We start from the raw sequence: 224,092 nt of genomic DNA on the forward strand, positions 1-224,092 counted from the left end.
TTTAGTATTATGTAGAGCATGTTTATGTCCTCCTACAACCAAAGTCTTTGAACGCATCACAGGTCCCATCTGAAGTTTACCAAGTGTGTGTGTGTGTGTGTGTGTGTGCGTGTGTGTGCGTGTGTGTCCATAATAAACACAGAGTCAGCAGCCTCTCAGCAGTAAACAGAGACAGAGGTGAAGCCACGGTCAGCCCTCAGCATCAATCTGAAATGTCAACCAGCTCGCTAATAAGTCTATCTTAGCACGATATTCGGGTTGTTTATAGGTTTAACGATAACAATAATAAAAATTAATGATAAACTAGTCAGGAAGCCAACAAGACCAGGCCTGTTTTATGGCCGAGCTAATGTAATGTAAGCCGGGGATGGTTAGCTCGATGCTAACGGTAGCATCTCTCCATCCTTGAACAATGTCACTTTAAAATCAGAAAATAATCGTAACCCAACTCGAATCTCAGTCATTGTTCCCCTACGGAGCTGTACTGGTCATTTCTCCAAGTAAAACTGGTGCCATTCACAAGTGCAATAAAACCAAAATAGAAACTCACCTTACTGTGTTTACCACTATGTCATGTTGAGAGTCCGTCAGGGACCGTGTCCCCCTGAAAACGAAGCTGCAGGAGAAAAGTTCCGTGTAGCATCTTTGATTTTACACTCAGCATCAATAAAACACAATATTTATGTTCAGGACCTGTCACAGTTTTGGACACACCTGATTGAAATGCATTTTATTATCTTAAAGACATTTTGATCGAAAGGCTCATGCTTAAATATTTGACGTGTTTCTTATAGGCTGGAAAATGTTTATTGCTATAATATCTACTGTTACTAAGTTTGCAAACAAAGAAAAAACCCTTCTATTAGTAGATGTACCCTAGATACAACTTACAGTAGCTATAATAATAATAATAATAATAATAATAATAATAATATACAGTACTGTATTATTGATAGAACTGTTATTGTTGTTTGTCCAAACGTTTGGCTTGTAGTGTATTTTTTTTTCTTCTGGTAATTATTGCGTTATAAATTACGTTTATGTTTCACTTATACAGATCATTCATTTGGAGTATGTTTTTTTTTTTTTATAACTAAAACTGTCAAGAAGCAGTAGTCTAAATATCAATCAAATGTTAGTCATCACATGCAATCACAAAAGGTTGAAAAACCTTTAACTGTCTTACATAGATGAACTAAGGTTGTTGGGGTATATATTAGTTGCAAATTGGTAAATAACCTTATTTTAAATTAAACCTTTATGCTTACTGAAATGCAGGAAACAGATCTTATGTTTTACCATTTATGTGATTATTGTCCTTCAGTTAATTGCCCTTTTCAGTTATTAATGACACAAATGCTGCATTGAGATACATGTTATCTGCCCTTAGGAAGATTTTACATCATCCTAATACTCAATCTTTGTCTCTCACTGAAGGGCTCCAATGGTTCCATCATACATTTAAAATGTTTGCATTTCTAGGAAACAGGTAAATAAAAGCACTAGAAGGCAGGATCAAGGCCATGGTTGTTAGCAGGAGGTGGTGCATTTACTTAGTCTTTCAAAGAAAGGTCATGACCCGTCTTCACAGGAGAAGCTGACCAAGATGCGAGGGGGTCCAGAGAGTGGAGGACAAAGAGGAGGTGGAGAATGGTTTCTCTCTAATGGGCTGCTTGAAGCTGCCTTGCACAATGTGTCATCAGCTACCCAACATAGAGAGACATATTATAGGAGGGGCTACGATTCTTCTTCAAGAACTTCATTTTACAATAAAATGTCAATCCTCAAAGGAGTAATCCAAAGTGTTGTTATTTAATGGATGTGTGATTAATCAGCTGACATGCAAGTTTGCAGGTTTAGGTGAAAACACTTGCTGAGAGAGAGTTCAGAATCGATTTCAAACCATCAGACCAGGCTGAAATAAAACATAGATTCTAGTGAAATCATGAAATATTGTGTCTTTTCTTTCAAAATTACATGAAACAAAATTTTTGATTTGATCTACTTCTATACCTCAGATATTAGTATAAAGATACTGGTACTGCTTGAAGATTTTTATACATAAATATTCTGAGGGAAATTCATAATAAATAACAGTTTTGAAAGTTGTGACTAAAAGAGTCATGAAACATATTATTATACCAGTTCAAATTGCAGACAGTCTTTCCCTCCAACTTAAATGTTACTAACTTTCACAGTCCTTTTGTTGAAGAAACTCCAGTTGCTGCTCCTCCTCCTCTTCCTCTTCCTCCCCTTCTCTCTGAATTTTCTTTGTCTGGTTTTGTTTCGAAAGTCCTCAGTGGTGAAGGGAGGAGGGTCAGGTCGCCCTAATGGGCTCCATTATGTAACTCTCTCTGCAACATTGTTGAAGGACAACATCCACATGTCTCAGGTATAAAATGTAAGATTGTAATGATCGTTTGATTTTTCTCTCTTCAGAACTTTTTAATTCTTCAAAAATATTGCAACAAAAGCCAATCATGTAAGATAAAAATGTGTAATTTCAGTGTTCTAACATTTTATTTGCTACAAAATGCCTGCACTGATTTTTTTTTGCTCCTGTGTTCCTGTGGGGGTCGGGGTGTTTCTTCTGTAAATGTTCAATGGTGAAATCGTGAAACAGACATATATTACACATAATATGGCTGACAAGCTTTTCATGGTATGAGTCTTTCTTATATTCTGTTGGCAGGTACGGCTTAGAAAATCCTCCAAAAGGCGAGAAAGGAGAAGTTACCTTCATGTCAATACTCAAAATGACCAAGATGAATGAATTCATGAAACTTTTTGCTAACACTGGGCTTCTTTTCTTGATCTTTCCATGCAGCTTATGTCATTTAATTTGTTATGATTTCAGAACAGGCATAAATGTAAGTTTGGGTATTGGAGGTTATGATATGAGCTCTCTGTCTTTGCACAGCCGAAGCTCTGTGTGAGCATCAAAAAATCCTTTTAAGCAAAGTGCCTGCGCCTGGATGTAGGGATTGATGCAACAAAAAAGCATCAACTTTAAGGGATAAGACCATCTCTGTCTATCATTTCCATCTAACTGCAATCTCACATCCCCCTTTCCTTGACTCATGCACTCAGGTCTCTCGCCATCCTGTCAGTCCTGCCTATTTCCTTCTTTATTTTGATCATACCATCTTGTAGTGATGACTAAATTATGATTAGATTTAAGGATGTGCAGTGCTTTCATCTGTCTAGTGCGTTGTTTAATATCGCCCCCCCAACCCCTCTCGAACCGCCATCTCGACCCCCCCAACACACATCACAATAGCCATCTACCTCAGCTCATTCTCTCGCTATTGAAGAGGAGAGTAGCTGTTTGGTTCCCATAGAAACATCCCACGTGTGTGTTTGTGTGTGTGTCCAGTAAATGTTTTTCCCTCGCTGAGACTTAGTTGGATACACACACACACACACACACACACACACACACACAGAGGCTAATTTTTTAATATGCAAATAACCTCCTCTCCTCTGATGCAACACGTGTACGGCTGCTTTACGCATCTTTATTGAACAAAGAGGTTTAATAGGGGCAATAATGAAACACTCTGTCCAAACAAAGTGTTATTGTTTCTGAGAATGATACTGCTCTAAGAATGGGTCCACATTAAGACATGTTATAATAGTAATACTGATGCAATGGATCTGAAATAAATGCAAAACTACATTACAGTGTTTATCTGCAGCTGGAATGAGGCTTCAGCAGTCAGGGTAGGACAAAAGTATTGTGGTATCAATAAAACAATTAATCACTATTTGTATAACTCCAACTCATAGCAAGTGTCATCTCGAGATGTTTTACAAAAGAGCATGTGGGACAAGATACAGGGAAGATTTCTATTCCTCATGTTCCTGTTGTCCACTCTTCCTTTCTGCTAAGGTGGGGTCGGAGCAGGCCGTGCATGAATCTTCTGTGTTTGCTCATTATACATTTCTTTCCAACTAAAAGTTTAATTGCAGTGCATGTGCACTGCAAAATAGTGACCTTTTTTTTTTCTCTGTCTATTATAAAAGAAAACGACATACGTTGTATTTTTTCAGAAGTGAGTTACTTCATTACCCATAATGCCACTCAGTCACAGTGACAGTGTAGGCACAGATGCAGGTGTGTTATTCTGGCAGTGGATTATTCAGGCTCACGCTGCTGGCTTCTCACTGATGAAGAGATGGATACAGATGTTGGATCAGCTCGCTTCATTTGGACACCACAACTTCTTCAATTTATTCATGTTCAAACTTCTGCCCAAGAAATATTGAAGCCCTGGAAAAATCAGGAACCGTTATGGATCATGAAGGAATAATATCCTTCTACTCTATAATGTTCACTAGTTTAGTTTAGGTTTGATTTGTCACTGCTTTTGTCATTTGCTTATTTAACCTATGAGTAAAATCAATCATTGGTCATATGGCACTGACTCAAGTGATTCATCATTGAATTCCTAAAATCTCCTTCAGGAACAAGAAAAGGTTTATACAACACCAAACAGGCCTTATGTCAGAGTTATGTAAACCTGCTTAAAAATGTGAGCTATTGCAACAACGACAAAGAAAGAAAAGTAAAATCACTTTGTCTCTTTCTTTGGAAACATCCCGCTTCACTGAGCGCCTTGTTACGGCATCTGGCCTTAAGAGGTTTAAAAGAAGAGATTGAGCTGTTGTTCTTTTAGGTTTCAAGTTTCAGTGCGGAGTTGAGCTTTTAAAAATGTAATCTGTCTCGTGTTTCATGTGAAAACAGGAAATTTTGATTTATATGGATTATGATTGACACATCCAAGTTGAATTTTGTGCCCATTCGTGTGTGTGTGTGTGTGTGTGTGTGTGTGTGTTGTGTGTTGAGCCAAGGCACCACAAGTCTCATTCACACCTAATGATCGCAGCCCCTCACTGGCAGCCATCTCTTCTCTGAGACCAAATCCAATTACCCGGGACAATAGAAACCAGCTCCAGGCTCAGGACTCCATCAGCTCCTCTGTGTCGCTGCTCCCTGCTCCGAGACTCCTGCTGGACCCCTAATCATGTCAAGGGTCCACAAGGGCCACAAAGTAGACCAGTATATACACACAAATACACACAGACAAATAGTAGCACAAAGAAAGATACAAAACAAACACACATAAAGCAGAAATGCAAGAAAATAAAACACTAACAGTAGCCTTTAACAAAGAGGTAATTTTAAAAAAAGAACAATGAAAGTAACAAGAGCAAATATTGGGAAAAAAAAAAAAAAGCACAGAGTCAAATAAAATGTCACTGGCACAACTTCAAGCATACACAAATATATGAACATAATTTATTTAGCCATAGTAAATGACAAGTATTGTTTGCCTCCAGGAAATCAAATACATTTAAATATTTATCAAAAAGCTATTTCTCTTGCAGTTATATTTTATAAACGTTTCACAGAAAGACGATTTATTTACCATTGGCTCCATCTAGTGGCTAAACATGCAATTACATTTGACATTTTCCAAGGTCCAGAAGAAATTCATACCAAAAAAGTAATAATAAGGAAACAGAAAAACTGAATTTCTAAGGACACCAGAAAGGGTCAAACGACATAAAGCCATCTCTGAAAAGATAAGAGGAAGTTTTTCACCTGGCAGTGGTGATAAAAGTCAAATGGACATCAGAGAGAATCAAAACTGTTGGCAGTGCTGTGAAAAACGTTTTAGGATATTGTGGGAGTTATCTTAGAATTTTTTTAGAGGCCCCTGAGGCCTTCAGTGTTTGTCAGAGTTAGATTGAGTAGGTCAGCATTATTAGATCACCATTGAAGAAGAAACTCACTGAAGAAGACAGATGAGAATAACAGGAGAAGGGATTGAAGAAAAAATAGAAAACTGTCACAGAATATTTAATTTAGGTTTTGTGAGAGTTTTTTTTTTTCATAAGGCCTCAAGGGTCTCCAGTGTTTGAAGTGGTATCATGGCTCAAGCTACATGCTCCAGTCCAGTAGGTGGCGGTCTGCACCTTTTCGAGTCCTGCTTGCAACTCATCATTAGACTAAAGGAAGAAGAAAGATCCGGGTGATCACGTGACTTTTGACAGTCGGGGCTCGGAGCAACATGGCGAACACCGGCGGAATGACCGTGGATGGAGGAGACATGCTGCGGTATTCTGAATACAGCTCCAAAAGCAGCGCGAGGAGCGACGCGGAGATAGACAGACGGCTGGTGAGCGCATTTAGATTGAAGACTTCTGTGACGTCAGATGAAGTAAACCAGCGCGTGTGTTTTCGCGCATCTTACGTAACCGCAGTGACCGCTAGATAACGTAACCGTACGTCACTGTTGTACCTTTACAAAACAGCTGGATACACAGCTAAAGTAAATACTTATTTTTTGCTTTTTCTTCTGCCAGTATTTTGCATTTCTATGTCCTGCAAAAAAAATAATAACAATGTGTACATTGTGAATGTTAATGGTGACATTGTGATTTCACAGGCGTTTACTGAGAGAATCCTGATCTTTTTGGATGTATGTCACGTGATCTGTCTAACCCACGACTAAGTGCATGATTTATTTTTCTGTGACGACAGGGAGGGACTCTGATCGCTGTCGGTCTTGGTGTTGCTGCTGCAGGTTTTGCAGGTAAGAATAGTTTGATTGAAGATGTTAGGGATGTGCATGGTTAGTGTTACTTGTCAGTTGTTCGCTTTTGCATACTGTGGCAATTGCTTATACCTTTGGTGTTGAACTGTTTTGTGTGTTTTGTCTATAAATCACAGGTCGCTATGCATTCCAGCTGTGGAAGCCCCTCGGTCAAGTCTTCTCCGAGACGGTCAAAAAAATGCCAACATCAGTGAGTGATCACCATAATGCCAGCTCTGCATACTCAACAGGTTGAATAAAATAAGCTGGATGTGTATATTGAAATGGATTGCTGTACAACTGACTTCAACCTGAACCACTCAAACATTAAATTAACCAAAATGAAAATAGTTCTCAAATGTTATCCTGACTTATGGACTTACATTTTCAGGTCCTATGAGGAAAAATAGCCAGGCTTATAAAAATATTTTTAAGGGACAAACAAAAAACAAGATGATAAACAGTAGTTTAAACCTGAGGTTATTTGTAGATAAAAGATTGCTACACATTCTCTGAATAGTAATATTACATGTATTTATTTAACTTATTTTTTTAATGATTGGCTCAGCAAGCTTCAGTCTGTGAATCCCAGCTTTAATTATTGTCCTTCCCCACAGGCGTTCTCTACGTACTATAAAGGAGGGTTTGAGCAGAAGATGTCCAGGCGAGAGGCCAGCCTCGTTCTAGGCATCAGGTAATACAATGTGTTAACATTGGTGTTCTCTATTATACTGATAAGTCCAGTCTGTAAGTCCCTGCTTAGTTGAAAGAGATGATTGTTTGAATTAATGTATGATCCGTTTTATGTGCAGCCCAACCAGCACGAAGGCCAAAGTACGCGAGGCCCATCGGAGGATCATGGTCCTGAACCACCCAGATAAAGGTAAGCTTCAAGTCTGACCCTCTGTGACAAAGTCAGACGTGTGTAGGACTGTAACAGATGATTAGACAATGCAATGCTATCCACACACACGGCGATTCATAAATGTTTGCAGATGGTTACGTGTTAGAAGAGATCAAAGACTCAGACGTGTGTTGGTTTGTGTGCAGGTGGGTCGCCGTACCTCGCAGCGAAGATCAATGAGGCTAAAGATCTTTTCGACAAGGAGTCCCGACGATGACCTGGGCAGTTAGACAAACACTTAAAGACTGCAGTCGTCTCGTGTTTGAAGCTCTGTCGTATTTCTTCAGCATCATCATCACATCCACTGTGGCTCCTGGAGGACAGGGGGAAAAAAGTCATGACAGGTCATTTCTCAACATGACTCATTTACTTGGACCATTTTTCAAAATGTAGGTCAACCAAGAGTGCAGAATATAACTTTGAGAAATTAAAAAAAAAAATTAGCTGGTGATATTTTTAGTCCAGCCCTCAATTAAACTGTTGAGTTAATGCACAGTATAGTTCAGGGCCAGACGACTTTGTGAATGGTCTTTCAATCAGACTGGCAGTGGAGAAATGCGTTTCCAACTTTCAGTCCAAATGACCGTCTGTAGAAAATCAAGACTGGGCAAACCGATGGTTTTAAGAAAGTAGCTCAAAAACAGACCATTCATGTTCGCCAGCTCCGCTTCTTTCAGACATCCAGTGTTGAAAAAGAATATTTGAGTTTAAAATTCTGGGTAAAGGTATTAGGGAACAATATATATTTAAGGAACAGTAGAATTGCATATTTGTACCGTTTCAGTGTTGAAGCAGTTAATGAAGTTGTTTTTTTTAAATAAAGCTTATTTAATAAACAGTTGTTTATGTGCAAGCTGTTGTACACTTGGATCAAGAATCAGTGAGTCTTTTATCAAGTGTGTTTCTGGAAACGAGCTGTCATGTATAAATTGCATGTAAAAGATCTGATAGTGGCACGGCGCAGTCTGAATGTTTAATTCAGTGAATGTTAACGAGGAATGAACGAACTTTCTCACAGAAAATCCAGCACAGAAAGCAACTTGAAAAGGCTTTTTTTTATTCAGAGGATGATGTCGTTAAACAGAGGGGAGAGAATGCAAGACACAGTATTTAGCGGTTACATGTAGAGCAGCAGGTATTGGTCAAAAAAATGGCGCCCAATCACAGAGGTCTGATCCTAAAAACTTCAAATAAATACAAAAGCAATCTGTCCTGTTCAGATGGTGCCTTGTTGGCAAATGACCAGCAGCCTGTGAACTGACCTGCATTCAAAGCAAATGTTACCTCAGATCCTGTGAGACCAGAGCACGCTGCACAGGTTTGTTGCACATCAAAGCATTTCTTTTTTTTTTTTTTTTCATGGAGCAGAGGAGCCTTGAAAACTGCAAGAACAATGGAACCATCATTTTACACACGTCCCATAAACAGCTTCATCTTCAATCGTCCAAGCAGTGGGCTTCAAGTCGATTTAAAATTAGAAAACATTTTAGCTAAAACAGTCATCTTTCTTTAGTGCAATTCTAAAATGTTTGCATTTCTTGTCTGTAATTGTCGAAGTACAGAGCAACGACGTGTCAAACGATATATTGACAATTCTAACAAAATTGTAAAAAGGGGGTTTCTTGGTTTGGGAAATAAGGCTTCTCAGTTTTTAAGTCTTGATAAACATTTTGCCTCCATTACTCTCTAAACAAACCGTTTGAAAGTGAAGCAGTGAGATAACCTGAGTTTGAAATAACACAACAATGACACTGACGAGGCACCGGAGGGTCCTGACGACAAATCGAGGCTGTATCATGAAAATGTGGTTCTGTAAATCACCTTAGAGGGGCCTTAAAAAAAAAAAAAAGAACAGCAAGGTAGACTAAATTTGCCATAAAAATGATAATTCAAGTCAATTCTTGAGCACACATTTTTCATCTCATTGCACAACCTATTCCATGGTGTGTCTGAAATAGTTTGAATAGTTTTTCCAGTGACAACATCCAGGCTGCAAAAAAAGTGTATAAATAAAATCTGATTTATATTTGTTTTTCTTCATGGTGAGCTAAACTGTATTCATGCTCTCCAGTTGGCCTGAATTTTTGGTACTCGCTGACCGCTGTAATTTGGTTTGGTCAAATAACTGAGCAGGCACTGAAACTGTTAACCGTAGAATTGTTTATAAGATCACTTCAGGTAAGGTTTGTCACAGCAGGGTGCTGGTTAGGCTGCGACTCTACTTCTCTGTATGTATTTCAAACCATACAGTAACAGACGGGATGCTGAGGCCATGCAGTTTTGAACGTGGTCATTTGCCATCAGCACGTTTAAAAAAGATTTTTTAAATTTTTTTTATATATATATAAAGCAGGACGAACTCGGCCAAGACGGTTTAAAAGCTGCCACTGACTCTTCAGCTTCAAAATGACATGAAAGAAAAGTAACAGAAAGTCGGATGAGGCACAGTTAACCATGTCAGCACCAAGAACACTCCACTCACTAAGGTAAGCACATGGCATGCTGGGAACAATGAGGTGATGTCAGGCGTACATGAGGAGTATTCTTATATAAACAGATGGTGCTCGATTGATCGCCTTCAACAGAGCATCCAGAGACGTTAATATTATTGATTCCAGTAAATAATTCCAGTATTTTACATTTGTTATGCTGTTGGATCGCTTCACTGCGGAGAAACAGTTTTTTTTTCCAGAGCAAGCCGTGTTATAGCTGTAAGAGTTTCTGCTGAACACAGTGAAAAGTGGTGGAGATATTTCATCCAGCATGTTAATCTTCTATCAGGAAGGGTAAGTAGTGAGGCTGATGGGAAATGGAGTCCATGTGGAAAGAAATACCATCACTACAGATGACTTTCTGCTGCAGTCCGATAGAAGCAAACGATCAAAGGGCATCCTTTGCTCAGCAGCCCTTCGCTAACAAGCTTCATTAAGGCTGCTCGGCTGAACGTCCTCAGCGATCCATTAGCAGTCCTGTGTAGCTCTCTCCAGGTCTTCAACCTGTCCACCCACCTCGCCCTCTTCCTCCTCGTCTTGCTCCTCTTTTTCACTCGGTTCTTCTCCGATTACATCTAGTCGCCCCTCCTGTCCGTTATGTAGCCCCTCTTCTTCCTCCTCCTCCTCCTCCTCATCGTCGTTATGAAGCCTCGCCTCCTGCAACTGAAGCCGTCGCTCCTCCACCAGCAGGAGGCGCTCTCTGACACTCTCTGCTGCTGCCGCCGTGTCGCTGGGAGTCCCAAAGTACTGCTCGCTCCTGGAACAGCAAACAGTCAAGTGTGTTTGAGTATTCTTGCAGACAATGTGGGGACTAAGACATTTTTAACACATCATGGGGACCGACTGCCAAGAGGGGACACTCTAATTATCATTTTTGTATTAATGTAACTTAAAATTGCAACTCTACTGGACGGTTGATTCTGAAGAGGCAGACAGGATTTAGGAGTGTGTGTGTGTATTTACCCATCGGGGAAGATAATAGGCATAGTCAGTCTGTCCAGCAGTGTTTTCCCTGAAGAATCAACCTCATCCAGAGACTCTGCATCCACACATTCCTGCTGCAACACCTGAATAGATGAAGAATCACACATCCTGAAGGAAACTGCACTGTCAATGTGTGTACAGCTTCAGCGGCGTGCATCAATAAGACGGGTTTAAAAGGTGCTACTCCAACAAGAGTGCCACACGTGCCATTTTTAATTTCTGCTCAGTATCAGTCGTCTCCCACATCCACAGCGCACAGCTGCAACATCTGTCACATGACATGGAGAAGTCTGTATGGGAGCGGGCCTCACCCTCTCAGCAGCAGCGTGAAAGCTCAGAGCCAGCTCCAGTCTCTGTTGTCTCTCCTCGGCGCTGACGCTGAACTGTTTCCACACTCGGTTGAGTCTCGGAAGAGTGTCTCCCGATGACCGCGTTGTACAGCGCAGAGACTGACAGAGGACCACGGTCGCCTGGAGCAGCTGACGGCCGTAGTCGTAGGTGCTCTGAACAAGAGGAGGGAAGACGCAGACACATAAAAGGGATTTATGATTATTGTTCCAGGGACGGCTGGTTGGCCGATCCATCCCTTTGTTCAGAGTTAACTTTAGACTGCATGTTATACAATTTTGACATCTTTCCTTCATAATTAATTATTATGTTTTCATTGATGCTTTCGTTATAGTGTCCTCATCAGTAAGCAAAATATGATTGATGTAAAACATGTAAAAAATGTATCTGTCACATATACATGAATGAATAGACTAAAAGATGAATGCCTTCAAAACACTCAAATTAGCTTCAGCTTTAGAGGAAGATAAGCATGTTCAAATGTCTGTTTAACACTACAGCCTTAATCAGAATTCAGTTTGGGAACATTTATATAAAGTTATTAGCATTTATAGAAAGGATTTACAGGCAGTAAATACAACTCTCTAGCATGGCAGCTGACAAGTTAAGATTGTGTTGGTTTTTAAACTAATTGATTTGTAAACTTCAGAAACGTTACGAGGGGAAAAAAATCTTTGGGAGAAAAACAAGATGTGCTAAAGGAGCACACGTGTGTTAGGTTGCTCTACGTCACGTCATTAATAAACTGCAACACTTCTTCATTAAATAAGATTAACCACTGATTGAAGGACATGGACATGTCCAAACATGTCTCACCTGAGCAACGTCCACAAACTTCCTGTGTTTGTCCAACATGTTCCTGTTCTCCTGAGAGTCGTCACCCAGCCTGACGTGAGTCTTCAGCAGGGCGTCCATCAGCTCACCGAGCCACTCGACTGACTGTGAACACACACACACGCACACACACACACACACACACACACACACCATTCAAATACCACGAGGACAGCTGCATGTTTTACTGTTGTGAGGTCGTCTCCTACCTGTAGAGCATCTTCTTCACATTTGAACAGTTGTACCATCTGCAGCATCTTCAGCCTCCTCACATCCACCATGTCTTCACACCTTTAACACACACACACACACACATACACACACAGTTAATTCAGTTTAAAGGTTTTGAAGAGGTTCAAGACTTCAGAACTGCAGTTTCAAGGTTTTGTTAAACCAAGTATAAATGGTCCAGTAATAAGTTGTTTTGAGCTAAACCCCAGAAAAACACAGACTCATAGGAAAAAAAACCTTTAGAGACCTTTAGAGAAGTCTTCAGGGGTTAAAATTGAATAATTAAGTAGTTATTGGACACTTCTTCTCTAAAACCTCACTATCATGTTTCAGCTCAAGGACGATAAATTCAACTTAAACAGGAGTGACCTTTGCTTGCGCAGCTGCATCTCCTCCATCACAGCCTGGACGTGCTGAGCGTTGTCCGGCTGTTCTCCAGCTGGACTCTCGGCTTCCTCCAGAGTCCACGTGGGCTGGCTGCACACCTGCTCCATCAGCAGCGTGCCCTTCTGACGCAGAGATGAAAGACCTGCCTCTGCACAGACGGTGGATGCTTCATGTTAAACTTCACTTCCCTCATCAGTTAACGTGTGACTGCTTTAGTGATTTGACGTATATGTACTTCCTAAATGACTGACTCAACAAGTATTCAGTGTCACTCAAGGTACAAACCAACAGACTGTAGCTTCTCCTCCAATTGTTTTAGGTTTTGTTGAATTGAAGCTCCGTCAGCTGGAGCCACGTCAGCACAGAGCATGCCCAGCAGACCATCCAGCTGCTGCGACAACTACAGAGACAGACGCACAACTCGCTTAGAATTTCACACTCTGATTTTCTTGTACCATTTAGCTTCATCCTGAAAATGTCTGGTTTTATATCTTCGTTTTCTGAAAAGATCAACAGCTGATGCATCATTTAAAAGTTGTTCAAACTCCTCTTTTGCCAGCAGTTTTCTTGTAACTAAATTCTTTGAGGTAAACTAGTCTAGATGTGTCCTGGCTCTACCTCACTGTGATGGACACAGATGATACTTAAAACTGCCTTTGAGGTTTTTCTTTTAACACAGGACCTTTTCAAGTTTGCACATCAAAACACAGCTGATCCAGAGAGAGCGTGCGTTACCTCCTGTGTGTTGCTGTGAAAACCCTGCGCCGCCTGCAGGACGTTCTGTCGGCCCTCCAGCTGAGCCGCCTGCCTGTAGCAGACGTCGCTCAGCTGCTGCTGCAGAGCTTTCAGCTCCAGCACTTCTTCCTCCTCACCAGCACTGAGCAAAACAGCGATCTGCTGGTTCAACTCCACATACACTGCAAACCACTCCTGAAAGCACGCACAGAAAGGGAGTCAGATTCATCCTCGAATGACCACAAATGGAACTAAAAAATGCTAATGCGCAATCTAGTCGGACATTTTCAGTAATACTTTATACAACAGAGTCTAAGTATCAAAGCACAAAAACTCCACTCTCTATTTTACCCCACATGTGATTCATCAGTTTACCCTTAAATAATCGTGTGTTACTGTATATGCACTTGAGGGTGTTGCCTTACGCTGTGCTGGCTCTCGATCTCCTCGTGTTTCTGCTGCAGAGCCTGAGCCGCACGCATCGAGTCCCCGATCTCCTGCTGAGTCTTCAACAGCTCGCAGCCAGGGCCCTGCAGCCAGGTGACCACCTGAGAGAGAGAGAGAGAGAGCAAAAACAGCAAAACATGGGCTTAACAATCTGAAATGGAGGAAGAAATGGGAGGCAGTGGTTCCACAGGTAGATTGTCAGATTCCTTTTCCCTCCATCTAAATTAACTTGAACCTTAAGGAGGAACAAATGTGAAGCAAATATTCAATCAGAAAAAAGGAGTAAAAACACAAAGATGAATTTAAGTAATGTTGTTATCCAAGTCTGAGAGGCTACCTCAGTCGACTCACTCGATTAAAAATCTCAAGAAAAAACTAAGTCTGTTGTCCTCTGTTTCTATTTGTATGAATTGATTGATTTACCTCCACATTTATAGCTTTTAAATCTATAATCAGTGAGGTAATTTGTCAGCTCTTATACATGCACCCTATGACCTCAGGCTATAATACACTTTAAGACATCCTCTGAGCAGGGACCCTCAGAGAAAAACTTATTTTTGACGTTTCGTTTCAGTCTCTGAGTTGCAGTTCTGCAGAGCAGCCAACAGGGGGCTCTCAGACTCCACATAACCGTTTCAAACATGACTACAACTTTAGACTGTTTTTCTTTCAAGGTCACGGTTTTCAAATCTTTGTCAACATACAACGTTTTTTTTTTTATCGTTCTCAGTTTTCATCGCTATGTAGTTCATACATTTTATTACCTTTTTTTTTTAAACTTTTTTTTTACATACTTTAGTAAAGCCCTCTGAGACAGAAAAAGTCAAATTGGAAACAGTCCGGGGTATGCACGAGTGGTGGCGATTGAAAGTGATCATGCAGAACGTATTAAAGAATAATTGAATGAATGAAATGGCATTCAGGTTTTTTCCCCAGTACTAATGTTTTTTTTATTAAGAAGGAGGAGAACAAAGAAAGATTTTAAAAGTTTGATTCAATTAAAATCAGAAGAGACAAAGACTCTTACTTAAGAAACTAAACTTGGCTGCTACATTTCAAACCAAATTAGTCTTTCTACTGAATCCTGTTTGCCTTGTTAAAGCCCACTTTAATCAAACTCCATTATCAAAGTTTGTAAAAATAAAAAAAAGGAGCATGTTCAAAGTGTCATGCTCAAATCAAATCTGGGATCAATGTAATTATTTGGCTTTATATAAAGAATCAGAGAATCTTTCCCGTTGCACGTGTCGGTGTCATGATTTAATTGTGTTTATCAGGTCAGCGACGCCTCGAAGAGCTAACACAAATAACCACACAGTTCGATCCAGAACTAGGCCAACACCCCCACCCCACCTCAAATCCTCCAGGCTATCGACCGACATGTTTAGTTACTATGGAAACCCCAGGCTCGTCTCCAAGACGGTGGCATTACCCATAAGCCCCTGCGGCTGAAGGAACTGCACTAAACACAGCAGAGCGTAATTCTAATGAAGGGTAGTGGAGCTGCTCAATGACTCACTGTTTCTGAGGGTCAAAGGTGGAAGATGAGATGTTAAAGAAATCAGGGCAGGAGACTTTTAAGATTAATTAGGTTAATACCATCGCGCAATTTATACAAGGAGTTATTAGAGCGTCTGTTCGGACATGGATACAGCCTGAAAAGGCCGTATTCATGAAGACACGTATTCACCATTCAAAGTATATTTCGACATACAACGGTGAGCATTTTGTCTTTTTAAGGGAGTCATATATGAACAGAGATAACGCTAAAAATGGCAAGGTAAAAAAAAGGAAAAAAGATTCTTTCCTACTACTACTTCCCAAACTGCACATAAACATATACTCATGTTAACATGTGTAACATATATGTAAGAGATGAAGACAAAGGTTAAACAATGTGGCTGTAACAGTTTGTGTGTGTGATGTGTTACCTGCATGACTTTGGCGTGGATTTCGTCGAGCTGTGTGCGTTTGTTCCTCTGTCTGCACAGCTCCTGGTATTTGGTGTACTGCTCCCGAAGTGAGTCAAGAAGCTTCATCACCTGAGGCTGAGCCAGCAGCTCCTCCTCCATGGGACACCAGGCTGGACCTTCAGAGCCAAAAATCAGAGGGAGGTCAGGTAGAAGAACTTTGGTGTCCAGGAAATCCCCCCCCCCCCCCCCTTTTTTTTAAAGTTAAACTTGTACCATCATGCACTAATAGATACTAGGTAATAACCTGCCTCGAAGATAGGAAAAATACTGAAGTACTAAAGAAACAGAATAAAAAATATACTGGTTTATTTCTTCCTGATGAGTGTTCCTGAAAAACGATTTTACACGTGATTGAAGAAGCTTTTCTGTAGTCATTTAATGTCCTTCCCTTGTTTATCTAATGGGAATCATATACTACATGGACAAATGTGTGGTGATGTGAAAATTGTGATTATGTACATAATTCGACATGCCCATAAGCATTAATCTGTTGCTCTAAAAGCCTCTCTTCTGCTCTTAGGCTTTTCAGCTTCAGATTTTGGAACATGGCTGCAGGGATTTTCTCTCATTCGGCCAAATCAGAATTAGTGAAGTTTAACACTGATGTTGTCTGAGACTGTAAGTCTGGCTTACAATCATCGTTCGAGTTCATCTTCAGTGTTGAGTTCATGGTCAGTCAGTTCGAGTTCTTCTAGCCCCAAAGTGGGACAGACAACAACTTGATCAGGATGTCGTTTTTACACAAAAACTTTTTCTTTTTGTTAAACACTCACATTCCTTATACATACACGGCAGCAGCTCATAGCTGACATAATGCTGTGCTTCTATATTAAAGGTTGTATGTTGTAACAGCAGATGAAAATATAACACCAGAGCATGACATCCAAATTACAAAAAAAAGGCTCAACCATTTATTTAGTGTAGCTATGTTTACCTATTCTCACAAAGCCCTAGACTTTATTAATCCATAATCAACAACGCTAGCAGATTTGAATATTCAGACTTTTAATATTTTTGGTCCCATTTGAAACAAACCTTCCCTTTATTTAAAAAGTTCAAACCAAAGCAGAATCCTAATTCCTATTTTTCAGACTCAAGCTGTCAAATGTAACCAGCAGATTTGATCAGCTGTAGCTAGCTTGCTAATTTAGTTAACACTAGCTTAAAACTAGCTTAACAGGTTTTTTTTTATCTTACTTGTTCTAAAACAAACACCTTGTTTCAGTGTTACTTCAGATGCAATTGATGACTGCATACATGAGGCTCAAACATTTACCCGAAAGCCAATGTGTTCATTTTTCAGAGTTAGCATCTCATCCAATTGATTAAAGACGTAGAAATAAAGATATATCACAGCTTAGTCCTCATATAATAATCAGTATGATTATGAAAACGTGTACGGCTTATTTCATTGTGACATAGTTTTGCATGGTTTCTTTGCTAACACACTTATTTCGCTTTCCACTGAGTCGGGGAAAAGGCTTTTAGGATGAAGACTAAATGATTAGTTTGCGAAACAGAGTGCTGTCTCATGTAACAAGTTTGGCTGAGGTTGCTTAAGTGCAAGCTTCCCAAAAATCCAATGAAGAGCTCAAAGATCAATTACATTAGCCTGAAGTGGAGAAAACCCCTAAACATTGGGTTTGCTGGTTTGTCTTTGTCCAGTAAGTTTTCAATGTTGCTGAGCTTGGCGAAGAAACACGAGAACAGAGAGGCCTTATCAGAGGTCTGAGTCACTCTGTATTGTGCCCTCTTACTCCACTTCATACTTTAGTGCCATGTGTAGTACTCTCGAATGGCTGAATAGCTGCATTCAACTGTTCATCTCTGACAATAGCTACAAAACAATACAGATAACGTTCATTTATTCCCTTTTCTATCAAACGCCCGACCATCTGCTTGAGCGTCACCTAAGCAGTAACACCTAGTTTTACTGACAGCTGCTTCCTCACCTCCCTTTCCTTCTCCTCCTCCCTCGGAGCCGTTGAAACGACGCTGCTGCAGCTCCGACAGCAGCTCATGACCTGCAGACAGAAAGAGAAAGACAAAAGGGTTGGATGAGATTTGAAACCCTGCTATAAGAATCAATAACAAAGCAGTGTTTGCGTACTCGATGTTGCATTTTGAAGGGAGACGGTGGAGGGAGGAGGGTGGTACCGCAAACAAAGACTCCTTTCACCTCCGCCCGACACCCAGACACAGGCTGCTCAGTACAGTTAACACAGCCGTCCATCATTCATCCAATCTTAGCGTTTATTTAGCTCCAGGTCTCAGTGGCAGCAGATTAAGTACCCAGGAACTTTCTTCTCCCTTTCCTCACCCTTCTCAGGGGGAGCAGAGACATACGAGTATGGCTCCTTGGATCCTTAGTTACATCTTCAAAATCACTACTCAGAGCTCAAGACCACAAATAAAACACAAGTAAAACACAGATCAGTGCTTGTGCACACGGTAAACCAGCAAGCAAGTTAAAAATAGGGTGTTGGTGGAGCTATAATTTGAACTGGTAGCTTTTTCTTTTTTTTTTTTCCATCTCTTTGGCACTGCACTAAGGGAGGTAAAGAAATCCATAAAACAAGAAGAATCACATTAACAAAGTAAATCCAGCAGGTTAGGATTTTCTTGATGATTTAGGTGTTTCCTAAAACAATGGCCAAGTGCACATCATTTTGCAAAAACATCACTGCTCTGTGAGTCCTCCTTACGTCCTCATTTTCTGTAGAAAGGTATTTAGAAATGTTTCTGAAGACAATATTGGTCTGTAGAAGGAAACTCTTGCACTTCAGCCACTCCACAAATGTGGGTTGGTTTTCCCATAGAGTGGTGGTTGGTTTTCATTCTTTCAGACTTAAAGAAAATAGTGGAGCACATGAATCAGTCAAGGCAAATTTGATGTAGGTGCAAAGGACTAACGTTTTGAGACACAGCATCTTCCTCAATAGTCTGTGTTGGAAAAATCAAGTGATTCCTGTCACAGTTACAGACTTTATGGTTTAAAATTAAATGAACTCGCCAAGTTTCCAAGTTGCGTTGAAATGCAAAAAACAGTATCAAAATGGGAGCGTGACATCAGTTCACGAAACAGCTTTGAAAGAGGCTTAAAGCTGGCGAGAAGATATTTACCGGTCTGTAGGACGGTTTCAGGGTCAAACGATGGCAACAGAGCACAGTCAGCTGATCTGCAGAGGACAGACAGAGACACGTTAGCGTTATCAAACACAAAATACAAAAGGGGGAGGGCTGGCTTTGAGGATTTATCTAAAAGTTAGATCATCCCAAAAGAGGCAGAAAGCAAAACGTGAAGATTTTTAGCCATTAGCCTTTTCTTTCAGACTGAGAAATGTTAACAAACAGATGGTGCAAACATTATTTACAGCGTTCGATTTTAAATCTAGCTAGCTGGCTAAGCTAATGGATTGCCATTTTATTATCACCATTCAATTCTATAAGATATGACATGTGTTTTAGAAAAGGAAATGTATAAATGTGAGTACACTTTAAACTGTAACTGAACGTATGTGTGTGAAGTGTGCCGCCTACTTTTCCTTTTCCACCGAGCTGCTCTTATCGCTCTCATTGATAATCGACAGCTCGTCCAGCAGAGACGTCGACTCCTTCGTGAACTTCTCAAAAACCTGCGACAAATGACACATAAACTTCCTCAAACCTGATCGGGCCAAATTACCACAGCAAACATAATTTTAACATATTTATAAAGAAACATTTAACGTATTCAAAAAAACAAAACAAAAATCTCACCAGTCTCTTGCCAAGCCAATCACTGTGGTCGTAATCAAGACTTCCACCAAAATCGTCAGTCAGCTGACAGGGTTCAATGTAACGAGTCAGCTTATTGGCCGATACAAGGATGACCTGAAAGGAAGCACAGAAACAGACATAAAAAGGAGACATGTTTAAATCTCAGAATAGTAAACATTTTCCTTTTGTAATAAGGTGGAAACATAAAAATAAAGTTGATTAACTGCAGCAGAGTTCATTTTTCATGTTGAGGTACTGATTTGAAAACATTTAAGAAGGAGAGGTTTCTTTTTTGAATTTCCTTTGGTTTGTTTGTTTCGTGATGTTGAACACCGTGATTTTAGATGCATGAAAAAAAAACTGATGCTTTTTAACTCAAGAAAATCAGGCCTCCTCCATCCTGACTTCGTTACCCATCAGATGGTAACCCGTCAAACAGAGGAGCTCAGCTAACTGATCTTAAAATAATTAACAATATTAAAAAATCACATTGAAAAATTGCAAAACAGTGAGCTCAAGGAAACTGGAATTAAAAGCCCAGATGACAGCTCTGACATTGAGAAAGAACTAGATGTCTAATCCAAATTAAGAACGTAAAAAAGGCGTTCTCATGAGCTAACTCATCCCTTTACTTGTTTTTTTGTTCAAAGTTCGTCTCAGAAGAATAAGCTCCATCTATTTGTCCTAAACAGCCTCACACTCAGCGTTCAGAGTTTTGAATAATTGGATTATTTCAGGCTCATGTTGAAAACTCATTATGACTTTATTTACAGCATGCATTGCTCCCACACATCTGTTCTGTCCTCTCAGTGATACACTCTGGCTAATTTCCTCCTGGAGTTAATACGTCAAACTAATATAACGTTGTTACTTAATTACTTCAGCACAGAATGAGCCAGTAGAGATCCTTTGTGCAATAAATAATAGGTTTCAAAAAGCTCTTGCATCCCCCCCCCGATGAGCGAAGAGGAGCCTCGACAGGCAAACAAAAAGAAGTCGATGTGAAGATGCGGCTCAGCCTCAGACCCATTATATCTGAATCCCTGCTATTTGTTGACTCAGTATTTGAGGGAGGGCATAATCATAGTCTACGCAGGCCAACAGCTCAGGGAAGCTCCTAACTTGAAGAATGACCTGGAGGCATTTAAGAGGCATCGTGATGATAGCTTTTCAACTCTACTAAATGCTGCTCGACAGTCAGAAACACTGGAGCCGCCTTTCAGGAAGGACGGAGGAAAAATGACGCTGCAGCAACACGCCGTTCAGCCATGAATGAAAACAAATGATCAACATGACAGATAGGAGACACTGCAGTGTTCATCATAACAGTTACTCAGTCTTTGTTGTCCTTGGTTATACGTCGTCCTATAGCATGCATGCATGCAACAACAGGGTTACAGCACACAGGGAGAAGACGCCAAGATAGGCTCTGTGAACATCGTTGTCTCATCCTCAGCAGGCCACGCTCCAGTAGTGATTCAAGATCAAAGAAAAGTGTTCAGGCAACAGATAGGTCTTTTTTTTAAATCACTATATTGAATATCTCAGGCTGGTTTTTAAAAAGACTCAGTGAATGTGAGCAGGGAGGAATCAGACTGTTTGAAGTGACGAAATGTCTGAACCTCCTCCGACTTTTCATGGAGAACGTTCAAGTCATAAGTCAAAGTTATGACCATCACTTAAGGCCAGCGTTGGGTTATTTTTATACACAAGTGCTGATCACAGAGATTCATAAAAAAACAGCGTTTCAGGATCACAAGACCTTCCTCCCCTTCAGCTTCCCTGAGATTCAGTGTTCACAGACAGCATGTGGTGTTTTATGAGATACATGGGAAGTTGTTTGCATATATTTCTTTTTTAAGGTTACTGCTGAAGGCTCAATCCACTCACATAGTCTGATCAGTCAATAGACCTCATGTGACTGAGAGGCTGCAGGGCTTCAGAGACAAACCTGCACAGTCAGACAGCTGCTGTGACTCTGTCCTCCGGTCGTCACCGCAGCAGATGATGACGGAGAAACTCGACTCAACTTTCAGTGTGTTTATTTAAAAGTCCATTCAGACTTTAGAGCAGCTGTAGGACACACACCCTACTGTGACCTCCACGCACACACACACACACACACACACACACACACACACTCCATAGTTAAGATGAGTCACATTTTAACACCGGCGCTGGAATCCCCCTCCCAGCAGCTGTGTGTGTGTGTGTGTGTGTGTGTGTGTGTGTGTGTGTGTGTTCAGCGTGCGTAAGTAACAAAAAAAAGATGGGCCCCTTAAGTAGGTTAAAAAGAAACACACAATCCAAGAAGTGCATTCAACATTCCTCCTAACTAAATCGATTCAATATTTAAATCTTAAATCACAGACTTTTCATCAGCAACTCTTAAATGTCGAATTGTCCTTGAACTCACCATCCAGGACAGTTCTCCTAAAAGTTTCTCTCAGCTCATCGTAAAATCCAATTTAAACAGCAAAAAAAAAAAATCATCTTATTGTTGACCGTGATTGGATTATCTATCTGCAGCAACTTTCAACAGACCCACCAACTTGCTCCCATTACCATGGCAACAATAGCAGAGCCAACATGGATGCTGAAATCTGGGTCACACGACTACTGATCTCTGCCGGTAAAACCATCTGTTATAATAGAGAATGGAGCTGGACAGAAAAGTGTACACCCATACCAAAGTCACACACCCACACACCCGCACACACGCACACATGCATGCACACACACACACACACACACACACACACCTCCATCCCTGGCTCAGCCCTTCCAGCAGGACTGCGGACAGTGGATTATGCAGAAGGTTCTTATCACCGACTCTTTTTGTCTTTGACTAATATAAAATTACAACACAGTTGGAAAGCGTGTCTGTGTTTAAATGTATTTTGGACCTAACTGTCCTTGTCAAGAGCACAAATAGAAAACAGTCTGGTCTGTTTTCCTTTGAGGTTATTTCCAAATTTTAAAACCAAAATTGGTGGTTCAAAGTGTTCCTCCTCCTCCTCCTCTGTACGATGGAGGCTTCTCCCCCTTGGCCTGAAATGCAGCAACACATTTTTTCCACTGAACGTGGCGAGCCGACAAGGGGTTTGAACTCGTCTGTATCAACAGTGCACATCTTTACGACTTTGGAAAATAAAAAATGTTAAAAGTATATATCAAACTTTTCCTCCCTCAATGATCAGCGCATTCAAGATACAAGAATAACTGCGCCGGGATGTTTAAATCATTACAGTAGTACTCTGAAAACGCTAATGCTAACTATCCAAAAATCAGCTCTGATCAAAGACTGATCAAAGACTTGGATCGTTGATGACCATGACGTCCCTGTACGAGTTCACCCACTGGGGAACACGTGCAGGTGATTCCTGTCAAAGCCAACATATCAAACCCTCTTTGCAGTGAGCAATAGTTAGGTTAGTCTGCAAACAGCTGACTACATGAAGGAGGGAAGAAAAGAACAATACACAAGAAAAGGGCAGAGCAGCTGGATATTAGATTAGGGAGAGGTTTTTCTGGACTGAATTGCATTTCAACAAATATACATAAATCTATGTCAAAGTAAAGAAAACCTTCAGGAAACCTCTGTTATTGTCTGACTGAGAGTCCGTCTTGAGTTTCACACATCATCAAAATCTGCTCAATCCTCCACTTGTTGAAACCTTTCAGTCGATGTGGGAGAAACTCACCTCGAAGCCCAGACGGTCCTTCTCCTTCCAGAAACAGAAGTGTGTGACTTTCTTATCCCAGAATTCATCCGGCTTCACCACGCAGACCAGCGACACCTCGGCTGGAATCACATTCTGAAACGGGAAGGATGGCGTCAACATCCTCCACATTTAAAATCCACTGACAAAGTACGGGGAACCATCATCGAGTGCGTTTACCTGCAACATGAGCACCACAGTCTTCACAATGTTCCACTGAGACTTCCGCCCGTCCACGATGACGGTGAAACCCCGAGCCTTGCACTTCTCACTACAAGAGGGAGAGGAAGAATTTCATAAAACATCGAGGATTTCCAACACGATTTGGCTTTCCCATTACAACCAGTTTGCTCAGTTTACAGCATTATTTCTGGTTAAGAGATAATGCAGCTTCACAAGTATCCAAATGGTGTATTTATGTTGGATTGCAATCTGTTTTCCAACAAATGACTCCAGTTCTTGAACTTCTTCCTTTCCAGGATTTTAAAAACTTTGTAGCAATGGAACAAACAAGTTTTACACCAGAAATATAGTTTCCACTGTGGGATCATGACTGGAGGCTGCTGCACATCCCACAATGGAAGTAAACAGTTGTAGCAAGATGACACAACGCCGTGGTGACTTGGTTTTGATAATTATTTAAATCCCAGAGAATGTATGAACAAACCATGACTGTAACAGGAAGCAGAAAACTCAAACAGATGTGTTCATAGCCCAAGTTTACAGAAAGATCCGAAACCTCGAGTGAAATCAGCTAAAAAGCTTTCCTACATCAGAACATCACAGGAGGATACTTCTCTCGTGCCAAAAATAAGTACGGGTGTTTGTTATTAAAACACTCAGAACGTTTTGTAAGTAAGGTTTTCATCCATGAACTGAACCTGTTCCATGTTGGAGCGAAAGGAGTTTCAGATTGTTGCCTTTCTGGCCCAAATAAGAAGTTTGCTTTCAAAAGTACAGCTGCTTCAGATTTCTTCTCAAAGACAAGCTTGGAGAGTTTGAGAAGGTCTGGCACCCGTTAATCTCCTGTTTAGAAGGTCAAACTCGGTATTTGCTGAAATTTGGAACACAACTTTGTGGATATCCTTGGGCAGCACTGGGGACAGAGATTGGATGTTGAATGGCATGTTTCAAAGATTTAATAAAAATATTGAAGCATAAAAGTACAGCTGCTCACGGGTGGGATTTTTGACTTCTCTGAACACTAAGAGACTTTGAACCTCAGCCGCTGGCAGGTCAAGGTCATGACAGCTTGGGTGTACTGTTGTTACGTTACTTACAATCATGTACAGAAAGCAAAACAAGATCGGCACGCCAAGAAGTCCCTGTTTGAAGGATTTATTCAGTGAGGAAGAGCATCTTGTTTTGCTTTCCTTACATAGTCGTATTTTTGGATCCTGCACCCACGGAGGGATGTGTGTGTCTTTTTTTTCCAGTTTTCATCATCACGTATGACAACATTTAACGTACCACATTGTTTCTGTGTTTTTGGGTCTCAGCATTTATGAAAGTACATTCAACATCATTACAGCCAACATGAAGAGGACAAAGATGAGAAGTAAAGTATGTCTAGTTTCTGGCTGGAAAATTGAACACCAGCTTCTATAGAGGAGGAGGCATTAAGAGTTGACTTTGTTTTTTCATATCACAGCACGTCTAACCTGCAGGTATCCTCAACAGATTGCGGACGGTGTTTTGGAGAAAATAAAATCCACGATGAGTGATAACGAGTTGAAAGCAGCTGCTGACATCTTAACTGCGGCAATAAAAACAGGGACTGGATTTAGTGTCAGACTGCCAACAAATACGGCTGTTAGAACACATCATGAATCATTCAGTCCACTTCCAAGAGCCTGAAGGGAGACTGAGAAAATATGTGATTGAAACGCACGCTTTAAAATGGTGGATTAACGTCTACTCTTCTGTTTAAGAACAGCCTTTAAAAATGCAGAAAAACAATAGTATCTGGGGGACATTTTCCCACAATGAGTTTGTTTGGATCTGCAAATAGCTGCAGGACTGTGAGGAATCATCTTACGGTCTGTGTTGCCTCAAATTTAGGCCAAAACGAAAAGACTCAAGCTGTACAAGACTGGAATCCTCCTTTAAGCCTTTTAGAGTAATGCTGCTGAACATGCTGGATTCACCAAAGCCAAGATACAAAGTACAGATCCAGCAGCCCCTCAGTGACACGTTAACTCTAAACACGTCAAAATGCATAAACCGCCTCCTGTTAGCAGAGCTGCTCACAGACACAAACCAGAGTGTCACCATTGTTGCTACTAATGTGTGTGTGTGTGTGTGTACGTACCTGGGAATACTGAGCAGGTAGTCCAGTGTGGCGCTGAGCTCCTCCATGCTCGTCTGATCTGAGCTGAGGGGGATGGTCAGGATCAGACCACTCCGCCGGTCTTTACCCCCTAAACAGAGACAGAGGGAATTGTGTGTCCATTCGTGTGTGTGTGTGTGTTCGTGTTCGTGTGTGTGTGTGTGTGTGTGTGTGTGTATGTGTGTGTGTGTGTGTGTGTGTTTTACCTGACAGAAAAGCCAGCTTCTTTTTCAGTATGGGGAGGATGGTGGTGGCTTCCATGTTAACGTTGGACATCTGAAAACACAAAGGTTGACTTTTGAAGATGATCCTTCGTTCAGCTCACAGACGGAGACATTTAGTGTTAGAGCAGAAAAGCAGGATAGTATTATCCACACTGAAGTTCATCATCACTGATCAGTCACTACTCCACAGGCACTGGAGCCTCAAATCAACAGGTGAAGCTTCTTCTCTACAGAGTTTAAAAACTAGCTCATCAAACTCGCTCAACTGGACTCGTGCAGCAGCCCCGAGTCTCAAACACCCGTTAAACAATGTGTCAGAAACTAGAGTCAGTCTATTGGCTCAAACACTCTCTCTAGTCTCTAGCCCACCTTAAAAGACACACACACATAGATAGTAGCCCACAGGTTCAGCATATAGCCCACATGTTCCTCAGTGAGCCCGCTAGACACTCGCTAAAATGTTCAAAGGTTAGCCCAAATGTTTAAATACTAGCCCACAGATTCAGATGCTAACCCTTAAATTCAGATATTAATCCAGACAGCAGTCCACATTTTAGAGACTAGCCTGCTGGACAAACATCCTGAGCTGCTGCTGACTCTAAAACCTTAGTCCTAAACCACTGATAATTGTCCACTACCACAAACAGTAGCCCATCTTCACACAGTCTGCCATACAATCCCACAGGAACAGATACTGGGCCTGCCAATAATCTCCAACAGCCCAGAGGTTCACCTTTTAATCCATGAAGACACGAGCTGACAGGTTTGAGCACTAGCGCTCCGCACACTCAGATCTAGTCTCTCTGCTCAGATACTTGTGGACAGACTTCAACTCTTGTCTACAATCTAACACACTAGCCAGCAGCCAATAGTTACAAAATGCTACCCCCCCCCCCCCCAAGCCTGTAAACCTCAGGTCATGTTTTAACAAGCCTACTCAGTCCAACGGGGTTCAGACTCTGCTACACAAGCTCAAAAAACTGCCCAGGGCTCAAAAGGCCAGGTCACATCCCCAGATACGAGACCGCAGGCTCCGAGTCTAGACGGCTGGCTCCCAGTGGACCGACACTGTCCAGTATTATTATGAGTATTATGAGTTTGACCTGTCACTGACAACGGGTCAGAAAGTGAAAACAAAATATCTGTTAGAATGTCACAGAATAACAGAAATATTATTCAACATACAAAGAAATTGAATGACAGTCATATAACCAGACGTGAAGTCAGCCACAACAGGGACGATATCAAACAGTCTATTCACACATGATGAGCTCCTGATTGGATTATAGGAATATACTACATGTACAAAGTGAGTTTGACCCTCAGCTAGCATGACTCCCAGCAGATTCAGGTCAGTTCATAGTTCCCCTTCAGTTGTATTAATGCGTATTTAAAGCTTTTAGTGAGTGAATTGGAGAGCTCGCGTTTCTTTTCATTTGATTGTCATTTTAGTTAACGAGTCAACAGATTAACTGGAGATGGAAAGATGTCTTAGATGCAGCCCTATTTTTGGATTGTGAGTTAAAGCAAAACGAAAATCTGGTTTCGATGTCAGTGCAGATGTTGGCGACAATATAACCCTGACACACTTTGTTCTGGTCAGCTTACATGAATTGGGATATTTTGGCTTACAGTTTTAAAATAAGTCCATGGCCTTGAATTTAATATCTTTCTTTTTTTTTTTTTTTTACCAATTCATTCTTTGAGCACCAAAAACAAATGTACCAAACCATCATTTTAAATCAGAGTGATGTGATCCCAGTTAATAAATATTGTCAGCCAAAGTCATTTCAAAAGATGTTTGTGTTTGGATTTAAAGTGAGTGATGATGGCATAGATGGGTTTTTATCTTTTTATGAATTAAAACGAAAGAAAACCAGTACACAAAGAAAAATAGAAAGAAGTTATCAAATTAAACAAATAAGTTTCTCACAAAACTTTAACTTAAGTTGTCTTGCAATTTTTCAGTTCATGAGATACTAAAAATGAAGAAAACTAGAAAAAGTTGTTTTTCAACTACTCTTTTTAGACTATTTTACAACACTGTGTTTCCAATAATAAGATTATATTTGACTTAGATACCATAACCTTTGTTTTATGATTATCGTTATTAATATTATTATTAATAATAATAGTAATAACGGTGCTGGTAGTTGGTGAGGTGCAGGCAGGCAGGCGGTGAGCAGTTTTGTAAAGGACACTGTGACTGCAGCACCAGTCGGTCGGTCCTGCCGCAGGGCTTCATCTTCATCTTCCTCCTCCTCCTCCTCCTCAGCCTGCCTGCGGCCTGGCTGCAGCTGCGGCTGCAGGACGGCCCAGCCCGGCTCGGCTCGGCTTGTCTCGGCTTGGTTCGGCTCGGCCCACAGACACAATGACCTACATTCAGCAGCTGCGGGCTGCGGCGGCTGCGGTTTCTAACCTCCCTCACCTCAGCCTCGAAACCTCTCTGCATCGACTAGTCTGGGATCAATCAGCAATAAGTATTGATGAGGCGGATGTTTCTTACCTTTCACTCAAATCTGCAGCATTATACTGTCCCGTTTTTTTATTCTCCCTGTCCTCCACCTTTATCCTCCGTCTCTCCCCTCCTCCTCTGCAGCTCCTCTTCTTCTCTCGTCTTTGAGGCTGATTTTAACTGCAGATTTTTTTTTTATCAGTGTCCCGTTAAAATCCTCCAGACACCTCAGTTTGTTCCCCGTCCCTTTTGAACAACAGTGGAAGCACACAGCAGAAGGCAGGCGTTGGACCTCGCTGCTCTGCGCAGCCGCAGTGAAGCCGAATCAATGAATTCAACATCTGGTAAAATGACTTTCAAAATAAGAGCCTGGGGGGAAACGCTTTAATATTTACAGTTATAATCAGTCTAGTTTGTAAGTGCTTTTATATTTGCCCATTTCTTGACCTTTGATTCCGCCATCTTTAAGAACATTTCAAACTGCAGAGACCATAGTATTGCTTTAAAAAGATATTAATGCTTCATATTTTGTTCAATAAAAAGCGTAAACCCCCTCCGTTTCTTCCAATCTCTGCATATTCTATCCATCAGTATATGGAGGCTGTATAGCTTTTATTTGAGCACTTTGGTAACATTTATAAACTTTATAAAAGTAGGTTTTAAACAGAGCAGAGGTTGCAGGTTCAAGATGCTTTGTAGTTCAACTTAAGAACAAAAAGGTGGGTGCTCAGTTTTAGTATAGGCAAGAAGGAGATATAGCCTAAACAATCTGTCACAAAGTCTTCTCCTTGCATTGATTTATCAATTATCAATCAAACTATCAACTAACTAAATCAAAATATCTCACTAAATTATGTTAACATAATGCTCTCTCTCTCTCTCTCTCTCTCTCTCTATATATATATATATATATATATATATATATATATATATATATATATATATATATAGATAGATAGATAGATAGATAGATAGATAGATAGATAGATAGATATTATACTATACTGCAGCAATCCCTTGGTTTAATTCTGAAGGTCTGCTTGTCTCTTTTCCGGTGAAATCATGTGAAAATTTATTAAGCATGGTGCCTTGTATCCGGGGCGTGGCTAAGAACAGACAGACCACGCCCCCATCAGTTCAGACCACTAGTTCAATTCAATTCAAAAACTTTATCTATTTATTTTTTTTACCCCTGGGGGGGCAGTTCAAAGGCACACAGAGCAGTGCAGCTGTACTAACATTTAACCAAAGATAAACTGTCAACAAAAGAATAAAGTGTTAACAAAAGTATACAATCCCATGTTAGTGTCAGTGTCACCAGGTTGTTTAAATGCCTTCAGAAACAACATAAAGTAAACAATCTGAACATTATTGATGGCATAGTTATGATTATTTAAATATGAAGTAGATGAACTGACCACTCAACAGGATATAGAGACAACACACGTATTGTTTTCTTCATTTCAGGGTAAGAAAAATAATATGTCCTTTTTATACACAAACAAATGTCATTTAAATAACGTATTTCCGCTCCAGCTGCTAAATCTGCAAAAATAAATCTAACCTGCTGTCTCAAAAAAAAAAAAAAAAAAAAAAAAAATCCACATGAATCAAATTCATATTCATCACACGTTTCCGTCAACTCTTACTTTTCGCAGACTTAATGATTATATCCTTATGTCGTGTTAAATGTGCCATCTTAAAAATTTTTTTAAAGAAAATGCTCAGTGGAAACAAAGTAAACTTGATTGGACAACAAATGAAGTAAACTGCGATGTGGTTTTAAATAACCTTTTCTTTTTTTTAAACGCTGAGGCTGTTTTTCATTTGATTGATTATTGGAACTATTATGTTGTCAATCGTTATAGTCTCACTGACTTTAGTGATGACTGCCCATGTTGGACGCAAAGAGTCTTATTTTGTTACCATACGTGAGGAGTCAATGAACGCATCACTGGTTGCTATGCAGGTCCTCTCCCATTGACGAAATGTCGCCCTCTGGTGGACACAAACACCAGAGGACACACTACTGACAAAAATACATTATGGTCTCACACACATACACGCACACTTTTTTTGTTCGAATTTTATAGTCGAGTTGTGCAGATGATCTCAGGTGCAGTGGTCTGTTCTTTAGCTAATTTCCCATCATCCTTTGAGGGCGCCGTTGAAGCCCATGGCCATCTGAAATGAATTGAAGAGAAGATGCATTACTCAGGCTGCATTCAAACTTGTTTTTTTTTGTTTTTTTAATCAAGTTTTACAACATATGACGTTTGTTGTAATGCATTTCTTTAATTAGTAATCTTTTTAAAGTGATTTCAGTTAAAGTGCTATATTTTCCTTGATTTACAAAGTTGACTTTACATACATTTTAAAGTTAACTAACTCTCTATCATGAAATTTAATAGTTGAGACAACAAAAATGTTGACCTCGAAAAAGAATGAAACTGTGTGTCATTGGCTTCACAGAGAGGTAACACTTCCAAACTGACTGACCTGCAAACTGACTGCTGTGTTGTCGGCATCTGCTGGATGGTGTCGGTCAGCGGCTGCCTGAAGGTCTCGGGCAGGAAGACGCAGAGCAGAACACTGAGCAGTGACAGAGAACCCACAATGATCCACGGCAGGAACTGATAGAACACAGCTGGAGACAAAAAAAGATCCGTGAGTTCATACACTTTAATACTGGTTTAGAGACAAACCTAAATAAGCATCAGAAGGATTACTGAGGCTCTCTGCTCTTTTATGTAAAAAGCTAACATTCTCACCCAGCTGTAGCAGGTATGGAGAAACAGCAGACCCCACTCTGGAGAACATAGCACAGGACGACATTGCTGTGTTTCTGATGACAGTGGGAAACAGCTCCCCAGTGAAGACGTACAACACCCCCGTGCCGGCCAGAATGCCAAATTTACCGATGAGCACGAGAATCAGCGTGACACTTGGATAACCTTCAAAGAGGAGGAGGGTTGTAAGCTAGTGTTCAGGGCAAACACATCATTTCATAAAGATTTATTGTAATGTGTGTGCATTATTATTGACTGTTCACTGAACTTCTTCCCCCTGTAGAGGAGAGCTAAATACTCAAAATCAAGCAGCATTTCTGAAGAAATGTCTTGGTTCCCTGTTGAGTTTTTTTTTTTAAATCTCTCGTAGTAATATCCAGTTGTTTTTTCTATAAGTGGGTCCCAGTTATGTTCCTACTCGTTACATCCAGTGCAAGGATGCACATAAATACATGCCATAATGCATGTTTCTCCCATAGTTTAACAATATTTCACTAATCTGTAACAGAATATTACATACATCAGTGCTCAAAGTGAACTGTAGGCTAGAAAAAAAAACAAAAAAAACAAAACTGGATTTAAAATTGTAAAACATCAACTTTTTACAGGTTTAAAGGGGGAAAAAAACATTTGTTAAAAGAACCACTTTGAATTTTTAAAGGTTGCTTCAAATACTAGTACTATGACCTTCATGCTGTTGTGGTAGAACAAATGGCCTTCAGAGCCATAGCAACAGTAACTAGGGGGGGCCTCAGCTGCTACAAAATGGTCCATTAGTTGAATATATTAAATAATTTTATTTCTTTATATCAACAAAGGTGTTTATAAAAGGAAAGCAGTTTTAGACTACAGCCAAGTTGTGGTCTTACTCACTGTGCAGCGTGATCTGAATGAGGAGCAGAGCCAGCGCCCCCAGCAGGATGAAGCTGATATAGGACAGACGGCGAGCTAGTCTACAAGCTGCCAGACAGCTGGCTAGGTATGCTGGAAACTCAACAACCGACAACAGGAAGTAGTTCAGGAATGGGTTGCCATAGAGACTAGACAGGTTGAATGAGAGTCCAAAGTAGCTGACACTCAAAGAAAACCTGCAAAATGACAAAAGAACACTTTTACCTTTATGATAAAAGCAGGTTTTCAAATATGATTTGTTGATCAAGACATGTTGATTGATGTCCTTTTGAATTAATAGCAACCACTTGATCCCTAACCTTTACAGGTACATGACTTGCAATTTTGAAGAAGAAGTAGGACCTGAGTTAAAACATCTGAGTTTTTCACCCTGAGCGTGATGTCACAGAAAAATGGTCTCTGTGTAAAGGTGTATTGGCAGTGGTTTAAAGACAGAGAAAGATGACTTACCAGATAAGCCACAGCTTGAGTGTTGAAGAGCGAATGTTGCTAGTTCTCAGCAGGTCCAGGAAACTTAATGACTTTATCTCTTGGCTTTCTTCCTTTTCAACCTGTGGAGAGACGGAAACTTCAGTTCTATTCCCATTGTTTTTTGTGTTTAGACATCTCTGAGGTGAGAGGTTTTTTGATTTTTTTTTCTTTACCTTGGCTGAGAGAAAGATGACCTGTGGAGCTTCGATTCGGTTCTCCAGAGCTGCCGACTTTAGCAGGAGTTCTGCCTCCTGAAAACGACCACAAGACACCAACCAGCGAGGTGACTCTGGAATTAGCCTGGATAGACAGACAAACACAAACATTGGCTGCGGTACTATCACACTCACTCGACTGACTCTCTATTGCTCAGAGTCCCGAGGGTTTACTCTGAACTTGGAAAATACGCTTTCAGCTTTTTAGCTCCAAAAATGTGGAATAATTTTACAACACTCTCTCAAGATTTGTTTCTCTTGGGCAGATTAAGACAATGACCTCCAACCACTTTACCACAGTGTGTACTTGCTTCTACTGTGAATCATCCTGACCTGTCTTTGTTGTTTTATTTCAGCTCTTTGGTTTGTTTTGATCTGTATCTCGACATCATTGTAAATGAGGGAAACCTCAATGATTTCCGAAGCTTGAATAAAAGTTTGAAATGGAATAAAGTACGCTCTGCATCCTTCAGGAGCAGGTGCAATTTTTCTCAACCCCACTCCTGATATTTCTCAGTGTTGTGAGGGGATCCTCTTACCACCAGAAAGGCATACAAGCCAGGCCTGGCACAGTCATGATCAGGGACAAATGTCTCCAGCTCGGGACCAGGAAGGCGGTGCCGGGCAGCAACATCATACCAAACACGTAGAACGAAGGCAAGCAGAGGCCTGAGAAGAGGACCCTTGTTGAACCAACCAGTAGCTCTGAACCTGCAAACAAAATAAAGAGTATTGTGCTTAAAAAGAAGTCAAGAAATTACAATAAAGAAGACATGATTGTATCTGTCCTCTAAAGAGTGTCCATTGACATCAACAACACAACAACAACATTCAATCAAAGTGCGGCAGAAACCCATACCTAGTACAAACAAAGCTATGTAGCTGGCGAGCTGGCCCACACCCATCATGAAAAAGAGCAAGGTGAAGACAGGCCAGGATGGAGCGAAGGCCACTGCACTGCTGAAGACACTAAGCATGGCAATGGCACTGAAGAGTACAGGCTTCCTGCCAATCCTGAGGTAAAAATACAACAGAGTAATGTCAGCCAAAACAGGAATACATCTGGCCTTCGACTTTAATATTGGTGTCAAAGAAAAGAGACAATGTCCTGTCTGTAACTACAACATCTTAAACAAACCAAGGAGCCTTTTGTTTTTGGATGTTAATGGTGGATACTTTTAAACACATTGTTCTGATCTGTACTTTTTTAGTTTTTGCTATGAAGACCCTCCCCTCTGTGGTCAATGCTAGCTTAGCTTAAAGTTAACTTCCAGGATTTGGCTAACTTTGTAGCAGCTGTGCAGAGCAGCAAAAGGGAAACAGTTTTAAATGACACTGTAACATACCGGTCAGAGATCTGTCCAGAGACTAAGCATCCACTTAGTCCTCCCAGGAAGTATGCAAGGGAGGTCAGAGGCTGTTTCCACTGGTCACCGCACACCAGATTAAACTGGGACAAAAGGGATAGAGAACGTGTTTAGCACGACTCCACAAGACATTAGCCGACATGCATTAATAGATTTGATTTAATCTGAGACAACGAGGTACAGAAGTCGAGAACAACCAGAACTGAGATTTAATTATAAAACCTTGTATATTATTAAAGCAGGCCTTGGCCTTTGTGGAAATTGCATTTCTTTATGTAGGCTAAACATCCATACCTAAACATCTACTCAAACTTATGAATGAAGAATTGAAATGATGCATTTGAAACTCATGCTGTCGCAGCTGTTATGTAACCGAAGTTGCTGCATTTAACCTCAAAGATGGATGCCTTAAGCTTTGTCATTTACAGTTCCTAAAGGCAGCGTCCTGCAGTCAATGATTGGTGGCCACTATGAGGTCATAACCTCTCAATGTTTCACAGCCAGGAGCTGTTCTGCCCAGATCAGTGTGTAAACAGTAACATACAGTAGACTGGGTTGGATGGACACCAATAGAAACTGTTTAAATATTTCCATAGCAACAATAGTAGTAGTGGTAGCTCAGTACCTCAGTGACCACTGTGGACTCATAGTACTCAGTGCTGTAGGTCCACCCATCTTTACAGCTCTCCTGTTTTAGGCCTGAGAGGAGGGCCCCTGGACCGGATCCCAGTGCAGACAGGTTGTGGGCTGGACCCAGGCTGGGTGTGAATCCCCAGGCAGACAGGTTCTGCACCACTTCCAGCTCATACCGGCTGCAGCTGCTCCACCCAGGCTGCCCGGCCTCCATCTGACCAGGAAACATTGTGATTAACGGTTGTTATTTTATAACTTGTGATGCAACAACAGAGAAAGGGAGGTGGACTGCACCCGACGGACAACATGAGTTTAAACTAGACCAGTTCTAACCTGCAGGAAGATTAGGTCATAAACTAAATCATTAGCTGACTTTCCAAATTCTGGGAATCATCACTACATAGCTTGGAAAGAGACTTTTTATGAATTTATTTACCAAATATTTTGCATCAAAAAAGTGATCAATATAAAATATGAACACATGTTGTGGTAAAGACAGTGGCACCACGTGCATGAAAGTGCACCAAGACAGCCATGTTAGGACAAAAGAAAATTACCAAACAATGATGTTAGAGATGAAAAAAAAATACTCTGCAGAACTCCCAGGAAATGCTACGTTGTGTTCATCACCTGCAGCCTCTTTTAAAGAGAGAACTAGTCATGTGCTGCATTATGAATGTAAGAAGATGATCACGGCCACTTTGATGCACTGATTTTCATTTAAATAAAACACCTCATAACTCTTTAACTCGGTTCCAAATGATTCAATACACAACGATTGAGCCAAACTGATAAAAACTTTTGCACATGATGGAAACTTTGGTATCATGAAAATGAGTCAACACTCCTGGGAAAACATCACAAGTAGTGCCATCAACATGCAGGTGTTGTGCTGCCAGTGAGGGTGAGAGGAAACACAGAAACCTAAAACAATACACACGTGGGCAAATTCAAAGAATTCAGTATCAGTAATGACACGAGCGTAAGATCCAACACAAACACACAGTTGTAGTTGTTGCTTATTTCCATCAGAAAAAACAAACCTGAGATATTTGAGTCTGTGACTAGTGTGGTTATAAAAACGACAGTTATAAATATGAATATTTCTTTATGAGCTAAAAAAAAAGCTAACACATGTACTACCTCTGTGTATTTATTTTATTGCCTGAAATGTTTCTATTCCCATGGTGTATGCCACTGCAAAGAAGGAGGCGTCACACAAATTGATAAACTGCACGCTGCTAAAATCTACTTTCATTTTCCACATTTATAAAATCTCAATGAAACATTATGACTGTTGCAAAAGCAAGTAAGATGACTTTATGTCATAATGATCACGAAGTAGAAGTTCCTCACAGGAGCATCAATGAGAGACATTCCTTTTGAGGGTGAGATTTGAAGGCCGCCTTTATCTGAATTTCAGTGATTTTTTCCCTTTCTTCACCAAATCTAAGCCTTCAACCAAAAAATCGATTTATTCTTCAACAGATTTTGAAGGCACAGGTAAAGCATGTGTTCTTGCATCTATAGAAAAATCACATCAGATGACACTCAGGTGGCGAGGAATGTAACTTAAAAAGTCAAATTCACCTTTACTATAGTTAATGTTATGGATGGTGTTAAACCCAGATAGGTCATGAATTGAAGACAATAATACAGATTTTCACTGATAAACTTTCAGCATGACTTAGTGTGAAGAAAGCATGTGATCCATTTCAGACCTGTACTGGGATGATGGCCTGAATCCAGTCCTGGCTCAGGTTGCTGTGGCTGGGGATGTGGCAGTGATGTGGGGGGCTCGCCAGCAGAAACATCACACACAGGATGTTGTATCCACTGGGAATGGAGGTGAGACAGAGCAGGAAGAAGACCCTCCGCTGGAACCGGCCCCATGACCCCAAAAAAGATACTGACTCCTCGTAGTTCTGCATTTTTTTTTTGACTCGTCTTCTGATCTATTAGTTTCTGTTGTGCTTTTTTTTGTTTGTTTGTTTTTCCCTGATGCCTATTGTCAAAACTGTCATTTAAGTGCTATTAGTCCACTTTTCCGACAAGCTGCAAAACACAAGAAAATATCCAAATGAACTCTTTTAGAAGTCCATTTATAGATAACGCCCTGTTATACCACTATATGGAAAAAGAACCAAACTACCTTTTGATTCTCAGAAAACAATTCAAATTGCACATAATACAACAAGTCCTAATCTTTCTTTTCCTCTTAATGAAACATGAAGATTCCTGTTGCAGCAGTATCAGCTTCTCTGTGGAGGGTCTTTCTGGGGCTTCTGATCTTCTTTATCCTCGAAAAGAATAAACAACTCCACCTCTCCTCCTGCTCTCCCTCCCCCCTCTCAACCTCCCCTTCTCGTCATTTTGCAACTTCTTGTCCCAACTTCACATGCTGGGAAACTTCAAATCAGAAATGGGAGAGAACGAGAGAAAAGTAAGAGTGGGAAGAAACATTGTGTCCCTTTAAAAGGGGAACTGTGAGGACTTTGGGGAATAAATTAAAATAAATCATATCACATGTTTTTAGCATATGTTAAAAAAAAACAAGGTTATAAATGAGATAACGGCATTGAGGGGAAATCATATGTCAAAGATAAAAATATAATGTTTCAATGGAAAGATAAACTGAATTGATAATCATTTTAATGAAAAACTTTTACTCTTCAGATCGGTGTCATATTGAATTCACAATTAATATCAAAACCCTTAAAATCATTTGTAAAAAAACCCCACAAACAATAATTAACATGCATGAGCATTTGCTTGCATCTTATTGAAAAGGACAGGTTTCCAGCTGCACACATGCTGAGTGTGCTCGCTAATTATTTCTTCTTCAGCAGAAATTTTTGTCAAGAAAGTCGTCTACGTGGACGCCACTTTGTCCCTCGCTACACATATGGATCACACTGGCAGAAAGGAACAACATCTTTCCTTTCGAAGGTCACAGAGGTCGTTTGGAGTAAACAAACTCAAAGATCCTGTTATTGTTTTAACCAACCGTAACATAAAATCTTGTCTTGTTTGGAATCACATCCCGTATGTATCGGCCCAAAAACTGCAGGTCAAACAAGTTAGTTTAGTTTGTTAAACTTTGAAATCACAGTTTGGGCTGTCGGTGGTTCCCTCCATTTTTCAGTGAAAGTAAAGCTGACTGAGTTGATTTAACTGATTGCACTCCGGCCAATATGTGTAATATCTGATGTAAGACACCATTGTTTACCTGCTGCCTCAAACTGATCTCACTAACATGTTTTCTGTCTTGCATGTAGACTCCTCACAGAGTCAGTTACTGCAGGTTGAGTCATACTTTACAGGTTCATGATAGGCCGGATGACTGGATGATACTGGACTGTACTGTAAATGTCTTGTCACCTTTTAACTGGCTGGATCATTTATTGCCCCAGAGCTGGATGGCAGTAAATGATCAAACCTGTAAAGGCTTCCAGTCCAGTCCAGATCTCTCCGTCACTCCGTCTGTTGGATAACATCCGTTAGTGGTAAAAGTTTGTTCTGGTAAAACAGACCCATGTAAAGACAGCTGCTGGTAAAAGGATTTAAATCAGATGTATGATGTCAAAATCAGCAACAAGAAAAGTCTCTCGAGACCTGATGTCACCTCTGTTTCAATAACAAACGAGCGAGCTGTTTCCCAAAAACGCTGACTGTGTTACCCTTTCAAGGTTGAAGTGCAGCATTTTCACGATAAGTCACTGCACAGAAAAAGACAGAGAAAGCAACAGTGTGGTAATGAGTAAGTCAGGAAGATTATTAGTCTGTTGAGGAGGAAAAGGTCAAAGGGGTTTACATTCTGTAGCTGATTGTGTATTCAAAAGTAGCTTTTTAAATTTCCAGTTTATTTATTTGACATTAGCACCATCTTAAAGTACGTGTTTTTATTTTGATACATTCGATGGGTCCACAGATTCCTTTATTTTGATGTAAGTACAATGGCCTAAGACTGCTGCCCCCGTGACCCGGCCCCAGATAAGAGGTGGAAAATGGATGGATGGATTAATGCATATATATATATATAAATATAGATATAAATATATATATATATAAATATAAATATATATATAAAATATATATATATGACAACTTTCAATCAGCTTTCCACTTCATTGAAACAAAAAATGCAGGACCTTTTTTAGTGACGTTCAGCTTTTTATTTTTTTTATTGAAAACAAAACAAAGTTACAGAAATAAATTGATAAGGAGAGAAATCTTACATGACCTCACCCTGACAAGTTTGCATATTTGCACCATCAGCATCATAAAAAGGCTCAAAGAATAAATACTGTACAAGACGAGTCAATCTTGAACACTTCTGAAGAAGACCTCAAGCCGTTCTTCAGAGCTGAAATATATGCCCCGTTTTTATAAACCATCGACCAACATGTTGACGATTCAATTCAAGAAAATCACATTCACATGATCTCTGAGTCTGGATTGATTCGATTGAACCTGAACATGCTTTGCCTTTCTGCTCAGAAACCTGAAACTGACATGTAACCACATTTGGATATTCAAAATCCAAAATCATCCTTTAAATACTTTTGATGTAAATAAACAAAATAAAGTCTTCTTGGTTTTTTTTTGTTTTTTTTGCTTCAGTTCAAGTTTGAGAAGTTTGTAATATATATATCTTGCAAACACCTCCTTAAACGACCCAGGCTCTGGAGCTGTGTTTTGTTGTTTTTGTTATCCTGTCTTGTGTGTTCTTGTAAGTAGCACTAAACTGTGTTTTCTCTGTTGTCCGGTTAAGAGTGAGGCTCTAGAAATGTGGTTGAACTGCTCCTTTAACCTCAGTAATTATTCACTGTTTGGAGGTCCATTGGGGTTGATGGAAGACAAGATTGTATTTGGATGCAAAGTGATTCACTTTGAGAACATACAAGAACGCACAATCTCAGTTTTGAACAGAAAACATTACAACAAAAGAAAACTGGTAAGTCCACATCATTTCAACTACAAACAACGCTTCAGTTTAAACATCTACGTGTGATTTTTTTTTTTTTCTGCTCATATTGCGACTCGGCCCCAGTAACAAGACTTAGGACTTTTACGTATTGCTGATAAGAAAGCGTAAAGTGTAAAGCAAAGCAGCAGCTGATCTGTACATTATTGCATCAAGTTGACATCAATAGACGAAGGAGGAAGTTTAGTTGAACGGCTCAGAGCTTTAAAAAGCTGCTTCACACATCATCGACATGGATTGGACACTTTGTCTTCTTTTTTTAAACAGTTGCATGTTGATGGCAAAGATACAGTGACTGCACCGTGAGACCAAATACTGCATAGATAAACACACACACACACACACACACACAAATGTCTTTAAACTGTTCATTATCGGAAGACTGAGATGCTTCAAGTTATCCAGGAGGAGGCAGGAAGACAGACGAGAATACTGACCATTTGAAACCATAGAAATCACTTTTTTTTTTTTAGCATCAGCACTTTCCCTGTTAAAGCAGAGGTTAGCATTCTGTTAGCTCTTTCAGGACACAACCTTTACATGCCTGGGTGTTTATTTAAGGTGGCTCCTCTTGTCCACGCTGGTTGTAATATTGTGATTCCATACTGTCTGTATCTAAACTGGTCTGATGGTGGAGTGTTTTTGTTGGATATGAAATGTTATAAATGCTATTCATTGAGTCTAGACTAACATTGACACATTTGTATCCCTGCTGAACTATGCATGCAGTTTGTATTTTTTACCTGTTTTATATGACAGTTTTTTATTTTTTGTGTTTGTAGGGGTTTTTTGCATAAAGGGAAGCCACAAAGCAGACCTTTTTGACCAATCAATCCCATTTTTCCCAAAGGGGAGAAAATAGGAAATGAACAAGGCTGCGTAGGATTCGTTGGGAGACGATTGAAAGTGTCAGAAACATTAAATGAGCCAAACTTAACCTCTGTATCTACCGTCTTTTTTTGGGGAGAAAATACAGAGGTTATTGGTTTTGATTTTCAAGAAAAATGTGAAGACAGCTTTCACTACTTCATAGCCCATCACTTCAAAACATCTTAGAGTACATTAATGTTATCTTGGGAGAAGTGGTCTCACCTCCATTTACAGATCGACCTTCATAATGGGGACCAAAAGGTAGTAATGTGAGTAATTATGAATCAATCAATCAGGGCCAGCATCAAACAGCCCTCTGTTTTTCTGCAGGAGTCAGTTGTTGAGCAGCAGAGACACACTGACTCCAGCTTGTGAGACTCAACACAGCTTCACATGCCCTTCAATTCACTGCTCACAGAGCAGAAGAGGTGACTCTCAGGTGAAACTCTAATCAGGAGATGACTTGCATTGCTGGTAAACAACTTGGTACAAAAACTTGGGACTCTGTGTGAACAAGAAGTCTTAAAAGTCCACTTCTCTTTGAGCTTAGTGGAAATTGTTCTGTGGATTCTTCTGGTTCCGTCCTTTCTATTTCGTTCACCTGAAATAAATACGTCATCCTGAAGGGGGCACTAGAGGAAAGCTAATTGGACCTCATCTGGAAACTCTCTGTTCTGGAACAAAGTCTCTATCAGTAGATCAGATGGTTGTCTAAGTTGTGAAAAAGCTGTGGGTAAATATTTACAACAGACGCTCCGTTGCTGTTGCAGGCTGTGAAAAGTTCCAGTGATGGGTTCAAGTTTTATAAACTTCCTATGACTCTTGTGATAAAAGTTGCAGGTACAGTAAGAGTTAAGTTCATTGAGTTTAGATCAGATTCAGCAGGAAGGTTGACAGAAACACAAACAGCAGGCTGAGAGTCCACACCAGGCAATATTCAGAACCAAAGGGGTTTTTTTTTGTTTGTTTGTTTGTTTTTTACTTTGCTGTAAAACCAGCAAGTAGCCTGCTCCATAAGTTCTGTAACTCACTGGCAGTGATGATGGCAACAACAGACATCATTAGAACTGTAGACATCAGATGAAAAGGAGACAAAGTTCATTGTACACAAGTTCAAACTCTGGGTCCAAACATACAGCAAGTTAAGATAATGTGATTTTTAGTTTTATTTTGGGTTTTGTGAAAAGATGCTGACCAGTTTAAAACTGACTTTCACTGGTTTTTTATATTGCATACATATTTAAGAAAAAATCTGGCTGCAAGAGAATAAAAAGTCAACCATAATATTATTTTTTAGCTTTGCAGGACCCTAAGACACTTAGATAATGTCCTCGTTATATTTTGCTTGGAGGTTAATTGCCTTCAATTCAACACTTTACTCAACATAAGCTTCGAAGCAGATTTAGATTTCAATGCTGTATGTTTGGAATGACATGGACATTGAGCATCAGACTGTGCAGCATCACAGTCCGGTGCTGATATGACACAGAGTAGACATCGGGCTTTTGCTGGTCAGTTCCTCCAGAAGGAGGAAGAAGAGCTTCATTTTAAAAAGCAGACTGTTTGAGACGGAGCTAAAGAGGGAGGAACCAAACTCGACCTGAGTGGAGTTCTTCTTCGGAGTCCAGACTTTCTCGTTAATTTTTGAGTCTTCACGGAGACGCTGGTGAATCTCTATCATTTCTATATTGAAGATTTAAACTAGGTAGAGGTTGAGGTCCAGAAGTTTTCTCATGTACAAGTTGATTATTGCACTTTTTTTTCTTTTTAACTTCTAAAGCATGAAATTCACAAATGGTAACAAAACATTGCACACTGATTCCCCCCCATTTATTGCTTTAGGAGAAGTTCGGTAATGTTCAAGGATTTCAGCATTACCAGATATCCATGACTGCATAAAAACAGACTTTTTCCACCAGGAAATGTAGAAACCTTTTATCCTCTGTTGTGTGTGTATCTTCAAGGTGTGGTATGTTCATGATCAACTTCCTGTTTGGTTAAAATCATCACAAGTTGCTGTCCGATCAGCTGTGAATTTTCAGACCTGGGAAAAGGATGTCTGATCCAGACAGGAGGACAGGGACATGTTTCTTTTCCTCAGTCAGGTGAGAAGGCTGCAGGTTTGAATCCTCTGCCACCCGTGTGGCTCAGTCAATCAAGATGTCAGATGTCAAGAGTTTTGACTCCCCAACTTCAACAATGCCATTAGTACGGTGCGAAGAGAATCGATCCTTGGCTTGCTCTGATTGGTCCAGGAGCTGGACGCAGGAAGGAGGCGGTGAAGAGTGACGATGAGGGAGGAGGGCGAGGATGCAGAGTGATGGCAGGGGTGAGGTGCGAGGCGGTAGTGGTGAGGAGAGGTGAGGAGGAGAGAGAGGAGGGAGTAAGGAGGGTGGATGAGGAGAGAGAGGTCGGAGGGATTGAGATGGTGGTGGAGAGGGAGGAGGGCGGCGGAGCAAAGGGAGTGGAGAGGAAAGAGGGAGAGAGGGAGGGCTTCACCAGCTCCGTCTGGGAGGAGAAAGAAGGAGAGAAGACAAGAAGAGGTAACAAAGAGAAGATGAGAGAGAGGAAGTTTGGGGAGACAAGTAAGACAGAAGATGAGAGGAAGAGGAGGGAGGAGGAGAAATAAAGTAACAAAGGAGTGAAGAGGAGATATCAAGAAACAAGGTAAAATAAGGAAGGAGTTGAGAGGAGAAGAGAAGACGACAGGGTTCAAGAAAAGGGAACAATGTAGGAAAAAGAGACAAGGATGGGAAACCAGGGTAATAAGGAGAGAAGAGGAGAGACAAGAAGAAAAGGAAACAAGGAGGGAAATAGAGGAGAGTAGATATATCAAGTCCATGGAAAAATGGAGAAAGGAGAGAAAAAGATTTGGGTGAGAAAAGGAGATCAATAAGGAGGCGAGAAAAGAAATATGAGAAAGACATGTTAAAATAAAGAGTAAATTAATGAACCCAGTTTATTCTGGCATTATTTTTCATTTCACTGTTGGTTTTATGAATGTTTTCATAAAGCAAAGTACTGTTGCGAAAAGAAAAGAGGAATGAAGACACTTACGGTGAGTGTGCCGCGCTGCTGTTTGTTATAAGGACTGTATTTGGGTTTGCTGGGTTTTCCCGCCACTCGGTCCTTGTGCCTCCTGCTGGAGATGTGCTGCAACAACAACAACAACAGACACAATGTCATACAAGTGCAAGTAATCCAGTCTATGTAGTCTAATCTGTCGTTTATGTAGCACTTTAGACAGAGCTGCTTTGTTTCGAGGAACATTCCCGTGTTAAGCAGAAGAAGCCGTTAAGCGCCCTCTGCTGTCTCATCCTGGGATTACGTCAACACGTGTTTACATCCTGAGCTGAAACTTTGCCCACGTTTAACACAGCCAGTTTTAAAATGGGTATCAACACACTAGGTGGACTTTAACTGTTCATGCTCGCTCTATTTCTACCTGTTTCAGTTGAATCTCAGAGTTGACATGAACGTCACAGATCTGGCAGTGGAAGGTTTTGTTCTGCAGGCCCGAGCCCTTCAGTAAGGATGTGCTCCCGTTTTTCAGCTTGGCTCCGGGTCGAGGGTACGCCTTGATCGGCCCAGCACCGCTCCGAGCCTCCAGCATTGTCTTATGCTTTGAACCTGTAAACGGAGACACATAGAGACTAACTTCTATGAATCAAGAGGAAAAAATGTATTTACTAATATCGAATGAAACCATGACCGAATCCAGGTGGTAAAAAGTATCAACATTTTTAAAAAATGTACATACCTCACCAAATTGTATAGAATTATGAGTCTTCATACATCCTATTGTTCATCCTTACCTGCATTATGAGCCTCCAGCTGCGACAGAGAGTTGACAGCAACTTTACACAGCGAGCAATACAGCAGCTTCTTTGCCTTCTCCTCCTCCGACTCCACAGAGAGAGGTGCATCCTGGGAGGCGGTCTGAGAAGCAGGGGCGGACGGAGTTGGGAGCGCGGAAGAGACGACAGGAGCTGAAAGAGGGGGAGGTGGGGAGGCTTTTGAAGAAGAGGGAGAAGAAGAAGAGGAAGAGGAGGAGGAAAAAGAGCATGAGAGGCCAGGGGCAGGGAGAGCAGAGGGAGGACTGGAGGGAGGAGGCTCGCTGCCCGCTCTGCTAGAGGAGGGGGAGGAGGAGGAGAGCGGGGAGGAGGAGAGGAGGAGGAAGGGTTTAATAGGAGAGGTGGACTCCATGAGTCTGGGTAAGAGCTCTGGAAGAAAGAGGAAGAGGAGAAAAAGAGAGAGGAGGCATTAGACCAAACTCACCTGTAAATAAAGAACAGATTAAAGTTAAAGTATAATGAGATGAATTTTATTAGCAGATAAAATCAACCTGTGTTCTGATTGGTGCTGCTGTTAGCAGATACAGGAAGGGTGGGGCCAGAAGGACTTGTGCTGCTCCCATTGGTCTCTCCGTTAAGTGACAGCTTGGCTTTGACTTTATTCTCCTGAGACTTGAGCTTCTTGGCGTGACGACTCCCTCTGTAATGGGCTTCTGCTTGAGACTGAAGAAAAAACAGACAGATCAGTTGTTGTTTTTTTTATCGTTGTGTCGAGACACTTGACCTTTAAAAAGGAGGTAACAGAAACCCCTTTCACCCATGCACTGCACTCGAGAAATATTCCCAACATTTTCCTGGCGCGTATCAACGGCTGAATCTGCTCACCTCGACTTAGTGCAGACTTCTTATCATGACAGCCCTCTTGTAAAATGTCTGTGTAAAGTCAGGGGGAGCCAAATTCGTAAACACAGGAGATAAAAGTCTGGGAAATTCACAGAGAGCAAATGAGCTGGGCTGTGATGTCATTCATGTTTGGAGTTTCTCGACTCTTTATTTGTTTCTGTTATGTTTGCTGCTGTTGATTTTATTTAGAAGAAAAGTCCTTGCCAGTGTAAATGTTGCATTAACCCAGAAACAGTCACCATTAATGAATACTCCTCTGTCTCCTTCTAAATGTGCTCACGTTTGGTGATACTTGGATGTTATCTGTTACCACCAAAATCTTGACAACAGCGACCTCAAACATCTCATTAACTTCATTGTATTTCAAGAAAAAAACGTTTTATTAGAAAAAACAGACATTTTCCAATTCTCCTTTTTAACCACATTTCAAAAAGATGATAAACCAAGGCTTTTTACCTCGTACCATCCAATTGCTTAGTCGAGATTATTTAGTTTGTTTAAAAGCCAGTCAGAAGTCAGAAGCTGCTGGAAAAGTGTCTGGAGTGTCTCTCTACTGTCCCAGGCCGATTCAAAACAAATATTTTAGATTTTGCCCATTTTTCATTAAATAGCCAATCAATACTTTAATATGTACTTTTCAAATATTTGTATATTATTTAAGTCTAATGTGTTAGTAGGACTTTCTTTACTTGAGATGTTTATTTTATTTTGTAGTATTTATTTTTGGGCTTGTTTGTGCCTTTATTGGAGAGATAGTGGGGAGTGGGGAATGACATGCAGGAAAAGAACCAAAGGGGGATTCAAACCTTGGCATGTGCACTAACCTCCGGGCCACTGCGCCACCAGCGCCCCTTGAGATGTTTATTTTCAAGCTTTTCTTGCCTTTAACTTGGAAAATAACACTCTAGAGAAGACAGGATCCCTTTGCCTTTTTTTTAAAAACTTTTTGTTTATGACCATTTAACGTGGTTCAATAATGATAAATAACAGTTTTTCAGAAAAAGTGCAACACATTCTTGAGTCAGGTTTTTAGCCAGGTTTAACTGACCGACTCTACACTCATGGTAGGTGTCAGCACACAGCGTATCAGCCCAGAGTGACAGTGTATAAGTGCACTGTTACAAGCCTTCAGGTCAGCATTGTCCTCATGTGACTGTCTGGTAGCTCTGTGACTCAGCATTTATTCACTTTCGAAGTGAATGCTTTACTCCTCTCATCGTCTTGCCTCGTCTCTTAAGCAGTGATTCCTGTTTTTATCTTCTCTCATGAATAATTTCAAATGCTCATACATTAGTCATGTTTGATTGGCAAGCCACTAACAAGGAACTTTGTTTCCTCTTGGCAGTCAATATATGAATGAGATGAGTTCACAATGCTGTGGAGTGGTAGGAGCTACACCTCATTACAAAAACACTGTATGAGGTTGGTCAGAAATGACTGACCTATTCAAAAAAACATAGCATAGCAAAAGTGCAACCAAAGAAAATGCACTCCACATTCTCGTCATTTTTAGGATCATACTTGCAGAAATAAAATTTATCTGATCCGAGCAAAAAAAGCAGTGAAATTACCAGGCAACCCTGCCAATAAAAGCGTGCAAAATAAAATTCTGTCGTGCCTTTTTTTACCAGACCCTGAACCATGGACCTGACTTTCCAATAAGATCAGCTGGATGCAAAGCTAGAATACAGGTATTAAAAGCAGCACACAGCACACATCTATTCTATCTATTAGCTAGCAAGTCATTTAGGAAAATATAAAAGGAGAGGGCCAACCTAGAAGACTAAAAACACTGTATTCTCTGTCTATAAAGTCATTTTAGATGGATAATCTCTTTCATCTCTGGTTGTATGTCGCCTAGCTAAGCAGGTGTAACTTCGCACATTTAGCCCCATGAAAAGTCTTGAAATCTAGAAAAGAAGTTTTATTGCTAATTACCACATAGGTCTTTAACTACAAAATATACTGTAGGTGTTTAGCCTAGCTTAGCACAAAGATTAGAATCATGGGGAATGTACAGCTGTTGTTCATCAACTTTCGTTGACAACATTTCTGAGCCCTCTGAGTTAAATGTTATTCATGAAGCAGGTGTAAACAAAAAAATGTTGAAAGGAGACATTCGCTTAGCTATTTGTATATTTTCTAGCAGCACAGCGATTAAACTGATCCTATTCTCAGCAAGGACAGAGGAGATGATGTAGAAAGACTATGCTGCAGATAGACCACATGATAGGAAGCTAATCATGGAAGAGTACAAAGTAAGTACAAAAGGATGAGAACAAAGGTTCAACACGCTAACAAACAGAAAAACCAAAACAACGGCTCTTACATCAGAGTTGAACCTCAGCTGGCAGACGTTACATGAGATGACCTGTTTTTTCTTAGGTACCAACGTGACACCAAAGGTATGGTTGATGACGGCCTTCTGCACCGGGTCCATCTGCAGGACACACACAGAGATCAGAGGTCACCAGACTGCTGAGGACTGACTGAACAGAGATGACAGAGTGATGCTGACGAAGTGACAAGCCTCTTTATCGCAGTCAGTCTGCACTGCCCGCAGCTACGACATCATGTCACTATAACTGCCCCTCACTCTGTCCCTCACACACACATACACACACATATAAAATCATACCGTGTTGAAGTTTGGGAAAAGTCCAACTGGTGATGAAGTCTCAACAGGAAAGGACAGGAACGGTTTGATCATCACTGAAGGACCAGTGGCACCTATTAGCCCCGGCAACGCTCCTCCCACTGCACCACACCCACTTCCTGGAGACAGAGGGACAGAGAGTTAGAGTGATTGATTTCCAATAACTACATACATTGTTAATGATTGAGGCGCGCTTCAGTATCTTTATCAGACAATGAAAGTGGTGTCCTTTTTAAATGGCTCAGCACAAGATTAATACCTGGACAAACAAAGGCAGCAGCTTTTTTAAACATAGTGGCATAGTTTGTTAATGTGCTTATATTGTGCTGGTCAAGCATAATGTTTTTACTATGTGAAACCTAGTAAACCTCAGTTCAGCTCGTGTATCTACACAACCACTTTCTTCTGATTGGTAAGCTCTGAAAAACCCTGGCAAAGTGGTCGTGTCCTCATTCTGCTGTACCTGGGACATATGACCATGTAAGGAGCGCCGTGACCTTGTGAGGTCACAAGATCCCCAGGATAGAAAAACCTTGTATTCAGAGCAACATGCAGACTGAGCTGAAGAGACAAGGGCGTAACTCCATGTTTAGCTCCTGATTTGAAGCGTGGCTTAGATTTAAAACCAATACCTCACATTTTAACAACATGTCTTACGAACATGGAAAAGCACAATATCCCCTTTCTGAAAAGATGTTTTCATAGAAAACATCCAGCCTTTATTCAGGAAAGCTTCAGATGCCTGATTTTCTCATTTTGTTGTTATTGAGAAATAAGCTGGAACCTTCAGTTGGTATAAAAAAAAAACACACACTTTGCTCAGGGCAAAACTTGTGTTTAAATATAACCTGTCTACAGACAGCACCACTCTGCTCTCTTATTTCTCTTTAATGGAACCCGCATCATAACTTCTCATATTATGTCAATGTTGAGTTCAAAGAAAAGGTTGGTGTTAATGTTAACAAGTCTGTAAATGTATCATAAGCTAACCTATTAGCATGACCCTCAGCCAACATGTATTGCTCAATAATGCATACACTTCTGATGAAAGCCTTTGATGAACCAATACACAAATTCTCTTGTGTGCAAATATAAATGGATGGATGTATTTGGGCTTGAGACCAGAACGGAGCGATCTGTACTTAACAGTAACAAATTGAAGAACATATGGAGTCCCAGCTGCTAGAAGCAGAAAAAAGTAATAATCAAGAGAGAAAAGAGAGAGAACGAGGTTCATAAGCAGCTCCCATAATGAGTCCATGTGTATAGTTGCCAAAGGGCCGATGAGGGTTGTTTTGTTCATCTCAGTTCTTCTTCATCTCAATTTGAAGAGGCAGATATTTGCTTATCGATTTACCTAAATGCGTGTGCGTGTAAATGAGTGTGACACAATGTAACCAAAGCAATAATGCCTGTAAAACTATGAAAAGAAAAACACACGTCTACATTGTTCAAAATTAATATTAAATCACAACCTGAACTATACCACATGTAAAAGCCACAATGAGTCAAATCAACACATTATTTTTCGTGCCATCCTTCTGTGTGCGGGCCATGTGAGGAAAAGTCGTGACGCCTTGAAAAGTCAAATCCAAATTTAAACCTCCTTGCAGCTGTGTTTGTTCCTAGTTACGCATGAGAAGGTGTTACATATAGGGTATACACAAAGACAAAAGAGCGGACCTGCTGGAGAATAAGTGTTATTGTTCTTTCGCTGCACCTCTATAGTCACAGCTTGCAGAAGCCCTGTAGTGAATTCTTTCGTAACAACAGAGTGTGGGTGAAAAACACTGAGAGCAACTGAATCAGCTCTGACAGAGGAGGAGGAAGAAGAGGGGAAGAACATTTAGTCTTCTTGGTTTAGTCCATCTGTCCAACCTTATTTAGTTAAGATCCACTTAGTTCTATTTTAAATACCAAACCAGCCTTACCAATATGAGATGCTTTATTATTCATTTCATCCAATTCTGCATGTTTGAAAAACCCAAGACCCTTCATACCCATTTGTAAATTAACTCTAACCCAGGCCACGACATCCTTCATTTAACCCATCCTAGCAGCACCATAGCCCAATCTGAATGAACTCTCCTCTATTCTTAATAAACATTAATCCATCATAACATACCCTACAGCAAGTTCAGTCTTTACCAGAGTTTCTTCAATTGCTTTATATACTGAGCTGTATAAACTGGCTTGTGTGGTTTAATATTTTCGACTTAAGACTGAACAGTCCAGGTTTTCTAATGTTAAATCTTCAGGCTCATGTTTCATTTATACCCTTTCTAAACCTAAATGATTAGTTTAACAGTCAGCTATGAACTCTTAAAGTCACTGTAAGTCTATTATTAGAGTTTAAAAAACCCCCAAAAAAACCATTATAACCTCTATTACTCATTCTAATAGATTTTGTTTCTGTTGTTATCCAGATCGTTCAAAAAATACAACCCAATGCAATCCATTATAAACTACGAGGGCAGACTTCCCACAAGGCCAATCTTTTATCACATGCAAACATAAAACATCGATCACCATATGGTAAACTTTCACAATAATGATGATTCATTTGGGTTTTTGAGTCCAATTCATGAGTTTAAGATTTGATTGGTTCTTCATTGGCTCGTGCTGCCCCTTTCCACAAAGTTAATTAAAAAACAGGCCGCTTGATTTTCTGTAATTTTGTTCACAATCTCAACAAAACCTCATCAACAAAGCTCATTATACTGGTGTTTACCAATGGAATGACAACCATATACACAATTGCCTCTTCTACTAATATTGTATTACTGATCCTCCACAATTGTAAATTCCTTGGAAACTATTCAGAGTTACCTTAGATACCCTATAACTCAGTGTTACTTAATCTAAATGCTTAAAAACTCATTCTGATCAAATTTAAAGATCATTCAAAAGGCCAGAAGTGTAATGTAATATTATAAAACCAATTTTAAAGTACCATATAAGCCTTTTAAACCCTCTCTAAATTACTTTGAACCCATCTTCGGTCACTCTAAAAGCCTTATGACCAATATCTAACACCTCCTTAATGCCATATAATCCATTGTCTAAGCCAGCTCGATCCCTTGCAGATTAGGATTTCTAAGAAAGTTTTACATGTTGATCTGTACAAACTGGATTGAGCATACTCATTTGTGTCCATGCCAGACAAGGCCAAGCCGGGCCAGGATTCGCCGGCTATCTGTACGCTTTCAAACTGATACTGAGATAGCTCTAGATTGGAGGGTTGCCATGCTGGTTCGAGCTGAGTTTATCCTCGTATAACAGAGCTGTGAGTCAGTATCTGTATTTATCACTAACAGCATGACACAACACAGTGCTGTAATCCAACACATGTAGACAGACACACAACAGCCCAAATCACTGTCTGGATCAGATGCTATTAGCCTGGCGATGTACAATAGTAAATACAGATTAGCATCTATTTTTAAAGACGGTGTAACGTGTCTGCACATTTTAGGTGCCTATACTCAAGCTTTGCCTTCAATAATTCATCACATCTTTACAGTGGAAAATGTAATATTAGTAAACTTGATCTGAACACTTTCAGGCTATTATTAGTAAGAAAATGCAAAGACAAAGTATTTATGGTTTCAAAAACAATTTAATTATACAGTCAAGTTTTCTTAACTAAACTCACTTTCATTCTGACTTAGAAGATAAAAGGTGACTATCGACTGACCTCAGTACACCACAAATCACAATTTTATTGACCACATTATTTTGTCCATATGATTAAGTATTGCATTTTGGAAACAGGAAAGGAAGCAACAACCTGAAAGACAACTAAAAGTATAAAGAATCTTGTCAGGAATCACACAGGCCACACAAGAACTGATTGGACCCGATCAGGGACTGATGAAACCAGTACACAATGTCTGAAACATCTAAGAGAACTATTGGAGCTTCATCACTAAACTCCATCAAAACTACACCTTGACCTTGGGCTTCCAATTGTCACGTTGTAAAGATGGAAGGGGAGAGAGTTTCTGACATCATTGGCTGAGCACTTTGGTTGAACAATGACGCTCTTACAGCCTCTTTCAGCAATGTACAAACCAAACTAAAGAATTAACTAAAGGTTGAATGAATTGATCAAATTTAAGGCCCATTAGAACCAACCAACCAAAACCCTATTACAGACAACCAGATTACATCAACCAGCGAATGGCTGAGATCACCTGAGGAAAACAAAATTACTTCAACAATGAAGGTCCCTTTAGATACTCTGGAACAACATCTTAGACAAACATCTTTAAGCACCCATTGTTTTACAGTCATCAACCTTTTTTAGAATCGGATGGAGGACTGCACAAAGCATTTCTTGGACCTATAGACATTCCTGAAATTCCCTGCGCTAACTTTGTTAAAGTTTTGCAAAAGCAAGTCACAAGTTTCCTCATCTCATAAGTCAACTAGTCAGTCCCTGATCACATTTTCGTGTAGGTACCTCTTTCAATTACTACATTACAGAACAAGCAAATCCTTTCTTTCTCTTCAAGGATCTTTCAAAGTAACTCAAAGACCAATGACACTTCTGTAAGGAACCCTATAATCATATCTAAGGAGGTTTTAAGCCACCTAAAAGATCCCTTAAACGTCTCCAGGATTCCTTTGGCCTTTACGAATCTCACAACTGTCTGACCTCCTTTTCAATGTCAGTGTTTCAGTGACAGCCAACACGACCCTCAAACATTCAGTGATTTCGAGTCTGCATGCTGGTATTCCTTACAGTACCTGGTTGGTTTAGGTTGTGAGTGTGCCACATATTGGAAACTGTCGTTGGACATGGTTTCCTGTATGATCGCTATGAATTGGAGAATCTTTAAGTATGTGTCTGTGTGACGAATAGTGTGGTGACAGGGTCATCTTAATCCTGTCCTTCTGTCCTCTAATATCAGGTTACAAGACACATGCACACACACGCACTATAACCCTGTCTGTCTTACAGTTAGTTGCTGTTCTAAGAAGGTGCTATAAATACTGAAACACATCTGCTACTGCATTTAAATGGAAATGGACTGTAAGCCAGAATGAAAACCTGCCAATAACTAAGTAACAAGCTAGACAGTTTTATTTCAAGCAGTTGATGATTGTTCAGAAGATCTGAGAAACCACGAGCCACCTGTAAATAAACTTACAGACTCAGCCTAAAGTTTCTATAAATAACGATGTATCTGCAAATCTTGGGACTGAATGTGCTGGGCTGATCAGTCAAACTGGTCTGATATTTAATCTGGAATTAACCAGTTAATATGTAACTGTGCAGGAAATTAAGCATATAAGCAGATGTTTTCATTTGAACAGTACGTTTAGGCCAGTCAGACACTGATTGGAGCTGAATTAGGGCTGCACTATATTAAAAAAAAACTGATATTGCAATATATTTTCTTTCCGTATAGATTGCAATAATAAAAAGACAGAGGATTTTCATGTACATATTATTTGATATTAGAAAAAAAAACTGTGATTACATTGTTCAAATGAAGTGTGGTAAATAAATATAAAAAAGTCCACCTGCTGGTCTTCATGTTTTACACAAGAACTAATATTCAAATTGGTTTTTCCCAAAATAACTAAATATTAAATACAAAACTGAACTTTTAATAAAATAATGAAACCTTATAACATCTACAGTATGAGTGCCGGACTTTGTACATTCATATCATTCTTTTTCTTATTTTTTTACTGTATATATGTCTATTAATAATTTGAGTGTTCATTGTTATTGCATGTCCTTGTGGAACAGTCTTTACATTTTACTGCACATCTGTATGAGTATGTGACAGATAAAAATATTGAATCTTGAATCAGACAATGGTCTTGTTACTCCATGGAAAATCCTTTCTTAACAAAAAAGCTTCTAAATGTGGGTAAAATGCCACCAAATATGAACGTTTCTGTTTCTTTTAAGTTTAATCATTTTAATGTGACTAAGAGCCTCTTTTCTAATATAACGTTTGATGGTATATATTGGTTGGTTAGTGACCAATGATTGTACACTACTTTTCATAATGCAGTCTGAGCTACATTAAGTCCACTTTACAGGATAAAATAGTTCTTACTCTTAATTTCAAACAGCACTACACAGCACACACACAGCCTTTCTATAAGTCAATAAAACTTGTGTTTTTTTGTGTGTCAATGATACAAATAACAGTTAGGTAAATCACACTTCAATACATCACCTTATGTGTAATAGTGTAATGTGTAATAATCTCGACCTAATTCATCACATTTTCATCAGTAATGTTGTTGGTGTTTAAATCAACAAATACTCCTGTGACCTCATCGTACTTCTTGACATCATCGACATTGTTTTGGAGGACAGACCCCTTGCAGCAAAAAAGACATCCAATGCAGATAGGTCATTAATAAAACAGAACTATTTCACACTTCCATATGATCAAAGTTTCCTTCTGCAGTGTTTGCTGACATCAGCAGCTGTGGAGATTAGACTGTCTATAAATTATCTATTCAAACCTTATACTAAACCCGAGCTAATTCTTAGCCTCCAGTTTCCTGCTGGTCAGTCAAGTTTGATCTGTAGAAGCGAGATTTACGATCCTGGCTCTGCAGTCAGGGTTATCTCAGGCATTCGCACCTCTCACACACACACATTGACACACACACATGGTCGGTTCTACTTGGAAGCTCATATGATAAAGACGTAAGAAGGAAAATCTCACACAGCGCTCTGCTGAACCGTCAGCTGCAGACTGAACCTCCTGTAACCGATCTGACCTGCAGAGCTCTGTGTCATCTGTTACAAACCACAACTGGCAATTTAAGAGCAAGGCTTATATTTAATCACTCACCCGATCTAGCATATAAATCCAAATGGAGCTGATTAATTTTTCATTTGCAGGAACTTGCATCTGACTGAGCATCTGTGTTTCGCACATGATGAGGATGTTGAGGGCGAAGATGAGTGCACTGATGAAGCAATTTTTTAAGATACCCTCCAGATATTAAAAAATTGATATCTCGGCACATGGTTTGTGTTTTTTAGAGAGAGAACTTCAATTATCAAGTCACAAATTGTAAAAACTACCTGTACGCTACTCCTCCTCACTTGTCAACAAATCTGAAACAAGCTATAAATGTGTTGTGTACATTAGCCAGCACACTGAGCCACCTATAAAGGGACACAGTTAGCTGGGGAAAAAAATAAAGGAAAACATAAAAGCATTTTATCTCTAGGATCTTATGATGAAATCTAATTAAAAAAAACATCTTAGTAAGAATAAATTCACAAATACACAGTGACAGCTAGGTGTAATTAAAATAAAACTAGCGCATAGCAACCGGCCGGCCAATTACAGCTCATGTTTCCACTGAACTACACACTGCTTATGTGTCAGTGTGTGTGTGTGTGTGTTTGTGTGTGTGTGTGTGTGTGTGTGTGTGAGAGAGAGAGGCTCAATTACTCTCTCCATAACACTCTACATATGCTGAAACATACAGTATATCAAACTATCTCAGTCATACTGGAGTATTTCTGAATGACAGAGATCCTTTGACATCCTTCAGAGTGCATGAAGTCAGTCGATCAACATGGCTCCTCTGTTGTTACACAGACAGATAGGCTGCAGCTGTAAACTTGTTTTTGCACCCAAATCAACTTTGGTTAACTTTTTTCTCAGCGAGCTGCGCTGACAGTTGACCTTTGAAGGAACAACGAGCCGTAAAGACCAAAATAGTGGAAGATATTGTAGCTTATTAGCTCCGTTGAAGCATCCAGTTTTATCTAACCCTATTTGTCAGAGAATTAACTGATGCACAAAAGAGAAGTTCACAGGCAGTTATGTAACAGGACTCATTGCCACAAAAACATCCCCGTGATGTAGTTTGTGAATTTATTGACATGTTAGCTAATGGTCTTCTTACTAATGGTGATCTGGAACTTAACAAGTCTGCTAATTCATATACTGATGCCAAAAGTATTGGCAACATTAAAAAAAAAAAAAAACTTTTATTACAAGTGTATTTCTACATTTAAAATCTTTGAAGAGTCAGCTACAGGAGGTGCTGTACTCGTTAAATCACTGAACTATTGCCACCACGGCGTCAACATCTGCTTACAGCAAGACAAACACAACAACTGATGGTGAGTCATCTGTTTAAGAAAACATGGAGCATGTCTTGTGTTCTAACCTTTATGTCACGGCCGTTCAACTTCAACAGCAAGAGGGCCACAAAGAAATGACAGGGGGTTCGCAGGCCACACACGATGTTTTGTCAATTCATAGCAAACGAATAAATAAAAGATCTTAATTCTGATAGAAAATAACTACTTATCAACAATCCTTTTCTTTCCATTTAATGATAAATAAACTACAAAGATTGATTGCTGAAGCTGCCAAAGCAATTCTGAATACAAGTGAAACGCTCCTGGAGCGCTTTTTTTTTTTTTTTTTTTTAAAAGGGAGCCCCAAAACATGCACAATGAGGCTGCAGTACACCTTTTTCCTCCAGAGCTGTGGATATGTTAGAAACACACACACACACACACACACACACACCCACACACACACACACACACACACACACACACTTTTTGATCCAGTAGATGTCACCCTCAAGCACCAGCATGAAACCAAAACAAACAGTTTGGGGACTCGAGCTTCTCACTCATTGTAGACAGTCATGACTCAATGAGACATTTACACAGGATAGACTTGATCTCAAGTATAACACTCCACGCTTTCATGGGTTTTCTGAAGCATTAATCTGTGCTTTCTGAAGACTCTTTTGAATTGAATATTGATGTTTCATTTCCCTTTGAACATTTCAAAAAACATATTTGTAGAGATTTGGTGGAAAGCTGTAATTAAGAAGGTCTAATTGAACATAATCTGTCAGCATCTCATCATGCAGACTTACTACAGCTTCACTACATCTTCACTTACAACCACAGCAGAGGGAGAAACATCTGGCGCTGTTAATCAGACTGTGAAGTGATTCAAACGCATGGAGTTAAAGTGAAACCAACAACGTTTCACACACACACAGCAGGAAGTGATGTAGGACAAGGACAAGGAGGAGGATGACGATGATGAAGAAGAAGAAGAAAAAAAGAGTCCTACCTGACTCAGATGTCTTAGTCTTTATTACAATCCAGATTGACTTTTTCCTCCTTCTCTTGTCAGTTTTTATTCTGCTGAACTCTACGCTGTCGTCTACTCGACTCAATCTGCATGTGTGACTGCTCCTTTCTTTTCCAAAAAGGAAAAGCCAAACACACCCAACATTCAATGTGCCTCTTTCTGTGTGTGTGTGTGTGTGTGTGTTTGTGGAAGAGAGAGAGTGTATCAGGTGACTGGAGCAAGAGTGGCATGTGTCATCGCTATCTGAACCCCCAAACCCTGAGCGTCAGGTGTGTGCTCCTGTGTTTGTGTGTGTGTGTGTGTGTGTGTGTGTGTGTGTTACTTCTTAATCCCCTGCTGCCATTTCCTGCAGAGAGAGGAAACCCAATCCCTTGGGACAAGAAAGAGAGAGAGAGAGAGAGAGAGAGAGAGAGAGAGAGTAAAAGAGAGAGAGACATACACACTGAAAGAGAGAAAGACGACCACACACACACTTACAGAAAATATTGGAGGATTAAAGCTTAAATTACGCTGCTGCAGTCGCTGCTTTGTGTGTGTGTGTGTGTGTGTGTGTGTGCGCGTGACTGTGTGACCAGATCAGACAGCAGTTGTTGTAGGTTCACACTGTCTCCTGTTACACAGAGCAAAGTGTGTTGCCCTTATCCACAGCCAGCATGTTTATATGCAGTTAGAAAAATTCTATATATTTTGTGAATCCGACTAAAATCGGCAGAAATCGTATGAAGTGGAATTTCACACAGTCGTAAAAACAGATCGAGTTAATGCCATTGTGGATCGATTAGAGTCCTGCATGCTCATCAGTCGCTGTGTCGGCCTTTGATCGGAAAGTCAAATGGCATAAATACATAGCAGAGGTCCCGATGTCATCTGCCTATCACCACACCATACTTGTGGTGATATCACTTTGATATCACCACAAACTGGAGGGATCATGTGCATTGTGTTTGTTACATTCACTTCTTGCCCTTCCTACCTACTCTCCTAAAGCGATGAACGCAGGAGATGCATTCACTCACAGAGCTATCGATCATGACCTTTTTTTATAGCTTCAAACAACGATTTGAAAAAAAAACAACATTTAAGCAAAAAACGGTAAACCAGTATGATAATTAAAAGCCTTCACGTTAGAAACCGGGTTAGACAAAAATGTATTTGATGAGTATTGTGATTTTAACGCTTGCCTCATGTCCCATCTTTAATATTGAGGAGGCCTACACTGCAACAGGTCAGCAGGAGGAGTTCTAATATCTCTTGACTTCAGGTCGAGGGAGCTTTTGTTCCCGTGACATCACAGCAGCAAAGACAGGTGGATTAAAAACATCAAACAGGAATGAAGGAACCTTACTGAGGCGATCCTAACATTGGTTAGATTTGATGTATTAGAGAGCTTCACCACATGTTTGTGTTGAAGTGTGATATGATGATATTCTACTAGATCCTAAGTTTAATCAATAGATAGATAGATAGATAGATACTTTATTGATCCCGAGGGAAATTCAGGTGAATTCAATGAACAACTTCATTTAATCATCGCAGAGTAGTTGCATGGACTGATAACTCGACAGTTTCTTCAGGTTATCCATCACTTCTGATTCTCAAATTTATTTCAAACATGTGCAAGTAGCAAAATAAAGTAGACAAACAAACAACAAATCAACAAGAATAGTCAAACCAAAAATGACCCAACATGCCTAAAAAGAAGTAGAATGAAGCATAAGCTTATTTAAACCTACCCTTTCTCCACTACTCATCTTGAAATTCAGATTACATAATTTACATAAGTAAAACTACATTTCTGTTGGGCAGTGGGCCCATCAGAGAATAAACCTTCATAGAGGCAAATAAGGTGGTGAACAAACACATCTGTAGGCTAAGTAGAGTAGAAAGTAGATTTTGTTTGGAGACACCATCGCAGTAATGGAGGCTTGTTTACTTCCGGTAATTCATGGAGTTCAGTGGGTAAACAAATAGTTCACTGCACATGAATGAGAAACCTTCGGGGTGTTCGATGGTTCTCTACTTTGGGAAGAGTCAGACTAGCTGTTTCCTTCTGCTTCTCGTCTTTATGCTAAGCTAAGCTAAGTTAATAACACTATTTACATTCTTGATGTCATCGTTCGTCATCTTGAACTTCTCATCTTCTGAAGTTTATTCTAATGAGTAGCCTTTGGATATCTTTACTGTACAATGACAAAATCCCTCCCTGGCTTCCCCGCTGCATAAAACGCTGCGGCTGTAATCACTGCGGCTCGAGATGAAGCCTGGAAGAAACACGGGGATATAAATACACCAGTGATCCTGCTGGGAGGAGGAACTGTCTTACCACCTTCATCTGCATCTTAAACGTTCTTTATCCACAGAGAGGGAGAACCGTAGCGCCACATGAAGTGAATGTGGTTTTGCTGACGGTAGCATTAGACATCACACTGCATTATTATTATGCAGAGGAACACACACATTTGCATAACAAGCATGTGTGTGTGTGTGTGTATCTAAGTAGGTCACGTTCAAAGTCTTCTACATCCAAAATAACGCACATGCTCACACATGCACTCATGCGCACACACACACACACACACTCTTAAACACACACATCAGACCAATCAGGAATATGAAAACAGACAGGAGAGCTCCAGTCTGGGACTCAGTCAGACAATAGTGGAAACTAACAAAGAGAAAACTGCCTAACCAACTGCAACAGTTGTCTAATTAGAACAAAATTATAATCGTTAAAACGAGTTACACGGAGCAACAACAAGCTGATAATTTGATGCTTTTTTGTTCAGCCTCGTCTGTACTGGAGACGAAAATGTTTCTATTGGGTGGTTACCATTAAGAAGTTTGTTGAAGCCTAAGAAGTTCCTCCTGTGTCAAGCGTGACCAGGATAATCATGCAAATCTTCCAACTAAACTTTTTCCGGAACTTCTTTGGACAGACGTGTTTAGCAAACTAAGTCTCAGGTAGCACTGCGTCCAGGACTTTGCCTTTTAACACGAGGCACCTGCTCTCCCGACTGAGCTAAACCAACACAGATTTCAGGTCTCATTTTTGTCTTTTAAATGAGTCCACACGAAATGAGTCCAACTACACTGAACAACCCAACGAACAAAACCCAAGAAAGCACACAACCTGGGGCCACTTTTAGTCAGACAGCTTATAAAAAGCTCTTATAGCTTCACAATGTTGCCTTGAATTCTGGGTAAACTACACATTTTTCAAACATGGACAATGATGCATCATGTAACAGCTTCAGGCTTCGATCGAGCCCTTAAGACAAAAACAAACAAACTGCAATTATCATCGATCATCAAAGGTCTCACCAAGAGAGAAAAACACGAAGATCGTGTTGTTTGGTTCTTTAAAAAATTGTCAGATATTTTGTGACTTTTGTAAAACTGTTAACAGACAAAACCAAGAGTTTAAGTTTTGTTTGTCTTTGGATCAATCTTTAGTTTAACCTGCAGAATGAAAACCAGACAAACACCGCACAGGGAAACCATTGTGTGTGTGCAGAGAACGAGGTACCAACACACACACACACACACACACACACACACACTGTGCCCTAGTGATGAGCAGCAGTGTGTGGGTAATCACAGCAGTCACGCTATCTATAATCAGAGGAATGTCAGACTCACAGTCATTCAGACAGACAGGAAGACGTCACACATAGACGGCACGAATCAGAAATTCCGTTTAATCTAGAAACATCCACAACTTCTGCGTTGAAGGACCTATAATGTTCCTTTTTCTAATGCGATTCCTGGAAATCGTCCGTCCTCGGTGTGAACAGAAGCAGTCAGATTTCCATACCAAGCGCACATAAAAAGATCATCACATTAAAGCGAGAGAGGCTGCACAGTGTGTTACTGTTTGGAGCAGAGATCTGAAGAGAGCGAAATTATCACCATCTGCAGAAAGAGCGTCTCCAGTTTCTGCCTGTTAATGAGCATTTACACATTAACAACCTGAGTGGGTCTGCCATAAAAAAAAGTATGAAGGCTGGGTAAAGGAGGGCTGGGTTAAATGATCGATGCATCAATTCATTGCAATATTATTTTTCCCAATTTAATATATAAATTATATTTATTATATATATTATATAAAATCCTGAAATCAATGAGGATGATGTTAAAAACTAAGGCATGTTGTACACTGTATTATGGTTGTAATGTTTACAAACTGCTCTGTCATACTAAGAAGAAGGATTCATGTTTAAAGCACACTTATTATTTCAATGATGTAAATGCAGATATGCACTTTACAGTATACTTTAAAGCAAAACTTTATTAGAGAATAATGTAACAGTATTTTTTTAAAGATTTATTTTATGGCTTTTTGTGTCTTTTGTGTCTTTATTAAATATTTATTATAATTATAATTATATATTAAAGAGAGAGGACAGTGGAAAAGGGAGAGAGAGAGAGATGACATGCGTGAAAGAAGCCACAGGTCGGATTTGAACCCAGTTCGCCCACTGTGCCCCTGTTAAAATATATTTTAAATAATACACTTAATTAAATACTAAATGTCAGACAATACTTTGAAGTATGTCTGGAATAACAAATGTTATAAATGATCTAAATGTAAATATACTGTTTTCCTAATTTGATTTTGTTATAGCATCCTTTTCTCCTTCAGCTTTCATCAGCCTCTAAAATAATAACAATTAAAGCTCAACTGAAACACCTCATATTGAGATATCCTAGTTTATGCAAACAGAACAACACAAATGTTCTGATTTACTGTTTTGATGACATTAACCACCAATTTTAGACTGTAAACTGTGGGGGGGCCGGGAGGACCAGAACCACAGGTCACGGTTCAAGTCTAGGTCAAGACTTTTTGTGTCATTTAACACCCCAGAACGCAACACACACACATAGCACACGAACACATTCCTGCAGACATAGTGTGTATAAATACAAACAATCAGTCACCCAGACACGGGGAAAAAAATGTTACATGCAAAGCAGCTAAACATGAAGCTCACGCATGAAAAGGAGAAGGATTTCCTACCTCGACTGAGGAAACTACTCCACATCATCGACAGGGAAACAGCTGTCTCACCTCCTCCTCCTCCCTCTCCCTTCTGTCATCTGCTCCCCCGATAACAAAAACCAACGAAGGGAAAACCCAAAACAAACAGCAGAAAATCGCCACCTGACTGACTGTCTGTGTGAGTGCAGAGGGACACGTGTGTGTGTGTGTGTGGATAGAGGAGGGCGACCGACACAGCGAGAAAAGAGACAGAGCGTACAGTGCATTTGAATCACTGAGGTGATGATAGTCACTGTGAGCGGTGATGACAGCCACTCTGTCTCAAAGGAAATCCCTCTTTCACTGTGTCTCTATCTCTGTGTGTTGCTCACTCGTTCTCAGCCAGTTCATGGCATCGCGGTTCACGGAAGAGAAAGAGGAGGGGAGGGGAGGACAGGAGAGGAGATTGGAGGACAGAGCGGAGGAGGAGAGAAAGACACAAGCGCCTAATTGCACCATTTTAAAGACCGACATGCATAATAAATGTGGCCAAGAAATGAAACTTGGAAGATGACAAATAATTTAGCAGCACGACTTTTAGGTGAAGTAAAAAAGGAAATATTTAATTAAAAGAAGAAATCCTTCAATAAGCCCAAGGAAGAAAGTGAAATTCTAAAATCATAAAAATGATCAGAAAGTCATCCTTTATCAGTCCCTCCTGTTTGTCCAGAAGTCCTCAACCAATACAACCAGCCCTTTACAATCTTCTAGGTTTAACATTTTACACCAACTATCCCTACATCCTAATAATAATAATACAATAATAATAATACTTTACATTTATATAGCACTTTTAAAGGCTCAAAGCGCTGAACAGTCCTTCTAGATATCGACTCGACTTTGACACTACCTATCAGTCCTCTACTGGTTCCACGAGTCCGACCAGTTGTCCACTCAACCTTCTGCAGACTCTCCGTCCCCAGTCCCTCGTATGTACCGACCCTTTTGCATCTTTTCCATTTTCCATTAACTGGAATTACCATTGTTTTAGATCCTGATTAGTCCTTTCCATACCTTTGCTAGACGTTGCTCATCTTATCAATTTAATATTTGACCTTGACCTGTTCTCCTAGAATTCAACAAGTCAAGGTCAAAGAACTTTACCTTGACTCGTCCTTTCCGGCCCTATAATACGATTTATTAGTCATCCCAATGACTTTACAACACGTTAACTTGTCCTCCCAGATTGTGACCACTTCTGCTAACCAACTTCCCCAATCTTTCGAGTTTCCCGCCGTTCTTCTTCTGTCATTCCAGTAACCCATGTACCAATCCTATGACTGGTTCTGCATATCCTAGAAGTTTAGGAGACACTGACTTTTCCTTTTAGTCCATTTTTAGTTTGACAAGATTCCACATGACTCAGTATCAGTCCTCTAACAACAACTTCCATTATTTTTGAGCGTCCTTCACCAGTGCGTGTCTTTCTTGTTCTCTATCCCTATCTTTTGTTTCTCATCCATTATTCAACTAATCCGTACAGGTCTCCTGATGTGTCTGCAGCCATTGTTTTACATGTTGTTGAAGCCACATGGCACCTACATAGATATGCTCTTTAGTTTAATTCTCCACTGCTCTTACCAGCCCTCTACGCTGGTATTACAATCGTGTACACGTATTCACCAGTCTGGATCATAGATGTAGCATCACAGGTTCAAATCTGGTCATATGCCCCATCCCCATGACCTCCTCTGAGCCTATTGTCTCCACTGTACGGCACTTTGAGTGTATGAATATGTCAGCAGGGTCTATTCATAAACTGCGGAATACATCAATGCAGGACCACACATCAACACCTGCTCCATCGCTCCATCACACACACACACACACACTGCTGCAATATGTACCTATTAATAACTGTCTATTTCTCAGCTCATTATTAATGGGGTATCAGCAGGACAACACACTGACCTTTATTAGCCTAGGAGGGCTAATTAGAGCTAGCTTCTACACACACTCTCTTGCAGACCACATGACAAGACATTTTTTTGACATTTCCTCAGTTCAGAAGAAAAACCCAATCCTGGAACCCAAAGTTCCCATTAGAGAGAAAACTTTACATTTTACCCAAGGGAACTTCCTGAAATACTTTTTTATTCTTATTTCAGTAAAATGTATTACACTCTCACAACATGTCTTTGCTATCTCTGCAGTAGGCCAACCCAGATTCAGCTCTTCCCACGCAGAGAATCACAAGAGAAGACAAGCTTTAATATTGTTAATGTTATTAGTCTCATGTGAGTTAATCTCTTAATTTGCACTGAGCATGTGAATCATGGGAATTCACTTCTTTCATTAGTGACTGAGTGTGTGTGTGAGAGAGACTGGGAAAGCACAAGTGTGTGTATGAGTGCATGTGCTACCTCCTAGTGGTCACTGTGGGGGAAAGCAATCCAATTACTGCTGTGTTCAGTAGGAGTAATATTAATTATGACCGTAAAAATTGTTCTCTCAATTATTCATACAGAGGAATTTTTAATTCTGATTGTTATGTAATCGTTTTCTTACTCTGAGCATGTCTCTAAATTTGTTTTAGTATTTCCGTTATCTTTGTGTTTGGCATGTTTGTCAGTGGTGGAGAATATCTAAATATGTTAACTGTAATGTTCATTTAATAAAGTATTTATTTTGTAACACCAGCTGTGGTTTATTCTGTTGCTATTGGTAACCACAGTGGCCGAATCTCAAAGCAGCTAGTATTGTGTCATCCACTGTTTATTCAAATCTGTAACCAATAAAGATTCATACTTAATCTTTCCTTCTTTGATGATTCACTAGTGAGTAGTGTTTCATCACAGTTTGTTTTTTTTTCTGCATTATTTCTTAATTATTTTTTTTTTTGCCATCACTTATCTTCTGACCAAGGTGACTATTTTACTCGCTGGACGTTAAAATGTTACCAACAAAACATTCAAAATAAATGTTGGGCTAACATACAACACTCATATCGTCAATCAATCATTATTTGCATTTGACAAGGAGTGTTATCTCTAGATGCTTTACAAAAGAGCATGTGGGATAATATGCAGGAAGGTCTTCTTCTTTGTATTCCTCAAGTTCCTGTTGTCCACACTTCCTTGCCGCTGAGGTGGAGGTCGGAGCAGGCCGTATGAACTCTACATGTTTTATGAATGAACTACAACACTACCTTACTCTAGGTTTTTCATGTGGATCTCTACCTTGGGAGTATTTTGATACAGCAGGAAAAACATTTCATCGATTTGTGTGTGTGTGTGTTTTATCCAATCGCCGACTATTTTCACTGTCTCAAAATTGCTGCCAGTATTTTAATGCCACTCCTCAGCTACCTTTTCCTGAGCTGTGTTAAGCTTGTTGCACCTACACAAAGAGTGTGGGCAGAAGAACTCTACATTCAGAGGGAAATACTGTAATATAGTATATTCTACCACTGAGGGCTGTATGTTTCAATAACAATAAACACCAAGGCTTATAAAAGATGGTGCATTGTAATAGATTTAATCATCCAAAGGCATGTTGTAGGTAAGTAAAATGATGTTAAAAAATAATACATCAGTAAATGTAACCTAGTGTTACACTAAATACAGTTACTACTTGGTGCACATAATATGTACTCTATTGTTATGATGGCTACATTAGTTCTGTTGAAAGTAAGTAATGCAGAAGACGCCTTTTCAATTACCTTGATTATCTACAATCTAACTGTTGTGTTTCGAGAAACACGTAAACAAAAAGGAAATAAATGATTCTACAAATGTTACATTACTACCTTTGATTGAGCAGCTCAAACATCATAATGGCTGTCCCCCTGCAGCACCACTGTTTATACTGGCTGTGATGTCATTTGACCTGACTGCTGATAGGCTGCTCAGACAGCCAGGTCACTGTCACACACAGAGACGCACACGCACACACACACACACACACACACACACACACACACACACACACACACACACACACACACACACACACACACACACACACACACACACACACACACACACACACACAGCCTGGCCTAGAGGAGCTGAGTTCAGGCCAAAGAGCTTTTCATGGTCGAGCAAGCATCACGTAATGGACAGAGAGAGAGAGAGAAAGAGAGAGAGTGAGAGAGAGAGAGAGAGAGAGAGCAGCACATACCCTTAGGATGAGTGTTGTGTGTCAGTGTGTGTGTGTCGAGAAAAGAGAGGGACTTAACTTTAATCAGTGTTACTGTATCTTGTACAATGATACGGACACTCAGTGTGTAATTACAGCTGCTCTACACACCTGAGAACCCTTGTGTGTGTGTGTGCAATGTGAGGTTGTCTTTTGGTTTCCTGGCACCCCTGACATCATCATCACACATTCAGCGCGCGCGTGTGTGTGTGCGTGTGCGTGGGCATTCAATTTTGTGAGTTTGATTTTTGGCGTGTGACGATGTGCTTGTTTAGGCTGATTTAGTAACCACCTAATTTCTTTATTTAATCACATTTACATACGTGATCTTGTCTTTTCAGCGCTCAGCTGGCAGAAACTTGGCAGAAACTGAAAAATTCTAATTGAAGTTCTTGTAATCACGAAAATATGACAACAAACTTCACTTTGTTATTTTGAGATGATTCACACAGGGATGATATCAGAGTAGATCTTTGTGATTGTAGACATCATTAATTAACTAACAGCAAATAAAGTATTGCGAAAAAATCGATGAAAACAAATTGATCCACATCTTTGAGAAATGTCAGAGAGGTTTTGGAGCAGTGCCATGCCCTAGTTTAATGACCTACTGCTGTCTGCTCCACTTTAACTCCTCTACATCTTATCATACTTTCTGACACTGTTGACCAGCAGTTTGACTTTAAAAAACTGGATCTGAATCGTAACAAACACTCTAAAATGGTTTCAGTCAAAGTCGTCAAGCAATATGCATGGATCCAACCATTACTGTACCAGAAGGGGGCGCTGGAAGTACTTAACTCGGTGTGACTATTGAAAAAGGAGAAATAATGGGAATACTTAAAGGCTGTTTCATTGAAGTGATAACAAGCTTTGTACATGGCTGATATGGTTACACACAAAAACAACCAATGTCCTCCATGTTGGTAGTCAAGAAAAAGGCAACTGATCACCAAGGTCAATAGTATTCATCAAATTCAGCTTATCAGTGTGGAAAACAGATGTTTGAGTGAAGCTAACAATACCTCAATTATAACTGGGCTGAATTTGGCACTCAGTAAAAAAAAGCTGCAGTGATGATCTGACTTAATGCAGGGTCAGATTATCCTTTTCAGAGGTCAATCTGACATACACACATGCATCCACACAAAATAACTCTGACCTTACCCAGGGGCCAGCAGCTGTTGATGACGGAGAAGTCAAAGTCACTCTCACTCTGTTAGACTTTACAAATTGATGTCCTGTCCGGCGTCTAATGTCCATCTGGTAACTTTTCCACCAAGTTTAAATTGTTGTTTGGTTTTAGAGCACCGATTATTCCTCTAAAGCTTTACAGAATGTAAATGACTGTAGTCTTTGCAGTTTGCATAGGTATAATATTTAACATAATAGGAAGCACAGTAGACCAGAAACCCGGACCATCAAGCAAGTTCAACATACCCGAGTTCTCTTCACTAACCCACACAAATGAGATCTCGCTAAGCGGCCACACAAAGCGTGTTTCTGTGAGCGGGTCCAGATGAATGAGGAGGTGTTTGCAGTTTATGACCATTCACAGACAAGTTTAAGTCTGCCGTCATAGGATTGTGATTTAATAAAAATATGAAAGAGTTTAACATAAAACACAGACGACCAAAATCCTGCTTTGACTGTAAAACAAGCCCCGTGTATGTAACAACCTGTATCAGTACTTCTCTTACCTGAAGTGGTGCTGGTAGGAACGCTGAGGCCTGGGCAGAGGCCTGGGGTGGGAGTGAGTCCAGCAGGCTGGGAACTGAGCCCTGTGGCCTGGGGAAGAGACCTGGACTGAGCCCCTGCTGGAACCAAAGAGAACACAGGAGAATGATAAACTATGTCTGCTATTAGAGCTATACAGCCTCCTATTATCGCCCTCTTAAATCTCCTGAAAACACTCCCTATTTCATCGTCTTAAACTTAAATCCATGCTCTGTTTATCTTCAATCTTCAATCAATCTTCATGTTTTTATCATAATTATTTTACGTTTATGTATATTCCACTTTTTTCTACCATTACGTTCCTTAATCAATAATACACTATCCTGTCCCTTTACTGGACTCAGTTTATACTCTGATGCTGAAAAGAACTTTGATAATGTGATTTTGAATAATTCTTTAAAAATACATTTTGTTATTATCATGTCATTATTACTAAAGAGGAGGGGAGGGGGAAGCTGAGGGTGAAGGAGGTGTGTCTGAATAGAGCTTTTGTTTTGATCTGAAATTTTGCGCTGAAAGGTTTATGGTACGCTTTCATTCATGTTTTTTAGCTGCCACATGAGCAGCTTTTATAAATCCACTCATGGAGAGAAAACAGTTTTTACCGCTGCTACTCCAACACCATGACATTAGCAGCTGTAAGGTACCTGACGCCTGTTGTCCCGTCTCTCCAGCCTGGAGCTGTCTCACCCTCCGCAGGTGAGACTTGCCATTATAGTGCAGCTGGGCCTGAGCTGCAGATGTCAGCTGCAGGTTGCACACCTCACACAACGAGTAAGTCCCACTCTGACCTGGAAAAGAAACACAACAGGGATGTGTAAGAGATCCGACAAAAATGAAAAGGAAATCATGTGAGGACATAAAAAAGGATGAAAAAAACTATTGGAGAAAACCACAGTTTGCGAGATGAATAAAGGATCTTATCTCTTCTAAAAATCTTCCTCACCCATGTAACCTCAGAGTGAGGGACTAACCCTAACAGACGGGAGCGGGGGGGGGGGTCTTAGGAGGTAGTACATGCTGAAAGAGAATGATGCAGAATGGGCAGACAAAGCAACAGAGCCCAACAATATCATCATTTTAGCCTTTATATCATATTTGATCAGGGCCACATGTGGTTGGACTTATTCACTGTAACAAACAAAGTGCAGAGAAGAATATATAGAGGAACAGAAAACATAATGAAGCAGGTTGATTTCGTTCAAGGAGAAAACCCCAGACAAGTGTATGGTTGTGTGCCGGTCGACTTATATAAAAATGTAAATCTTCCTGAATATTTAATCCTGCATCCACATATCGGCGAAAATTTTAAAAGGAACCAGGCAGGAAAAAAAAAGTCCAGGTAAAGTCCAATTAAAAAAACTCTTCAAAACAATTTCAGGAGTTTTGTGCAAATGTGAAAGCACCATGCGACTGTTGGAGAAAATGATTAGGTCTCGTCAGGCTGTAGAAGACATGACAACAACTGGTTGGAGTGACAGAAGGGAGAAGAAACCTCGAGCCCTGCAAATAGTCAATTACCTGTGGATGGAGTCTGCTGCATGGAGAGACTGATGGTCGTGGGTATAGGCGTGTCCATCAGCTCGTGACACATTCCTCCAAAGGCAAAGATCTGCCCTCTCTCCAGGAGCTGAGAGGGGCTGAGAGGGGTCTTCATCCCTGAGGAAGAATACAAAGAAAAACATGTGAATGATAATCAATATGACTCAGAGGAGATATAAACAGAAAATCTTTTTGTATGAACAATGAATTGCCAATATAAAAACAATCTTAGAAGCACAGTATGCAAAACTGTCAAAAAGTTGAGAAATGAGAAAAACTGAAGAACACAGATAAAGAGGTCCAACAGAGCAGAGTGCGCACTGCTGACGTAAAGGTGACACTGAACATGGAGGAGAACAGGTAATGACTTCAGAGGAGACGGACAGGTGGACGGACAGACTGCAGGGGGGACAGACAGATGGACAGGAGTGAGGCCTGAATGACACCGGATGCGGAGTGTGAAACATCAAACGCTCACAGGGAGAGTGATGAAGTAATGAGTAAGAGAGGAGAGAGAGGAAGGATGACATATGTGTGTGTAAGTGCTCAGCGTACAGTGTGTGTGTGTGTGTGTTTGGAAATGTGTAGGTCAGTCCATGACTGTGTCCATCTGTTTCCCTGTCAGCTCTGCCAACACACACGACCTCTGACTGGACACACACAGACACACAATTGTTTTTTTGTTGTTTTTTTTTTCATTTTCAGTTAGCTTTATTGCTATGACCTACATACATTAATACTTGATACACACTGTTAAAATTCACTTCTGGGTTATAGATCCAATGTGGATCCTCTCATTAAGCCTGTAAATGCATACCAATGGCTGATTGCACAGAAACACATTGTTTGCTAATGATAGTTTGTAATTTATAGAACGGTATATAACAGCTGCTGGTGCAAAAAAGAAAAAAAAGCCTGCACTAGAGATGAAATCAAGGTCTCTTCATTGTTAGTACTAACATCAACACAGCAGCTGGACCAGCCATGCAGAGTGGCTACGTTTAAAGCCTCTGAGGCAAATTTGTGATTTTGAGCAATATAAATAAAACTGACTTGAACTGACTTGACATTTAGTCAAACAGGAAGCCACTATTGTTATTCCATAGCCATGGGTCAGCCTGTGGGAGCCACTGAGACCCATAGAGCTGCTGTGGTGCTTTGTGTTGCTTCTTCTTGCAGTGACAAAGTGTTCCCAGTATGCAGCAGGAGTCATGACGGTTCTGGAAGTAAAATCCTTTTTTTTTTCTTTTTTTTTTTTTAATGTAGACATTCACAGTTGGAGCACTTTCTTTCATTACATGAAAAATGTTGGTGTTACATACTGTACTTGGTAATAAACCTGCTTTATGGCTAGTGAAATATTTAAGATTTTGATGCCAAAACATGTATCCAAACATGAATAATTTGTCTTTTTTCGTTAAGCAAATAAAGCTGTACAGTGTCCACTTTGAGGTGTTCAGAATTAATAAACTTCATAAAAACAGCAGTCCACTTTGGGCTCCACATTATCCTTTTCTTCCTGGTAATGTGCATCTCATTGAGCATTATGCCTTAGTGTGCGACAGAAAGATAACTGTGCTCTGGAAAGTATTTATTATTATATTATCCACAGTTATCCCTGCAAGGTGATAAGAGAAGGAACGGAATAGATTTTGGACACATGATGCGAAATTAGGTTTGTGCAGGGGGGGAATGTTATTAATCAGGCAGGATGCTCTCTCTCTCTCTCTCTCTCTCTCTCTCTCTCTCTCTCTCTCTCTCTTCTCTTCTCTCTTTCTTCTCTTCTCTCTCTCTCTCCCCCTCTCTCTCTCTCTCTCTTCCAGCTGGTTGTTGGAAGCCAACTTTATATTCTGCAGACAGCTGGTTAATCTTGCATAGTGATGAATTAGCTACAAAATGCACAGACACACAGACACACAGACACACACACACACACACACACACACACACACACACACACACACACACACACAGAGCCAGCTGATGCTGACATCAGCTTTAGCAAAGGAAGGATTAAATATATCTGCTCTATTGAGCTGGGAATTACACATTAAACACACACAGGTGTCCATATACAGACAGACAGACACACACACACACACACACACACACACACACACACACACACACACACACACACACACACACACACACACACACACACACACAGACACACTGCAATAGGAAAAGAGCAAGAAACAGCAAGTCAGTGAACTGAGTATCAAAATAAAATGAAATATGTGTATTTACCTTTTCTGTGATAATGTGTGCATGTGTGTGAGCCTAATCCAGGCTGACCAGGCAGTCAGTAATCAGAGAGGCCAGCTGTGGGTTATAATCCCACACAAATGCACACGCACGCACACGCACACACACATACACAACACACAAAACCAAGGCGCACAGCAGTCAAGCAGCAACACAATGTGATCCCTGACTAAAGAGGAAAAGGGGAAATATTAGGCCAGTCTTCACAACAACCCGAAGAAGAACATATTTCCAAGACTTCAAAAAGTCTCAGCAGAGTGTAAGATAAACACACTTTCACCGTCATCCGCAGGAGTTCAATGTCATCAGTCAAACTTTACTGAAGCCATAACTCTCACTCTTGTTTGCATGTTATTCCTGAAGGTTGTTTTCATGTAGATTGCTGTGATAAAACACAGATCAATAGAACCTCTCTTGGAATAAATGATGGTGTGCATGTACCTTTTCTATTCAGACTCAAACAAATAACTGTATTATCGGTGTATATGCAGATGACACTGTTTTGTATGCCTCCTCCACAAATCAGACAAAATAAAATCACAATGTACCTAAAGTGTTGTATTCAGGCATCCCTGCTCTGCAGCCTGTACTAAGAGCTGGCAAAACAATCTGCACCTGATATCTCCTCCACACCCACAGACTTACTGGTACTGAAATGGAAACTGTCCAGTCATATAAATACATGGAAATGTGGCCATTCAGCAGTCTCACTTTGTTTTAAATAACTGGCACAGGAACAAAAAGATGAAAGTTGGTTTTCTAATATTGGAATAAAGCCTGTTTCAGCATGATGATTACGGTGTCAATGTGGAGATCTATGATCGTTCATCTGTAGCTCTTTTCATCGCTCAATTCAGCAACAGCGCTGTAAAAGAGCTCTGTAGTCATCACGCCCCTGCAACACCCCTGTTGCTACCTCTAAAGGCGGCACAGGGGGGGGGGTCATTCTGATGGCTCAGCGACAGCCATGTTGAAGGCCAAACCAGCCCTTGAAATGGCTGGACAGAGCGAATGTGTGTTTTAAAGCAAGAGATAAACTACTTTTAGTTCTGTACTCAGAGGGAAGGGGGGGGGGGGGGGTTTGTCTATATTGCAGATAGAAAAAGTACTAAATTTATTCTATAAATGTCTCCTGTAAAAGCTGCCTCAGCTTGTCACAGCACTTCTCAGATTTCAAAAATCACTCCTCCTTTCTCTTGACTCAAGTTGCCAGTCGTGTGGTAAACAATGACCAGCACCGTCTTGGCACTGATATCCTTTATCACTTAAGTAAATAACCCTTGGCTTCATCAGAAGGGGGGAAGAATTGTCTGTTGCTTCTAAAGGCTTTAATTTTGCAGGACAATTGGTGATAGATTCAGAGATCGCCTTTTTCTACATCCACCTTTTTTTTGGATGCACATACGAGATGTTCCTTAGGATTAACCAAACATTAGAAATCTTTTTTTTTCCTCTCTCTCTCTCTCTCTCTCTCTCTCTCTCTCTCTCTCTCTCTCTCTCTCTCTCTCTCTCTCTCTCTCTCTCTCTCTCTCTCTCTCTCTCTCTCTCTCTCTCTCTCTCTCTCTCTCTCTCTCTCTCTCTCTCTCTCTCTCTCTCTCACTTTTTGCTCTGCTGAGATTAACCTCATCAGCAGAGCATATCAAAGACAGCAGATCTCTGCCAAGGCCCTGCTCGGGAGTTCTGGATCCAGTTCTACATTTAATAGGATCTTTCTTGGCTTATGCTAAACCCTTCCACAAAGTTTCATAAAAACTGGTCCAGTAGTTTTTCTTGTAACTTGCTGACATACAGTCTCAAACGCACAGCACCCAAAAACCTGCACAATGTAAAAATCATGGCAGCGTCACTAAACATGATGTACGACCATTAAGACTGTTGTATGGTGGAAACCTTTTATGGCCAAAATGTGTGTCAGCTTAACAACAAGGAGCAGGCAACTGCAGAGTGTGTCATTGTTCAGTGGGCTATGAAGGCTTTTATGAGCTGTTGTTCAGGTCTGAAGGATGTTTCTAACCCATGTAACCCTGCAACTGACAATATGATAACACACCAGAGATACAGGCTTTACACCTTTATAAATCCAATGTTATCTTTTCTTGCTCATACTGTTTTCATGTCAGAGAGCGGACAAACGAGGAGCTATCTGAAGGGTTCAAAGCGCCAATTTCTTCTGGTGTGGAAGATAAAGTCGACGCGATATTATGGGGGGCACTAATGTATGTCACTGTTCCCTGAGAGAAACTGCACAGCACACACACACACACACGCGCACACACACACACACACACACACAAACAGTAACCTGAGGGAACAACTGGACAAAGAAACTAATGGAGATGTGAAAAGACAGAGAGGGAGGTCTTAGAGTGGCTCTCTCTCACCCTGAGGCCAGTAGCTGGTAATGACAGTGGTCAAAGACACACACACACACGCACACACTCACACTCACACTCACATACACACACGCAGAGTAAACAGCACAGTGGCCAGCAGCAGTAGAGATCCTGAAACGAACTACTAGATCCGGTTTGATGTTTGTGTGTTTGTCCCTGCAGGAATCTGAAATCTTACAATCACAAGAAACGAGTGAAATCTCCAACCTTTGCCTTACAAACATCGTCGTTATATGATAGTAATTTAAAAGAATATATTTCCAGTGATGATTTTCGAACAAATTAATTCAGAAAGAATCAGAAATTGAAGTCAGACAATAATTCAACATCCACAAAGGCAGAGTTTCCTCCCAGGCCGTGCTCGACCTCCAACAAGCTGCACAAGTTCATATCTCACCAACCATTTCATTTTCCGACCTCACAAACATAAACTGGAGCAGCTCTGACCTGAAACCACAAACTTTACGCTGGATTTATGGAGCTTGTTGGAAGGAGGGGGAATTCAGGCCAACAACTTTCACAGAAGTTCAAATTTTCTTGGCAAACTTTTTACATTCTACTTACAAGACAAAACTTCTCTGAGGTTGTTAAACGATGACTCTGAACCTAAATATGGAAGCGAGCATGAGATAAAATACACCGATGGACCCACATTCAGTGTCGATGAAATAATGGGGCCATTTATGAATGTTTTGTAATTTATCACTGTGTCCTACTTGTCTGTGATGTTTGATGGATTGTCTCTAAGGTTGACTTTCTCGTGTAAGACAACTTTAACTGATAAGAAAATGCCTGGAAAACTACCCAATGAGCGGCTTTAAATGGTATACATGGTGCACCATGTTTCCAACATATGTGAATGTAACCCAAACTTTACAATGTATCTAGCTCTAGTTCATGATGTGTTGTCTGTATTTGCAACATGTTTTTGCTGAAAATGCAGACGAATAATCCAGAGAGATAACCCCATGCATATTGGGTCTTTTTTTTATTTAGATTGGCATGATGAGATTGGGTGAAGACTTAAAATTGTAGACTTTGAAACTAAGGGTGTGACAGGTTTGTGTTTGTCACGTAGCTTAATTTTGGATTCCATGGTTCAGTGTTTGCTGCTCAAAGTTAGCCACACCTGGCAGTACCCACACCCCAATCCAGTTGGTGGTAATGCTTTCTTTTAACAGCTATTAAACTACAAACTAAGAAGAAGCAGATGCAACGAAACACACGAAGAAGAAGCGTTATGCATTGCATCAATATGACACGGCAGAGCTAGAACAACTGCCCGCTTCTTTAAATGTTGGGGAAACTTTGGGTTTCGCAGTGCTGTATGTCATTGGACACATAATGCTGATGAATGTTAGACAGGATCACCCAGAGATGTCAACACTGGAGCCTGGAAACTGCTGTTATTAAAAAGGTTATTCACAGAAACAATAACCATTTCGCACCTTTTGCACATCACCTGGCTTAAGCCTACAATTTAGTTAAGATAGAGGTGTGTTGTCAATCTGGTTGATGTGTTTTTCAGTTTAGCCGCTGTGCCAACTGAGGGCATCACCTTCTATTGTTAATGTGTGAAAATAAGGTCATCCCCATCATCACACATGTATCTGTGTCTAAGATGATCAGAACCAAGGAGTCCCCGAGCCTTCAGACTGCAGTGAACATGAAGACCTGCAGGAGGCCGTAACATGAAGAGTCTCTCAGGACACTTAAGGTGATTCCCATTCAGCTAATTGTGCTTCCTCCCTCCTCGAGACACTGACCTGAAACCCACCGAGGGTAGCTATCATCAGGATGTTTTAAACCCTTCAAGCTCCCGAAGATTAAGACATATCCAGTGATTATTCTCTTCTAGGACAGCAGCGCCGCTTTGATCAGTAAGAAATTTAAAAGCAGCACCCGAACTGTTGCTGCTGAAATAACACTAACTCTGAAATGAAAATTATTCCATCATAACTGTGGATTTCGTCAAATATTAGTGGAATAGAAATAATATTGACTACTTTAAGACAACCATGTCAATAAATAAATGAATGGATTTGTCTTTATCCTATAAACACATACAGTACATTCAGCAGTTTTTATTATACTATCCTGTCTCAAGAGTATTTCATATCATTGAATAAAAAATACATTATCATATTTATTTAATTCATATTCAATTTATTTATTATCACCTTTAGAAATGTGTACTTGATCTTTCTGTGACATTATAATTGACCTATTTTTCAAATGTTTTGTAGTTTTGATTCATTATTTCATCAACAGGTTAGGTTTATTAACAGCAGAGGCGTGAGGACTTTTACACTTAAAACACTTCGATTCAGGTCCTCAGAGATCCTCGATATACATACAAATGTTCAAATCCCAGACCTATGACTATAGTGTTGTTGTGAACTGCACCATAGGCCAAGTGTGGTTCAAAACTGTCATCCGTATCCATTCTGAAACATCTGCATCCAGATACAGTATGTATTTACAAGAAGAGAGAGAGCAGAGTTTAAAGTCATCAGTCAAAGCATCTACAACCTGAAGTATCGTCCTCCAACACCTTCAATCTACTTTAAGAGACAGCCATGAAAATCATGGAGGTCCATCAACAACCCAGCCTGCAGGACGTCTTTCAACAAAACATAAACAGACAGGCACAAAACATATAATCTCAGCCCCCTCTCATGTTCTTCACCCCGAGTACCAGCACCTCCCCTCAGGCAGACCATCCAGGGCGCCCTTAGGTTTCAAAAATCACTCACACAGTCGGGTAACTTATATCTTAATTTTACACCAAACTAATCTCAATCACTTTCACTGAAAATGCAGCATTAAGAAATCGTAATAAATAATTGAGTTGATCTATTTCTGCCTTTTTTTTTTTTTTTTGGAGCTTCCATAAAAAATCTGTTTTGTTTTTGACAGCTATTTTAATAGTCGTAGGAGTAATGTTTATATTTCATGGCACCTCAACACTGTAGCACTGCTCATATAAATATTTAAGCTGCGGTTTTAAGGCACAAGCTGACCTTTAAAACTGTCTTACAAACATTGGGACCTTTGGGCTCGAGTCCGATGTGGGTATTTACATTTCTTCTAAAAATGCTACTGAGACAGGATGACCCATTTGGAAACTCTGTTTGCAGCATCTTTGGTATTCTAATTTTGCATCCTCGTTCAAGAGCTTAAACACGTTAAGGAGCCAGCAATGAGGGAATCGAGGAGCTGCATTAGCTAAATGGAAAGCACGCACTCAGACAGGTGGAAAGACAGGTTTGCAGACAGTCCAGCTTTCTGTCCGTCTGTTTTCTGGTTGTCATGGCAGCTCTGTTTAGTTATACCGAGAACACACGGGGAAACTATGACATACACACACACACACACACACAGGCACACAGCAGTGTGAAAGGTTACCTGCAATCTCACGCTGATTCTGCTGCTGTCACGTCAGCATGGACAGTTTTAAAGATCTCCCTCCAGAGATACATGAAATCAAAACCACCTTTATTCCTGCCTGCTGTTGGATTGTTTTCAGCAGGATTCCTTTGACTAATTTAAATTTAGTTTCTATCGCTATTTCATTGTTGTCTTTGGGGCGGGGGCCGTTTTTAAGGGCAAATTTCATAAACTTGCAGAACTTTTGTGTAACTCCTGTTTTGTGCTGTAATTCTGGTGCAATCTGTCTATTATTTCATTTGAATACTGTTGCTCTAAATTTAGCATGATTATGTATCCAGGATTGTCGTGCTGTCCAAATATGCGGCATGAAAAAGAGAGGGTTTTTTAATTAAGCCTCACAATGATGTAATTTTCCAGCGATGATTCATGCAAAATGCTATTTTTTAAAAAAAAAGAAGAAAACAATCATTTTCAGCATGTTTGATGTTGGAGCTTTTTAAACTAAATTGTAAAGAGCAATAAAAAAAGAATTGTCTGTTGTAGAGATTAGGTCACATTAGATAGTGGTTATATTCCATTACAGTACGGTTAATGTATTCAATGACTGATAAGTGATGACTTGCTCCAGTCTGTTGCTCTCAGCAGAAACAATTTCACAGAATCAGGGGTTTGTATCACTCTCAGAAAGTGATGCAGAGTGTATTTGTGCAACTCTAATCCTCTCATGTATATGGCTGACATCATGTTGTTTGGTTTACATACTGCAGCAGGGATTATACGCACACACGCAAGCATGCACACACACTTACAAGGATGCACACATACACTCAGAGCAGGAGGTACAGGAGGTTGCTCTCTTCTTTTAACCTTCAATCCAGGACACTGTGACTTCAATTCTGTCTTTTAATAGCTGCTCCATCAGGACCTGACACTTACTATTCAAGGTGAAAGTCAGATTTCACACTAAAATCCAGGTCTAACTGTTCCTGCCAGCGAATACTCGCATATATATAAAAAATCAGTTTAATGTGCACAAAAAAAAAAAAAACAAGAGAGAGGACATTCAAAAATAGAAAAAAAAGACCTAAACAATCTCTAGCCTGCTTAATGGAGGAAGACCATGGTGTTGGTTGGCCATCAAAAATTAATCCGAGGCACTCTCATTGTTACGACACAACAAAATCTTTTTGACATGATTGATTTAGAAAACTAAAATGATGCTTTAAAGAGAGTTTGGACTGTCTTTTTTGTAAACACTGTTAGTTCCCCCTAGCAACCAGCAGACTCCTAACTGACGGCAGGGGAATATTGTTGCGTTTTGATAAACTGGCTGCCTTCCTCCCCGTCGGCAGTCTCTATGCTAAGCTAAGTGTAGCTTCATATAGAATCCCAACAGATGGAAGACTGCAACCAAAATGATCAGGATAACAAACTTTGCTGTACAATTATTGAACATCGAACAGATGATTTGGAAAAAGAAAGCAGAACGAAGTAAAAGAAAAGCAAGGACTCGCTGAAATTAGAATTATTCTTCAAATTGCAAAAATGTCATTGGGAGTTGAAGTAAACACGTGTCAATGATTGTGTTTCCGGCCTGTACAGGAAGATTTAAAATCACAGAGATAAACCAGATGTTCCTCTATTACAGAGTGACTGGGATTAACACACAAAAACACACATAAACACACCGCTGCATGTAGGTTACCAGGCAGGCTGTGTGGGATTTGGAGGGAAATGATTGGTGGAGCCAGAAGGGGATTGCGGGATTGGGATTATAATCTACAGATTTGTGTTTGTGTGTGTGTGTGTGTGTGTGTGTGTGTGTGTGTTGTAGCTCAGTTAGTATAATCTGTAGTCTAATAATGGAGATTACGACTTGCACTCTTCTGAGCATCTACTGACAGTTGTCTGACTTCCCAGCCAAGAGAAAGGCTGTGTGTGTGTGTGTGTGTGTGTGTGTGTGTGTGTGTGTGTGTGTGTGTGTGTGTGCATTAATTACAAACTTTTTAAGCAGAAGTCAGTCTTAATCCTCATCCAATGGTGTTTATTCAGTGTACTAGCTCATCATTTTACCAAAGTTGCACAGTGACTGAAGAGAACAATTGTTGGTTTGCTCAGCATTCAAAAGTACTGGGAACCAAACGCAGAGAGAATTGGCTTTTCTCTGCAGACTCCACAACAGACAAATATCACTTGAGCCACCAAGGACCCAATTTTGGAGACGAGACCATCACTAATTGGCAGTGGCTGACCTAGCAGTGCTTTCATGCAGGACCCCAGCACCAAGGCACTGATGGCTTTAAGCAGACAAACACGGGCTCATCAGTAGGTAAATGAATACATCATGATAGTGGAACTTCTTCCAACACATCTGTGAACATTTGGATCAAATATTCATAAATTCCTTCCAAACCCTCAGAACCACAGTACTTCAATCTCTACTGCCAGTTCAGGTTGTACAATTTCTGATACTGCTTGTTTTAAATATAATCTCCATGTTGATGGTCAACAGCATCAAAAAGTACTGAAGCTATAAAAGAAAAGACTTCAGATCTTTATTCATATTTGTGGCCAAAAGCTGCCTCGAGCATCAGACAGTGAGCTCTGTCTCAGTTGCAGAAATAAATTGGCAAAGTGTTTGTCAGTGTGCAGGAACATCCCTGCAATTTGGTCATTAAAACCAAGAAATTACCCAATATAGGATGCCTGTGACTTCAATTTCTGTTGCTGTGGCATCATAAGAGATTTCATTTTTTCTATAATCATACAGAAGTTTAAAAATCTGGTACCATTTCAACTCCTTTCAAGCACATCATTGTAAGTATCAGCTGTATTCACAGTTGAGTTTGAAGACTTGAAGCTGCTCCTGAAAAACATCAACGGGACCAGAAAGACGATAAGGAGACAATGACATCACTTCCTTCTCTACATGCTGACTCATCAAACATTCAACAGTTTCTCCACTCAACTAATGGAAGAAGAAACATGAGACAAGCACACCGAAACAAACACCTTGGTGAGAAGGTGGATTAAAGTAAGGGCACACTGATTAGTTTCAAGGGGTTTCAAAGCTGAAAGAATTACATCACAGTCGAGAGGCGGATGTAGAGGGTAAAAGTTTTCTCTCTGTTTCTATATAGAGGTCAAGCATCGCCTCACACAAAGGGCGTGTGACTTTGTTTGGAAAGACAAACTTTCCTGTACTTATCTCGCTGACATAGAAGCTGTCGGAGAGGAACGTCTACACCAAAAAAAAGTCGGATGATTCAGGAAATCTCCTACTTTGACCGAGCTCCATTGTGGAGCAAGACTGATGTACAGAGTGACATTTTCCTTCATTACCATAAACACGTACTGAGGTTTATTTTGACTCAATCCCTGCTGCCATAAAAACTCACTGGGGCTCAGCCGTGTTTTACATAAATGTAAAATGTTCTCCTGTTTGAAAGAAAATCGCTCAGATGACTATGTACAAAATAACATTATGTATTTTGACCAGTTATTCAGTGTTTTTAATGGGTTTCCATGTAAGAGATTAAGATACAGCCTGATCAACTTTTCAAGCCCCTGTGATCTCCATTTTGTTCGGACTGAGGCAACTGCAGAAAAACCTCACACTAGGATGTGGCTAAAGTGAGGAGTGTGAGGAGAAGCTAGTGTGCAGCTTTTTCACTCCAAGCAAGTCTGCAGACTCCTTTATAAGAGGCAAGTGGAGCATCTGATGGCACAGATGTAACTAATGTAAAGTCTCTCTGTAGGAGACAACAGCTGAGCTGCTTCTTCCTTAATAAATCAACCAGCTTCTCTTAGCGTGCAGGAGGTTGAGTTGGCTAACACCACACTATCGTTTTTAATACCCATCATTGTACAGGTGAAGCCAAGGGCGAGATATGACTCGTCATATTTACTTGTCTTTTGTTTGTAGTTGTTAGATTTGGGGTAGATTCATCTGCAGCCTTATATTTACCTGGCAGTAATTTCACTGAATTAGCCATGCCCAACTGTGTGAGTTGTTCTGATTTGGACTAGCTGTATCACTCTTAAACAAAATAATAAGTGTACATGCTGAGCAACAGGAAGGAATCTCCTTGTTTCAGACGTGTCAGTGTTGACTTTTTCAGAGCAGCCTGAAATCTCTGAAAACACATCTCCAGATCCAGCTGAATTCCTGTAGATGTTGCATGACTGTCCATCTGTATCAAAGGTTAAAATGACAAACATCCTGCAGCCTCCCAGCTGATGGCAGAGTGTATATGTGTGTATATGTGTGTATAAGTGTGTCAGTGTGACCTTCACAACTACAGTGTGGGTAATACCTCAGAGACACAAGTCGCGAGGATACACTTCATCACTGCCGTCCTATTTACACACACACACACACACACACACACACACACACACACACACACACACACACACACACACACACACACACACACACACACACACACACACACACACACACACACTAACTGGACTTTTTCCACAGTGTGAGTGCACACACGTCTTACCTCTCTCAGGCCAAGCTCTAATTGTGTTTTGATAATAATCGCCCAATCACATTTCATTACGGTCATCACTTTCTCTTTGTCACATGACACGGAGTTAATTAAAAAGTCTTAAGACAACAAGGGGAGCAGGTGCACACGAGCTCTCACTCTCTCTCTCTCTCTCTCTCACACACACACACACACACACACACTCACACATACACACACACACAGGTAGCTCCATAAATCACAGCAGACAGAATGGGAGTAATGACGTAGCTAGCTGTTAGCACTCTGTAAAGTGGGCAGCAAGCTAGCTAACACGCACACGCATTAAGTACTCGACATACTGCAGTATTCATAGTATTATGTCTGCAGTGACAAAGAAACATCCCTCAGGGATGTTGTTACACAACAACAAAACTACTCAGCGAGCACAAAACACACTGAGTAGTTATCAGTTTGAGCCAACATTTTGCAGAGATAACCACTTCTGAGTTCAGAAAAGTTATGTTGGTTTATTATAAATGCAGGGTTTGATGTTTTACCACTCCACTTTCCCTCAGGGGTTTGATTGTGAGACTGATAACACCCACACATAGTGCAATAATATTTAAAACTGGGACTGATAGCTTAGCTTAGCATAAAAAACAGATAAGACCATCCCACTGTTTCATCAAAGACACAGTCAAGCACATAATCTTTTATAATACAGTCGGCACAGATGTGAGTGTGGCTGTTTGCCTCTGTATGTCAGCCTTGTGACTGATTTGTGACCTGCCTCTCGCTGTCAATGACAGCTCCAGTCCCTGTGGTCCTCAAGAAAGTGTCTGTCATCATAGTTAGTTCTTATTACACTGATTTATGCCCAAGTGTTCACCTTGCTTTGAATTTTAGCTTTAAGCTGTTTACTTGATAGGAAAAAGACGAGATGTGACGTCATGATTGAGAGCTCTGTTGACGAATGCAGATCCTGCAGCGTTCTTTAGCGGAGCAGCAGAGTAGAAAAGGAAACATCACAAAGACTAACACAGAAGTTATTAAACTTTCCATAACTGCAAGTGTCTGCTTCAAACTGACACAAGTGTCTGTTTTGCTGTAGACTGAACTGACTTGAGGGGTCTTTGCCGTTTTCGGGATTTAGCCAAATGTTTGCATTGGTTAGCTGAAGGGGCAAGGCATCAATTCCTCTGTGCAACCAGCCAGCTCCCTTCACCACATGGCTTTACCCGAAATGACATCACAAGTCTAAAATGTGAGGACCGGTCACAGGGGTGTCTTGGCTTTAAATACATTGGTGTGAGATGGAGACATGTTGTCCATATTTATATAGTATAAAGTACTTAAAGGTGGATTCTTTCCTTTAAATAGAATAAAGATACCTGACATCAGTCTCTAGATTTATTTATGTGAATACATGAGTTATATACATCTTTAAATCTAACAAAATCACATTAAAATGTTTTAAATCATCAATCTGAGAGCAAATGAGCATATGCTTTAAAAGAATACAAATGTATACAGTATGATAAGTCATATGGTTAACTTAAAATAAATGTGACATTCATGGCTACGTAGCTATAAAGTTGTAAGTCTGAGCTCATTACACCTGCCTGCTGTCAATCCACACAAACACACACACACACACACACACACACACACACACACACACACACACACCCACCCACATGATGCACAAAGAGCTAGATTTAGTACAGAAACAACAGTTTGGTCTTCTTCCATGTTTGTGCTAGTGTTCTCTCCGCAGGTTTCCAAACTAATCTGTCCTGACGTAACAACATGCTGCTCCTCAATCTGCCCACTGCTGGAGTCCTGGCACGCACGCTGAACACACACACACATGAGCACACACGCACACACACACACAAACAACAAACACACACACTCTTGCACTCGCACTCTCTCTGAAACACACCGGTCACACTTATTGTTTAGTAATGTTGCCATGCTCTATAAATAGATAAAATTGATTTGTGTGGAGGAGAACAAGAGTGTGTTACAGTAGAATAAATGTACTGTAAACTGCACAATGCAAACTTGCAGTTTCTTGGCTTGGACTCAAAGCTGCACACAAACAAAAAAAAAAAAAAAATACACACACACACACCTGCAGAAAATTTTTTTTTTTTAGTGCATCCAACAACTTTTTTGGACTGGCAAGTTAGCGCTGTCTTGCAGCCAGCTTGTGTGGCTAACAATTAGTGAGTACATACTATTGGCAGGTTAGGACGGTGTCAAGGCAGGTTAAATGGTCTAAAAGCAGATTAGCGTAACTGTATTAATGACCACCAAACAACAGGTTTAATCAGACTACAAGCAGGCTGGCAGAGCACAAGAGCCAAGTAAACTGTCTCACAGCAAGTTGTAAGGGCTAAGAAACTAGGAGTATCGAGAAACAGCTAACAACAGGCGACTGGAGATCAGTGGTTCAGTCGGCTGGCTGTCAAAGAGACGTTGGGGGATTCGATCCTCACCCACATGTTCGATACTCCTTGACTAAGACACTTCACCTCAAACTGCTCCCTATGCTTCGTCGGCAGCATGTGAATGTGTATGAATGGATCAGTAAATACTGATGGACACTTTACAAAGCAGCCTATATCAACAGTGTGTGGATGGGTGAGAATGTGTAGGAGTGTAAAGGGGCTTTGAGTAGTGAGAAGACACTATACAACGTCAAGTCCATTTACCATCCAATCACCTCTTACGCTAGTCTGCCAAAGTCAGAAACAGTTGAACAACCTGTTTCATGGTTGTTCAAAAACTAACTCTAGTCCATGAGGAAGCACAGTAAAAAAAAACATCAGAAAAGAGAAAAATCCTCACTTTGTGTGCCAGTGACGTGGAAGGGTTAGAGGTGTTTTCCTTCTAATCACATAATGACTTTGAAAAACAGCCCATCAGTGGTCGTCTTAACTTGATTGTTGATTTAAAATCTGCAGTCTGCTAAGTCTGAGATCAAGACAAGAAATGCTTTTGATTCCGAGACAAGACTTAGACCTTCAAAAAGTGTTCTCAAGACCGGTCTTTAGTACTACAACTCTAGTTAGTAGTATGCTGATGCTCAAACATTTAATCAGCTGGTTGAACAGCAGGTAAGAACAATACAACTATGAGAGCAGTGAAAAAAAAAGTAGATGGGTCTACTCGAACTAAAAGCTGATTAGGACACTTTCACAACTACCTGTACAGTCCAGAAACAGGTTAGCATGGTTTTACAGTTTGTTTGTATTGTCTCTGTTTTGCATATTTAGAGTTAATTGCTCAGGACTGTTAGCTCTGCCTGCTGTCTTCAATAGAAGATGTCTGCTTTAATTAAGTGGATTAGAGGTAATAAGACTCAGAGAGACTAAGACAAACAGATTTAAAGTCCAAATGTCCAAACAAAGAGCTCTAGGAAACACATCAACTAAAGGAAACATGGAAATAACTGCTAGGAAACAAGGTATAAAGAAAGAAGACATGGGGGAAGGAGAGATAGAAAGGACAGAAGTGTTTGCGTTTCATGAAGCACCGGAGAGATGGAAGAACCAAAATCACTTTTTCAGGTCATGAAGGGAAAAGTTGGAAAAATTGAGGCAGGGAAGAAACAAAAGGTGGAGAGGTTGAATTAGGAAAGGAAGGAAGGAAATGTGAAAGGAATGGGAGGGTGGGAAGGAGGGCCTCAAGAGGGAAGAATGGAAAGCAGAAGGCATTATAGATTGGACAGTTCTGTTTTTAGGTATCTTTCTGTCCGAGCTGCAGGGGGCACCACAGTCCATCTGATCAGAGGTCAATAACAGCCGGAACTAAACACACACACACACACACACACACACACACACACACACACACACTCATACTGCCACCTATGTGAAAATTAACATCATCTCTACGACAGAAAGTCAGAGACACAGGAAAACCTAGGGCTATTTTGTGTGTCTGTGTGTGTCTATGTGTGCGTGTGTGTGTGTGTGCGTGTGTGTGTGTATGAGCGTGAGTAAGGGCTTTGTAAGGGATTACATGAAAATAAAAAAGCATGATCACCACATATGCAAGATCATTCTGCCAGCTTATCTGCTTGTTCCATCCTCTAAAAAAATGTGTTGTTTGTGTTTCAATTTTAACAGCATTGTTCATTTAGTATTTCAATGTGGAACAATGCACCAGATTATTTCTGTTATGGATCACAGTTTAATTGTTTGATTTTCTAAACAACGGGATGCATTGAAAAAGATCGGCTCTTCTTAAAATGCAATGTGCAAAAGAAAAGGCAGCCAAGAGTCCTTTTTAACTGGTTCTGTCTGATGTTAAGGACTGTGCAGCCTAAAGAAGTGACAAGATATAAAAAGACTGTGAGAAAAGCTACAGATTACTGTTCTGTCAGTAAGAACATTTGAATTATCAAACACAGGTACATGAAGAAGATTTAGGAACAATTAAACTGAGCATTAGTGCATTAGTCACTGACAGAAATGACTGATCAGGAAAGAGAGGGCAACTTTTATGAGACAGATGTGGTGGAAGCAACGTATAAAATAACCTCAGTTACAATAACTACATTTAAAAAATTATACTTCATTATAACTTTTAAGTTCAAAGCAAAAATCTTCAACATACTAAAAGTAAAATGATAAAACGTAGAGGCTTACAGATGAATGAGCTGTTGTCACTAAGAGGTGGAACAGTTTGAAGATACTTTAGTATTTTTCACAGTGATGTTCGCAAAATTCATTTTATAGAAACAAAGAAGGTAAATGTGGTTTTTTTTCAGTTATACTTGCAGTTACTTGTCATGATAGAAAACCCAACATCAGCTTAAGGACATGTTGCATTATTCTATTTTTAAAGAACTCTACATTTTAACTCAACCTAAGTCAGCTCCACATTTCAACCGCTATATAACATCTGCAAGGTTTTCAGTAATCCAATACTATTGGCTACCATATAATTATGAAGACTGACATGATTCTTCCAATATCCTACTTTTTCATAATAAAGCCTTTATTTTCTTTGAAAAGACTAAATGCCAGAATTTTATTTTGAAATGTTATTCTTACTGCAGTAACTCCAAAGGTTGTGTTTTTAGTAACATTGGAAATTTTTGCCTTGCGAAATTTAGAAAAGAAATGTTTTACTTCATAACCTTCCAGCCAGCGCTGTATAGCCTGATACTTATTCAAAAAGAAAAAAGGTGAAAATAATGAATCTTTTTCTGACAATGTTGAGCAATGAAGTCCAACCAAATGTTCATGAGAGTTAAACGTTGTGGGTAAAATCAACAGAGACAATGTGCGGACAAATAAGTGTCATGAAATGTGAAATGAAGAACGAGACACGGACAGACTTGATTGTTCCGTAGAAGGAGCAGACGGACGCACAGTCCGGTTCAGTTTTGGATTAAAGCTTCTCCGTCTCTTCACCTTCAGCCAACATAAATAAAAGATAAAAGAAAGAACAGCAGCAGGAGGAGGAGAACAGGAGACACAGAGACATTTGGGGAAGAGAAAAAAAAAGGAGGAAGGTGACTTACCGTAGGAGGAGGAGGTGATGGATGAATGAAGAAAGTAGGGTCCTGTAGGTTTAAAGCGCTGAACTCCGCTCACACAGCTTCCAGCTACCTAATCATTGATCAATAATCGATACTGGCTCTGTTGTCCTGACTGCACGTCCACGCGCGTTTTTATTTTTATTTTTCTTATTTGTTCAGCCACCTGTCATCGCTTCCATCAGGTATCCGGACACTGACCAACTCTGTGGGAGCCTACGGAGAGCCGCGCGCTCTGCGCCGCACAGACGGGAGAGCGGTGGAACTGCGCATGCGCCACACACAAGCAAGCGAGAAAAAGAGAGAGAGAGAGAGAAAATGAGAGTGTGTGTGTGTGTGTGTGTGTGAGAGAGATGAGATTAAATTGCTTCCAATAAAAATAAAACATTGGATTGATTTATAAAGGGTGAAAGCAGCTTGTTACCTTTATGTTTGTGCTCCTGTGTGAGAGAGAGAGATTCTGGTTCACATTGTTCCAGGTTTTCTTGATGGCAAAGAGGGGATAAAATCTTTTTTGTAACCCTGTAAATACTGGCTGCAACACACACACACACACACACACACACACACACACACACACACACACACACACACACACACACACACACACACACACACACACACACACACACACACACACACACACACACACACACACACACACACACACAGTTTCTTAACAGGGTTTTGGATCTTCAGCTTCTCTATTTACTGTCAACCAACCTGTTCAGGAGGGGTCAGGTTAAAGGTTCATATGACACTGTCTAAAACTATAGCTAATGAAAATGTGTTTTACAATAATAATTCCACATAATTAACATCCACAGCAACAACAAAACTCTTTTGATTCAAAATTCACCTCACCATACAAGATTTGCATTAAAATCTCTAATCATTCAGATTCAGTTGTTGATGAAATGTGTCAGGTTACAGGCACACAGAAAGTTGTGATGCATTAAAATGAGATTCAGCTGTCACGTATTTACTTCACCTCTGTAAAAAAACAACAACAACAATGTATTATTTGACAGTCAAGAGGCATGACGAGGTGAACTCTTCTTTGTAAGCAAAAAGGTTGGCTCATTGTGTTTCTCGTCAGGAAGGGGACCCTATATTGATTACCAACCTGAGGTCCTGGTCCCCCCCTATAGTGGATGTGCAAACTATCTGCTGTGAGGTTTCTCAGAATTAGGGCTCAGCGTTTTCGTTTTCTAAACTAGAATTTAAGTGCCTGATTACAAAAGCTCAGATGCTTAAGAGTCATTTGAGACTTTTTTAAGAGTGTTAATAGAAAAGCCAAATGCCTTATTTGTTCTCTAGAAGTTTCACGAACCAATCAAAAGTTAGTTGTGGAGAGAACAAACTTTTGTAAAGAGAACCCCAAGGAAAAGTTTTAACATTTTATTAACTCTCTGATTGACTTTTCTCTTGATTGATTGATTTTGATTTGACTTTGCTAAATCCGTTTCGAAAAATGTGAGGATAACAGAAATGGATGATTGACCTCAAATAACCCAAAGATTCTTTATTATGCACACACACACACACACACGCACACGCACACACAGACACAGACACACAGGTAACACGATGTCAAAGAGTTGAGACATTTCACACTGCAACTCTGAGAGACACTTAAAACTCCCTGTGCTCAGCGAGCTCCAACCACATTTTCTCTTTTAAGGATAATCCAGAGGCTATTTTTTTTTTACTATCCACAAATCCCATGAAAGCCCCAAATCAACAATGAATTATTAATTAATCCACCCATCAGTGTTATTTTTGTAGCTGAAGCCTGACCATAAACTGCACTGGTTGAAAGACATTGTTTCCAGAAACACTAAGTCGAGTACTCATGTATTCTGCCACTGTATTTCATATGCTGACATTTTCTCAAACTTACTTCTTACGTCTCAGTTATGATATTAATGAGCCTTTAGAAACTTTTTCTTTGTGTCCTATTTCTTTTAGATCTCCATCTTCGACAAGCTGCTCTAGTTTAGAGAAGCTCTGCAGGTTTGCCCATTATTATGCTGACATTTCACATAGAGGATAAGTGTGTGTCTGTGTGTAAACATAGCGTTATGGGTTCATCGTCGGCCAATCCTGAAGGTACATATCACTCCAAAATGGATTCTTGGATGTACACATAATATGACAATGTTGGACATGAGTTAAAGGACAGTGTAAGCAAAGAGCACAAGTGGCAGAAATAAATAAATACAATAAATAAATGCATATCAATTTGCCTCATCCGCTTTTATAACTTGTGCAGCATCTCCTGTACTTTTAGTCACATCCGCTTTGTGTATGTGGTTGTTTACCTGTTAACTCAGTAAAATGTGGATATATGGAGATACAAGGTTGCAGTTATAGCTTGTCTTTATAATTTATATCTAAACTTGTACACGTTTCCATTATCAAGAAAATCAATGGCATTTGGCACCAGACTGTGTTCCTCAATACACCGTTTAAGGTTTCAAAGCCACTATCAGGATCTTCTTTTAGCTGGCAGCTCATGGAAATCAACAAAGCTAGAGACCGGCTGGTAAACATAACGGAGAATGCAGCCGAAGCATCAGACATGCTTCTCTGGATTTGATTGAGAACAAACACAGAGCTTAAAGTAAATATCTCGTATTAAAACGAGTAATCATGTCGCTCGTCATCTTCTAGTTGTGTACATCTGCTGACAGTCACAACCACACATGTATGGAGGCCTTTAAGTCAACATGTTATCTTTTAAAAAAGGGCTACTGACTCTTTGGTACCATAAAAATAACATTTAAGTTCAATAAAAAAATGTAACCCAGATCTTAAATATTTGACATTTTATATAATTTTGTGAACATTTCCCAAAACTTAGCCGAACATCTTAGAAATTTGACCCAACTTTGGGTTCTGTACTAAGATTTGAAAGATCAAGAAAAAGCTGTAAGTGTGTCCTCCACTTCTCACCTCCATCCCCCTTCTTGCTCTCTGCATAGGGCCTCGCTGCGGTTTCCCAGAGTTCTTTGCAGCTCCAAGGTCCCGGTGGATCCGTTTCTCCGTTTGCTGCTACGGCAAACCAATGTGGTCCTTCTACTCCTCAGGAAATCCAGCCAATCACAATCCAGCACTGCAACGACCCACTTACACATGCATACATAACGCACACACACCCACAGGCATCTCCCCCTCTCACCTTGAACATCACATCAAGGTTGTTCAAGGATACAGCAGTGTGTGTGTGCTTGCGTGTGTGTATGAGCGAGAGAGATTGACATAGAGAGAGAGATTGGAGCTGGAAGACAATCCAGTAAAACCAGTACACACACACATACACACACACACACACACACACACACACAATAGACATACAACTACATTAATACACAAAGAGATTCAAGTTTACAGTAATAGGATATCCATTAGAAAGGCTTATATTCATTTCATTTCAAGGGAATAGCTGAACAGTTTGGGGTTACGATAAACCTAGCTAGCTTAATTTAAACTGGGGACATCTAGTAGCTAGCCTGAATAAGAACAAATTGAATCTAAATCTACTGTTGTTTCTCTTTTGTTTAATTTTTTAGAGTGATGAGGTTGCCAGGCAACAAACAAAAACTCCTGTCACTTTCCTCTTTAAAAAAACAAATGGTAATATTTGTTTTGTTGTTGTTTTCTTCTTAAATGTGCAATCAGCAGGTTAACTATTAGGTTAACTATTATTAGTCTTTATGCTAAACTAAATTTATTGGGCTGAAGCTGAATAGCTTTTACCATACCGACATGACAGTAATATCAATCATTTCATCTAACTCTGGAGATAAATGATGCACAGCTTTGTGGCTCCAACACAAACTGGAAAGGTTTTTAATGTTTAAGAGCATGTGAATGTGTTTTATTGTTCACATTTATTTTCCAAAGAGAAACGCAGAGAAGAAGCCTCCTCATAAAAAAAACACACAAAAAAAAAACGCGAAGACAAGACGCAAAGATATTCAGGACGTCTTCATTTGGAACAAGAACTTCAAAAGGCTCGCATCATGATCTATGACTACTTTATGTTTCCTCTATGACTTCTTTTTTAATGCACTTGATAAATACACTCGCTGTATTTCAAACTCGTACAAGACTTTTGATCATCTTCATTAAGAAAATAGCCAGTTTACCTTGTGGATTGACAAATCAATGTACTTGCACGCGAGACACATTACACGTCTTTGCATTACTGTATATTTAGAGAGTTTAAATCGGTTTAAATGCCTCAGATTGCTATTTGATTTAGAGTTCTGTTTTTAACTGAATTGAAATAAAGGCTCTTTTCTTTTGGTTCACACCTAAAAAAAAATTAGTTTCGTAGTCCTGATTCATCCCAGACTTCTGGAGGTCTTTATGACTAAACCAAATCCGTGTTTACAGTATTAATGTCCCTTTGATTCTGCCGCAGCATGTTTCATCTTAGAGGCAAATACTGCCATCTGTAAATGTTTTCCTGTGGATTTTTTGGGTTTAGACGGCTCTTTTTCTGGACTAAAGTGGCCCTAAGGGGGATGGCTCTTAATCACACAGAAAGGCTCCGTAGCACTGGCAGGTAATTGTGGGGAAGATTAATTAGTAATAGCAGGAGCTAAAAATGCCTGTTTGACTGTAGAGGTGTATTTTAGGTTGACTCTCAGCAAAATACTGACTTCCTACCACATTTTAAAGAGATAATTGTTTTAAAACAATTTCTGTTTCTGACTATACATACACACTGTTAAAAGAAATACACATTAACTACTCAATAAAACTGAGGCAACAGATTGCACACATTATTATTAATTAAATCTATCTTTGTTAAAATTTGAGTTAATGCAACTCAAATAAGTTGCTAAAGAATAAACTATTGAGTAGATTCAAATACAGCACCGAAATTAACTACATTTAAACAAAAATATTAAGTAGATGTCACGGTAAAGAGCTGGAGCACAGACGCCAGAAATATATCATGATTTGTCTTGATCTGGATAAAAGATGTCAACCAGTCGAGGGATTATAGTGGCAATAATGATGATACCCCGCTGAACCCACCTGCCTCCCACACCCACGATGGAGGGCCAAGAACTTTGATGGTACTTCAACTTATCACAGGTTACAAAAGATAGGCACTATAGATACTAAAATAAAAAAATAAAAAATAAAAATACATGTTTTTATGCTTACACAGAAATGTTTTTTGTGCAACCTCTCCTGACCCTACGTCACGCCCACTGGGGGGCGGGGGAGGGTGAGGTCGCCGCGACCCAGAGAGGGCAAGCATCGCTCAGATTTAGAGGATCTTGTCTCTGCTTATTGCGGATGATGTGGTCCTGTTGGCGTCATCGAACCTGTAATAAATAAATGAATTTTAATTATTGTGTCATGTCCAAATTAGGAACCATCTCTTTCAGGATTATAAGAGACCATGCAACTGTACCAAATTATAACATTCAATTCCTGCCGATGACACCACGCTTCACAGTAGGTTAAAACCCCCACATGTTGTCATTAACATTGTAGTATAAAATAACTCTCCATGTCTTTGTCAACCAAATGAAATTGTTGAGTTACATCATCCACACTTTCTTTGTCTTCTGACAAGACGATAGCTGCTGAATTCAAAAGCAGAAAAAAGGCGCAAAAAACAGGAAGTGCTCGTCAACTAAAAACTGGCTAATTCTATTGAGTTGGATTCATTAAAAATTCTCTTAATTTAGAATTGCATAAATGTAAATGTATCTAATGCAACCAAAATAAGCAGATACTATCTTAAACATTTTTGTTTAAAAGTTACATAAATAATTGCCACAAAATCAAAGACGCATTCATATTGAATACATTTTATCAGATATATTAAGTTAAATGTACATGACTACAGAATCATTTAGTACAGTGCAGCTGCTGAGTATGTCACTTCAAGTAGCCTAGTAACACCATCAACACCATCTCAGGCAGAAGGATCAGGATCAGGTGAATTCCACATCACTGGTATCGTGTTCTGCAGACAGGAAAGATTAGAGTTTAGAAATTGTAAAATAGCTTTCTCCCGTTCCAAAGCCTTAGAACTACAGACATCAGCATAATCAGCGCCCACACCACCACAGGAGAGTGTTTACTGTAAACCAAAATACTGCTTTCAAGACACATTTTTTCCCCCTTTAAAGAATTTAAACACACAATGATCGTGTACATACCTCAAATACACAGAGGTCCTAAAACTTTACTCAAGTGGGGATTGACTCAGTCATTCATGTTCATATACATTTTTGACTTTATAACATTTTACTGTAACAAATGTCTATTTTACGTCAGAATAGCCTACTCCAGCCTACTAAGTGGCATTGTAGCCAATTATCCTGAGTTACAGTAAGACCAACGCATTTTTAATATTTTACCAATAGGCAAGTATATAAAATATAAATAATACAGTCGACAATCCTTGTTTAATGAGAAGCTGAAAACGTTTTTGTAAAACATTTCCATAGGCCGTAAAAGTTCCTCAAACTAAGACTGCTAATTTATTTCATTGAAAGTAATGTTTATGCATACCTTGAACTACAGTTAGTCTACAGAAAACCGTGACAAATATAATGCTCTTGGTGTCATTTTTAAATAAAACTTGCCCCAAATTTTGCCGATTTAATAGGCTAATAAGGTACTGTATTCAAAAAATCCCCCTTAAAAACGCTTACATTACTGGATAAACAACACAGGTGTAGATCCTTCGGTTTATGACGTAGCATTTAATAGAACAGTTGCTGGGCAACCTCGAGACTTTCCCAGGGAGGCTGAGGAGTGTGATTCCCTGGTAATTGGAACACACCCTCCGGTCCCCCTTCTTGAAAAGAGGGACCACCACCCTGGTCCGCCAGTCCAGAGGCACTGTCCCCGACCTCCACGCGATGTTACAGAGATGTGTCTACCATGACAGCCCCTGCACATCCAGAGACTTAAGATACTCAGGGCGAATCTCATCCATCCCCGGAGCATTGCCACCAAGGAGCTTGCCAACTACCTAGGTGACATTGGCTTGGGTGATGGACGAGTCTACCTCTGAGAACTCAGCCTCTGCTCCCTCAGTGGAAGACGTGATGGTGGGATTGAGGAGATCCTCGAAGTATTCCTTCCACCGCCCGACTACATCCCCAGTTGAGGTCAGCAGCTCCCCACCTCTACTGTAAACAGTGTTGGTGAAGCACTGCTTCCCCCTCCTGAGGCGACGGGCGGTTTGCCAGAATTTCCTTGAGGCCGTCCGAAAGTCCTCCTCCATGAACTCCCCCAGGCCCGAGTTTTTGCCTCCACGACCACCCTGGCTACGGAACGCCTGGCCTGCCGGTACCCGTCAGCTGCCTCAGGAGTCCTATGCGCTAACAACGTCCGATAGGACTCCTTCTTCAGCTTGACAGCCTCCCTAACTTCCGGTGTCCACCACTGGGTTCGGGGATTGCCACCACGACAGGCACCAGAGACCCTGCGACCACAGCTCAGAGCAGCTGCTTTGACAATGGAGGTGGAGAACATGGTCCACTCGGACTCAATGTCCCCAGCCTCCCCCGGGATCTGTGAAAAGCTCGTCTGGGGGTGGGAGTTGAAGACCTCGCTAACAGAGGGTTCAGCCAGACATTCCCAGAAGACCCTCACTACACGTTTGGGCCTGCCGAGTCTGACCGGCTTCCTCCCCTACCAGCGCATCCAACTCACCACCAGGTGGTGATCAGTTGACAGCTCAGCCCCTCTCTTCACCCGAGTGTCCGAGACACACGGCCAGAGGTCAGATGACACGACCACAAAGTCTATCATCGACCTCCGGCCTTATCTGCTAGTTTCAGTATCAAAAACACTTGAACCTACATATTCTACTTCCTTTCTGATCACCAGCACCATCATTCAACAAAAGTTAATCTGCAGCCACGCTCAAACTTCTCTTGGATTTAATACTTTTTGAAAGTTCTCTAAGATTTAAAACTTTTTGAAAGTTCTCTTACACTAAGTACTTTTGATTATCTGGAGAGTAGCAGCTTCCTACAACTGAAATGTAGAATGTATAGAAATCAGTTTAAAAAACAACAACCAGATTAAAAAACATCTAAAGCAACTTTAATGTTTTTTTTTTTCATATTTCATAAACAACAAATATCATTATTAGAAAAAACAGATAGACTAAGCGTGAGAGCGAGAGATGGGTCCCAAATCAAAAACACCAGCGAGAGACAGGATGAGGTGAAGAGGGATGACGGCAGAAAAAGATGAAGGCTTCAGACGTCTGTCAATCATCAGTGCATCACTGCTGCTTTAGAGTGACAGTCTAAGAGCTTTACCTCCTCCTCCTCTCCTCTCTCTCTCTGTTCCTGTCTCTGTTCTCTTTATTTCTCTCTCTTTCCCTCGGCCTCTCTCGTTCTCTCTCAGTTTCCCTCTTATTCTCATTTTCTCTCGACCTCTCTCTATCCCTTTCCCTCCCTCTGTCCCTGTCTCTCTCCTTCTCCGTGTCTCTTTGCCGGCTTTTAACGTCCATTTTTTTTCTCCTCTCCTCTTCCTGCCGCTCCTCATCCGCTATTTCATCTCGTCTGCTGCGACGGTTGCCATCATGAGCACGATCCTCAGCATCACGTGCACGGACATGCTCCCGCTCCTCTAACTGGCGTGCACGACCTTTCCTCTCCTTCCTCTTCTGCTCCTCATCGTCACTGTCGTCCTCGTCATCACTCTTTCGCCTTGCTCGCTTCTTGTCAGATGACTTCTCCTTCTTTTTGACCTTCTCCTTCTTCTTCTTGTTCTTCTTCTCCTCAATTTTTTGTGTCTTTTTCTTCTTCTTCTTGTGTTTGGAGTCAGAGTCTGGAAAACATAAATCAACATAATCAGTTATGATAACAAAGCAGGTATTACGTGTGTCAAAAACTCTGTGATAAATATTCAGGGTGTACCTGAACTGCTGCTGGAGGAGGAGTCAGAGGAGTCAGAGTCACTCGAGGAGTCTGAGGAGGAGGAGCCCGATGAGGAAGACGATGATGATGATGATGAGGAGTCAGAGTCAGAGGACTCCACCTCCTGCTTCTGTGTCATGATCATCTTGGGAGCGTTCTTCAAATGTTCCCTCAACTCATCCCTGAGAGAAAAGGAGGCATTGTGTGAACATTTTGAATATGATGTGTTATTATGTTGAAACCCTCTAAGACCTAAAGACCTTTTACAAGGCCTCAGCTGAACCCTCACAGATCATTTACACGCCTGGTTATGTTACCCATTACATTTTTTAAAGTACAGTACATGTCTCCATTTGGCCCTTACGTTAGTCCTCCCAGTCCAATAGAGGTGAAGAAGTTGATGGCAAAACGAGTGTTTCTCGGATTATCTCGAGGAAAAAGACCTTCAAAGAACGGCTGCAGAGTCCTGAACACACATCAAACACAGGGTTTGAACTTGAATGACATTTGACATTCCTTCCACATGACATGAGTTCTTCAGACGTGGAAAAATTACTGCAGTTTTGCTCGTTGAAGAATGCTGTGCTTTGACCATTATTGAATCAACAACCTAAAACAATAAGCTCTCTGACTTCTTTTGTTACTCTCAACCTATGCATCTCTATATTAAATCCATGTCTTCAGTTATTTTGGTAAAATGTTTCTTACGGGTCTTTGAGCCTCTGGTTGAGTCTGGGCAGGCCCATGTAGGCACAGAGCTCCTGGAAAAGGATCTTCACAAAGATCCTACTGGATGAAGTTGTCGTGTCCTCGCTCATGCTGACAGACTCCAACACCTGGTCGAGAAACCAAACAAAGACGAGGGAGAAAAAGAGAGAGAGAGAGAGGAGGAGCCATTAATGACAAGGAAAATGAGACAGAAAGAACAAGGATTTTGTTGCTGGTCAAATGTTAGTCTAATGCAACTGAAGATGTGTGCAACAGTTTAGTGTGTTTATATCCTTACACTCCAGGGCACCGAGTCGGTGTAGAGCAGGTGGGCAAACAGTCGAGCCACGTTTCTCAGTTTGTTGGTCTCAAGTCGATGGATTGTTTCGTACTGCTCTGAAAAAATCCCCTCGAAACTCTCCATATACTCCTTCTTCAGCAGGCAGAATCTCTGAACACACACACACACCAAAGTGTTAGCGTGTGTCTTCAATTTGTTCTTACAAGATAAACAGGAAGCAAACTAAGGCCAGATCATGGGTCACCTCTTCATGTGACATATTTTCTTTAAGTGATAGCACGTGCTTAAAAGTTGTTGTTTTCGCAGAATTACCTGCACCACCTGCAGGGATTTTATTATAAGACGCTTTTAACAGCTGGCCGCCTCACATAGACACAAACACAGTCGCTCCCCTCAGCCTGGCAGCCTGACACATGCCCACATTACAGGCGCTGGTTAAAAGACAAATGGTGCGATTTCTCCCACTTAGATAAGTCATCATGCTTTTTGTTGACTGTTTGCAAATTAATTCAAATTATATAAGAGGAAGATGATGATGATTAGGACTGGCAATGCAGTTAATAAGGTTTTAATTTTTTAGTCATTCTTACAGGAAACAAAGAAGAATCCCAGCAGGTGAACAACATGCATCAACACTGGATAGTGTGAATGAAAAAAAGATTAAAAATGTTTTGGGCTACCTTCAGTAATAACCACTGAGACGTTATGATGAAATGGTTTAAATATTGGTCTTAGTCTAATGACAATCAAAAAAACTCCTGTGTGCATGTACGTGTGTGCGCACGTCTCACCCCGGCAAGCAGTCCAAAGAACTTCTCATAGGTCCTTTGTTGAGCGCAGCAATCCAGGATCATGTTACACAGCTCCTTCTGCTCACACACAAAAATCAAACTTCTTATTAAAACAAAAAAAAGGACGAAATAATGAAACTCTGTAAAAGTGTGTTAATTTAAAATGGTATGAATGGAGCGTGGCAGATTGTAAAAAATCTCAGATGAGGGCACATCCAAGGTAAGACTCAACATCCTCACTCCTCCTCCTTTACGCTCCGGACTTTGTTTACAGTGGGTGATCTGTCGAGAGCAGCTGTGCTGACATGTGCTCAGATGTCACAGGTGCCATTGTCTCACATTACACAAAACATGTTCAACTGATGACCTCGGACACCTTTCCCAGAAATACCGTAAATTCCGGACTATAAGCCGCTACTTTTTTCTCACACTTCGAGCACTGCGGCTTCTACTCCGGTGCGGCTTATTTATGGATTTTTTATGGGGGACAATGAGCTTCTGCCGCAAAAACATTTGACTTCGTCACGTCGGATCTTAATAATCAGTCATTTTGCGCTTCATGCACGCACCCTCATCATGGAAAACACACGGAGAAATACATATGATGCAGCTTTCAAGTTAAAGGCGATCGACCTGGGTGTCAAAGAAGCTAACAGAGCTGCTGCACGTTAAGATGACACTGACAGCGACAACAGAGACTGAGGAAGTGAGTAATGAAGTCATTCTGAGGCAGTGAATGGATGGACTTTTTCTTGTGAAATATATTACGGTCATCTTTTTCATCAGCCGTGTTACAGACACCGTCGGCTAGGCTTCGTATTGTAACGGTTCATGTTGTAAAGTCAGTAGTTGATAATGTGTTCATAATTCCGATTATGTGGAGAGTCAGTGAATGCACCAGCGAGAACGTATTGAGTGGCTGTATGAGAGAACGCTGGGGGAGAGAGTTGGATTGTTACAGCAAGTTATGTGTTGCTCTCTGCTGTAAACGGCGTGGTCACGGCCGACAGTGATCGGGTTATTAAAAGTTATTATTTGAACGCTCTCGTTGTCCTTTAACGTCCGTACGGACGCTACAGTATTTGCGGATGTTACCGGTAGCCTACGTCTGTGTAAATAGCTCTTGTTATAGCGTGGACACCTGCGGCTTATAATCAAGTGCGGCTTATATATGTACAAATACATTTATTTACTTATTTTTAGCCGGTGCGGCTTATATCCAAGTGCGCTCAATAGTACGGAATTTACGGTACTCTCATGTTTTGTTCAAGTTGTGAAACTTTGTGACCACTTGAAGAAATGTCGGTCAGTGTGGCGGTGAAGTGTGTGTGAAACTGCGGCCGTGAGAAGCATGTGTCACAGGATGATGTTTGTGTTCCAGCTGTTGTGTTGAGTGAGTCGGTCCTGATGCTGATGAAACGAGGCCTGACAAGGTCATCGGCTTTGACCGCAGAAATACAAACACACAAAAACTGATTTGGCTGCACTGAAGATTCGCGTCGCTAAAATCCCTTTGGGCCTCTGCATAAAAAATGTGGACATGAACAGGTGACCTCTAATATCACCTGTGGTTAACAGAGAGAATAATCTAACAGATCAACAGTTATCTCAACACAATCAGCCTCGAATGTAAAAAAATATTACACATTCCCAGTGTGTCCAATCTGTTATGTTGAAAAGCATCAAACCTCAAAGAGCAACAAACAAACAAACAGACGAAACCTGTGAACGCAGACCTTTCAGTAAACTGAACCGAGATGTGTTTTAGTTTCAAGTTCAAGGAGATTAACTTCTAGTACACCGCGAGAAGCTTCGGACAGCTCCGGCTACTTATTCTCAGTGTACGTGTTTGACCCTTGAACTGACGCAAATAACGGTTTTGATGTGGTGTTAGTGTTGCCAAAAACACTTCTGCCAGTTGAAAGTGGATGTTGCCTCGTACCACATCCCCCCAAAAAAGCTCAGATTGTGTTGCTTGTGCATTTAATGCAATTAAAGAACCCAAATTATTAAAAAAAGCAAATGGTAGCACCTCATTTAGATTTCTCCAGTGGGGCATCATGTGAAGTTATACTTCAGAATAGGTTTCCCAAATAAGGAAATACTTCATCTTTTGTCACATCAGCGTCACAGTGTCTCGAGTATCAAGACCCTGAAAAGATAGTTGAAGAAACCGGGGCTTCTCCGAGTATCTGCCGACACGTCTCCTCTATTTCATCCATTAGTTAACTAATATCGAGCATCTTTTTTCAAATCAAAATCTTCTGCTTAGCAGTGTGCAATAATTCCACACATTTCAGAGGCAGCGTTTCTAAATATTTTAAACCACTTTAAAGATTAACTGACGGTAGAAAACGCTGCCAATGAAACGGCAGCTTGTTTAATTCATCCACACTTCAAAGTCACTGATATTGTCAGATTCAGCCTCAGTGGAGAAACACAGAGCTCTCAGGTAGAAAACATTATCCTCATTAATGTGTGTGTGTCACTGAAGCCTTTATTACATTAGCCAAGTGTGTGTGTGTCCGTCCATACTCACCGTCTGGCTGTCGGGAAAGTCCATCCTGATCAGTTTGTGAGCACATTCCTCAAAGTCCAAACTACAGAAAAAAGAAAATCCATCAGTTTTGATCAATTAGTCTGTAAGTGTGTGATTTTGAGTTCAGGCACAAAACTGTGTGTGTGTGTGTGTGTGTGTGTGTGTGTTTTTCCTCAATCTGTTTCAGTGTTTCATCTTATTCCCCAAATATGTGAACTGTTCTTCAGTGAAACCATGGTAACTAGGCTGCACACATAGACACACACACACACCAACACACATACTGTCAGACACACACAGCAGCTTTAAACACCGCTTTAAATATGAGTCCAAACCCTTCAAATATAGAAGGAGCTGTAAATATCTGCCAAAACCCTGAGAGACGACTGACTCACTGCCTGTGTGAGTGTGAGAGTTTTTGGATAGGTATGTGCGTACACCTGGATTGTATAGAGAGGTAGATGTGTGTGTGTGCGTGCGTACCTGGACTGTATGGCGAGGTAGATGACTCTTCTGAAAGCCACCAGGTTGACTTCTGTCTGATCAAAGATGGTGACCTTGTCATCTGAGAGACAAACAGACAGATTGTCAATGAATTGTTTATCATTTTAAAACATTGATGATCACACTGAAAAACATCCCGATACAGAAAGAAATGTGAGCAGTAAATAGGTTGACTAGCTCTTTCTTCATCACAGCCCTCAAACTGAACTCTCCCTTCATTTTAAACTGCCATATGATCACTTTGTCGCCCCCTTTCAGTAGAGGAAGGAATTACAGAAATTACCTTAACCTGACTCACCTCTCCTTTCAGCACTTTTTTAACGAGGACAAAGGCCCTACTTACTCTTTTCCATGTTTGTTCTCACCATCAATTATTTACGCGTTAAGACTGCAATTTCTCTACCTGAGAGCTGATTCGTTGTTTCTGGGGCATAAGGACCTTTTTTTTTTGGCACTTCTTACCTCTTTTTTTTTGAGCCACACACTTTTCAGTTGTTGTCGAATTGAAAGCCACATCCCTCCCTCCTCCCCCCTCCTCTTTTTAACCAACTATCACTCGACAATGTGAGCATCATATTTTGATCAATCCTCGATCTTTCTGCGCTCTCCAACTACTAGATCATTTTCCTAAACACTGCTTCCACAGATCGGTTTCGAAATGCAAGCTTTTGGTTTCAACTTTCCTGAAATATTGCAGCTGACATAACCCTTAACTTCCAGAGCTAATGAACACAAAATATAAGTGTTGGTGCAGGATTATCTGGGAAATGATGCTTACACACTTTAATTATTCAAATCTGAACAGGTGAGAAAACAGTCTCACCTTCTCCCTCTGCCTCGTTCTCCTCCTCTTCTTCTTCATCCTCGTCACTTCCATCTCCATCCTCCCCCGAATCACTGCTGCCTTCATCCAGGATTTCTGTCAGGCGGGGACAGTTGATTGGTTAAACTGAAGAACAGGCAGCTGCTCCAGCAGCCGGCTGGACGGCTCATGTGTGTCATCATTTGCAGTCTCACCTTTTTTAATGGTTTTGTATTTTTCCTCGTTCTCCAGGAAGTCAGGGTCCAACTTGAACACATCTGGTTAACCACAAAGAGACCATTGTTACATACTTGTTTAATTCCCTCCCCCCACCACCCCCTGTCTTTCTGGGACTTACTCAGAATATCCTCTGTGTTGTACTCGTCATCCAGCGGCAGCATGTGGGTGAACTGGTCTTCATCATCCACCAGGTCCAGGCCGTCTGGGATAACTGGGTGGTCTTTGAAACCGTCCTTCCTGATGGCAAACATGACCTCTATCATGTACTGGACTCTCTTATCGATGCTCGACTCGTGGAGGACGTTCCTCAGACGCTCGAATATGGCTGAAAAGAGGGGGAAAAAGAAAAATTGATGTAACGTTTCTGATGAAAGTGGTCTTTATTTCATTCCAATGACCTCAGAGGGGCTTCGGTCTGTACCGTTGATTCCCCGCGGGGACACCTCGGTCAGTTTGAGTCCACACTCCTTCAGGAAGGCGATGGCGACCTCCACGCTGTCGTCTGTCGGACGCTCCAGCAGCAGCGTGAGCATCTCCAAACACAAAACCTCGTGGGCCTGATGGAGAGAGACAGTCGAGGAGACGGAGAGTTCATAATGTGAACAGTTTCAGAAATCAAACCTCTTTTAACATCAAGGTCAGACAGCAGGACGTACCACGTTCTGGTTGATGAGATGAGCCACGAACTTCGAGGCTGTCAGGCACTGTTGCTAAAAATCAGAAGACAGACTGGATTTAATACATAGAATAAAATCTATAACAACCAAAAATGACTGAACATAAAACACACATTTAATGTTCATAATAAGCTTTCAGACTTTCTGTCATGCACGGAAGATTTGGGGCAGCAGCTCAGTCTGTAGGGACTCGGGTTGGGTACTGGTAGGTCGTCGGTCTAAATCCCAATGTGGACCAAACGTCACTCAAATACAGAATTAATCTAATTGTGTAACAAACGGATTAATCAGTCAAATATTCCAACTGAACTTCAAACATCTGTTGTGAGCTGTTCAGACACTAAATCAAAAAGTATTTAATAGACTTAACAGTAAACATATTGTTAATTAAAAATAATCTGCAGATTAGCCGACTGTGTGAAACACTCTGTGGGACTGTCAGTTGTTGTCTCTCTGAGCTCCACTGTCTCTCCGTCTCTGCTCGTTACAATCAAAGCTGGAACATTTCCATCTGAGTCACAAGAGCCAGAAATCTCGGACATCGTCCCTGATAGATTAGGAAACCGTTGATGAATGAAGAAACAGAAGAGCTGCGAGTGAAGTGCTCTGTTGGCCAAACCCTTCACTCGTGTCCCTCGGGACTTTCAAATATATTCTGAGGCAAAGCTGACAGTGAAGCTGAGTGGCTCTGATGGATGTTAATGTCTGACAGAGAGAAAAGTGTCGGGATGCTAAAAAGTTCTTTACTCCACAAAATGACTGCTTAGCAATGTTTTCTGCTTCAACTTTAGAACAGATGCTGTTATCCTAAACACTGTAGGTAAAAGATTATAAATGAAAGGAGGTCTAAAAAGTTGATTTTCCATCTGTTGCACGCTTTAAATGTCATGTTTATTCAACCTAGAAGTTTTTTTTTATGAATTACATTTTGTTGAATATTGGATAAAAGATCACACATCATATCAAATATTTCTATGTTCAATTTCTGTTACTTGATCGACTCTGATACTTCACTCTCAGAGAAAGACAGACGGAAGGAGCAACAGGTACCTTGAGGTTTCGGCGGTAGCTCTTCCTGAAGTTCAGGATGAGGCGCTTCAGGATCAACTCTCCAATCTGTGGGAACTTGGAGTTGATGATGGAGACGACGGCGGCATAAACATGGGTGAAGATCGGAGACGCTGCCTGAGCCTGCAGCACCGAGCGAGCCAGCAGACCCCTGACACACAGACAGCAACAGGGTGAACCAGACAGCAAGGAACCTCCAGTCTTTCCTGATCGTCCCTCTAACAAATCCGTCAGTGTCGACGCGAGAAACTTTGTGATTAGGTTCCGTGTTACTGCTCACCTCCCCCGGACGATGTTCTCCTGCAGAAGCTCCTGGATGATGTGGACCATGTTCGACACGTTCACTTTGTTGATGAGACCGTTGATGGACTTCTTCAGAGCCTCCCAGCTCATTCTCTGATAGGCCAAGCTGCAGAGAGGGTGGGGCATCAGTAAAAACATAGATTAATAAATAAGTTCACAATTAAGAGATAAAACTCAAATCTATCTATCAAAAAGTAAACATTCAACTGTCCAAAATCTTAAATGTAAATATATATTTAAGAAACAATCAAAGCCCCTCTTACCTGCTCTTGTCTGTGATTTGCTGCTGCATCATGCGAAGCTTGGCAGGGGGGATATATGCTCCTCCCGTCCTCGTCAGGATCGGGTCGAGCTCCTCTTTCTTCTTCTTGACTGGCGGCTCTTCTGTGACCGAGTCCTTCTCTGGTTGAGGCGAGGCCCAGCGGCCGTGCCTCCTGCGATCTGCGTCAGCGTCCACATCCCTTCGCCGGTCGAACCGCCCGCCTCGGTCATCTCTGCGATCATCGTAGCGATCCCTGGGAGAAGCCGGGGGCAAAAGACGAATCAAACACTGAGGATTGGATTTTGTACTGTAAGCTTTTAACGAAAAGCAAAAACACATTTAATGTCTGAAACGCTCTAATGTGGCTTCTAACACTGTTAGAAGACGAACACTGTTAGAAGCCAATCAAAGCACTTTGGTTCTTTACACGTGCGCTTCTGTTACCTGTTATAGCGCCCTCTGTTGTAGCGGTCCCGCCCTCTCGATCGAGACCTGTCTCGTCCTCTAGACCTGGACCTGGATCTGTCTCTTGACCCTGACCGGTCTCTTCCTCTGGACCCTGACCGGTCTCTTCCTCTGGACCTAGATCTGTCCCTGCCCCTGGACTGGGATCTGTCTCTCTCTCTGGACTGGGATCTGTCTCTGGACCGGGATCTGTCTCTGGATCTGGACCGGTCTGGGTCTTTAGACTTGGATCTTGATCTCTAGACAACACAAACACAGATGAGGTTTTTCTTCCAGATCTGACATGTGAGAATAGGTGACGTCACCTGCTGCTGGGGGCTGCACTCACAGTCATGTCTCATCATGTTATACCGGTACATGTTCGCACATAACATATGTAATAAAAATGCTCATCTTGTGCATCAAATCTTTCAGTATTTGGTTCATTCACCTCAAAAACATGTCTTAAACTCAACATTGCCATGTTGCCATGGAAACTAAAACTGCTGACTTGGAGAGATCATATATGCAGAATCACTAAATATTTAATGAAAACAAAGATCTGTGTCTTTAATCTAAATAATTAGAGCCAGCATTGTGAAGTGAAGAGCAGCGACTCAACGTAAACTCAACATGATCTAAAAGGAAAAGTTTGACTTTTTTTTTTTTTTAAAAACAAACCTACCGACACAGGAGCAGAAAAACAAACGACGCATTTGTGACTTAAATCAGAAGTCTTAGCCAGGAAAAGCTTCACAATCATGAGCACAAAGGGAGAACTGCTCACGGGAATGTCTCCAGAGACAATTAAAAGCTGACATTCTCACACTTTGTTTTCGAATAAATTGAACAAATCAGAAACAGACTAAGCTGTGAGTTTTGAGGCTCAATACGGTGTGTTATATTATCTTTAGAGACAGCCAGGATCTGTCCTCCTGTATCCAGTCTTTAAGTCAAGCTAAGCCGAATAAGTGTCTTGACTGCATCTTTACATTGACAGGAGTAGAATGAATGCACTTTCACTGATTCATTGTAATGTAATTGGCAGGAGAGTGGAAACCATGGGGCATACCCAGAAAATGCTGATCTCTTTTGCTTAGGGCATGCCTCAGGATCCCCCAGGGGGAGCCTGACAGAAATGTTGAGGAGAGAGGTACAAACTGCCTTGATAAGCCTGCGGTAAGTGTTTTACAAATACCTGAACATGTGTGCCTTCAAATAAAGAATAAAAATGCAGAACCTGTATACACATGATACGACTTTAAAAGCTTGTATGAAGACAGCTTATAGACCTCAGCGCTGACAAATCACTCTGAAACTAAATGTAGTTGCATGCATGAAAACAAGTCCACGAGTCATTGAAAGAAGTCAAATATATATAATAATTATACTCTTAATATAATTATAAATAAACAGAAAATATGTTCATTATATTCTTGAGTGATGACATATTCTTTAGCTAAATATTCAAACAAATATTTAAATTAAACTAAGTAAGAAACAATCCTAACACAGCATGCTGCACAGGAAAGATGATCTTGTTTTCATCATCATGGGAATCTAAAATCATCACTAAAACTCCCTTGTTTGAAACATATTTGTTATAGGATATTCAAACACTGAATAGTTTCTGTACCTCATGAGCCGAAGTCTATAAGCCACTATACACCAGTGAACCCGATGTTAGACATCAGACTTCTCAATGCATTTCAACAGTTACATAAACACATGAAATACTTGAAATTTTCATGTCAGTTGTTTCTTACTTTGATCTGAGCCACGCTGCTTCTAAGCTTCCTCATTGCTCCATCGTGTTCATCCTCATCATCACTGCTGCTGTCGTCCGAGCTGCTGGAGGCTGGGCTCCCTGAAGCTGGGCTCCTGGAGGAGGGACGGTCTGCAGGACTGGCTTGAGGGGACGGCCTGTCTTCAGGGCTTTTCTCTATCGTTGCAGGCTCACAGGACCGCTCAACTGCTGGACTGGATTCTCCTTCTGAAGGTTCTGGAAACAAACAGCGAGATTGAGCAAGTGCAGGAGTGGATATTAAAACTATAGCTCATAGAAATCTACAACAAAAAATGCTGAAGACTTCTAGTTTTCCTCACCACTGTCGTCTTTCTGTGCAGGACTAGGACTTCGACTTTTGCCTGGAGAGTCCATGTCTGAAAAAAAAAGTGTCTAAAATTTTAATTATGTAATACCATCACCAGGTCCTAAAGTAAGGCAGACAGATTCAGCAAAACCCCTTTAAATTATATAATCATCATGATACATTAGGTTACACACATTAAAGGGCAAATTCATTGTATGCAGTTTACGATAAACAATAACAAAGAATTAAATTGTCACAGTGTGATCACGATTTAAAACATTATTTGCTTTCCCCAAGACAGAAAATGAAAGAGGTGAGAAGACAACAAAATAGACAAAAACTGCAAATAACACAGCCAGTATGATGCAGTATTTAATCTACAGCACAATAAGAAGCTCCAGTGACCTCCTCTTAATGCGTTAATAACAATAATAATACATTTGTTTAATATATTTTTACTTTTGTAAATACTCAGACACTTTGACAAAAAAAAAACGATCAATAAACAAAACTTTAACTATCATTGTAAGGGGGAAGGATGGAACTCAGTGATTGTAAGCCATGTTGAAGGTGAGTTTAAAATAAATAAATACAATTAAAAGAGACAAAACCACACTGACAAGCCCCTATACTAAATAAATATTTTAGTCGTAATTTTTCTAAAGTCTCATTTTTTTTATTAATCGTCAGAGAATCGTGATCATTATTTTGAATTGTTTGACTTTTTATAATATACATCTTATTAAAAAAAATTAACATAAAAATTACAATTATAAAAATATAAATAAATTATTTCATAATAAATTATTGAAATAATTGTTGCGCATTTATTTTACTCGATAATACAAATTATTATTACATTTTTATTGTACAGCCTCGACGGTATGTCACCAAAACACGGCAGGTAGAAACAAAGTAAACTAACCTGCTTTAATCTGTTAAAAAGTTCAATTTACTGACCTGATTAGGACCGAATTAAGCTTTCTAAACGAGTTTCAGGTGAGGGTTTTAAAAGGTGCTTAGTTTTACCTGTAGCTCGAGTCACAGGAGGAGCTAACGCCGACAACTATCGATGATAAGAGTTATGTAAAATACGTCAATTCATCTAAACATTACTTACAAGTACGTTTGAGACAGATGTTTAATAAAAAATTATGTTCTTTATCGCCATGTGTGTTTGAGTTAGCTGAAGTTAGCTAATCCCACTTTAGCCACAGCTACTTAGCCTACCGACAGGTTATAAAAGCAGCACCTGAAGATTTCCCCTACTCACACACACCAAAACACTATTTTCTGTCTTTCAAGTTTAATCTTAATATCCTCTTACCGTACTGTTTTCAAACTTTGAGTCAAATCAGCGTCGTTCCTCAAACGGAAAACTGACGACAATACAACACAGAGTACATCCGGGTCACAGCAAGACACCCCGCGCGTGACCATGCAGGGATTGTGCTTGTGTCGCCCTCTCGTGGTTTCTCCAAGAACGGCGTATGTTGGTCCTTCAAGTGGTGATACATTTGCATTACATTTTGAGCATCTTCTGGTTTGTTGACTCAGTCTACCTTTTGCTTTCGTATTTCTGTCCAGCTCCCAGTATCCCAGTAAAATTTGGATTTTTTTTCATGCTGTTCAATTTTTCCCACATTTAAACAAATGAATATTGCAGGCAGGCATGGGAACATACAGTTTATGAATAATCTATATGAAGAGTTTTCCCTTACATTTCCCTTTGGTTCTCATTGCCTATTGTCTGTATTCATTTAAAAAGCAGTCAATAAAAAGAGATTAAAATAATAATAATAAACATAATATGTTTATTTAGGTCATTTTGGGGACACAACGGCCCTCGTTTTGATACCAATTAGCTGGTCCCTAAAAGTATGCTAAGTCAGAACACACAGACGAAAATGAAAAAGACAGGCAGCACTCATCTGTACTGAAAATAAATACATCTTTATTACTCTCATCTCTACAGTGATCCCTCCCCTTCATCTAGCTGTAAAGACATCAATACAAAATACATTTCAATATTAATAGGCACATGTATAGACATTAATACACCAACACACAGTGAAGTGAAGTGAAATTAGAAGTCGGTCAGGGATACTTGATCAGTAAAAAAAGAAAACATTTACAAAATAAAACGCACATACAACCTCACAGTGAGTGTTGGTCCAGCAGAGCGTTTTTTTTTTTCTTTTTCTTTTTTAACCGATCAAAGACAATAAAAATCTACAAACACAAAGTTAAGAATCCAGTGGAGAGACTCAAAGCTTAAAGGTGTAAATCATAATCATCTAGAGCGCCGTTGAGCTTTGGTTCTCATCACTGTAAACTTTCCCCCAAAGATGAAGAGCATCCACAAAACATAATTCAGAATGTTTACCAAGAGTTACGCTTTCTGTAGAAAAATTCAAATTCCATTTTAAGTATGTGTGGAAATTTACAGTATCAATAACAAAGTAAAAAAAAAAAAAGTATGACTTTCTAAAATTGTTTGCCTTGATTGGCAGGTCTCTCAGCCAATCTCACTCAGCTATTTGGGTTGCTTGTTTTATCTAAGTTCCTCCATAGTTGAAAGATTTGCGGTTTTTAATTGATTTTTTTTCTAGAAACCTATGAAAGACAACACATACATTGAAACACAACACTTAATGCCAAAGAAAACTGGACCAGGAATTGGTGAAATCTAATCAATTCATCTTATCCATCAGTTTAGTAAAGATATTTTTTTCTCCCAGTAAAACCTTCAGGGTAATATTTGATCAGATTTAGGAACAGATAGTGTGCTGAAGTGTTGCAGGAAGACTGATCTCATCTGAAATGTAAGAAGTGGTTTAATTTGTTAACAATAGTCCCAGTTATCAGCATAGACGTTCATACTATTGCACACAGTGTAAGCGAACTGCCCACACCCCTTAAGCTCTATAAACTCCTCCCTCTGACATGTCATAACATCATCATCAACATTATCATCACTGTCGCCATGACAACTTACTGTGTAACCTTTGATTGACTAATCCTGACATTCGCAGTACCTTGTGACATCACACACTCAAACAACATCATTACCTGCTCGTGCACAACCAGAATAAAAAACAAAAACAAAAACAAAAAAAACATTGCAAGTGGTAAAGGAACAGTCCAACATTCGGGAGCTCCTCTATGTCAGGATGCCTTTAGCCGAGATTAAAACAAAGACTGGAAACAGGGGAAACTACGAGTATAATAAAACTACAAAAGAAATATAACACTGATTATTTGTAATGAATTGACTCTTTCTGAAATCTTTCTGAACATCTGCTTGGAAGGGTTTTTAAAACATTTTACAATCTAATTTCAAAATGTTTTAAAAATGAATCATGACCTAACCTAAATACATTTTTGTAGTTTTAATTACGTTGCAGTTTTCTAATGAAACGTTAAAACTGATGGAAGCAAGATGACAGTGACAAAGATGATGATGATGATGATGATGATGAAGGAAAGTTGTCAATTGAAGGATTATCGTCCCTTATTAGCATACCTAAAGCCCGCATTGAACCTTTAAAAAAAAAAGGTGAAATGTGCATGGAATGAGTCACTGTTAGTGGTGAAAGCTCCGTTCTCTCCCCATCAGACTCTTAGTGACGGATAAAGAATGTAACCTCTTAATCAAAGGCATTAAAGCAGTTTGTAAAGAGAATCAAGGCACGAAACGTGTGCTACTGGTCCCTTCTGTGATGCTCTGACAACATGTTAAAGTTTCACTACAGACAAATTACACTTCTTTTTGTTTAAATTTCGTTATGAAGTTAGTTTTGAAATGTCTGTTTCTGAGAGTCCTGTCTTCATCCCAGTGGAGAAAAAAGAGATTTCATTTACAGCATTTAAAGTATCCAAGTAAAAGTCAAAGTCGTAGACGTTCGTTTTGTAATAACATGAAATCCCATTTTGTTATTACTTTTGACCAGCACTTGGCAATAAAAGCCAATTAATTCTGAATGTACTTCTCGAATTGTTTTTAAATCATAAATGCAGAGGCCACATGAGACAAAGAGCTACTTAATCAATATGAATTAAGAGGGAATAATGGAGAACATATTGATAATAACATAACTACTTAGTGTTTCTCTAGTACAGCTGCATTACTCAATCTTAAAAGCTGCTGCTTCACATTTTAATCACGGAGCCACAAGAAGTATTTGTTAGCCTGAAGAGCTTTGATCATTAGAAAACGTGTTTGCTGGTTCAGCATTTTGAGGCACCACACGATAAATCAAAATCAAAGAAACTAAAATCTGTGTTCAAGATCTCTAATGATTTTTTCAAATGTTATCTTCTATTGTTGTAAGTAGCTCCATTTAAATCCACATTTTAAAGGAAAGACTGAACACAAAGAGTTTCTGATGATTTACAAACTGCTGATAATATATTATTATTATTGTTACAGTGCTGCTCTAAACTCAGACTGGGTTTAAATATAAAAAATGAAAGAGGACATCCACAGGAGAAGAACTAGTAGCGGTGGTACTGTTAGAGTACTGTTAGCAGTAGTACAGGTCGTACTTGCAGTACTTGTGGCAGTGGTTGTTGTTTAAGGCTTTGCTTTGATCAAAACAGGTTGAAAAACAATGAAACGGGGTGTGAGGAAAGTACAAAACATTCTTGCTCGTGGTTCCGCCGGGACACTCTTCCCAGCATGCATCACACCACCACACCGGAACAAACCCAGATCCTCGTTGTAAACGTCCATGTCGCCCTCTGGGTCCTATATCACGATGTCACAGGTGTGGTTGGCGGGTTTTTCTCACATGTAGGTGATGTGTTCATTTCCTCATCAGTGTTACAGACATACAGTGTAACTGACACGTAGTGATCCACACAGACAGTGTTGCTCAGCGATACAGTGTTGCACACAGACAGTGTTGCTGCTCAAGCTGTGGTTACTAAGGCTGAGGGTGAAAGGCGTTGTGCTCCGATGTTGCCGTGGCTACAATTGCTGTTGCCTGGCAGGCGCGGATGATCGTTGTGGGGATACAGCAGCCATCATCTCGCTGTATATTTCTCTCCGGACTTCCTTCGCCACGCTCTCTCTGATCTAGAAAAAAAAATGGGGGAAACAAGAGGTCAATCATAATCTCCCACCTGGAGCACTGCAGTAGTCTTTTCTGTGGGAAAAAGCAAAGGCCTGGACAGGCTCCAATATGTTCACAACTCCGCTGCCTCACTGGCACCAAGCCGGGGCAGCTTAATATACACACCCTCATCCACCTCCACTGGTTCCCAATTAAACTCAAATCAAATACAAAATACTCCTGCTCACTTACAAATCCATCCACACCATAATCCCCTCCCCCCCAGTCTCTGTCTGACCTCCTTCACCCACACACCATGTCTCAAAATCTCCAGTCCTGACACTCATTCAGAAATCTCCACAAACGCCATCTGTTCATCAAAGTCTACATACTCCCACTACTCTGCCCCTCATCCTTCGTTACCTGTCTCAGTCTTTGCGTTATTTGTTTGGTCCCTCCTTAGGTCCCTTTGAAGGCACTCTATTGATTTAAACTATTATTATAATGAAACTGTATAGAGGAATATGTAAAACTAGTGACTCAGACAATAAAATAATTAGGATTAAATTTACAGAGGTATTAAACCATGTGATGAATGTGATCATGTTGTAAACTCGTAACTCTGCCCCTGCTGGGCATTAGAAGGAATGCATGGATTCAGGCACTTGTGCTTCGTCATCACTCCTGACACAAAGAGCTTTCATCCAATTCTTAAATACATACTAGGTTTGTGAAGCAGAAATGTTTATTTGTGTTGATTGAGTAATACCTCTCGAATGAGCTGTTGAAGGTTAAGTTCTCCTGCTCCTTCCTCCTCTGGAGCTTTTCCTCCTCCCATCCCTCTGTTCCTCTCTCGCTCATCGTCCTCCTCCTCCTCCTCTTCAGCATGTGCGTTGGGACGAAGAGGGAGCATAGGGCTTATGCATATTGATGCTCTGTACACACCTCGAGACTGCTCGTGATCTTCTCCTCGGGCCGGACTGGATGACCTGGAGGAGGGGTGAGTGGAGGCTGTGCGACCACCGTAGCTCAGCTCCGATTGGAGGTAAAGCTGCTCTCTGAGGAGGTCTGACACCTGCACAGGCAGGAGAATACACAGGAAAAGGTTTGGTATATAGTCAACTCTTGCACTGTTCGCAATATAAACAAATCCTGTGTGCGTTTCTGTGTGTGTGTGTGTGTGTGTGTGTGTGTGTGTGTGTGTGTGTGTGTGTGTGTGTATGTTTTTTTTTACCGGCTCCATCGCTCTCAGAGCAGAGGCAGTGGACAGACTCTCCACACTGGCGTCTCTATGAAGACCCTGGAGAACAAAGCAAGACTGAAAATATTACAACACAGCAGCATGAACGCATTTATTTCTAAATACTGTATATCAAACAAAGCCAAAAATGTAAGTGTTTGTCGTCAGTATTTTTTGAGTATATACCTCATGTTGTGTCATCTCTATCAGCCTGTCCTCTAACTGCTGTTCCAGCTCCTGCAGCTCCTCTCTTACAGCCGACCTCAGAGATTGAAGCTGCTCCACCTCCATCCTGCAAAATATGTGCACAAACACACCCGGCTTGTTTAATATCATTGCATAAAACATTGCAGACTGTGTGATGATGTTACATGTATGTCTTTGCTGTTATGACTCACCTGTCAGCAGGGCTCAGGTGTTTGTACACAAGAGCCTGCTGTCGCGTGATTGACAGCTCCAGGTCCATCATCTGATTGCGGAACAAGTTCAGACTTCGCCTCTTCTGCTGAAATTCAGCCAAAGACTGAGGAGAGAGAGACACACGTGATTGATTGGGCTGATAATGACAACAGTGCTCTCTTTGCTTACTGGAAACACATGCACGTCACACAGCAAACTTAGCGTATGTAAATATGAGGGTTATGCAAAGCTAATATGTAAACTTCTGAGACCACTTTGAATACACACTGACGGGAATTTTTTTAGGTGTGAAACACAATTCAGGGAACACATCTGCCCTCAAGGGAGGCATTTTAGGCGTTAACTTAAGGAAGGTATACATGATCAAATGACATGATCAGGAAGGTACCTGGTTGCTTGATGGAGCTGCTCGTTGTTCAATAAATGCATCGGGAGTGTCTGCTCGGTTCTGAATAGAGAGGACAGACGTGTCAGGACAGAAACTGGCACAAAACAAGTTCATAATTTTTCAATAGCAGGATGTGACTGGTCCCAACGAGTGATCATTTAAATCACCATGGATGCTCACACTTAGTAATGAACAGAATGGTATCTTATCGAGCTTGTTTGACAGTCCAAAGACCTAAATTTGTTCCCATTGGGCCAATTTCTAAGTTGGACTACAAAAACACAAGATGTAACCTTCGTCACATCAGTTTAACAGACTGGAACTGCACAGGACTAACCTGGCTCAGACTCTGTACTGTTCCTCTGATATCGTGCAGAACTCTCCTCAGCTGCATCTCAGTGCTGGAAGGAGCAGGAGGAGCAAGCCCCGGTTGTAGGCCTTGAGTGGGAAGACCTAATCCTGGGTGGAAACTGTGTTCTGGACTTAACGGCGGGCAAAAAGGGACAGGGTGGGGGAATCCCAGGTGCGGGTTCATGTTGTACCCATGGTAACCGAGGTAGGATGAGCCATACGGCGAGCCTTGAGGGGTTAAATAGTAAGGTGAGGAATGATTGTAGGAATGACTTGTTGGATGCAGGTTGCCTAGGCTGGCTTGCTGAGGAGCCAAGGATGGATGATGCAAGTTGGAGAGGCTGGGGTGCTGGGTGAATGGTGGAGTTGATGGTTGTTGGAGACTGTTAAGCCTGGAATTATGCAGCAAGTGCTGGTTGTGGTGGTGAAGGAGGTTTGGGAGGCTGCTGTATGGATGAAGAGGAGTGGGGTACTGCTGAGGAGGGTTTAGAGGAAAGGGGTATGGGTTAGGATTGAGGATAGGACTATTGTAAGGGCCTGGGTTTAAGTACTGAGCAGTTGGATGAGGATTATAGGGGGAGTTAGGGAACATCATCTGCCCTGGAGTCGAAGTTTGCTGGTTCTGATTGGAGCTTAAGTTCTGCTGGAAGTGGCCCAGCTGCTGTCCATTTAAGGAAAGATCAGGAACACTCTGGGTGCTCCAGGGATGGTCTTGGTCTTGGCCACCTGACCAATCAGGAGGAGGGCTGGAGCTCTGCAAGGAATAAGACGACCGCATGAGGTGGCGTGGGATGGATTTGGGTGGAAAGGGGGTTTCAGAGGGAAACCTTGCTGGTTGTTTAGAGTTGGACGATGGAGCGGGGTTAATGATCAGAGTAGACCGACTCTTTGTTCGTCCTTCTTCTTCTACATCCACTGCTTCGTCTTCATTGTCCTCCCCATTCTCTTGGGTGTATTTGACGGCATACCTTGGCTGGGAGCAGGATGCCTTGCCTTGACTGAACTCGATCCTGACAGAAGTCATAATTTTGGAGGGTGACAGGAGTGATGAAGGTAGGGAGGATGACCTCTGAAGGGGGAATCCCCTTCCGCGCCCTCGCCCTCGTCCTCGCCCTTGGAATTGGGATGAATCGCCAGGGTCAGGGTTTGCGACCTGCCCTGCCCTGCTTAGTTGGTGCTGTTTGGCTCGGTTCAGAGCGCAGAGAACTGGAGAGATAGGAGGAGGAGGGAAAACTAAACTAGAATCATCCAAGAACGCCTGCTCTTCTAAGGGCGCACCACCCACTTCCTCTGTGGGAGGTTCTGTATCTGTTGTTCTCCCTTCCTGGTTCTGACTGTGTTGTGGTTCTGATGCCGGCTGATTCTGGGCATCTTTTAGTTCTGGTTGTGGTTCTTGTTCTGCAATAGATATACTCTCCTTATTTAATTCAGATTCTGGATCAATCTGGTCCCCATTCTGGACTTGATCTTCTTCCTGGTTCTCATCATGCTGCTTTCCTGTTAGACTCTTCCTTGGGAGCTGGTGAGCCGTGTACTGAGGAATCTGTTCTGAACCCCCATCATGCTCATCTTCTTTCTTGGAACTACACCTCCCATCAGCCTCAGCCTCAGCCTCAGCAGCACCACCATCCTGTTCCTCTTTGCCATCTGGCAGAATGAAGGCAGGGTAGTCCAGTGCAAGGGGCGTGGCCACATCTTGTGAAGGGTGTGATGTCACAGTGGTCTCGCTGTCACAGCTGTCACTACTCTCCTGCACCTAATTACAATAAATCAAAATATAATTATCAGTGGTTTCACAAGGCAGCTATGATAATCATTTGATTTTTAAAAAAGGAACATAAATAAAGCAGTTTAAGGTCAGTGAACAGTCCAAATAAAGAAATAACCCATACTAAGCAAAACCGTTTTTTATTTGTACCAAGCTGTAAGCATGAGCAGCTTAATGGTTCTAACAGGGATGTACTGTATTAGCTTCTGCAGCCAGCCTCAAGTGGACAATAAAGGAACTGCAGTTTCTTGCACTTTAAAAACCCAAGCTGGTTGGATCTAAATCTTTATAAAAAGAGTAATGAAAACAAGTTCCGCTCCACAAATACATCAATAATTCAGACTACGGTACCCTGTGAAGGAAATGATGATTGTTCCTCTTTGTCTATAAAATCTCATTTTAAGTAATATAATGAATTACTGCAGAATTTAAGAGTAGATCACAATTGTACTCAGATTCAATACTTAGGAAAATGTACAAAGTTACAATCCACAAAATTATGTATTAGTTTCTTATTAGTTATTAATAGTTATTTCTTGTTCAATAAAAATGCAAAGTCTTCCACCTGGTTAAAAGAAGTAACTGCAGTTGGTTTCGGTGGGTCTTTGCTATCATGTGGTTTTAATCTGAAGTCATTCAAATGTGGAAACAATTTGAAAGACGGACTCCTACTTAAGAGACATGCCTCACTTCAAGACACTCAGTTGTGTAATGTAAGTTACATCACCGTGCGCTCCCTCGTTTGATGTGTATCTTAAGGCTTTTTACGAGTCTGACCTTTCTTCCATCAGACATATGTGGATGTGCAAAAGTTAAAGATGTCCTGCATCTTTTCAACCTGCCCTACATCGTTTTATTACACTCCATAAAACAATTTACTTCTTGTTCACTTGTGATTTATGGCCAGGATGTTACATATGTTTCTCCTCTGGGGGAGATAAGGCTCTGAGTGGAATCAAAATATTTAAAGGTCAGAGTTGATGACTCAAAGTCTTAAAACAAGAAAACGAAAAGAAACAGACCTTGAGGTAGCTGTTGGAATCGGTTGAGGGCTCCTCTGCAAACCCACTGCTGTCCGACTGCTGACTGACTGTCCTCAACAGGTCTGAAAGAAGTGATATTTAATAGATATTTCAGATAAGGATTATTCCTGCAGTATCTCTACTGTCCAGCTGATGGCAGCGTAGAATGAGTTATTCTGAGAATAAATCAGAGACACAAACAAACAGGACAGTCTGTCCTCACTGACTGAGCTCAGACACACAGGAAACAGGTTTTACTGCAGTCAGAACAGAAACAGGCTCCATGTACAAAATCATGAAAGCGCTGAACAAGACAGACACATATTTATAATCTAAATATACATTCAAACTACAGAACTATCAACAGATACTCAAAAGAATTTCTTGATTTCTAAGGACAGAAAGTATACTTTGACTTCTTTAAAAAAAGAAAAAAAGAAGATGTTTTCATATTGGGCAAACTTCAAAACTTGTTGTTTTTGACTCAGGAAAATGATAGAATGCAAATACATTCATTATAAGCCCTTTTATTAATGCAAATTTTTCAAGCTTCATACAATACTGTTTATTTTGAGAATTAAAGAGCCAGGGTTACGACTTTCATAGAAAAGAGTGACGCACAATAGGTCAATGTATCCTGCACTATATACAAAATGCAAAGTGTTCCAAAATGAATTTGCATACGTAAGTAGCTGAAGGAAATAAATTTTCCCGGGGTGGTACACATTAAAATGAATCAATAATTCACAGGAGTATTCATTATTTTGCAGAATCACAGCAACATGTGACAACATGCGTGATAGCCATGCTTATTTCACAGCAGTTTGGTGAAGTTTGATCCATAAACGACAGGATGAGGTTTAAGAAAAGATAACAGTCAAGGCTGAAACAAAGTGTCAACATTGACCTTGGGTTTCGGCACATCAAATAGAAACAACTTTCTGGCAGAAAGCCCCGAAGGCCAACTTTTCCCGTATACCGACAGTGAGGGAGGACAAGACGACTAGTAATACAACATCAATGTAAACAATGCAGGTTTCAGAGAGTAAACACGGGGACGACAGGTTGATGAGGAATATGAATCAAGAACAGCACTAAGTTAAGAAGCTGAAATAAGAGGTCAAGAAAAACTCACCGCTGCCTCTGGAAGTTCTCGATGGCAGAGCGTCATCTTCATTGCTTTGAATCTGAAAGACAAAAAACAAACATGAGACAGGTTAGTATCATGGTACCGCGACTGCATGCTGCAAAAAGTGAGGTGCGTAATTACACCACCCAACTATTAAACATCTATCACCCTCACCAGTCGGCACCATACCTACCATATAGTATAAGTATTTATTTTATGCTTATTGTTGCATGTTGTGTCTAAGCTGGAATACAACCACCCACCACTAGGGGGTACTCTTGCTCTACTGCCAAATGTAAACCAGCAAAGTGAATAGATGCCATCTCTTAGGAGCAGCACAGGTAAACTGGCGTATAAAGACCTGACCGAAGCAATGCGTATCCACTTTCAGGACAGGCATATTGACAGCTGCCTGTGAGGAGGACTGAGGCTAGTGATGCTAGCACTACCAATGTTAGCCACAATTAACAAAGTAATTTTTACCTGTAGCGTAATACACATTTCAAAGTGTCCCAAATTTCACCAGCATTGAAAATACCTGTAGATTCAGTTATTGAAGAATGTGATGAACTGTTTCAATTAAATAGGCTACACACAAAAAGATTCTGGAGAGTGTGCAGCCTTGCTGAATTAATTGTGTCTTTTAACTTCTGTCTGAATTTATACTTTTGTTTAATTTCTGTTGAAGTAGTTAACAAGGAACCTTACTAGTTGGGAGTTTATTAATGGTGCCAATATTAATGAATAAAGGTTATTAGTCTGACTGGAGGCCTTTTCCTCAATGTCAGGCAGGAAAATATATCAGCCAATAAAGATAATTCTAATTTCTTCCAGAATAAGCCGAAACGTGTCTACAGAAAATCCCTTTTTCCAGTCCTGACAATGCCATAAACAAGTGTGAGGAGCCAAATAGAAACCCAGGATTGCATTGTACCTCCTCCATGTCGAAAGAGTCAGCGTTTTCATTGCGGAGTTGAGCAAGCTGAGGCGGCGCCAGGGAGGGCGATGCTTTCTCTGGGGTTGACGTCAGGTTCTCCTCGTTCTCTGGTTGGCATTTATCAGCAACTGGTCCAGAACTGGTCTGCTCAGTACTGATGGGAGAAGAGATGATAGGGTAAGTGAAATTGCATGCAATCGTTATTATATAACAAGGAGACAAATTGATTGATTGATTTAACTTTGACAAGTGGAATTCAGAAGCTGTCAGATGTCCAGCCAACTTTGGGCGGAGGAGATTAACCAAATGAATTCAATATTGTGCATCTGCACAGTGAAATAAATAACCAACAGAGAAGAGAGCTTACGTTGTTTCTGTGATGAATGCGTTGACGAAAGCAGAAACTGATGTTTAATAAAACGCTGTGTAATACATAACACTGCTTTTGAAAGTATAATCTCCAGGGGACATCAGTTGCATGCTCTGTATTTTGTCATGTTACATTGCTTCGCCCCTATTTAAGGAAAAACATATTCAGCTAATTTTATATGAAGCCTATGAATACCTGTCGTCTGTCTCTCCATCTCCGTTTGTTTCCTCAGTAACCGTCGCCAGGGAACAGCTATCCTTCTTGCGGTTGTGCTTCTGGTTAACCGTGTCCACCTGGTGGTCAGGGTCAGTACTGAACCCGTCCTGTTCTGGATCGATGTGTGCGTGACCGTTGGTGTGTGTGTGATCAGAGGGGGGGTGTCCGTTCTGCTTAGTGTGCTTCTCAGGTGTTTGTGTTTCTGTCAACTCCGAGGAGGCGGCGGCGTGCAGGTTGTGTCTCGTGAGGCTTTTCTTCAGTAGTTTGGCCATGTTCCGAGCCGAGTTGGTCTTCTTCAGAGGCAGAGGAGTCGAATCCTTCGGGCCTCCTTCTTCCCCTTCTCCTCCTGCAAGAGATGCAAGACGAAAGAGTTGAATAATCAAGTTTTGTTTTTAAGGGTGAAGAGAAAACCTAAACACATGTATGAAACAAACTGCCAAATACATTTCTTAGAAAACTGTTGTCAAAGATCAGCTAAGGTGCAAAATCAGCAAATAAATAACCATTTTGTCCACAGGGGGCGCCACATTTGATGCAAACTGAAAGTTAGACAAAGGAGCTTAAAGTTTAAAGTCACCTAACTGTGACTACAATTCACACTGACCTTTATGACCTTTACCATGAATATATTTTACAATATAAACAACCTATATCCATCATCTTTCCTCCAAGAGATATATTTTGAAGAAATAGTCAAAGGCTTTCTGCTCATCTTGGAGTCTAGATGAATAAACTCTCCGGCTCTGGAGTCTGTTTTTGTGTTGTGCGTTACCTTGGTCCCTGGAGCTGATGCGCTGGACAGGCTGACCAGAAACCTGACTGTAGAGCTGGAAGAACTCGTTGGCGACTGTAGTCAAGACCTCGATCTGACGGAAACGGCCTGAGGGAGACAAACAACAAACAAAAATAAGAGTTACAAAGTGCTTTACCGAGCCAACATGGTGGGGGAAAAGACCACGGGGAGACAATTTTGCCACCTTCAAAATAATGCCACATCCAAAATAATATCAAGACACTAAATGCCCCGGTAAAAGCAGGAACCAGCCGCCATCTGATATCCAACCATGTTAATGAAAAAGGTTTCAAAATGCTCGGCTTTACCTTTAACTGTGAAAACTGTTTGTGAGTACATCAGAGAGAGAACATTTCTATAAACGGCAGCGAGGCAGTGTCTTATCTTTGCAGCTTGTATGTTTCCTGCTGTCTCTGTGCTTGTTTTGAAAGCCCCTTGAACAAATCATCCACATTACAAGGTCACTTAGCATCATCTTCAGCCTTATGAGGAAGAAGAAGGTCTTAAAACCAGACTCATCTATCACAAAGCTTCCAGTTCAAATTGTTTTTACAGTTCAATGAAGCTTCTAGAAATGGTGTAAGTGTCTCCAAATAAGACAAAAGCTAAGTCAACATTTCACTCACTTGCACTCTATATGTACAAAAGGTTTGTAGAGTGACATTTTTCATGCAGTGTAAGTGAGAGTGGGGGGGGTTCATAATGCCAGAGAATAATCCACAATAGTAAAAAAGACATTTATCTTGGGACAACGAAAGATTGGGGCCGTTTAAAAAAAGTTGGTGAGCATCAACCAGACTGTAAAAAAACAAAAGATGCATCATAAAACAACTTTAAAAAAAGTTAGGTCAAAACATGGAGCTCCCCTTATTGAGGGTCTGCAGATGAAATAAGAAGCTTGACCTCCTCCATGTTAACAGATGGGTCAAACTATAAAATGAAAATACATCAAATTCATTTTTTTTCCCTTCTTTTTCTTAGTTCTCAACATGCTGATTCATGTTTAAGTGTTGGTGAGGAGGGAGAAATGTGCTCCTGTGGCGCTGTGTGCAACAGACTGGCAGAGTGGTAAAAGGACATGTAACAATGCTGTGGACTGAACAGACCTGAAGGATCGATTGTGTTTTGCAAAAGGGGCGGGACTTGAATTCCATGGCTATAAGCTAGATCTCTTCTGAGCATTTTCTGGATCCTAAAAACAATGTGTGTCAGCACCCGTCACAGGGTTTTTTTGGCTTCACAACAGGAGGAGACGGAGAGGAGTCGTTCATCTTTATATTATAGAAACCAACAACCAGGATAAAGTATAACACTGCGGCGTTATGACAAGTAACAATGTACCATCATTTTTAAATAAAAATCAAAGATTACTATCATTACTTTATACCATCATACCATTCTTTTCACAAGAATACATTTTGGTTTCAATAACTATCTGTGAAAGGATGAAGCTTAAAGTTGTCACTGGACTTTCTTCTTCTTCTGTGGTTGCGTAAGAGGAGCTATCAGTCTCGACTTTTACAGAAGGATGACTTGCGTACGTTCCTTCCTTCCGCAATAATCCCTCCACCCCTCTTTTCCTCTCTCTCTATCCTACACTGTCTAAATACTTGTCAGTCTGTTATGAAACACAGACTTCTGTCTTTTGTCCGTCACACTGTAAACCCCTCATAACTCGCTCTGATGTCATCACATTAAATGCAGAAGTGTCTACATTGGGTCTTCGGAAGGATTATTTTTTATAATTTTATGTTGGGAAAAAATCTCTTCTGTACAGAAGAAAACGTATGTATCGGTACTTACTGTCACAGTGCTCCTTTTATTTTCACAACCGGACTTAATGAACTTGTAAAAACACTAAAGTGTAAATCTTGAGGTATTTGAGACAAACAGTCTGGAAAAAGGAAGATAGAAGTGAAATCAGACAGAACATTGACTCCAAATCTGTTCATTGCTTGGGATATATATTGTATGATAGTATGCAGCATAACTTTGAGGATGGAAAAAAAAGCTAACATTACAATCATGTCTTCAATAATCTCCAACTAGAAGAATATAAGCTTCTAAAAATATAAGAAAAACTTAAGGTGAGTTAAGGTAATGTAAAAGGTGCAAGTGGCAAGTTGGTAAACCAAAATACAAAACAGGAAGTTACACAACGTCAGAGTTGGAGCAACAGCAGCGATGACGCACAAATCTCAAACTGAAAATCAAACTGGCACAAATGGATCCAAAAAGTAAACCCTATCTCTGTTATACTCAAATTCAACCAAACAGACTGCATATGCATATTTCTAGATTCAGAGTGACATAAACACCATCAACAAATCAGGTGGTAAAAACACATAACTGCAAGATTTGCCTGAGGATCAGTAGGTTAAGTCCTCCACACGTGGACAAATGACGGCTTACTTTTATTATTCAAACTGAACTCGTTAGCACAGCTTGCTACATGTTGCGATTCTTACAGCTTCTACTTTTACATGAATTTACATGTTTTTTTAAATAGTAAACAAATGATCGTGCCTGAGCTCCAAACCTGTCAGACACACAGTCACATGTGGTTATGACTGCAGAATATGAACCCCTTATTACAGCAGCACTGTGTCATGTTAGTACTACAGTGTGTGTTTGTGTGTGTGTGTGTGTTTCCTGCCGACTGCTGACTCGGCACAAATGTTCATACTGAGGATCCTAATACAGGAAGTGAGGAATAAGAGAAAATGACACGTACTCCCTCTTTTTTTCTCTTTTTATCCCAAGAGAATCGTTCTAATGGTGAGAACAGAGCTTACGTAACAAACAATAACACACACACACGCACGCACGCACGCACGCACGCACGCACGCACGCACGCACGCACGCACAAATACATGTGTCTGGGATCCAGGGAACCGATGGAGCAGTATGAGAATGTTCTGGAAAAGAAAAAAAGCTTCCAGGAACAACAAACCCACTAAAGAGTGTTAAAGGAGCAGTTCACGTAATAAAAAAAAAAAAAGAAAGATCTGATTAAAACTGTTTTAAAACTGTTATCCAACATTATAAAAGATCAAAGAGTTCTCTCAACAGGATCCAATAAACAAATCAGATAATTTTTTAATCAGAAAAAACACAAACACAGCTAAATTTTATGATGAGAGTTCTGTGAGCAGGTTAACTCTTTGCACAGACATGCAGGGGGCTCCTTTATTTTTCCTTTGTGTTCTGTTTGATACAAAATGTCAGGTCAATGTGTTTAATGGTCACGTCTAGTACTCACAGACACGCACAACCAATGTTTGGTGAAACAGCGGACCTCACAGTTTCAAACCTTCTGCATGTAATTGAGGCAGGAACAAAGGCCTCTGTTCTGTATTTCAACGGCTGTACGCATACAAGAATCCCAGAAGAAAATGTACTCATATGTCCAGGTCTAACGTCTCACAGAGAATCAATTTTTCTGAAAACCACTATTTGAGTTGGCCGATCTTTCAAAGAAGTAAATATGATCTCTATACAGGTTAGTTTGAAAGATTTACTTCAGGCCTTCTGCTTTTAATACTAGGCCACCGGTTTTTGGTTTTTTTTTTACATTTTTTGGGGGCTTTTTGGAGGACAGCTGAAGATAGACAGGAAATGTTGAGAGGTAGGGGATGAGATGCATCAATGCGCCAATGAAGGATTTAAACTCACGGCGGCTGCACCTCTGTACATGCGGCACTCGTCAATCCCATTAGGCCACCGGCACCCGGATACAAGTTCTTCAAGTGGAAGAACTCATATTTATCTTCTTGTTGTCGAAGCAAGGCAGTCAAAAAAGTATTTTTCAGATTTTTTGTTGAGTCTCTTTAAGTTGTTTTTAAAGTGACACATTTTTTCATTATCGTACATCTTAATCCGCTTTTAGCTTCTATTAGTTTCCACAAGAGCTACTTAGAAGTCTAAAACATGTTTCCAGGTTGTTGACTTTATGTGTGAACGCACCACACCTGATGCGTTTCTTTGTGTGGAATGACATTGGTTGCCTGTGGTCACTTTGACCTGTGTTTAGCAAACATGTGACCAGTTTCCCAACAAACACCTGGAGAGTGAAGCACTGACAGAGGTGCTGGAAGTTCATGGAGTTTGTCTGAGATCACAAGCCAAGCATCGACCAATATTTACACAGTGAAGCTTATTAAAAGCAGCTCTCCAAAACAGGTCAGGGGTCAGCTGATCATGACACGGTGTTATATAACAGCAATGGTGACACTGACCAATAAGAATGGGTTGGTCATGTGTTTCAGAGCACATACAGATAACGATCATAAAAGATTGTTTTTGTTTGGTTGAATACTTAGATTAAAATGTCTTGAAAATGCAAAATGATCCGCTTTGTTAAGAATGAAAGTAATTTATCCCCTATTAATAATCTCTAATGATAAGGGAAGTCAATTTTGAACAATAGAAAACAATTGGCAGGGTCAGGTGTGAGATCATTTAAGTCAAACATGTGTATCAATGTGTATTTTCAGCTATGATCAAACTTGTCAGGCTTTTTGAAAATAAAAGACTTCAGCTGTATATGTGTATTTACTGAAGCAAGAAATATCAAGTTTAAGTGAAAAGACAAAAACTGGAAATTGGACAAAAAGACAAGCAGGCAGCAATCAGAAGGTCCAGAAGATTAAAAAAAAAACTAGTGAAGTGCATATTCGGAAATCTAACTTGCGAAATTATAGTCAAACACAATGAGTACAGAAGGTTCATGTTGAAAAGTAAATACTCAGGACACTGCTAAACAACGCTCTTGTTTACCGCAAACAAACTGGGACCAGCGATGTGTGATTTTAACTGGTCAAACAGCAAACAAAGTCCAATTTCCAGTTTTTAGTTCTACATTTTAAAAAATACTTCTCGCTGTGGAGTGATTCCTCTTCTCATTTAGAGGATCTTTGGGTAAAAAAAAAAAAACCCTTTATACAGTACAAAGATAGCTGTCAAGAAAAAGAAGAGAACTTGCTGTGTGTGTGTGTGTGTGTGTGTGTGTGTGTGTGTGTGTGTGTGTGTGTGTGTGTGTGTGTGTGTGTGTGTGAGAGAGAGAGAGAGAGAGAGAGAGAGAGAGAGAGAGAGAGAGAGAGAGAGAGAGAGAGAGAGAGAGAGAGAGAGAGAGAGAGAGAGAGAGAGAGAGAGAGAGAGAGAGAGAGAGAGAGAGAGAGAGAGAGAGAGAGAGAGAGAGAGAGAGAGAGAGTGTGTGTGTGTGTGTGTGTGTGTGTGTCGGTATGTTTAATTAGGAGGCCAGTACCATCATCCAAACAGAAGTCTGAAAACAAAAAGAGGCCAGGATGATAGCAGAGCAGGTCTGTGTGTGTGTGTGTGTGTGTGTGTGTGTGTGTGTGTGTGTGTGTGTGTGTGTGTGCGTGTGTGTGTGTGTGTGTGTGTGTGTATGCATGTTTGGGACAAACAGATCTTTGTCCTTGCTGTGTTGTCCAGGCAGTTGGCACAACGGCTTAAAAAGCTGGAGGACCCCACTAAACACCATAAAAGTACCGGGAACAGGACACAGACACACACACACACACACACACACACACACACACACACACACACACACACACAGACACACACACAGACGCACTCTTTGAGCTTCACTTCCTCCTCTAACAGTTTCAGGCCGTGAACCTTTTAGCTCCTCATTGCTAACATGGTTAACAGCCAATCAGCAGCAGTGAGGGGATACAAGTGTTGCTGCCTCATCTGAACTGACCACAGTACAACACATGACCTCCTTTACACTGTGTTCAAAATGTGTCCACAGGTCACCGGTGGACAGCTGAAGAGTAAAATAAAATAAAAAAATAATAATAATAATAAACTGAATCTAAAGGCGGCTTTCAAGGTCACCTTACAAAGCAAAGAGCAAAATAACAATAACATCGATAAAATTAGGATTAAAAAGACAAATTACAGGATGTAGTAATAAAGTAAAAGACAAACAAGACACATTCTGATCCAATCTCTACAAGCTATTGCTACACATTTAATTTGTCTCCAACAAGGTTGTGAGGTCATCAGTTGGCATCTGTTTTTTTTTCTTCTTTATTTACGCATTAAGGCACTTTTTCCTGCCTTGCACACACCAGATAGACATTGTCCTCAGATCTAAAAAAGCCCATTCTTAAAGCAAGTGCAGTTATAAACACTAGAAGACATGATGGAAAAATGTAGGTGATAGACAAAGTACTTACTAGTCAGAGCAAAGTTAGGGTTCTCCAGTTCCATACGCTGCATTTGAGCTCCAAGGTAGACCTGCAGGTGGACAACAGGAAGTGATGTCATTATAAAACAAGTGATTGTTGCTGTCAGGCCATTAGCAGACACGATAAAGTTAATCTATTGTGTTTTTGTCCATAACACTACATGTCTAAGACTTAAATGACATCTATTTTTAGAAATATCGCTACCCATTGATCATCACAGGATTTGGAAATATGTTAGATTATGTGTTATCACACAGCTGTCGTACCTTGATGTCGATGCCTCGCGCTGTAGAAGAGCTGTTGAAGAATCTGGAGGGAACCTTTGCACCGAGATCGGGTTCTTCTCGACCAAAACCAAGATTTAAGAGGATCTCCTCAGGGTCCTCCTCGTACATGTCCAGAAGCTCTGACACACTGTGAACACACAGATATTCAGTCAAACAGTCAGCCAACGTGTGGTCAGTTAGCGGGTGAGTAAAGGTGCACTCAACAAGTGCTAAAGCACGATTGCTTTCGTCCCTAACTATCCTAGAAAAACTACCTGATACCTGCATTCAGCTGAAACGTCTACTGAGGGGGTGAACTGACCTGGACACAGTGCTGCTTTTTCCTGATCCAGTGGAGTTCATACTTCTTCCTTTCTCTTTAAACTGACTCCTCTTCTGATCCGCCACAAGACCAAAGCTGCACACACAAGCATTAAAAGCAAACGTATTTTTAAAAAAGCATAAACACAAAGAGGAAAGAACATGAGAAGAAATTATCAACCAGCTGGAACTTTGTTCACTGAATGAGGAAAATAAAAGTGAACTCACCAGGTTTCAGTTTTAGTGTTGCTGGACTGAAGGTGGTTAGCTGCAGAGAATAAAAAAGTAAACGGAGATGACTTATATAGCAATAAATATGTAACCACAAACAATCTGTAAATTAGAGTGAGGAGGTTGGGCATATATAAGCCTTTAAGAAAGTCCATCAATACAAAAAAATATAATAAAAATGTGATCATTAGTTTCCCCAGCAGCCAGGCTAACATATTTGATTACAATTTTCTTTAAGTTATTTGAGATTCACACTGAACTGGCTTATTAAACCCCGCCCCCAAACAGACATTTTCCAATCACAGCTTAGCAGCTGAAATCAGGCACAGTTGGTTTGGAAAGTTTTAACATTTCTAAAAGACAAAACAACAAGAGAGTAAAAACTTTATTTAAAATACTAAACGCTTCGTCATGTTCATCGAACAAGCTTACAAGTAGCAGCCTCGCTCAGATTCATATAAGGGGGATATTAACAACAGGAGTGTCCACTCATTTGATGCTTAGAAAGTAAGGAGGATTAAGTTAGAAGCTTTGCCAAGTTCTTGACAGGTTTCAAGGAAGTTCTCCCTTCATCCCCGGAGTTGTAGGATTAATTTGTAAAACAAATTTAAAGGGTTTTTTTCCAGCTGATTTTTACAAAAGACTGAAGAGAGTCGGATCTTTCAAATGCTGTTTGAATGAAAACAAAACATTCATAATTGCTAATCAAGAAAGCGTTTTAAGAAAAAGAAATTGCTGGAGGTCATTCATTTGAAAATGTTGAGCCTGTATAAAATGAATTAAGTAAATTACTGACATTGCTGATAACATACATCTACTTCATAGGTGTTTTTGATGTGAGAGGATTTACATAGATTTACACATACTGTGTATATACAAGGGACTCTAAGAACTTAACCATAACCAACAAATAGTGGTTAAAAACCAGGAAACAGACTGTGTGTAGATGTGGCTGAAATCACAGAAAATATAATTTAAAAATTCCTATAAACTTTGGAGGTTTAGATTTGCTGAGCTCTGACTTCCTGTCTGACAGTGAAACGGGTTCACTCAGTCTATCAGAGTAGTCATCACAAGTTGCAGGTGTAACAGTTGTTTTCATTTCCAATTTAAAAGGACCTGTTCCGACTTGTCGACCTGCCACTCTCTGTCTTGAGTGTCTCACTCCTTCTTTTCCGCTTTTCAATGAAGCCGAATTTAGCGTTTTCTTCTGTGAAGGAAAACTGGCATGAAAGACCAAAAAGTGGCAGCAGTTTTGCCTCCAGACCCATACACTGCCTCACTTCCAGGCCATTCAACCTGAATCCTTTCATTAGCTAATTCACTTCCTTTCAATTCACAAGTTAACACTTTAATCCCCTCCCGTGCTCTTCTGATCATATTTGAAATCATTACAGCCCATTAGGATCTGTTCATACATGACATCTCAAAAGTCTTCTGCACCCCAAGGGGCGTGAGCTGCTGACAAAAGTCATTTAGAGTATGAGAACAGCATTTACTGTCAAGACAAGAAAGACACAACATGAGGTTAGATTTAGGCTAATACAAGGAGTCGACAGCTTAACCAAAGAGCGTGTTTCAATGAATAAAAGGCTGTGGTTCATCACGTGTGTGAAGAGAACACGTAACTCAAAATGTAGAGGAGATAAATACGCATAGAAAGACTAACACAGACGATCAGATTGAACTGCACTTCGAAGAAATTTCATTTTATTATATCAAATAAAAGACAGAAATACAGAGCCCCCATTCTTTAAGGGGTTAGGAGGTTTCTGTTTTCAGAGTAAGGTTAGGGTGGTGGCAAAACAACAACTTTTAAAGTATTTTTCTGAACTATTTATCAAACTGAAGTACGTCCTTTTCCTCAGCTTTTTTGCACTTTGCTTCATTTTTTAACACTGGAGGTTGCTGCTCGGTTAAAGCACATCGAGAGCAGGTAGGGGTTTGCTGGGTTGAAGTCACTGCTTTAAAAAAGTACGCGAACAGAAGTGGTAGCAGTACGGGACAGCTTTCAGGTGAGCTGGATAGTGTGTGGCATGCAGCAGAATAACAATTAGAATTTGTGAGTTTGGTGGAAGTCGACCTGAAGCTTGCTGGATTAGCACCACAAACTAAAAAACCTTTTTCTTGATCCTGCTGATTTCCTCCCTTTAACATCTAGAAAGCACCTTTCAAGTCAGGACTTTGTCTGTCAAATAACTGATGTTCAGCCCTATGTAATGTATATATGGCACACAAATTCCTTCTATATAGTATTCCTTCAGCCTGATCACATTTCTGTAAATACAAGACAGCTGTCTGGCAAACACAACAGTGTAAGAATCAACACAACGCTCCACTTTCATTCCTCGGACTCGTTTCTTCACAAGGGAAAAGTCAACAGTTACACAGGCGTGGTAACACACTGCACGCTTCACTGAATGTCCTTCTGAGTGTGTGCGTGTGTTTTCCCCATACCTCTGATCTGCTGTGAATACATCATTAAAGGCTTTGATAGAAAGTGAATGTACAGTTATTGAGTTAACAAAAGCCCGTAATGACTTTCTGATGAAGCAGGCAACACTTACATGTTGGAATTCTGGGTATGTGTGTTGAAAATTTGACACTGAATAGCTACTAATGAGTTTATATTGAGAGGTCAAAGGTCAAGTAGATTCCATCACTATATGATTTCAGGATCAACGGTCTGAAAATATAAATATAATAAATAATAAATATCTTCTCTTTGTAATGCTTTCAGTTTGAAAACGTGTTCAAAGTATTCATGTCGTCCCAGTGATCTTTCTGGACATGAAGAATCTCACGGAGGTCTAAGGTGACTTGGAGTCCGTGTAAAGCCCTGCCACATTAAACACCTACAACATCTCAACTCGACTAAAGGTCTGCTCTCTATATCAAAGTTGGTTCGAAAACATAATTAGCAAGAGGGAAAGAGGAAACTCTTTACAATATGCAGAAATATGCAATCCTGTTTCCATTGTTAGTTGTTTTTATTCTCTGTACTGACCTTCAGCTCCCAGTGAAAGGTCATCTTCGAAGCTGCAGCCGTTCCTCGGCGCCCCTGTTCTCACACAGACACAGAGTTAACACAGAGTTGTTAGGTTACAAAATCCCTTTGATAAGTTGTCCATGGCTGTAAAATGAATGTTAGAGAAAGTCTGCCACTCATAGTCAACAGCTTTACCCGAGATTTTAAATCTTTAAACATGTTGTGAGACCGGTTCAGACTATTTTGTCATAAATCAAAGTCCCCAGAATGGAGAGGGCGTCATTGTCAGCCTTGGGTCTTTACAGGGTGATATATAGGCGACATAAACAGAAAAACATGGCTTACCTCTGTTGGGAGAAGCACTCTGATCGTCTAAAGAGGATCCAAGTGGAGTGCTGGAGAAGGGAGGAGGAGAGAGAAGAGTTACACATCAACACTTACTAAAAACTGATCTTTAAAACTGAAACAATCAACTCTATTAACGTGGTCAGGTTAGCCCCTCTTAGCACTCTGTATGCAGAAAAAACACACCAGCTGCATCACTTTGATCATCTTATGTAATGTAGCAAACACACCAGAGGTAAGTGGGACACAGTGGTCAGGATGTGTCACAAAGCAATGATCTACAGAAAAATGCTGGTTGCTTTCACATGACATATTATCATAGCAAGGCGAACAGGCTCGCTGGCTCGCTGGCTGTCAGGTAAGTATTTCACGTTATCGACTGGCCAAGATTTGACTAAGTACAGGAATAACTCGTCTGGTTGTTCTAAACTACATTTCCCAATCTCAGAGCCTATCAGCCTCAGGCTAACCATCCTAAAACTAAGCAGTAAGTGTAGGACAACTTCCCTACTCTTAACTCGCTAACCTGTAAACTTCTCAGACAAAAAAGGTTCAAGATCCAAAAGTTAGATAACTCGAAAACTAAACGTCAGGCTGAGGTTAAGAAATGTAGGCTAACATACCTATTAAACAAAGTCTATACCCTCAAAGTGTCTACTTTTACTTCAGGCTAAATCACCCATACTGAATCCATATCTGGTTAGTATAGGCCAACTACTTAAGTGATAAATAGCTGTCAAGCCTAATCTTAGTACCCTAAAATAAGTGCTTGTTGGATGATGGCTAACAATATCAACGCCAACTGCATGTTAAAGTAAGCTTGTGAACTACCAGTCAGAGGAAGTCTTTAATGTATCAGTGCTAGCCTCATATCAGACAAAAACTAGCTATCCAAGGCAATGGTTAAGTAATCCACACTTAGTCAGGCTAAGGCTAACTAACTCAGGCTTAATGTCCGTCAAGTCAAAGCTAACTGTCCCTTTAATAACTGCTCCACAACCTGAGATTAAAGAATAATAACAATCCCCCAGCAGACAAAGACAGGCTATTCTCGCGTCAAACACCTGCCAGGCTGTATCTAAGTTATCCAGCAAGCTGACAGGTTAAGGCTAAATATTCCAGGCTGAAGCTTCGACAGGCTAACCAGGCAGACAAAGAAAAACTTTTGGGTTAAGTAACGCAGACTAACCATCTAAGAGAAGAACCCTCACTAACCTAACACTAACATCTTGTCAAGATTAATCAACTACAACTAAAAAAACAGGCAAAGTGCCAGTCAGGTGAGGGCTAACTATCCTCAACTGACTCCTGGTGCTACAGAAAGTTTTTGAACACCTGACCATGATTGACTCCATATCCCAGTCTACATCCTGTTTTAGGCATCTATTCAAAGGCTTCTACTGACCAGACTAGTTGTCCCAGGCTAACAAGCTGACAGATCAGGCTCGGTGACAGCAGCAGTAAATTAGCTGGTCTGAGCTGCCGTCTGCAGCTGAATGCTGCAAACACTGAGCTGTTACACAACCTGCAGCTCTTATCAATGGGACAAACTTCATGCCACCATTTTATACAAACACACACACACGCATACACACACACACACACACACACACACACACACACAGGGATGGTTGTGTAACAGTACGCAGCCGCAGTGTTTGCTAATCCTCCTTCTTCACAACGGTAGCCATGTTGGCCTCAGGCCCCAACCTTGTGGCAGTTGCTATAGTTACCTGTGATTCTGTTTCTGCTGGTCATGTTACCGAGATGACGTTACAGCGGACACGTCTGAGCACTGTTAACACCAGAGCGCTGTGAGTGACAGCGGCTTACATGGTGTGTGTGTGTGTGTGTGTGTGTGTGTGTGTGTGTGTGTGTGTGAGATAAGAGTGTTGACTCAGCAGAAGGAGCTCCTCCTCTGTTTACACTCCTTTCTTTTTCTGCCTCTCTTTCCGTCTTCTGTCAGCTTCTTCCTGCCTCTTTCTTCCATCTTCGCCTTCACGGCTCTATGTGCCCTATCTCTGGGCGTGGGTCTCCCACCTTTGTGCCCATGTGATTTGAGTATTGTATGTCTAGGCGTTGGCTCTGTATCACTTTCAACGTCAGCAGCTGATAACTCTGCTGCTAAAAACACACGAACGTAACACCTCCAGAAAACCCACAACCAAACCAAATAAACGATTCTGTCCCCGAACCTGTCAGTCAGGATTCAGGACAACTATGTTTGTTTAGTGTACTTTGCAGATGCCATTTATCATATGTCCATCAGATTTCCCCCCCTTTTCCCCCCACTGGGTTTTGTCTTATTCATAACAGATCTACTTGCAGCAACTTGAAAGCTGCTGCAAGTAAGAGAAATAATCCAAGATTTGATCAACTATAATTGAAGGTATCATCCAGTGTAGATTGTATTGAAAGTCTGCACTCCTCTAACATGTGTGACAGTCAGAGAACGGGCCATAAGAGGGCATTAAGCAGCAAAAACTAAATGAGTTCCTAAAGTGAAGTGCAGAATTGATACTGTACCTGCATTCAATCAGCCAGTCGGTTATCTTGTTGGGAACTCGCCCTGACAAAGAGAGGCAGAGAGGAGCATGTTAGAGCAACATGCCAGCAGATGCCTTGTATAACAGTGATTACAACATGCCATAAAAGCATTGGATGAGACTACAGGATATAGCTCTTAACGTCACAGCTGATTATGACCATGGTGCCAGCAGGGAGCGATTGAACATCAGTTTATGTCTAGATGACCTATATCTTGGTCCTGATCACTACCCTGCAGAGTCATGCAGAAATATTTAAATTAATGTTTCAAAACAGGACCAAGCTTGAACCAGTGTGTGACTTTCATTGAATGACTGTAACAAATAAATCATTATCACACTTTGAACACTTGACGACAGTTTACAATGAAACAAAACCAGCATGGCTTAAAAGGATTGCACGTGTTTAAACAAGATTAACCCCATGTCTGCACCACAAGCGTCACATTAGCGTCATAATCACACGATGACAGACCTCTTGCATACTTACTGTAACTGTCAATACTGGTTCCGTCTTGTGCAGAACTATGCAAATAAATCAATTGTAAAATCCTACCACAAATGCATATCGAACACAAAGTTCAGATAGCTTTGTTTGCAAAATACAGATGCCTTTGGATAGGGCGTAAACTGTTCAATACATTTATCTTAAGCATTAACACACACGTGAAGATGCTGTTACACCTGTGAGAATCAGCTAAGTTGTCTCTATTGAGCCAGTGCAGACAGCTGAAACGATTAATAATAAAAAGTATTCGCTATGTGAAACATTCAGAATAAAAAACGCATGTGATGCCTTCAGTCTAGAACCCGATTAGGAGGCTACGTCCATAATAGTGTCTATAGTGGCTTGAATTTCCCTCGGGATCAATAAAGTATCTATCTATCTATCTATCTATCTATCTATCTATCTATCTATCTATCTATCTATCTATCTATCTATCTATCTATCTATCTATGTGCTGTACATGCTAAATCATAAAGTCTGCATGCTAGCATGCCAACAAGGACGATGCTAACATGCTGATCTATAGCAGGTATAGTCATGAAAACAATGGTCATAAAATGATTGTATTGCTTCGCTAGATTAAAAGTGAGGGATCTTGAGTATAAATCTTTCAGAGTTAGGATATTCTCATCCAGACATGATTGATGTATTTTTGGCTTTAAAAAAAAAAGCAGTTGAATGACAGTTTTTAAATGATCGTCCCACAACAAATCTTGGCTCAAAAGAAAGTTTGACGATTAAGGTAATTATACAAAATAATCTCTATAAAAAAACTGACAGAGTGATGCTTCAAAAAAAAAATCTGTCTAAATCTTCTCAGTCTGGAGAAAACCTTGCACTCACATCTTTTACTGTTTCCATATGTATCTATTTTTTGTTCTATTCTCAAAATGCATCATTTCGGATTTTTTCCATTTACTTCTTAAAAACATCCATTGTGTGTGTGTGTGTGTGTGTGTGTGTGTGTGTGTGTGTGTGTGTGTGTGTGTGTGTGTGTGTGTGTGTGTGTGTGTGTGTGTGTGTGTGTCAGCATTTAATCCCAGCAGTTTAACACACTTCACATTGAAATTGTTTTTAAGCCACATTAATATCACGATTTTGGATCTGTAAATAAAGTTAAGAGCTTTTTTGTTTGACCGACTACGCAACTGAGAGTCTGTTGCTGGGTAACCTCAAACACAATACTCCAATAGCCTCTTTGTTCTGCATTTTCTTGTTGCTTATCAGCTGACATAAAAAGTGAAACAGACATAGTAATAAGATCAAATCTGCCCTTACTTTGGCACACTGCTTTAAGCTGGCAGGGAAGTGAATACTGCATGTTGTAGCAGAGAATGACAGCGGATTTGATAGTCTGCTTTTATAGTAAATCGTATTAATATTGTAAAAGACTGCTTTAATCTTAGTAACACTTTGTCTAACCTGGTTCTTCTGATGGTCTCTGTTCCTTTGCGTCGCTCTTGTTCTGCTGCGGCTCCTGGGGGCCACATGTCTCTGATTCCTGCCAAAGGGAGTCCCTGCTCTGGGCCCAGGCCCGTCGCCGCGAACAGGCTCCGCTGGAGTCTGATTGCACTCTGGGATCTGAGGAATCAATCATGCACACAATCCGTCTGAGTGCCAGACCACTGTAAAGTCATCATTCGGGTTTGACAGGTATCCAACGTGACAAACAGAAACTACAACTGATTCAAAACAAACAGACGGAAGGTGAGCGGCGCGTGGGGATCACATGCGTCAGGCTGCACCTCCACATATAGGTCACCTTTCTGCTCTTTATGACCACAGGTGTGCGACAGCCATTTTAAGTTTATGGTCAGTTTCGTGTCTAGCTTTAGCGGTCGAAGCTAGCTCTTCAAACATATTTACTCAAACACTCAAATGACTAACTCTGTATTTTAATGTCTGTGTGACCTTCCCTGTCATCTAGCTGACCGCTAAATAGTTTACCCCGTACTTTAAACTAACTGTTTTAGCATTTTACCCATCAGTTTTTTGCTTTATTCATTACTTACAGCTTACGATTTCGCATGTCATTCATTACTTCAAGATCAATGTTTTAAGTGTTTATCCTGCACCTTTCAGTGACTTCCATTTAGTGTGGACTCGGATGACTGAAAAACATTATCAGTCAACGAGCCGATTCAGAGTTGACGTCATAAAGATGCCCGGTTGCAGACTTGTAGCCACTTCCTATTTAAGACGTCCTTCCCATTTTGACAAACTGTTCGCACAATGAAGGTCGACTCTAGTGCAAAAAAATTGCAAATAAATGTTTGCAAGTTCGACAGTGTGGTAGAAAGTGTTTATCTAGAACATGTAGCCAACCCCTCAACTGTTCATCTAATACCTTTCTACACTTCACTAAAACTGCAGCCGTAAGATGACCCACCTGCAGCAGTGCCGTTGTCCACTCCCAGAGCTCCACTCTCCATATCTGGCCGCCTGTTGTGACTGTTTGGGTCAGCCAGACAAGACTGACAATTCTATAGTAACATCAGCAAACAGGAACAAACCTGAGAGAGCAACAGGGGAGCAAGAGAGACAGGATAGCAAACCTATTTATTCTTTTTCTCCAGATGGAGACAGCTTACAGCGAAAGCAGGTTGAAGCCAGTTCGGAACAATGAATTGAAAGCTGACCACTAATTAGAAATATCTTCAAACGAGCTCTTAAAATCTTGCAATACTGGAGGGATAAACCAGCGGGAAGTTATTTTGTGGGGAGATGAGAAGTGGAGAAGAGTCTTTTATAATTAATGACCAAGTTACCCACACTGAGACCTGCTGAGATTACACAGTTACACACACACACACACACACACACACACACACACACTCACTAAATTGAACTGAATAGATACGTCTCAGCTAAATCAAGACTTTTTATATTTATAGTTCAACGTCATGAAGTTATCCTGTTTGTTTCAGCCTTTTTAGTGTTTTAATTTGATTCTGCTGAAAATGATGATATCCTAAATCACAATTTACTCGAGCCTGGATGAAATAGAATAGGAAACAGGTTAGGGTTTGACTAAGCATATTATTACAATTCTGCTCTCTGGCAGCTTTACAGTTCAACTTTGATTGAGACTAAGTGTATCACACAGAATGAGTCACGATGCGTCTATTTTGATCAAATTACAGAGGTCAAACGTTTTCTTCTGCATACTATGTGAATAAATATAAAGATGAAAACAGAACTAACAGACTTATTACTAAAAGACAAGCGTTAACGCACAGCAGCTGTCTTTACCATTATACTGTTTGGAGATAGATACCTATTAATAGTTCATTTGGTTACATGGTTCTAAAAATAGCCAAGGTGGAGCAACAGGCAAAAAGTTACAGACTAAAATAAAACTTCAGCCTACAATAACAAAAGAAGGTCAAGAAGGAACATTTTCCCCAGAGAGTGATCGACTGCGTGGAGGAGAAGATGGAGAGGAAGAGGGAGAGAAAAAGAAGAACGTGTGAAACAGGAAACCAGAGTTTAGAATAAAGAACAGAGCAGCTTCCTGTCTGAGAGAGATGGTGGGGCTGATTGAGGGAAGAGTTTATTTTTAGACTTCTCTTGTCAATTCAAAACAAACTGGAATGTCAGAAAACAACAACAGACAGACAGATGGACAGTGTGCAGAGAGCAGGTCGCTGCTCCTCTTCACATCTCCTCTGAACACATCCTTCAGCCCCCGACCTCTTAGACTCAACACTCGTGTTTAAAGGAGGCTACTCGGGTGCTTTTAGTTCCTGTGTTTTCATCAGATTTTAAAGGGGTGTGATACGATTTCAAAGAGGAGAAAGAAAAGCTTGTAATGGAAGTTTAAACACAACGACTGGATCAAGCAGTAACCTCCAGTGTTGAGAAATGAACCGAATAGGAAAGAATGAAAAAACTGCAATTCCTATAGTGACCACTTGAGGCTGGCTCCAAAAGCCAAGGAATTCCTATTAACGCCGTTATCACTAAGCCCATTTTTACAGAAGAAAGAGATATGTTACAGTCTGGTTCAAAATCGTTTGGGTTTGTTTTCTTTGTTTGTATTTAATTTCTTATAAGGCTAAGAGTAATGCACATATTTGCATAATCAGGGGCATCATTAAGTTGACAGACAGGCCAGGCCAGTTGCTGTTTTTCAAGAGCCTAAAGCCTCGATCGACTTTACCTCTTTGTTCATTTCAAAAATTGATCATAAGTTAGGTGGAGATTGAATGAATTACAAGGCGACCACCATCATTGGCCTTAATTACGCCTCTTCAGAAACCAATTAAAGACTTCACTGAGAATATGTTTCTGTCTTATAAAGTCTCTGAATTCTTTCATGGTTGTTTAATCATTTTAAATGTAAAAATCTGCATCTGAAGTCTATGTAAGGCATCTCTATTGACAAAAGCTGATAAAGCTTGTTTCTTTCAAATCATAATGAAACAAAAACAAAGAGTCTGAAGCCACGCTCGGAGGTGCGTGACTAAATAAACTGAATATTAAACACAGCATGCTAATTTACTCACAATGACAACAGCAACATGCTAATGATAAACAGATTCAACAATCTCAAACAAACTTTGTGTTTGTACTATGTTCAGCTGCTCCAACAAAGCAGGCACTTAGAATCAGTAAACATACAGTCACTATGCATGCCATGCACTGCAGACTACAAAAGGTGCCCGTTTTTAATTGGAGCTTCGGAATCCAACATTCAAATGCAAGAATTATATGATTTATTACCAATAACTTTTTCTGTCACGCATAAGTCATAAATTGACTAAATTACTGTTCCATTTGCTTAATGCAGAGAGCTCAAGTGATCCAAAGAAACAGCGGGACCCAACTCTGGACACCACTTAAGATTTCTGCAACCAGTCAAGGAAAAAGATTTGGAGCTACCAACACAGAAAACAGACCTATACTCTCCAATATCACTTCTGTTCCATGTTAATATAATAACATTCAATACCACAACCACTAACACCACGACTAACAGTCTTTCTACATCAAAGTCATTGTTCGTTTGGTTTTTATCTTTCTCTAAAAATGACTTTTTGTTTTTATGTCTGTTATTTTTCTTTCTTTTGGCAAATGATCGGTTTAACTCTGGACTCTTTCTCATGAACAACATTTTATTTCTCACATCTCAAACACAAGATATGAGGAAACTGTTGCAGAGGGACAAAGAGTGCGGTCATAAACACATCAGTTCAGTATTTGTTTTACTAACAGAGTCACTCCCGCTGCTGTAAGAGCGATGTCACCTGGAATCACAAATGTTCAAAACTTGGCTCCCTTTGGTGTCTTCTAATCTTAGAAGTAAAAATCTGTGCAAACACTGTCAATGGTGATAATCAAAAGAATCTAAAATACTGAGCATTTTGTTCCCAGCTTCTCAAATATCAGGGATTTCTGAAGAATCAATACAAGGTGCATAAGAAGACTTGGAAAGCTAGAAATCAATACACAAGGGGCGCAGATGGCCTAGCGGTTGGGTTGCACCCCATGCGGGAGGCTGTAGCCCTCAAGGCGGGCGGCCCGGGTTCCCACCTGTGGCTCCTTTACCTCATGTTTCAGAACAGGCTGTTTCTGTGTCTGTAGCTTTAAATGCAAATGATCTGTGTTTGACCACGCCCCTCTCTGGAAGACGACGTGGCTTTGGCTTTTTTTCCCCTCCATGCCCAATTGTTAATGTCGGAAAGGCAGACTAAGAACGCAGAACAAACACCTAGCTGTGGGAGTGTCACCCACCTGGGGGAGGAGTCACTGCCCTTTTTGATGTCATGAAGGGAAATTCTCCAAACGGCCTGTTTGAGCACACATTTCCTGAAAACAGTAGTCGGCAAAGGACAGACAGAGGATGGACTTTTCTCATAATTTGGGAGGTTTGTTGACAGACTAGTGCCACCAAGGAGTATCAGAAAAACACAATAAAGTGTATTTTGCATAAAATGTTACATTAAAGTTAAACTGATAGCCTACAAGTGGTTTTTTTTAGGACTAATAGTCCTAAGAGTTTGTGTGTGACATGAATAAATCCCATGAGTTATTTGTTCTCTTTATCTTCAAACTTGTTTAACTTTTCTCCTCTTGTTTTGTCTTTTACAGTTAAGTTAAGTTAAGAAGGCAGAAGTACATTAATAAATGTGTACACTAGGTTATGCAATCCTGTAATAAAATATACAAGAATGTAAGGGCTTTCTGTTTTATATCAGTGTAATATAATCAACCCTAACCCCTAACCTGTGTGCTGTGACAGAAGCCAGACTCAGAGGGTCAACACTGTATTTAAACCAAACTTTCAGCCTTTTTTTATCTCTGCAACATGAAGGCAGAAAGCTGTTCATAAGCGCACGTCTCTGTGACAGTGACCGCTGTTCGCTGCAAACAAAGGCCTGTGGTAAGAAACAGAGACCACAAAGAGAGTGTGATGATGCCAGGGAAGTTTTCATAATGAAACCTCAGCAGTGAAGGGGAAACACTATGTTTGCCACAGTAATGTGTGAATGTACTTGCTTCATAATACGCTTGACTTTAAAAAAAAAAAAAAGTGTTGCTACTCTCTAATGTGTTGTTTTTTCTTATATCTGTTTTTTAACTTCACTACAGTATCTCGCCTGGTGAAAAACAAATCTACCTATGGGTACAAATAAAGCGACCTCAACCAACTTTTTAGCTTCTTTACTTCAATACATTTTAGAAGGAAACCTTCTCCTGCAAAGCTTAATGTTTTTCATACTTTCATGTCACAGCACATTAAATCCTTTTTATATTAAAAACAAATGAAATGCTAAGGAATGTTTTTGATAATGTACTGTTACAAATCAATATTTCTGACAAAGGCTAACTTTTGGATAAACAGAATAATTTAATTTAAAAAAATCAAGGAAATCACTCTAATTATGAAGAACTGGTGTGCTTTGTGTTTGTGCTGCAGGCAGAAACAGGGGAACATTGCACTGGAAGAAGATTTGGATGATTTGATTCAATTAAATAGGATTTATTGTTGAATAAAACTTCTCAACATCCGTAAAGAAAACTGGAGATTAAAGTGGATACGACAAGATCGCGATCTTACACACGCCTCAAACTCAATGGGAAACTTCAAACGGGCTCATGTTGAAGGTTTTACTGTGGCACTTATACTTGCACTTACCCAAACCTATAAACATCATTAGATGAGCCATAAGAGGAGTGACTTCAAAAGAGCGGAGCTGGCAGTAAAGCCAGGCCATCACTCCAAACTATAAATGATGGTTTGGGCCTTATTTTGTAGTTAAAACAATACCATTTGGAAAATGACAATCAATCACAGGGCAGACATACAGAGACAGACAACCAGCCACACTCAAGATTTCAAGTCACCAATTCACCTAACGAGCATGTGTGTGGACTGTGGGAGCCCAGGCATGCACAGGGAGAACATGCAAACTCCACACAGAGAGGCTCCAGGTAATCAAACCAGGAACCTCCTCGCGAGGTGAGGCAAACCGCGCTAACCTCTGCAACCATTGTGCAGCCCAAGTGTGGTTCATTTGATACAAAAATGTCCCCGTAGAGTAAAAAAAAAAAAAGAACATTGGGTTCTGCTGCTGCAAAGTAAAAGACACAAAAACTATTCACCCAGCAGTGTCAGTTCATTGAATGGTCAGTTGACAGAAATTCCACTTTTAATGAGAAATTCTGCTTCTGCTTTGATCTTTTCTCAAACAGCAAAGCCTGAAATTCTGCTCTGACAGCTTCACAATGTGAGGACTGGATGTGCTCCTTCTGTATAGTTGAAACTAATTTGATTAATTGTTTTCTTTATCTACTCAAACAGATGATTTGGAAGAAATGCCTCCAGTCTCTACGATACCGCGGTTTGGAATAAAACTATATTCTCCATTCATTAAAAAGGAGTAAAAACATTTAAATAAAAGTGAAGACAAAAAACACTGCAGACCTACAATATTAATAAAACATCTCCAGTGTCATGTGAGTAGCATAAAAAACACACGTTAAACCTGTTCACATGTTGCTAAGCACCTGAGTGTTATTTCAGGACCGACTTTTTGACCCAGCCCTTCGACAAAGTTGTTCTTGCATGAAGCCCTTCCATAACAGCATTCATTGTATTCTATAACGTTTACCTGACAGCTATAGGAACTTGTTCCAAAATCAACATTAAAGAAAGCATTATGATGGTACATTAAATGTCCAAACAGTATTAAAAATCTTTAATGTTTGCAATGGCAAGATTTAAAAAGCTTTCAAAATAAAATGCTGCTAACTTTGACTCTGCTGCATAAGAAGCACATTTTAATACTTTACTTTTTAAAATGCTTAAGTTGTACCACAACATAGATCCAGTTAAACACTAGAGCTGCATTCAGACACTAGAAATACAGAACTTGAAGGAGCAGTAGAATTAATAAAAATAAGTTCTTCAGACTTTCTATGTGGAAAAAATAAATATAGTTCAGAATACATTTAAAGCCCTATTCCAGCATTTCTAAATCATATTTAAGTGCAGTTACTGCTTAAATATAATATTCTGCAGTGTGACAGTTTCTGTTTTTTTACAACTCAAGGGTTTTATTTCAGATATTCTTCTTTAGAGCTGAACAGTGTTTGTCAACAGCAGCAGAAGCGAGACGTGACAGGACGGAGAGGTTTCACTTAGTGAAATCAACATCACAATTTAGAAACACCCATCTTTCATTCAGAATTTAACTCACAACTATAAATAAGAAAATGACACTTCCTATCTTACTGCATTATCATGTTGTGATCGTTCACATGTTCATCTTTTCACGCTGCGGCTGATGAAGGTGGGGTTTGAGGAAATAACTTCTGGATGACTTCGTACAGAATAGATTAAGGAAAAACTGTGGAAAGAGTATTAGTACACATCACTTCAATGAATGCTCCCAAATGCTCTATTACAATGTCAAATCTTCCTCTAAAAACAAGACTTATAAAAGACAGCAAAGAAAGCTAACTGAAGTATAAAAAAACTCCTTCCACAGAGTTTGTAATAATGTGTATTATTGGATATGATTGCATAAAGTAGTGCACAATGGACTTGATCATAGAATCCAAACTTCTCAGGTAAGTTCAGTATTTCTATATAAAGGACAGCTATACAGGACCAGTTCTAAAACCACAAGTTCCTCTAAACTGAACTGAAGTTTAGGTTCAGTTAGGTAAAACTACTCGGTCACTTTTTGACTACTGACAGCAAAAGAAGTCTCACACACTCTCTCTCTCACACACACACACACACACACACACACACACACACACACACACACACACACACACACACACACACACACACACAGTAAAATAAAATGATACATAGTAGCCTACCTTGATGTGATTCTGTCACCTGAACTCTGCTGATACATACTGGCACAGTTTTAGACGAGGTTATTAAAAAGTATTTGACATCACCATAAACGTCACAAACTTTCCTTTTCTTCTATTGAAGAGACTAACTTGTTTATCCTGTTCCTGCTCAGTTTGACACAGATGCACGGAGACAGCAGAATAAACTGTCCTCACCACAGATAAAAACACAAACACAGCACCTCACTCAGCTGCGGGTGATAATGCGCAGTGTTTCAAAGCAGCGCTATAACAAACAAACAAACGAACGAACAAACCAAAAAGCCCCTCACCTTCATGTTTCTCCGCAGTGAGTCTCTCAGCTCCCAAAACTGTCAAACCCGTCCAAACTTTTCTGAAAACACTCCGACATTCCTGCTTCCGCTTCCTGAAACCTGCAACAGCATGGAGGGAGCGCGCGCGGAGGCGTGTCCCCCCACACTGAGCTGCAGGCGGGGAAATAGCGACACCTGCCGGCCTAAAAGTGTACGTGCAGCCCGGAGGTGATTAAGGAAGCACTCGGAGTGCAGTAGTCCAAAACCATAGTACAAATGTCCAAACATCCATTAAGGAAGAGCGGATTGTCTCTGTTTGGCTTGATTCTGTCCAGAAATACAGTTTAAGTGCCATGGGTCAATGAGTCTAATGGCTCATGTAGGTGTTGGGTATGGAGGCAAGTGATTACTTATTTTACAATCAAACTAAAACATTACCAAAACCAAAAAGTGAAAGGTGCGCCTATTTTCAGCTATCTAGTTAAAACCATGTGGTGGCTACTGGCATAAAACCTGTGTAAAGAGGTCAGGGGTCAGGTGGTACTGGGTGTCACCCTAAAGTCCCACGTGTAGCACTAACCGTTCGCTCTCACAAAGACAATGTTGGCCATGCTGTGTATGTTTCTTTTGAAGCTGTCCATTTTTGCCAAGGTTTTTGATGACACACATTTAAATGGTTAAATACTGAATGCCTTTATTTGACAAGATTAAAGAGGACATTTAAAAAAAACAACAGATTGACAAATGCAAGGGAAGTTGATTAATGTTATAAAGTTGGTGTTATAAAAGTGTTACACTGAAAATAACTTTATTAATTAACAATGTGTTTCGCCTGTAGCTTCTTCAGGCATAAAAAGGTGTGTTAAAAACACGTGTTCACATGACCAATCTTCACAATTAGTCTGAGCCACAGCCTCAAATGGAAACTATAACGTGAAAACATAACATTCATCCAAATAGTCCAAAGTGGATCCAAAAGTATATAGTGTAAGAAAAGGCACATATTATCATATTTACGTGAGAAACAAGAAAAGTACTAATTTATGTCAATTTGTAAAATAAAATTGTAAAAAAAAAAGTCTTCTCCCCTATGACTTACGATGGCATTATGTTAATGCATGTGCTTCTCTGTGGGACAAAGCGTTTTTTTAAAAATAAATAAAAAAATATATCTGCAGTACCTTTAATCAACCAACAGATGGAAACCAAACACCATTTAACTGGTGACCTTAACCGAGAGAGGCTGTGTGATCCTGTTCAGACTACTATCATAGATGATACAACAGAGAAAAAACACATTGACCATAGTAACTAGAATCAAAGAATTAATAAACCAGTTTTCCAAGTTAAAGAGGCTCCAAAGCAAACAGAAAAAACTTAAACCAAAGCACTTATGCAAATCTTTTTTTGTTCACATAATTGACCAGAAAACCAGTATGTTATACATGTCTGTTTACAAAGCTGATTTTCACATAGAAGTGAATCAGTGTTAACTGCAGATGTCTAATGACTAATCAACCTTTAAGTACATCTGATTACAACATTATTAGTGTTAGAATATACTTGTACTGTTTATACTTTTATATCAACTGAATTAAGTAATGTGTTATCAATATATTAGCCTAATTGAAGACTGAATGAGCGTACATTTAAATGTCAAAAAGTTATTGATGCTGTCTGAGACACATTTCCGTGTGTGTTTGTCTTTGTGTGTGTTTGTCTTTGTGTGTGTTTGTCTTTGTGCTTGTGTATATGTGTGTTTGTGTGTGTGTGTTTTCATCGGTTGCTTAGTACTCTTTTTGAATATGTCAATTTGACCTTTCACACACATACACACACACACACACACACACACACACACACACACACACACACACACACAGCTGATGTAGTGTAGAATATCCTATTTAATAGATAAAAAATGGTACCCCTGCTTTTTGTTTTTTACCTTAAATATGGTTCAAATAAAGATTTCTCTCTGTAGTATTTATACTTAATTGTTGTTTCTGCTTTGTTTTTTATGTAAAAATCTCCTTGGTAACTTTCTCAGGCTTTATGTCTATAAGACTATATCATTTTTGGAGCTTGAACCATGATAACCATAAAATGTGTCATGTTGTTGCTATCTGTTTTTTTAAAACCGGAGGTTGTACTGTGGACAAAAGTGTATAATCTAAGTAAATGTTTCAGGTTTACAGTCATGAATCCGAGTTTGACCAGCAGAGAGGCAGGGACATTGATTTTGAGTTAAACATTGGCTGAGGATACACACTGATGGACAGATACACAGGTGCTCTAAAGTTACCTGGTAACCGCCAAGCAGCAAGTTTATCACCCACAGCAACCATCTCTCTGTGCAAAGTCCACTGCTTCCTTCCCATTGGTCAGAGCTGATGCAACCAAAACTGCCCTTTGTTAGCCATTTAAAACATAGAGCAGACATGGCTTATGGGCTGGTACAATGTGTCGTAACGAAAATGTGTTGGGTTTTCTTCTGAAATGCATAATCGAAGTTTCAAACCTTGACACTTTTCTCATCTCAGAATGAATCCTTTCTGATCGCTTGAAGTGGGTGTGAAGGGCAAGTTGCCACTTGTGAAAAATTACAGTCATGACTGAGCAATTGCTTGTTACATGGCTACAGATCAAAAATCTTACATCAAATGAAAAACTCTCACTGATGTTTAAAGGGGACCGTGAGTGGCACAGTATCAGACAGCAATGTGTAAAAGTCTGTTCCCTCTTTTTATTGTGTTACCTGTAGTGCTGCTTTCCCCTGTGGTTGGTGTTAGAGCGCTCAGGTCATATTGACAACAGGTGTACTTTAACAGGGAGAACCATCTGGGGTCAGAGGGTACAAAATGAGGTGGAGGTTAAGTTGAGAGGAAACACACATAGACAGGGAATCTGACCCTGGACGGTTCACCTATAGATGAGTGATAAGTGATAAGTGTATCTCCGGTTTATCTCCGGTGTATCTCTGGTTTATAAAGCATGTGATAATGATTTTTATTCACTTCAGGGGAAAAGGGCTTTTAATTCTGTTTCCCCACTCTTTATAATAATAATACATTTAATTTGAAGCGCCTTTCAGGTCACTCAAGGACACTGTACATTACATGAAAATACACATTAATAAAGTGAACTTTATGGCACATATCAGCAGGCTTCACCAGCAGGTCAGCCTACATGGCAGAAGATCATGATTTCCCCCACAATACTCTTTACAGGAGATCTTGTTTTTTTCATCATTAGGCCTGCACCAAAGAGCATTTTACACTTTCACCACTAGACTTGCACACAGTACACTTTTACCGGAAGAGCACCCTTATGGGTAGGCTATAGCGCTATGCTTTTCTACACCAGATGGACACCCTTTTTTTAGTTTTTTTCCTACTCGATGGACATCTTTTATGGCATTGCATCATGTTGTCACCACTAGCAGGGAACCCAAAATGGAATACAGCACATTAAGGGAACTCTTTAGGACACTGCAATGGTTCAGGTCCAAGCCTCCAATGTTGAACAATCAAACTCATGCAAAAGTGCAAGAAACTGCAGTTCCTCGTGCTGTATAAACCAAGGAAAACGTAGAAAAAACTGTATTCAATGTATTTTAATATGATAAGCATGTTGTTGCTGTTGTCATGGAGGCTTAAGTCCCCTCTTAGATCAAAGTTTTTTTCCTGCTTCGATATGCGTTTTGATATCCTGAATCATTCTGATTGTCATCAAATCACATAAGATCTTTGTGCTTCTCTGTGCAAACTTGCTCCCAAAGAAGGGAGCCATAGTGTTGTAAGTGTTGGTGCATCAATAAGGTAGGCCATATACACATTTTATAACATCTCAACTATCATCTTTTGCTTCTTTTTATAAGACGTCAAAATCCTCATTAGTTTCATCCAAAACATAGGCTACTCTCATTCTCGTCTTCCCTCAGCCTAATCATCTACAAAATAATCTTCTGCAGCCTCCTCCTCCTCATCATCATGATGGTTTTCAATATCTCAATGGTCTTCACTTTTCTACATGTTCACCTCACATGCACATCATTATCAACATCTTCTTCTTTTCCGTCTTCAACGAGGCTACAGTGCGGATTAGCACATCCCTGTTCTCAGATAAAACTGAGTGATCATAAACAACACCATCATAATGATATGATATGTGTGTGCACTCTGGCGCGCATACATGCGGCGACAGATGGCCAACTTTCCCCACAAAGAGAGAGAGAGAGAGAGAGAGAGAGAGAGAGAGAGAGAGAGAGAGAGAGAGACGTCTTTCGCTGATACAAATGGAAGATTTGTCACGTGATCCCCGGGGCCGTTCTAATGACGTACGCACCATATGGCGCGTGCCGGCGGGAAGGTGGGGCCTGGATATGCTAATTACCCCCCTAACTCTTGTGTGTGTGTGTATGTGTGTGTATGAGTGTGTGATGCTGAGTATAAAACCAGCTTCATCCCACATACACACCTCAAAAAATCTCAGAGTGGATCCCGCATAGTCACGCAAGAACACGCACATACAGGGCACGCGGGGATGTGTGCAATCTGAGGACAGCATCTTTACACAACAGGTAGGATTTTACCGATTGATATCATAACTCTGATAGGTTACAAACACCTTGATCAACCTCATTATTTTTAAGGCTACAAATGCCAATTTATAGGCTACCAGATTAATAACAATGTATGCCTTTTCGGCCAGGAATGGCTAATTGTGATTCAATGACTGAATAATTAATTGCATGTTTATTAGATTGATCAGAAAAGCTTCATGTTTTTTTAAAGCGCATTTTTAATTTTTAATTTTCCCGTGTCTTTTTGCTTAGTTAGGCTACTTTCATTTTTTTTTTAAATTACCACGAGACGTGTTTCTTATTCCCTTAATTTTCAATTGGTCAATTTTGTGATATTTATTTTAGTTGATGTCATTTTATTTGTTGTTGTTTGATTTTGTTTTTGGTTTCGTTCTTTTTCTTTCTGTTAAATCCGCGCGCTTCCACCTGTCAGTCTGTTCAATTAGGACTCTGACAAGTCAGCCAAACGGGATATTAGTCAGCAACGTTTTATTACAGCCTAATAATCGTATTATAATTATTCCATTATTATTATCATCACTGTAAGCCATATAAAAAGGTTTCTAAATCGAACTCACTCATTAAAAAAAAAAAAAAAGTGGCTTCTTCATTTTTGAATCCCAGTTCAAATTCCCATTTCGGCTTACTCTGCTGCAAGAAACCATTCTCATTATTATTTATTTATTTAAATAATTAAACAGGTTGTTTTAACATACGTCTTGTGAAAAGATTTAACGGATAAAGTCAATTTGTTTCATCATCACCAAACGTTCCCCCGCTTTCTCTCCACACAAGCTGTAAGCTGATAGTTTCCACATTTATAGAGGCTTATTTCAGCGATATCTTATTGATTTAGAAAAGTTTATTGCAGAACTAAAAGTCCTCGGTTAAATGTCTGTTTTAGTTTGGCTTATATGCTATAAATAGAATTAAGCTTTCAACAGGCAGTTTTTCCTCGAAGCTATTATTGTCTCCTTGAATCCGCAACAGATTGAAGGAGCTGCGTAGTCCACCGTATTAGGTTTTGTTCTTAACAGAAAATAAATAATTTAACTTTCTGAATCACGTTCATAATTCAATACATTGATTTTCCTGTATTTTTAAGATTTCACTTTAAATTTAATTTAAATGTTTTTTTTTACTTCAGAAAAGAATCCCGGCAGGTGCAATGGATGTGTTTTTTGTTATTTTTTCTAAGTTCCTCTCATATAATTTCAAAGTAAATGCAATCATCTATCTTATTTACTACCCATCGGTATATTGGATGACTCTGAGTCTGATCTCAAGGGAATAAATCTCAAAACATTTTACCTAAAATATGAATGTTGTTTAATGAATGACTTACAGCAACATTAAGGTTGTGAAGTTATAAATAAAATGTTGAAGACAGCTTGAGTCACAAAAAAAGACAACATGAAAATAAAAAGCATTAATTGGTGTTTAAAGAATCTACTTTGTGATATGATATGAAATAGTCTTGTGATTGATTGTTGGTGCTGATCAAAACCCACACAGTTTGTTTTCTTAATAATTATTATTTTCAGTAAATAGGATTTCTTCTATGCATTAGAAAAACATGATGAGGAGCTCCTGCTGTCTTACTGTTACTGTTATCTGATGATCTTATTTCTTCTTCTAATAGAGAATCAGCATCATGACCAGGTCTGTGCGGGAGGAACAGGCGTCGGTGGAGTCCGAGGAGCAGAATGAGCTTCTCAGCGCGGAAGAAGAGATAGACAGAGAAGGAGAAGGAGGCGAGGACGAGGAGGACCACCTCCTCCACATGGAAGACGATGAGGACGAGGACGAGGAGGAAGAAGATGAGGAGGAGGACGGAGAAAATAAACCCAAAAGACGAGGGCCAAAGAAGAAGAAGATGACGAAGGCTCGCATGCAGAGGTGAAGAGGTTTTTCTTATTTGCTTGGTCTGAAGGTGTCGCTCGTGATAAAGTTCATTTCATTCTGCAGAGATTATCCTCTGAGGAGCAGGAGTGTGATCAACCAATAAATCTATGAAAAATGTCTGATTCAGATGTGGAGTCCTTACTTTATAATTTTAAAGATCAAATCATAAAATTAAAATTAAATTTCAATACATGAACAAATGACTTGAACAATACTTGACTTGAATCATTGTCCCATTCCTCAACTCTTTCCTTTTCCTTTCTACATACAGATTACAGCCACAAATGACTACATATAATTCATTAAGCTTCATATTCAAACAGCTTGTTCAAAACGTTAAAATCTCTCTACGCAGTGCTTCCTGTTTTTCAGATAGCGTAGCAACCTTTCATACAATTTCAACTATTACAAGTGATTCTTAGATGCTGATTTCAAGGCTGTCACAGAAATGCTGGTTATAAAAAATGTCTAATTTTATGTTCATTTTGTGTTTTCGCAGATTTAAAGTTCGTCGAATGAAAGCTAACGCCAGAGAAAGGAACCGTATGCACGGTCTGAACGATGCTCTGGAGAGTCTACGGAAAGTCGTCCCTTGTTATTCCAAAACGCAAAAACTGTCGAAGATCGAGACGCTACGTCTCGCCAAGAACTACATCTGGGCCCTTAGCGAGATCCTTCGCTCCGGGAAGGCACCTGACCTCATGAGCTTCGTCCAGGCTCTCTGCAAAGGTCAGTGTTACCTTATAGGAGCTGAGTTAGCTAAACTCTCTTAGTTAGTCTGCATAGCGTCTGGTCATTTGAAATCAAGAAAAGCGTAGGGATTCAACCGCTGAGAACTTTTTGTAACTTACAGTATTGTCAGCGAAATCTAATAGTGCCCCCGAGTGTTAAAATAAGAAGGATATCTGGAGCAGTTTTCATCTAAACATATTAACCTATACGTTTTACTGACAAGAAAATATCATTGATTTGGAGGGAAATTGCCTAATGTGAAAACAAGACAAAGACCAGTCAAGACGTGTGCCGACACCAAGAGTGGTAAAATATGACTCTAATGATGAAGTGGAAAAACCTGCAGTTCATCGAGTGTCCACTTGAGGCTGGCTGCAGAAGCCCTGAAAGTCACATACACACACATTCAAAAATGCAGCAGAAATAACCACAGACATGCAGCCTGATTTGGACAGGCCAAGCAAGACTTTGGATCATTGGAGCCTTTGTCAGTTTAGATACATGATCCCAAATATCTTTAAAATTCTAACAGAACACTTTTTTTAAAATTTATGTCCAAGATGCAAGTTTTTATTTTAAGACAACAGAAATTCAAATACTGTGTTCACATCATATTATTAATTATATTATTATCTTTCAAAATATATTGTGTTTAGAACTATTTTAAAGTATTATTATTTATTCTGAAATATCATCAGGAACTGGCAGGTAATCACTACAGTTACATCACATTATGTATTACATCCATTCAGTAGGTACAGATATTGATGTCTGGAGAGAGGTATTACCAGGAATCTTATGTAACATATTGATCAGTATTGACGTGTTGTTGTCTTTGTGTTCTCAGGTTTGTCTCAGCCGACCACCAACCTGGTTGCAGGCTGCCTGCAGCTGAATCCTCGGACTTTCCTACCTGAGCAGACACCCGACATGCCGGCTCACCTGCCCCCTGCTGGCACTGTCACCTACCCAGGACACTTCTCCTACCAGAGCCCCGGGCTGACGGCTGGCCTGCCCAGCCCGCCCTATGGCACCATGGATCCCTCCCACATCTTCCACCAGGTCAAAGGTCAGCCCTACGGCCCGCTTGAGCCCTTCTTTGATGGTGTCCTGGTGTCGGATGGCCCGGCATTTGACCCGCCCCTCAGCCCGCCACTCAGCATCAATGGGAACTTCACGTCCTTCAAGCATGAAGCTGTCTCAGCCGCCGAGTACGACAAGAGTTTCTCATTCAGCGTTCACTATGGAGGGGGAGGAGGAGGAGGAGGAGCAGGTGGACACCCGGCCATCTATGGAGGAGGGTCCAACACACGGTGCGCTGAGATGCCGGTGGATGGGATGATGAGCTTTGATGGACACTCACACCATGAGCGGCTGATGAACGCCCAGCTGAACGCCATCTTCCATGACTCCTGAGGAAGAGTAGGATAAAGAACTGAGAGGCTGATGAAGGCAGAGAGAAATACAAAAAAACCGTTAGATAGAGGGACAGACAGTTCTGTGTCTATCACTTCAAACCTGTCTTTCTCTGTCTTTATTCTTTTCTATCTGTCTTCATCTTGTTACTCCTCGTTAGTATGGTCATAAAAACAATGACATCATGATGATGTCGTATTGATGATATCACTTTCTTTATAGCGCTTCATCTTGCAGGAGACGCTTTCTGAATGTCTCTTTATTATCCACATTATCACTTAAAAATAATCAATAAGCAATAATCCGGAAGAAAACTATGCAATTTTGTTGAAGTCTGAGCCAAGCTCGGCTGATAATTCCAAATGTTATAAGAATAAAGATTTCTCTATTTTTGGTCAGTGTGCGAGGCAGTGTGGAGCCGGCGTTGGGCCGAAGTGTTCATGTTGTTCATGTGGTTTTTACTTTTTGCATTTTATAAAGTTCCTGTAGTGTTTCTGTTAACATTTCATGTGACTCTTGTTTATATTTTATAACATAGATGTTTATGAAGGCCTTTAATTAAAGGGAATTCAATGTGATTAAAAATTTGAGACTCCGTTCTTCAGCAGCGACACAAAAAACAACCAAATCAAGAGGATTGGGATTCAGATCCATTTTATCATCTTCAGTCTTGTTTCGTGAGGTTCTCTTCATGTTCAAAAAGTAGTACCTGAGATGCATCCAAGATAAGGAATTGCATTTCAGAACTGTTTATACAAACTTATGTTATAAATGACATAATCTGGATAATTGTGAATCATGAGTTGAATAACTTACGTATTTCTAAAAAGTACATGACCACTTTTTTATCTGTATTTGGAAAGGACATTGGATAGAGTAGGAAATCAGGGAGGGAAAGAGAGCAAGGAAGACATGCAGTAAAGGGGCCGCAGGTTGATTGAGAAACCAAGACTATAGCCTTCACACATCCTAGCCGCTAGCCCATCTGTGCCGCAAAAGGTAGATGAACACTTAAACAAATACTGTGAACATCTTATAGACTTCAGATTAAACTGCAATTAGTATCTCCACATTACAACCTGCAGTCAAACAACTATTACGCTCTGCTATATAGCAGATATTACCAGTATCTAAACTATCTTAAAAGTCTGCAGCATCCTAAATGACAATGATGATTTTAGGCACCGAGTAGGCTATGAGTAACTCTTTAGGAGAAAACACTTATCTCCTTATACAGGAAACCCTGTTAACAACATTATCCCACTGGTTGAAGGACAAAACCAAGATTATTTTGTGTGTGTGTGTGTGTGTGTGTGTGTGTGTGTGTGTGTGTGTGTGTGTGTGTGTGTGTGTGTGTGTGTGCGTGTGTGTGAAGGGCACAGATGTTCGTTCTGCAGGCAAGATTTTAATTTATGAAAATGATCTCGTTTATGCATGAGAGCCCCCCTTCAACTACTGTCCTGCTGTGTTTGTGTGTGTGTGTGTGTGTGTGTGTGTGTGTGTGTGTGTTTGTGCGTGTAAGTGTGTGAGTCAGCAGGGACAATATGGTGGCCATATCCCACCATTTAGCCTCCCTGTAAAGAGGAATAATAATAAGTAAAAGTCTGACTCTAATATCTGAAACTAAAACATCAATATTTATGAAAGAAAAAAGAAAAACTGTTGTAAACACAATCATAAAATGGAATACAGTTTTATAGAAAGAAAGCTGTTTTTCCACAATTGAATAAACCTTTCAAGTTCAAAATATGAATAGGCCCTGAAACTTCATGTGGATGTCTGTCTATACACACAAACAGCTTGTGTGTGCAGCAGTATATACACTATTAATTATAGTATTCTTTCTAATAGAGGTTTTGTTTTTCCGTCTCTTGGCTGATCACAGGGCTGATTAATGCAGCTTAAAGTCAGCCATCTGTCATCGACACACTGCTGTGTTTACTTGTTTCAGTTGTAGCACCGCAGTGTTTAGACCACAGTCAGCGGAGCTTCCTGTTCTCTGATTGGTTATTAGATGTTGGTTAAAATGACACATATGTAGATGTACCTTTGACAATCAGTGCTCCAGGTATTGGTGGTTGGTTTACCTAATCCGAATATGAGCATATGTCTTGATTTGTAAACGACAATTATTTAAATGAATGTTGGAGGGTGTCCTTATGAACTTTGGACAGTGTCTAGCTTCCTAGATTTAGGCTTTTAATGCTGAGCTGAGCTAATCAACTCTTGGTTCAGTATTTACCCCCATTGAAGAGATTGAAAAACAGACATGTCCCATTGAAAGCTCAGAAAAAATTTTCAATTTTCAATTTCAATGAAAGATTTTTTACTGAGTTCAAATGATCTATTTTAATGATTGAATATATTTAATCAAATGTCATATCTATTGATATAGGCTTTGTCTGAAAAATAAAACAACAACATTATATGTTTGTAGTGATCCCAGCTGACATATAGGAAAGAAAAAGTATAGGTCAATATTTTGGCCTACAGTTGCCTATTTTGTTGTGAAAGAAGTACCAGATTTTCACTTTCATTTTTCACATAAGTGGAGTAAAGCATTAAGAAGAAAACTAAATTGAGTTAATACCTCTAATTGTAAAGTTTTCTTTAAAATTATTATATGTCATAGTTACTTTCACGATTATCGATTATAATAGCTTCAGTAAAGTTATTCAAATAGGCTATTACGGTACGGTATGTGCGCGCTCCAATTTGGAAGAAAGATGTTCACGGGAGCGCGCACAACTGTTGATTAGAAACTGGTGAATCTGCCGCGTGCGCGAGCTGTGAGTTCGACAAAGCTACTTGTCACCATAGCAACAAGACCCCGGAAATACACCGTAACCTGCGGTCGGTGTGGCGATTAGCTTACAGTATGTTTATCTGTCGAGAAAAAAACTTAAAGTAATTGCCGTGTTTACTTGTTAATTTTTTGTTTGTTTGTTTGTTCGGTGGTTGAGCGGGTAAACATGTCGGAGCCCGAAAAAGACCCACAGGAAGAAAGCACGGAGGAGGAGAAGAAGGAGAAGAAGAAGAAGAAGAAGAAGAGGGAAACACGAAGCGTGAAGAAGAAGGAGAAACGGGACGAAGAGAAGCAGCAACAGGTGGAGGAGGAGGAAGCTGAGCAGAGGTGAGGGTGCCCTCTGACTGCTTCATAAACTATTAAACAACAGTACTAAGTTTACATTGTGAAACACTACTGTCAAATCCTTTATTTCAGTAAAAGTAGACCTATTAAAAAAACCTTCAGAGAAGAAGTCCTGCAGTCAAAACTTTACCAAAGTAAAAGTATAGCCTAAAAAGCCGACCATTTTTAAGAATCCTTTTAAATGTACAATACAAAATGTAGCTGCTATTATTAAGATAAACAAAATGCATTTCACGTGTTACAGGTAAATATGAGAACCATTGTTCCCAGCTTCACTCTTTCCTTCTTTAAAAGTATTTTCTGTCAAATGTGTGTAGTTGTTATTGAATTTCCTTGAATACCTTCAGCTTAAAAACACAAAACAGAGGGGTTTTATCCCCTGAACACAGGTAGGCCTATACTTCCATAACATTGGGAGTTTATTGCATTACAGATTTTATAACTTGTGATTCTAAAGAGAAGGGAAAATGAGAAGGGAAAATGCATCACTGCAGACAATGTTTGTGTCTTCAAAGATTATTGACACTGAAGTCACATGCTTCATGGCCTGGTTAATCTCAAACAGCTTTTATATAATATTATAATCAAATACATAATATTTTAATTAATGTGCCATGTGGAAACAGTAGCCGCCTTTTTTGTTTTTTGTTTTTTTCAAATTTAAGTAAAAAAAGAAGGCCTATATTTTGTTTCCTCATTTGACAGACAAACTTAAATTAAGTAAAAATTCTGATGGATATCTGCAGGTCAAAGTTGGTGAACTTTAAACTGAAGCTTAATTTTGTATTGCTGTTAAAAGACCGGATTGCGGGAGCTGGACTTGCCCTCTAAAAAAGCTGCTACACATTTTTGATTGTGGTTTTCTGAAATAATAAACTCTGTTTGTCTGGTGTTTGTCAGCGAGAGTGTTGTGCTGCGTGGGATCTTCAAACTTGGAAAGAAGAGTCATGACGTTCTGCTCACTCCAACCAGACTGACCTGGACCCCCATCACCCCGGAGACCCCGACAGGTCGGTTACCACGGTTCCGGCTTGTCACGATAACAGGTTATCTCGCTGCTAACAAAGACACAGACAGGCAGAGTTTGTGGGCAGCTGGTGCGGTAATGGAGAAGTTTTGTCATGTTGAGACCACCTGAAATATGACATCTGGACGAGACACACACACACACACACACACACACACACACACAAACACAGTACAATCTTAGTAATGAGGTTGTTTATCAGTTCTTTGGATCTCTTCGGGTCTCTAAAAACTAGGTTTGATGCTGCTAACATGTAGCTCAGAGCACCGCTTAGACTTCTTGGCATGAGTGTAAACTCTAAATCTAATCTGAAAACTAGTGTACATTTTTTGGAATCAGTTTCAAGTCTTGAGTGTAATAAATTGCTGCCAGCCTACACTGAGATAATACTTTTAGTGGAGAATGAAGTTAGGCATTTTGATCAACAGTGTTCTCTGTGTTGTCACTAATTTGAGCTCCCCAACAAGAACTTCTCTGCTTCTAGTACCAGGGGAACCCTTTATTGCCAGATTAGTGTTGGCTGAAGGTTTGTAAAGCTGTTCAGTGTGCAGTACAGTTGCTGTATTTTGGTGCTTCTGTTCGCTAAAATTAGTGTTTGATTAATGGCCAACATGATATGAAATTGCATCTACTTTCTCTAGCACAGCTTATTAAAAAGATAAACGTTGAATAGCTTCGAAGTGTTTGCATTCTTCAAAAGTTACCGCACGGACTTTGGCATAAATCACTCCATTTTTTTTATTTCCTCTTTAGCTGTATTAGTTAGGATTCTGGATTGTGATTATAAAGTTAATGACATAAAGATTCCCCTCATAATAACAACAGTAAAAATGTGTTGAATAAGAATTTCAAGAGTCCAGACACTAACTCTGTTGCATCAAGTTTTAAGTGGCTGAACGAATAAAAAACAACCACACAGGCACATCCTGGGCCTTCACCATGACTACAAGCAGCTGATCACTGTGACAGAATGACAGTCATGAACAAGGCAATACCATCAGATGAAAAGTCAAAACATGGATCTACGTTATCATCCTCATAATAGACATTTATTTACAAGTTCCCATAGCACATCAGTGTCACTTTTGTTGTTCCGTTCTGTAAGTAATCGATGGACATATCTATTTTACAGTTTATCGTAGCAGATGTTGTGATAGGTGTGTGTGTGTGTATTTGTGGGTTTGTGTGTGTGTGCATCGGGGCTGGGTGAAAATATCGAGTTTTTGAGATGTATCCATATATTTTCAGACAAGATAGAGGGTACACTTTTTGTGATGATAACACCTTATGAATTATGAATTGTCATGAATTGACGCTATACAAATAAAGATTGATTGATGTAGCAAATCAATTGTTTTCACAAACAGGTACTTTATTTTCATGTGTATGTTGAACTTGTGCAACTGACTGTTAAAGGGTTACTTCACCCATTTACATGAAGCTGTGTATCATTAGAAACATGGGGGATGGATTCACGACCATTCAACACTACTACCATGTTTCTAATGATACACAGCTTCATGCAAATGGGTGAAGTATCCCTTTAATATAAGACATATCAGTATACTGTATATGGAATATCACCGTTCAGCAAAAAAATATCGAGGTATGAGTTTTGGTCCATATCACCCAGGCTTAGCATGCATGCGTGTGTGCTTGGTATCAATTAATCAACTCAGAATCACATGGTTCGCATGATTATTGGCAGAAACACAAACAATCAAGCTATCTACCTTTTAATAAAACAACTGGAATAAATCCCCATGAGGCCCAGTGTTTAGATTTTGTGTGGAGGCGGGTCTTACTCGAACAGATTGACAGATTAAAACAGCCTGTGGTTTGATTATGTGGTGACATTATGGCAATGTTTTTGTATCCCTTTGCTTAAGTTGTGGTATAATGTTGGTTTTGTGTTAGTATCCTGTGTTGTGAGTAGTTTTTGGTTGAAATCCATTCAAGCAGAACTGGCTAGTGGAGCAGGATGAAGGTGTAAACACACTACGCATGTGTGTGTGTGTGTGTGTGGTTGAAGCCAATCTGTTTTGCTGAATTTCATCCAAGCTAATGTCATTAAGCCAGCACTGTGTGTGTGTGTGTGTGTGTGTGTGTGTGTGTGTGTGTGTGTGTGTGTGTGTGTGTGTGTGTGTGTGTGTGTGTGTGTGTGTGTGTGTGTGTGTGTGTGTGTGTGTGTGTGTGTGTGTGTGTGTGTGTGTGTGCTGGCAGTAGTATAGAGCAGTTGGTTCGGCCCATGGGGGGTTATTAGAGCCTCTCAGTGTGAGGAGATTAACACACACACACACACACACACACACACACACACACACACACACACACACACACACACACACACACACACACACACACACACACACAGTCAGCCTGTATCCATGATGTTTGTGTGTGTTGATGAGATATTTCGATATAAATGGATCAGCTGTTATTGTTTATTTCAACACGTGAGTGTATTCTGTATCACCCAGCAGTTTGTTTGAGAGGTGACACTACAGCTGTCAGACAAACAGACAGACTGACTGCTGTTGGTCCAGAAACTTGTAGGTAGGAAACATAAATTACAGGCAGCTCGTTTACAGGACAGGACCAAAGCATTGTCATTCAACCCGTCAGATTTCAACAAAATTTACAAGTGAGAGGAGCAGTTTCCTAATTTGACTTAGTCAGCGCTCTCTTAGTCTTAGCTCAGCTTTAAATCTTCTTAGTAAAAAAAAATCTTTATGATTGAGTAATAACCGAGTTTGTGTAATATCTGATTCTTTGATAGAATTTCAGGGCAAAGGTTTTTACGAGAACTTGTAAGGTGCATTTTGCTTCATCAAGCTTTAGGTCAGTGACAGGCACTATTTAATGGTGGAAGTTAGAATTACTTGTTGGCAACTCAACCCAGCTTTATTTATAGAGAAACCTTTCATACATAAGACCATGAAGGATTCGGGTTAGACATAGTTAGGTGTGTTTCCAACCTGATTGACAGGCAGGCACGGTGTAACAGCTAAGCTCCACAGCATTCCCAGCATGGTGACCTCCACCGCCGGCGTTTGATGAGACCCAAACAGCGAGCCAACCCGCTTTTAAAAAGTGTGTTTCTGCCTAAAAAAACTTCTCCTTTTCCTGTTTCTCTGCATTGAAGACGAAGATTTCCCTTGGACAGTAAAGCATCTATTGAGATTTTGAGATTGGAAACCTGAAGGAATGATAACTTATAAATCAATTACATTCAACCTTCATATCAGAGGAACAGACATGTTTACATGATCAATGTCTTCAGTGACATGGACGGAGCGTTGCAGCGCTGAGGCCTCGTGTGTGCGTTTGGAGGGGGACCGCGTCGAGCTGTATGTGTGCAAACACTGATCCATTACTCCCCACAGTGAGCCACATGGCCTGGTCACCATGAGACTGGACTGCCACTGTGTGCATGCATGTTTATGTGTGTTCGATTGTGTGGTCGACTCTACATATTTAACCATTTGTTATTTAGGATTTTAGCTGCTCCTTGCCTTTAGAAGGAGAAGCCTCATGTCTAAAAGGTTTAATGGGCCGTATATTTGAGTGTGTGCACGTGTGTCTGTCGTGAGTGTGTTGGCAGAGCAGTCAGATGGTAAGGGCATGATGGGAAACTCATCTCCATCTGGAACCAACCAACATGCTACCTGTGACGGGTAACACAGTGTGAATGTGTGCATATGTGTGTGTGTGTGTGTTTGTGTGTGTTTGCAGCCGCACTGCAGGTTCTGTCATCTCGTATCAGAGTCATCTTTATTGGGGTGGATGTGAAATCCGTGTCTCTTGAATTCAGTTTTATTCAAAGTAAACAGAGGATAAACTTAAGACGTCCAATGATCAGTCGAGATGCGGTCTGGTAATATGAGGCTGTTATGAGAGGGACAGACAAAACAAAACACTTTTTTTAGTTCCACCATGGACATGACACAAGAAGAGAAATATCTTTAAGTGAGCATAAATAATTAAAGTTGAAGAGAAAAGCTTTAATGGAAAATACATTTAATAAAGAATGTTTCAACTTTACAGACAAGCCCTATTGTTCCATCTTATCTTTAAATAATGCTCTTACACATAATTTTAAATGAGAATACTTCAGCATTTAGAACTCAAACGCGTCTCTGCAGGTTGCCTTGCTTTTAGAAGTCTGTCAGGTTGTTTTTACACTTGAAAATCTGATAATTTTGAATTATTATAATAATTATTACAATAATTCTATGAACACAATGAACAAAAATTGGAGTGGCACCAGACGACCATCGCCCCACACACTGTGACCCTGACATATGGACGCTGCCTGTCCTTGTAAAGACGGACAGGTGGTTTTAGGGTTTTTGGTGTTTGATAACAGCAGGAGGGTATTTCATAGAGTCGAGGCTTAATATGCTGTCATCATATGTAACAGTTTCCTGTTGAATCTGTCCCTTCTGAGCTGCTTACTGCAGATTCTGGATTATGTATTATTATTATTATTATTATTGTCATTTTCTCTGATGGGTTAAATTACCTTCAGGACAGTTTGGGAAGGTTGACACATTTGTGTTGTTTGTAGGAAATGTTACTGAAGCAGATATCTGACAGGATCTTTGAATGGATATTTAAATTGTTTTAAACACTGTCAATGCTTTTAAAAATAAGCGTAAGTATTTATCATAAAAACAAATTATGTCTTTATTTACAATAACAGTGCTCCAATGTTATCATCAAACATGAGGCAAGTTTCAAAATGTCACTATTGAATTAATAATTATTAGACTTCATTTGAATAAAGACCTTAAATGCAACATTGTGGTTGTATCTTTACTTTAGAAAAAAGCTCTATAAAGAAACAACATTGTTTGGGCCAGGTGAGCATCACTTATTTAAATTCACAAGGATTCAACATATTTTGGATTTGAATATTTTTGATTGTGGATTAATTATTCCCGTTTAGGAGTTTGATTTTTAGTGAACAGATGTTTGTCCACCTGCTGAGACATGCGTATCTCTAAAATAAATCCTGTTTTTCCTTTCAAAACCAAAACAAAGCATCTGATCATATTTATTTCATTATTTCATGAACTGATCAAATGATTTGCTGTTCAAAAATGTAATTGATTAAATGTCAGAAAGTAAAGACACATGTCCCAAGAATCCCTGCTTAGTATAATCCTAGTAAGGAGAGCGGAGCTCCATAAGAAAATAATGAAATCTAATGCTTTCTCATGAACATAGCTTAATTTACAGTGTTGACAATATTTACTAAAAATGTAAAATAATAGCTTGCAAGCTCAAATCAACCCCCCCCCCTCTCTCTCTCCAGGTGAGGCGTGTGTTCTGCAGCCAGGTCTGGTGCTGCTGGAGGATGTGTTTGCAGTGAAGGTGAAACGGCGGCGAGCTGCAGGAAAACAGTCGGGGGGACCTGTCCTCGGCGTTGCTCTCTTCTGCTCCAAGAGGAATGGGAGGAGGCTCGAGGAGGAGACCCTACACCTTCACAATGCCTCTTCAGAACACACTCATACCTGGTACAACAAACTGAAGGAGCTGCTCATAGGTAACATGCACGTTTAGATAACCATGTAGCACAATACAGAAAAAAACCAAACGTGTATATGCTTGTGATAAGTTGGGTCAAACTGCTTTTCCTACACATTTCGTAAAGGTTTTGTGTCCAGAGAGGTTGGGAACACTTTAATGTCAACTCTTCGTACAAACAGAACTAAGTGGTGAAGTGTTTAGTTAGTAGAGCCTACTATCCTTACTTAATTCAACATTGTTACTAGAAGTCTCTGACAATTAAAGGAAACTTTGAAGAAACTTTTGGATATGTGAATTACCAACCAAGTTAAATGTAAAACTTAAATATATTTACAGGGGGAAAAAACGGACCTTTGATTTATCCACAATCCAACTTTTCTCCGAACACAAATACATGTCGTATTTTATTAGAGTTCCTAAAGATCATGAGTAATCAAAAAAACGATCAAATATTTTATTTTATGGACTGGTGTTGTAGTACTCAAAATCAGTGTTTGTCTCGAAGAGAATTCCCATGATTCCCCGCTAGCCTCTGCATCATCTTTTGGTATTGTTTTGATTGACAGAATTTGCAGAATTTACATGCTAAGTTTCCCATTTTCATTAAGTTGACATTCAGAAGTAACGCTAAAAATCTATTTAATTATATTTTAACATTTATAGGCAATTTTAGACTTCATATTTAAAGTTCCATATGCTTCCCCTACAATCATTACATGGCAGTGCTTTATTGTTGTAATTAGGTGGTGGTCCAGTACTACTGCAGTTCATTTTGAATGATTTGTAGCACTGTCAGTGATGTATAGAAAATCAAACACTTTGGATGGATATGGGATATCTGTTAAACCCAAGATTTGTAACCAGTTTGGAGCCTCCTTCGCCCCTCCACAGAGCCTCTGTCAGTTTGATTTTTGGATTTATCTGTGACGTAAGAAGCTGAGGCCCATTGGAAACATGACTCAGTATTTCTATGAGCATCATACTGTAAGAAGATTATACACACACACGGTCACATGTCATTTAGATGCATAAAGATGCATACATGGATGCATGAACCCTCAGTTCATAACCCAAACCAACTCTTGCTAAGTATCTCCAATGTATTTGTATCAGCTGGTTGTTGAGTCCCTCCGTGACTTCATGAGATAATAGTTGGATGTGCGAACACCTCCTTAAAAACCCATCATAGTAGTTGTTGCTATAAGTGGTTTAGTGTTACAGTATTACAATATTAAACTTTAATTTAGCAAACATTGTGTTTAAACTAACATAACTCTTCAAAGACAGAACTGCCAACCTTCCAGTTTAAAGTCTACTGACTCTACCATTGGCCCCAGCCACCCAATGTTAGTGGTGGGACATTTGTGTTGGTAACTAGATTTACCTGATAGCTTATTTTTTCCATAAAAATAACTGAAAAAAGAGCGACTGGTTTTCTTCCTTTGATCAGCCATAATTGCAGGTCTGTTTATGAAACAGAGTCGTCTTTTCTTGATCTATGGATTGTTTTCACTGACAAGAATCTCTGTATATATGAGGAACATAGCTAGATGTAAGCAAGCTCTAGTGCGAGCTGCTCTACTTGAAATGTTTCCTTTCTCTATCAGTCCGTTTGTTAATCTGTTTCATGAGGTGAGTCACAGTTACATCAGACAAAAGAGCTAATCTGATTATTCCACCGGAACAAAGTGATGCAGATTACACTCACACACAAGCACACACATGCGCACACACGTTCAGCAGAACGCAGTCACATCCCTTCAGCAGTGGAATCATGTTGTCTGCAGGAGAGATTAGCTAGAATACTGTCTACACATGCACGTGTGTCTAGTTCACTTTAGTTCAGAATGAAATCCACTCTGCACAGACTTGAAGCTTTAGCCGAAATACACGACATGGCTGTAAATATGTGGACACACTCACCTTGAAACCACCTCTAAAGGAACTCGATTCAGGCGTTACAAGGATTAATCTGTTACAATGGGTTCACCAGAGTCAGTGAGTGTATCCTTATAAGAGAGACCTTTCATCCTCTCTGTTTCCCTTCGTTATACTCAAGTTAAAGGCTTCATTAGTTGGTCAGGAAACTAACTTTATTGTACAGCAGCACACATTCATACCCCACCCAAATTTCCACATCCACCTGTACAGGTAATATAAAGGCGTCCAACCCCTCTGACACACCCCATGTTTTGTACTTATGCTATCTTGTCCTATCAGTTAATCTGTACTCAAAGGAAGCTTAAATTGTTAATTCAACATTGTCAACTATTGCCGCTTACAGACTGCAGCGTGGAACTCACAGAGGCGTTATGGTGGGGCAAAGTTGTTCAACCCAGAATCTACAGAACCGAGGGACTGTAGTGACAAAGGAATAATGGGGGAACAAGCTGGTAATAAGTAACGTCGGAGCCTGGGTGGCAGAATAGCGCTGTGTGTGTGTGTGTGTGTGTGTGTGTGTGTGTGTGTGTGTGTGTGTGTGTGTGTGTGTGTGTGTGTGTGTGTGTGTGTGTGTGTGTGTGTGTGTGTGTGTGTGTGTGTGTGTGTGTGTGTGTGTGTGTGTGTGTGTGTGTGTGTGTGCCTGAGTGCCTGTCTACATGGAGCTCTGCTGTGTACTCAAACACTGTTTGCTCGTACTCGTGCGTCTCTTGATGCAGAAGAACTGATCTTACACTATTCTTGTTGTCAGCTGGATCCAAAGCTGCAACATCAAACTAGGAACATTATAGACATGACATTTGTGTCTAATTTCTCCAATGAAGTGAATATGTATTGTGGGTTTGTTTTTGCTCAATTCAGAGCAGCTCTCGTGGATTTGTGTTCAAATTAAAATAAATGTAAAGTGTTATCTTTCATAGGAATAAAAAGGGTAAATAAGTTAGCAGAGATTATCTAACCCTTTTTAATGCCCCTCTTTATACGTTCCCTCAGGCCTCTGTTTGGATCCTTTGGCCTGGCTTTTCTCCCAACGCTCTCATCAGTCATTTGTAGCTGTAGCAGACTGTCATTTTAAACTAAAATATTTATTAACACAGCACCAATCAGCAGACCGATGCATGTAGACACAAGACTGTAAAAAAATGGAGCACTAAGCAGCTAAGGAGGCAGATTTAGTTTTTATAAATTAATCAAATGTATGAATAAATGATTTTGTTAGTACATCGTACATGAACAAAGCTATGAGCATCAGCGTTAAAGTAAATATGCTGAAATAGCAGCTTAAATTCATCCATAATCACAAGGCAAATACTTACAGAACCATGAAACGAAATGTTTTACAATAATACACAGTTGCGTTGGCGTTTTTTACACCTTTTGCAGAAAAAAAAAAAATCCCTCTGCTTATTTTAAGTAGTTCCAAAGCTTTTGTCAAAATCTCTCTCTGTGTTAGACTTCATTAAGTGTTCCTTTTTTGGAGATTTCATCGTTATTCTCACAAAGAAATCAAATTGCATGAATAATAAAGTTCTGGATGGATGCTGCTGCAGACTGAGGTTCCCAGACGCTGGTTTCCCAGGTGCACAGTGGTGGGCGGTGCTGGCTGACACTTAACTCACAATAGAAATGTTTGAGCGCTTGGTGTATGGATTTAACTCACCCAAAAACACTTTACAATTCAGGTTTTCTGTTGGTTTCGATGATGTGCGTTCACACAAAAATTGTACAAGATGCACATAAATGAGGAGGTCAATGGTCACTCGCATATGCTACCGTCGTCCTGTAACCATGGCATCAGTCTGACACGTTATCGCTGGTCACCTGTCTGTCTGTCCGTCTGTCTGTCCATCAAACCAGATTACACATGAGGCCCTGCAGCAAAGTCACAACTTCATACACACACACACACACACACACACACACACACACACACACATGAATGGCTCACAGGTCGTGTCAGCTCGCATGGTCACACCGCACATCAAACTGTGAGGGCCTTTGTGACTTTACACACCGCGACAGAGGACTCTATGTGTATGTGTGTGTGTGTGTGTGTGTGTGTGTGCGCGTGTGTGTGGAAGGTAAACACAGTCAGTGGCTCCACTGCCGTGCGGACATTAAGCCTATTTTCCAGCCAGAGGTCAGCGTGAAAAGTGTATTGTTGTGTGAATTGCAGTGTTGCAGAGCGGGCAGTGTTGCCGCTGCAGACACCATGGCCACTTCTTAACCTCCAGGTCCTAACATTCAGCTGCACAATAATGAGCAGAGAGCAGACACGTTATGTTTCCAGAGTGTCAATCTGTGCTGGTTGCTGTGCGAAGCAGCTGCAGAACGCCGCGCAGAGATTGAATGGTCGTCTGTGACAAAAGGCGAGCAGTGATGCTGTATAGAGTCTGTTTCCATACATGCAGTCAGATGACAGGATGGATTGACTGGGGTTGTTTAACAGCACAACAGACTGACAGACTGACGATCATGGAGTTCATGGGACAGCCCAACTGATCTTGCTCAGTCCGCTGTTGTGACTCCGCCCACCGCAATTGTCTCGTCAATCCGCTGTCAGTTTTTTGCTCGCTTACAGAACTTTGAGTTTGAGAAATCGAAATCAGTAAGGTGGTAAGTGGTCAGTTAGGTGTTAGTATTTTAATCAACTCTACATCTGCCATGATTAGTTAGTTACTTGCTAAAATGATAAAATTACAGGTATTGTTTCTATAACTGATGCTTCTGTAATTTTCTAAGCTAAAGTGTCCAACATGGGCTTGTTTAAGCTTCTTCAGTGTTAAAGTTTGTTCATTTCTGTGTTGTTTTTTGTTAACAAATGAAGAGTCTCTCTGGCATAAAGAAAGTTGGGCACTGCAACACAATAACAGTTGCTAATAAAGAGACAACACTTAACAGGCACAAAGAACATATGCACACTTCTATTTAGATATTAATTTTTACAGCTAAAACGGCAACTTTCATCATTCATACATCTCTCACAGTTTTCCAGTAAACCATAACGATCTTTTAAATCCATAAAAATGTATTTATTGTTATTTTCATCTTATCTTTCCAGAGCGTCATTCTGTGCTGCTGTCCTGACAGAAAACGAAGATGACTCCATTCAACACATCAGAAGTGTTGGACAGAGAAATGTTAACTACAGTTAAATGTTTGTTTTACCGAAGGCTTTGTTTACTCGTACATCTGATTTGAGATATGTGCAATAACTGGTGTCTTTTGGTTTGTCTCGTTAAACAGAAGATATCTTTCAGTCAGAGGGCGATACCTTTACAAACTGCTTAACAGTCCGTGTGTGTGTGTGCGTTTGTGGTTTGCAGGCACAGGTGTGTGTTACTTATTAACCTGTGTGTCCTGGAAGTCAGTGAGTGTTTCTATAGTAACAAGATGGTAGAAACCTTTCATCCTCTCTATCTCCCTCTTTCATATTTAAGTTACGGGCTTTATTAGTTTGTCCGGAAACAAACTTTATTGTACAGCAGTACACATTCATCTCCAGGCTCAGCCTCCACCACCACCTGCCCAATTAACATGAAGCAGGTCAAACCCCCTGAAACACCTTGTATTTTGGTCCTAAGTAACATAGCAACTCAGTCACTTTCAGTTTATCCTTAAAGGTATAATGTGATTGCAGCAAAAATAAAATAAACCCTACACCCTGATCTGTGTCTAGAGGAATTAAAACAGAGTGTGGGCAAGAAAAGATTCTCTCCAACCTAAAAAGACAAATCTAAGACAATTACCGTTATTACTTGTAAAATGATTCTGTAGCTTATTTCAGGCTACATGTTGAGCCAGCCACTGCCACCAGCATTTGTGCATACTGTAAATACCGTCGGGTACATCATGGGGAAGGTTGACCTCACTGGATCGGTTCTGATATCATATTTGTTACAACAGCTCCAGGGATTTCCATAATACTGTACTTTGTTTTACATTTTGGTTTTTACACTCAGAGTGGACTTTAAAACTGTAGAGCGTAATGTCTCTAAATCACTGTAGATCACATCACTCATTAGGATCTGATTACTCTGAGCATTTAAAGCCTTTAATTAATTACTACCACCCCTGTCCTCGGATGGAGCCTCCACCTAAAAACAATCTGTTTTAGTCAACAATGTTCAGCAGCTCGTTCCTCGAGCAGAAACTCAACACTTCTCCTTTACAACCCTCGGATTGTTCACCATGGTAACATTTTAGTAGCACTAAAGCAACCTGCAGCTGGAAAGCTGGGAGATGATCTCATGATACCTGATCTCTGTACATCTACTTGTCTATCTACCTGTCTCCTCAGACAAATATTAAATGGAAAGACAGGAGGACCTATGTGACCGTGTGTGTGTCTGACGTTAACATACAGTGCATTAATCATTCATGAACCTTGAACCTTCTAGATAGATAGATACAGTAGATGGATAGATGCTGATGGAAATTCTAACATCATCAAATGTGGGCTGCTGAGAATATTTTTGGGGCAGTGGCGCTTCTGGTAAATAAAAGAGTCCTGCAGGGAGAAGAGGGGTGGGAGTCTTTTGGGTTTCTCCTCACAGGAACTCCTAAAAAGCGGTTCAGAGCTGTGGCGTGGAGTGAAGGCAGGAGGTGGTGCCCTGCGTGTGTGAGTGTGGGGTCATTAACAGGACGAGGTCATGGCCTTTTGGGAGCAGATTATAGTAATGAGCTGGATAATGGAGCTGGTGTGTGTGTGTGTATATTGATCTGTGCTGGTCTATGGGGATTTATAATGCGGTCTCTAAATCTGCCTAATGATGAGCTGTACAGGGGGTCAGTGTGAGTGTAAGTGTGTCTGTAGTTCGAAGTCAATACCATTCAAAAACACACACACACACACACACACACACACACACAGTGCAGTGAGTTGCCATTTCAATAAACAGATAGCAAAAGCCTGAATTTATTGAAATAAATAAAACTAATAAAAGTACTATAACTCAACATGCAAACAGTTGGATGGAGGCCTGACTGTAATGGTTGTAACACTGTCAGATGAAGCTCAAGCTAGATACCTTTAGATAAGTTGGTGACACTTCACAAAAAGCTTTTTAGTTTAATTTTGAATTCAGCAAACAGATATTGTGTCAAATATTAAAATCAGAAAACAGGTGGAAACTGTGATTTATAGCTGATATTTACTTGAGTTTTTGCACTTGATCATACGTCACATTTTTTTCATAACATGCAGGTCTAGATTGGTGATGTAAAATGATAGTATGAATGATTTATACAGAGAAGACTTGTAAACAGGTGTTTACTCTTCCAGGTACAAACACATTTTATATGTTCACTTTTGTTTGAATTGTTTGAAATGTGAGGGGGGCTCAGGAAAATAAAAATGGGTTATCATCTTGGAAAGATGAAAGTTCAAACAAAATGTGTAGCAATACATGTGAACCAATACAGACGCTATAGTGTAGTTTACACCAGAGTATGATGGACGTGCGTCAAGCATAGCTAGAAATGGACAATTCAGATTTCAGAACATTTCCTTGTTTCGATTGTAAATGACAATAAGCCTCAAGTTATTGTTTGTTTTTTGTTTTTTATATGCAGGGTTCAGTCGTCCCAGATATGTGAAAGTGTTCATCAACCCCAGCAGCCACAGAAAGGAATCTGTTCACATCTACAGAGAACACGTGGCTCCTCTCTTCAAGATGGCCGACGTGCGCACTGACATCACTGGTCAGTCCTTCCACTTGTTTATTATTCCATAGCTCGTGTTTATGAAAAATAAAAGTGATTAATGTTGTGAAAGTTGGCGGGTCCTCTGTACATTTAACATGATGTTATAACTTATTTTTTTTGTGTTAAAATTATTTGTCAGTGCAGGAGACAAATCTGTGTGTGTGTGTTTGTGAGTAGAGGAGGTCCAAAGGTCAGTGTTAATGGCAGTCTCTGGTTGCTAGGTAACCTGATACTGATGCAGGGGGTGGAGCTTAGCCCATCTGTTGTGACATGGAGACGTCCTCTCCTCTTCTTCTCATCCCCCCCATTCCTTTCCTCTCGTTTGTCTTCCCCTCTTACTTCTCTTCACTCTTGTTTCTTTTCTCTCCTCTTATTCACTCCCATCTTCAACTCTCATTTTTGTTTTTGATGCTGCAATGTTGGGAAATGCTGTGGATGCAGGCACTATAGTTTTTTCCGGTTGGCCATCCATCTGTCTTTCCCATTATTGTTAACACAATATCTCAGAGGCCCATGAAGAGAAAATCTTTAAATGTGGATTCAAATGTGCACACTTTGATTTGGGTCTCTCAAACTTGGGATCACTGTGATGCACTCACACAAACATACACCGACCAGATATGCACGGTATGATAAAAAATATGCATTGTGAGTACATTCTTCAATGTTGCAATAACAATATTCATTCATTCGTCATCTATTACGCTTGTCATGTCCTGTGTTGGGCTGGAGTCTATCACAGCTGCCATTGGGTGAGAGGCAGGGAACACCCTGGGTCTGGTCGAGAGCCAATCATAGGGCTGACATGTACAGTACAGACATCACACTGATACCAACGGGCAATTGAGAGTAACCAAATAATGAGCATGACTTCCTGTGGGAGGAAGCCGTGGTACCCAGAGAGAACCAATGAATGCACAGGGGAAACAGAAAGCTTCTTACAGCGCTAACCACTCCACCACCCTGCTACCGTAATTAGACATGAGTAAGCATTAAATAAAGAGTGATTATTGGTTAAAACTCAGTTTGATGTCTATCTACTGTTCTTTATGTTTGACACACCTTTGTTTGCAGCGTATTTTCTCTCCTTCTCTAGTCCTCCTCATATTTTCTCTCCTCCTCTCAGCAGATGGTGTGATATCTGTTGTCCCACTTTTTTTTGGCAGCCTTGAACACACACTTGTGTACATGTGACCACACACAAGCATGAACTCCATCTCTGTCCCTCTCAATGTCTCTCCATCTGTTTTCCTTTCTCTCTCTCTCTCTCTCTCTCTCTCTCTCTCTCTCTCTCTCTCTCTCTCCTGTCTCACTCTCTCTTTCTCATCCTGTCTCTCGCTCTTATTTTTTCAAACTCTCTCTGCCTGTCTCTCTCCAGTGACCGAGAGGAAGGGTTACACTCTCTCAGTGATGAAGGAATGCAAGCTGGATGAATTTGATGGGTTAGTTATTTATCATCCCTCCTCTCTCTTTCTCTCTTCTATTTAATTGGATTAACTTATTCCTCAAATTCTTCATTTTTTCCTGGACAATTGTAATTTTCTGTCCTAAAATGGCCCACCTTTTCTTGGCAAAATGGAATTTATCTGTATTTACAGGTGTTGGTTGACAACTCTGTTTGTGGCTGATGTTTTAAATGTTTTTACCAAAGTCATTTTTTTATCAAGCATTTATCAAATGAAATCAAAATCACAGCGAGTCAATTTCCAAACCAACTTTGAGTAAAATCACAATAAAATGAAACAACAATCTCAAGAATAATTTTATGCACCCATTTGTAACATGTAAATGTAAAAGGAAATGTAGCTTGTAGCTAAAAACCTGAACAATAAGGTAGATTCATATAGTCAAAGTCACATTTGAAAAAGTCCATAAGGTGAAACTGATTACATTGAAGAAGAGGAGAAGTTTCTGATTCTCACCACACAATATGCTCAAAGACTGAGGCTAACAATAGCACGGCTCATTCTAAGAGGAAGCATCATCATCACTAATTATCCATTCAGGGCTTGTTGAAAAAGAAGTGTGAAATCAGGCACTTACTTTATATTAACACATTCAGGTTTGTAACAGGTTTTATTTATTATTTCATTTTACATATGTAACTGAAGTCAAATGTGTAAAGCCTTAAAAACATACAAATTAAATTCTCAGAGCTTACATGAAGATTGGATTTACGTTTACTTCAAAGTTAATTAGTTAATATAACAAACCTGACATCGTCCCTGTTTGACTGGCTGAACACAATAATTAAATAGAAGTTAAGCGTCAGAGGCTGACACAAAAACACACTGACCCAGACTGATTTTAACACACACACACGCACGCACACACACACACACACACACACACGCACACACACGCACACACACGCACACACACGCACACACACACACAATGTTACTAAAAGTATACTCAAACAGGTGATGTCATACACCCACTGCTAACTAAGTTAACTTTTTTGATGGGGCTAGGCTAATAATAATTATTTATGCTACTGGAACAAAACTATGAGAGAACAATTGATCACCTTTTCATTAATATTTATGGTGTGTGTGTGCGTGTGCGTGCGTGCGTGCGTGTGTGCGTAAGCTGCTTTTGTGCTCAGCCGTCATAAAGCTTAATGTGCTTAGAGAAGATTAGCCAATGTTGCTAAGCTAGCTGTTGTGTGTGTGAGTGTGTAAGGCTGTTCTGGTGTGGATTTGGTTGAAACCTACATTTGCCAATTAGGCTGGCTGTCACTGTGGTGATGGGAGCTGCAGGTAATCCCATACTCAGGAGGAGGGGGAAGAGGGCGGAGTCTGTTTGCCTCACATTTACTACTCATACAAAAATACGAAACTCTGAAGAGGGACCTTCTGGCTCCTCACTGAGCTTTAAAAAAAAAACCATGTAAACAGACAACATTTAAACACAACCACAACATTTACACACAAGAAGTCCACCTCAACTTGCCACTATACAGATATAATGACAGTAACATTTAGATCAGAGCCACTGCAGGGTTCAATGTTTTCTTCTGCTGTTGTTTTCTTATTTTGTTATTTTTGTCCACAATCGGTAACAAGTAGTTTGCAGGCTTATTTATAGTGTCTAAGAAACCCACCTAAGCCATTTTCAGCTCACCACCATTACAACAAAATACTTTAAGGAGTGTTCAAAAAACAAGAAAGTCCTATTTTACAATGAACACTGTTTTGTCTGAAATACTAAAGAGGAAATGATGTCATCGGAAGCAATACTTCCCAGGAATCATCGATGCTTTAAAACATTTTGTATCTTATTCTTTTAAACCTTGAAAAATACTGTGATTATACATGTTAAATTAAGTTCTTAAAATAAGAGATTATCCCGCTTTTTTCTGTTCTATTCCCTCGCTGTATATGTTTCAAAGTAAATGAAAGTTAATGAAAGTTGCAGAGTAAAATCTTCCACTTGATTTGTATAAAAGGACCAAACTTGAGTTTCTTTCTAAACACAATTCAAAATTGGTTCTGTTTTTAGATTTTAAATCAGGACTGAAAATGTAAGGAGACTTTCCAATGCCTCTGTTATCTTTTTTACTGTCCTCAAACACGGTCCTGTGGAGGAGTCACGCCCCCTGCTGGATGACTCTGTACTTTGTGATATCTGTACAAGGCAGCAAATCTAATGCACTTATATTGTTATTCACTGCAGGTTATAATTTAAAGAATTGTGAGAATAGTTTGCTTAATACAAAAGACATTGATACTTAAAGACACAAATGAGTTTACTTCTGTCTAATTGTACTTACACTCTCTCGTCTCCCTTTCTATCAGCGTTGTGTGTGTTGGAGGGGACGGTTCGGTAGCTGAGCTCTGTCACGCTATGGTCCTCAGAGCTCAGCTGGATGCTGGTTCTCCTGAGAAACCAGTGAAACAAATGCTGCCACTTGGAATCATTCCCGCTGGTGAGAGAGAAGACACAGAGATGTAAACTGTTGACCAAAAATACAAATATACTGGGGGGTTTTTTCACCCTGAAGGACATGATGCTGTATAAAATATCCGTTTGTCTTTACAGGCTCTACAGATGTGGTTTCCTGTTCTGTTCATGGAGTCAGAGATCCAGTCACTGCAGCCCTGCACATTATTCTGGGTAGGTTGAGCATGTTATGTCTTTAGGAGCACCATCCTGGATCTGCAGTCTCACATAAACACTCTCTTTTAATGTTCAGTAAGATGAAGTATATGGGGAGAATTTACCTTGAGCAGTCGTGCAAAAAGAAAACTCACAGCTCAGTGTAAAACAAACACAGCACACAAAACTGGTAACAAAAAACATAAATTGATGAGTTGATTCTACTTGTTGTCCCTCTCTTTTATCTGCTTGACCTGTGCTTCACCAAAGACTAACTAAAGGATGAGCTGATAAAACTTCATCTGTTGGTCAGTGAACTACTCAACGACTTGGTGTTATGGCTGTCCTCTTTTTTTCTTGCAAGAGGAGGACATATTTGGAAAAGAGAGGGGATAGTATAGAGAGCTCCCTTTTGTTGTTGTCATCTAATTTACTTTGAGGATATGCCAGAGAGCCAATCAGGAGCTTGTTTTGCAGGTCAGCTTTGATGTGATTGGCTGGTGGTCACTTAGACTGTTTGAGTAAAAACAAAGCTTCAGTTTGAGGGAAGCAGACGGTGCGAGAGGACTCCTGAGGGAGGAGTGGACAGATGTCTAACTGCAGGATCAGTTTCACTCTAAATCACAGGTTTTCGCTGCCCACCGTGGCCCCGCCCCCCTTTCACCGCACTCTGCCAGCTCTCGGTTAAACCTCCTGACCAATCAGCTTTTAGCAGGGCAGGCTGATGTGTGTGACCACGAGGTGAGACAGTGGTTCATTAACATTAATTAACACTGGGAGCTGTGTGTGTTTGTGTGTTTGTGTGTGTGTGTGTGTGTGTGTGTGTGTGTGTGTGTGTGTGTGTGTGTGTGAGAGAGAGAAAGAGAGAGTGTGTGTGTGGATGTATGTCAGTCAGTGTGTGTGTGACAGATGGTGCAAATTAGACTAATTCCTAAACAATAAACAGAGTTCTCAGGTAGGAAGCTGTTCCCACAGACAGCAGGTCACTACAGGTGAGTTAAGATGTTTTCATGACATACTTGAAGTGTCCTTCAGAAGCTCCAGTGTCCTAATTTAACAGACAAATTAACTCAATGAAGATGTTTAGTTCATTATTATTTTTATTAAAACACTACCTGCCTGCTCCTACTTAAGCGAGGATTATTTAAACTACCTTTTGCCATTTTTGAGATGTGCTTGGTAGATGTGAACTGGGGAAGATCTAACTCACACTCAGGCAAGTAAAGAGGCATCCAGTCGTTTTAACTTTCCAAGCATACTATGCTACTTGACCAGAATAATATGATTGGACAGGCTCTTTTTAGTTCTGTGACATCAATAATAGACATTTTCACATCTTTCACATTTCATTCATTGATTGCTTTGAAGATGTAAATGAACCCAAAAAGATAAAACATTCTTAGTTGGTACTATTTTAAACACATGGTGTCTAAAATGAATGCATTTTGAAAACCTTTCTGCCATAGTCCATTGCAGTTTAGCCAACATTATTACGTCCACTATTTTGTCTTGCATCAGTGAGCAGCTTTAGCTACAGTGCGTTGTGATGATTTTACTGATATACAAGATAGCTAATGCATTGTTTTGAAGACAGAAATCCCTCTAGTTACTTTTAACATTTTCATAGTCTCACTGTATTTACTTTTCTTTCTCTCTCATCTGAAAGGAGCTTTATAGAACTTTAGGTTTAAATTACACAGGTGGTAAAGTTTCCATTTGAACAGATCTTCTTATATTGTTAAGCTATGTTTTGATTGCACCTTTAAGAAGCACTGCAGGTTTGATCCCACTGACCCACTGACTGTGAGGCTGACCATCCAGGATTAAGGCTGAGAGACACACACACACACACACACACACACACACGCTGACAACACGCCATATGGTGAGGAAATAAGATTCTATCCAGGGAGAGAGAGAGAGACAGGCCGTCAGGCAGACAGGTACTGAGACTGCAGTTCAGTAGGTTACACCAGGTATTTAGCCAGATGGCATGTTCTGTGTGCGTGCGCGTACGTGTGTGTGTGTGTGTGTGTGCGTGTGTGCGTGGTTATTGAATGGTAGTGCTGGTAAATACGATTCAGTATGTTAATTATTCCAATTTCCATCATTCCTGGGATTGTGCTGTGTTTAAAGACACAAGTAGTTTAAATCTTTCCTGGGTGCCACACAGTGAAAAGATAAACATAAACTTGTGGTTTTCTTTAAAACTGTTAAAAACAAACAAACAACACAAACTAGGACCCAGTTTTCCAAATTGTTCCTTCATGCTGTTCACCCTAACAAGGCCAAAACTTGCCTCTATTGGTCACATGATCCTTACCTTGGATATCATTAAGCCATTCAATATCGTCCACCACATCTAAAGTTGTTATATAGAATCATCCCACTGCTTTGGAAAAAATATAAATTCACACTGAAAAATCCTCTGAATTCTGCTGCCTTTGAAACTGGTGACATTGGACTGATGGACAGAGAGACACCAGTCAAACTGGAGCAACAAGAAGCAGAGAGCAGTCCCTCCACTGCCATGTGATGTTTGCACATATACACACTCCTGCCCTCTTTCTGTCTTCCATATTTGGATTCCTGCTTCTCATGAATATGAATGAGCTTCTCACTATAAGACCACTTCTCCTACTAAAAGTTTCTAAGTATGTTGAATCTCTCCCTCTGTCTCTCTGCAGGTCACAAACAGCAGGTGGACATGTGCAGCTTCACATCTCTCGGTCAGTTGGTGTGTTTCGGTTTCTCTGCCATGTTTGGTTTTGGTGGGCGGAGCTTAGCAAGGGCAGAGAAGAAGAGGTGGATGCCATCAGGAAGGCGACGGGAGTATGCTTTGGTGAAGACTTTGGCAAGGCTGAGGTAACACACTCCCAAATACAAACACCAGCAGAGTTGAAGAGTTCATACATTGTTCAGATTACAATGAATAATAATTCAGGCTGTTTAGATATTTTTGGACAAAAAACTACAAAATGAAGAGAGGTCTTGTCATAACTATAGCATAATGGCTGAATAAATGGAGTTTAGTACGAATGTATGTGCTGCTGTTTGTATTTTATTTTAGTTTATCCATGTCTTTCAACAACATCATTTCCTCATAAAGTTTTCCTTTGCTTTAAACTCACCCACATTTGCTCATTGCCACCCATTCTTCCTTTTGCTGACAAATGTTTATGTGCTCATTTTCTAAACTAAGATGCAATAAACATCAGATATGTAGCACGTTAGCTGTATACTGCCCCGTGTTTGACCGTTGCCTTTTTAAGATGCTGCAGTAGCACAGCTGCAAACTGACCTGAGTTCCTCCTTTGTGTTTCTCTGCTCTGCTGCAGACCAGAGGACTGTCAGCTGTCTTTTTTACCGGCGAAGACCTCAAAAAAGAATTTGATTGATCATCTGTAAGAATCACACACAAACGCATGGACCCTCTTGAGTATAGAAAATGTAGTCTGTCTGAAGACACATATCAACACTATTTAAACCAGCTGCAGTGGATGATTATTAACCGGTGTCAGGCTTCGGGCTCTGAACCCTTCTACTTCAGCAACATTGTTGTTATTATTCAATCATAAATTGTGTTTAACTCCATAGAGTGTATTCTTATTTGTATTGTTATTTTGTGAAGCCCTTTGTGACCATGCTCTGTGAAAGCTGCTATACAAAATAACATTTACTTACTTTTCTGTACCAAAAACAAAAGTCCGAGTTCTAGTCAAGTTTTTTTTTTTTTTTTAAAGAAAATCTAAGTTTTATTTGAACATAAGCTAAAAAAAACCAGTATAAAATAAATATTTTGAATCATGAAAGGATAACTTTTGATATTTGGCTTTTTATTGAATGTTTCTCTAATAAACCAAATGTGATACTTGATAACTTATATTCAAGGATCTATTAAAGTGTAAGAACTGCAAACATTGTTCTAATAATAGTTTTCTGTGTTCCTGTTCAGAGACCAGGACCAGGGCCCAGACTCAGGTGAGACCAGTAGTTGTCAGTCTTTACACAGTCGTGGTCAGATGCATGTTGTTTCATGTTTGGTTTACTGGTTTACTCTCTGTGATTGGTCCGTGTAGAAGGGGAAGAGTCCTGGACGACCAATCAGGGCTTGTATATTAGCATCGGGATCATGTCCATCCCCTGTCTGAGTCCACATGTGCCTCAAGGACTGGCTCCTAACAGCAGGTACATGTTGTGTATGATGAGCAGAATGTTCAAGGTGAGGATTGCTGTGACCTTGAATGCACCACACTGCCCGTCATGGCATCATGTTTCTCTTTCACTTCCTGTTTTTTGAAAGGGTCTCAAATGGTTCAGCGTCATTGATTGCAGTGGGAAACACTTCCAGGTCAGAGTTCATCAAACACCTGAAGAGATACAACAGCTCCAGTGGACAGGTGAGAGCGGCTGTCGTAATACATGACACCAACTTTGACCCCAGGTCAGGGAAGAAAAACAGCTCTGAGTTTTTTAAGTTTATGTGGAATTGAAATCCATTCGCAAAACCATTTAATAAACATTTCAGTCATTTCCCGTATACAAAACCTTTCAGGCTATTCAACCCATCTATTGAAAGGTTAGTTGAGAGGGACAGTACGGCAAAACGTGCAGCAAATATCAAGGGCTGGATTCGAATCTGATACAGGGCTGTGTTTTATTTTTTCTCCGTAAGCTGGAGCCGTGTTTCAGTCCAGGTTTCTGTCTGAGGAAATAAACAAACTAGTTGGTGAGTAGATAAACCTGGTTCAGGACGGCCTGGTCTGGTCTGGATTGGCCTGGCCTTAGAGACTGCACACTAACCTACTTACTAAATATACTGTTGGCGTGCCGTTCACTGTCCTGCAGTGGAAACTGGCTGTTTACTCACTGACCTACATCCTGTTTGCCTTCACACTGACTTTAGACGGACAGCTTAGCGTCAAACACGACGAGATCCTGGTGAGCAGCTTACATGTATCCATGACAACACACAGTGGACAGTGACCCTCACCTGAGTCAGTCCTGTCAGTGGACACTTGTATGGAAGTTATCCACGTGGAAATAAATGTTCAGATATTTTGATCAAAGGAACAGCTCAAACATCAATCCTGCTTTTTTTTTTTTTTTTTTTTTGAGTAGAAATGTTTTTTTAAATACAAGATTTAACAAAAGGAAAGTGTTACAAAGCAGATGTTTTGTTCCAAAAACAAACTTTGTGTGTCGGTGTGTCTGTTGGTCTTTGCTGCCCCCTGTTTAAGTGTCATGATGTTACACAAGGGACAGTAAACAGGAAGAAACTGAGTCACTGCTCCAGATTAAAAAGCTGTTTAAAGAGGATCAGAACTTTTCTGTTCCCATCAGCTGGCCTTTAACAAGCCAGGACACAAACTCTCTCACACACACACACACACACACACACACACACACACACACACACACGGACACTCCTTCTCCTGATCAGTTTGTCTGTCCATCCGTTCTAATTTCCTTCCTGCAGTTCAGCTTCTCCTTCGTGGAAACTCATGATGTGTCAGCGGTAAGGATCCGCCCTCGGTCCAAGATTGGCTGGTCGGAGGAGGAGAGTGAGGAAGAGGGAGACTCCAGAACGTCGGCCATCATCCAATCCGAGGCAGCGGCCTTTCCGTGGAACATTGATGGAGAGCTAGTGGAGATCGCTAATGAAGTGCTCATCAGGTCTGATACCCGGTGTCTTTATTATCAGAAAAGAGCTCTTTGAGTCATAGGTTTAATTATCTGCACAATGTTAATACACAGTGAAATGGACAAAATGGAACAGATATTGACATTTATATTGAATAGAAATTAGAAACTCCTGGCGGATTTCCTGTCAGGAGAGGGAAGTTAATCAAATTTAGGCATTCATTTTTTTATTTGCATTGATCACGTGATGTGTTGTAAGTCTCAAGTATTCACAGTGATGAAAGGAATTACACCTCTGCACCATTGAACTGCTCATTTTACTATAAAAAAAAACTCCCAGATGACTCAGCAGAGTTTTTCATATTCACCTCATGACATCAAACATGAGGGAGGAACTGTGAGGGGATTAGTCTTTAGGAAATGACTCCTCTGTAGTGATGAAAACCTGAATGTGTGTGTGTTCATTTTCCTCGTTCAGGGTCCACCCTCAGCTCATCACTCTGTACGGGGAGGAGGTGGACGAGGCCGAGTCCACTGTCTCCTGCAGCTGCATCTGAGTCCAGTAGGGGGTTTGCTCCTGTGCGTGTGCAGTATGTGTGTCACAATCAAGACACGTCACCTTGGTAACCACAAGTGATTTGACACTGCCCTCCTCAGGTCATTACTGTAAACGCTACAACATGAACTTGAACAAAGGCTTCTTTCAAAGCAGCACTTCAGATTAGAGACAGATTCTTGCAGCTTTCTGATCATGACATTCATAAGCTTCATTAATCGATTTTTTCTTATTGACAACTGCAGATTTAATAATGCATCAAGTTACCCATAAGCTAACTTTCACTACCTGTGCTTTTTTAACTCTAGAGTCAAACAACGATAAGTATAAAGGTTTTCTAATCAAATTAATGTTTACATTTTCACTTTTTATTTTGCCTATTTTTTTAACAGTAACTTTTTATTTTGCTTGTTTTCCTGTTACTATGGCAATAAGCAAATACTTTTCTATTACTCTAATTATTGAGTCCAAACTTAAATATGGGACTACAAAAATGAGGATTGACTCAAACATGGTAAGAAAAAGGAGTTAATTTCTCTTCAGCAAAGTGCAACGAGTCCAAAGACCGTTTTATATATTACCTCTTTTTATTTCTAATTATGAGAGAAACTAACACCATTAAAAAAAACAGAGACCAGTTCAAACTGTTTAAATAGAAAATCCTTCATTTTAATGGAAAGTGTTGATAAAAGCAGTGAGACTCTCCAGTGCAGAATATCTTCACATAAACAAAACGACAAAGTCATTCATTAAAATATTTCAAACAAACATCTGTGTGTTGTGCATTTGTACAAAATACATGAACAGAAGGAAGCATAGCAGCGGTTTTTAAATGTCTGCGTTTGCAACAAACTGAAACATTAAACTAAGCTCGGAGTGAATTAAATATCTTCAACATTTTCTCATTTTCAAGTCGCGACTCAGTTTGTTGCTGGCTGTGTGTTCTGTTACCAGAACGTTGCATCGTTCACTGTTAGTTCAGGAACATTAAGACTCCTGTTAGGAACTTTTTTGAAGCCCCCTTTGGACAAAGTAGTCCTTCTGGTCTCTTGTCCTGTACATGCATTGGCAGTGTATACATTTATATTTGTAAGCAGGCTGCTGCTTGTTGGTCCCTGAACGCATGAAGACATTTTCTGGTACATTTCTGTTTTGGGTGTAAGGTCGACTGCACAAATAGGAAACAGATCTTTATTAATGCGGGACGCACGTGAACGTGTGAAACGAACAAAAACACAAAGTACATCATGAAATATTTGCTTACGGAAATTTGGTGACAAAGTTGGACTTTTGTGATTTCAAGTGTAATAATTTAGCTTCCTCTGATCTTCATAAGACAAATATGTTTTTTAAATCAAACCAGCCGCCAGTCAACCTGAATCCAATAATATAAAGCGATCTGAGCTGCTTTGAAAACAGGAAAGTTTTGACAGAACTGAGAGTTTGTGGTGTTACTTTTAAAGGCACTTACTCTTGTTCTTAACTTCTACCTGCTCTTACCTGATTTTTTTAAATACTCATACTTCTTCCATTTCTGCTTGCTTTCAGCGTTTGTTTTTTAATTTATTCTGTAGCACTTTGAGATTTCTTTCCACTGAAAGGTGTGTTCAAAATAAAACAGATAATTATTTATATTATGACCCAGGTCAATGCCAGCTGGCTTACAGTTCAAAATGCTCTCTTGAGTGTTGTGTGTCCTGAGTTGCTGCCGTCTCTAAATGATGCCAGCGACAGACATGCTGTTAAAACGAATCCCTCTCTCTCCATCCTTGCAAATAGATTTTATGATGCAACTGAGGACAATGAGGAGCCACAACAGCCAGATAGAAAAAAGACAACGAGCCACAGTTTGTTTGGAGAACTACAGAAGCCGATGAGCTTTTTGCTAAACCTTTAGTCAGCTGGGGACATGATCAGACTTTTTCAGTCACAATGGCTTTCAGGGTTTTCTTTTTGTGTTCTTCCAAAATATCGATCCAAGATTGAAAAGTGACTTAAAAAAAAGAGTGAAAGCTGACCGACAGAAAAAAAGCAATTCTAGCACATCCAGCACCAACACATTACAGCAGCCAAAGAGTGACTACTTCTTTTGTGCAACAATGGCTATATGGTACATTATGGCCAGTGTGTGTGTGTGTGTGTGTATGTGTGTGTGTAGCCAGTGCATAACATGTTGGTCAGCAGGTAAACAAAAACATTATAAGATTAAGCACCAAGACAATAAGGATGTTTTCCAGAGAGGTTGAGCCAATCAAAGCCAGGTTGTCACCCCCTGAGATCGAAGGTCATCATGAAGTCTCTTCCTTTGGTTTGTTTCCTTTTTAAAAAAATCCAAAATGGAGGCCTTAGGCCACATCCCAGGGAAGCCCCAAGACCTTCTTATTCGACCATTTCCCTTTTTTTTAACCCTTCATTCATCAGTTGCTGCAGTCTTCTTCAAGTCTTTGAACTTTGTGAAGGCACATCAAAGCAAAACACATTTCATTAAGGCACAGTCAGATTCAGATGTGTTTGGGAGACAGTTAATGATCTGTCACACTCGAGACATGTCTGAGCATGGCTGTAAACCACCTGACACAGTCTGGACAGATTTCATTGGCTGATGATGTCCAACAGTCGTACTTTCTACTGTCTCCAAAGAAATGGGGTTTCCATATTTTCACACACAGCACCTCATCCATCAGGACATTTGTCTTTTGAGTGACTGTTGCACGGTCACCATGTAAACCTCCACTCTGTGTTCAGATATCAGCGGTGATAGCCGGAGGTGACAGTCAGGATTAGGAAGTGCTCTCTCGTTTGTCATATTTAGGAACATAGTCCCAGCTGTCTCTTTTAAACTCCTCCTCCTCTTTGTTCTTCTGGAAGTCCCGCTTGAAGAAACCGGCCTGAGAGACGACAGACGGACAGAAACAAAGGAAAACTTTAGAGTTGTTTTATTACTACAGCTATTAACATTTTGACATACTAGACTAAAATATGGTAAACCACTATGATACACTATAATACTGAAATATGCTGCACACTTATCAGCACATAGTGTTTCAGTATAGTGCAGTTTAAAAAACATCATAAAAAAAGAAAATAGGCCTGCACACAAAAAGTTGTAATTGATCACAACGTTAAAAAATGATCACCTGAAGAAAAAACGTTGTGAACAGCTAAAACTTTTTGTGGCATTTGAGCAGCTTTGAGCAAGTGTGCAGCTCTCTGTTTTTCCTGATTTGCATCTATCGCCTCAGAGATGTTTGAATGTGAAAGCTTGTCATGTAAAAACAAAATAAAGAAAACACATGTTTACCTTCCACAGACACCAGATAAGAGCAGCCAGGATCATCAGACCCAAAACTAAACTGACCACGATAATGAAGATCTTCACGACAGTCGAGGGTTTCTGTGCGAAAAGAGCTTCCACCACCACCTGGAAACGTAAAACACAGGACGTACGAGTATTAACAACGCATGAAAGAACACGATCGGTTACTCATTTAAACTTTAAACAGCTCGTAGAAAAGCTTGATTCAGATGTTGGTGGTCTCCTTCGGCTGATTTAAAGTGTCGTTTTTCACTGGTGTCGCGGTGTTGTACCTCTGCTGCTCGTTGTTCTTGGATAAAGACTGTGTCAGGACCGTCTCTGGGATTAGTCAACATGGCCGTGTTTTCCATCCTCATGATGCCATGACGACCCTGTGACAGACACGAGCAGCAAAACATGAGCTGATGTCTGTGAAGAATTAAACCATTAAAAAAAAAGAAGCTGTGTGGTAGACGGAGCGCGATTAAAATACTTTTCAACACAGTGGTTAATGTAGAAAAAGAGGAATCAGCTTGTATGTGATAGTGTGTTAGACAATAAGAGCAGTCTGAGGAGCTGCGTGTGTGTTACCGGAGCTTGTAGAAGAACGACGGGGTTCAGTTTGATCTCCAGCTGGATGCTCGCTTCTCTCCCTGATTCCAGGTTACCAAGACGGCACACCAAGCGCTCACACAGATCATCACCACGGCCACAGAACTGCACTCAAACACACACAGAGAAACAGCTCAAGGTCTGTACACGTTTGGTTGTTGCTTCTCGATTAACTGACTAAGAACTATGAGCCGTTTAGACGGGTCATTTCTACAATCATAATGATCTCAGTGCTTTGATGTGAAGGGCTCACATATGACACTTTACCACATCTGATGAACTTTGAAGAGTAAAAGGAATTCTTCTGACAGTGACTATTCTCAGTACAGCAGCAGAAATGTAAACTCTCTATTGATTTATACAGCAATGCTTAAAGGGACTTGTAGTTCTTTCCCAGAGCTGTTGTGGCTTTGTTGTTTGCTTTTTCATCAGTTAACAAGTTTCCAAGCATTAAATGTAAAAAAAAAAACTAAAAAAAAACAACTGCTAGTATGAACGTGTGTGTCTTTATTGACTGCGTGTGTGCGGGTGTGTTTGTACCATTCTTCGGGTCGACGTGGATGAGAAAAAGAAGACGAGCTGCTTGATGAAGGAAGCCTCGGGGACCTCACAGTCCTCGATGACTGAGACGGTTGTATCGCTGAGTGAGCACACACCCAGAGACGACTGTGAAGAGAAAAGGTGTTTCCACAGCTGATTAAACTGTAATTCAATATGATGTTAACTAGTACTAAATCCAGTACTAAATCTTCTACTGGCAGTAGAAACCTTTACCTATTTTTAAAAAACACAACGGGCTGAATGTGCTTTAAAGAAACTTCCAGAAATCTCTGCGATGGACACGAATGGGTGTTAAACTTCAGAACTCCATTACAGTATGCAACGTAAGGCTTTCTTTAAAGAAACGTGTAATGCTAGAAGACCCCTGTTTCCCACATTCTGTTTTTAAAGGTTTTATTTGGACTTGACTTTGGCCGCTATTGGACCGTTATTGCCGTTATTGGACATACCTGCCAGTCGACCACCTGCAGCAGTCTGTGTCGGTACGGCGCGAGGATCTTAGGCAGCGCGATTTCGACCACAGTATCTACAGACCTGCTGGGACCAGAGTTCAACACCTGCACACAGACAAAACAACAGATACGCCACAATGATCAGTAAAATGTCAACTAAAAATAAAGTATAATATTTACCTTTGAGTCAGTGGCTCAAAAAAAAAAGTCTCAAGGAAAAAAGGGTAACGCAAAAAATAGAAATGTTTGCTTTTCATCTTTTCAATAGTCACAAATCACAGCTGTGGCAACAAATCTCTTTAACATTTACAATAACTGAAAGATAAGGATACCCACCCACAATCCCACCTAAACCCACAGACTTGATTGTGTAAGGTGATTGTTGAACTACTGTAACAGGCAAGATGGCCGCTAAAACAATTACTAGTCAAAAATTATTCTCAATTATTCTCAATTATTCTGCTTGACAATCAAAAAATATATAATTTAAGTGCCTTCATATCAACTGTACAGGTTTTCTTAAAGTAGTCAAACAGCTTGTGAGTGGTAGAGAACATAATGTTCTTAAAAGGAGAAAGAAGTGGCGTCATTACACGCACGACTCTCACACCTGTCACTTTCCACTCGCAGAATATAACAGCATCATCCCTGCCCACTTCCTGCTGCGTTCACACATTTACTGCAGATGGTTAAGCCCTGATGTTTACAAAACGGCTGCACAAATCACACATTTATTTCAGCAATCGTGCAGCCACAATCACACAAAAAAAAAGCAAAGAGCAGTAAGGCTCTGTTAAAGTCCACTCGCATCTTTGTATCGATTTCACCTCAGCCCAGAATTCACTCGAGGATTGCCTGAACACGACTGAACCGGACAGACGTCTACCTTGTACGTGTAGTTGAATCTCTCAGGGTAGCAGTCAACGGGAGTCAAGTCTTCGTCGCCAAACACGAACGTGGTGGGAGTCACAAAACTGCAAACACAGATTCAGCTGTAAAATTTCACTTCAAGTAAATAAATAATTTGATGTTACATTTAAAATCAAAAACTTAAAATGAATTGATCCAGCTTAAACTGGGATTTGAACTGAATATCATTGTTAAATGAAGTTAAACTCTTTTCATGTCTTATTATGTTTTACATCTTGAATGTTAATGTATTTGTTTCATGACTTTTGAATATTGAACTTGTACGTGTGTTATCCTCACGAAGGCTGACTCACCCGTGGATGTTCACATTGACCTCATTTTTGAGAGGGAGGAGGAGACTGATGGAGTTGTCATGGAGATATTCGAGGCTCTCGTAGTTATCGCTGAAATCAGAAAGATTGAACAAATTTACCTGCAGATTCTTTGTCTGTTAGTCACACATGGATTCATTCAAATGTTCTTCACCTACAAGTGGCACAAGGCCGGTTACTATTCCAAAGACCTACCTGCTGGTGTTGATGTGGATGATGATGTCAGCAGGTGTGCTGTTCTGGCTAACATCCAACAGGAAGCTGATATTTAACTACAAAAAAAAAACCAAACAAACAGGGATTTCAAAGTGTTTTCATGTTTCTGATGTCGCATGTTTTCCTGATAGCTACTCTTCTCCAGATGAGTCTCAGCTAGCATCTTTATTCCTACAATTACTAACCTGAATTGCATCAATATTAACTATAAACCTTTTTTGTATTTTGAATAACCTTTCCCCTAAATCTGCTGCTTGGTTCTTTTTCTGGGGGGAACTGATATTTTCTTTCACAACATGTACTGTTAAAAAAAAAAAGGCGAAAGAGGAAATACAAAAATTATCTGCAGACGGTTGAAAGCTGGAGAACGTGAAGTACATACAAACAATATCTGACCTTTCACCTCTACACTACAGGCAGACTGGGCAAAGGAGCAATAGAAGCTTCTATTTGATCAGACACTCCTTATAACTTCTAGTGATCATGCTCCTATTTCATTATTTTTCTCTTTTCAATTGTGGGACAGTTACCCAACTGCATGTCCATTTCTTATTGTTAGTCTATACTAGTTTGAAGCACATGTTGTAAAAAAAAAAAAAAAAAAAAAGGTAAGAAGGCATCTAAACAGAAACATTTATCAAATATTAGAGATTATTTAAAGGACAATATCTGAGGACGGCGTTAAAGTAAAACAATGTGTCGATTGAGTGGGAATGAAATACTATCTGTGATGTGATCATAAGATAGATAGATAGATAGATAGATAGATAGATAGATAGATAGATAGATAGATAGATAGGTAGGTAGGTAGGTAGGTAGGTAGGTAGGTAGGTAGGTAGGTAGGTAGGTAGGTAGGTAGGTAGGTAGGTAGGTAGGTAGGTAGGTAGGTAGGTAGGTAGGTAGGTAGGTAGGTAGATAGATAGATAGATAGATAGATAGATAGATAGATAGATAGATAGATAGATAGATAGATAGATAGATAGATAGATAGATAGATAGATAGATAGAGAGATAGATACTTTATTGATCCCGAGGGAAATTCAATAATGTTTGACTGTGAGTTACTTGAATTCAAACAGAAGGTCATAAATCATATCCTAGAATTTATTTGTGTGTGGAGCGAATGATGAATATAAAACATGTTGAATCTTGAATGAGGAAGCCGGTGTACCCGGAGAGAACCCACGCATGCACAGGAAGAACATGCAAACTCCACATAGAGAGGCTCCTGGCTGACGGGGATTTGAACCAGGAACCTCTTCACTGTGAGGCAACAGGGCGAAGCACTGCATCACTGGGAAGCCTCAATAACAACTTGCACTTTGATAAGATTTACCTGAGCGTTGGCTGGAAGGAGCAGGCTTGTAGCACCACAGTCAACACCGACTGTCGTACTGTTGTCTTCCTGTGTGACATCACAACTCACGCTGTTGTCCTCCTGCGTACACAAACAAACAGGCGGCTTGTTGTCACACATTATCCACCAATAACTGCGAGTGTCGCATAAACAAGCAGGAAGAAAACATTTTGATTTTGAATTTCAAAAACCAACCCACTCACATTGTGCAGCACTTTAACGTAGTGGATATTGTCGGGGAAACGCAGCGTCACTCGTGGCAGGAAGGCGTCGTCTCCAGAGTTCAGTAACGAGGTTTTCAACAAGATGGTCTCTCCAGAGCCGAGAGCGAAGTACGGCTGCTGACTGATGACAAACAACATTGATATTCCTGTCAAAAGCAGCATCTAAATACATCTGCTGGCTCGTAAAGACACTTCCACTGAAGTTTGATAGCTGCTTCCATTTTTAGCTAATATTTTATTTTTGCATATTTTTGTACGCAGCTACGATTCCTTTTTAATGACCTCAGTATATTACATGTTTATTTGACAAGACAATTATTAAGACCAAACATTTTCATCTGTTACAATTTTTTTTTATTTTCAGCAAAAATATGATATGATAACAGACACATACAGCACAAGTTTCTCTGTGCAAAAGCACAATAAAGCCAGCAGATCAAAATCCTCCACAGTTAGCCTGCGGCTAATTGACACCATGTGGCTTCCTCTTTGTGGGTAAACAGCTACAACAATGAATGTTGCTTCTCAAGAGCTGAATGGTCTTAGATGTCTTGAAAAGTAGAAAATTCAAGATAAGCCAGCGCTACTTTGACAGTGTGTGTGTGTGTGTGTGTGTGTGTGTGTGTGTGTGTGTGTGTGTGTGTGTGTGTGTGTGTGTGTGTGTGTTCTTACTGTGGCAGCACGAGCTGAGCAGAAAGCTGCATGTTGGTGGAGCAGTTCTGCAGAGAACAGGAGCGAGCAAACCAAGTCTGACCAAGAGAAAGAGGCAGAGTTCACTGATGACCTCAACAATTCAAAGATGAACAGAACAACAAAACTATTCCTCATTGATGATTTTACAGATGACTCCAGCGACCTCTGACCCCTGAACAAAGATTGTGATTCATGTCCTGGTGAATAACTCCAGCTGTAAATTCCTACGTGTTAACTCTTCTGGCTCTGTTTTATGAGTCAATAGGACATGGTGCGGACGCATAGTGAGCTGACTGATGTCGGTTAATGTGCTGCAGATGATGCGTTGCAGCTGTAAACACATCTGGATTAGCAGGAAGTCACCATGCAGTGTGTGGTGAGCCTGACATCGGACTGGCTGTTTCGTTCTTTTTAAAACAGACATGTTAGATTGTCATCACTAGCCTGTAGCTGGTAACTGTTAGAAATTGCTGGTAACTTGCTGAATCACTTGTTGGTATCAGGTTGGTTTTAGTATTAGCTATTGCTAGCTAGCTTTAGCACTGATTGGTACCTGGTTGGTGATAGTGTTCTTGTGTCCTGTGCTCTGCTGAAGAATGGGTTTTAATGGAGGGAAGGCTCTGGAGGAGGATCGGTGGGAGCTCGTTTCTCTGCGACTGTAGGAAACCTCAAACTGGACTGGAGTGAAAACATCCTTCACATCTTTCTGTGGAATGAAGAAACCGGTACAGAAGAAGAAAAAACATTATTAGCATAACCCCGGCTCATCCCGTCGCTATCAAATCGTGCTATTAAAGTTATCTGCTGTTTGTTATTGGTCAGGTGTGAGTGTGTTACCCTAAGGTAAGCCACATGTGTTGCACAGGTGACTTGGCTTAATCGTGCTCTCACACGCCCTCTTGTGCTGTTTGAAGAGCCGTTACTATGGAAATAAAATCGATGAGGGAAAGATGGCTTATGGAGGAGGTCAGAGATTAAGTTATATTGAAGATCTGAAAAGGAGAAAAAATTATCTTAAGATACAGAAAGGTAAAGTTGTATTCTCCAAAGTACAATATTTGACATTTTTTCTTTTCTTTTTACCTATCGCCCCTCTGTAATGTCTGGAACTGACGCTGAAGCAGACGGTAACATTGAGGCAGACAGTCGGAGTCTTGTGTTCTTGGCACAGCGCCACCCGCTTGTCAATCTGTTCAGGCAGAACCAGAGACGCCTTCACCTGAATCACTGGACGGGTCCTGTCACACATAAAACACATTCCCATGAATCATTACAACATGCTGAATCAACTTTGATGAAATGATGTGATTTCCTGACAACACAAGTAAAAGCATGAGATTCATTTTTGATATTTACAAACCTGTCTCTGTAACTAAAGCAGTCAGCTCAGTACGAGTAAGTATCTAAAGCAGATGTTTGGAAACATTTGATTGTTCTAATTAGGGAGGTCATGCTTGAGCTGTTCTCTGATTTCCTTTGAAAAGTGGCCGAAAAAAACACAAAGGAAATAAGACTAGAACAAAACATCAAACAGAAAACGTATGTGTGTTCTTACCTGAGAACCACAGCTGAGTCTGAGAGGAACGCACCAACAGCAACATCTGCAGACAGAGAGAGTTAACCATCACTCAAAGGTCTAATAAGAAGGATGTTTACAACATGGCAATGGTTGTTGTGAGGATTGAGTTTACCCTGGTAGCCATTATCATCAATGTCAATGCCTGAGCTGAGCGACTGGCCGAACATCCTGAGGTCACGACCAAGGGTGGATCCAGTAATCCTCTGAAAACACACAAAGTATTTAAATATATGAAAGGTAAGAACAAAATCTGCATTCATCTGCTCCTAACAGTGTAAAAAAAAGTCTATCTTTAAAAGCCGACATCAGTCTTAAATAGATGATTTCACTCTGCTGTGGTAGCATTGCGTTGCTGTCAGAATGTAAATTTAACTAAATATAACAAAAATGTTGCAAAAAAACATGTAAAGAAATGATTTTTTATTAGATAAAAAATGATGATCTCATCCATTTCCAAACTATGCATCTAATAAAGTGTATCGTATCATTTCATATTGTATTTGGCATACACGTCTTCTCTACATGTTTTTTCACCTGAGATGGAGTTGGAGAGATGCCGTCCTTCCTGCCGTTGTAAATGTAGACTGCTCCTTTCAGGTCGTCTTCCTGTGGTGCTCCAACTGCCACATCTAGACACAAAAAACAGAGTTTATAACTCTATATTTTCGAAGGTCTCTTGGACACTTGTTGGGGGGGGGGGTGTTCACAGGGTGTGCTCGGCATTGACATGCAACGTTAGTTTTTCTAAAAGTTCAACATGATGATGAACGTTTGTAGGATTGGTACTTAAACATGAGAAAACTACAGCATGGTCCTTTAATATTTAACCGCAGTGCTTTGAAGCTGTGAGGGTCACAAAGTCAAACTGCTACTGCAAGTTACTACACACAAACACGAGCACGCATACACACCCTTTTATACTGCTGGGCCAGATTAGAAGGCAGGTTCATTTGCAGAGTGGCAGCAGTTTGTCATTACAGCTTTAATGAACTTAATAACACACTCCACCCTGCTCACACTCACACACACACACACACACACACTCAAAGATCAAGTGTGTCTGAAGCCATTGTGATAAAGTCAGTGTGATGTGTCTGGTGTTATCAGGAAGTGGCAGTTACTGGTGATCAGTAACTTGTGTTGGTGGGGGAGATGCACCCCCAGGGTGAAAAAAATATCCTGAATCACAAACAGTGTATGTTTTTGTTTCGCACTGTTTAGCCCAGCAGCAGCAGCAGCAGCAGTAATTGCGCTTTAGTTATAGAAACTTTCTGCATCATCAGATCACGATGTGCTTTTTTGCAGCACCAGTATTGATCACAAGTGCCAGTATACAGTATACAGTAAAAATGTGTCAGAAAAAAAGAGAGGAAGCAGAAGTTAACAGTTCAAAGATAACTTATGAGAAAGTGAATAGTAGAAGAAGACATCGGACCAGCAGCAGCATTTTGCACCAACACTTTCAGTAACAGCAGATTTAAATAATCCCCACGGTGCTAAGAGCAGCGCTGCGAGTTTTTTCCGTATTTGTTTTCATAAAGTAAAAACTGGTCAATCGAGTTGATCAGTGGGGGGATTACCGGGGTAACCGTCATCGTCCAGGTCTCCCAGGTCAGCAATGGTCTCTCCAAACCGGGCAGCGTAGGCGTCTCTACCAGTCAGCTGAAACTCCGCCTCCACCAGGTTTGCCTGAGACAAAAAACCAGACCATTCAAAAGGTGTGACAGTGACACGCTACCTTCTTTTCACAAAAGATTATTTGAAATGTTGAAGCAAGTAAGACATCAGTCTAAATGATTTTAGGTATTGCTGAATTATGTGTCGCTTCCGTTTTTCTTGGCATTTGAGAATGCTGCTGTTACACCATCAAAGCTTAGAGGGAGACTAGAACAGGACAGAGCTTTTATTAATGCTCAGCTCTACAACGCTGTAATGCTTTAATCGGAGGACGGCTTTCGTCTCACTAGATTTGCCTACATACAAACTCATTTATATACCGCCACAAGAATTTTCAAGCTGGACCATTCTTCAAACATGTCAGTGTGAAAGATGTGTCTGTATTTCAGACATGTGATGTAGGCAGCTGAAACGTCACATGATAGTATGTTCACGAATGATTGTGGGAGTATGAACTTGACTGTAAACATTATTTTTACTGCATTTTATCTTTCCAGCACCGAGGATTTATCCAGTTTATATGTTCTCACATCTTTAAGAGTATCCTCACGGATTTCGACACATCTGATTGTTTGTCTGATGGCTTTCTGCAAAGTTAAGACTTATCATTCACATACCTCTAGAGTTTTTACTGTAAATGTTGTGTCTCTTCTATACCAATTTTCCAATTTTGTTCACACTGAACACAAATTTAAGGTACTTTAATAAAACACAATTGCGCTTTTGTCATTTTCTATTTGTGAATTTTTCAGTTTTAAGATGTACTTTATAAATACCGTGAAGGGAAATTTAATTTTACACTGTTGTTGAACATGCTACACACACATATAAGCTGAAATACAGACACATACACAAACAGGATCCTTTGTACATGCATGAGTGGAGAGATGACAGAGTGAAGGGGCAGCGAGCACTTCTGAGCTGGTTGGGTGGGTCCGGTGCCTTGCTCAAGGGCACTTCAGCATTGCTCAGGAAGCGGCCTAGCACCTCTCCAGCTACCAGACCAAATTCCAAAGAAACTTAAACTGGAGAGCTTCCCAACTTAAGCCCCTACAGGCTGAGCTGCAGGGTGATAATAAAGTTTGCTGATTTTCTTGTACATGATGCATGACTGGGAGCCTACAGTATACTGGGACTAGAATAGTACTGTATGAATTCCAGATCCCAAAACAAATCTGTTCAAACAATAACAATGTTTACCAAGTTAGATCTACAGACAGGTTCCAGATTAACTTTCACTGTTTCGAATTGTGTGCGTGTTGCTCACCTTCCCCTGATTGATGTACACGTGGACTCTTCCCTCCTCCCTGGTGACGCCTGTGGACATGGGAGCACCGACCAACAGATCCGACAAACCATCAGCATTCAGATCCAGCACGCACACACTGGAGCCGAAGTAAGATCCCAGCTGCAAGACAAATGTACGGCAATAATCAAAATGCTGAGTGCTGCTAACAATTCCAATGTTTGTTGTTTTGACTGATTGATGCAAATGCCAAGTTCTTCTCTTACCTCTGTTCCAGACACTTCAGAAATGACACGCAGCATGTTGCCATTTATCGTGAAGATGAAGACCTGCACATCACAAAGAGACACAACACACAAACATACAGACCATGATTTAAGGAAGCCAACAGACACACACACACACACACACACACACACAGATAAACAGACAGTGTCATCAATCTTACTTTGCCCTTTTGGTTGTATTGTGGAGCTCCACCCACCACCTCCACAGTACCCGGACCGAGGAACTGACCAGCTCCGACAGAGTAACCTGAACAGCAGCAAGACACATTCAGAGTATTATAAAGAAGGTAAAATATCATTTGATTATCTGAACATTAGGTACAATTTAAAGTTACTTCAAAGCTGTTTTCACATATGCACTGTCCATGAAATCCACTTCATCAAAATAAGATTTGAAAGTCAGTCAAATTCACAAAGAGTGACCTGAAAGGGTTAAGGCTCGGTTTTGGTTGGTTACTGGGTTTGACATGTCGTGGTTGACGTACAGTAAATGTTAGTTGGTGGGTGTGGGGGTGTGTGTGTGGGTTGGAAAACACAACCACAGTTATTTCGTATGTTCAAACCAAACCTCAGGCTGTGATACTGTTACTTCCTGTTGTGTGAGATAAAATGTTGCACACAAACACACACACACACACACACACACACACACACACACACACACACACACACTCACACACTGAAACTTAAGAAAACACTCTAACGTCCATCATGAGTGAAAAGACATGTTGTAGCCCGTCTGTCTGTCTGTCCAATCCTCAACTTCTAGATCTAAGTTTCATGATCGAGTCGTTGTGCGTCCTTTCTGACAGTGTGAGAACTATCACCTCAACTGTCACCTCAAGTTCTTACTTTAGCAAAAGAGACACCTTCATATAAAGAACATCACAACTCTCAGCTCAGCCTCCCGTTTTTTGTTTTTTCTCTCAAAGCGCTTTCTGAGAAAATGTAAGCTTCACTGTATATCAGGAAAAGCTATTGTGTGTTCGAATCCGACCTCAGCCCTCTGCTGCATGTCATCACCCACTCTCTCCTCCCAACACATCGTGTCTCTCTTCAGCTCTCCTATAAGTGGTAAACTGTGAATGGACTTGAGCTTATATAGCACTTTTCTAGTCTTCAGACTACTCAAATCGCTTTTACACCGCAGGTCACACCTACACATTCACACACTGATGGCAGAGGCTGCTATGTAAAGTGACCATCAGAAGTAACTAATCCCATTCATACACATTCATTCGACTAAGCAGTTGGAGCAACTTGGGGTTAAGTGTCCTGCCCAAGGAGACATTGGATATGTTGCTGCATGAGCTGATGATCGAACCCTAAACCTTCTAGTTGGGTGGCGACCAACTCCACCGCTCCAAAAATGGAGTTGGAATTCATAAAGTAGACAGCAGGGGTCTTAACTGATCCTTTCCATTATTAATGACAAGAAACTTGATTTAGGAATTAATCAGAGATCTGTTTAATTTGTGCACTCAGCATGTTTGAAATGTTGTCAAATAAAGGGAAATGTGATTACTGACTTTATAACAACTCTCACATGCATTCATCAGAACAGAGGAAGCATTTCGCCACACTGCTGCTGTGACCTCAGGGGTTTTTTTGGCGGCTTTCGGAGCCCAACACACATTCGTTGCAGTTTCATGCCGGAGTCTTAAAAAAAATACACACTGTCGCTCACATCAAGCATGCAAAACAGCATCCTGTGTGGTCGGGTTTATCTGTGTATCATCTGCTGCAACGACCAGAAGAGTCGAGCAATTTCACACAAAAGTAAATGAAAATATTATTTTGTGACTTTCTTTTGTTTAGCTACAACCGATTTATGTTAACTAATACGCGAAGGGGAGGAAAGCAGAAGCTCCAAGCAAGGAGGTCTTCATCCGGGCACCAGGTGTGATGTGGTTAATAACCAATCATTGGCATGTTATTATGCACGGACGGCATTAACCACGTCAAACATTTTGTCAAAGAGGGTGACAGGATCCAGAGATCGAGAGATCCTGGATGCTTTAAAGTCTTCTGGTTTAATGTCGATTTGGATTTGTTATGCTCTCTGTAATGTATTTTTCATGCCTTCAGTGTGTGACTTCCTGCTTCTCGCACACCGACACAAAGGCAATTGTTTCTGTTATTGCTGATTATTTATTATCCTGTTTTGTGGTTCATGTCTGTGTTAATTTGGTGCTGATTGCTGTTCCACTTGCTTCGCCTGTCTGACTGTTTCTCATTGGCAGTCGTTGGTTTGTCAACCCTGATGAAGACCTCTGTGGTCCAAACGTTTCGCCATTTCATTAAAGGCATTTAAAGTATTTCCTTCTCCTTTTTTTTTTTACCTTTATACATTGTTCATGTTTGGAGTGACTGGTTTCCTCCCCTTTTGTGTATAACATTTCCCCCTGTTTCCTCGAGCAGCCAACACACTCTTATAAGTTCTCATCTTTGACCACAGTGAGCAACCGGCCAAGCCCTCTTTTGGACCAATGTTAACTAATACTAACAAACACATACATTCTCTGGCTGTAGATAAACACACTGTATTAATGTTGCTGTTTTGAGAAACGTGAGCTGCTGCGAAACGTTTGACCCACATAAACATGGACGAATCATCTTCACAATCAGGCAAACTGCACAAGCAGAACAACTTTTTTTGTGTTTGGGCTTTGATATCATCAGCCAATATGCCTTGTGGAAAAAGATGACCCCGCCTACAGTCGGTGTGTTTGCAGGGTTAGTAGAAACCGCAGGTTGTTATCTGTGTTTGTGGGTTTAGTAAAGTGGATCAATTACCCAGGTAGCTTCCGAAGCTGACGGATCCAGAGTCGTCATCCAGATACACTGACATCCCACCGCTGGACGTGTTATAGACCAGAACTGAACCCGTCCAATAAGACGTCCCCGGTGCCCCCATGATCATTAAATCCTGAAGGACAGTCAAACGTTTTAGTCTCAGTCATGTGATTTGACCTAAATCTATTACAGTATATAGCTTTATCATGTCTTTTCCCCCCTAATATCACAAAACCATAGTGTCATCATACAGTAATTCTGCTGGTTTTTCCTTCAAAAATAGTGGAAATGATTTATTAGATTTCAACAAATTAAAAAGGAACATGAAAAAAAGCTGTTGTCTTCAATACGTGAGACATCAGTGAAGGATCACATTCAGTATGTTGGAGAACCCAGTGAGGAATTTAAAGAAGCTGGTTGTGATGTTGTGTGTTACTGACCTCGGTCAGGAAGTTGGATATGCCGGCCTGACATGACCCATAAGCCTCACCAAACTTCCTCTGGTGGTCTGAAAAAAAGATAGACAGAAACTAAATATACATGTTGAGAGGTGAAGGTGAACAAACAAATAAGAAGATTAAACACTTTTTTTTCCCTCTTCCCTCCTGCAGCCCAACAGCTGCTACTTTCACACACTCACATGAATGAAAGAAGCGAGAACGTAACATGGTCCCAAAGTCAAAAAATGCCGGCATAAAACTACGGAGGGGTGTCTATTTTTGTCCAAGTTTCTGTATTTATAGGTTAAGGTCGACATGAAGACGCCGTGTCAAGAAAGAAAATACAAACGTACGACACACAAAATTCACAAGAGCTATCATAGGTTTGGAAATTAAGTGGATTTTGTTTAACTTCAGTTTGGGAAAGAGGAAGGAGACCTAGAGAAAGTTGACCACTGCGTGTGTGTGTGTGTGTGTATGTGTGTGTACCTCTGTAGCATGGGATCATGTGTTGGGCGTGTCGCAGGTTTTCACCAAAGCGATAACAGACTCCATTAGGCAGCTTGTTGTTCTGACCGTCTTTCTTTGCGTAGAAGACGTTTTTCCAGCGATGAGCACAAGCCTGAATGCACACACAAACACACATACCATTACACACAGCAAGGGACAGAAAACAACATGTGACACACACTCATTACTGACAAACACACAATCACAAGTTAGAAGCAGAGTGTTGTTATTCCCATGACCTTTGACAGAGGCTCAGTGTGTGTGCCGGTGTGTATTGCATTTTTCTGCAAACCTCAAGTGTTTCTTTTGACAACCTTTCACTGTTCATTGTTCAGTAGAGATAAATAGAGAGAGGCTTTCACTGTATTTTAAGCCACTTTTAGACATTTAAGTCTGTCTAATGTAAACGCTCCACGATGGCTTTGTTCATTCATGACAGGACAGATTCAGAGCAGCAGATATGCTGTGTCACTGTTGAGGCACAGTGATAATATAAAAGCAGAAGAACAGATTTCCTCACTGATAGATTTACCAACTTTTTATCATCCTTCTGGAGGAAAGCTCTTTCTTTGTGTCGATTCACATTGAACATTTGATCAGAATTGGGGGGTTTTTTAAGATCTTTTTGTCTTTATTGGATAGGACAGTGGGTAGGATGGAAATCAGGATGAGAGCGTGGGGAGTGACATGCAGGAAAGGAGCCACAGGTCTGACTCGAACCTAACTGCATCCCTCAACAAAGTCTTAACTTTAAAATGTAGTTGTTTCAAAGCAAACAATTTAGAAATGTAAAGTCTTTGTGAGGACGAGAGATGCTGAGTCATCAAAATCTCTCAAACAGTCAGTGCTGTGTTCATGGGAAGCACAGGTTACATTAGCTAAAAGGGTTTCATGTCTTCATTGGTAACAACAAGTTGTAATCATTCACAGAAATAAGGGACAAACACAGTCCCAATCCCTGATGTGTTGTGTTACATGATGCGTGTGTGTGTGTGTGTGTGTGAGAGAGAGAGAGAGAGAGAGAGAGGGAGAGAGAGAGTTACCAGGACGTGTCCTCCGTTGTCTCCAGGTTGTCTGGACAGACTGACTCCCAGCCACTGATGATCACTTTCTGATTCACACGTCTTCCCACAGTCCGCAATGTCTACAAACACAGAGACACACCATTTAACTCAGCTGGTCAGAGTATTTCAGAGCCTTCTCACATCATTCAGTAGAGTTGTATGTTTAAAAAAACACAGCTGATCTGAGGGTAACATGGTAGACAGCTCCAGAATGAAAACCAGATCTTACCATCTATTTATCGGCATGGTGTATTTGAGGCTTTAAAGTCACCCATAAAAACTCTTCTAAATAATTGGATCAATAGTCCGTTCATCTCCTTTATTGAGAGGTAAAACTTAGATTTTCAAACTACAATGTTCCCTTTCAGTATAGTCACATATTTAATGGTGGTTCTAGCGTGCAGGCAGATGATGTTGATTTAAACAAACGTTGACACCACAACTTTTGCAAAAGCATCAGTAGCAGCAAATCAATGGAAATGAAGGATGCAGTGCACTACAACAAGTTACTGTTAGTCTTTATAAAGCATTACTAGACTTCGACACCATCTGTGAAGCCTTCAATGGAGAGTGCAGCTGCAGAGCCGTTTATCATGCACAAGGCCCTTTATTCTCTCTCAGGCATTGGAAATTAAAACCTCAAATTCATTGAAAGGTCTGTTTTATGCACGTCTTAAACCCTTAATTTTGTTTTAATTTATTTAAATAATACTCTCTATATTTTGCTCATTCTTGCATGAACTAGTGGTGCTTGAAAACTTTCCTCAGGACAGCGAGTATTGTACCGTAAATTCCGGACTATAAGCCGCTACTTTTTTCTCACACTTCGAGCACTGCGGCTTCTACTCCGGTGCGGCTAATGCATGGATTTTTTATGGGGGACAATGAGCTTCTGCCGCAAAAACATTTGACTTCGTCACGTCGGATCTTAATATCAGTCATTTTGCGCTTCATGCACGCACCCTCATGATGGAAAACACACGGAGAAATACATATGATGCAGTTTTAAAGTTAAAGGCGATCGACCTGGCTGTCAAAGAAGCTAACAGAGCTGCTGCACGTTAAGATGACACTGACAGCGACAACAGAGACTGAGGAAGTGAGTAATGAAGTCATTCTGAGGCAGTGAATGGATGGACTTTTTCTTGTGAAATATATTACGGTCATCTTTTTCATCAGCCGTGTTACAGACACCGTCGGCTAGGCTTCGTATTGTAACGGTTCATGTTGTAAAGTCAGTAGTTGATAATGTGTTCATAATTCCGATTATGTGGAGAGTCAGTGAATGCACCAGCGAGAACGTGTTGAGTGGCTGTATGAGAGAAAGCTGGGGGAGAGAGTTGGATTGTTACGGCAAGTTATGTGTTGCTCTCTGCTGTAAACGGCGTGGTCACGGCCGACAGTGATCGGGTTATTAAGTTATTATTTGAACGCTCTCGTCGTCCTTTAACGTCCGTACGGACGCTACAGTATTTGCGGATGTTACCGGTAGCCTACGTCTGTGTAAATAGCTCTTGTTATAGCGTGGACACCTGCGGCTTATAATCAAGTGCGGCTTATATATGTACAAATACATTTATTTACTTATTTTTAGCCGGTGCGGCTTATATCCAGGTGCGCTCAATAGTACGGAATTTACGGTAATTCCTGGTTGAATGGCTGAATAAAATATTCCACAGGGTAACAGACAGAAACACACCAGTATGCATGTGATGGCATCGGCCGGGCTCTGCAGTAATGTCACAGCGGTAGAGAGCTCCGGGAGATCGAACAGATGGTCTGGAGGTAGAATTTGCTTCTGGGGCTCCAACCACCAACCTGAGAGAGACAGAAAGAGCGAGAGAGACAGTTAGGACAGGATCTGTCTTTGTGTCTGCTCAATGTCTGAATGGCATCTGTGTGTGAAGCATCAAAGACCCTCTATCATTGAAAGATTTTGGCTCATTAGCATGCTCTCACTCTCACACACACACACACACACACACACACACACACACACACACACACAAACAGCCCAAATGAGCCTCATTGCAATTACATTAACTGTTCTCTGCAGCTTTATAAGAGCAGCAGTCATGTATTTGTTTGCCACTTTAGGATCAGAGTTCATCACCTGATTCAGCATCAAAACCCATGCAGCTAAAAATGTAGATCTGTCATTACTGAGATCTTCTCTTCTGGATCTCCAGAGTTAGATGTAACTGAAGAAACACTGAAATACATTCATGACTTTTAAATTTAAAACAGCGCTGAATAAAACAAGGCTGTGCAACTTTGTGGACAACATCCCTCACTATGTTAAAAAATGGTGGTGTACAAAGTAACAGAAAATAAGTGAAAGATCAACATGAAAGCAGCAGAAATGTAGCACATGTTCAATAGCAGACACTGGAAGATGACCTGACGATTAACAGAAATCAGAGATGAATCATGAATGAAGTTGAGCAGAATAGTTCAGGTCCAGACCATTTTTGAGCTCCAAGGCGATGCAGCAGGACCGAGTATCCAAACATGGAGGATGTGGGACCAGTGAACTCCAAACTGTGTTCTTCATCCAGATTGTATCCTCCTGCAGGAGTGACGAGAACCACAACCTGAACCAGGACCAGGATCAGGTTGCAGCGGGCACACATGCTGTCCACTGAGGGACGCATTACGGAGGACAAACTGCAGGACGCAAAGAGACACAAACCAACACAAATTATAAATAATAATCCAAGCACAAGATCAAGATCATCCATACACTTTACTTTGGCAACGTATCCACATAAAATATTGTTCAAACACAGAATTATCTTTAAAATCTGTAAGTCCTAAAGCCTGAATATTTCAAAGTATGGTCTCTTCCATCTGTGAGGTCCATGAGGATATCAGGTGAATGTTTTAGCCTAGTTTAGTTTAGCTTAGCAGACAGACGAGAGGAAGGGGAATTCAGCTCGCATAAATCTCTACTCAAAGGAGAAAATCCACCCACTGGTAGCCCAAAGGTTACTCATAACATGCAGTGTCTTGCTTTTTAATCTGTATGAGAGTCAAATAATAACAATAATTTGTAAAAACATGTAGTTTTAGGTGGCATTTCATAGATCAGTAACAGCCATTAATTAGCGTAACATGTAATTCTGGTAGGTCCTGTTCAAAATGCTGAATATTGGTCTTTTCACTCCAGTTTTCAAAAAGACAGCAGCACACAATATGATAAGAAACTTTAAGGGAAGCTGCAAGGTGGATTTTGTTCAGACACAGCACAGCAAACTTTTCCCCTACACACTTTTTATGCTAAGCTATTCAAACCAGATGTTGGCTCAATAGCTGGATTGAAGAGACAAATAGAAAAAAAGAGACAAATAGGGAAAAACTGCAATTTAGGCAGTTAAATGAAACAAAGTCTAACATTTTTGTATACTTTTTACCTTGTTTAAGATTTCCTCTCAATTCCTCTTCTAACACATGTCCTGTTTTCTGCTTTTTGGGCTACACCCCTGCCAATTGTGGGCAATGAAAAGTTGCCAGACATATTTTAATCAGTGTAATATGGTGTGTTAAAATAGACTCATCAATTAAACCATTTTTAAAAATACTGTTTTAATGAAGTTTAATATTATAGGCCAGTTTAGACAGTGATGTCCACAGCTTAACCCTACCCAGACTGTAATATACCCTCACCTTTCAAAAACTTTATCAGCAGCAGATATTCTCTTTTTTGACAATATTTATAACTAATTAAAGTTTAAGATAAGGACTTTGACTTTAGTGTCATCAGAAAGCAAAATAAAGTTCTACAAAACAGATTACATTTCTCTCATCCTCCGATTATTTCAGTTTGTAGTAATTTATCATGTTTAAACAGTTCTGTCACCAACTTGTCCAATATAAAAGGAGAGAGAACATTTTCTCATTTTTAAAGTCACACCAAATATCAGTAGAGTGAATCTGAAGAAATGTAAATTTAAAAAGCACACAACGTGGTGTTTTAAATGCGGAAATCTTTTTTATTTAACCATTCGTCATCAGATAAGGTTAAATCCAATTTATCTAACAGTCATGGTCTATAACAACTGGTGCCAACTTACTTCAACGCCCTGACAGATGATATCCCGGGTCAGACAGCAGATATCCCGGGTTAGTTTAGTAGTCCAGTCGATACCGGAGAGATGTCAAATAAGAACCGTAGCATAAAGAGAAGAAAAAAACAGTCAGTGTGCGCCAAAAGTCTCTCCTAAAGTCCTTCTTGGTCCGATGTGAGTCGCTCGTGGAACCTCCTGTTGCTCTTCTGTCCGTGACTGTCTCGTGCGTGAGCCGAAACTGTGAGCGCACGAGGCTCTTTACTCCCCGACACACTGAAAAGGTGAGCGAAGAAACGAATCTGAGAAGAATAATCAGTCAAAACTAAAGTTCATCCGAGTTTGGGATGAAGTCAATGAAACTGAGAGCGAAGACCCTCCCTCAGTCCGTGTGTGTGTGTGTGTGTGTGTGTGTGTGTGTGTGTGTGTGTGTGTGTAACGGTGTTTCCTCTCCACCCCCGCCTACACGTGCAAGTGTGCGTGTGTGTGTGTGAGTGAGTGTGTGCTGGGGTGTTTCCTCATCAGTTATCACTACAGTGTGAATGGAGTCAGTGTGTCTGTAATCTTATTTAAGTTTTTGTTAGTGGATTCAAACAAATGGGCCTTTAGCCTTCTTAAATAGGTATATGAAGTGACAACAATAAAACACATTTAAAACGTGTATCAAAGCCTCAAAGTTTAAAACAAGGCTTTATGAGGATCCTTTGGAAGGCAATGATGATGAAGGGTTTTACCTTCAAAATTGAGGAAAAAGTAGTAGGCTACAGAGTGGCCTGTGCAGGAAGAGAATGAACAATCCTCTGGAGATCTGCCAACGCAGAAAACATTTTAGATGGTAAAAGACGGTGTGCTAGTGGACAAAACGTCATGCAGTCTACTTAAGATGCCTTTCAAGCAGGTAACACTTGAGGCAGTGACCTTTTGCCCCCCTAAAGAAATTGATCCATTTCCTTCCAATGTGCCATTCCAGTTTATAAAACATGGGCCTGCAGTGTGTCCTGTAACTGGATAAAAACATAACTGTACCCTAAGGCTATTTAAGTGGTTTAAACGTCATGCACTGTACTGTGCCCTTATAGGAGACAATATAACCCTGTCAATAGCACCCTTATAGGATATATATCCCTGTCACTAGTGCCTTTCCATGGAGCACTCATGGTATAAATCAAAAATGAGATTCAGTGCTATCACAGCAGAGGAAATGTAAAGAAAACCAGAGACATTTTCATGCTGGTGCTCTTTAACTTCCTGTACTGTTCCTGGCTCTCTGAGAACATCCGTCCACCACTGATTGTGCTGATGTTACAGATGTGAAAATGGACCACAGAGGTGGAATGAGATAATTCACTTACTCAAGCACTCTGTAAAAGTAAAACTGAAGTTGTTTAACTTTACTAAAGAGGTTAATCATATTGTCTTATGCAATTATTTTCCATCTTTTTCATAAAACCATAAAAAGAGCTTTTGAAATACAATGTTTTGTAAAACCATTGTATACCAAGTATAGCTACACAGTCAATCACACAAAGAACATTAATTGGCACAACTTTGATCAGTCTTTTTTTTTTTTTTTTTTTACATTTCCTTAGTGAACTAAATTATTTCTAATACTTTTAAGTTTGATGGAAAGAATAAAACTTGTGATGGTGTCACTGTGGGCTCTGTCTGGCTAAAAGGGGACAACATAAAGACCTGCTTTTACATAAAAGCAAAAGTATTCATCATCTGAAATGAAAATAAAGAACAGGGCGGTCATGTAGAATGCCCCATGTACAGAGGTTACAGTCCTCATTGCAGTGGCTGCTGGTTCAAATCCGACCTGCACCCTTTGTTGCATGTTACCCCCCACTCCCAACATGTCCTGTCTCTCTACAGCTTTCATATCTAACAAAGACAAAACAGTCCAATATTGTAACTTTAAAGAATAAAATAAAGAATAGTACAAGAGGTGCGGGGTCAGTTTCTCATTAACGGGTTTCTAACTTTAGAACAAAACAGATCTTCATTGTCATAGAAACAACAAACATGCAGTGTAGCAGCTCTTTGGCAGTCTTCATCATCACACTGAAATACTTGTACTCGACGAACGTTTTAGGAAGTAAGGACTTCTTGACGTGATTCAAACTGTTTTAATCGAGTGTTGCTACGCCCAGTAAACAATGACTTTATACGTAGTTTTAAGTCACGAACAGCTGGCGGTTAACAGTTTTCAGCTGATGTTCAGGGGAAGAATATTTGTCCTGAAAGATTTGGTGATTCATCCCAGACTAAGACATCAGAAAATAAACCAAAAGGATAGAGGAAAAAAAGTGTAAGAGAGTACTGATTTAAGAGTCTCTGTAAATCTTGTCACAGAACCTTATAAGTGCTTAGAATAAGAAACAATCAACGTATATTCCGAGAGACCAGCTTGTCCTTTTTTAGCAGCGGAAAGCCTTTATATCTAACATCCATCAATAAACATGAACAAGAAGAACTATCGTTTTGATATAAATAGTTCCAGACAGAAAGATACTTAAGGAGCCAACAGACTATTTAGGGTGAATGTCTGACAGGAACTCGTCGCTACACAAAGTCACATACATACACACTCACTGCGTGTTTGTTGGTATTTCCTGTTAATGACCCTGCAGTTATTATGTTGGAATCTGACCAGCTACTGTTCCCACCCTCCCACACATCCAGAGAGTCCTTATGTTGTAAAGGGGGGAAAACCAAAAAAACGCAACATGAAGCAGCAGAGACGTGTTCCTTCCTCAGAGTCCATTATTGTTTGATATCGGGACACCTGAGGGGTCATTTTAATCCAGATAATGTCCATTTTGTTCGAAACATCCCTTCTGTTTATAAGATTGAAGAAAAAATGTTGAGCCTAAGATAAGGAAAGTACGTACTTTAACACAGTCATATTTTCATAAAATCATGCATAACCTAGTATAATATATTGTGTTTGTACAATAAGACTTCATATTTTCTGATTATATGTTAAAGTTTACTCAGTTATTGCCTACAGTTAGAGATATGCTTATTGGCACCGAACCAACGCTGGTTTATCTGGTTGTGTGATTTTAGTGTTTTACCTGGTTAGTGAGCGCAGATATAAATGTAACTAAGAGATCTCTGCAGTGATAGTCCAGCAACTTAAAATGAGTCAGTAGAGGCTGAGGCTTTGAATAGAGCAATGTAAAAGCTGTTCCTGATGTGTTTTAAGCACCTTACTCTATAACTGTGAGCTTCAACCTGAACCTTCAACTAAAAACACTTTCTGTTGAGTAAAAAATTATCCCAGATTTTATAGAGAGGACTTTCTGCATTGAGGATATTACCTGGTGAGTATTTTTATATACAGTAGCTGACCTCTTCAATGCAGCCCTCTTATGACACAGTGTGTTTTATATCTGAACTTGAAGTCTACACACTTCTCTCAACCTAAAGAACAACTGGGCCTATTTTGTTTGTTGTTGAAGTTTACACAATATTCAAGTGTTTCTGTATAGATAGGATCCCACGGTTGAAGTTGATGTTGTCCTGTTAAAACTGAAAGCATCTAGATCTGCGATGGTCATACCGAGGTCACTGTGAACCTACGCCCAGCCAACAATTAGGAGGTCAGAGGTCTCGGATGATAATAGATGAACAGGAGGACAGAAGATGTGAAGCAGATAGACTTCTGCAGGGAATCAGAGGCTTGTGCTTTTCAATCTTGAGGCCTGTAATCCTAATATCAGGAAAGAGAGCGAAAAGACCAGTTACAGCAGAGCAACCAGTAAAAATAACTCATGTCGTTCAATCACACACTTGGAAAGCAACAATTGTACAGTTATCATGTGTTTCAGATTACACTTCCTCTCCTCACTTTCACTTCACTCACTGTCTTTCTCCAGTTTCTCTGTGTATCAACACAAAAACATTTAAGTTTTATGTCTGTCCCAGTAAAAAAAACAAGAAAAAAAAAAACCTCTTTTCTTCCCCAAATTAAAACATTTGTAAGAATGCATTAAAAAAAGTAGTGAGGCCAAAACATGAATGTGCCAGATGTTTAGGGAAACCTTAATTACGGCAAGGAGCTCAATTCTTGCAGGACCCCATTTGGTTGTGTTAACTCGTGTTAGCATGCTAGCTCACGTAAGTAATACTTCCTTGTGTGGACAGCCTCAGCTAATTAAATACAAACTCTGGGGATGATTATGTCAACAAATTGGTTAGCTTGTCATTTGCACATTACTTTTGACAGCAAAATCCCACAAACCAGCCAATGGTGAGTCCACGCAGCCCAGCTTAGTTACAGCTAACTGTGTAATATTAATTTGCCTAATCCCGAATTCTTGCAATAGCAGAAAAATATCGAAGTGGAAAAGTAATTTGGCCACCAATGAAATGTCGACATGATAACTTTTCGAAGAATTTAGATGTAGGACTTTAACTGAACGACTACTTTAACTTTAGTAACACTACCTATTGAACAATGTGAAAGTTTTATATACATGAAAAAAACTTGACAGCTTTGACTGTAAATAGGGTTCATAGGGACCAAAACATTGTGATTTTTCTAATGGATGTATTATATTCAGCAAGAGTAGTGTGTAGGATTTTTTCTTTTGAAGTGATATACTTCTTCCACCCCTAGACTGTAGTATTTCACAGCATTGGTTTTTGCTAACTATGCCTATAATTTACACTCAAGAGTACATTGATGTTGACAGCTGGTCTTTGTGCTGTGTTCAAGTGAAACTACAAAGCAGAAGTTATGTCGTGATAAATGTGATTAGTCAGTTTTCCACAAAACCGGGGAGGAAAAAACAGAAAGTCAACTGTTCTTTGATGAAGTTCTGCTTTTCACAATGACTTTAGTTTTATCTAAACTGTTAAAACTTCAGATGTGTCAGGCGTGGAGGAGGGAAAACAACTCACTCAGGGTTTATCTTCAGATGGAATCAGAGCCTTTATCAAACGACTTTCTAATGACATTGGGTAATGGAGACAATTAAAACACAAGCACACATACGGTGACAACATCTGTATGGTTTGATGCTGAAACACAAATTCATTGGACAGAAATGAAAGCAGATTAAAAAAAAATGTTTTTAACGTCAATTTAAATGATACCAATCACTTGGTGATTACTGCCAGAATGTGTTTTTTTTTAACATATTTGAAACATGTTTTAAAAAAGAATGTAGCGTTTTAAATTATTCAATCACATTTAAGATGCTTTAGAAAGGTTAGTAGTTCATAAAAAGAGTTCACACATCTGAGCTCGGATGTTACATTTTAAGGTATAACTTCAGTTTGTGCTCTAAGTTTTCTTTAGTAATTTTAGTTCAAAAAAGTTGTCTAAAATACTCCAGAATTAACATTTTCCCTTTAAATGTTTTTGTTTTTTTCTGTTTTTGTTTTAGATTTTCCAGTAAATAAAGTCTTTGTTCTATAACAAAAATGTACCATTATTTCTTTTCAAACGTATCTGAAAAACCCAGAAATACATGAACTAGATCAGGAGTCTGTCTGGTCTGCTAATCTGCTAATGACAAACACATTCAGAGATAAAAAAAAAAAAGAGACCTCACTTCAAGTCTGTGTGTGTGTGTGTGTGTGTGTGTGTGTGTGTGTGTGTGTGTGTGTCTTTGTGGTTGTAAGTGTGTGTGTTTGTATGTGTGTGTGTGTTGTGGGTTATCTGTGGTATTCTAATAGATTGTTTCACCCCGCTGGGTGCCCATCTTCTGATCACAGATCCAGTTTGATAAGATAAAGGGCTTTGATCTCAGACCGGGGTAAACACGTGCATGTCTGTGTGTCTGTGTGTGTGCTTGTGTGTGTGAGGAGACAGAGGGGAAAGGATGGAAGAGTTTGGTGAGGCTGCTGACTTTACTGAAAAAGGAAGGAAATGATTGTTTATACCTTCCCGGTTCCCATACACATGCGCACACCATGCTGTGTGGATGTAACAGTTAGGAATACATGGTTCATGTATTTCATTAGAAATCACTCTGTTATACAGGCGTGTTGATATTTTTACCCTGCTTAAGGCATGTTTTGGGAAGCTATCTGCTAAAATATTAGCCAGCTTGTATAAAACAATCCATTGTCGATCTCAGTATCTCAGATGCTCCAGGGTCTGAAAAGTGAACCTATTGCACAAGTGCCCAACTGTTTTTCTTTTTTTTTAAGATCATTCGTATGTGCAGGGGAGAAAACAGGAAGTCTACCAGATCAGCCAAAGGGAAGTATCTGAGCTGAATGCTGTATGATCCTGATGACGCAGAGAAATAGAGATCAACTTTAGAGGCTTCCTTTTGGAACATGTTATCCATCTGATTAACAGTAATAGGCTATCATGCTGTGAATTTGGTCATAGAGTCTATAAAAGAAGTGGAAGTAGCGACATGATTCTGTTATGGAAAATGAAGACAATGTTGCATAGGGTGGCTGTAGCTCAGTGGTTGACTCGTTGCGTCTCAACTGGAAGGTCAAGGGTTTGATCCCTGGCTGCTGCAACATGTCTAATGTGTCCTTCGGCAAGAGACAAATGGCTCCCGCTGCTTTGTTCGTGGAGTATGAATGGGATCAGATGGTCTCCTTACATAGCACTGAGTCGAAACCATATAAGCTCAAGACCATTTACTATTTACCAAGTGCAAATTACAGCACTTCCTCGAGTGTCCGCTTCAGGCTGGCTGCAGAATTCAAGTTATCCACATCAGGTATTTTTTCAAAGTAAAGTTTAGGTCTTTAGATCGACATTTTTAATGAAAATCATGATTTCATTTGTATTCTAGATAATTATTAGAAGGCAATTGGGGATAAACTTATAATTGAGAAAATATCTAAAAGTTTCATAGTATACCTGCAGCAGTTGGGGCTCTTGACTAGACTGGGAGAGTCTTTGTAGACTGTTGATCTAGACTGTTGGTTAGATTAATAAAGCAACTCAAAGGGGTCACTTTGTGCTTGAGGAAATAGTTGTTTTGTATTTGTTTGATAAATAGCTGGTAGCCTTTAACCATGTCTCACAGTCTCTCTCCCTTCATTGTACAGGAAGACCTTGCTCCCATAATAAAAGCAAACACAGGGGCAAAAATAAAACAGGAAATATGGCTGTAAACTTTGAAGATGTGTAAAAAATAGACATTGTAGTGAATCATTTTATTGTTCACCTTTGTTTACAATTTGTTTCTCGACCTTTTGGACCTCTTTGTATGATGTTGCTGCGTTCACAGATCTCCACTGATAACCAGTTGAGTCAAGTGTTATTATTATTTACATTACAGATAAGATCCGAGATGTAATAAACCGGAATTATCCTTTAAATCCATCTTGACGTGTCATGTTTTTACACAAAGGACTATCTTGAATTACTATCTCTTTGGTAATAACCGCTTTTGTCGTGCTCTACCATCGAGCATGTTTTTCTAAATTTCACCTGTGAACGTCAACATTGATGGAGATGTTGTTCCGTAGCAACGGCGGTCAACAGACCGCACTTTACACGGACAGATCAAGACTCAGAGATTCACAGAACTGGGAGTGTGCTCCTGTTTTAAATCAAACCGTTTTCTCTCTGGGCATTTGTGGCCATATATGGACGTGTTCCTGTGGCTGAGGTCACTGACAGTTAGCCATGACATCACACACACACACACACACACACACACACACACACACACACACACACACACACACAGATAAATGTGGGTCAGTAATATAAACCATAAAACACAGAGGACTGTAAATATTTTAGCAGTGATGTATGTGCTGTGACACACACCCATCACACACACAAACACACACACTGACCCCCCAGGGAGAGGAGGGGAGTGAAAGACGAGGAGGGGGTGTCTGAACAGCTTGTGACATCTCCAGGCCATGATAACGTCTGCTAATTGGTTCCATCAGGCCTCACTGTGTGTGTGTGTGTGTGTGTGTGTGTGTGTGTGTGTGTGTGTGTGTGTGTGAGTGTGAGTGTGTGTATGTGTGTGTGTGAGTGTGTTTGTGCTCTCTTGTCAATGCCATAACTTTCTGGACATCTCACAGTCACAATTACGGACAACATGCACGTGTATTTCCTGTAATTTAGAGCACATTTTTTTCCACCTCGTTCCAAGACATGAAGCAGAAGTGACTGGTGTTTGGTTGGTCTGCACATGTTTCACAGTGGAGATGTACAAGCTACAGTTTGACAGGAGGTTATTTCTGAGCTGTGAGCAGAGATTTCCTTTAAACCTGCCTTTGTCGTGAAGCGAGGGCTCGTAATAATCAGTGGTACTCCCCATAAGGCTCAACAGACTTCTAACAGCACAAAGTCTTATTTGCAGACATTTTGTGTATTCATTAAAAAAAACAATAATCATTACAGGTCTATCTGAGGTGCTTGTGAGAAGATTTTGTTACCTTTGGGGTGAATCCTCCTCTTAGTCAAGATGACTGATGGTTGTAGTTTGATTTTGGAGTAAAGCATTTGTTCCAATAATCCCAATTATCCAATAATCCAGTATTTGTTTTGTATTTTACTTTAGGTCTTTTTAAATGACTTATCTGAACCATTAGTCTCCAATAAAGTTGATCCAGGATCAATCTTCCCATCGAATTCTGTGCAAGAAGAAAAAAAGTCAATTTGTGTGTGAAAGTGAAAACACTCCTGTCATCTAAAGATGTACATTTCTCACCTGCAGAGACACAAGGGTTCACATGATGTAAATTGTCATCTGCCCATGTCCACAAGGGACTGCGTATAGACGGAAATTTACGAGCGTGAAAACTATACACACCAAAAGCACATGTGAACACAAATGCCTATTCAGCAGTATAAACAGAGCCGTGAGCATGTCCATTTTACAGTATAACAGGGTCTATAGAGAGACAAGGACCCTCAGTGTGAGGAGGACCGAGCGGAAACATGGAAAAAAGGCCAAAAATAGATAGAATTTAAAAAAGAAATCTCTGGAACTTCTCAACAGGGAGGAAGACTGAACTTTGCAGATGAAAAGACAGTGACACAGAAAACACAGCTGGATGCTACTTCTTACTTTTAGATATTCTCTAACCTGATAATGTGCAAATCTTAGGGTGGAAACCCCAAACCACTTTGGTTTCCACACAACATCAAAATGGATCACTGAGTGACGCGGGAGCCCCAACTGTGAAACTGAACACAAATAAACTCGGCCCAGTGAACTGGGTCAGAGTTCACGTCATCAGTCCGTCTTATTGTACCAGAAATTAATGACAAATCTGAAGGAGTAGACTGTCAAGTGTTTATGTGTATGTGTAGCCATATGTTGAATCAGTAATGAGCTACAGGCCTGCAGCATTTAGACTGAGTTTGTGTTTGTGTGTGTGTGTGTGTTGTCCCACAGGCATTACAAGCTGTTATTGAAAGGGGGGGGGGAAATGCCGTTAGACACTTGCACACAAACACACACACACATACACGTACACACACAGTCTGTTAATTGAGGAAATGACTCTACATACAGTGAGGCTCTTTAGCTGTTTTAAGTCTGTCTGGTCACTTTCAAATGTCTCCTCTACAGTGGGCCTTACACCTTCGTGAGAAGAAAGAAAACACACCCAACTACAAGAAACACAGCCTAATGCTCCCTCCTTAAATGTGTAGCCATGATATATGGACAATCTTGGTATGAATAAACAAGAATCCTTACTTTAAGAAGAAGCCAGTGACGCTTCATATTTCATGTCTCAAAGGGGCTTAATGGCTTTTGTCTTACGGCTCGTATTTATTCAGGGTTATTTTTAGTCTTTTATTGTCACGGCCGAGCCTCCTCACTTTAAACTAAACACATCTGGATTTACACCCCTCCTTGTGTCACGCTCTCCTGTGTGGAGACTCAGCAGATCAAACCTGAAACAGCACTTCAGAGTCGATACCACACAGAGAAAACGAGGGCTGTGATTGGTCAGCCTGGACCGCTTTCATTTCCTTTATGTTTCTTCTATAAATACAATATATTATATAAAGGGGTAGTTCTCCTGAAATTCTCTAAAAATGTTCAGGATGACACGGGAACATGGCCACAGCTTATGATGCAAATTTACAACCTTGTAGAGACATTCTGTTAACGTGTAATAGTCATTTTGGTCCCATGTCAGTCAATACTATTTCCACAAAGCTTCCGCTTCATTGTTCCTCTGCCTCACACAGTGGATGAAAGAATGTAAACAGGATTCCTGTGAGCACACAACATGACCTGATGATGTGCGATATGTGTATCTGTGTTTGCTGTGACGCTGAAACCAGGATTCTCTGACCTGGATGCTTTCAGTCGTGTGGACGTGGATCAGAAGATGGATGGACAGACACGATGCCTCGTCCTTCACTTCACAAGAGGAGATGCTGAGTTCAACCCTCATCAGCTCCTTCCTGTCCCAAAGTCCTTGGCGATGATGTCACATCCTGTCTATAACAACAGCCATTGTGCTCCTCAGGAAGTGAACTTCCCGCCGACATAATGTTCTTCAGTCTGGCTCTGATACTGCTGTTAAACAGGAACAGACGTTATGAAGATTCATCATTTAGTTGTATGAATATGACATTGTGATCTTGTTTAGTTTCATGATCATTCACACCAGAACATGGTGTTTAAGACTACAGAGGTGTAAGTCTCCGTACATGACCATGCAATGTGTAACTATACACATGTGCATTACTTATACAACACAAATAGCAGCAGTTAAGATTACGGTAAATAATTTTATTATCTGATGTTGTAAAATTGTTTAATTGCTTTCAAACTTCCACACAGAATTTCAAAATGACTTTTTTGGAGTCGAGAAACGATGTCCAAGACCAGATTGTTGGTTGCACTCACATGCAGATGTCTGTATGGTGACTTTCATATATGTTACATTATCATGAGACGTCTGCTGGTGTGTTACGGGCTCTCAACAATTAATGTTTTTGCATAAGACAATGTCTGCAGTAATGCTTATTAAACTAAAAATGTAAACCACACCACAAATACAAGTCTTATAGGAGTGTCATGCATTTCCAAAACGTTTCATTTTTGCTTCATTTAAAGTATATTAGTAACATTTTACACCTCAATCAGTAGACTTTGTTAGTATTTTTAGATTGTTTATCAGAATCAGAATCAAAAATACTTTATTAATCCCAGGGAGAAATGTTGTTATTACCAATGCTCAAAAAAAAATAAAGTTTTCTATTTATTTTGTATCTTAACTCTTAGATTCACTTAGATTTCTGCAATGGGGCTTCTAGATGACATTTGGCAGCCTGACCAACTTAGTTTTGGTCCTATATAACTTATACTTGTTTGGTTCTCCTGACAGATTAATTAGAAGACATTACTGCTGTCGCGTTTTAAGCAAAGTTAATGTAGTGTTAATTATCCAATGACTGTTTACACTTTAGTTGTTTATTGTTAGAGTGGAAGCCTTTTAAATGAATCCTGGTGCTGTGTCAGAGTCTTCAAATGAACACTGAGGACTTTTCTGTCTGTTAACCTGCAGCTTCATTAAGCTAACGAGCATCAATTAATTATGTTAATGAGCTGCAGTTTAAATCTCTCCCTGGAGGGGAACTGATAGCCTGTTAATGAGGGGAAGGCTGAGAGTCTATCTGGTTGGCTAAAAAAAAAAAGAAGGTCGTTAGTGTGTGTGTGTGTGTGTGTGTTTGTGTGTGTGTGTGAGAGAGAGAGCGAGAGCGCGAGTTGAGGAGGGGGTTTTATCACTCTTTGGCCCTGACATGCTTATCTTTGACAGTTATTCACACACGCAAATACGTGTGTGTGTGTGTGTGCGTGTGTGTGTCTGTGTGTGTGTGTTGTGTGTGACATCCAGCTGTTGGCTTCATATCTGTGACCCCCTGTGGTGGTGCTTGGTGTTAGTTTTGGGGGCAGGAAGCTGGTTTCACACTGGTATCATCCCTAATGAAGCTCCTCTCTTTGTGTGTGAGTGTGTTCGCGTGACATCAGACTCAGAGAGCGTGAGGCAAATGAGGAAGATTAGAAACGCGCTTTCACAAGCTCAAGTCCATTCACCATTTACCAATTCCATATTCAAAATCCATTTTGTTTCAGAACAAACATTTAGAACTGAAGCAGTGAATCATGATTTTATTTTTTTGCATCACTTCAATCAAACTGCCATCATCACAGTATGATCGACATCTTGTTTAATCTCCTAATTGAACACTTCACGGGCCAAAAGATTAACTGACAGAATAATGCTCCGTCAGCCTCATTACGCAGTATGTAGTGACGAGCTTCAAGAGATCCCCTGAAGTGACACACTGTGAAAATCTATGAAGGAACAATTAAAAAGAATTTAACCTTCATTTGGACTAATCAAGATGTCTTTTTCATCGACTGTAATGCTCTCATATCCGTTCATCCAGAAACCGTACACAGGATGGAAAAGATTGTGTCAGCGTTCAAAACAGAGACTGCATTGTGATGCGATGTCCTTAACTACAACACACACTCACTCACACACTCACACACACTCACACATGGACTGTACATTAACAGCTGGCTCGTCTCCCACAGCTCTCGAACTGGTTTCAAACTGTCGGAGATTCATTAACACACTCAGCTGGGAGTGAAGCTCAGACTCCTGACGTGAGGCTTTGTTAAAAGTCCGTCCTCTACACAAAAAGTCTCATCTGACACACACAGCTGTAGTTCATCATGTAAACCAGTCTCCTCTACAGGAAGCGCCTGATAATCGGTGTGTTCCTGCTGTGTGCCTCCTATGTCCACTTCAGACTCTTAAACACATCAGACGGACAAATAAACAGACTTTAACCATTGCTGTATTGAAGTTCAAACATTGCATTCAGCACAAACCGACCATCTGAACTAAACAAGAAAATAACTCAGAAATATTTGTCCAGTTTGCCACTGAAAATGTTTTTGTAATCCAATTTTGTCAGTGCCTCAGAAACTATAGAATCACTGCTGCAAGGATAAAACATTTTTCTTTTTGGTCACAGCTGAAGTTAGCTGAAGGTTGGTAAGACTTAGGAACAATTATTCTTAGCAAACCTCAGGCAGAGAGCTTGACTTTGGTTGAATTGACTTTTTTAATTGATGAAAGAAATGAGAAGTTCTGATTCATAAACATATTTTTCACCTTTCAGCAGGATTTATTTTGGGCTTCTTATTATAGAGGCAGGACAGTGGATAGAGTAAGAAATCTGTGAGAGACAGAGAAAGAGAGAGAGAGAGAGAGAGAGAGAGAGAGAGAGAGTGGGTAATGACAAAGCAACAGGTCAAATCTGCACCTGGTCCACCTGCCTAGAGAACTAAAGCCTCTGTCCATGGGTCGTGCAAACTAACCACTAGGCCACCACGCCCCACTTTAAAGCTCCTTTAAGTTAGGGCACCTTTGGGACCTGGAAATGATATGGATAAAAATTTAAACTTTAGTATGTCTTTTTTAGCAAGTTTTTTTTTTATTACCTCGAGGACTTAACTCATGACTGAAGACTGACTGTACAAGTGTTTGTTGAAGGTTCAACTGTATGTTGACCTTTTTGTCCTTCATTGATCACATGGTTACCCCAATGCAAACAGGTTTCACATGACGCGCGCGCACACACACAACGGTAATGTCAATCCAACTTAACCCTTGAGTCAGAGCTACACATTAAAGAACAATTGATGTGTCCCTCCGACTCCACGGAAACTGTCTTTAATGCTGTTTTGCAAATGTTGACATGCTGACGAGTTTTTACAAACAAGTGAGGAGAATATATTATTGTTCAGCATTCTGAAAAAAATAAAAAATAAAAAATCTATATATTTCTTCCTTTTTTTTTTTAATTCAGCCTGGTTTAACTTCAACCAAAACTGACAATCAGTGGAGCTTGTGATCGTCGTTTCACAAAAAAGATCAGAGGTTTTGACTTTTTTTTATTAATTTCCAAGAAAGCTTTCTCAACAAATCAGCAAATGTATTTGTAGAAAAGACAAAATGAATTATTTGTTAGAGGTCAAATGTTACCACACTGACTGCTGCTTTCTCATAGTTGGTTTTGGTGGCAAATACCTCAGTAACCATGGCGACACCACAGAACTTCCCTATTCTTGTTCTGACACTGATGCGCTCTGCTGAGTGGAGGGCGCTGGAGACAGTTTGGAACCTGTCACCCCCGGCAACAGTTGTTGGCTTATCATCTGTTTCCGTCTCTCCCACTTCCTGTTGTAACAGGAAGTTCACCTCTGTCAAGGCCGCTCCTGTCTGAGGGTGTCAAAATAAAAGCAGTAAACTATGACCTCCTGTAGAACCTGTCAAAATAAGACTTCATATCTTCACATTTGACAGAGAGAAAAAAAACATCCCCAACATTTTTTTATTTTTTTATTTTTTTGGGGGGGGGGGATTTTTGGTCTTTGTTAAATAGGACAGGGGATGTTGGGCGAGAAAGAGAGTGGGGAAAGACATGCACCCAAATGCGTCAGGATCAGGAGCCAAACCTGCGACCAGTGCATCAAGCACTGTAGCCTCTGTACATGTGTCTGTTGTAAGTCTCATGTTGTAAGACATTTTAAATAAAGACAGACAGACCAAGATTTTTGGTCAGAAAAGACTTAGTCCTCAGGGGGCACCAAAGTCAACACAACCCAAATGTTCCTTACATGAACAAAGTAGTGTCCTCATTAATGCTCTTGTATTATCACAACTTCACAAATCAACCTGCATGTATATTTGAATCAACAGAAAAATAGCTTTTTCTACACTCACTACAGTGTCTGATATTTATTGAAAATCCTCTTTGTGACATTTATCTGTCTCTCAAACAACAATATAGCATTTTCTGTGTGTGTGTGTGTGTGTGTGTGTGTGTGTGTGTGTGTGTGTGTGTGTGTGTGTGTGTGTGTGTGTGTGTTCCTGCTGTTTATTTTCACGGTTTAAATAAACAAACAGGATGTGGGACAGAATAGCATGAATTGGACATCCTGTAAGGCGAGTGCGTTGCAGTAAAAATCTTCAATCACATAGAAGAGATGTAGTGATGTCACTTCCTGCCAGCTCAGCCCCCTCAGAGGGGAAACTCTTAAAAAAAAACTGCTTCTGGTTTCTAATGCACGTAAACAGTTTTTCTATTGTCAAAGAGTGGTTACACAAGTGATCGGACATTTTGGTTTCTAATGGCTGATATATTACACACACACACACACACACACAATGTCCAGATTTATGCAAATGAAGGTTTGACTGTGCACCATGGAGACTCTGTTGATTAAAATGATGTTTTTCATTGATGTCGCTAGTAGGGATGTTGACATCAGGAAGCAGAGCAACAGCTGGCGTAACTGGAGGCATCGCCACAGCAACACACACCCATCATGCCTCTGGAGCAAAACAGCTGCCTGTCCAGGGGCAAGAGACCTAGAAAAAAAAAATAGAGAGAACGAGACAGACAGAAACACTCTCATCGTTAGTTGATGGTTGAGATTTAGGCAAAATTTGTTTCCTAGTGACCTTCTCCACACAGCTGTACACAAAACATACACTCAACAAAAATATAAACGCAACACTTTTGTTTTTGCTCCCATTTGTCATGAGATGGACTCAAAGATCTAAAATTCATTCCAGATACACAATATTACCATTTCTCTCAAACATTGTTCACAAATCTGTCTAAATGTGTGATAGTGAGCACTTTTGCTTTGCTGAGATAATCCATCCCACCTCACAGGTGTGCCACATCAAGATGCTCATCAGACACCATGATTAGTGCATAGGTGTACCTTAGACTGTCCACAATAAAAGGCCACCCTGAAATGTGCAGTTTTTGCTTTATTGAGGGTCTGGGGACTCAGAACCAGTCAGTATCTGGTGTGACCACCATTTGCCTCATGCAGTGCAACACATCTTCTTCGCATAGAGTTTATCAGATTGTCAATTGTGGCCTGTGGAATGTTGGTCCACTCCTCTTCAATGGCTGTGCGAAGTTGCTGGATATTAGTGGGAACTGGTACGCGCTGTCGTATACGCCGGTCAAGCACATCCCAAACATGCTCAATGGGTGACATGTCCGGTGAGTATGCTGGCCATGCAAGAACTGGGACATTTTCAGCTTCCAAGAATTGTGTACAGATCCTTGCAACATGGGGCCGTGCATTATCTTGCTGAAACATGAGGTGATGTTCATGGATGTATGGCACAACAATGGGCCTCAGGATCTCATCACGGTATCTCTGTGCATTCAAAATGCCATCAATAAAATGCACCTGTGTTCTTCGTCCATAACAGATGCCTGCCCATACCATAACCCCACCACCACCATGGGCCACTCGATCCACAACATTGACATCAGCAAAGCGCTCACCCACACGACGCCACACACGCTGTCTGCCATCTGCCCTGAACAATGTAAACCGAGATTCATCCGTGAAGAGAACACCTCTCCAACGTGCCAGACGCCATCGAATGTGAGCATTTGCCCACTCAAGTCTGTTACGGCGACGATCTGGAGTCAGGTTAAGACCCCGATGAGGACGACGAGCATGCAGTTGAGCTTCCCTGAGACGGTTTCTGACAGTTTGTGCAGAAATTCTTTGGTTATGCAAACCAATTGTTTCAGCAGCTGTCTGAGTAGCTGGTCTCAGACGATCTTGGAGGTGAACCTGCTGGATGTGGAGGTCCTGGGCTGGTGTGGTTACACGTGGTCTGCGGTTGTGAGGCCGGTTGGATGTACTGCCATATTCTCTGAAACGCCTTTGGAGACGGCTTATGGTGGAGAAATGAACATTCAATGCCCGAGCAACAGATCTGGTTGACATTCCTGCTGTCAGCATGCCAATTGCACGCTCCCTCAATGCTTGCGCCATCTGTGGCATTTTGCTGTGAGACAAAACTGCACATTTCAGGGTGGCCTTTTATTGTGGGCAGTATAAGGTACACCTGTGCACTAATCATGGTGTCTGATGAGCATCTTGATGTGGCACACCTGTGAGGTGGGATGGATTATCTCAGCAAAGCAAAAGTGCTCACTATCACACATTTAGACAGATTTGTGAACAATGTTTGAGAGAAATGGTAATATTGTGTATCTGGAATGAATTTTAGATCTTTGAGTCCATCTCATGACAAATGGGAGCAAAAACAAAAGTGTTGCGTTTATATTTTTGTTGAGTATATTTACAAGTTTCAGTATTCAGAATCAGAAATCCTTTAATAATCCCCAGGGGGAAAAATGGTTGTTAAAGCTTCTCTTACACACAGTGTAGAAGTAGAAAGCTATGATTGCACATAGATATATGAATAAAATAAGGAATGTAAATAAGAAGAAAATAAGCAATACTGTATATAAAAGAAGTACAGTATTAATAGTAAGGTATTACAAGAGTATGGACACTATGTTTCCTTCATTTAGAAACCCTTCAGCTCTCCCGACCTAGCTGTTGAGAACTAGTGTGTGAGATAATTTACATAGGTCAGTTTTTATGGAGCAAAAATCAATATGCTCGTGTAAACAATTAAAATACTACATACAAGTTGCACTTTTTAATTTCTCTTTTTCTCTAACCTACAAACCTGCAGCATACAGCAAAAATATCTCTTCTCAACTCAATGTATGTTTCATGCTCATCATTGAACAGAAGCCTGTATAGACTGTATACATAAAGACTGTATATAGAAAGACTGTATAAATAATGGACTTCACTCATTGGTTTTCAAGTGTTTATGAATCCTCTAGTTCAGCAATAGGCTACCTCCACCATATTTGGAGAAAAAAGGTTACTTGAGAGGAGTGAGGGGTTGGAAAACATTGATTGAACAAGTGATTTTCACGTTTTTTGAACAGGTGTGACCAGGTCTTTAGAATCTGAAGAGGAAACTAAAGAGAATGATTTAAGTTACAGAACTTTATAAACACTCACACTTTAGTGGTATCACACTTAAAGACTACAAAGTCAACATTTTTAAAAGCATCAACTGAACACTTATATTACGAATTATCTAAAAACATTTGAGCACAAGGTCACCATTAAAAAAACGCTTTTTTGTTTACTGGTGGTCTGGATTTAACTAATTCTCATCTTTTCTTCTGGGAACGTATTCATGCGCACTGATAGAAAATGTAGTTCCAGTAAATCAGCTGACTGATGAAGTCACAAGAGTAACGAAAAAAAAAAAAAACCTTAGACGGCTCACAAACACTGGGTTCAAATGTGAAATATGAATCAGCACATTGTGTGTGCGTGCATGTGTGCATATAAATACCACTGCTTATTAAAGTTTAAACTTGTCCTTCCTGTCCATAGTTCCCATGGTGACCGTGGGAGCAAGGAGGGGTATTTGATAGTCTAGAAACACACAAATACACAACACAGAAACACACACACACAGAGATACAAACTCTGCAGGATCATAGGGTCTCTCTTTGTGTTCTGTATTTATATTATCAGTTTAATTTTGCACTCCTCTTGGAGTGTTATTTTTGGGGCGATTGTTCATCTCAATGGTGTTGTTGTGATGTCGGCCAAATGACATGCTGGATCATTTGATTAGCTCTCAGCTAATGTGTTAGGATAGGTCTGTGTGGCATGGGTTTTGTTAAAGACATGAGATAAAAATAGAAATAAATAATTAATTTGTTATTTTAATGCGGTTTCAAGCATATTGGGATTTATAGTTTATGATTTTATTGTGAAACGGAAGTTCCTTAAAACCATAAATTCCCCCTAAAATGGCATTATTGTCGTCAAAGGCCCATGGTTCTTATTTCTGTAAATATATGATTAAAGATGTACAGAAGTATTCCTGCATGATCTACAATGAAAATAAGAAAGAAAAAGAGAACTTTAACTTTGTGTTCCTTAATCGATTACCAATTCATTATTGGAGCAGAAGGACATTTTCTCATTAAATATGAGGAAAACGAAGCAGACACAGTACACTATGCAGAATCATCTTTGTGTGTTGTTGGAGTTCAGCTCTATTGTTCTGTTTTGTCCCAGATCTGACAAAACTAACTGTATTAATGAAGAGGAGGATAACACACACACACACACACACACACGCACACAGACACGCGCACACACAAGCTGCAGTGTTTAGATGTTGGACAGCAGAATGGAGCTCTGTTGGCACATCTGCAGCTCTCTGCATTTTTCCTCCTCACTCAAATCAAAGGTTATTCCACCAGTGGGAGGTTAGATGTCAAAGGTCGCCTCCTCCTCCTCGACCCTTCTTCTTCTTCTTTTAAAGCCTCAACTTGAGCCCCGGTGTGACTGCAGTTTACATTACTCTTTGTGAGGGAACAAAGAACTTCTTTTTTTATCATCTCAGGGAGGAACAGATACTAGAAGACGCAGCCAATGATATATTACACACAGAGTAGGACATAGCGCGATGCTTAACCATGACAGACCCAGTTAGGACCAACACACATTCACAGGGAGCAGCAGACAACGACGCTCTGCAGACCTGTTGGAAGTTTTCATGCTAATCTTAAAACAGACCAACTCTCCTCAGGATGTCTTCCATCATTTATCAACTCGTTCTTTTGATGTTGTAGCTAAAAACCGTGAATATGGAAACATTAACATAGGCAATATAAATCCATAGAAATGATTAAACTAAGATGTTAACTAAATATATACAGACACTAATCATCCAACTGGACTGAATGTAACAACAGTATTTAAACTTCTTTTAGCTTTGACTTTGTTCTCCATCCAAAACGGATTTATTTGAATTTAGCTGCATGTTAGATGCTTCGTGGTGAGCAGGTATTTAGTTGTTTTTGATAGATTTTTCCTTATAAAAAAACGATTCAGCAATTGGGTCCTTTTTACAGTTCACTGCTACACCACACATTTGTATAACACAGAATAAGTCACAGATTTATATTCCTACAACCTGTTAGAAAAACGTCTGACAAATGTTCTCCTGTCTTTACAGTGAAGGCACAAAAAGGCCACAAAGGAGAAAAAAACAAAACTTTTTTAACATGTTCAATGTCTGATACTGAATTTGACTTTTCTTCACAGCTGTATCGTTGTTGGGTCATTCTGAGTGACCTACATGTTTGATCAGTACTTGCAAACCTCTCAGAGTCAACAGTTTTAGCTTGTGTCTGTTAAATAAGGGCTTTGCAGTATGAGCAGAACAATATCAGAAGGTGGACCATTAAGGCTCTAAGTACTTACACCGAGTCTTTTAAACAATACTGGCTGATTTTGAACAATTGGAGCAACTGCAAAGGTGTGTTTTGAGATGAATACAGGTGTGTGTGTGTGTGTGTGTGTGTGTGTGTGTGTGTGTGTGTGTGTGTGTGTGAAGTATTTATGCACCAGAGGGACTGTACAAAACAATGCAGCATCATAATAGGTGAACCACATATTTATCACCTGCAGTGTCAGCCATCTTCCTGTGTGTGTGTGTGTGTGTGTGTGTGTGTGTGTGTGTGTGTGTGTGTGTGTGTGTGTGTGTGTGTGTGTGTGCTCTCATTAATCACAGCAATGTTGGTCCTCCAGCGGGACTATACCTGATCTGATGAAGGAAACCATCTGTTGCCCAACACCTTTTCTTTTTCTGTGGTCTGTTGACATGGGAGAAGTTGTTTTTTCAGGTCACTATTGACAAGCATAGTCTCTTTTAACTGATGGTGATTTGGAGAAAAAAACTGAAATGTAAATGTAAATAATTTCATTATTAAGGGTATACATTATTCATACTCTTAGCTCATTGTCGCGAGAAATATGTGACTTATGGCAGTATGTCTCCCTCTAGTGCTAGACCCGAGACCAAACAATAATGTGCCTCTTTCCGTACAAATTCAATGTACATTTTTGTCATTTCAAATCCTGCGTATTATTTTATGAATTTATTTTTCCCCTAGGGGGAAATTGTGGTGCGCACTTTCTTATTTTAGAGACATGTTTCTCACACACATGGACCTGGAAAGATCATTAGGACCTGTGAACATGCATTAATGGAGAGATGTCAAAGCACACCTTTCTGATATCGTGGTGCAATACCATCACTATAGCCTACATTAACATAACGTGCATAATTGACCTCAACAGTGTCTCTGTCTCTCTGGATGACTTTGCTTGCTTATTTTGTTTTGTAATGTAGTGTGATTACAGTCTTTAAACCAATCACAGAGCTTTTTGAGAGATCCTCTGCTTCATTTCCCTCGTTTTAAATAGCCTAAATCAGGGGTGTCCAAAGTGCGGCCCGGGGGCCATTTGTGGCCCTTGAGTGGATATTTTGTGGCCCTTGACTTCAAATCGAAGAATCAGAAGATTTTAGCCCCAGGCCTCATCAGATGGCATATTTCGTTCTTTTTTTTCTTTTTCATGTTAGCGAGGGCGACCTATGAAAGCCTGACTATTCTTTCGAAAAAATTAGAACACAACAATTTCCCACTGCAATT

General features: G+C 40.2%; 9 protein-coding genes across 13 annotated transcripts; 3 read left to right on the plus strand and 6 right to left on the minus strand.

Moving 5' to 3' along the window:
* The first annotated feature begins 6,010 nt into the window (after positions 1-6,010).
* Positions 6,011-8,346, plus strand: dnajc15 (DnaJ (Hsp40) homolog, subfamily C, member 15). Its single transcript, XM_079358062.1, has 6 exons — positions 6,011-6,185; positions 6,551-6,602; positions 6,740-6,813; positions 7,220-7,296; positions 7,415-7,485; positions 7,653-8,346. The coding sequence occupies exons 1-6, from the start codon at positions 6,078-6,080 to the stop codon at positions 7,721-7,723; spliced, it is 453 nt and encodes a 150-aa protein (XP_079214188.1). The 5' UTR covers positions 6,011-6,077; the 3' UTR covers positions 7,724-8,346.
* A 204-nt stretch (positions 8,347-8,550) lies between these two features.
* On the minus strand, positions 8,551-28,749 carry sestd1 (SEC14 and spectrin domains 1). The gene is made up of 19 exons (XM_079358061.1): positions 28,478-28,749; positions 25,954-26,023; positions 25,730-25,838; positions 23,599-23,689; positions 23,401-23,514; positions 19,697-19,810; positions 19,478-19,572; positions 19,061-19,116; positions 17,890-17,961; positions 15,896-16,053; positions 13,943-14,065; positions 13,518-13,712; positions 13,068-13,182; positions 12,765-12,930; positions 12,374-12,455; positions 12,147-12,269; positions 11,294-11,485; positions 10,962-11,065; positions 8,551-10,755 (listed from the first exon to the last, which is right to left on the minus strand). The coding sequence occupies exons 2-19, from the start codon at positions 26,021-26,023 to the stop codon at positions 10,467-10,469; spliced, it is 2,268 nt and encodes a 755-aa protein (XP_079214187.1). The 5' UTR covers positions 28,478-28,749; the 3' UTR covers positions 8,551-10,466.
* Positions 28,750-30,358: 1,609 nt separating this feature from the next.
* LOC306833084 (organic cation/carnitine transporter 2-like) lies at positions 30,359-37,234 on the minus strand. Its single transcript, XM_079358154.1, has 11 exons — positions 36,535-37,234; positions 34,806-35,027; positions 34,160-34,263; positions 33,673-33,827; positions 33,353-33,524; positions 32,772-32,898; positions 32,578-32,678; positions 32,089-32,303; positions 31,198-31,380; positions 30,926-31,073; positions 30,359-30,610 (listed from the first exon to the last, which is right to left on the minus strand). The coding sequence occupies exons 1-11, from the start codon at positions 36,742-36,744 to the stop codon at positions 30,514-30,516; spliced, it is 1,734 nt and encodes a 577-aa protein (XP_079214280.1). The 5' UTR covers positions 36,745-37,234; the 3' UTR covers positions 30,359-30,513.
* A 2,275-nt stretch (positions 37,235-39,509) lies between these two features.
* znf385b (zinc finger protein 385B) lies at positions 39,510-87,942 on the minus strand. 2 transcript variants are annotated; one of them, XM_079356837.1, is made up of 11 exons: positions 87,686-87,942; positions 69,588-69,725; positions 68,714-68,857; positions 68,030-68,143; positions 48,006-48,142; positions 47,697-47,807; positions 45,016-45,187; positions 44,486-44,893; positions 44,116-44,300; positions 43,728-43,823; positions 39,510-43,178 (listed from the first exon to the last, which is right to left on the minus strand). In XM_079356837.1, the coding sequence occupies exons 2-11, from the start codon at positions 69,721-69,723 to the stop codon at positions 42,876-42,878; spliced, it is 1,806 nt and encodes a 601-aa protein (XP_079212963.1). In that variant the 5' UTR covers positions 69,724-69,725; positions 87,686-87,942; the 3' UTR covers positions 39,510-42,875. The 2 variants fall into 2 exon arrangements, with proteins under 2 accessions (XP_079212963.1, XP_079212962.1); XM_079356836.1 differs by having other exon boundaries at positions 68,030-68,146.
* A 7,836-nt stretch (positions 87,943-95,778) lies between these two features.
* On the minus strand, positions 95,779-108,794 carry cwc22 (CWC22 spliceosome associated protein homolog). Of its 2 annotated transcripts, none has more exons than XM_079356835.1 (20): positions 108,689-108,794; positions 107,370-107,426; positions 107,030-107,265; positions 105,264-105,523; positions 104,821-105,072; positions 104,535-104,663; positions 104,237-104,405; positions 103,166-103,219; positions 102,931-103,066; positions 102,628-102,834; positions 102,485-102,547; positions 102,291-102,386; positions 101,447-101,528; positions 100,964-101,024; positions 98,425-98,502; positions 97,631-97,783; positions 97,333-97,460; positions 96,989-97,090; positions 96,625-96,806; positions 95,779-96,535 (listed from the first exon to the last, which is right to left on the minus strand). In XM_079356835.1, exons 2-20 carry the CDS (start codon positions 107,422-107,424, stop codon positions 96,018-96,020), a joined length of 2,961 nt encoding a protein of 986 aa, XP_079212961.1. In that variant the 5' UTR covers positions 107,425-107,426; positions 108,689-108,794; the 3' UTR covers positions 95,779-96,017. The 2 variants fall into 2 exon arrangements, with proteins under 2 accessions (XP_079212961.1, XP_079212960.1); XM_079356834.1 differs by having other exon boundaries at positions 108,684-108,794.
* A 496-nt stretch (positions 108,795-109,290) lies between these two features.
* On the minus strand, positions 109,291-144,215 carry itprid2 (ITPR interacting domain containing 2). Of its 3 annotated transcripts, none has more exons than XM_079356832.1 (22): positions 144,126-144,215; positions 136,865-136,988; positions 135,898-136,056; positions 133,948-133,990; positions 131,422-131,471; positions 131,095-131,148; positions 128,085-128,124; positions 127,858-127,953; positions 127,536-127,683; positions 127,258-127,318; positions 121,027-121,134; positions 120,234-120,600; positions 119,666-119,822; positions 118,738-118,789; positions 117,603-117,685; positions 114,799-116,568; positions 114,462-114,521; positions 114,052-114,176; positions 113,840-113,945; positions 113,648-113,713; positions 113,183-113,488; positions 109,291-112,436 (listed from the first exon to the last, which is right to left on the minus strand). In XM_079356832.1, exons 2-22 carry the CDS (start codon positions 136,905-136,907, stop codon positions 112,329-112,331), a joined length of 4,002 nt encoding a protein of 1,333 aa, XP_079212958.1. In that variant the 5' UTR covers positions 136,908-136,988; positions 144,126-144,215; the 3' UTR covers positions 109,291-112,328. The 3 variants fall into 3 exon arrangements, with proteins under 3 accessions (XP_079212958.1, XP_079212957.1, XP_079212959.1); XM_079356831.1 differs by having other exon boundaries at positions 113,648-113,731; XM_079356833.1 differs by lacking the exons at positions 133,948-133,990; positions 135,898-136,056; positions 136,865-136,988; positions 144,126-144,215 and adding an exon at positions 132,827-132,871 and having other exon boundaries at positions 113,648-113,731.
* Positions 144,216-148,579: 4,364 nt separating this feature from the next.
* On the plus strand, positions 148,580-153,330 carry neurod1 (neuronal differentiation 1). The gene is made up of 4 exons (XM_079357112.1): positions 148,580-148,689; positions 150,335-150,591; positions 151,097-151,326; positions 152,177-153,330. Exons 2-4 carry the CDS (start codon positions 150,347-150,349, stop codon positions 152,743-152,745), a joined length of 1,044 nt encoding a protein of 347 aa, XP_079213238.1. The 5' UTR covers positions 148,580-148,689; positions 150,335-150,346; the 3' UTR covers positions 152,746-153,330.
* A 2,209-nt stretch (positions 153,331-155,539) lies between these two features.
* On the plus strand, positions 155,540-183,153 carry cerkl (CERK like autophagy regulator). Its single transcript, XM_079357501.1, has 14 exons — positions 155,540-155,878; positions 156,797-156,906; positions 162,244-162,474; positions 169,971-170,099; positions 171,481-171,544; positions 173,903-174,033; positions 174,147-174,221; positions 176,891-177,068; positions 177,542-177,607; positions 178,159-178,184; positions 178,283-178,391; positions 178,507-178,603; positions 179,683-179,879; positions 180,325-183,153. The coding sequence occupies exons 1-14, from the start codon at positions 155,718-155,720 to the stop codon at positions 180,401-180,403; spliced, it is 1,653 nt and encodes a 550-aa protein (XP_079213627.1). The 5' UTR covers positions 155,540-155,717; the 3' UTR covers positions 180,404-183,153.
* On the minus strand, positions 181,050-203,092 carry itga4 (integrin alpha 4). The gene is made up of 29 exons (XM_079357500.1): positions 202,726-203,092; positions 201,119-201,319; positions 200,352-200,470; positions 198,632-198,732; positions 197,568-197,700; positions 197,079-197,146; positions 196,639-196,771; positions 194,004-194,089; positions 193,822-193,884; positions 193,577-193,717; positions 192,213-192,321; positions 191,167-191,261; positions 190,745-190,835; positions 190,609-190,654; positions 190,137-190,291; positions 189,891-190,045; positions 189,607-189,759; positions 189,033-189,109; positions 188,340-188,481; positions 188,116-188,217; positions 186,759-186,835; positions 186,546-186,635; positions 186,209-186,296; positions 185,320-185,427; positions 184,850-184,975; positions 184,289-184,414; positions 183,991-184,089; positions 183,704-183,823; positions 181,050-183,290 (listed from the first exon to the last, which is right to left on the minus strand). The coding sequence occupies exons 2-29, from the start codon at positions 201,304-201,306 to the stop codon at positions 183,183-183,185; spliced, it is 3,099 nt and encodes a 1,032-aa protein (XP_079213626.1). The 5' UTR covers positions 201,307-201,319; positions 202,726-203,092; the 3' UTR covers positions 181,050-183,182.
* Positions 203,093-224,092: the final 21,000 nt, after the last annotated feature.

The sequence above is a fragment of the Symphodus melops genome (genome assembly GCF_947650265.1).
Source record: "Symphodus melops genome assembly, chromosome: 12".
NCBI classification, from domain to species: domain Eukaryota; kingdom Metazoa; phylum Chordata; class Actinopteri; order Labriformes; family Labridae; genus Symphodus; species Symphodus melops.

Excerpts from the sequence above, each read along its gene's own strand:
- dnajc15 (XM_079358062.1), top strand. The coding sequence starts at position 6,078 with ATGGCGAACACCGGCGGAATGACCGTGGATGGAGGAGACATGCTGCGG. Across the intron at positions 6,186-6,550 it reads CGGAGATAGACAGACGGCTG|GGAGGGACTCTGATCGCTGT; the intron begins GTGAGCGCATTT and ends CTGTGACGACAG. Across the intron at positions 7,297-7,414 it reads AGCCTCGTTCTAGGCATCAG|CCCAACCAGCACGAAGGCCA; the intron begins GTAATACAATGT and ends TTTTATGTGCAG.
- sestd1 (XM_079358061.1), bottom strand. The coding sequence starts at position 26,023 with ATGTCCAACGTTAACATGGAAGCCACCACCATCCTCCCCATACTGAAA. Across the intron at positions 13,713-13,942 it reads AGATCGAGAGCCAGCACAGC|GAGTGGTTTGCAGTGTATGT; the intron begins GTAAGGCAACAC and ends GCGTGCTTTCAG. Across the intron at positions 12,931-13,067 it reads GGAGAAGCTACAGTCTGTTG|AGGCAGGTCTTTCATCTCTG; the intron begins GTTTGTACCTTG and ends CCGTCTGTGCAG.
- LOC306833084 (XM_079358154.1), bottom strand. The coding sequence starts at position 36,744 with ATGCAGAACTACGAGGAGTCAGTATCTTTTTTGGGGTCATGGGGCCGG. Across the intron at positions 35,028-36,534 it reads AGGCCATCATCCCAGTACAG|ATGGAGGCCGGGCAGCCTGG; the intron begins GTCTGAAATGGA and ends TTTCCTGGTCAG. Across the intron at positions 31,074-31,197 it reads TCCATACCTGCTACAGCTGG|CTGTGTTCTATCAGTTCCTG; the intron begins GTGAGAATGTTA and ends TTTTGTCTCCAG.
- znf385b (XM_079356836.1), bottom strand. The coding sequence starts at position 69,723 with ATGAAGACCCCTCTCAGCCCCTCTCAGCTCCTGGAGAGAGGGCAGATC. Across the intron at positions 68,858-69,587 it reads GCAGCAGACTCCATCCACAG|GTCAGAGTGGGACTTACTCG; the intron begins GTAATTGACTAT and ends TTTCTTTTCCAG. Across the intron at positions 44,894-45,015 it reads CAGCACCAATCAGAACACAG|AGCTCTTACCCAGACTCATG; the intron begins GTTGATTTTATC and ends TCTTTCTTCCAG.
- cwc22 (XM_079356835.1), bottom strand. The coding sequence starts at position 107,424 with ATGGACTCTCCAGGCAAAAGTCGAAGTCCTAGTCCTGCACAGAAAGAC. Across the intron at positions 102,835-102,930 it reads GTCCCCGCGGGGAATCAACG|CCATATTCGAGCGTCTGAGG; the intron begins GTACAGACCGAA and ends CCCTCTTTTCAG. Across the intron at positions 102,548-102,627 it reads CAACACAGAGGATATTCTGA|ATGTGTTCAAGTTGGACCCT; the intron begins GTAAGTCCCAGA and ends GTGGTTAACCAG.
- itprid2 (XM_079356831.1), bottom strand. The coding sequence starts at position 136,907 with ATGGAGAGTGGAGCTCTGGGAGTGGACAACGGCACTGCTGCAG. Across the intron at positions 127,684-127,857 it reads AAAAGCAGCACTGTGTCCAG|TGTGTCAGAGCTTCTGGACA; the intron begins GTCAGTTCACCC and ends GTGTGTTCACAG. Across the intron at positions 114,522-114,798 it reads CAGTACAGAGTCTGAGCCAG|AACCGAGCAGACACTCCCGA; the intron begins GTTAGTCCTGTG and ends CTCTCTATTCAG.
- neurod1 (XM_079357112.1), top strand. The coding sequence starts at position 150,347 with ATGACCAGGTCTGTGCGGGAGGAACAGGCGTCGGTGGAGTCCGAGGAG. Across the intron at positions 150,592-151,096 it reads ACGAAGGCTCGCATGCAGAG|ATTTAAAGTTCGTCGAATGA; the intron begins GTGAAGAGGTTT and ends GTGTTTTCGCAG. Across the intron at positions 151,327-152,176 it reads CGTCCAGGCTCTCTGCAAAG|GTTTGTCTCAGCCGACCACC; the intron begins GTCAGTGTTACC and ends TTGTGTTCTCAG.
- cerkl (XM_079357501.1), top strand. The coding sequence starts at position 155,718 with ATGTCGGAGCCCGAAAAAGACCCACAGGAAGAAAGCACGGAGGAGGAG. Across the intron at positions 156,907-162,243 it reads CACCCCGGAGACCCCGACAG|GTGAGGCGTGTGTTCTGCAG; the intron begins GTCGGTTACCAC and ends CTCTCTCTCCAG. Across the intron at positions 174,034-174,146 it reads ACTTGGAATCATTCCCGCTG|GCTCTACAGATGTGGTTTCC; the intron begins GTGAGAGAGAAG and ends TTGTCTTTACAG.
- itga4 (XM_079357500.1), bottom strand. The coding sequence starts at position 201,306 with ATGCGTCCCTCAGTGGACAGCATGTGTGCCCGCTGCAACCTGATCCTG. Across the intron at positions 190,655-190,744 it reads TGATGATAATGGCTACCAGG|ATGTTGCTGTTGGTGCGTTC; the intron begins GTAAACTCAATC and ends CTCTGTCTGCAG. Across the intron at positions 185,428-186,208 it reads GATTCAACTACACGTACAAG|GTGTTGAACTCTGGTCCCAG; the intron begins GTAGACGTCTGT and ends GTCTGTGTGCAG.